Source organism: Meriones unguiculatus, chromosome 3, assembly GCF_030254825.1.
Source record: "Meriones unguiculatus strain TT.TT164.6M chromosome 3, Bangor_MerUng_6.1, whole genome shotgun sequence".
NCBI lineage: Eukaryota > Metazoa > Chordata > Mammalia > Rodentia > Muridae > Meriones > Meriones unguiculatus.
Window position 1 is genome coordinate 163,175,282 of NC_083351.1, and position 256,494 is coordinate 163,431,775.

Below are 256,494 nucleotides of genomic sequence, written 5' to 3' on the forward strand. Positions count from 1 at the left end.
AACAAATTAAAACAAACATCCCAAACCATTTAAAACTTCATTTTTAGAAGATTTTGTGAAGTGAACTAGAAAATTATTATATTTAATGGTTTAATTCACCAAAATGAAAAATTGCCTTAAAAAAAGAAAACACACAAATTTGTAGGCAAATGGCGGGATCTAGTAAAGATCATTCTGAGTGAGGTATCCCAGAAGGAGAAAGATACACATGGTATATACTCACTCATATAGTCCTATAAGATATGATAAACATAATGAAATCTATACACCTAAAGAAGATAAAGAAGAAAGAGGACCCAGGGTAAGATGATCAATCGTCACTTAGAAAGACAAATGGGATGTGCTTTAGACATAGCAGAAAACAAGTAACAGGACAGGAACCTACAGCAGAGGGGCTCTGAAAGACTCTACCTAGCAGTGTATCAAAGCAGATAACTAAGACTCACAACCAAACCTTTGGCAGAGTGCAGGGAATCAATCATATGAAAGAAGGGGGAGTTAGTATGACGTGGAGAGGATAGGAGCTCCACAAGGACCAAATATATCTGGCCACAGGGGTCTTTTCTGAGGCTGATACTCCACCAAGGACCATGTATGGATATAACCTAGAACCTCTGCTCAGATGTAGCCTGTGGTAGCTCAGTAACCAATTGGTTTACCATAGTAAGGGGAACAGGGATTATTTCAATGGCAGGCTCTTTGACCTCCCCACCCCCTAAGGGAGGAGCAGTCCTACTAGGCCACAGAGGAGGACTTTACAGCCAGTCCTGAAGATACCTGATAAAACAGGATCAGATGAAAGGGGAGGAGATCCTTCCCAATCAGTAGACTTGGAAAGGGGCAGGGAGGAGATGAGAGAGGGAGGGTGGGAATGGGAGGGAATGAGGGAGCAGGATACAGCTAGGATACAGAGTTAATAAAATGTAACTAATAAAAAAATAAAAAATAATAATAAAAAAACACACGGGTACCCTAATAAGGGGAACAGGGACTGTTTCTGACATGAACTTGATGGTGGGCTCTTTGAACCCCGCCCTCCCTGGAGAAGCAGCCTTGTTAGGCCACAGAGGAGGACTTAGCAGCCAGTCCTGAAGACACCTGATAAACCAGCATCAGATGGAAGGGGAGGAGGTTCTCCCTTATCAGTGGACTTGGAAAGGAGCAGGGAGGAGATGAGGGTGGGAGGGTGGGATTGGGAGAGAAAGAGGGAGTGGGATACAGCAGGGATACAAAGTTAACAAACTGTAACTAATATTAAAAGATAAAAATTAAAAAAACACACATTAAATAAACTATATTTGAATTATTTAACTTTATTTAGTTTCTATTGCCTAATAATCAGCTTGTCAATACTTTAATTAGACAAACATTGAAAATACATATGCAAGAGACTGATTTTTTCCAATCAAGTAGTCAATAGTTTTACAATGTCATGACTCCAAGTAGATTCTTCTTGATTCCAAGCTTATCCAAATATTTAGACTATTATTAATGCCGGAAGTTAAAAAGCTTCAAACAAACTCAACTTAACACATTCAGTCACTATGTCCAAGTCTGTCTTTTCAAGCATGTATGACATATATGACTATATATTTCCTGATTACTTTGTCAACACAAAAAACACAGTACTCAACTTAAAGGGAGTAAAAGATACTTTATTTTGAAGCTAAATTGAGTGACCATGACTTGAGAACACAGATTTGGCTAATCCTAAATATCATGTTTCAAAGTGGTAACAATGTGGTGAAGCGTTTGTAGTATTTAACTTTGGTGGGGCCCTGAAATGGCTCAGGGGGGTAATGGCAACGGCCATCAGATCTGACTGTCTCAGTTTAAATCTGGAACCAATATAGTGGAAAGGGAGAAACCTACTCTCATAACTTGTCCTTTGACTTCCACAAAAGCCTTGTGCTACGCCCCTTATCTCCTACTAAAATGAGTATAAAAATTAATTGGTGAAAATTTTCAGTAGGCAGGTTACAGGAACATGGGAAAATCTATGCTCACAGGCCTGAAATGCTCTCTGGTGGTTTTCTTTGGGTGTGAGTTGGTAGAAGCCAGTGACCAACCAAGACATTCAAGAGTTTCACGTAAGAGGTCAGGCTCAGAAGTGAGCGATCACCTGTTTTTCTTTTCTTCTTTTTGGCTTAAATAGTTCCATGAAATATGGGTTACTGAATTTCACAGAAAAAAAAAAAAAAGATCCACAGCTCAGGTACATGAAGTAACTCATCCAAGTCACAGAATGCTGAGTGTGCAAAGAGGATGCTGGCCAGCAGTCTGACAAACCTCCTGTTGTGACCAAACACCACATTTTGAACAGGTAGAAGCGAAATATTGTCCTCTGTCCATGCTAGACAGTCTCATTCCTAGGGTTTCATAACACCGAGTCTGAGTAGGAGAGACAGTGGTCTTCAGGAGAAAAAAAGATATGGTGGGTAAGGCCGTTAAGGAAGAAGTAGGTGGATCTCATGAAATATACTCATCATTACTATCAGGATTTGATGGTATTTTCTTCTATGTATGACTGAAGACTTGCACATGACAAATAAACGTAGTAAGAGTAGAAGATCTAAAGTTAAAATAACCAAGAATGTCATATGACCTGAGAAAGGCAAGAAAAAAAGGAAAGAGGAATCTCAAAAACAAAAACAAAGAACCTTAATCAGATTTGAGTATACATGTCCTTTGTTCCTACAATTATTTGTTTTCTGAGAAATAATCTATTTGATGTTTGTCACATTTGAAACAATTTACATTTTAATGTAAATTGAGTTTTTCTTTAGGCTAGTTTGATTTCAGGGTTCCACGTCATGAGTAGTTAGTTTTAATTTTAGGGGAAGGCTGCACTTTAATATCTAAATTATTACCTTTTTCATGATATGATTTTAATATATTTAAGTATTCCATAAGATTGTATTTAAAATGTAAATAAAACATTACATCATAAATAGTTAAGATAACAATGTAGGTCCAACTTCTAGGAAATGAGGATTTATAGGTTCTATGGGCAGGAGCACATCTTATTTCTTATTGTATAATCAGAATGATAAATGAGATTCTAATTACAGTCACCGTGGTGACAAACTGTAGTGTCTATTTTTCTTTTTGTTGGCAAATATGACTATGACTTTCATATATGTATTTTATTTTATATATTTAACTGCTACTTATGTACTTATGTGCTGTTTAATATATACTTACATACATGAACATTGTAGGTGTATATTAATCTCAGATAACTGTATTATAGAATGTCTTAACTACTTAATCAACAAATAAGAGCTCCTAAGTTTGAACGCATAATGTATGTTTTGTTGTTGGAGGTTGATACTTTTGGTATATTTTGGGTAAGTAAAGTCAACTATGGTCTTTGTTTGTCCCTACTAACAGACAATGGTTCTTTTAAAAAAAATTGTGCCTCTATTCAAACACCTCACTCATCTGAATCTACCACCTTAATGAGTCAGCAGCATGAATGTCAAGGCTGGATTCACTGACATTCTGGATTATCTTTGATTTACTTACTTACTGATTGAAACAGGGTCTCATTACATAGCCTGGATTTCCTGGAACTTGTAATGTAACCAGATAGCCTCAAACTTAGAGAGATCTTCCCGCCTCTGCCTCCTGAGTACTGGGACTAAAACAGTGGGCTCTCAACCCATGGGTCACTTTCACAGGGGTTGCATATCAGATATCATGTATATCAGATATTCATGTTACGATTCATAAATCAGGAGCTGTAATATTGGAGTCAGGGTTTGTAATGTTGGTTGTTTACAAATTTTCAGGAGCATTAGATCACTTGATTCTATTCTAGAAGTGAGCTATATCCATGGTATAGATACGGGAAATGTTACAGTTTATGAATGGAGAGTTTCAAACTCAGATCGCCTGAGGTCAAACCCTAAGCTCATTCCTATAAAATGCTATGGAAAAACTTGGAAAAAAAAATCAAAGCCAAATCCCAACAATGACCCACAAGTCCCTTGTAACTTTTGACTGGCTCCCTTCCCCCATCAAACACTCTCACTCAGAGCTTCCTCTCTTTCAGCCCAATGCTCAAACTTGGCAGCTGTTCCTCCACCTTTCTTCTCTGTATTGGGTGCTTTTCCCCTCTTGAATCTGCCTTCCCAAAATTTGAAAATACAAGAACTGTCACTGGAGGAATCCAAGATGGCAGCGATCAGAGTGCACCATTTCTGAAAGGCGGAAGATTTGAAACTCTGAAATTGGTGAGTGGAGGGGCAACTGAAATTTGGAAAATCAACATTGTGGTTCCCTGAAGGAGGCGGGACACCACAGGAACAGAGAACTTTTTGATTCAGGTCAGGCACGGACTTCTCTGTGAACAGAGAGGGGCACTTTCCTTCTTCAGGCCTCCCTCCCCCTCAGAGGAGCCGAGCCACAGTGCCAGTGGCACAGATCTTGCTGCCTGAGAAGCAAGACAGCAGAGGTGAGAATACTAGCACTTCATCCTCAGCAGCCAGCATCACTGGCATCCTGAGCCCGGGATGCGTGGTATAATCCTACCTGGGTCCCATGCCTGTGAGCTGCCGGCCATATCGACTCCACAGAGTCTGACTGTACGAACAGCTCAATCCCTCAGTGGCAGACAGCACACCAAAGTCCGGCGGAACTGCAAAGCTGCCCGGGGGCACCACGCTCCAAGCCATGATAGTGGCTACAGAAGGCTTCCCAGCAGACACCTAGACACCCCAGTCCTGCAGCCACAACTGGATTCCTGGGTACAGCGGCTGCAACACTACTGAGCTGACTGACACACATTTGGCTCAGCAGGTCCAATCCTGCCAGTAGAGAACAGGAGGAACCCCTGTGCATTTCGGTTTGACCTGCTAGAGAGTGTGCCCCCAAGTTCCTGCAGAGCCCCAGATCCAGGGTGCTTCTAAGCTAGCAGCCAGATATCTGAAACCTCCCACCCACACATCCACTGTGGGAAACAGAGGGTTTCTTGGGACAAGTAAGCCCTGGCTCTGTGGAAAAACCAGCAGAGTTTCGGCAAATAACTCCTGGAGCTCAGTTAGAGATGATTACCAGTAGCCTGTAGGCCACAGATGTACTCAGAGAATTTGCACACACGATCATCATCAGCGCTTGCGATAACTTCAGCACCCCCAACCCCTTCGGTGACCGAAAGGTGCCCCTCGCTCACACTGAAGGCCTCTACATTTTCTAGCACCCTGTCCCTCAAGGCAAACTTCCATGAACACACACACTCTCATCCACATTTGTCCTTCTACGCCTGTGGACTTTCCACCCACAGGTACAGCTGAAGCACCAACGCAATCACTGAAACCAGTGGACCTCTCTTATCTCCCTGAAGAATTCTCCAGACACCAGAGAAAGATCTGAACTGCAGAACTCAAGAACAAACAATGAAGGATACAGTTAAGCAAATGGTCAGATGTGGGCGAAAGAACACACCCAACAAAAGTCAGGAAATCATGGCTTCACCAGCAACTCCCAAAATCAATGGATACTCAAATTCATTAGAAACATAGGAAAATGACCTTAAAGATATGCTTATCCAGTTATTAGAGTCACATAAAGAGGAAAAAAACAAGTCTATCAAAGAATTGACCTCCCAGGTGGAGGCTAAGAAGAGGAACTGAACAAAGTTCTCAAAGAAACACAGGCAAATATAGCCAAACAAATAGAGGGACAAGTAGAGGCAAAATTAGTGGCATAAAGAGAAGAAACAAACAAAAAAAATAAAGGCCATCATACAGAGACAGGAAGCCACTTTTAAACAGATGAAGGAAATGGTGCAAGACCTAAAAATAGAATTAGAATCAATAAAAAAAAAAAAACACAAACAGAGAAAACCCTGGAGCTGGAGAACTTAGAGAAAAGATCAGGAACCACAAAGGTAAGAATCACCAACAGAATACAAGAGATGGAAGAGAGAATCTCTGGTGTTGAAGATACCCTTGCAGAAATTGATATTTCTCTCAAAGAAAAAGTAAAATCAGAAAAGTCCCAAACACAAAACATCTAAGAAATCAAAGAAGCCATGAAAATGCGAAATCTAAGAATAATAGGAATTGATGAAAAAGAAGATTCCCGTCTCCAAGGTCCAGAAAATATCTTCAAGAAAATCATAGAAGAAAATTTTCCCAACTTTAAGAAAGAGATGTCCATAAACATACAAGAGGCCTACAGAATACCAAACAGACTAGACCAGAAAAGAAAATTGTCACATCATATAATTGTTGAAACACTTAATATACAGAACAAAGAAAAGATATTAAAAGCAGCAAGGGAAAAAGGCCAAGTAACACATAAAGGTAAACCTATCAGAATCACACCGGACTTCTCATCAGAAACTATGAAAGCCAGAAGGGTCTGGGCAGATAATATGCAGGTTTTAAGGGACCACAGATGCCAACCCAAACGACTATACCCAGCAAAGCTTTCAATCAAAATAGATGGAGAAAACAAAAAATTCCATGATAAAACTAAATTTAAGCAATTTCTACACAACAAACCAGCCCTACAGAAGATACTAGAAGAAAAACTCCAATCCAATGAAAACAACTGTACCCAAGAAAACATAGGATACAGATAATGTCCCTACAAAATTTAAAAGAAAACAAGCAATGAATCACAGTAAGACTAACAATTCTACAATAAAAAGAACTAATGTTCATTGGTCACTATTATCTATCAACATCAATGGACTCAACTCTCCAAAAAGACACAGACTAACAGAATGGGTTCGGAAACAGGATCCAACTTTCTGCTGCATCCAAGAAATGCACCTTTGCAACAAAGATAAACACTACCTCAGAGTAAAGGGCTGGAAAAATGTTTTTTTTTTTTTCAAGCAAATGGACCCAGAAAACAAGCTGGGGTAATTATCCTAATATCTAATAAAATAGACTTTCAATCAAAATTAACCATAAAGATGAGGAGGGGCGCTACATTCTCATCAAAGGAAAAATCAAAGAAGACATCACAATTCTGAACATCTATGCCCCAAATACATTTGTAAAGGAAACATTATTAAAATTTAAACCACCCATCAATCCCAACACCTTAATAGTAGGAGACTTTAACACCCCATTCTCACCAAAGTACAGACCATCTAGACAGAAACCAAATAGGGAAATAAAGGCATTTACAGAGGCCCTAATTCAAATGAACCTAATAGATGTCTGCAGAACTTTTCATCCAAACTCAAAAGGGTATACCTTCTTTTCAGCACCTCATGGAACCTTCTCCAAAATAGACCATATAGTTGGTCACAAAGCAAGACTCAACAGATACAAGAATATTGAAATAATCCCCTGTATTCTATCTGACCACCATAGACTAAAGCTGGACCTCAACAACAATAGAAATAACATAAAGCCTACACATACATGAAACTGAACAACTTGCTACTCAATGACAGCTGGGTTAAGGAAGAAATAAGAAAGAAAGACTTCCTAGAATTCAATGAAAATTAAGGTACAACATACCCTAATTTATGGGACACAATGAAAGCAGTGCTCAGAGGAAAATTCATAGCACTAAGTGCTTTCACGAAGAAATTTGTAACATCATACTAGCAACTTAATGGCCCAACTGAAACCCCTAGAAAAAAAGAAGCAGATACACCCAAGAGGAAGAGATGGCTGGAAATAACGGAAATTAGGGCTAAAATCAATCAATTAGAAGCAAATAAAACTATTCAAAGAATCAATGAAACCAAGAGCTTATTCTTTGAGAAAAATCAACAAGATAGACAAACCCTTAGCCAAACTAACTAAAAGTCAGAGAGAAACTATCCAAATCAGCAAAATCAGAAATGAAAAGGGGGACATAACTAGAGACACTGAGGAAATCCAAACAATCTTTAGGTCATACTACAAAAGCTTATATGCCACAAAATTTGAAAATCTAAAAGAAATGGACAATTTTCTTGATAGATTCCATCAACCAAAATTAAATCAAGATCAGGTAGAAAGATCGAATAGCCCTATATCCCCCAAGGAAATTGAAACAGTCATCAACAGTCTTCCTTCCAAAAAAAAGCCCTGGACCAGATGGTTTCAGCGCAGAATTTTACCAGACCTTCAAAGAAGTGCTAATTCCAATTCTCTTCAAAGTATTCCACAAAATAGAAACAGAAGGAACTGTACAAAACTCACTCTATGAAGCCACAGTCACCATGATACCTAAACCACCCAAAGACCCAACAAAAAAAAGAGAACTTCAGACCTACCTCTCTTATGAACATTGACACAAAAATACTCAATAAAATACTTGCAAACCGAATCCAAGAACACATAAAAGTTATCATCCAACATGACCAAGTAGGCTTCATCCCAGGCATGTAAGGATGATTCAATATATGGAATTCCATCAATGTAATCCACCATATAAACAAACTGAAGGAGAAAAACCATGATCATCTCCTTAGATGCTGAAAATTCATTTGACAAAGTCCAACATCCATTCATGTTTAAAGTCTTGGAGAGACCAGGAATACAAGGCACATACCTAAACATAGTAAAGGCAGTGTACAGCAAGCCTATAGCCAAAATCAATCTCAATGGGGAGAAACTTAAATCAGTCCCACTGAAATCAGGGACAAAGCAAGGCTGCCCACTCTCTCCATATCTCTTCAACATAGTACTTGAAGTCCTAGCTAAAGCAATAAGACAAGTAAAGGAGATCAAGGGGATATAAATCAGAAAGGAAGAGGTCAAAGTTAAAGAAAAGAAAAGAAAATAGATCCATATTTATCACCCTGCACAAAACTGAAGTCCAAGTGGATCAAAGACTCAAAGACCTTAACATAAAACCAGACACACTAAATCAGTTAGAAGAAAAAGTGGAGAAGAGCCTGGAACTCATTGGCACAGAAGACAACTTCCTGAACAGAACACCAACAGCACAGGCTCTAAGAGCAAGAATCAATAAATCGGACCTCATGAAACTGAAAACCTTCTGTAAAGCAAAAGATATAGTCATCAGAACAAAACGACAGCCTACAGACTGGGAAAGGATCTTCACTAACCCTATACTGAAAGAGGGCTGATATCCAGCATATACAAAGAACTAAAGAAATTAAAAAGCAATAAATCAAGCAATCCAATTAAAAAATGGGGAACAGAGCTAAACAGAGAATTCTCTGTAGAGGAATACAGAATGGCAGAAAAACACCTAAAGACATGCTCAATGTCCTTAGCCATCAGAGAGATGCAAACCAAAACAATCCTGAAATTTCATCTGACACCCATCAGAATGGCTAAGGTTAAAAATTCAAGTGACAACACATGCTGGAGAGGTTGTGGAGAACTGGGAACCCTCCTCCATTGCTAGTGGGAATGTAAACTTGTACAACCACTTTGGAAATCAATCTGGTACTTTCTCAGACAATTAAGAATAGTGCTTCCTCAAGATCCAGCTATACCAATCCTAGGCATATATCCAAAAGTAGCTCAAGTACACAACCAAGACATTGTAGCAGCTTTATTCATAATAGCCAGAACCTGGAAACAGCCCAGATGCCCCTCAGTGGAGGAATGGATACAGAAATTTTGGTACTTTTACACAATGGAATACTACTCAGCAATTAAAAACAAGGAAATTATGAAATTTGCAGGCAAATGCTGTGATCTAGAAAAGATCATCCTGTGTGAGGTATCCAAGAAGCAGAAAGACACACATGGTATATATTCATTTATATAGACCTATAAGATAGGATAAACATACTAAAATATGTGCACCTAAAGAAGATAAACAAGAAAGAAGATCCGGAGTAAGATGATCAATCCTCACTTAGAAAGACAAATGAGATGGACAGGGGAAGTAGGTGAAAACAAGTAACAGGACAGAAGCCTACTGCAGAGGGCCTCTGAAAGACTCTTCCTAGCAGTGTATCAAAGCAAATGCAGAGACCCATAACCAAACCTTCTGCAGAGTGCAGAGAACCATATGAAAGAAGGGGGAGTTATTATGACTTAGAGAAGACAGGAGTTCCACAAGGACAAAATATATCAAGGCACGAGGGCCCTCTATGAGACAGTTTCTCCAACCAAGAACCATATAAGGATATAACCTAGAACCCTGCTTGGATGTAGCACATGGTAGCTCAGTAACCAAGTGGGTTTCCCTAGTAAGGGGAACAGGAGCTATTTCTGACATGAACTCAATGACTGGCTCCTTTAACCCCCTGCCCCACCCCTGAGGGAGGAGCAGCCTTGCTAGGCCACAAAAGAGGACAATACAGCCAGTCCTGAAGATACCTGATAAGCTAGGGTCAGATGGAAGGGGAGGAGAACCTCCCCTAGCAGTGGACTTGGAAAGGGGCAGGGAGGAGATGAGAGAGGGAGGGTAGGATTGGGAGGGAATGAAGGAGGTGGCTACAGCTGGGATACAAAGAAAATAACCTATGATTAATATAAGAAATAAAAATTAATAAAAAAAGAACTGTCACTGGCTAACATTGTTAACCCTAAAATCACACCACGTTCTTCTCTGTCTCCTTTTCATCCTGCTGTGTAGTCAACCCATGTATGGTGGTTTCTGCTTCCTCCCCAGTAAGCTCCCTATTATGGCCGGGGTTGGGAATTTCCATTGTTTTTTCCCTATGTGCTTAGGCATATTTATGAATGCCCAGCATAGGATCAGGGCCTGGTAAACTCCCTCAACTCTAAGATGGATTTGTTCTAAGAAGCAGCTGCTTGTAATGGCCTCTTGGGGCTCCATCTGCATGGGTTTGGGCCAGAAGACAGGCAGAGGGCAAGAGAATGATTACTGGTGAGTGGTGGGAGCAGAGGGGTTGGGAGGAGCTGTGGGAAGAGAGCAGAGAACTGGGAGAGACATGAAGCAAAGGCAAGGGGAAGCTTTACCTCTCCCATTAACAGGGCACACTTGACCTTGTCTCTTAGTTCCTCCATCTAAAACATGACATGAAAGTCTAGCTCAGAGACTCACAAATGTCCTGAATGTGGCAGAAAAAAAGACTAAAAACTCAGGAAGACAAATATGGAAGGGAGAAAACAAACATATATAGAACTGGCTTCTTATTAAAGAAGCCCTTTATGGAGACAGTTTACCCGATCTAAGAACATTTATATCACCGGACCCCAGAGCAAAGGCCAGCAGATTCAAAGAGCCTGCCTCTCCTGAAACTGTGCTGAAGATGTTGAAGCATCCTTCCAGAGTTTGTGCTCCTATTTATACCACCATGTGGCCCCCAAGACATCAAAACAACAAACTTGACTCAAGTCCCACAGCTTTTGTTTAGACAGGTCAGCAAAGGCAAGAGGAAAATGCCACATCTGAGTTTTCTTCTCAGATCCTGTCCAGTAAAGTGACATAGAGAGAGGATGGCTGAAAATATAAGTGATCCAGTCACAACTCTGGGGCAAGCGTGTTCCACAGCAGCCCTTAAGGAACTCATGAGGTAGGCAGATGGTATGTGATAGACAAACTTGAGTGCTAGGGACCAGTGAGAAGCACAGATATTTGTCTAAAGACAAAACATTAAGTTATGTAAACTGTTCTTCTCAGGCATTTAAATACCCAGGTCTCCATTTCTTTGTGTCAAGGAAAGTATGTCACTCCTAAAAAAGGATTTGGTGACATTAAATTTGGGTACAATGTTTTGATGCATGATGCATCATGGGCAAGGTAAGATACCTTGATGCTTTTAGTGATAGACCAGGTTATATGTAAAGAAAATTGAAACCCACACAGTCTATTATTTCTATGCATACACATACTTCTCTTCCACCTGCTTTGGGGCATAAAAGATACTTGGAGTCATAACTTTGGTTTTAAAATAATCAAACTACAGCATCGGGGGTCTTGATTATCACAAAGACTTTTTGTGGAGAAAATTATAGTTGCAAATCTATAAAACATCTAAATGCCCACCAGATAGTGTTCATTTGTTTTTTCCTGCCTAAATGGTTCCTTAAAGAATGGGCTGTTGAATTTCACATTTGAAAGAACTGAGGCTCAGGTTCATGAAGTAACTCATCCAAGTGACAGAGAGCTGACTGTAAATAAGATGCAAGCTAGCAGCGTGGCTTAATCACTGATGCTCTTAACCAGGGCACCATCCACTCAGTCATAGGTCAGAACTCTTATCTCTGTCAAAGAAATGGAAAGCAGATGTAGCCATGCGTTTATCTTAGCGATAACTGAAAAATGTTTTGTTTTTTTCCACCTTGAACTACTATGAGCCTCTTTCTATATGGTCTCCACGCAGGACAGCTGAGAACTGTTCTCTGTGTGAATGCCTGTGTTAGATTAGCACATTCGATACTTAGTGTCTGTAGAATTGGCTTCTTTAAGCTTACTGTGAAATGACTGGAAAATACTAATGTTTCAAAGCAACAGTTTTAATACAATGTTAGTAGTGCTGTCTGGAGCAAAGTTTTGCTTACTTAAGACTTATCAGGAAGGAGCTAAGTTATGAGGTAATTCCTAGGTAAAGTCCCTGATAAGATTACAGAGATGTGTAGCATTATTGTTCTGGGAATCTAGGGATCTCAAGTTCATTTTCATGAATTATGTTTTCTTTGCATCACAGACATTAGTATAATGGGTTGTTAAAAGTTCGCTTTCAGCTCTGGCTGAAATATTTCAAAGCATCTGGGACCAAAGAGAAATGCTTTAGTTACTAATGTCTGTGTACACTGAATGGCTTTTCTATTTATTTGGTTGTGAGTGGTTTCAATAGTCCCTTTGACTTCAACATTTCTTTAGCACATAATATTCTCTGGCTTATCACATTTTTATCACACTTCTATTGATTTTTTTCCTACATAGCTGAAATTTTAAAGGCTTCTTCATAGGAAAAATGCAAAACGTGTCTAGAAGACTATTTTTCTGCTGCTGTCTGCAAAGTTTTTGAATGAAACAAATGCATGAGCAATATATGCTGCTGATAGTGTGAAGGCTCCGTCAGCCTCACAGGAATAATGCTAGCTGACCACTTGGTTTGACCGTGGTTTGGAAAAGGCAGATAGATAGAAAGAGCAAAAAAACCAAAAATCTCCAATGACTGGAGGACATTTATAACTTGATAGAATAAACTCAATATAAAGGTTTTTTGTCTTGAGACTTTTCAACCCTTCTTGTTTACCCAGCAATGAGACCAGGCAGTCCTGATTCCATAGTAGCCAGACACCAGAGGACGGCTGTGGTTCAGCCCTATAGTGACATCGTCTTTGGGAGGATTATATGGACTCTGGCTCAGTGTCCCCTGGGAGATACCGTGTGTTGTGTCATTTACATTGTAATACCAGCGTTCTGCTGACCAGTTATGGACGGAGAAACTGGAAATCAGAGGTCACCTGAGTCCCCTTGGGAATAAGGTGACAGGGGGACATCAAACCTGAATCTGCCTGCTTTGCACTCCAAACTGCCATCTGCACTCCACGGTGTCCTCTTTACACCACGAAAGGTTATTCACGCACTGTAGGCTTCTGCTCCTCCTCGCTTTCCTGACTCCAATGGGAAATCCTCTTCAACCCTCAGCTAATCACGGTCCAAAGATGCTGGGCATCTCAGCTACTCTGAGATTTCGCATGAAAGAAAAAAAGGGAGACTCTCTTTTCTTCACTATGATCATCAGCCTTACTGTCCTTCTCTTACATAGTTCTTTGGGACAGGCTTCGGCAAAATCAATCTCCCACGGCTACTTACCAACTTTAAAACTGTGGTTTATTTTGAGGTAGAAACAAGAGACCCTCTCCAGTATCTTCAGTGAAAGGTTATTGTTTCACTTGTTTGGAGGAAAAAAAAAATGCATTCCCAGAAGCACCAGGGAAAGTAGCAAGAAAATCAAGGTCAGACCATGCCTCCTCTTTCACGCTTTTTATTGCTATGTGTTCCCAATACAACAAACAGTATCAGTAGTGTACACCTTGATAAAAAGGAACTTCCAGCTTAGTAGAAAAGAAAGCGCATAGGTAGAAAGTGGAAGGATATGTACATCTTGTGGGGGTGTACGTGTGTGACCATCCTCAGGCTCCTCTGGACTAGATGTGTGTGCACCCGAGTAAACTAGAGAGAGTTTCGTCCTGGTGAAGTTTTCAAGAGAAAGAAAGAGAAAGAGAGAAGGAAAGAGAGAGAGAGAGAGAGAGAGAGAGAGAGAGAGATCCTTTAAGGCTCAGGGATTGTTAACTATCAGGAAGTCACCTAACTCGACATTTAAAATTCTTGCATGAAGTAGCAGCAATTGTTTCGAGGTATTGAGTCATAGCTTAGGCTGTTGATTTATGACGGTTGCAATGCAAAAGGCCTTCTCAGTCTGTGCTTTGAGAGGATTACACATCTCTACTCTAATCTGCGGAATGGATTTCTAGACATGTTTAGAAAATGATTTCAAAAGCAAGCTAACAATGATCTTTGTCTTTAAGTGCAATTCAGGGAGTACTCATTATATACTTAAAATATGTTTTGTTTGAGACAGGGTATTGCTACATAGACCTGGATGGCTGCACACTCACAGTAATCTTCCTGCCTTGGATTCTGAATGCTGGGATGACAGGTGTGTACCACCTCATCCAGCTTTAGAAATATTTCTAACTCACTATTTCATTCAATAGGTAGCTGAATTTCCTCACTATTTTATGTATCCTTGAAGGGGAACAAGTCATCAACTCTGTCTCAAATACTTAAAAAGATGTAGATATTTAACACAAGCTTTGCCTATAATCCCAGCTTCTTGGGAGGCTGTGGCAGGTGGATCCACAAGTTCAAGGCCTGCCCCGACAGCTTAGAGAGACCCTGTACTGGAAACACAAAAGGAGCTGGGAATACAGCTCGGTGAAGGAGGGCTTGCTTAGCATGGGAGAGGCCCTGGATTCAACCAAGTGCTGCCAATGGTGTCTTTTAAATTAAGAATCTGTCCAGTTTTAGTTCTTTGAGTCGGCTGTGTGCTTGTGCTCACTTTAAATTGTGTTCTTTCTGTACAGAACATGGCACACACTAATCGTGTCTCTCTAGTTTACTAAAATGTCATTGATATTAGTGTAAATATTAAAGACATAAAAAGACTATCGAGAAAAAAAATCAACTCTTAAAATAAATATCTTCAGATCTTTATCCTATATACAAGTACTGTACATCCGCTCCCTGGGAGAGAGCGCTTCTGGCCTTAGCGTGAGCATGTTTGTCCCTGGCAGAGCTGCCAGCATGGCACTGCAGTCAGGTGCACTGCGGCTGTGAACAATTAGATAGGAACCATGCAGAAAATAAATATCTCAACCACGACAGAGACGCTTCCTTGAACCTGCTTGCAAAGCACGAACGGACCCAAGTGTCAGCTCTCGCCTGATGACACTTTTCTCAGCTATGGGCAAGCGCACACAGCACACCCGTGAGTGTCACAGTACATTGAGCACAACTGTTAGCACAAGGACAGGCCATCGTGGAGACAATGTGCATCTTCATGACGCCCTCTGACAGGATGATGGCAAGGAGGCTGGGATTTGCCGTGTCCAAGTTTATCCGCTGCACCCAGTGTGCACAAATACATGAAGACACCAGTCCTGTTCCTTCTGTTGTTAGAATAGAAGGCAGGTCACCTGTGTACCTGCAGTGCCAACAGATAAACCAATGGCAAACCTTCTTTAGGATGTCAGTAGCTGCAATCCCAACTTCCTCAGAACATTCTGCTTTGAAATCAACTCATGGAATGTCACATAAGGCAATACTCAATGACAGGCACCCTAGAACATCCAGAAATGTAAGATAGTAAACAATCATCTGAGACATCTTTTAAAATAATACTGATTTCTGCAATGTACAGTATTTACACAACAGTTGCAAATTTGCTCATACAGTATTTCTAATATAGATAAATAGGAATACAAGTCTAAGAATTATTTTCCAAAATTTCTTGAAGCGTAAACCACTGGCATTTGTTTCGGTAATTTCAACTGTAACTTTTTAAAAACAAACAAACAAACAAACAAATCAGCTGATATGCACAAAATTGGCTCCAGTCTCTTTTCTTCTTTAGAGAGCACCTAACACATTGAACCACTTTGCATTGCTTTTCTGTTTTTGAGAGGGGTGTTCCAGGCTGGCCCAGAACCAGCAGCTATCCTCTTGCCTTAGTTTCCCAAATGCTGGGACTCTAGGCAGGGGCCACTGCAGCTGGGCTCTTTCCTTCGGAAAACAGTCTTTGGCGCTTTCTTCCAATGGATTCGGTCAAACAAGTCAACACAGAACAGGAGGAGGATGGAAGCAACTGAAAAGTGAACCGGCACTTCCTGTCCTTCCATTTACAGAGCACGTGAGTAAACCTTGTGTGGAGAGTACTGCTTTTTTAACAAGCTGTATGCACCATGCAGGGAGGGAGGCTGTCCGGGTTTCCCTTTCATTTCTAGCTCCATTGGTCCGCTTTCTCATCTCTCTGAGGCGGTTGACCTGATAGGATGTCTCCTGCTAATACTCTTTCCATCTTTCTTTGGGGTTCTTGTCTGGGGAGAAGCACCTATTGAATCGCTGAGAGCAGGGGCGGGGACAGCAGCCACAGGTGAGGCAGAATGGAGGTGATCAGTCTTTAGGGCTGAGGAGGGTGGTATTGGTCCCGGCGTTTTTCTCCCAGACTGTTGAGCTTTCTTCTGGTAGAAGTTAGCACTAGGTCTGCTGCTGGCTTGGAAAGCAGCATATGCGTTTGCATTTGCTGTGGAAGAGATGTTACGCGAGGATTTCTTCTCAGCACGGGTCCCTGAGTAGTAAGGGAGAAAGGGCGTAGGCATCACTAGCGACCTAGGGAGGTCACTAGGGCCAAAGATAGCATCAGTATGGATTTCAGCAGCTTCTTGAAGGTATGGTGGTGGCAGGGTGCCACTGCGTTTGCTACATGACTCACAACATAACTTGTTATACCCTGGGATGGAGCAGTATCGTGCCAGCACCTCCATTTGACAGAATATGGACTTGTCGCCCAAACATGGCTCATCTGCAAAAACATAAGCGGAAAAGAACAGACATGCATAAACACAAAAGCATCAAAGAAACGGAAATTATTGGCAGCTTCAAAAATATATCATGATATCGGAAATCAATACACGAGCCCTTGACTTAAAAATATAAACACTAGGATGGATACACTGCAATACATAGGATTTGTTTGGATCTTTAATTTTTTTTTAAGGCAGGACCTCTCTGTGTTGCCCAGGCTAGCCTCTGCAGGGCTAAGGTTATCAGCATGTTCTACCACACCTGCTGGACAAAGCAGCTCCGTGTCTACAAAGCACTTGGCACACTCATCATTTTACTGTCGTCAGCAGAAGGTGTCAGATGACTGAGGGGAATTTTGTCTTTGAGAGAAAACTGAGATATGTATCTGATTGTAGAAGGGGAAAGGGGAGTTCGTTCTCAAGATAAAGGGGAACATCATTTTTAGTTGTGTAATACTGAAGGGTGCCTTTCTAGTAAGTTGCCTCTACAGTAGTTTTAAATTCACAATTAAAATGAATATTAAACACCCCTACTAAAACTAACTTTTAAGAGTTTTTTTTGAAACTAAATCTTTAAAAAGTTTAAAGGAAACAATGATCACTTTGAGTAAAATAGAATTTTCTGCCTTGAAAGCAAGTTTTGTGTCTATTACTGGACATTCTTAGGCTCTTATCTGAAAGCAAAACTTTCCTATAAGAGATGTCAACTTTGTTCAAAGTAAGACACATGTTTCGCATTTAATATTTTGGAACTGACAGCACTTTATATTTCTATGTAAGAACCAGGATATTTGTAGAGACAAATGGCTCCTGTACCAATTTAAAAAGCAAAGCATTATGGTGCTATGGGTCATCATCAACACGTTCTACTCTGTGTATTATGTAAGAACATACTTCAAGGTAACAGATCTGTCCAAGAACACCAAAGAAACTGAGACAGTCCCTTTCGACAGGTCTTTTTAAGCAGGTCAGTTGTTATGTCCACAGCAGGCTAAGTTTTCCTTGTCTCCCTTGTCATTCCATGTCTATATCCCAAGTTGTAGAAGGAATCACACTGCCGTGACATTGACAGGCCTACTGTGCTACGTAGAGTTTGAATACTTTCTATTCAAACCTACTCAGGTCAGAAACTGAGTAGGGCTCTTAGTGACTGAGGATTTGTGGGATTTTTAACCTTGAAATGCCACTTCTTCACTTGCGAATTGTATTTCCTATCTACCTAAAAATAGACAAACTCCTCTGACAATGTGACCAAGGCTGTAGACTCCTCTTCTCCATTATGTCAATCCCATTAGCCAGCTACTGACAGGGACGGGGCTCAGACACATTCTCAGTGCATCTGAGAAGGCCTCAGATGAAACTCTTGTCTAAATGGGAGCGCTTTGCCATGGCAGAGGCTAACTGACAGCCCACATCTCATTAGGGCCAGAGTATGCTTCTATAAGGCATAGCTTAGAAGGCCTTAAAGGCAAATGAGTATTGTAACAAAACATAATCATAAAAATCAATCACTAAATTAAAGGAACTTTTCAGCCTTCTCACATCACCCCCAGGTCATCAGACCTATGAGAAGGGAGCCTGCTATCAGGCCTCAAAATGTCCTCGGATGGGAAAAAACAGTAGTTTGAGACTAAGGATTCCCCTATCTGTTCGACTGAAGTAGCAGAGAAACTTGTGACTTCAGAACTCTCAACGTTGGCTTTAGACCTAGGACTCAGACCAGTAAAGCTCCTGAAAGGAACGTGGGCACACTAACACACTTATGCTGTCTCCTCGGCACAAGCACTACCCCCAAAACCAAGCAAGTAAGTCTCTGCTGACAGGTAGCAAAACACACACATTCCCGGCAGTAAAAGCAATACACTTTACTGGGAAAGCATGCGGCCCCAACAGCAGTAACAATATATGGGCAAATTATTACAGAAACAGTTAGTTTTAAAGCTTCGAAATGGGAATGGTTTGCTTTTTCACCCCCCTTTGAGTTTCTATACTGAAAACACTTTCCAAAGGAAACGGCTAAATGAATAAGTCCTATGTCTCCCCCTCATGGCCAGGTTGGTTCTTGCCATTGCTTTTTCTTTTTCTCTTCCTTTCCTTTCTTTAATTTAAAAGGTTGGTTTTATTTTAAAATTACTATAATTCATATGTAAGAAAAATAATGTAATCTTATTAATAGTTATTGAAACTATTTGAAAATATTTAACAGTTATTTGTGAAAAATATTCTCCAGCAAATTAAGGAATACAAGTGACCCAATGTAGTAATTAATATCCATTAAAAAACTATGGCAAATATGGCAAATAAAAACTAATGGTGAAACTTTTAGAAACATTTCATTTTTATTTTTTTTCATTTTATTCTCTTTCCCTTTTTAGTTTTTATTATTTGAAACAATTTTAAAATTTGCATATATTTTGATCATGATCTTCCCTTCTCCCAAGTTCTTCCAGATTTTCATCCCTCCCTACCCGCCCAACTTTAAGCTCTTGCTCGAAAAAAAAGCAAAACTCAATACAACAAAGCTCCCAAAACCGAGAAATAAAGTAACTCCCCTCAAAACAAACAAACAACCAAACCAAACCAAACCAAAACAACAACAAAACTACAAAACCTAAAAACCCACCAAGTGTAAACAAATAAAAGCACACACACACAAAACAAACAAACAAACAAATAACTGTGGAGTCCATTGTATTTTGGTCAACTGCTCCTGAGCGTGAGGCCGCTCCTGGAGTGGTTGATTGATTTTCTCTCTTTCAGCAGGTATAAGTGACAATTCAATTGTTAACCTTTACCCTAGTGGCTAGGTTTTCATTCATTCACTCACTCTTTCATTTTTTTTACATAAAGTATAATAAGAGAAAACAAAAACTGTCACAGCAAAGCTGGATGCTAGGCAGGTGTCCCCCTTCCTCCCTCACCACTGCATGTGTGTCCCTCCCAGAGCTGGTCTGAAAACTGAAGAAGTTACCAATTTTCTTTACAAGAAAAAAGAAGATTATCAGATTTTAATGTTACTTATGGGTTTGGATGCAGAGAAAATATCTTTTCAGTCTTGTGTTTCACCAGCATGTATGCTCATGGGGGTAAGAAGAAAGAGAAGATATATATAGAGATAGAAGAGACGTTAGGTGTTTTTCTTAATTGCTATCTGCCTTATTTTCTGGAACCGGGTCTCTGCCTCCCCAGCTGTGATTACAGGTGTGTGCTGCCATTCAGGAGTGCCAAAAGCCTGAACTTAGTCATCACTCTCCTACAGTGAGGCCCTTACCCACCAACCAACCCCCTCCACGTTCATATTTTAAATATAATGTATTCTACTTCCAAAATACAGCTATTTGGTCACTCAGGCACCTGCTTCATTTTAGCATATGTGCACAGTGTCTATTTTGAAGTCACACTATATAAAAGGTGTCTAGTTTGGAATCACCCTTTCTATGCACAGGCAGTTATTAGAAAGGACTGTAAGGTCGAATCACATTTAATTTTTATATGTCTAAATAATTTTAGTTTAAGATCTCAAAGCCTGCTGTAATAATTCTAACTGTAGTCCCCATCAGCATAAAGGTAAAGAAAAAAGTAGCCCTCAACAGAAACTCACATTGAAAGAAGCTAAATATGTCTGGCACAGCCCCGCCCAACATCACCAATGTACCGTGATGCCGGTGCTGTTTCAAACAGCATTCCCAGACTGTTATCTCCAAAGGTGTTTTCATTACTACTCCTCAGAGCAAACGCATACACCAGACCTCACGCTGAAGGGAAATTCTGCTTTCTGAGGTTCAGCAGCATCACAATGCGAAGACCGGTTAGTGATGCACTTACCGTTACAGGGAGGCAGCTGGCAGACCCTGACAGACTCCGGCTTTTCACCATCACAGTGGTCCCCAGTCCTGCAGAGAACCTGTCTCACCTCTGTCCCTTCACCGCAGGTCACTGAACACTACAGAGACAAAGGCTGCAGTTACAGATGTTGATTCTGCGGAGACCAGGCACAGGTGTGCTCACAGGATCTCCACTCCCATCACACACACACACACACACACACACACACACACACACACACGCACGCACACGCACACACAACTCTGGAGTTCTCTCTCTGTGGAGGAGGTGCTGCAGAAAGGTTCTGAGGCTAAATAACCCTGGGTTCATACATTGGCTCTTTTGCTGGGTCCCGGCATGCATTCCCCAACTCCTTTATTTTTCTTACAGAGAGCAAAATTTACTGACAAGTACTTCCAAGCTAAGCTGAGAAACTTCCGTACTGCTGAGGTAGGCAGGGCCAGGTAAAAGCTTAGTTCCAGGTCTCTAAGGGGAATGGGTAGTAGGTCTCCATATCATGCCCTGTGGATGACTGGTCCTTGTCTGTTCCTCATTTATTGGGCATGGTTTCCACTTTCTCCTGTACCTGCCTTTTGATGCTCCATCTTCCTATAAGCCCTTTTATTTTGAGTCCTCAGAAATATCAAGAACAGGGCATAATATAGACAATAAAGCAAAACCAGCCAGTCACCAAACCCCATTTGACCCCATGTAACGGCTATGTGCTGGGCAAACAAGGCATACTGTCACTGGACTAAGACAAGAACAGACCAAGACAGTGACTGAGGAGTCACAGTTCTCAGTCCTGAGCAACTCTAGAGTTAACTGGACCTTTAGAGGCAGAAAAGGGCTTGCTAAGAGGGACCACGAGATAGTGGGGAGTTGAGACTACGGTGGTAAGCCTTGGGGAAAGATATTATTAAATCAGAGACAGGGAAGAAAGAACAAGTCACATGAAGGAGGAGGCTTGAAGAAGCATATTTTGAAACACAGAAAATGTACTTTACCAGCTAGAATGAGAATAGAATAAAAGGAGTGTGTGTGTGTGTGTGTGTGTGTGTGTGTGTGTGTGTGTGTGTCTGGGGAGGGTGGTTACTGATGTAGCAGGGCCTTGCACACTGTGAAGGATTACTCATATAAGAAGATGTCAGTTATGATCTCAGAAGAATCTGGGGCCTTTCAGATGTCTCCCGTGTCACAGAACACCTGATCATGGCTTGTCCCTACCACCCATATCCTCAACCCCAAATGCTGTTTTAAAGTCTAAACTTTCCCTAACCCCTTCACACACCACATTCTGACAAACACCTCACCTCATTCCAGGGCCCTGTCTTCCACTGGGCGGGGCAGGGCATTCTGTTGCAGGGCCTGCGGCTCTCAGGACGGTCCCCCATGCAGTACTTGCTGTGCACGGAGCGGTTGGTTCCGTCATGGAGTGGCTGGAGGCAGCGCACGGTGCGGAGCTGGTACCCAGAGCTGCCGCAGCTTTTGCTGCAGTGCTCCCATTCTTCTGCTGCCCAGCTGTGGGAGCAAGAGGAGGCAGTGAGGGAGAACGCAGGCATCCCCCTAGTGCAATGCCCAGGCACTCCCCATCTTCTGTACTTATGAGGGTGCAACTCTCCGACAAGGTGCCCAGTGCTTTGCTTTGGAAAAACAAAAGGACTCAGCTACTCATGAGATGTCGGGCTTGCTCGCTGTTTTAATATTCTAGATTTCACTATTATTAGACCTTAGTGGGCCTGAGAGAAAGGTCATGCGTGCAGGCCTCGAGAGAAGGTACCTCTTTGAATGTGCCTAATAAAACTGTTTCCTGGGTGTCATTTTCAAAACTATGTATCACGGAGCATTCCAAAATTCTAATGTCACTGGCAGAGCCTTAATGCTGAAAGCCAGCTGTGATTACAATTCTCCCATGAGACACATCTCTTTAATTAGAGTCACAATTGAGGCCTTCAAAGATGAGCACCGCTCCTATTCCCAACACTGTTTTAGAAAAATTCTAAACACCATATTTCATTTTGACAGGCTAGGTTAGTCTTACACTACAAATAGCAAAGAGTACTAAGGTATTGATAAGGTTATGTGTCAGGACTTCCTCGTTATAGAAGGGACAATAAACTGTATTGTATGCCTCAAATATATATATATACTGACCAACCAGACGGAAGAGGGAAAAGACTGAAAAAAATTCAAATAGATGGCATATCAATGGCATCTAAGAAAGTGGAACTCATTGGGTAGTGAGCAAGGTGGTTGTGGAGACGGAAGAAATCTGGAGATAACAAAGGGCTCAGCCGTCTTCAGAGAGGCTGGTTTGCTAACCTACCAGGAAGCATAGTTTGTATAGCTAATAGCAGTGTGGAATGCATTTCAACACTGGGAAGCCTTGAACAGATGCACACCACATAGAAAAGGCAAGGGCTTGAGTGAAAGTATATACTAGTTACCTTAATTTTAACACTATCAAAATAGACTCGTGCACCATAAACGTGGTTCCTTGAGAGGAAATGAAGCCTACAGGTACACACTACACTAGTAAAGATGATCATGCTGGCCCCTCTCATTACTGAGAAATTGCCTTCTGCTCACAACATCTAAGAACTTAGAAGGATGAGAAAAGTATGTCCTATAGAGCTGAGAATCAAAATGACCACTAATTTTCAACAGCAACTCTAGAGTCTAGCCAACAAAAGGACAAAGATTTTGAGATTCTTGGAGAAAACTTAGCACTATTTGCCTACGTGCATGTCTCTAAGAGCTCAAAGGTGAGAGCAGAAGCGAGACATTTCTCACAGCTGTACTTTGACCTCTTCACATGCTTTTCCTAAGTGTCTACATTTAAATCCTCTATATAAAATGTTTTCTTTGTTATACATTTGTTTCTGAGTTTCTGAGGAAAACAAGCACCTCTTGAAAGAGATGAATGAACTGAGTGATAAGACATAATTGATTGAGGACACCCAGAGAGCAAGGCTGAGGCAGAACTCTGCACCTAAGAGGACACCTGAGTGTTTACTACTTAGATGTGCTTGGTCTTCGAGACCAAGCGAGAAAGGAAGCTATGTTCTGCTCTTACAATATCACTCACATGTTGAGACGCATGTGACAGTCATCCCCAGATACCACTGTCAGTAAAATAAGTCCAGATTGTTAGAACCAAGAAAGAAAAAAGCGAAGTGGGCTCTATAGAGGGTGTCAGAGAATGCTACATCTTTGAAAGAAACTCAATATCTTAATATATAACCTGTAACTTGTCCCCCCAAAAAACCAATGGGCAGAAGGCAACCCTTGGATGAAAGCAAGTGCTAATCAAATATTAAAAGAAACAAAATAGCTGAAAATATATTTGCAATGTAGGAGTAGGGATGCAGGGAAAGGCAGGGACCACAGCTTTGTACACTGTTTCTGGTAAGTCTGACTACTTAAAGAGGTCAGTGTAAAAGCTTTGGACTAAACCTTTAAAGACATTCCCGCTCCCACCACCACAGCAGGGTTGCACAATTAAGTGCTTACAGCGGGTGTGTGCATTCCTGAATGTTGCACATGCGTCTGATGGGTTTCGGCTTTTTATTGACCTCACAGAAGCTGCGATGAACCATTTTATTGTCACTTTTCCTTCGGCATCCATATTTGGTATACTGGAAACCTGGAACAGAAAATCAGTTCTGTTTAGCCACTTACTAATGGCATGCTTTTGAGCATTCACACACGCATTCCTTTAATAAACATCTGCGTGCACACGGTGCCAGGTATTACGGTAGGTGTTTACAATTTAAAAGCGAGTGGAAACGAATTCAAAATTAAATTGGCTTCTTTTCTCAGAACTTGCATTTTGTGGCTACTAAAACTTCTTAAGCAGTGCCTGCGTACTTGTGAGTGAACAAGAGGGAATGTTCACACCATAGTGCGAGGGAAGGGTAGGAGATCATGTGGGGATCAAAGCTGAGTAGCATGGGCTGTTTTCAGAGCTCAGTGATGAACTTTTTGCAGAGGCCACTAGCTTCGCAGATGGGAAGGGACAGGGAAGTCTTACAGGCCAACGCCCCCTTAAGCAGAACAGTGTTGCTCAAACGGTTGCATAAAGCAGAGGACATGCCATCAGTGCCACACACAGGAAGGAACGGGAAACAGGTTAGGTGCTTCCGGTGGGGAAAGAACACGTCATGTGTGAAGAGGAAGGAGGTAAGAAAGCATGAGATCTACAGTCATGAGCCCCAGAGAAACATTTAGATCTGAAGGTCATTATTTTGATAACTGTAAAACAAACAAATCCACAGACAACAAAACCCTCTACAAATTGAATACTTTATAACCTGTATAAAAAAGTGGTAAGGAAGCCAGTATCTATATGAATTTAGATTCATCATCACATTTACTGTCCAAATCATAGTTTGTCATACATGCATTTTTCTCCAAATTGCAGACCTCTGGATCCTTCACTCCTCAACATTTCCCATTCCTCCAAGATAATTCTTACAGTATAATATGCAGACAATATTCAAAACCTGCCATGGCCTTTGTCAAGTTCCTTGCTGCAGCAAGGCTTTTCCAGTCAGGGACCCTGTACTTCACCTAATGTCCAAATCTCCTCAGCTTCCTCCAACAAGAACAATTTCCCAAACTCCATCACTAAGGCGCTCTTCTTGAAACATATATGCCAGTTGTTTTGCACAAAGCCATTGCAATATGCTTTGTTTAATGATCCCTAATGATGAGACTCAGCTTATTAACTCTCTGCAAGAACACTACTTGAATGGCTTTGTGTCTTCAGGGCCACATGTCAGATGACTGAAGGATTTTAATTAGATTTCACATATTAGAACAATATAATTCAACTCATTGGTTAACTTAAAAACATTATCATGTAAATAGAGAAGAAAATCAAAGTCAGTACAGGAGGAATAATCTTCTCTTCCAGAACAGTGGAGGAAGCCTGGGGAGGCAGGCACAGATGCCATGCATATTAAAATCTTGTCACTGATAACCTTGAGGATCATGGAGATGTCAAGCACACATAAAAGGGAGGCTCTGAATTAAATCCGTATCTGTGTTGCATCAATGAACGAAGCATCATTCTCAAAAGCCCTAAACATTTTATGTCCCTTCCCAGAAACACTGTAGAAATATAGTCTGGAATATTAATTAAAAATTGGTTTACCCAGAATTCCTTACTGTGAATATTTTTTCTGTTAATTACTCAGATTTTAATTATATGTGAAATCTGTATCTATTCTGCTTATTGGGCCTTAATACTACAGTATTTGTTGTGCAGAACTAGACAAATAAATGATGGGGGGAACTGATGAAAACAGGATCTATCTCATGGATCTGGTCTGGGAAAATGAGGGAAGAAATTCAGTACAGCAAGGCAGAATGTTACTCAGGTAACGTGGTGTGAATCCTATGTTTTTGGAAAAACCACTTAATGTCCCTGAGTTTCAATTTCATCATCAGTATAACAGAGCTAAAACTAGTACTGCCAACACAGAGCCACTGTCACTACCAGCACATGGATATCTGAAGCATTCAGCATGGCAGCTAGTGTCTAAGACACAGAATAATTACATATATGATTAGACATAACTATTCTTACTAGCACAAATAGCAAAGAGGGGATGTACATATAAAGAACAAGATGAAGAGAGGCAGCAACCAGAGTAAACGGGACTGTGGGAAGTTTTAGATTTGGGGAAAAGTGATTAAGGTGCTACTGTGTTGAACATGAGACATAAAAAACAAAAACACCAACAAAACCAAAAACAACCTGCAGGAAAAGAGCATGGGGATATTAGGGGTTGCCTAAAACCACTGGAAAACACAGATGTTTACATTATGGTTCACAGCGGTAACAAAATTACCGTAGCAATGAAGATCATTTTATGGTTGGGGGTCACCACAACACAAGGAACTGTATTAAAGGGTCGCACCATCAGGAAGGTTGAGAACCACTGTTTTAAGTGGAATCGCCTCCTTTGCAAAGTCTGACAACTAACAAGGATTTCGGATTTAGAGTTTGGTTGTTGTGGTATGTTTCCAACTGCAGCTCCAAATTACAGACAGTTCTTAGAATAAAAGGTTGGCTTTCTGTAAGACTTACATGTTGACATAAAACCTACTGGTTAGACGAAGGAAAAAAAAAAGACATGAAAGTAGAACGACTCAATGGAGCGAGGAAAATGAGCAGCAGGAGTGGGCGCGGGAAAGGCGAAGGTGAGAAGTGTGTGTGTGAGTACGATCAAGATACACTCTGTAAGTGCGTATGAGACGCCGTAACTAAACACATTATCGTGTCCACCAACACACAGCGACGGCTTACAAACGGCTGCGTCATTACCTCCACCGCAGGGTTCGGAGCACTGGGACCAGCTCTTTAACGCCCACTCGAAGGTATCCAGCTCCTCCTGGATGACATTGTTACTGTTGATGGTTGGCACCGAGTCTTCGTGGATGATGTACTTATACGTCAGGCTGGAGCGGGTGTCATTCTCCTGGGGTATGATCTAATAGATGTGCGAGAGACGTAACCAACATATCAACAACCGGGACTTCACTGCAAACGTGGGCATTTCAGGATATCGATTACTTCGGAAGCTGGAAGATGTTTAAGGTAGTGTTTGTTCCCGTCAACTCAAAGTGGTAGTGCACAATAATAAGGAAAAATGTGAACACATGAAACTTGGAATATAATGATATAAAAACATGCTGAAGAGTAAAGCTTCATGTTACCAAGGTAACTCATTTTCTGTGGTTACCTTAAATCATACCATCTCTTCAGCGTATTTTAAAGTTATTTATAATACATTGCTTTGTTATAGTGACCATGTTCCTCCCAGAAAAGGGGGGGGGGACCAAAACACATTCTGGGAAAAGATACAGAAAACAAAAAACAGCCATAACTCTGTAGAACAAGAGAAACGCCAAAGTAAGTTTTATTATTTTGGGATATTCTCTCAAAACAATGGCATCATGTCTATCTGTGTGAACATAAACAGCATTAATCAATACTGCTTATTTGCTCCTTTATGGAGACTTCTCACTTTCCTGAGAACTGTAGAGGCTTCTGTGCCCTTTAACTTTTAAATACTCCATTTATCACTACATATAATTTCCTTCTATTGATTGGTTAAGAAATACACCATTTTAGGTAGTGTGTCTTTTCCTGACTTAGGATTTTCTTGTTCTTGATCCACTGTGCATTCATTGTATGCTTGCTGGCCATCCCGTACCCTCCTTATACCCCAGTACATTTTTTCCCCCTTTTGGTCACTGAGTTTTAAAAGCTTGTGACTTCTGACTTGCTTGCATTGGCTCTGGTTTCTCTGCTCATTCTAGGAGAATTCTCTGCCAGGTACTATGGTTGCTTAAATAGCTTCCAGAGAAGCTCAAGTGGCCAGGGAAGAAGGCCGTCAGCTGCTACATGGGAAAGGTTGGCATGCTTTGCTGAGTCCTTTCAGCAGCCATAGGTGCTGGCCCAGAAAGTATGAGCAGACATCCTAGACAAGCCACAAGGTGACGATGGCCCTGCGGCCAACTACTTCCCGAGAGTTTCTGTGTCACAAGTGGTCAGGTAACCTACTTTCAGATATAGCATCCACAGACACTATGGAATATGCCTTTGTTTAGCTACTGTGTTTGAGGGACCCTGCCACACAGTAACAGAGAACCAATTTTGATATATATGTGCAAAAATTAACTTAATTTATATAAAATGATCACAAATAATTAATAAATCTAAATGAAATGTAAAACATTTAGAAAATAAGAGAAATGGTTTGATGTAACACCTAGTTTTAAGCCATTAAAAAACTTTTATGAGTGAAACTTTAGTGAAGCTAAGAGAAGGAAAATACAAGCTGGGTACTGGAAAATATTTCCAACCATGTATATTTGACAAGTCCTGTGAGATACAAAATGAACTCTTAAAATTCAAAATTAACAATGGACAGCAGATTTAAAAGGCCATCTCAAAAGACAAATATATACAAAGTCGAAGTGGAGAAATTTGATTTAATTTAGTATAAATTTAGAAATTTGAGTAGTATAACTTTTTAACAACGCATCCAACATATTTCAAACCAAGTATATGCTTTCTGGATTCTTCCCTGAGAGCAATGGAGTTCCCTCCCAACACAGAACTGTAACCTGCACAAAACCTTCTTGGTAGGGGCGGTGGATATCATAGCAGATGACAATCTTCCCCCAAAGAAAAGGACATGCCCTGTTCTTATGTCCTCACAGTATCCAGAATCCAGACCTTTGTCCAGAGGTCAAGCATGAGCCAAGCCTTGCAGTACTGCTACACTGCCCATGTCAAGATCAGAGCTTGGAACCCGCGGGGCCTGAAGAGGAGAAGGCTGCTTGGAAGGGTGTCCAAGGAGCTTTCAGGTCCTGACCAGAGGCCTGGCCTCTGCATGGTCAGTTAGAGATGCTGTGTGCTCTCAAGAAGCTATTGCTAGATGATAATAAAAAAGAGACCAGAGGACAGCCAGGGCTGAGAGTCAGGGGGACTTTTCCCAGCAGAGTGAAGAGGGCTCAGTTAACATTTGAAAGATTCAGTTAGGTCCCGAAGGCCATGCTGTAAGCATAAGGTAGAGTAAAAACAGACCAGTCCTAATGAAGAGGAGGCTTCAAAAGGTCAAAGACTTAACAACCTCTGGACCAGAGCCAAGTAACTGCTCATGCATGAGTATAAAGTATAAACTCAGAAGCAGGGAATGGTGGGTCATCAGGGAGAAAACAGAAGCTTCCATAGAAGCAGGAAGCTTGGAGACCTGGAATGTAAAGGGAAAGCTGAATATAAGGAATAAACATATCAAGATAAAAAGGATTACAAAGACTGGCGAGGATATAGAAAAAAGAGGAGCTTTGTACACTACTGGTCACCATGCAAAGTGAGACAGCCACTATGGAGGCATCTCAGAAAACACTGAGCTGCCTTATGGCCCAGCTTTACCACGCTTGTGAATGTACTGGAGGAATATAAACACACCACGGAGGTACTTGCATATCCATGCTCATTGCAGCATAATTCCCAATATGAAACCAACCTAGATGTCCATCAGCAGATAAAGAAACAGGGGTATATATGAAATTGGGGTTTTAACCAGCTATAAAGAATGAACTTACAGCATTTGCAGCAAAATGCATAGAAGTGGGGAGCACACTAAGTGAAATAAGCCAGGCTCAGAAGAACAAACATTGCATGCATGTGTTTCATTTCTTACACACAGAAAAATTATTGTGTGTACAAATGATATGAAAGTAGAGGGGAAATATGATGGGACAAAGGTGTCCAGAGGGAAGGGAGAACAAGACAGTGAACTTGGCAGGAAGGAAAACGAAGTAAAATATTGCATGTTTAGTCCCAGAGAGATGTGTATCTGTAATGTGAAAGCAGAAGGAAGACCAGAGTAAAAAGGGACCAGCTGCAGGAAGAAGCAGGGAAGAACAATGGGGGTAAATATGAGCAAAGTACAATGACATGTAAAATCATAATGAAATCAATTCTCACACTAGTGAAAAAAGAGTAGTGCATAATCCTTACAAAAAGCAGCTATAGAAAATTGGCATACCACATTCAGATTTCTTATAGAAAGGAGATTCTCACAATAAATAATGGAGTCTAGGAGACACAGATTCTGCCAACCAGGAAAACACACCTCCTGTTTATTAGCCCCTGAGTAGAATACTACTTCAGACGAGGCTGCTACCTGAAACCACCAAAGCTTTCTGACACTTGGGACAGCTTTCACACTTCTAATGGTTTTAATTGTGGCTCAAACAAAACCTTCAGAAGTTCTGGAAGGCAACAATCTCATTACCAGTTTCAAACTTTGTCCCTCACTTTGTTTCCATCTTATCTCTGTAACTACGAGTACATTATCAGGCCTCCCCATTCAAGTCAGTCTCACCCAGAGGCTGCCTGCTTCACACACTTTATGAAACAGCATGCCTGGTTGGCTAGGCCTGCACATGACCCATGGCTATAAGGAACCCTCCAAGGCTTTCCACCAGGGAAGACTCCTGGAAGAAGGGGGAGGCGGGGGCTGCTGAGTGGGACTCCTCAACAGACAGACCCTTTCTGAGGGCTGTGACCTCACTTACAAATACCCGCCAAACAAGCTCATGTGTTCTTCTGCTGCAGGTGGCCAGATGGTTCTCATGGATAATCCCTCAACTCTTAACCGATACTTCTCCAACAATTAACATAATTTGCACATAACATAAAGAGTTCTTTACAGTCTACCTCTTCAATGTTGCCAAAACACTGATAGTCGTCTAAATAACAGATTTTCATACCAGGGGCTTTTCTGATAAAATTCTGTTTTTTCTGCTATGTTTCTCAGACCATATCACCTGCATTTATTAAGAAAAAAGCTTCCAGTATAGAATTCTTGATGTGTTGTGTTCATTGTATATTATAAATAGCATGCTTATTCAGCAAGTAAGTGTGAAGACATCTCTAAATCCAAACTACAAGACTGATAATAACCTAAATCTACATTTCTTGCAGATAACCTTCAAGAAATGAGGGCAAAATACTTGCATTTTCAATTAATTGAAAAGGGGCTGAGAGAATTCATTGAGATTTCAATACTCATATCACAGAAACCGCCAAAGGAAGTTCTCCATATAGAAGGTAAATAATAGTGAATCAAAAGAGACATAAAAAAATGTTAAGTTTGCGATTAAATATAAAAACCTACTTTTGTTTCTGTTGCCTTTAACTTGTCATTCAAGTAAAACATCATACGTATTAAACTATAGGAAAATGTTGCACACAGAACAGGGAGACATTGATAAAATTACAAAGAAAGAAACAAGAAAATATCCAGTCATGTAGGTTAGCTAAGCATGTTTCCATTTAACTTAGATTATAAACGAGGCCAAGAACATAGCATGCTGCATTGCACATACCAGCACAATGACGGGATCACGTAGGGGCCCATCCGTGTGGAGGGTTTCAATGTCATCTTCAATGTTGTAGTCCCACTCCACACCAAGATCTATGAAGGTCCGTGACTTGGCTTCCTCCCCTTTGCCGTTTAGAATGTAGTGACCTGTGGCTTGGTTCTTGATAGCTAAATGAAGGAAAATGAGTGATGGGCACACTTTTATCCTATGGTGTTGTTGATGACTCACAGCAAATCTCCCCAATGTTATTAAGAACAATGACTCCTCTTCCTTATTAGTATCAAGCAGTGAAAATGAATGTTAGCTTTAATGGTTTCCCCGCTCCCCTCATTCATCACTGAATGATGATAAACCGTTGAGAAGCATTCCTACTGACTTAAATAGATAAAAAGAGTGAAAAATAATGTTTGCAAATATTCCCATTTGGAAACATTGTCAAAGATATTAGCACATTCTAACTCACTCATCCTGTACATTTCCTTGGAAGGTGGGACCACTTTGGATATAATAAACACTTTGTTAATATAAACTATCTCTTTAAAGATTGGTAAGATATTGATTGTCACCCTAAAGAGTTAAACTGATTTTCAGGCCAATAGTTTTTCTGATGATGACCACTCAGGATGTTTATCATTGATACAGTTCTTAATGCATTACCAATCTGCTGTTAGGATATAAAACTTTTCTAGTGGGAAAATAACATTAAAATTTCAGTTTGGAGGTCTCCATCAGTAAGTGAGAAAACATTTCATAATTCTAACATCATTAAAAAACATATTTAGCTAAAACCACTTATTTTATATTTATTTCTCTTAAGCATTTAAAACAATTATTCCAAGAATAATTTGAATCCTAGGATGAACAATAAGGATTTCAGAAACTAGCAAACGAACTATGAGCAAAGGCTTATAGGTTAGGCCATCTTGATGGTAAATATAACTTAAATAGCTCTCGAAGCACCAAAACAAAGACTTTTAGGACATGACAAGTGAATGAAAACAAATTTGCTCCAAAATTTCACAGAGCTGAGAGCTAATCCCTAACTTTAAGACACCTCAGTGTGTGCACAGGCAGGGTGCTCCTGCCCTAGCAGGACAGCCTTGCTTATACTTTTGAATATATTTCAAATACAAACTGCTCTAGTATTGGGCATTCTATACTATTCTCCTGTAAAAGAGAAAAAGAATCTTTTTTGCATTTGTCTGTGCCAATCAAAAACTGAAAGCTCCCAGATATAAGGAAAAATTTACACTGGAACGGCAAAATTCTCCTGTGGTAGTTTTACAAACTCTCTGTTAGCCATTTTCAACATAAAAACTTTTTTTTTCCTATTTCCTCCCCTTAATGTAGTACATTGTATTTTTTATCATCTCCTAATTCAGAGCAAAATATGATTAATAAATAAAACTTGTAAAACTGTTTTCTCAGGAGTTATGAACCAATCCCTTTTCTATGAAAAATTGAAGTTTCAGTTTTAAATATTTGTTTAATGTAAGGATAGCTGGGAGAAATGATTAAACTTCACATAATATCCAACTAATGAATTTAGGTATAACCCTCATCCTTGCATGCATATGCATGTATACATACATGTAAATATATCATATACATACATGTATACTATATATACATACAAATGGCCCCTGTGTAATGTCTTTGACATTTCATGTCTAAGTGCACGGAGAAGCAGTGCCAGCAGACAGAAACACTTACCAAGAACATGAGGAGAAGCCTCGTCTTCTTGGATTAACACATGTCTGGCCCCAGGGGGCACATCAAACATCTTAAGGTACCCTTTGCATGTGTAGTGCATATTGGAGGAAGCAGAGAAAACAAAGGCAACACCGTGGTTAGTCCAGCACTGCGTCCTTACTGCTCCGGAGTGCAGAAGAGGGCATCCATAAACCAAAAGGTGCATCTCGGGCATTAACTCCACAGCTGTGAGACATCCCGCATGAGGAGAAAAGTTTCCACTGGGGAGGAAGATTCATAGGCTGTGTTGACCTATGAATTGCACCAGCTGCTCAGGCAAACGGCTATGCATCCCGAATCACCCTGCCTTATCCTGAATTTTGTAACTGCCTTTCCCAGTGGGGTCGAGTTTCAATAAAGGTTGTTAGGTGGTGAACTGGAGATATGCCTTCCATCTGCATGACACTGCAAATAGTTAAGTTTCTATATCTTGAAATGTTTTAATATTTAAGAAACCTGCTTGAAGGAAAACTGAATGCAATGTGTGTATTAGGTACTGTTTTTACCTTGTTCCAGGCTCAATCTTCTAAGCCAGGAATTGTAAATTAATAGCCATAAATTGACGACTGGAACTTTATATCCTCATAGGAAAAACTTGAACAATATCATAAGCCCTACAATTAAAGATCACTTACAATTATGTCCATGACTATAAATCCACAAATTGAGAGGCAGACATGTTATATCTCATGTCCAGTCAAAATGAGTTGGATCCTGGTGAGGAGATGCCTGCTTTATAATCCAGTATCTATGAAGCTGAGGCAGGGGGATCTTGAGTTTGAAATCAGCTGTTTAGGAAGGTGTTTCCTCAAATAAGAATAAATATAAGAAATTATCCAACCTAAACTTTTAGTAGATTGTGGAGTTTCTAGTTCATATAATCCAGGATGTATGCAAAAGGAAGTCCAGATACAAATGTATAATTACTGATAGGATCTGAAAAAAGTCTGTTGTTTGTATATGTATAATTAATTCTTATCTATAGGTAGACTTACCCAACTCTTACATAATATTTATTATGGTCCAAAGTAAATGTAGTGGTCATTTAGGATCAGGGTTTTCAGCACCTTAACCTAAGGAACAGCCCCAATCCAGGAGCTGCGCTGTTTGCCTGAGTAAGCAATGGTTAAAAGCAACATGCTTAAGATGCTAAGGAGCACCCATCAGCGTGAGGTCATTTATGGATGCCCATCTTTCTGCAGTGTGCTACAACTTACCCAGTACATTTTTAGTTTCTCTTGTCTCAGCAAGAGAAATATTACGAGCTCCTTTGGGCAAAACGAACGCGCCTCTCGTCTTCCCTTAAATAAAATGTCGTTAATTAGTGGAGTTTTCGTGTTTATCAAAGTCTTGCTGTTTCATTGACTACCCCCGTAAGCCAAATAGATTTTTATTGGGTAAGATATAAAACATATTCTGAAATTTTAAACGTTCAAATCAAAATGCGTTTACAGTAGTTAGCAAATGCTGGTAAACTGTTAATAGTCAATGAAAGTAAGACTGAGCATGGATGCAAAGTGATGGAGGTGATTTGAAGGTGAATACTTGCAGATTTCATTTTCCAGAAACTTGAGTTCCTTATGGCATCTCTTGCTTAAATGTTTGCCTGTTGGGAAAGGTTAATTAGTCTATTGCACATCTGTGACGACATTCATGAAAAGAAATGGAGGCTAGGTTATCTTTGACCGCTTTCAATCTGGGAGACTGAAGGGACATGTCACATGTTCTTTTGACCTTGACACTTGCTTAGCATAACTTTGAGGTGGTCTGAAAAACAGTATCATGTCCTTACATTACACAAAACCAAGGAAGAATTATTACAGTGAAAGAAGAGGTTTCCTTACATTAAGTTATCCTGAAAATAAAGCCAGTTATTCCACACCCCCACATAGAAAACTAAATATAACTTCAGGAAAACAAGCACATTTCATCCTCTCCTAGCAAGGCACAGAAAATTATATTTGGTTCTGACAGAAGGGTAATATTTAAACATCAGTTCTCTTTGCTTTGCTAAAAGTATGCAAACAGCCAGCCAGAAGTGGCATTATTTGCTTCCAAACTATTTTTCAAAGTATAAACCATGGTAATTCATCATGAAGGCACAGGCTTCAAGGATCAGGGGCCACATTTGAAAAACGGCCACCTACCTGTCATCCAAAATACATCACAGAGCAAATCTGAAATTAAAATCCTACAGAGTTAGGCGGCCTGGCTGTAATTTGTATAAAAATGGACAAAGAGATTGCTCCATTTGTATGATGATGAACACAGCATTTTTATGTGTTCTTCTATAAGTTATAATGACTTGAAGTAAAGCAAATGTCCTTTTAAAAGACATTGTTTATTTAATGTATATGAGTGCTTTGCCTCCGTGTATGACTGTGCACCACATGCATGTCCAGTACCTGCAGAGGTGAGAAGTGGCTATCGGATCCTTTGGGACTGGAATATAGCTGGTTGTGAGCCACCATGTGGGTGCTGGGACCAGAACCCAGGTCCTCCAGAAGAACAGTCAGTGCTATTAACCTGTGAGGCAACTCCCAGACCCAAACCAAGGTTCCCTGTGCTCTCTGTCATCCCATCAGACACTGATAATGCCACAGGAGATTTAAGAGAATCTTCATGACAGCGTCATGTCATATTTACCCTTAGCTGCTATTTTCCTGAATATTTTCCAAATAAATCCTCAAAAATATGTATTTGTATGCAAGTATTATTTTATAATTTATGCAACTACAAATATTTTAACAAATTATCTATTGCAGGGGGATAGCTTTTTATGTTATCTTTTGGACTTTTAATGTATATTTAACTTCAGGTAAAAGGGCTGTGATGAGCACAAAATGTCACATACATGTGGTATCATACCTCAGATTACTTTTTGGTTGTATTGCTATTTTTCCTTTCATTTTTCATACAAAACATCTGTTTGTTTAAAGTACACTGTTAAAGATTATGCTATCTATGAATGTTAGTTCCATAAATATAATAACAAGATAAAATTATTCACTTTTAAGATAAAAATAAGTGAAAAAGGTACAATATGTTAAAGTTATATTTAAAGTTTTGTAACACTACATTTCTAGACAATAAGTTATATGCCACATATATTCAAAATTAACCTTTAGTCCCATATCCATTTGATTAAATTCAAAATAGCATATAGCACATATTTCTCTAAGCACTAAAACTAATAGAGTATCCCTTAACTCAACTTAGTAGTCATTTTCCTATATTTACTAATTAGTAATTAATAAATATTTGAAATATTAATTTAAAGTCTTATTTTTAATAATTTATTTTTAAACTACTTAAAAAACTTATTTTCTGTGACACTCATTGAAAAACAATCTCAAAAATTTAAAAAGATGTTCAAAAATGGCCAATAGCAGGAAAGGGTCTTAATTCAGGAGAACACACATCTTACCAAGCTTCCTGGGTGTCCTGGTAAATGTGCCCTTCACAGTCCGACAGTGGGAATTGTCCCCGCCACAGACCCCACACTTATCCTCAACCTTGTTGGAACCAATTTCTTTGTCGCAGCCCACTTTCTGTGGAGAGAAGACGTTAAACTAACTGTGATGTGCCAGGCAGCAAACACCACCCCAGAGGATGGTGATGTCTTCACTGAGGGATGGCACACAGGCAGTGAGCTCAGGCCAGACACCGACTCTAGTGATGATTTCTCAGACCCCAGATTTTGAAGAACTAGTGTGAATTCAAATAAACAAAATGAAGCACGGGCTTTTTAAAATGGAGTCTTTGCTCCAATGAAGCATTTTCCTAGTATTGTTTTCCCAACACAATTGAACAAGATTCATAAGCAAAGAAGTAAGTTGATTCTGGGGAGAAAAAAATACCATATAGCAATGGCCTGGTGCTTTCTCCTTGTTGCTCTCATATTCATAAAGGTGTACAGTAATGTTGTGAGTTGTAAAATGGTGTTTTTTTTTTTAAAGTGGTTTGGGCTGTAAAACCAGAGAGTTTTACAAAACCCAGAAGAAACAAAGTAAGAAGACATTTAGAAGCAGAAAAGGTTCAAATAATTATGACTTTTTACATTCACGGAGAGTAGAGTTAGAGATCAATATTTGTACATAGGAAGAAGCAGGGAGAAGGCAGGTGTTGCACAGTGGGGAAGCTAGGCCTGGATCAGGTGAGTTTTCATTTTCACAGTCAACAGGCAACTACTGAAGGCTTCTGGACCAGGCAGAACCTTCAGGTAAATGGGAACATGATATACCATTGCTCTTACAGGTTTGAGATGATAATCAGGAGGGGAACTGACATATATTTGGTACTAAATACTGCAGAAGTTAAAAAAAAGTGATGACAATAATATTCCACTGTCATCATTTATATCAATCCTCAACACTCTGTGTTGTCAACCTAATCCTCAAGTCCAAAGTATGGAGAGGCAGGGCCTAATAAAATGTGGGAAATCCAGGTGTGGGCTTCCATCTGTCTAATCTCAGCACTGGGAAGGCTAAAGCAGGAGGATCACAGTAAGTGTCTAAGCAGCCTGGGAAATAGAGTGAGATGCTATCTCAAATCAACAAGATGAACTAAATGATAAGCTGCCACGATTAGATCGTGAGACTTCTGCTGAGTTTAAATACTCACAGAAATGGGATAGTTATCAAGAGAGAGAGGTGGTGTCATAAGAGTGACCGTCTCTTCCCTTTCTAACTTCTAGCATGGATGACTCAACAGGAAGATGCCATCACCACATCTTTGGTTTTTGCAGCTCCAGACCATAGGCCAAAACACCTAAACTCATTCAGCATGAGCTTTGCTTTCTTTTGGTTTTACAAATTACTCAGGCTATGGTATTCTGTTATAGCAACACAATGGCATGCTTCAGTGTTTTACAAGTTTTGGTTTATGATATATAAACATGTTTTTGTTTTAATCCCAGGTGTAGGATATGGGACTGGTCCAGATTGTCCTCAGCAGGAAACTATTTGCCTCTTATGATCTATGAGAGGGGCTCTTTGCCAGCTGCAGATAGTTTAATTCTGAGGACTCCGGGAGGGAATAAAGGCCATAACCCAGAGAGAGAAAGGGAGCACCAAGGAAGAGGAATGATGTTGGTGCTTCGCCCCTGCTGTTGCTGCAATTTGACAAGAAGTTGGAGATATCCTGAAATGAAGATTAGACTTGCTCCAAGGAACTACATCCCTAAACAACAGGAAGCAGCTAAGGAAAACTATGCCCCCTGCCCCTACTAACCTTCTTTCTCTCCTACATGGTGTTGAGGTGTTGGAAAGGATTGGGGTGGAGAAGAGAGAAAGAGATAAAAGAAACCCAAATAAAACGTCACTTCAGGTTTCGCCAAATGAAAAGAAAAAGGATGCTGGGAATACCATTCCAGTTAATGTGGACATTTACAGTAGCAGTTGATTATGACCAAGAAAATAAACTCCATTAGAGAAAAGACTAAATGAGACAAGAAACCTTTTTCATTGCCCACAATTTTGGGCCTGACATAGAATTCAGTATTAAAATTTAGAACCATTTGAAAGATAGGATAAGAGAACGGGATTTCTGTATTAATCTTTTGAACAAACTTAGAATTGGATTTTTATTAAAATGGTATTTAAACTAGAATGCAATACACATGCATACATCAAATATAGTTATTTTATAATGAGGGGATCAATGCCTCTCTCAGATAGCATAGCCCATCAAATAAAAAAGCCCAGTGTCAGGTATGGGTGACCTCTTTTTCAATTACTGGCCAGTGGAGTATCCAAGAGCTCTCCAAACATTGCAGGTTGTTGCCATTTCTCTTGGTTTCCCTTCAGAACTTGATGGTAGGACCCTATTGCTGACAACGCCACATACATGAATCACAGGACACTGAGAAATTAAACTGATGCTGACCTGGAAGATTCAGCACTGCAGGCCAACCTTCACAGTTCTACTTAAACTAATGGGCGAGGAAAGCAGTCAACCATCCTACCCTACTGTGAACTCTGTGTGCTACAGCAGTGAACTGCCTGGTAAGATATGCCCACTGGCGCAGCAGTGGCACAGATTCATGGGAGTAATCAATCCCTTTCTGATTGGATTTAAAGCCCACTCCAGGAGCTCATCGTCAGATAAGATTCCTTTTGCATTGCATGGTGTTCAAAAGAGAGACCTACAATTGTTCTCAACACACAGAGGTAAAGAAGCTATGCAATTCCCAGCTCAACACGGGACATTGACAACCCACCCTGACCTTAGGCTTCACTGTGGGAGATGGGTGGAGATATTCCGAGGGACATCTGCAGCAAAATATTACTTGGTTGACATGACAGTGCTGCCACAAGGATGAACTCAAAGAGGCAGTGAAAACATGTTCAAGACCTCCACAAGATGAAGCCAGCCAAAATCCCATATGGGTAATGGGGGGCTCCTGTAGTCCCACCCCTATCTCAGGAGCTACCAGCAATTTATAGCTACTTGGGGGAGGGAGGGTAATTTCTCCGCAGGGATGTGCCCCTGAAAGGCTACCCATGCTAGAGTGGAGGGCCTGTGCTCGTGTACACAGGCGGCACGAAGAGGACACAGTGAGTGTAAGAAGAAAAATAAAAAATAGAGGACATGAAGGGGGAGGAAGAGTGGTGGGGAGGATAGAGGAGGAACTGGAGGTAGGGAGTAAGGGGCGGGCCTGATCAGAACACATTGTGTGCAGAAAGGAAATGCTACAAAAACAAAAGATGTTTACAACAGTGGGTTACCACACCAGTGAAACACTAAAAGCAAATGCAGTTCCTCACTGGGTTCCCAATCTAGAGACATTAGCTACTTAGAAAAACTATCTGGCTGTGTCAAAAGTCCAATTAAAACTGTTCTTGAGCGTATCATTTTAGCTTTTTATGGTATCCAACCATGCTTGGGGAGAATGTCCTGCTTCAATGGCTGTAAAGGCCTGAATGATCATGGCTGCATCACACTGTTGTGAGACTCTAATCTTGCATATATACCACAGGCCAACCAAGGAGACCAACACCAGAAGGCCTGCTAACACTCCCATGCCCGCCCATTCCTTCAGATGATTCATGGCTGCAGCAATCCATGTTGATAATCCTGTGGCTAGTCCTGCGTCCACTCCAGTAGAATTTACTGTGACAATGGCCACTCGATTGGGAGGCTAAGCACTGCACTTAGGGTCAGCCGCTTTGGACCCAGAGAAGAGCATGTCTGATTGCATGCGGGTTGATGCCCCAGGTCCCGCCTCTGAGAAAAAGGTATCGGATGGGTCTGATGCTCTTTGGGTGGATGACACCTAAATGAACATCTGTACAAAGTCCCAATTTATTTCTAATATCAGAGATCAGACCTCTACTCTTGCCTGATGCGTCTAAAACAAAAAGGGGGAACTGTAGAGAGCTGCGGAATGCTATGCCTTAAAGATGGAGCTGGTTTCCGCCTTCCACCTTCCCGTTGGTGAGTGCTCTCTGTCACGAACAATTCCACATTTGGCTAAGGCCGAGGATCTGGCTTGCTTCCATGTATGTGAACCTATCTGCATTGCCCCCGTGGCACGCCTGGGTTGGCTACCCAGAGGCTATTTAAGCTGTGGGCTGGCTTTTCCCGGGGTCCGAGGATTGTTCAATGTTCCTGAATAAACTGCATTGAAAAAAAAAAAAAAAACTGTTCTTGAATCTTCATTTAGGCAGTCACCAGACTGATTTTAACTAAGCATGATTTCTCCAATTCATGCTATTCTTTCAGCTCTTCATAATGGCCACTGCAATGTTACCTCACAAATAGGAATGAGCTGAGATCTGGGTATGGTGCATGCCTTGAATTCCAAAACTCATGAGGTAGAGACAGGCAAATCAGATCATTGCAAGTTTGAAGCCAGCCTGTACCGTGACTTCCAGGCCATCTAGAGCTACACAGTGAGGCCCTTTCTCAAACAACCAAAACAAACAAATCAGTTGAAAATCATTTCAAACATGCCTATGGGTGACAGTAAACGTAGCATCTCACTGGATGCCTATGAGTGACAGGGAGACACTGTGAGGCGCTGTGGAGGCAGACATTTGAACTCACCACACACTCGCCTCGCACACATATGCTGTACGGGTCTTTGTAGGAACAGCGAGTCCCGTCGTGCACCAGCTGCTTCATGTAAGCAACGTCCCCTGTCTCCTTGGACTGACAGTAAAGGTGACATCTTTTCTTGGCTGCATAAGAGGCAGGCTTAAGTTAGTTATTTTCATAAAATAGGATGTCTGGCCAGCACAGTTTACTTTAAGATATAACATTTCAATATGGGTTCCTGAAAAGCAAATGAAAGAAATACTGGAAGAATAAAAAGGGCAGAAATGACACCATGCATGTTTGTTTTAATGTGAATGATTACTTATGTCATCTACACTGTGCCATTGTTGAGATAAGAAGGGGTTCTATTAGCTTAGTAGGGACATCAGTCAGAAGAGCCTAAGACTGCCGGTGGCAGGCTGTGTTGGTAAACCCTGATGTCACCTACATTAGCTTTTTAGTAAGCTTTGACTCAAAGCCACGTTCACTCTAGTAACATTCTGGACACTGACTGCATTCGTCTTTGGTCTCATTCTAACACTCAGCTGATATCTGTGCCCTTTGTGGAATCTATGCAATTGATAACCAGGTGATTCATTTCACTAAAATAAATTAGAAAAATAATTCATTTTGTAGAGAGCGTCCAACTTTGACCTACCCATGCTTACATTTCCCTTAAAAAACATTACTCAGTAGAATTCAGTGGTGTATACACATCGATCAGCAAATCAAAGAGAAATATGACAAGAGATTTCATTTTGAGCTTATCTAACCCAAAATTTAATGGGAAGAAGTCAAACATTAGAAGAAAGTTTCCAAGACTAGTTTAAGGCTATGAAGTCTTTGATTCAATAAATGGCCATCTTTTTTTTTTTTTTTTCTTTTTCTGCTTTTTGGTTTCCATCTTGACTTAGCTGTAAACGGACTATTTTCCCCTGCCGTGGTTATTTCTTAGTTGACGGTTTCAGTTGAAGCAGGTGATTCAGTGTCACTTCCCATAGGTCTGGTGATAGGGCTGTTTGCCAGATCACATGCCTGCCAAACAGCTACCTCTCAGGGAAAGGCATCCTTTAGCCTGATTCTTGGGAACCCGGAATGACTGGCCTTTGTACGTACCCTGCTTCCGATGTTACCACCCAGGGCTCAAGAGTGCACGGGCTCAGTGTCAGCAAAGCTTAAGTGCTAAGTGACCATCCACACAGCAGGACAAAGAATGCTATCCACTCACGGTCAGGATGTTCGTGCGGCAGCCAGTGGTGTTTGGTATTCTGGTACTCAAAGTGGGAGTTACGCTGTTGGCACTGCTGGGCCCTGAAGTCCTCAAAGTGCTTTTGGCATTCTTCTGTATTACAAAGCTGGTACTCGAAATTAACGCCAGGGCAGTCCTGACCACCATTGATGGGCCTAGAGAAAAGATGACATTTCAAAGGCGGCCTGGCATCAGCCCAGCAGCCCGGGCTCACAGATGCAGTGCTGCTGGGCAGAGAGCCAAGCGTCTGAGCTGCCAGCACAGGCTCAGTGATGCCGCACTCCCAATGCCCAATGTCTCTCGGAAAGTTCCCTCTCTCTGTGCTGAGGGGTGATGACTCCCAAGCACGACCTGACTCAGTTTTCAAATGGTCCATTTCATTCATTGCGGAAGTATACAAAGGTGGAATGCAGGCCAGCGAACTCAAGAAAATGATATTTCTACCATGTATAAAACATGCAGGTGCAACTCAAAGAAACATTGAGCATACAGTCCTGTGTCTCTGCTTTCTCCTATGTCAAATGCAAAATGGAATGATTTTTCCAAACAAGGAAGTGGTAAAATTCAATGGTGTGACAGATTTAAAGAACTTAGAATAGACCGCGGGTTGAGTTAGCCTTTGACTCTCACGGCTGTCCTTCTAAATGTCATTGTTAATTCTAGTACTGCCATCCTCCCCTCCTGTGGAGACAGTTCGCAGGCATGCTCAGAGCTACCCTTCTGCTAGAACAGAGAAGGGGCTGCTCACAGGGTCAGCCCCAGATGGAGAAGCCAGCATATCCAAGGTGAATAATTCCATTACTTTTCCTTGGCTCATATAATAAATCTTGTCAGGTTGAGCGGATGGCATTTTCTTCTCATAGGCCCTTCCGGTCTGCTACCATCTTTCTGTACTTCTACACTGAAGCAGCTGGACTTACCTTCTGGAACTTAGTTGAACTTGTTGGTACTTTATTCCCCCAATAACCCTTTTCTTCTTTATGGACAGGCCAAATATCTCACAGGGCACACGGTATCTATTCTCTCTGCTCTACTCCGTCATGGTCCCAAACATCTTCATAAAAGACTCTCTCCTCTTCATTTGAGTGTCTGTCTTCATGAGTGACCAGTCTCCAGCACATTGGTAACATTAACCCCAAAGATGCTGGCTTGTGAACCATGAACAATACTTTCCCATAGCCTCTATTCTGCAAGCAGGATGAACGAAGAAAAACCACTAGGAACAGAACATGAATCACTCTGTGCTCTACCAGGAAGCAACAGGAGTTCCAGGGCTATACTCACATGGGATTGTTGCATTGGCGTGTTCTAAAACGAACACCAGTTCCACACGTCCTGGAGCAGGAGCCAAATTTGGTCCATGACCCCCAGTTGCCATCTTGTTTTTGCTGGTTAGCGTTCTTCCACATACAGTGCCCTTTATAGCACCACTGAGGGAAATGAACAAAGATAATTGTGACGGTTGCTGAAGGCGCTATTCAAGAAATAGCCTGAAGACTTAGTAGAAGGTCTTCAACTCTTTATTCTCCCTCCAGTTAAATATTGAATTAAAATATCCCTAGGCATTTGCTTCACAAAGATAGCCTGTCAAAAGGATAACTTAGATTCATAAGTTTAAGAATAAAATTAAAGGGTTGCACTTGGGGCTGCCTAAGAGTGCTCACTGCTCTCTTGCCAAGGGTCTGAGTCCTGTTCCCAGCATCCACCCTGGGCAGCCCGTAACTACTGTAATTCCAAGTCTAGGGGATCAGATGCCCTCTTCTTGCCTCTGTTGGCACCGGACAGACATTGGGCATTCACTCACATATACATACATGTTATATACAGACACACATATACATATACACTAATGAAAATAAACCTTATTTTTAGAACAACATTTACTCAGATAAGCATTGAAATGTTACATCAGAAATGAGTGCTGAGCAGATACCATTCTCAGTTTCGCTGTTCACCGCTTCCATCACCCTAGAGTGTTAGATGCCAATGTACCCCCTTTTAAAACAATGGCATACGAATATGTCTCAACCTCAAAAGTAATTAACTGAAGTTAATTCAGCGTTCAAAGCACCTTTAACTTTATAGAATATTAATTTATCAATCTGAGATATAGGTGGGTTAGATAATGATTTTTTTTACCATTCAGATAAGTAAAATGAATGTACATAAAAATTCATGGTTTGTTTAGCGGCCACATGTGTGTGAGAACAAAGTGGGGTTAATACAGTTACAACATCACTTGTGAGATTCCTGGATAATACCACCCAGCATTTGGCAGGTATGTACTCAAAGGGAATTGCTTATTTTCTTTCCAAAAATTTCAATTGCCTTCTTGTATATTGCAGACAAAACAGTTTCTAAAACTTTATACATTTAAATGTAATATTATACAATTACATGTAGGGGAGTTGGATGCTAAAATTGATTATAACATAACTTTTCAATAAGCCAAAAGTGATTCTACTCATTATTGCTCTTATTTTTAGTTGAAAATTTATTTATTAACTCTTCTCAAGGGAAGACCCTATATATATTGTAGTTGGCATAGTGTCTGACAGAATGCAAGTGCTTGTAAGCAGGTTTTTATTAGTATGCATATTTCATATAAGAACAGTTCATGTATGTTTGAAATCAACCATTTAGAAAGGTAAAAGTTGTATTAATCTTTTCTGTCAGCATTTGGGCCTATCTACAATATATTATTTCTAGACTAGTCAAGGCTCTTCAACTTGCGTTTTTAGCATGCCTTTGTTTTGGGCTCTTTGCCCTTAAGAGAAGCACATCTTGGCATACAGCCAGTTTCCAGGCATTCAGTCTCAACTACACAATCTGAGATTTAAAACCTTTGGGCATCTTGCCCCCAGGAGTGAGGCCAAATCTTCTGTATAAATTCACATGCCTTTATTTCTGGGCAACTTCCACAAAGGACACTATGCCAGCAAGTAAATCAGTCCCAAGTAGCAGGGGCCGGAGATCAGTGTCCTTACTGCCCTTCCCCTTGGCCATGGCAAGCCAAATGATCTGGTCCTCCCAGTGTTAAAAACTTCAAATGCCTGGGCCTGTGAAGGTGACCTTATTTAGTAAAAGATTCTGCATAAACATGATTCATTTAAAGATTTCAAATTCAGGAGATGATCCTGAGGTATCTAGGTAAGCTCAAAACATTATGAAAAGACTCAGTCCTTGCAAGAAAGGGGCAGAGGAAAGAGACACCCAAGTGTCATAGGTCAGAGGAGTTTGGCCATTATATAGGAGGATGGTAGCCAGAGACTAGAAGGGATGGATCAATTGCTAGTACAGTCTCTGGAGGGAGTGTGGCCTTGTCTACATACAGACTCTACCTCAGCACAACTGGTTCTTGCCCTCAAGAGCCATTACAGAACAAACTTCTAGTGTTTTGAACCATCAGCTTTGTGACAATTTGTGATAAGCAGTCCCAGAAGCTAGTACACTATCTTAGCAGCTTGCCATAAGGAAACCACACGGGCACCTCACACTCTGTAAGAAAGACAGCCCAGCAGTGACTGCCATTTGCTAGATGTTGAAAAGTTCCCATGCAGCGCTCCACAAAGCTCAATGAGGAAGCACACTCACCTTCCCAGCAGCACATTCGGTTCCATCGAGTGGGGGCCCCTTCTTAGTCTTACAGAAGTACGGGTTATCAGGATGGCTACACCATAGCTGTTTACACGGGTCAAAGGTTCGGAACTGGAAGAGAAAGATGCAAACTATTAACTTTCAGAGAGTGGGACCTTTGCCCATCACATTTGATACACAACTTCTTCGTGTCATATTATTGGAATGGGTTATTTTTTTTAAATTCTTTATTAATTACACTTTATTCACTTTGCATCCCCTCTGTGGTTTCCTCCCTCCTCCCGTTCCAATCCCTCCCTTCCTCCACCCTCTGCATGCATGCTCCTCCCCAAGTCCACTGGTAGGGGAGGTCTTCTTTTCCTTCCTTCTGATCCTAGTCAATTAGGTCTCATCAGGAGTGGCTGCAGTGTCTTCTTCTGTGGCCTGGTAATGTTGCTTCCCCCTCAGGGGGAGGTAATTAAGGAGCAGGGCAATCAGTTCATGTCAGACAGTCCCTGTTCCTATTACAATGGAACCCACTTGGATACTGAACTGCCATGGGCTACATCTGTGCAGGGGTCTTAGGTTATCTCCATGCATAATCCTTGGTTGGAGTATCAGTCTCAGGAAAGACCCCTGTGCTCAGATTGTTGGTTCTGCTGCTCTCCTTGTGGAGTTCCTGTCCTCTCCAGATCTTACTGTTTTGAGTGGAGTTATTTTAATTTCAAGTTGATAGCCAAAGTGGTAACATGTTAAGAGATAAACACTTGCATTAGGGTTCCAAGTTAGAATACTCTGGAGTAGCAATGATAAGTGCAATATGCCTTCATTGTGCTAAGCACATTAATTACATCATCACATTTGGTCTTCACATAAATTATACTATCACTGTCCACACTTCAGATATAAGAAAACTACACCAGAGATGTCACATATGGTACTCATGCTCACGGATTTAGTGTCAGATCTGACCTACTTTGCCTGACATCCATATGCTAGTGTCTAACTGCTGGAAAGTAAAAACCAACTAAAACCACTAAAAGCAGAGCTTTATTTTATAGCCCAGGCTGGTCTCGAATACACTAAGTAGCTGAAAAAGCCTGGCTTCAAACTCATGATCCTCCTGCCTCATCCTCACAAGGACTGTGGGTATAGGCATCTACCATCATACACGTTTCACAAAATCCCATCGTATTGTAGAGAAGCTGAACATTATCTCTGAAGGTGAGAAAACCAGGGGAGGAATGGGACACAAAGCTCTGAATTGGAGAGCCTTGAACAAAGAGCAGCTAGCCCTCTGTTTTACCAGGTGAATAAGTGGTTCAAGAAGCTCTGTGATCTTGGCTTTTTCACCCTAAAGATAAAAGCCTTGCAATATCTCTGCCCCCAATTCTGCAATATGCATGTACACACACTAACACACTTACATACAAATATATATATATATATATATATATATATATATATACACAAAATACACACATGCACATACATATCTGTAACATCAGCTTATAATTTTAAAATATATGAATTTGAAAAAGAGCAAGGAGAGGTATTTGGAAGGCTTTGGAGGGAGGAAATGGGAGGAGGCAACAATGTAATTATATTGTAATCTTAAAATATAAAAAAATAATTAAAGAATAAAAGCCTGTGAGCTGTCAATCTCCCTTCTTATCTCTCATGAGGACCAATTCAGGCTATGTACCCAAAAGCATCTAGTTTAGCTCAATCAACACAGTAAATAAAAGATGGTTGTAGATCGTTTCACGCTTGTATCAGTGAGTTTGCAAAGTCCACCCACCAGGAATGACACAAACAGACCTCAGGACGAGACACCTAATTTGACAGTAGGTTACATACCGCTGTGCACATTTTGTAGCCCACACCAAAATCAAAACGGCATTGCTCATCCATGGAATAATTAATTCCCGGAAGTTCTGGGAGTTTGGGCCAATCATGTTCAAAGGGGTCATCAAGGAGACAGTCATAGGAGCTGCAGAAAGGAAAACATTAAGTGCATTTAAATTCTCCTTGTTGAAGTCAGGCCTTAAAGGGAAAGGCCACTTAGCTCAAACACTCTGAGGTTTTGTTAGCTCATAGGTGCATGTTCTCAGAAACATGGATGTTAATGGCTTTGGTTTTATTCCACTCATCTTTCATCTTTGCTAATTTGGAGAAAGTGAACCAAGCAGAGCTCTGGGAATACAGTTGTGCTGTGGCAGCCACATTCATGTCACTAAGTGAGCATATCCAAAGAGTGGCAGGACAGATCCAGCTCTACATAGTAGCAGAAACCATACAAACTCCCTGTCTCCATCCTTAGGTCAGGTCTGACCCTCAGTCGTAAGGAATCTACCCCAGGGAAACCCAGATAAAACTACACTCAAGTCCTAGGTTCACGGCTTAAACCACTGCGTGACATTACAGAATCCTTTGGGTCGACACCTCTGATGTCAGGTATGTAGCCTTATGCAGCAGGGCGTGACATGCAGCAGGGTGTGACATGCAGCGAGGCACATACTGGATGTATCTTTTCAATTCCTGACCACTGCATCTGGACCAGTGGTAGCGATGGAAGGCAGCTTGCACCAGGGGCGCCATGACGCTGCCCATGGCGGTCTCATCACCACACCTGTTGCCTTGTCCATCATGCTCCATTCCCAACCTAGAACAAAAGGAGACCTTGTTGGTAAGAACTGCAGGGCCATGGCTTGGACTTCACTTTTTTTTCTCACAGTACATGCTGGGAAAGACATTTTTTGAAAAGTCAACATAGCTTCCTTGGAGACACCATGGACACTGAAATTGAGAGCCGTCTAATGAAATTCTATAGCCATCAAAGGCACGGGCATGCCTGGCCAGACAGAGTGACTCATTGAGTTTCAGCACATGGACCCGTCACCGTTTTCAGCTCCTTACACTTGGCGAAGGATGAGATCTCACACTGGCATGCATTTTTACTCAGAGTGTGAACAACAATGGAGAAGTAAAGAAAAAGAACTTTCTTTTTCCTCTCTAGCTGTCAGCAGTAACTTACACATGGCCAGTTTCATGGGCTACTACAAAAGCAGATGAAAAGCCATCTTCATGATTCAGGGTGCAGCTTCTCACTGGGTGACACATGCCTGTGACAGGTGCATATCCTGCAGATAATAACAATCACTCATTTCATATATAAAAGATATAGGTAGATGGATAGATATAACTCATCATAATTAATAGTGTATAGAAAGAAGAAGAAGCATAAGAAGAAGCATAAGAAGCATAAGAAGAAGAAAAGAAAAAGAAGAAGAAGAAGAAGAAGAAGAAGAAGAAGAAGAAGAAGAAGAAGAAGAAGAAGAAGAAGAAGAAGAAGAAGAAGAAGCATTCCCGTAGATAGGGGCAACATTATTTCTCTGTTATCAGTAAGCTACATTCTCTTGGGAAAGCAGGCAGGGATGGCCTGGGGTTACCATTCTGTTCTGCCCACCATCTCGGCCTTGTCTTTCTGTTTTAGTAAAAGGCCCTTCATATCTTGGTTCTAATGGCGGGAGCCAGAAATCCCACCAATGCGGAAAAGAAAACCATCGGTCTTTCTCCACAGTCTACATCAGAGTTTATTAGAGAAATGCAAGCTGACTTTGGTAGACAGATTGTTGGCAGGAGCCATTCTCATTCTGAACAGTTAGTGGAAATCATACTGCGTGTTACAGCATCCCTTCCACATTCCAAATGTACAATCATTATCTTAAAGGCAAGGGTAATTTATTATGGTGTTTAAGTGGCATTTGACATTGCAGATTCTACAGAAAGTCACTGGAAGAAATAGAGGGAAAGTGTATGCTTGGCTAGTGGGTGGTGGAAATTGGTAGAGAAAATGGCACAACCTGCTTTCCTTGGAGTTCCTTTTGAAAATTTGACTTGATTTTACTTCTACATAGTTATAGTAATACCTTGCATTCCAGCAGGCCCGAAGTCTTGCCTGGTTAAGAAAATTGCATGATCATGGTGTTCAGCATGCTTGGGATCAGGTTTTTGTTGCTGGCAAGCCCAGCGACACACATTTTCCAGGCTCCTGGATGGGTTTCCCCTCTCTATGAGGCTGATGGACTGAAAGGACAGATTATGTTAAACACAGTTTTTGTGACTTGGATTCTGGGATGCTATTTCAACAATGACTCAGAAGTATGATTTGGGAGATCAACTTTGATTCAGGAGTTCTAAAAGCCCGTGAAGCCCCATGGCAGGGGTTCCATGCTGCCTGTGAGAAAGCCCACAGACATACACATTGCCTGTTTGATGTCAGGATTCACTACCATGGAGTGACTCAGTGTTAATCATTTTGAGGCAGATTTCTAGAAGTCTAAAATACTTCCCGATTCTATTCAAATTTTAGGTTTCACACATTAAAGACAAATATTGGGAAAGATTCTTGCATGAGACTTTTTTCCAGAGATAGGAAAGTCAAAGATCTAAGTTAAAATTTTCATGTATTCTTTTGGTCCAGAAATCATCTCTACATAGGAGGAAAACACAGTCTTTCATGATTTGGCAAGACTGGACAAACTTTAGTGTAGAGTGAAGAGTCAAAATAGCTTTTTACAGATTCTAAGACTCATAACCAAACCTTGGGCAGAGTGCAGGGAATCATATGAAAGAAGGGGAGTTAGTGTGACGTGGAAAGGATAGAAGATCCACGAGGACCAAATATATCTGGGCACAGGGGTCTTTTCTGAGACTGACACTCCACCAAGGACCATGTATGGATATAACCTAGAACCTTTGCTCGGACGAAGCTCGTGGTAGCTCAGTAACTAATTGGTTTCCCATAGTAAGGGGAACAGGGACTATTTCTGACAGGAACTCAATGGCAGGCTCTTTGATCTTCCCACCCCCAAGGGAGGAGCAGTCCTACTAGGCCACAGAGGAGGACTTTGCAGCCAGTCCTGAATATACCTGATAAAACAGGGCCAGACGAAAGGGGAGAAGGTCTTTCCCAATCAGTGGACTCGGTAAGGGACAGGGAGAAGATGAGGGAGGGAGGGTGGGATTGGGAAGGAATGAGGGAGCAGGGATACAGAGTTAATAAAATATAGCTAATAATAAAAAAATTAAATTAAATTAAAAAAACAAAAAATAGTTTTTTAACCTCATGATAATGACAGGGTTTTTGTCTCTTATCTGGTAACTTCAATGGATATATATATATATATATATATATATCCGGACCACAATGTGAAATATATATATATATTTCACATTGTGGTCCGGAGTTAGGTGTCTCCTTCCCAGAGTGTTTCTAACAGAAAAAGAAATTAACTTTGGAACCCTAAATGAGCTCCTAATTGGCTGGAGGAGCCAGAGTTTTGTTAAATTTCAGCAAATGCTATTATCAGTGTTTCCATTCTTAATAAACTTAGCTTGGTCTGTTGTATGCTAATCATATAGTTTGCCAAGTGAATGATTTAACAACCAACTAAAGGCTGTCAGATCTTCCAGCTGTGGTTAGCTGGTCTTTTGTAGCAATACAAAGTACCTCAGGCTTTTGAGAGAAGGTAAAGAGCAGGGATGAGGACAGATGTGTAAGAAACACACAGAGGCTTCCGGTCTCCCAAATGCTCAAGTTCACTAGCGTTTCCTATTCAGGAGGATTAGTGGTGGGAAACATTCATTGTTTCAAACATGAAATTACCAATTTAATCAGGCTTCTCAAAGGAATTTAATTCTTTCCAAGGACAGGAACACATCTAATATTGATATATACTGGTTTTCAATTATATGTCAAGAATGTCTACTGTCTACATTTGGGCCCAACTTTTTCTTTTCAAAAGGAGTAAAACTTCTTTAACTGAAAAAAAAAATAGTCAGGGTTGCTTTACTCTTAAATCTATACAGTTGAAATATCGTGTTAAATAAATTGAAAAGATATTTTTCTTTTCTTCATGGACGTATTCCGAGTGCTTTGAGAATAATGACCATATAAATGGTCACTTCACATAGAAACATTGAATGCATATACAGCTCACAAACCTGATGGGAATAGGCTAAGCACATTTTCTTTTCTTTCCTTCTTCTCTCTTTTCCTAATGGCTTCCGTTCTTGTTCACTTGCTTATTCAGTCACCTCTAAAGGCTTGGGCAGACTCAGTCCATAGAGTGCTTGTGTAGTGTGCAAGAGATTCTTGGTTAAATCTCCGGCAGACTATGCACTGGGCATGTTAGTGCATGCTTATAATCCCAAAATTTAGGAGGTAGAGTAAGAAGGAACAGGTGTTCAAGGTCATCCTTGACCTTGAGGATGACTCAAACTCCTTGGGGAGTTTGAGGCCAACCTGAGCTACATGAGACCTGCCTCTAGCAAAAAGTCGCTCTGATTGAGAAAGCTCTTCCCATTCTGGAAGACTCTCCTTCCCAGCATGGTACAACCATGAGTCTATACAGGACTGAAGGTAGTTCTGTCACCCAGGCTCCTACTGGCTAACCTGGTCTCTGGGGTTCACAGCCCACACGTTTCAAGGCAGCTCACCTTTGCGTAGCCGAGCATGATCATTCGCACCAGGGCCACATTTATGTGCACTCCGAGGGACTCATCGTGGTAGATTTCATTTACCTGGAGACAAAGGAGACAGTCGCTACAAGAAAGGCCAAAGATGTCAAGACACATGCAGCATTCTAGTCAGACTGGCCAATTTACACTGTTTTTTAATTCAGATTAAGCCCGTCTCCAAATGAAGTAATTTATCTTTTGTTTTGGAACATTTTTTGGATATGTGATTTACTGATTTTTGCAAACTACAGAGAAAAATGAATGTTTATTAAATGAACTGTTAAATGAATGTCTATTAAATGTGCACACATGCACATATATGCAGGCTTACATTCACGCATATGCTTAGATGTAACACAAGACTCACCTAAACCAAATACAAGAGTGTGACTCTGGTGATGTTCTGTCCTCCTGTGAGTGTCACCACAGAAAGAAGGCGGACAGGCAGGTGTGTATAGGTGGCTGGCGGGAGTGCTCCTTTGGTTGAAGGGTTTCTGTGTAGAAGCTTTGGTGCTCTGTGAGTTAGCAAGTAGGGGGCCTTCCCAGTGTCCCCCAGGATAGAGCAGCTGGGGCAATGCTTGTTTAGAACTACTGTGGTATAGAAATCCTTCAGAATGTGCATCATCAAGGTGACTGTATATGTGCATATCAGAGATGTCAGGGCTGGATTCAAGTCTGAAGACCTCACTTGGGTCTAATGTCATGATTTTCTTTTTTAACATTAGGCTAGAATTTCTCAAAAAGTGATTTTGTGTGCTTTAATAATATAGCTATTGGAATTAAAGCAATCTTAGGTCACGGTTCAACTCCATTTTATACAGAGGAGGAGGATGAAGCCTGTAGACTTTAGTCGACAAGCTAAACCACACAGTGAATTACTGGCAGACAGAAATCTAAAGCACACTGTAATTATATCTTCTGATTAAGCTACTGCAAAGTGAGTGCAAAGAAAATCTGTCCAACTTGGCGAATGCTAGCAGGAATGACAAAGGCAAAATTACCTGGCTAGATTCCAGGTACTAGTTATTCCCCAGAACAAGGGCTCAAACTTCTAACAGAAATAAGAGAGAGATGAAAACTAACCACAGTTTCACTTGAGGTCCAGGAGGTTTGGATGGCAGGCTTAGCAAATCTAAAAGCTGCAGAGAAAAGTAGAATGCCATGGAAGGAAGGCCAGAAAATACAGAAGATTCAGTCATCATAGAATGAAACTCATGCATCAGGAAACTCTGACTTACCACATTAGACTTGCCACACTCACCAAGAAACAAGACAAGAAATCTCTATTTAGATGTTTCGAGATTCCAGCATGACTGCATGGAACAGCTTTAACATCAGGGACCTTAAATGAAGACTGATGGATCACATACTATATACTCAAATTGTACCCAGCATTTACAGAGCTACCAAAGATGGATGTGAAAGGTCAGTCTGAGATGGAAAATACTAAATAAAGCCAAGTATAAGTTATTTATTTATAAACACATAGATGTACACACATGTATACATATTTGTAGATTAGATAGATCTAGTTTGAGCTGTAGAAGATAAGCTAAGATCAAAGAAAGAAAGAAAGAAAGAAAGAAAGAAAGAAAGAAAGAAAGAAAGAAAGAAAGAAAGAAAGATCAGTCTATGATGAGCCCTTGCACTGGATAGCTGTACAGGCAGATGACTCATGGCCAGGTAGGCTCACTCCAGGCTGAAGAGCACCCACAGTACTGAACTCCTTGTGTACTGATACACGAGAGAGGTGGTCAGCAAACACAGTGGTACTTAAGGAATAACAGAGAGCAAAGAGCCCTGAAAACGTGTCATATGCAGAATGACTGGGAGAGATGTCATGACTAAAGACACTGGATATTAACTGTCTCAGACCATCGTGGTTCAAAAATCCCTCAATGCCTAGCAACTCTACATTTCCATGAGCCTCTATCAAATGGGCAAGAGAAATAATACTATCTCATAGTCTTGTGGAAATAATTCAAAGACTTATTCCAGTAACTTGTTCAGCCTTGAGACCAAGAATGGAGGGAAGGGCCTTGAAAGGGCACCACATTAACAGAGGTGGGAAGAAAAATCTATAAAGGCTTTATTACTGGGATATGGAAGAAATAATATATTTGTGCCCCACATCTACAGAAAATAAAGCTAAAAACCACCCATTAAATTTTTATCAAAAGGGTAATTTCCAATCCAACATAAGACAATAGCACTTCTATCTGTGGCCTATTTTGCTACTAACTGATTCTCCTCTGTTACATCACACTGCCTACTGCCTAACTGGAGGCAGAGTCTCCACACCCTCCTCTTCTAGGTCAAACATCCAGTAAAAACACTCTTAATGTTACAGTTCCAATCAAATTATGGGTCTAAAGCCGGAGATGTCACTGACGCTCTCATTCAGAGGCCCATGAGCATTCCAGAAGCCTTGTTTGTACAGCAGCTGTTCCAAAAAGAAGCATGGCTTCACACACAAAAGTAGAGCATGTCTCGCTGAGTGGAGGCAAGGTTAAATGCCTCCGCCCTCTTTACAAAAGGTTGAAAGCAGCACTAACCATCAGGCAGAAATGACGAACCGCAAACCCTGAGGTGTAGAAGAAAAAGTGGGTTAATTTCTGGAAAAGAGGTGACGAGAGAGGGTAGAAGTCATGACTGCTACCAAAAGCAGACATGGTGGAAAACCCTAGAGTCACAAAGTGAAGAAAAGGTCATAACAATGGCATGTAGCTTTTGGCATGTGAGATAAAACATCAACAGTATATATGACCACTCTACCTTAATGAGTATGTAATCAATGAGTTTGTAATCAATGAGTTTGTAATCAATGAATTGAAAAATCAACTTCTTGCCAATAAAGTGTAACGGGAAAAATTCTTCATGTGAATAGCAACAGTATCAAGTTGAGTAAAAGAGTACTGTTTTTAAGAGCCAAATTAACATTCACAGAAGAAATGTATAACTTAACAAAAGCTACTATCATGACAGCTAATTGGACAGCAGTCTTCTTTAGTGAAAAATTTTCAGTTATGGGATAGGATCATTTAAACCTATATTATCATAGGTTAAAAATAATCAAAACATGAGCAATGATTTCACAACATCAGAAAGTAGGCTTTCAGTGAGAAAAACTAAGAGTAGCCATTATAACATGCAAAGCCCTGGCTCTTACCCAACATGCTTCCTAAGGATCAAGAAAGTTGACTCCTTTATATAATTCACTTTCATGATATGCTGGGTAATATAGCAGCTTTTCATCTCCCCGTGCTCATCAGTGCCACAGGTACAAGTGTTTTCACACTGAGACACACACAGGATGAGCACAACTGGAGGGAGAATGAGCACAGCTCTGTGGGGTCCCATGTTGAAAGTCCTGGATTCTGGTTCTAGCTTTCCCGCCATAAACGAAGGGGCTTTTGAATGGTTACCTAAACACTCTGTGCCTCGGATTTCTGCTGACACATGGCAATCATAGCTGTTCCACCTGCCTCGTAGACAGGTTGCTCAAATCAGGCAAGATGGCACATCCATCCTTGGCAAAATGCCAAATCCTTTTTACGCTCATCTGCCTGAATATTGTGAAGTTTTTTGAAAACATGTGGTCACGTTCCACCTTTTCTCGAGAAAAGCAAATGCCCCATAGTACTTCAAAGGGAATCTCAAGAATCTTCAACGTGAATTTGTTATATCTCAACCAAGTGAAAGATGCAATTTAAAATCAACAAAAGCACTGAAAAAAGAAAAAAAAAATCTTGACAGGGTAGTTTTTCTCAGAGGTGGCAGAGATCTTCCAGCAGGTGGCGCTGTGCATTCTTGGAATGGGAGGAGGACGAGGTAGCAGCGCCCTGGACCTCAGAACACCTACATCTCCAGTTGGCTTGTGGGCCTTCCCAGGTTTACCCACAAACAAAACAGCTCCCACTAAGTTAAACAGAAATTTCAAAATAGCACGAGGAAAATCCTGTTCTGAATGACTACTTATTTGACTCTTATTTGATTACTTATTTGACTCATACAAAAGCAAAGCACAATATTGGAAAACTCTTATTTTGAGTTTGCCTGTCATCTCATTATAGAATTTATAAGAGGCCTAAAGGCCCTCCCCCATGGGCTGCCTATTTTTACCATGCAAATAAAAGAAACGAAGAGTGTGCCCTAAAGAAAGAACTAAGAGTGTATCATACTGAATTCCCAATTTCAGTCTCTCAGAAGGGACTAAAATAACCTTTGTAAAGACGATAGTTTTTACAACATTTAGTAACAAAGAAAACATATTTCCCCAAGTGAAAGCAGCCGCATCAAACTCCACTCGTAATAATTAACAGCATGTGCATGCACCCTTCCAACCTCCAGGCATTTTCTGTATTTCAGCCTGTACTAATTCAAGTAATCCTTGAAATACTCTGAGATGCTACCTTCACTTTACAGCTAAGGAAATTGAGACCCAGGCTTGTTGGGTAAGTTACCCAATGTCAGAGTTACAGAGTAAGCCAAAGAGGCAAGTCTGGGCTGTTTGAGTCTACACTCAATAGATTTAAACATTTTGCCACACATCACAGCACTGCAGAACAGATTTCATTTTAGAATAACAGCACTTCAAATGGTAGAAGCATGCTCTACCATTGTGTGTTTACAAGTACCGCACAGAATTATATCAGGAGAGGTAACTCAATGTTCATTGGTTTTGGTTATCTTCTTTCACATGAATTCTTTTTTTTTTTAAATGAGAAACTGCATTCTAGATTTATTACAAACAATTTCTTTTTGATCAAAACAGCTGTGCACTGAAAGTACTGAGAAAAATAAAGAGCGGGAAGGTGAGTGAGGAGAGGGTTGGCTGTGTAGCCAGCGTGTTGGACATCGGGAAAGCACAAAGCATACACGTTGCTGTAAGTCACACATTTGACACACGTAATGTTGCTCAAAATGTCACCAGTAGTGCCAGCCTACTGGGCTCCGGACAGAGAGGTTCAATGAGGAGTTCAGGGTTGAGCCCAGAAGTCCTCATTAAGGACCTGAAAGAAGGGATAAACAGAATATGAATTCAATTTTCAGATGGCCTTGACTTTGATGATGTTGCCAATGACATAAAGACAGCAAAAAGGCAAAAATCCAATCAAGTATCTCTTTCCTTGAAAAAGAAAATTCCTTCCAGGTTTGTTCCCAGGCAGGGCAATTTCTCCAGGGCAATTGCCTGGCAGGACAGCCTGACCTTTGTCTGACTAGCTGATGAACAGCTTTGTCTGGCTTCAACCAAGCGACACTCATTTTTTTTTTCTTTGGGGTGAATCAGGTCTTCAGAAGTAGTGAGGTAGAATGGTTAGGAACATGGGCTCTGTCACCTACGTGTCTAGCTAGGGTTTTAGCTCTGTGACCCTGGGCATGTCATTTCACTATCTGTGCCTCAGTTTCCTCACTGGTAAAATAATTTGCCACATTATTTTGTTCATAGAGTTTTTGAAGGGAATACATGAGTCCATATGTGAACAGTGGTTAAAATGGTGATTGGCCTTCATAAATGTAAAAGAAAGAAAAAACACTATTAGGCATAATTATTGCCATTTGCTCAGGGAAGCAGATAAATAGTATAGATATGTGAATTTTTAAAGAGACCTTTAGATGTCAAGACAGCCAGGGTAATTCTGGCTAGACATAAAAGAATTCTGAACTGATCTATGCAAAAAATTATCACTCTCCACAATTGTGTCTCATACAGCTAAACATCCCAAACAATCCCATACGCACTTTTCTTCTGCATTCCAACTCTCGAGTAACCTGGTACTTAGACAGGTGTCCTTCAACCAAGTCCATCCTTCTCTCAACTCCTAGCCTAACAGTACTAGTAGCTGTAATGCTATGTAAGACTATAATTGTCTGTAATATTCTTCTCAAACTTTGACAAGTGCCCCGTGTCCGAGGAGGGGGAACTGGGTAGTAAATGAGCTTGAATCCACTCTGATCAGATATGTATTCTCATAGGAGGACCACGGGCTAAAAGCACGAAAAACCTAAATGTGAGAAGAAATGAACAGAGCTGAAGATGAACTGTGGATAGCTTGTGTAGAATGCATGAGTCTTTCGGTTTGAGTCCCAAGTATTGAAAAGGAAAAAGGAAGAGCAAGTTCCTGGGAGATGAAAACTGGTACTAAAATGGAAACAGTTTGAGTAAGGAGGTAAAGATGAGGAGGAAGAGCCTCTCAGTCATCCTACTGCAGACAACACTTGCTAATGCCACATGGAAGAAACCACTGCTCATCTTTAAAACCCATTACAGATCTTTGTTAGCAAGAATAGTCACAGGCCTTGGATGGTATGTCCATTTTTCTGAAGTTACCCTGGGCTTCTTACTCAGTTTCTCATACCCTGTCTCCTTGCAATACCCTTTAACTCAGCACACAGACAAACCTTCAGTGGTTGTGCTGGTTGGTTTTGCGTCAACTTGACACAAGCAAGAGCCATCACAGAGAAAGGAGCCTCCTTTGAGAAAATGCCTCCGTGAGATCCAGCTCTATGGCATTTTCTCAATTAGTGTTCAGGGCAGGTGGGCCCAGTCAATGGTGGGTGGTACATCCCTGGAATATCAGTCCTGGGTTCTAGAAGAAAGAAGGCTGAGCAAGCCATGGGAAGCAAGCCAGTAAGCAACGCTCCTCCAAGGCCTCTGACTTAGCTGCTGCCTCCAGGTTCCAGCTCTGCTTGAGTTTCTGTCCTGACTTTTTCAAATGATGGACTATGATCCGGAAGTGTAAGTGGATAAACTCCCTTTTCCCAACTTGCTTTTTGGTCATGGTGTTTTCATCAGAGCCATAGAAACCCTAACTAGACAGTGGTTCCCCAAACACTATGAGCTAGCATTTGCAGTACCTTATAACCAGGTGGTCCTCCATCTTTGATACCTAACTTACTCTTTAAATTTCAGCTCAAATAGTACATCCTTTCTGACCAGTGCTATTCCTGGTCAGGCCTCATCTTCCTCCTTTTCAGATAATATTTACATAACGTCTGTGGGTGGATCTTTCCAACATGAAAAACTATTTTCCAAAATGAAAAACTATTATTTTATTTCCATTTTGATTTTACCTGGTACAATTAGCAAGATACGAGAAGGGACTAAATTTTATTAGTTTATTTTATTCCATTTTTATTGTTGTTTCTCAGGGATTTAATATGATTGTAGTCTCAAGAGAGACTGCCAATGCCGGGTAAATAAATGCCTAGATCACTGTGGTTAATTTCAACAGAAGAAATGGCTTTTCGATACTGACTCAAAGTGAAAACTGCTGCATGACCCATGAAGGCTGCCTGAACACATATTCCCAGATAAATGTGCCTTGCATTGATCTTCAAGGCTTTCATAAACACATTAAGGAAGAGCCAGAAATTGCCATTAAGAATCCACCAATAACTTTCATGTGCTAACACTCAGTTATTACGCTTTGTAACAACTGGAGTATTGGGGAGTGTTTTTCAAAAATACGGTGAGCAGGGAAGCTTCTTCCACAATCTTCCAGCTGCTGTTCACTCATGAACCACCGGTTTCAACAGACAGAAGAATGAATATTCCCTTGGTGAAGATATCTTGAAAGTACAAGGATGTTGTAGGGGTGTTTTGTCTTTCATTTTTGTACTGGGTCATCCTGTGTGGGGGTGTGGAGGGGGGTATGGTGTGCATGTATGTGCATATAAAGATTAAAAGCTCGCATTTCTTCTTCTATGGCTCCCCACCTTAGATTTAAAGGTCCATCTCACTGTACCTGAAGCTTATCAATTAGCCAGACTGGGTAGTCAATGAGCTCCCAGGACACTTCTGTCTCTAGCCACACTGCTACCCTGGCTTCTTAAAGCAATGTTTTCTTATAAGATTTATTTTGTTTACATAGACATGGCAGGTAGTTTTCAACGCTCCACATATATAGCTTAAAAAACATACAGTTACTGTATTCAGGGAAGAAAGAGCCTAACAGAAAACTACTTTCAAAAAATTAAAGCATACTATACTAATGAGAAAATAATTTGTGAAAGACTCATAGGATCTCTAATGACCTTGCTCTTGATAAATGAAAGGTCCCTGGAAAAGACCAGGCTATAGACAAAAAAACAAAGACAGGGATGTTATTTCCTATGATAAAGCACAAAGGCTCAGGTATAAGAGATGGTAACCATTACCATCTCTATCAATGCACTGTGTCAGCAACAATAATGAAACCTTCTCAACTCTACAGCAAAGACGTTTCACTAGGAAGCCATACTCACTCCAAACCTAAAAGCCTAGGATTCTTAGTTTGTCTTTTGATTTATAAGCATCTTGAGGGCATGGTATAGTGTATCAATGTTTCAATAAATGCTGAAAGCTTACAATTACTTTTATAAAAGTAACATTAGCTTCATAGTCTGCATAGTAATTTCTATATATATGGTGTGGTGATTTGGATGAGAATATCCTGCTATAGGCCCAGGTATTTAAATTTTTGTTTCCCCTGTTGGTGGTGATGTTGGAGTTGCTAATGTAGACTTGGATGTGGCTTTGAGAACTTCTAGCCTTGGCCCACTTCTGGTCCACTCTCTGCTTTGTGTTTATTGTGAAGCTGTGCTCACTCAACTTCCTGTTCTACCTGCTTATTGGAATTTCTCCCTGCCATTATGGACTTTCCTCTACATCAGCAGAAATAAAATCTGGAAAAGTAACTCATATCTTCATACCAACTACTAATAATTATAAATATTACCTTTTTGTATTATTACACTATAAAGAAAGGTAGATAGGTTCCTTTACATCGGTCTTGGAATCTCATAGGGATTTTTATGGATTTTCTTATATTCTTTCATATGTGAATACTGAGCAGGAAGACACTGAAGAGGCAAAGAAGGTGGACCAGGAAAAAGTGATGTGCAAAAACACCATCACAAAACATTTAAGAATCAACACATAAAGAAGTATGCCAGTGACTCAGGTGTGAGGTAATTGATGGTCAACAGAGGTATAGAGGCCCATGAGAAATTCTATACTTTTTATATCCTTTTAATTAATTGCCCCTTGATAATTTAATAGGCTCTAATAGAGTAAAACGATGCGATTCTACAAGACCAGGTGGCACTCCCTGTAAACCCGGCTTTCACTCTTAAAGGAGTTCCTATTTCATCACCTTCCATGTTTCCTTTACTTTTTTTAAAAAAAATTATCTATCTATCTATCTATCTATCTATCTATCTATCTATCTATCTATCTATCTATCTATTATTACAATTTATTCACTCTGTATCCCAGCTATGGTACCCTCCCTCATCCCCTTCCAATCCCACCAATCCCTCTTTCTTTTCCTCCTATACCCTTCCCCTAGTCCACTGATAGGGGAAGTTCTCCTCCCCTTCTATCTGATCTTATACTAACAGGTCTCATCAGGAGACCTGCATTGTCTTCCTTTGTGGTCTGGCAAGGCTGCACCCCCCAAGCAGGAGGTGATCAGAAAGCCTGCCACTGAATTCATACCAGGACCCTGTTCCCCTTACTTGGGTACCCACTTAGAGACTGAGTCTAGGGACAACATCTGAGCCATGATTTTAGGTCCTCTCCATGCATGGTCCTTGGTTGGGATATCAGTCTCTGCAGGGCCCCAGGACCCAGGGTTTTTTGTTTTGTTTTGCTCTGTTGGTCTACTTTTGGAGTTCCTGTCTCCTCTAGGTCTTCTTATCCCCTGTTCTCTCATAAAATTCCATGCCCTCTGCCCAAAGTTTGGCTATGAGTCTCAGCATCTACTTTGACACATCAGTAGAGTCTTTCAGAGGCTGTAGGTGGTAGGCTCCTTTCCTGTTCCCTGCCTTCTGCTTCCGATGTCTATTGTGTTTGCCCTTCTGAATGAGAATTCAGCATCTTCACTAGCGTCCTCCTTCTTGTTTAGCTTCTTTAGGGTATAGATTTTAGTATGTTTATCCTATATTATATGACTAATATCCACTTATGAGTGAATATATACCATGTGTGTCTTTCTGTTTCTGGGTTACCTCACTCAAGATGGTCTTTTCTAGTTCTCACCATTGCCTGCAAATTTCATGATTTCCTTGTTTTTAATTCCATTGTGTAAATGTACCACAATTTCTTTATCCACTTCTCCATTAAGGAACATATAGGCTGTTTCCAGATTTTAGCTGTTATACCAACATGGTTGAGTAAATGTCCTTGTTGTATAGTTGAGCATATTTCTGATATATGCCTAGGAATGGTATAGCTGGAAATTTAGGTAGAACTATTTATTCCTAATTTTCTAAAAAAATGGCAGATTGATTTCCAAAGTGGTTGTAGAAGTTTATATTCCCACCCACAATGGAGGAGGTTTTCCCTTTCTCCACATCCTCTCCAGCATGTGTTGTCACTTGAGTTTTTGATCTTATCCATTCTGATGTGTGTAAGGTGAAATTTCAGGGTCATTTTGATTTGCATTTCCCTGATTACTAAGGATGTTGAGCATTTCTTTAAGTGTTTCCCTGCCATTCGATATTCCTCTATTGAGATTCTCTGTTTAGCTCTGTACACCATATTTTAATTGGATTACATGGTTGGTGTTTAACTTAAGTTTTTTATATAGTCTGGATGTTAGCCCTCTGTCAGATAAAGGGTTGGTGAAGATCCTTTCCCAGTCTGTAGGCTGTCGTTTTGTTCTGATGACAGTGTCCTTTGCTTTACAAAAGCTTTTCAGTTTCATGAGGTCCCATTTATTGATTGTTGATCTTAGAGCCTGTCTTGTTGGTGTTGTGTTCAGGAAGCTGTCTCCTGTGCCAATGATTTCCAGGATCTTCCCCACTTTTTCTTCTCTTAACATGCTATGAACATAAGTGCCAAGACCCTAGTAGACAAGACAGTGTGGAAGGCTACAGGCAACTGTATGGAGAACTAAAAACTTTGTAAACAAAGAACAAACTCTAGAGTGCTACTTTCTGGACCAAACTTTTAATTTAAAGACATCCAAATAAAAGTCATACCTTAGGATATTATTCTAAATTAAAATTCCCTTCGCACATTCATTTAGAATAATTGTTATTGGCCTATATAATCAATCTTCCTGTTTGAAGGTTTTGCTCTCTCCTTTCCTCCTTCCTGCATTTTTCCAGCCTTCGCTATGGTTATCAGAACACTGCAACTACTTTCTGTGTGGACAGTTTTCCCACACAGATCTTTCTGTGGGCGATATCTAACCATTTCTAAGTCTCCTCTCGATGTCAAATGACTGCTACAACAGGAAATACATCAGAAGACATGCATCTCTCGACTTTTTCAATCTATTTTAAAACAAGTCACAAATTTCCCTCAATTTGGAATATGGGACTCTACAGCAGCACTGTTAAGAGATTAATGAGCACTTCCACATTGTAACAATAGGCATATCTGTACTAAATGTCACACAAGCCCAGGCTAACTTTGGAATTCCTTTTAAAAACACTTTACTCGTTGTAGGTTATTTGTTTATGATTCCACATTTGAATACATTCACAAAATATTTCCAATGGAACTAATAATGACTGCTTATTTTTCTCTGTGAGTAGTTTACATAATAGAATTAGTTCACTTAGAATCACCAGATTTTTAAATCATAAGTTCTAACAATAAAGGAATAGGAAATACATTTGTTCCAAATTAAATTCCATTTTTTCCCAGTTTCTTCCCATTCTCATGTTTCCAATATCAGCACATCATGTACTATAGAATGGCATGGGGTAAAACACATAAAAGGGAATGGGTCATCACCTCAGTTATCTCTCAGAAGTAGGAGGCTTGGATATATTATCATTGGTTACTTCTGAGCAATGGACATCAATTAGAAACAATGCCAAAATTGCTCTGAATCTGAATAAGGCACATAAAAGAAAAATAAATTACACATTACTTAAAGGACCTATTAGCAATTGTTGATCCAGTAGCTTTGTGCTTTGTAAATATGTTACTTTCTATCTAGAATTTTGAAGAGAGTGCATTTGTTTGAAAATTTTTATACACCTTTAAAAATAATTTATCTTTTCGGGGGGCTACAGAGCAACACTGGGAAGCATTGTTCAACTATCCAGTCACACATGGAGGCAAGCTGACAGCCTTCAGAGTATTAATTATTCCCAAAACAAAATGAAAATCAAAACCATGATATAAAACCATCCAACACGGCTTCTAAAACATGGAGCCTTTACATGGTAACAAAGGACACTAGTAGACTGATCGAAAAAGAATTTTTACTTTGTTTCCTTTGACTGCGTTCTTATACTTTAGAGGTGTAAATCAGAATTTGAATTAAACTGTGCCATGTACAGGCTATGGGTGAGGTTCTTATATTGCTATCCAGAGGACGTTAACAAGACAAGAGATTTGATTGAAAGGACCAAAAGACTCAAAACGGAGTCACTACTCACGATGTTCATCAGGGTGAGGAGGTAGTTTTGGACATGCTCTTTGCCATGGAAACGGACCACGGAGTCATCCACGCCCAGAAGCACCTCGATGTTGTAATCGTCCTCCCCCGCGTGTCTACGGCGACGCAGTGTCTCGTTCAGCTGCTGGCCAATGTTGCTGTAAACGGTGCCGAGATCATCAAGGCCTTCCAGATCTGACTCTATTAAGAGACAAAGGGAACCCAGTCACCTCAGGCTCCCCAATGGGCCTTCCAATACTTCTAAAAATATGTACACTTTCAGGGGGAGATTATTATAATCCAAATCATTAACACATTGTTTTCAGTTTGTTTAGTAAATATATATGCTGTTTAGGCACATATATATACTGAGAATGACTCGCAATGTATTCAACACTCATAATAATATACAATAGTTTTATTATACTGTTTTCCAGGGAGATGTATCATACATACATATATATACATACCTATAAAATGTATGTATATAAATGCATATAATGTACATAAATGGATATCATACATATATATATATATATATATATATATATATACAAACACAGAGAGATGTAGGAAGGAATGAGGCAGACATTCTTTTGATTTAATAACCTAAATTCTCCATATTTAGTGAAGAAATGTTTTGGTGAATTAAAACATGAAATATAAGTCAAACACTAATATCATTCAGCTACTGGCCTGAAAAAAGAACCCTGAAGGTATGTTCATTTCCATTTCAAGCCCATAAAACCCAGAAAGGAATTTATTCTATAAAATGCCTTGATGTCTAAAACAAGCTTGACAGAAGCAAGTCTGACTCATGCCTTATATAGAGGGTTATTGAATGCTGTGTTGAGGCGTACGAGCCATCTGAATCAGAGTCTTGACATTAATGAATAGGCATTTTCCTCCTCACCTTTGTGGTTTTAGTGAAGTTGCAGGAAAAGATGTCTCTTGGCCAAGAAGGCTGATGACCAAGCTTTAACCACATGGGATTAGAGGAATGGAAGCACCTACCCTGCTCACACCTCTGCAACCTCTCACAAATACAGAGAAACACCCAGCCCTGCCCAACACGTACCAGCACAAGCTATGCTTATGACTACCAGATTTAAAAGTGATACTGTACTTCACTTTGACCCAAGCCCAGTTCCTAACTCATTAGCTGGGAATTTTCTCCTCAATGAGAACTCTCTGGCTCCACAGGATAAAAATAACTCTCGCCATCATCTGCATCAAACAGAAAGCTTCCCTCAAAAGTTGCTTTTCAAGAGCTGTGAGAACCTATGCTGAGGGCTGGAAACTACACCTGCACAGAGCTTTGGTATTCGACCGACCCCATGTTTCTCCACACACTTGAGAATGTGAGAGGTCCTGCTAGCGAGGACACTGAAGGACTAGCTCTCAGTTCTGAAAACGTCTTGTTTTGCAGAGTTGTCGGAGGCAATGTTCAAATATGCAGTATCTGCAGTACTGGCATATCATTAAGCCTGATGAATGAATGAAGAAAGATGAAAGTTTATTGCAGAGAGATAGTTTATTTTGGCCTGACAATTCCACTCTTGCTCTTGCATTTCTTCTTAAATAAATGGAGAGTAGAGATTTATGACATCAAAGGGAACATGAGAGAAAGGAAATGAACCCTTTAAAAACAAGGACACTTTTGTCCTGTCTTTCACTCTATTCTGTGCAATCTTATTCTCCATGATTCTGATTGTGGACAACGTCAAACATTAGGACAACTTCAGACAGTCTTTGCTGATGCACATCATAACTCTGGTCAACTCTGGGGCCATTCATAACTAATTTGCCTTAGCATGTTTCTTCTAAATGTAACATTGCACTGATTAGTATCATAGATTCTTTTTTTTTCCTTTTCTTTTTCTCCCCAAGACAGGGTTTCACTGTCTGACTGTGTTCTCCAGGCTGGACTAGAACTTGCAGTTCCCCTGATTCTGCCTTCTGGGACACTAAGAATAAGGTGTGTGCCACTGCAACCAACTAACACATCCCTTCCACTAGGACAAATTTATCCTCAGGACATAATAAAGACCTATTCAACTGTAGTTTTATGTAAGGTGACAAACCTCTTTGACCATCGGCCTCTCCGTTTATGAAATGGAATAATCCTTCTACTTTGGGCTGGGGAGATGGTTCAACTGCTAAAAATGATTGTTATGCAAGCCTGAAGACCTGGGTCAAATCTCAGCATCCATGTGTGAAAGCTGGGCATAGCTTCCTTTATTCCTGAGTAATCTGGCCGGGGATGCGGTGTGGGTGGAGGGGTAGGGCGGTGGTGGGAGGATAGAGGAGAACTCAAAAGTAGCTCCACGTTTAGAGAGACCCTGTTGAAGAGAATATGGCGAGTGATGCAGAGAAGGAAACCAGGCTTCCAACCTAGCTCTAGGTTCACTTAGAGGTTCTGCCTCAAGAAAGGAAGGTTAAGTGACATGATAGGACACTTGGTCTTCCTCTCTGGCCTCTGTGTGTATACAAAAGCACACCCCCCACACACATACACACACCATTCACATCTATCCCCTCACAGCTCCCCGCAAATATGTTCTTTCTCATAGGTGGCTCCTACATCATTTGACCTAGACCCCTTGTTCAAAGGAAGCTCAAAGTTTCCAAGTGGCCACCTCTCCCTGGTAGGGAGAGGGGGTGTAGCCTTGCTAGGCCACAGAGGAAGATGATGCAGCCAGTCCTGATGAGACCTCATAGGCTAGGGTCAGATAGAAGGGGAGGAGGTCCTCCCCTATCAGAGAACTAGGGAAGGGACATAGGGGAAGAAGAGAGAGGGTGGGTGGGACTGGGAGGAGGAGACGAGGGAGGGGGCTGCAGCAGGAATACAAAGTGAATGAATTGTAATAAATAAATATATAAATAAACTTTTAAAGAGGTCAGAAATCTAGAAAGAGGTTACTAGGAAGGAGATGCCCTAGCTGTGATGGTATAATAAAGCATAGGTAATATGAACACAGAGATAGTGGTAACTAAGGTGAAAAGGTGAAGGAAGGAAGGTGGACATATAAGGGAGATAAGGAGATGAGGAGAAAGGTTAACCAAACATAAGGGGTCACAGAAAACCCATATGGAAATATACTATCTTGTAAGTTATCTACAAAGTATGATTATGAAAAACAAAAAAATTAAAAAGAAGACCCCTTGTATGGCTGGAGTTCCCCCTAGAGACTATGGGGTATAAAACAAAAACCACAATGCCAACTGTGTAATAACTCCTTGTGAGCTATTAATCAGGAATACCCAAAATGATCCTCAAACACTACAGACTCTTGCCATTATTTTTAGTTGAACACTAGAACTGAAAGGGAAAATCCTATGTTACAGACAATACAAGTCTTGGTGTGCAAATTAAGTGGGTTTCAAAGAGGTCCCATTTATTAATTGTAGATCTTAGAGCCTGAGCTGTTGGTGTTCTATTCAGGAAGCTGTCTCCTTCCTGAATGCCAATGAGTTCAAGGCTCTTCTCCTCTTTCGCCTTTAGTAGATTTAGTGTATCTGGTTTTATGTTTTGATCTTTGATCTTTGGACTTGAGTTTTGTGCAGGGTGATAAATATGGATCTATTTGCATTTTTATACATGTAGACATCCAGTGATACCAGCACCATTGCTGAAGATGCTATATTTTTTTTCCTTTGTATGGTTTTGGCTCCTTTTTCAAAATCAGGTGTACAGAGGTGTGTGGGCTTATTTCTGGGTCTTCAATTCAATTCCATTGAACAACCAGCCTATTTCTATGGCAGTATCATGCAGTTTACATTACTATTCTCTGTAGCATAGCTTGAGGTCAGGTATGGAGATACTTCTGGAAGTTTTATAATTATATAGGATTGTTTTAGGTAGTCAGTGTATTTTGTCTCTCCATATGAGTGTGAGAATTGTTCTTTCAAAGTCGTAAAGAACTTCGTTGGTATTTATGGGGATTGTACTGAATCTGTACATTGTTTTTGGTAAGATAGCCATTCTTACTATGTTAATCCTACCAATCCATGAGCATTGGAGATCTTCCCATCTTCTGATATCTTCTTCAACTTCTTTCTTCAGAGACTTGAGTTCTTGTCATTCAGGTCTTTCACCTGCTTGGTAAGCATCTTTCACCAAGATATTTTATATTATTTGTGACTAATGTGAAGGGTGTAGTTTCTCTAATTTCTTTCTCAGCCCATTTTTCATTTGTGTACAGGAGGGCTGCTGATTTTTTTTGAAAGGAATTTAAATATTTTTTGTTTTTTCTTTATTAATTATACTTTATTCACTTTGTATCCCCCCTGTGGTTTCCTCCCTCCTCCCATCCCAATCCCTCCATTCTTCCACCCTCTGCATGCATGCCCCTCCCCAAGTCCACTGGTAGGGGAGGTTTTTTTTTCCTTCCTTCTGATCCTAGTCAATTAGGTCTCATCAGGAGTGGCTGCATTGTCTTCTTCTGTGGCCTGGTAATGCTGCTTCCCCCTCAGGGGGAGGTAATTAAAGAGCAGGCCAATCAGTTCATGTCAGAGGCAGTCCCTGTTCCTATTACAATGGAACCCACTTGGATACTGAACTGCCATGAGCTATATCTGTGCAGGGGTCTTAGGTTATCTCCATGCATAGTCCTTGGTTAGAGTATCAGTCTCAGGAAAGACCCCTGTGCTCAGATTTTTTTGGTTCTGTTGCTCTCCTTGTGGAGTTCCAGTCCTCTCCAGATCTTACTGTTTCCCACTTCTTTCTGGAGAGGTTGTGGAGAAAGGGGAACCCTCCACTGCTGGTGGGAATGTAAATTTGTACAACTACTCTGGAAAGCAATCTGGCGCTTCCTCAGACAACTAGGAATAGCGCTTCCTCAAGATCCATCTATACCACTCCTAGTCATATACCCAAAAGATTCTCAAGTACACAATAAAGACATTTGCTCAACCATATTTGTAGCAGCCTTATTTGTAATAGCCAGAAGCTGGAAACAGCCCAGATGCCCCTCAGTGGAGGAATGGATACAGAAATTGTGGTACATCTACACAATGAAATATTACTCAGCCATAAAAAAACAAGGAAATCATGAAATTTGCAGGTAAATGGTGGTATCTGGAAAAGATCATCCTGAGTAAGCTATCCCAGAAGCAGAAAGACACACATGGTATATACTCACTCATATAGACATATAATATAGGATAAACCTACTAAAATCTGTACACCTAAAGAAACTAATCAAGAGGGAGGACTCTGGCTAAAATGCTCAATCCCCATCCAGAAAGGCAAAGAGGATGGACATCAGAAGAAGGGGAAAAGAGGGAACAAGTCAGGAGCCTGACACAGAGGGTCTCTGAAAGACTCTGCCCTGCAGACTATCAATGTAGATGCTGAGACTTATGGGCAACCTTTGGGCAGAGTGCAGGGAATCTTAGGAAAGAAGTGGGAAACAGTACTGATTTTTTTTTTAAAATTAATCTTGTATCCAGCCACTTTGCTGAAGCTGTTTATGCTATGGGAGTTCTCTGGTGAAATTTTTTGTGTCACTTACGTATACTATCATGTAATCTAGAAGTAGCAATACTTTGACTTCTTCCTTCCCAATTTGTATCCCCTTGATCTCTTTTAGTTGTCTTTTTTTTTTTTTTTTTTTTGCTACAACTTCAAATGCCATATAGTAGAGATATGGTGAGAGTGAGCAATTGTCTTGGCCCTTACTGTAGAGGAATTTCTTTGAGTTCTCCCCATTTAATTTGATGTTGGCTATTGGCTTGCTGTATATCACTTTTATTGTGTCTAAGTATGTGCCCTGTATCCCTGATCATTCCACGACTTTTTATCATGAAGAGGTGTTGGATTTTGTCAAAGATTTCTTTATGCACCTAATGAGATGATCATGGATTTTCATATAGTGAACCATCTCTGCATCTCTGGTATAAAGCCTACTTGATCACGGCGGATGATGTATATTATGTGTTCTTGGATTCGGTTCACAAGTATTTTACCGAGTATTTTTGCATCAATGTTGATGAGAGAGACTGGTATGACATTTTCTTTCTTTGTTGAGTCTTTGCATGGTTTAGGTATCAGGGTGACTGTGACTACCTATCTAAGGGATAATATACAGTATTTTTAAGTAGATAATTTTATCTTCAAAGTAAAAAAAAAAGGTAATGCTTGCATGCTTTGGTTTTATAGTCATGTGGCGAACAAAACCTTAAAAGTTACTAAAATATCCATACCCAAACTGATTTTAATAAAAATCTTTGCATGTCAGAATGTTTTCAGTTATTGTTAATTTTAGAGACCCACTTTACTTGAAACACTGTAGCAGTAAGGAATTCTATCAGTTGCATAGTGAAGAGGTCCAGAAGAAGGGGGATTCCTGTGTAATTCCATCACTAGGTTATCAAGGACACAGCTCCTTCTGGCTTTGGACATCCTGCACTGTTGCTGTATAAACTTCCTCTTCCCTTTTAGAACAGCTTCCCCAATTCTAATGCCAGAGTCAGGGCCAACAGATTGCTCCCCTTTATATGTCTTAGGAGGAGGTCAGAATGCTGATCAGAAGTTGTTGGCATAGTTAACTGTTTCAGTGGCCAAGCTCTAACCACACACAGTTGAAACCATCTCTGCTTGATAAGAATAGATGCTTCAGTCTGTCTCCAGCAAAGGAAAAAGAATCCAGCCTTGTGCCTGGGGCCAGGCTACGCTGCAGCATATGGCAAGAGTAAACAGTTGTCTTGCCCCTTAATTTAGTAGAATTTCTTTGAGTTTCTCTTCATTTAATTTGATGTTGGCTATCGGCTTGTTGTATACTGCTTTTATTATGTTTAGTTATGTGCCCTGTATCCCTGATCTCTTGGATTTTGTCAGAGGATTTTTTTTTCTGCATCTAATGAGATGATAAGGGAAGTGCCATACACAAGAAAGAGGATGAATATTCAATTTTCACCTTATAAATTTATTATTTGTGCTGTATTTTAAAGACATCATAATAGGAAATAATTTCTTTTCTTAATTTATGCTATATATTAATAGGTAGTTACTCAAATCTTAAGGTTATTTTTAAAGGCAGCACAGTTTATAATCTTTGTATTTTACTGTTTTATATATTTTATATATTTCATAGCAGCCTAGCATTTTTCTTCCTCTTCACTGAATTCTATTTTTCCACAATTATGGCTCCTGTAGTTTAGTTCTACTAAATCCAGGTGGTAATGACAGATAGGAAGAAGTAATCACACCTAATTTACTTTTACACTCTGACCACCCTACACTGCTAGAAAGTTTTGAAAGAGCCCCACTGTATAGAGGAGAGATTAGATTGCACTTCATTTCAAAGCTAATGCCATTTCTACAAGCTACCTCTTCTGTGTTTTCTTATTTACAAACAAAAAGTCCCTTTATTTCAAATATCCCTAGATATTATGCAAAGAATCCAGGCACTTCTATGTGCCATTGTTCTAATCACCAATAATCTACCGGTAGATAGGTCAAAGTTCTTCCTTCCTATAACTGGCACTACAATGGAAAGATTAATGACATACAGTAAGATAAATAAAATTGTATGAAAAGAACAAGAGGGGAAAAGTAAAGAAGGTGCAGTTTTATATAAGGTTTTCAAAACAAGGGAAGAAATAGGCAGAGACCTCGCAAAGAGAAGGAATAGGCCATCTGAATATCTGTTATATTTGTATGAGATACATGCTAACTTTTTACATGTACTAAGTACTATGGTTGAATGTGGTCTGTTTTGAACAGGTTTGTGTGTAACTGTGGTATCAAAAAGAAGGTTTGGAATCTTTAAGAGGTGGGGACCAGTGGGAGTTTACTGGAACCATGTCCTGAGACAGGACTGTGAGAACCTAGCTGCTGTATGACTTCCTGCATCAAGATGTCATCTCTTGGCCCCATGACATGAAACACACAAAGAGCCCTTGCTGTGAAAGATGATGCACATGCCATACCTTTAAAACACCAAAACCGTGGGCTAAATAAACTTCATTTATGAGTAGCTTGCCTTGAGCATTTTATTGAAGTAACAAGATCTGAGTAATACAGTAAGTATGTTAATATCTATCTTATAGTCTTTTTCCAGAAAGCAGTTGCAAAATCTAAAGTAAATAAAATAAAAATAGACTCAAGCATGTGGTGAGTGACTTTCAAGAACTTCTTTTATAAAGACCTTAATGTGTAGGACACGAGAGTATGTTAAACTTCTGTTCTTGTGATCATGCTATAAAGATACCAATAACCAGAACACAGACACAAAATCCAGGGCCTGTGTTTCAATCTGAGCCACTGAGAGCAGAGAGCTTTCTCTGCCTTCTGACTAAAGAGGAGGCTAGAAATGCTAACTCTGAGAAGAATCTAGGCTGCTGCTGGTGGTTCTAAAGAGAAGCCCATCGCATCAGACAAAGGCCAGAAAGCAAACATGCCAGGCCTCTAAGAACAAGGACCAGAATACTGCCAATACCCCGAATGATCTTATAAGGGTGTCATTAACCAGTGCCTCCAGATCAGATATCAAATCAGCCTTATAATTCCAGCTACTCTACTATGAAGAGGCTTAGACAGAAAGGACACAAGAAAATCCAAAGCTTGGACAGGCTACAGGGTGAGTTCAAAGACAGCCTGAGTGATTTTATGAGAATTTGTCTCAAAATAAAAAGTGAGAAAGAAGGCTAGAGATACAGCTCACTGATAGAGGTCTGATTTTTAGTAACATACATACATCCACTAAGTCTACTTGGTGAAGTTTTGGTTTTGGTTTTGTGATCATAGAACTAATCTAGGATCTTGGACCAAAAAACAAAAACAAAAACAAAACAAACAAACAAACCCTGTAGTCTAGCATCTACAGAACCAAAAGAAACCTGGGCATTGCGGTAAGCCATTTAGGGTGAGACAAATTATTAGACAGCAACAGAATCATAAGAGAACTGAATGGACTATGAAATGAGCTCCCAGTTCGGTAGGGCTGCCATCTCACTTGTGATCTGGAGAAAGCTGAATAAGCTAAGAGCAATTTGGGAAAGGGATGAGAGAGTAAACTAAGAAAAAACTTACAAGTTTTGAAAAACTAAATGGAATTTAGCTTAATGGGTTTTTTTTTAATGTTTTTGTCTGCTAATTCTGACATTTCTGACAGTTCTGGGCTGGTTTCAAAAACTGATTTTTTTTCATCATTAGTGCTTGCATTTTTCTGCTTTCTTGCATACTTGGTAATTTTTGACTGAGAGAGCCAACATTGTAAATTTTATCTCTTGGGCCGTTGGATGCATTTGTCTCCCTAGAACTATTTTTGAGCTTCCCTCTGGATGTAGCTTAATCACATAAAAACTGTTTGTTCCTTTTGGTTCTTGTACATAAGATTTATTAGGCAGGGCCAAAGTAACATCTACCTGGAGATAATGACTGCTACTGAGGCATGCTCCTTCTGGATATCCTCCAGTGCTGTGCAAATCATGAGAAGATGCAGTCTGACCTGCAATGGCTCCATGTGTCAGCAGGTACCGTTACCAATAGACCATTCAGGTGGGGATTTTCTAGCTTTGCCTGTTTCCACAAATGCGTGCACCAATCAGGACTCAGCTACAGAAGACCAATGCCCGTACAGATCTGTAGAATTAGATCTTTTACATCCATCTTCACTCCTCAGTCATGTGACTTTTGGCTCTGACTTCTCAGTTCTGGAACTCTTTCAGCCTCTACCTTCATTCTCATTCCCTGAAACTGACTGGAAAACCCTCAGAGTAGTTAATCAGGGTATTAATGAAGCACCCCACCCTCACTTTTTTCAACCCTCTTCTCTTGGGGTCATTCTGATTCACTATTTGATATCCATAATCATTCAAATTGTTTCTTCATATATTTTGTTCATTTCATTTGTTGTTGCCAGCAGGAAAATCAGCTACCCTGTGTGGTTCCATCTTGGCTAGAACTAGAAGTTCATTTGGCTTTGCTACGAGTATACAGTGGCTTTGGGGTACTGGCCTTCTTTGCATCAGTAATATGACTTAGAGTTTATATCCAGCATTTCCCAATTGACAGCATACATGTATCTATTCTGATCTGTGGAATGTAGGTAACAATGGAATGCTGAGCATAAGCCCTGGCCATATTCTTATAGTAAAATACATGTTTTGCCAGACATAAAATACTCTTGAACATGTGGTCACACAGACAACATTGCTCAGAAAATAGGGAAGTTAAAGTTGAGTGGCATTTAGTGAAACTCAAAGATTTATATTCACCTTTCTAATAAATGAATGGGAATTTTGTGCTTGATTAAAGACTATCTGAGCCAAAAGATATTGTAAATGTGCTTTGAGAAAACTATATATGTTGGTATAATGTTCTTTTGAAATGCACACCTTACCCTTGTTCATTCAAATGCTGATTTCTCACCCCCACTCTCTGGTTTCAATCTGGATATTGCATTGTGATACTTACTCTAAGCATCCTGTCTCAACTTGTGTAAACAGGCGAAAATAAAGCAACTAGCCACAATGTTGAGCAAGGGGAGGAGACAGAGGACAGGAAAGAGGGGAGGAGCCAGAGAGCAGGAAATGAGTGGGAGGAGAAAGGGTGAGAGAGAGCTAGGAGAGCAGAGCTGGAGGAGAGATCTTGGAGGACATGGAGAATGAACCAGACCTAAGATTTCATAAAAAGCAAGTATAATAGGTAAAATCTAAAGGTTAGGAAACTATGAGTGCTTGGAGTTTTAAGAGGGAGTAACTATTGCCCAGCATTGTGTTCTAGGTTAACTAAATAAACCCAGTCTCTGTGTGGTGATTTGGTTATACAGCTGTTTAGGATTAACAGCAGCATTATCAGAAGATATATCAATAGTAATTATTAATCACTACCTACAACAAATGGCACCCAATGTGGGGCACGAACTCACGACCCTGAGATTTAAGAGTCTCATGCTCTATTGACTGAGTTGGGGGTGGGGCAACATGAATAGAGGGTGCACAGCACAAACATGGCAGCCATTCAGCAAATGTCAACTTTAACAAATACAGACATCACTCTAGTCCAAAGAATGTGATATTTGAAATATCTGTTGACTACGTTTGGCTCTGAGCCTGCAAAAATCATGTTTAGATGATAGAAAATTGAGGTGAACCTCTAAAGGTTGCTAGAGAGGTAAGAACAAGAATTTCATATATTAAGGTTCCTTGTGGGCCCTCTCTTAGAGTCAACAAGAAGGACAAGAAACTCAGAAGGAACTTTCTTGTAATAAGACAGGGAACAACAGTGATCCATGATACAAGTTGGTCCTCCATTTATAATTTAAAAATTTGTTACTATTTTTAATATCTTTATTTTAAAAATAATTTTTATATTTAACTACTATATTTACCAGTGCCACCCCTTATCTCCCTCTTCCAACTCCTTCAATATCCCCCAACTCACTCATATTCATGACTCCTTTTTCAATCAGTATTGCTAAACACACACACACACACACACACACACACCTTTCCTCCCTCCCTACTTGGACCAAGTACATGTGTTTAGAGCTGACTTCTTGGGACTGGATAACTCATCACCTGAAGAAAGCCTATTCTCTCAGGGTCCTTGTTTAGTTACCAGCTTAGTGGACCCTGAAAGTAAAGAGAGTACCAACAGCAGTGCTTTATTACCCTTGGGCCACATCTTGAGGGAAAGCTGTTGTTGGAGGCGTCATCTCTTTCTCCCGTTTTCTGACTTTTGCAGCAATAACAGCACATGGGTGGGCCAATCTGCTCTCCCCTTCTGGGCAGCAGTCCTAGATCCAAAGACTAGAAGCTACTCTTCCAATCCTTCCAAAAAGTTAATGTGCATTTAATTCTTTACATTAAATCCTTTCATGCTTAAAATAGCTAGTGTGGTTTGAATTTCCTGGAACAGAATCTTGACATATATATGGTAAGTTATTTAACAAAACTGGCTCTCAAATGCACATCCATGCAATAAGAGGTTTCGGTTACTCAGTAGCAAGATCCTCCCACCTTTGGAATTCAGTTTTTATAATTCTTCACTTTTACAGAGTTTCTGAGAACTTCTATTTTTCTATTCCTGAAACCTCCAGGGATATCTGCAGTTTGGCTAGCAGTTTTCTAGTCTCTCTATCTCTTTTATTAAGATTAACTATGACTATATATTAGTAAATACGCCAAAAGACATAGGATGTGTACAAGACAAAGGTAATAGTTCTCTCATCCTCTTAACATACACAGAATACCTACTATGTGATGATGCTGTCAAGTAACATTTTATAAACTCTGAACTATTTCAGTCACTTGTTTAGACCATCCTAGAAGTTCTAGAACATAGTTTATCTGGTCTACAGTTTAACAAATTCCTCTCCTTATCTGTGGAAATGCTACCCTGCCCCTCTCAACCTGGGGTCCACTCAGTGGAGCTCCTTCTGCACAGACCTGAGCCAAATCATGACTTCAGTTCCCTCATTTATAGAAAATCATCTGCCTTCTTGTTACATTTTGCTTTCTTCAGCAGAATGGATCTACACAAATAACTTTACTCATGTAACCATTCAACTGTACAGTTCATCCCTCTCTGCTTTCCAGGGTTGCTTTTAGATGGCCCTTCCTTGTGAGATCTTGTTCTCTTCACCCATTGGCTGAGGACCATTCAGGGCTCTTTGCATTTTAGAAAATCTCTTGTACAAGTCATTCAGTAGCAGAGTTAATGCCCTTTTTACCCTGAGTTAAGGGATGTTGACTTCTACCGTGGCCTTTAGTGGCTTCCCAAAGAGTCGCTTCACCTCAAAGTATAAATCCCTCAACAATCGTGTACATTTCCAAGTACTAAAAAGCCCTGAGGTCATTGTTACAATGTTTGACTTGTCATATCAATGCCAAATTCTGGTAATTATTATTTTTAGACTTGCTACCATACCAGCGTTTCTACATCTAGTATCATATCTTTTTAAATTTTTTTTTAATTTTATCAATTATACTTTATTCGCTTTGTATCCCCCCATAAGCCCCTCCCTCCTCCTGCCGATCCCACCCTCCAACCCCCTTCTTCACACATGCCCCTCCCCAAGTCCCACTCATCAGGAGTGGCTGCATTGTCATCTTCAAATTCCGTCTCTTCCTATTTTTTGCCCTCTATAATCATCCTAAATTTGTTATTTAAAATATCTTCTTTATGTGCTGGAGACCCAGCAAGGTATCAAAGCAGATGCTGAGACTCATAGCCAAACTTTGGGCAGAGTGCAGTGAGTCTTATGGAAGAAGAGGGAGACAGAAACACCTGGAGGGGACAGAAGCTCCATAAGGAGACCAACAGAGGTAAAAAATCTGGACTCAGGGGAGGGCTACAGAGACTGATGAATCAATCAAGAACCTGCATGGAGAGGACCTAGATTCCCTGCTCAGATGAAGACAATGGGCAGTTCAGTCTCAACGTATGTTACCTAGTAAGGGGAACAGGGCAGTCTCTGGCATGAACTCAGTTCCCTGCTCTTTGACCACCTCCCCCTGGCAAGGTGGCCTTACAAGGCCACAGAGAAAGAGGATCCATACAGTCCTGATGAGACCTGATAGGCCAGGGTCAGATAGTAGGGGAGGAGGACCTCCCCTATCAGTGGACTAGGAGAGGGACATAGGGATTGTATCTCTGTTAAAAGAATATGCCTTTGTATATCTCATCTTTTTTATTTTCTCTCCTCCTTAAAATTGAATTCATTTAAAAATTTCATGTATGCACTGTTTTTTTAAAAACATGCTATTCCAAAAAATGAGGGAAAAGAAAGATATGTAACTCTCCAAGAATAGCTATTGTTTAAAAAAAATATGCCATTTCTAAGAAGCTTTTTTAAAATAATAGCACCCACCAAGTATGGTGGTATATGCCTTTAACCCCAGAGCTATGGCCCTCTTATACTTTAGTCAATCCTGGTCTACCAAGTGAGTTTTAGGCCAGCAAGGGCTACCAAGCATTCCTGTCCTACACTCCTTATACTGTATTCTGAATTTGTTCTATTCCATATTTTAAAAAAAATAGTTGAGAAACTAAACTCTTTTTTATACTCATTTGCAGTGGACCCAGAGCTAAGGACTTGGTATGTGAGAGGTCTGTCTAATAAAGTGTACTTGAATAAAGTTATACTTACAGAGAGTGGTGGTTTGAACAGATTTAACCCCCATAGGCTCATGTGTCTAAATGTTTGGCCCACAGGGAGTGGCATTATTAGGACATGTGGCCTTGATGGAGGAAGTGTGTCACTGTGGGGGTGGGTTTCCTATGCTCATGATCTATCCAGTGTGGAATGAAAGCCTCCTCCTGGATGCCCACAGGAGCCAGGGTCTTCCTGAATCCCTTCAGAACAAGATGTAGAACTCTCATCTCTCCAGCACCATGTCAGGCTGTACACTGCCATGCTTCCCACTATGATGATAATGGATTAAACCTCTGGAACTGTAAGCCACCTCCAATTAACTGTTTTCCTTTATAAGAGTTGCCTTGTTTGTGGTGTCTTTTCATAGCAATAGAACACTAAGACACAAGTAAAGAAGCCAAGTGTAATATTTACTCTTAGCATACATGAGTAAACTGGTTTCAGTGACAGTTTCCCCAGATATGATCTGTAATAACAAGAAGATATGCACAGCTGTCTTGGTCAGCAAGGCAAGAGGATTATCTATTAGCCAGAGAGGTAGGCAGACATTTCCAGAACAGATGGGCAAACACATGTATTTAACCTGTGTTTTTAGCAAGCAGTTTACTTATATGTGATGACCTCTTGTGAGAAACCTTCCCTAAACCTTTACAGCAAAATATCTTTCATGTCTCCCATACTCTTTTGATTAATAATACATATAATATATAATACATTATATATTTAAAATAACATAGACTACAGATGAATTATAGTTTTGTTTGTTATCACTTTCTTTGGTTACACTGGGAGCTGCCTGAAGGAAAGGAGCATGTATTATACATGAGGATCGCTGAAAACATTCCTGGATGTTATACACTGCTGAAGAGAATCTTGCCAAAGCAGCTCCTATAGAGCCTGGAGTGGTAGATCAATGGGTGGAATGCTTGCCTTGGAAGTACAAATACTCAAGTCAAATGCATGTGTGTGTCCAGGTACAAGGAAGACTCCAAAGAGAGGTGAGAGGTCAACTTCAGGTGTCATTCCTCATTTACCTCCCCTCTGTATTTTGACACAGGGTCTCCCATTGGCCTGGAGGTCATCAAGTAGTCTAGACTGGTTAAACTGAAAGCCACAGGAGTCTATTCTGGCCATATTAGTACAGGACTTATGAGTGGTTTTTACATGCTTCTGTGGATTTGCACACAGGTACACACACACACACACACATATACATGAGCAAGCTATTTCACCACCACAAATATGTGTGTATATATATATATATATATATATATATATCGATGTATATCTACACATATACATATGTTTATGTCATATCAGTTTTTTGATGTATAACACTAAATATACGGAAAATAAATTTTCATTCTCTGATATTCAAAGATTTTGAAACATTGAGGGTATTAAAATACTTATACCTCCCCATTCCGTGGACTTGGAAAGGGGCAGGGAGAAGCTGAGGGAGGGAGGGTGGGATTGGGAGGGAATAAGGGAGCAGGATACAGCTGGGATACAGAGTTAATAAAATGTAACTAATAATAACAAACAATAAAAGAAAAAATACTTATATGAATAAACATACCAATAATTGAACTAATGTCTGATGTGAGAAAAATAAGTGGAGTTCTAAGTGTAGGCTTTATCTCTCATATGATTATGAAGGAGAATATGAATTCAACATGCAAATAATATGGATTGAGCATCATAGCATTGAAGGTTGTCTGACAACAAATATTGGTGGATTTTATGATTTGAGGACACACAAAGAAGATTATTTGCAAAAAGAAATTGTTAGTTCTACAGTTATATGCCAATGCCCATTAAAACTACCATGGTGGTTGGGGCACTAGTCTCTGCAGGGCCCCAGGGCTCAGTTTTTATGGCTCTGTTAGTCTCCTTTTGGAGCTCCTGTCCCCTCCAGGTCTTTCTATCTCCCCCTTCTCTCATGAGATTCCCTGCACTCTGCCCAAAGCTTGGCTGTGAGTCTCAGCCTCTGCTTCAATACTGCGATCAGCAGACTCTTTCAGGGGCCTTCTGTGGTAGGCTCCTGTCCTGTTCTCTGTCTTCTCCTGCTTCTGATGTCAATCCCATTTGTCCTTCTGAATGAGGATTGAGCATCTTCCCTAGGGTCTTCCTTGTTGCTTAGCTTCTTTAGAAATATAAATTTTAAAATGTGTATCCTATATTATATGGCTAATATCCATTTATGAGTGAGTATATGCCTAAATCCCTGGCTCAGATATAGCCCATAGACTCAGTCTCCAAGTGGGTTTCCTAGTAAGGGGAACAGGGCTGTCTCTGACATGAACTCAGTGGCTGGCTCTTTGTTCACCTCCCCCTGAGGGGGGTGCAGTCTTGCCAGGCCAATGCCATCTGATAAGACCTGATAGGTTAGGGTCAGGGTCAGATAGAAGAGGAGGAGGACCTCCCCTATCAGTGGAATGGGGGGGGGATATATAGGGACAGTAGGATTGGGAGGAGGGAGGGGGTCACAGCCATGATACAAATTGAATAAATTGTAATAAATAATAATAAAAGCTTCATTAAAAAAAAAAAAAACTACTGTGGGAGAAGAACAGGTCCAGAAACTAGTGAAGCTCAGAATGCTCATAATTGTTCATGTCATTGAATATGATAAACATTCCTATCTGAACAAATAAAAATGTTTACTTTCATCTGAAAGTATTTAAGTGTTTCAATGTATTTAAGACTGTAAGACAGGGAAATTGTGAGTATTTGCCTTGGTATAAAATATCATGCTAAATAGCAGCATTTTCAGGGACAATTCAAACTCCATGTTGCCAGGAGCACAAGATAACTCAATCTGGAGGTCAGTTGTACTGTGCTTTGAATAAAAAGGAAAATGCGGGATTTACAAATGTGATGCGTACAGATGTGATTGTGCTTACAAGCTGTGATTTTTAAGATTTATCTTAGTAAATTTAGTTTTCATCTAACATATGCCATAATTTATAATTTATTATCATTGTTACATATATGTGTATATATACATGTATGAGTATATACATATTATAAATATATGAGAGACATCTATAGAGTTTACTTAGTGTTATTTACCTGTAGATATGTTAAGGGCTGACCACTTGGCAGTAGGTAAGTAATCAGGGCGTTCATCTCTAAAGAAAACTGATTCTTTCCCTCACAGCATCCATGGATTATTTGTAACTCCTTATCAAGGGTTGGGGCCCTGTGAAATATCTCCCATTTATATTGGCATGCCAACTGGTATTGTCACTACGATGTCCTGTTTAGGCAACCATAGTATTGTGATTTCACATGTGAAACTTCTCTATAGTGCCTTCCTGGAAGACACTATCAAATAACAGGGGTCCTGGTCTTTAGACTCTTACAATCTTCCTATACCCTCAGTTGCAATTTTTCCTCAACTGTAAATTATATATATATGTATATATATATATATATATATATACATATATATATATGGCTGAACACAGTACTGTTACTTATTTTCTATATTTGACTAGTAAGATATTTTTAATAGCCTCTGTCTTCTGCAAGAAGAAGCTTTGTTGATGAGGGTTGAAAGTTACAATCAATTGTGGGTATAAGAGTAAGAATTTATAATAGTTAAAACTCACATTGGTTTAGGAAACTATCAGTAGTAAGTTCTCCTCTTGGGGTTGTGACTTCTTTAGCTACATGTATTCATTTAGGTTTGCAGCACCAGGTATGAAGCACATTCTATTGAGCAAGCATTGGACAGGTCATAGATACAGTCATAGGCTTCGCAGCAGGGTGTAACTATTGACTGCTTTTCTCCCTTGGCAGCTGGCATGGTAACTTCAGATACTAAGAGGGTTAGTGAAATGTATGAAACCACAGCCTTTTCTCTTTTAAATATTTCTCTCAGGCATTTGTGCTTGTCTCAGAAATCTAACATACCACCGGAAAAACTGTATGATTAGACAAAGTTTTAAATATATACAGTTCAAAATATAAAGCTAAAACATGTCACAATAATGATGCAAATGTTGGAAAGAAATAGTACATGGAATTAGAGTTATCTGAGGTTCAGACAGTGTGTGCTCACCAGGTTTCTATCAATATAGCAAACACCCATGATGTTTTAAAGGGAGAGAAAGTTTATTTTGTCTTATAACTTCAGAATCGGCTAGCTGTGCTGTTTTGGACCTAGAATGGTACAGTGTGCAACCATGCTATGTGCAGTATATAATGCCATGTGGTGGACGATGCTTGCTACCTCAAGGTAGCTGGCCAGCAAGGAGGGGGAGGAAAACACTAACGTTCCCATATCCCCTTGAAGAGCATGCCCCCAGTCACCTAACTTGCTTTTCTTAGGTTGCCAACTTAACAGTACATGATCTTCCAATTGTGTCACAGACTAGAGAATAAGCCCTCGACATACAGACAGGGACTTGTAAGACACTTAATATGTAAACCACAGGGACCATATAAAAATTTAAACTCTATTAGACTGAGCACACTGTAAACGTAGTAATATTTGAATAAACACTAAGTAAGTATTCAATAAAGAAGTATTTCTGTGTGCAACTAATTGAAGACAGACAGAATCAAATGAAAACCTCAGAACAACTCAAAAGAATGTAAGACGACTGAAAGTTAAGAATATAAAACAATAGAAGCAGGAAGACAGTAAGAGGGTAAATACAGTACTAACCATGTCACGATTATACATGCTGAAGTGCCTTATTAAAAGATATGTTTAAGCCCTAGGCCCCGGTACCTCATTTGGACATAGTAGTGTCGTATACATCACCACATAGGCCATCTTATGAAAGCATGGCAAAAAGTAAGTGCCTTAAAGAGCGGAAATATGGAACAGACGCATGGAGAATAGCATGGGAAGACAAAACAGACTGCAGCGAGGCATCTGCCATGCAAGGAAAGAGGATTGCTGGCAAGCCCTCTCCACAACCCTTCAGAAGCAAGGAGTGGACTAGTCTCCTCTGTAGCCCTTCTGCCACCTAGGCTCACAGTGAGCTCACATGACAGAGGGCACTTTTCTGGTGTTCTCTGACACATGAGTCCTAGAAACTAATAGGATTGCACTACATAAAAACTGATTATGTATCTGAATTACAAAACAGGGATTGTCTGCTTATGAAAAATAAAGTATATCAATATATAGCTTGTAAGAGACACATCTTAAATATCAAAATACAAAAAAATGAAAAGGAGAGCCTTGGAAAAAGATGCACCAATCAAACATTAAATAAAGCAGATGTGGCTACAGAAATGTGAGATCATAGTTGGGAGTACAGGCACACACCTTTAATCCTAGCACTTGGGAGACAGAGGTGGGCAGATCTCTGTGAGTTTGAGGCCAACTTGGTCTACAGAGTGAGTTTCAGGAAAAAAATAAAAAAGAAAGAAAAAGAAAAGAAAGAAATATCAGATCTGCTGTACATTAAGTGATGAAACATTATTTTTTTAAATATGAAAATACTAACATTCAATATGCTAGGAAAATATAGAAATCTTAAAATCTTGTGCAACTAATTATATAACTTTATAATATATAAAACAAAAACTGATATAATTAAAATGAGCAAATGAACTCTGTAAGTGCATTGGGAAATTTTAAGAAATACCAAAGAACAAAAAGTCTTTAAAATTCGATGCATGTGAAGATAACACAAACAATACAATTAAAAAGTTCCTTGGTAACAAACACTCTGAAGTGAGGACAAAAACTCACATTCTTTTCAAGTGATCATGAAATATTTGCCTGTTATTAGATCATAATATTTTTATGGTAGGCCATGATATAAGTCTGAACAAATTTCATAGGTCATTCCATGTTCTCCTACCACAGTGGGATGATGGAAAACAATCAAATGCAAAAGGACAATTAGAAAATCTTCATGTGAGGAAATTAAGCAACACAGACATAATACAACATGTAAAAATGACAGTGATGGGATGACTAAAAACTTTAAAATGTTTTGGAATGAATGACAACATATTAACACACAGACAGATGAAGTATTTAAAGAGAAAATTTATAGGTTTGAATGTCTGAGTTGAGAAACAAGGAAGTGGTGACCACCAATTTCTATTCATCTCAAGAAGAAAGACAAGGGCTGGGGAAAGCCATTAGCTAGAGAAATAAAGATCTGTGGGAAAACTGGAATGATATTGACAACATTCAGAGTATCTAATTAGAACCATTAAAATATGGAAGAGGCTTATCCAATATCATATGTCTACATGAGTAAGTATATACCATGTGCGTCTTTCTGCTTCTGGGATAGCTCACTCAGGATGATCTTTTCCAGATCCTACCATTTACCTGCAAATTTCACTAATCAAGAGGCAGGACTCTTGTTAAAATACTCAATCCCTATTCAGAAAGGCAAAGAGGATGGACATCAGAAGAGGGAACAAGTCAGGAGCCTGACACAGAGGACCTCTGAAAGGCTCTGCCCTGCAGACTATCAATGCAGATGTTAAGACTTATGGGGAACCTTTGGGCAGAGTGCAGGAAATCTCATGAAAGAAGTGGGAAACAGTAAGATCTGGAGAGGACAGGAACTCCACAAGGAGAGCAACAGAGCCAAAAAATCTGAGCACAGGGGTCTTTCCTGAGACTAATACTCCAACTAAGGACCATCCATGGAGATAACCTAAGACCCCTGCACAGATGTAGTCCATGGCAGTTCCAAGTGGGTTCCAATGTAAGAGGAACAGGGACTGTCTCTGACATGAACTGATTGGCCTGCTCTTTAATTACCTCCCCCTGAGGGGGAAGCAGCATTACCAGGCCACAGAAGAAGACAATGCAGCCACTCCTGATGAGACCTAATTGACTAGGATCAGAAGGAAGGAAAAGAAGATCTCCCTTAACAGTGGACTTGGGGAGGGGCATGCATGCAGAGGGTGGAGAAAGGGAGGGATTGGGGTGGGAGGATGGAGGGAACCACAGGGGGGATACAAAGTGAATAAAGGGTAATTAATAAAGAAAAAAATAATGGAAGAGGCAGTGTTGTTACACATAAGGGTTGAAAGCAAGTTTCTTGTTTGTTTGGTTTTGGTTTTGGTTTTGGTTTTTAGAGACAGAGTTTGTCTACATAGCCCTGACTGTTCTGAAACTTGCTTTGTAAACCAGGCTGGCCTTGAACTCAGTAATAAGCCTGCCTCTGCCTCCCAAGTGCTGGGATTACAGGCATGTGCCGCTGCCTGGCAAGTTTCTTAATTCAGAAGCTAATGTGAAAACATTTGTCAAAGTTTTAAAATTTACAACAAATGAAAAAACTAGTTTGTGAAAGGCTGCTCTTTGAACACTTGCCTTTGGCAGTGCAGCCTTGCCAGGCCACAGAGGAAGAGGATACAGGCAGTCCTGATGAGACTTGATAATCTAGGAGCAGATGGCAGGGGAAGGAAACTCCCCCTTTCAGTGGACAAGGGGAAGGAGATGGGGGAAAGAGGAAGAGAAGGAGGGATGGGGATGAGTTGAGAGAGGGGGGTTCAATCAGAATATAAAGTGAAAAAATTGTAACAAAAGAAATAACGTAAATATTAAAAAATAAAATAAAAGGCTGCTCACTGGAATACACTTACATAAAAAACACAAGCAGGAGGTATTTGGAATTTCAATTAAAAATCTCTCCAGAAGTGCAATATTTGGGCAACCATGAGAATTAATAAATAAATTTAGTGTAGAAAATGGATAGGAAGTCTATACAAGTATTCCTGTACACTACAAACATTTTAAAGACAGAATTTATAATAACATAAAAACCAGATAGCCAACAGCAGACCTAACAGAAGTTATACAATAGTTATATAATAAAATTTATAAACTACACTGAGATAAAATAAGAAAGGCTTAAACAAAGAAAAATGAACAATGTCATAGTTTTGAAGTATCATTATTATCAAGGTAAGAATTCTCCTTAGTTTGATTTACAAGTTTGATCAGATCCTATCAAAATTCTAGTGTTTTGCCATTTTTTTAATTTGTAGAGCTAGAATGCCAATTTAAAAATGAACAAAAATCATTACACAAAAAATAAAGATCCATAGCAATTACCAAAGTACCATATATTTAGACAGTTTACACCCACATATATCAAAATCTATCACAAAAGTCAAAAGGCTAAAACAGTGCCACACTGATAAAAAAAAATTGGTAGAGAGGCCTGAAGAGAGACTCATACAGATGACACCATCACAGGCAAGGTGACAAAAGAACGAGATTTCAGTCAAAGGTCCTGGTTCAATTGGATATCCCCCACCAAACACAAAAATTAATAGAAGATCATTTATAACTCTAAACATGGAAGAAACACAGACACATTTAATTGGAAACATTAGGTGTTTCATGGAAACACCCAGCCTTTGACAATAAAGTAGATAAGGAAATGTGGCTCTCCGTGCACTGGCTGGCTGGTTGGAAACACGATAAATGAACCCTGTACAAGTATGAATTTCATCAAGATAACTTCAAGCGAACAAAGCTAGACAAGGTCTGTGTTATACACGATTCCACTTATTTAACACTCAAAAGCACCCCCGATCGTCTTACTGTGTTTAAGATTAAAACATTGGTGAAGGAAATATGAAGGCCATTAATGATGCTCTAATTCTTGACTAGGAAGGAGGCACTCTGGAAAGACCTGAAGCCATGTGAGGAATGCATGCAGGCTGCTGACTATCTGCCCAGTAAAATGAGCAGTGTACTAGGATAAAGATACGGCCAATTTCTTTATTTTCCAGATAATGTGTGGAATAAAGAATCTAAAAACAAAGTTGTCAAAGCATAGTCAGGCATGCACCTAAACACAGGTCCTCCCAGCGCTTGGGAGGCAGAGGCAGGAGAATAACTAAAAACTGAAGCCAACTGGACCTATAGTGCAAATTCCAGGCCAGACAGGATCACATTCAAGACCTTTCCTCAAAAAGCCAAAAACAGGTTTGTTTGTTTTTTCCAAAGCTTGTGGCTACCTCAGCAGTATAAAAACAAAAACACACAGTAAGTTGATCTCTAATGTTTCATTTTATAACATTAGAAACATGTTTTTATTTAATTAAAAATCCAAAGGCCAATTTACGTGCTGTACAGTGTGTTTGGAAATTGATCCCCATTTCTGCTGGTACAGGATCTCTTATTATTATCTTCTTGCTATGTTTGGAATCATGGAAGCCAAGAGTCATTTTTAGAATTAAGTGGCTAACTCAGAAGCAAAGAAAACCAGTCACAAGGAATTATCTCATTCAGGACTGCAGCAGAATTATTACACATGTGAATTATTTAAAAAATGAACAGTTTTATATGGCAAAAGGAAGAAGAGAGTTATAAATAGAAGAAACTAAAAGATGTCACTAATTATTAACTAGGCAATATGAAAATAAACCCTTCCATAAATAGATTTTTATATTTTTTCCTTACACTGCATTTTCTTCCACTTCTGTTTCTTCCATCCTGTCCACACTGGTGGATTATTTATTGCTATTTCAGTTATATATTTCAGGAGAATGAGGTGACTGATTATATTTTTGCATAGTTCCTTGGTTCAAAATGCTGTGAAAGGAATTTATTTTTAACTGTGGAACTTGTTACTATGACATCGAAAAAAAATGACAACAGAAATGGGCAGTGAAGGAAGAAGCCCTCCCAAAACCTGGTACCTGGGGGATAAAGGAAAAACACACAATTTATACAGGGGAACAAGGGGACGAGACATAACACCATAGAGATACGACACAGAAAAGAATGAGAGAACACTGGAGACCACCTGGCAACCTCAGTTTGAGTTTCTAGTCTCCAGGTACCAGTGTATGATGGGTGTCAGCATATGTGTGTGTAATCAGCCTGGACTGTTCGGGCTGTTACATGAAATGCCATGTGCTGAATAACTAATGCAAAATATAAAAATGCCCTGTTCATATTATTGACAGCCACACAGTGTAAGATCCAGGTCCTGGCAGATGGTGACTACTGAAGGCTCATTCCTCACGAATGGCATCTCTGTGACTTCACGTGGAGGGTGCATGTGTGCTTTGGCCCTTGGTTATAAGGGCACTGCTCCCACACATGAAGGTTGGTGATCTAATCTTCATCCAAAGACCATAACCTCAAATACCATCTCATTCATAAAAGCCCCTATGAAAAGTCCATATGAAACTCATATAAGCCCACATGAAATCTTCATGAACAAATGTTGTACTTAATAAAGTGCCCCATCATTTTCATAGGGAAGGTGATGCTCTCCGACAGTCAGTACAAAACACTGAACACAGTGAATGAGGCATTTAGCAAGGTCAGCACCTTTAAATAGTATAGTTTCAATTTATTGTGAAGTCAAGTGGCGAGCCCTCCCACACCAAATTCCTTATAAAATGTGCTAGGGAGACCTGTAGGTTCTCTGTTTGAAGTCCAATTATACATAAAGGTCAACTAATTAGGTCAGAACAAAAAGCCACAGAGTTTGAGCAAATACTCCTCCTTAAATGTGGAAACAGACTGAAAAAAAAAAAAAAAGCACAAACTAACCACCCTTTATTATACCATAACGTATAATAAAAAGCCACCTATGGTAAAAAGCAACGAACAAAGCCCTGCCAACTTCAACTGCATGGAAGGCTTGCTTACCACTCCACAGGCTTTTGATGACAACCAAAAACAAAGAAATACACCAATGATGCCGAAATCGGTGCAGAATATTAAAAAGTAAAATAAGAAACGGAAGAAAGAATGTAGAGCTACAACATATCCTGTGCGGAACAGACTAAGCAGGAAAAGTGGGGCTATCCAAAACAAGGTGTACGCTGAAATTCTGCTCAAATAGACTTCCACCAGTTTGTAGGGGGTAGAAGACTAGATTGCTAATGACATCAGTAAACTCTTCAACCAGTTAAGTGATGGAAGTTCTTTTGGAAAAGGAGCCAGTCCAACAAACAGGTGCTAAACAGGCGAGGGGGGAAGCACTAGAGTGGCCATATGGCTACTCTTTCGCTTTTATCTGGAAAGAAGTCTGTATTTCCACAAGAGGATCCATGGGAATGGAACTGAGCCACGGCCAGCCTTCTTCATCGCAATTTCAAAATGTCTTGTGTAGCAAGTATTTAAAGTTTGTTCTTTACATAAAATTCTGCTGCTTCTTTAATAAAAGATGTTGTGGTAGTTTGAATAAGAATAGTACCCAAAGGCTCATATAGGTGAATGGTTAGTCACCATGGAATGGTAGCTTTGCATGGAACAGAAGGATTAAGAATTGTGTGTCCAGAGAAGAGCATGTCTGATTGCATGCGGGTTGATGCCCCAGGTCCCGCCTCTGAGAAAAAGGTATCGGACGGGTCTGATGCTCTTTGGGTGGATGACACCTAAATGAACATCAGTACAAAGTCCCAATTTATTTCTAATATCAGAGATCAGACCTCTACTCTTGCCTGATGCGTCTAAAACAAAAAGGGGGAACTGTAGAGAGCTGCGGAATGCTATGCCTTAAAGATGGAGCTGGTTTCCGCCTTCCACCTTCCCGATGGTGAGTGCTCTCTGTCATAAACAATTCCACATTTGGCTAAGGCTGAGGATCTGGCTTGCTTCCATGTATGTGGACCTATCTGCATTGCCCACGTGGCACGCTGGGGTTGGCTACCCAGAGGCTATTTAAGCTGTGGGCTGGCTTTCCCCAGGGTCAGATGATTGTTCAAGGTTCCTGAATAAACTGCATTGAAAAAAAAAAAAAGAATTGTGTGTCACTGGGGGTGGGCTTTGAGTTTTCAAAAGCCTGTGCCAATCCAGAGCCAGTCAGCCTGCACCCTTTCTCTTTGCCTGTGGATCAGGAAATAGATCTCAATTATTTCTCCAGTACCATGCCTGCTGCCATGCTTCCTGCCATGACGAAAACAGAATCAACCTCGAAACTGTAAGCAAGCCCCAATTAAATGATTTAAGAGTTGTGTTGGTTATGGTGTCTCCTCACAGCAATAGAACAGTGACTAAGACAGACATGTATTTGTAATTATAGATGTTTATGACTATAATTTCTCATTAAAGTTCTTCAGTTAAAAAGAAAAAAATAGTAATAAAGGCAGGAAATTATGATTCAATGTTTGTGCTTGATTTGTATGCACAAGTTCCTGAGTTCAATTTTAAACACACACACACACACAAACACAAACACACACACTTCATTTAAGCTGATGGAAGGAAGAGGGAAACACTGAGTAAGTGCAATGTAATGAAATTTAGACAAAAAAAAAAGTAGCAAACCTGGCTCTCCTGTTGTTCTAGCTTGGTTTTCTCTGGCTGTGAGAAACCACTGACCGAAATAAACTTGTAGGAGGAAAGAGTTTAATTCAACTCACAAGCCGAGGATCATCCTCCAGAGGGGTCGGGATGGACACCCAAGGTGGGAACTGAAGCAAACCCCAGGAGGAAGGCTGCTTACTGGCTTGCTCTCCATCACTTGCTCAGCCTGCAAGCCAGGATCACCTACCTATGGGTGGGACCCCTCCCAGCCCATCATTAATCAAGAAAATGCCTCAATGACATGCCTCAGGCCAGTCCGGTAGAGGCAATTCCTCAGCTGAGGTCCCCTCTCAGGTGATGCTAGTCTGTGTTAAGCTGACAAAAACTAACTCCAGCCCACCTATTTTCTAAATAATTTGATTTGGCTGAAATTGTATTAGTAAAACAAGCATATTATCACAGTCTACTTTATATCCATCACTCCTTTATTCGGTTATTAGTCCATAGGCTGTAAGTAAAAATCTATACAGGCTGAAACCAAGTTCTTTTGAACCAGCATATAGAATTTGTTCTGAATACATAATAGATACCAGGTATTGTTTTATTCGATAATCAACTTAAGAAACGATCTAATATGCTAGGTGCTACCGCACATGTCTGGGGATCACAGGAAATGAACAGGCTCTATTCTCAGGAGAAAACAAAGTGACATAACAAAGGTGCTTACCGTTGTGCCTAGTACATAGCAAACATAATTGTTTCATTTAAGCGCTACCTCTCCAATCTAAGAAAATTGTGGCACCCGAGCCTGCTCCACGATTTCAGCCAACTCCCAAAAGCCAGGACTCCTTCCTAGCTCCCTCACTCACTACAGAATGTTTCCATTACATCTCTGCTGGCTGGGACATAGAGTTCACTACTTTCCTTGGCATCCAAGGAAGACTCTTGCAGCAAAAGTCTGATGAGTTCAGTTACTTACTTGAAGTCTTGTAGGGTAAGAAAACCTGCCCTCTGTATTTTGTATATTTTAATGCACCCAGTCCTCTTCTCCTCTCATCCTTGTTTGGTTCTTCAAGCAAATCCATCCTCTTTTCTTAAGTAAGATGAGAATGCTCCAATCATATTTTTACTCAAAGTCCAGTAATGGCCATATCTTTTGACCCAAACAGGCTCAAGGTGGCTGTATTCTCTTGATTTCCCTACTACAGGCTGGTCCTTTCTTAAGGGGCTTTTTAAAAAATAATTTTTAAATTAATTTATCCTTTTTACATTCCAATCATATCCCCTTCCCTAGTCTCCTCCCTGTCCCACCCTCCCTCCCTCTTCCATCCTATCCCTGTCCTCAGAAAAGGGGAGCCCTCCTCTCTTACCAACTGACCCCAGACTATCAGGTCCCTCTAGGACTGCCTGGATCCTCTTCCTCTGTGGCCTGGCAAGACTGCCTCACCAGGGGTAGTGATTGAAGAGCAAGCTGCAAAGTTCATGTCAGAGACAGCCCCTGTTCCCCTTACTACCCAAATGGAGACTGAGCTGCCAGTCAGCTACATCTGAGCAGGGGGTATAGGTCCTCTCCATGCATGGCCCTTGGTTGGTGAATCAGCCTCTGCAGGACCCCCTAAGAGCATTTTTTCAATCATATAATAAACAAAAAATAGTACTCTCTCTACCTACCATCCTACTATTTTCAGGCTATTATTAATTCTTATTAGTAGAAACTTCCATTTCTATTTCTTGGTGGTACCAAGCAGTAAAACCACAATCCCACACAAGAGGTGGCTTTCACTATACACAGAGAACATAAAGGTGTAATTGCTTCCATCCACACAACTGAGAACGATGCTTCCAATCTATCATTTGGATTAGAAATTCTATTTGTACTCAAAAGAATTATAAGAAATGGCATTAAGGTACCTGTCTTAGTCTTCTGTAGAAAATCGCTAAAAGTTTGGGGCTTTATTTTAGAAACTTATTTGCCCATTCATGGTAGAGGTCAACTATTTGCTCTCCTTGTTTTCCCAAGTTTTCAGAGTTGAAGTTCTCAACTGAACTTGGAGGTCCTCTTCTAAATTTGCAGTTGCTGACAGGATTCGTCCCCTACAGCTGGATATGACTCGGGCCTCAGTTTCCTTGACATCTGTTAGACAAGGACTCTCGACTACTGCATCATCCTAATGGTTCCTTGTCATGCGGTCCCCACAAGCAGTTCACAGCATGGCTGCTTGCTTTCTTCCACTCTAACAGAGCACATGTCTTCAATCGCTTCCTTTTCAGTGATGCCCCTAATTAGGTCAAACCCACCTAAGAGAATCTCTTCTATATCTGCTCATATTTACTGGTTAGACAGGGCATGTAAACCAAGGATGGCAAATTTGGTGCCACCTTAGACTCCTAAGGTTCCGGCTTTCATGAAACTGTGCTTCGTGATTACGCGGCGGTTTTGAATAGAACTCTTCCCCGGAGGCCTTATGAGCAAAGTGTAGCCAGTAGCTGAGCCTGTCAGATGACATGCCCTAGTTCTGTTCACTCTATATTGTAGACTTCCAGGCACAGAAATGCTCTTCAACAAGTAAATAGGTAAATTAAAAAGGTCCTTAACTGTTACAGACCAGATCTGTCACTGAGAAGCCAGTCATCAAAGTCACTATTCACCAGTTTAGAAAAAATGAGGTCAAGTCTATCACAGAGCTCAAGGGTAATAATTTCTGGTAGTGAAAACAACAATTAATTTCTAAATGTAAGTATTGCAGGTAAGTTCTGCTTAGGCTAATAATTACTTCTTCTAGAATCTATTATATATCCAGCTCAATTTCCACATATAAAATAATGATAATTGTAGTAATAATAAAAAATTATTGAAATTTTCAAAAAAAGATTTAGTGGACATAGCAAAACAGTTATAAAGACAATTAATGTTATGTTATTAGTAGTACATAAGCACCACTGTCACCTGCTTGGGTCATGTGCTAGATGGCCATTATTTTCCCCTGCCTGATAACAACTCCTCTGCTAATGTCCCATCTCAGGGTTTTATGTATATTCTGTACCAAGGAGGATGAAAATAAAAAACAAAGAAACAGTAATAATTCACGAGGGCCTCTAGTCTTTCTATTAGTCAAGGGGCATGAATATAATTCTAACCATAAAGTATTTGTTTAGACCTAGGGCACACTCAAAAACATTCTGTAGATATTTACGGAAGGCTTAAAGATAGTCTAAAATGAATATTGTATGTAAGAAGTTATCTGGATTGTCAAAGTTCCGATCTTTTCCTGACTGTGGCATAAGACAGTCAGGAAAAAACTGGAAGCTCCTGGAACATCCCCTCCCCCAGCACTGAACACCAAACTTTATAAGTGCCTGCACTCTGTTGTAGCACACAGAGAAAGGACAGATTTGAGACACCTCAAGGTGTCCTGATTCCCCTTTTGCACTCTCCACCTTGGGCTGGTACAGGAGGTAGACGAGCTTTTCAGGAGGTTTTATAACAGTACAAAGCCTTTCCCTTCCAGTTTGTTTACTAAACCAATCCGTGTAGCTGGTTTCACCTCAGACATAGATTTCCTTTTAAAATGTGTTCTTTTTCTTTATTCTTTTCCTTTCTTAAAACTAAATTGAGTGTGTATGTGTGTAAGAGAGAGAAAAGCAGAGAGAGAGAGAGAGAGAGAGAGAGAGAGAGGAAGCCAGAAGGGAGGGAGAGGAACAGGAGGGGAGGGGGAAGGGAGGGGAAGCAGGCAGAGGTGTGCCATAGCACACTTGGGAAGGTCACAACACTTGTAGAATTAGTTCTCTTCTCCTGCCATATGGGTCCCAGGAAACTGCCTCTTCCCTTTGAGCTGTTTCGTGTTTCTAGAAGGGTGTTTTTATATAATACACATGATTTCTTACACCAACTCTTTAAATTCATTAGAAATAATTTTATAGAGCTAGTATAAGCAGAAGACGAAGGCAAGAGATCTCTTGAGGGTTCCAACTTAAATGTTCTCTCACCAGTAAAGAGAGTAACAGTAAAGAAAAATAAGTGCCAACTAACAGTATTTTAATATGGCTATTATTCACTAATAGTGTCACTGATTTAATTTATGCTCTATCTCTGATACTATTGTTTCTCTCCCCCATCTCCCTCTGTCATACATACCCATCGTTCAAGCATAAAGACTCCAATTTCATAATTTGTTTCTATCACATTTCTGTCTCCCCTCTCACTTCTATTAACCCCAGTACTAAATGCATGAGAACAAGAACTGTAACGTCTGCTCTGCCAAGTGCCAAAAATAGAAATGCTGTGTAATTTATAGGTTTGAATATAAAGAAACATCCAAAGGGAATGACAACCAAATAATATATGTCTTTCCAAACAGACACTTTACTGTACTCCTGAGGTTCACGGTAGAATTTAGTGTAGTTTTACTTTCAATGGTCTCCTGCTGCAAAGTTTCTCCCCGAAATGAAATTTCATAGCTTTATGAAGCATTTTGAGACCAACACCCATACTGATGTTTCAAGAAGCAAGGTTTGCCCCACTCTTTTTAGATAATGCAGGTTTCACCTTCCAAATTCCAAAAAACAACTGTCCACTTCTGGCATACCTGGGCAGTTTCTACCCAACCAATACTGTTATAGAGAACAACTAAATATGAATATAAACATGGAATAAGACAGTCAAAACAATCCCCGTCGGGAGCCCCCGGAGGATCTAACACTCAGAAGGCAGGAGCAGCACACTCCGTGGTTTTCTGCTTGCATGCTTTCCTTCCTGAGGTCAGTCTACAGGAGCGGTGAGAGTCAAATAGGAACCTTTTCTTGTACTGCCAGAAGAACCAAATGACTGAGTTTGGGGATGATAGGACTTACAGACCAGGTGGGCGCGTGTATGTTATGTATGGAGGATGCGGGGATTAGAGCACGCATGCACCAGGAGATGCAGGGATTCCCATGAACAAAGTCATGGAAGGTCAGCCAAATTCCACAGGTGGACTCTGCTCAAATCTCTATCTGTGTGTCTTTGGGGCTGTTATAAGCAGGCTAGGTAGAGCTTAGAGAAGAGAAGGTTACAATTTAAAATTTGACTCCATTCTTTCTCAGCCTGAAACAAACAAGCAAAATGGTAAAGAATTAACACCATCCAAGACTTCCCCCAAATTGAAAGTCTCTTGAAGGTTTCATTCAGAATACCAAAGATGTAATCCATAACTGTTGGAGATAAATGAAAATAGTAAGATGTAAGCCACTATCGAGAGAAAAAGACAGTAATTAAAACTGAATTTGAGATGATCCAGATATCAGACATAAAATCCTACGGTTATATAATTGCTCAGTAACGTGAATAAACGAGGAAGAATCTCAACTGGGAATGACAGAAAAACAAAAAACAAAAATAACAAAAACAAAAACCCGCTTAATCCCAAAAGCATTTACAAAAAACTTGTGAACAGATTGGGCATAGACTAGAAACGACATTTAGAAGAATCAGGGATGTTGAAGGTGAATGAAGCAAAATAAACAAACGAACAAACAAACAAATAAATAAATTAATAAATGGGCTTCCAATGGTCTATGGAATGATACCACAGAACATCAGAGTCCATATATCTGGACTCTGATAAAGAATATAAAGCAAGACCTCAACTCTACACAAAGAACCTTAGGCAACTGTGAATGCAAAGAGTGGGGAAAATATTCTTCGCAGGCAGGAGCACAGCAGTTGGCTATTGACTACCAATTACACTTAAGCCTCAATTAGGAAAGCAATTTTCATGTGGTTTAAAAAAATCTTGTTAAGAATTCTAGTACCAAACATACAATAACCATACCCTTGTACTCACTGCCTGCTTCCATGAAACTCATGTTTTTGATGTATCATTTCTGATTTCTAGCCAGCATCAAAATGGCTACACACTGGCTTGGAAGGTATACCACCAAGCCAATAAATTCCCATGTTGTTATCCCCCGACCCCAAAACATCTGCAATCTCAGAATATATCATGCCTAGTAATATCCGTAAGATGCAACATTTAACAATTAAATTATTTCCTAAAGTCAGTAATCAAAGTAATGTTTGATTTTTGTTTCTAAATTATTTTTCCACCTAAACTTATTTTTTTTGTGTGTATGTGTATGGATTACATCTGTGAGGACATGTGTTTATATATTTACATTCTGATTTCTTTAAAGCACATTCCAGCCATCTGTGCTACTCTAACAATGCTAGAGTTAAAGTGCCAATTATAAAGTATTAGCATTTTGCAAAGACAAAGCAAGCAACAGAAACTTACAAGGATTTTGAGCTTCTTTGATGCTTGTAAAATTATTAATTACATGATTAATGCAATGTGAGACAAGGCAGCATCTGATTTCCTCTGAATGCCTTCAGTTTGGAAGTGTTGCAACTAAAATATGACTTAGTAGAGAGAGGAAGAAGGCAAGGAGGAAGGGCTCAAAGAGGAGGGAGGGAGGAAGGGAGGAAGAGAGAAAGGGAGGGGAAGAGGGAGAGAGAGAAAGAGGGAGAGGGAAAGGGGAAAAGAGAGAGGGAGAGAGAGGTAAAGAGAGAGAGAGAGATGTAGAAGGGAGCAATGGAAAAACACCCAGGGCACCCTGGCAACATTCTCATGAAGCAGCCATGTGCAAGTGTAGATAACATCAGTGCTGGAGGAGTCACATTCAGGCAGTTTGGCCTGCCCTGCAAATGCACTGAACCACTGCATCCAAAACAAGGCCTTTGCAAGCCTGACTTGAAAGTGCAGCAGGAAGTAGCTGCTCACCATGGTGGAGTACTGTGTCCTTCTGGAGACCCTCCCTGCTGAGCCTCCAATTTAAAGCCAAGTGTAGCCTAAAACTTCAGCCTGGAGTTAACTACCAAAAATAAAGGTGATCTAAAGATCAGCTCCTTACTTTAGAAAGGTTTTTAGTGGTATTTGTACTTTTTTTTTTTTTATGAGAGACTGAAGAGAGCTGCTCAGTTGCCTGCAGCCCAGGCTCAGGTCACAGTGGTCTCTAATTCCAGTTCTAGGACATCCAATACCCTCTCTGGCCTCCAAGGGGCCTGTGTATACCAGGCATACACACGGTGCGCAAAGATACATGGTGGGGAAAAGCACCCATACACAGACATAAACAAATAAATCTTACCAAATTATGCATTTTAATGATGAAATTTCCAATTGAACTGGCTTCTTCGGGTTCTACCTGTTCTTATATTTATATAGGTAATAGCCTATGCTTACCTTAAACATGCTAAACTTTTTTCACATTCTTACTTCTAACCTATCATCAGTGTATAATTGCATTGTGCTTTTTTTTAAACACTTAAACAAATCTGTCTTCCAATCTTTATACAAAAATTTATATCCCAAATCCCCCAAAGCTACTGATCTTTAACTGTTGAAGCATTTGGAAAAGGAAAAAAAAAAAAAAAAACTAATGTCCCCAGGCACTTGACACTACTAATTAATAGTTAGATCTCTGCTTTGCATCCTAACGGTACTTCCTTCACGAGGTGTCACACCATCTTCAGGCTCCGGCTTTCGAGCACACCTGGTGGGGGGCATACACTGGGCTTACCACGAAGAAGTCCCCTGTCACTCTGGTTATCCAAACGCAAGGCCAGTTAGCAAGAAACACATGTATAATTTGGGCAAGCTTGCTGTATCAAATACTGTACCATCAGAATTTCCCGGCAGCATCAATGTGAACCTGTGCCTCGGGGAACATAAATGGTGTCAGTCAAAACACAAAAGGGTCAGCCACTTCCTACCTGATTAAAAGGCATGGGCTTTAAAAAGGCTACCTGTTTGTGTCTTGCAGTATATAATTAACAAAAGATGAAAAGGAGGGCTTTTTGCAAGTTTCTAAGGAATGTTATTTGGCAGCATCAGACACTAACGGAATAATTTTCTAACATCAAAGGACAAAAAACATAAATCTGGGTAGTTACCACGTGATTAGTAGCGCCCAATCCCTGCCTTACCTGTTGGTGAGATAGAAAATAACTGGAAACATAGTTTACTATTGAATAAGCACTGCCTTACCTGTCCGTGAGATAGAAAATAACTGGAAACAGTTTACTATTGAATAAGCAAGCAGTCCAACCAAGAAAAAAAAAATATTGTCACCCACTCTCTGGGAGGTATTTGGGATTTCACACTAAAAGATAGAGTTTGAATCCATCTGAACACTTTCATTGTGCTCCTACCTCTGAAATAAACAGAGATAATATACAAGCTGCCCAAGCCGCTGCTCAAGTGCCACTTTCGGGCAAGGCTCTAAGCAACTTGTTCCTCCTGGAAGAGAAGCTCACGTGAAGCTGGCATTAAGTAGCTCTAAATTGTGTCTGAAGTAAAAGGAATACAGGAAAAGCAGGAGCAGGAAAGGGCGGGTGGCCCAAGTGAGAGAGGGGAGAGAGAATGAGTGTCCATTCTCAAACGAAAGCAGCTAGAAAATGTTGACCCATCATATGTGCGAGACCACATAAGATGGATTTTTTCCTAAAAGCAATATATGTGATGGGGAATAACAACATCCTTCCCTATGTGGTCCTCTTCCATGTGACTTTATAATGTTTCTGGAAAGAAATGTCTTATCAAAAGGAAAGAATTGCATTGTTTATGCCATTTTGTCTTGTGCTTTATAGGTCTCCTACATCTATTCCATGTCTCATCAATGACCAATTCAGTTTTGGTCTCTTGAACAACAAAACCAGAGAGAGTTCTGGTTCAGTAAACATTAGCAAAAGAAGAGAGGGAGGAAGAGAGACAAATGGAGGAAGGGAAAGGGCTGGAGCAATCACAAAGATTTTCTTCCCTAAGGTTACAATGAAGGAGAAGCAATAAGCGCCAGAAATAAAGAAGGGCCTGGAAATGGGGCTTGGATTTTGAGCTGCATTACATGGGGGGGGTGGGGGGAGGAAACAACAGGGGGAGGGGCTGCGGAGCTGTGGTCTGGAAGAAGCTTTCTCTGCTACCCTGGCTCCTGATAAGATCCGGCCACAGAAACTATCTTTAGATCAGTGGTTCTCAACCTTCCTAATACTGTGACCCTTCAAAATAGTTCTTCATGTTGTGGTGACTCCCAAACATCAAATTATTGATTATTGTCATTGCTACTTCATATCTGTAATTTTGCTACTGTTATGAATCATAATGCAAATATCTGATATGCAGAATACCTGATATGGGACTCCTGTGAAAGGGTCATTTGACAACCACCAAAGGGGTCACTAACCACAGGTAGAGAACCACTGCTTTAAATGAAACAAACAAACAAACAACAATCAGGATTATTGGAGTTGGGTGTGGTGCCACAAGTTTATAACACTTATAAGGTGGAAGCAGGAAGATCAGGAATTCAAGGGAAGCTCATGCTACATAGCCAAGTTTGAAGCTAGCCTCTGTCAGAGTTCCTGAAAGCTTGACCTCTGTAATGAGAATAAAAAAACCCGTTCCTTAGCATACAGATGAAAACTGAAATTATTTTTTTCTGCCAAATGCTGAAGTGACAAACACCAAAGCTTGTTTGCCATGTCAAAAGTACCCACATGGACCAGGGCCCTCAGGTTACTGAGCATGACGGGCGATAGCTGGTACCCCCAACTTCAAGCCTTCCTCTGGCATACAGCTCAATACGGTTTTAGGTCTATGATCATGCCAGGTAAGCTAGAAGGACTTCCCTAATCATGAAGCTTATAGGTACCATAGCCCTGATCCTGAGGTTCCCCTCTCCCAAAATCTGTCATCCAATGCTGTCAGAGGGACTGAAAAGATGGCTCTGTAGTTAGAATCCCATGCTCCACAGTCACGATGACTGGAGTTCAGATCCCAGCACCCACATAGCAACCAGCATTTCCCCACAACCACTCAATCCCAGCTCAAGGGGTAGTGACAGGATGCTCCCTGAGGTTCGCTGGACTCCAGTGTGGCCACGACATGACCCCACTCCCCATGCTCAAGCAGAGAGTCTGTCTTAGAGTAACCAGTAGAGGAGAATGAGGAGGGAATGGCTGTGGAATTGCACCAGTGAATTAATGTATGCCTCGGAAAATGAGATGCAGAAAGGATGGAAAGGGAGGGGAGAGGGGCATGAATGAAGATGAACAAGACAGAGTACTTTCTGGTCCACCAAATGCATGTAAATATCTTTAATGTTCATACTTTTGGGGGTGTTTCATCCCAAATTCTATGTTCCAATATTACTGCGGTTTCTCAACATGTTGACATATATCTTTAATTTGAATTTTATTATTTATTTATTTATTTATTTTGGTGTGTGTATCTGCATGTGCATAAATGTCATGGTATATATGTGGAGATCAGAGGGCATCTCTTGACTACTGCTTCTCTCCCACCACCTTCTGGGATCTGGGAATTGAACTCAGGTTGTTAGGCCTGTGCACAGCACATCACCCCACTTGGCCATCTGATAGCCCATTAAGTCTTCATGGGAACAGGAAAAAGAGAGTTATAATCAACATGCTTTCCAAATGCATCAGTGCCTGCATCTCTAAGTGTGGAAATCTCTGCTATAGCCTCAGATGGTAGCCAACAACATTCTTCTTTCTGTGATGATAGAAGGGAGGGGTCTGCTTATACATTCCAGAGAGACTCACCTAATAGCTCCAAAGAGCTTAGGTCAAACTTGGAGGTGAGCAGTATGTGGCTGCTGAATGGGGATGGAAGAAAGATGGCCCAAGAGACCTTGTAATTAGGCCTTAGACATGCAATGTTTCAACCTTTCCACAATCACTGAAACTGTAACTGGCTACTCGACTTTTGAAGAAAGTTCAATGCACCATGTGCCTTTTTCCCAGAACTTTCATTCACAGTTAATAAAAAAAGTTTCAGTGCATGTGTGAAGAACCTGAGTTCAAATCCTCAGAACTATGTAAAGATCGATACAATACTGCACACCTTTAATCCCAGTATATCCACGATGAGATGGAAGGCAGAGATGAGACAATTCCCAGTGGCTCACAGTCCAGCTAGCTTGGCATATGAGCAAGAGATCCTGTCTCAAACAAGATGGATCATAAGGACCAATATCCAAGGTTGGCCTCTGATTTTTATATAAAGAGTATAACACATACTCTTACAATAGGCACACATGCAAACATAACATGTGTCACAGTCATAGTCATGGTCAGAATCATGCTTTCTCTTGCTCCCCCCCCACACACACACATACACACTGGGGGTTAGAGTGGTAAAGAAATTCTGACTAAATGTTTAAAGCTCCCCTTATGTCCTGGGCAGGTATGAGTTCCCCAGGGGCTGACTGACTTTAAAAAAAAATGTGGTACTAGAATGATACAGCCTAAGCAAAGAGACTGTTCTCATGGTGACCTCTGTTCATCAGACATCTACTGTTTTCAGTCCTGGTACTGTCACTGAATAAAAATCTTCCCCACGCCACCATTCTCTCTAAGAGGCTAAGCAGGTTACTCTCAAGGCTTTGCACTGACTCTCCCCTGCAGGGTAGTCAGGGTAAAGTCCAGTACCAGGGATGGGAAGGCTGCAAGGAGGAAAAAAACATTTCATTTGGCAAAGCAAGCATGCACTAAGAGGAAAGCTTAACTTCCAGAGACCAAAATGTCTGTGTAGATCATGAAGGAGATGGGAGACTGTCAGCAGGGAAGGCTCCAGATCACACCTGGAACCAGGATAAGAGGAGGCCGGGCAGGGAGACAAGAGGGTGATGAATGTTTAAAGCTGGGACCAGTGCTCTGAGGATGCAGTTGGGGGTGGGGAGGGGCATGCAAGCTGCACCATTGGAAATATTGTTGAGACCTACAAAGAAGTTAAGGCCACCAAAGCAACAACCTGTGTGCACAGCTGAGGCAAAAAGCAAAGCTGAAGATGCCCTTGCTACAGCAGAGAAACAGCATAAGAGTTTAAGATAACATGCATGATCATGGGGAAAAAAATAGGAAGATAGTTTCTAGTTTTCATGGATTGAAGAAACCTCTTGAAACATGATAGGTGAGTCTGGCCACTTGTCACACCTTAGTTCTACAGATAAAAATGTATTTTCTGCTTTTGCTTAGAAAATACTCTATCTAAAATGTCATAGGTGTAAAGACGCTTCAAATAGCTGGAATGCTGGGCAGGGGGTGTGGCTTAGCTGATAGAGTGGGTAAATCCCTGGGTTAGCATCCCAGCATAGCGTTAACCAGCCACAGTTCTGCATGCCTGTGATCCCAGCACCTGGAACCTAGAATCTGGAAGATCAGAAGTTCAAGGTTATCCTCAGCTATATAGGGAGGCTGAGGGCAGCCTGGGTCCCATGAAGCCACATCTCTAAAAGAAAATAAAAATTTCCAGACCTACCATGTCCATCTTGTGTAGTGGCTACAAACACAGAAGAAAAGTGGCTTTGGGTTCTCACAGCTATTGGCTGAGTACAAATGAACACGAACTTTTATTCATTAACTCCTAGGGACTAGCACCAGCCCTCTGTACTGCCATGTTCATATTTCCTAAGTCAAAAGAGAGATAAGCAGCTTCAACGGAGTCTCCAGGCTTCTACACCGAATGCTGCATTTGCTAGCATACTGACAGGTATGCAAGCACCCTTACATCTTTCTCACTGTGACAGTGCAGGCAGTCCAGGTAGGGAGCCTCACGTGTCTACTTCCACTTTCTCCAAGTAGGGCCTCATTTTATACCACTCTAGCCAACCACAAACTGTTTCTTATGACTTACACGTTAAAAACAACAACAACAACAACAAAATGCAGCCTTAATCCAAAGTAGAGGGGGGTGCACTCCATCATATGTGGAATTGTTTTACTCTAAAAACATCACATTTCCACAGATGTTGATAGTTTTCTTTGTCTACCTTCCCCTACATCAGGTTCTGTGGTAAAATTTGGGGGAGGCTCCAAGTCTCATTCAATTCTAAATGATGAAGAAAAATAGCGAAGAGGTCACAGTGATAAAGGAATCTGATTTTTTCATTGGCTTTGTCTCCTAAGACTATTATATTTCTTCATCCAGTTCTGTCTGCTGTCTTTCTACCTTATATCGTATACTTTCAGAGACAGCCAGGGGCAGCTAGCTTCTGTGGATTCTAATACCTATGATGTATAAAAGAAATCTACACTCCACACCTTTAGAAGATTATGTGTAAAATATACTTTTTTGTCATTCATCTGTTTTCCAGTAAAATGTTAGTTGCTCTTTCCCCCCTTTGTGAACTTAGGTTTTTAAACTATGCCTGCCATCTGCTATGAGGGTATCTTTCCAGACGCTAGGCCAAAATAGACAACCCATAGGAACCTGAACTGAAATGTCCACTACTTTTCTCAGAACAACACATTTTAAAGGCTTTTAGATAAATGTGAGATGTGAATACGGGTGTAGAATTTGAAAAACCACACAATAAAAACTAAACAGTAGCCTTGTCTCAGGAGGTGTGGTGGCGCACACTTTAATATGGCATTCAGGAAGCAGAGGCGAGAGGATGGAAGGGAGTTCAAGGCCAGCTTCAGCTGCAATGAGAGGCTAATACACAATAAACAAATACACTTTCCCTCACCATTCCATCTCCCAGTTACCACAGAATCCTCAAGGTAAGATGTCATCTGTCTTCTCAAGTGTTAGTTTGTCAATAAGTAAATACTGTTGTCCTCCAACACTGTATCTTGATCTATATGTAAAAGGGACACAATCGTTGCACATACAGAGTATTTAAATAAAGTCAGGATGAAGGGAATGCAAATGGATATAGGAGATGCTACACTGCAATAATGAACTGATATATGCTATTTTCTTCACTATGTAATATTTGCTAGATTGATGAAACACAAGTCCAGGGAGCGGAGAAAGTATTGATAACCTCGGCAAAATTATCAGCACCAAATTTGAAGTTTTTCAGAGTTTTTTTCTTTATAAAGAAACCGAATTTGAAAATACACGACAATCATGTAGAGGACAAGTGAAAATGAAAAATAAACAGTTTAACAGACTGCATAGGGGTGTTCCTATGAGCCCACCCCCCTTTTTCTGTGCTGATTTTCCCACAGGAAGGAAGAGATTAAAGGATGGATTACTTCATGCACTATAAAGGTCTCTACGCTGACCCCACTCTTAGAGGGGACTCTTTCAGAGGAATAATGCTATAAAGAACGGTGAAAACCCACAACTGAGCCCTTCAGAGGGCCCTCATTCACAGCCCCCATTGACTGCCATGGCCTTCTCCTATGGAATTCAAAATAATTCACTGCCCACCAGAATACTGAGTTCACAGAGAGGAAGAAAGTGGCAGAGCTGCTTTGCATCTATTTAATTTTTTTTTTCCAGAAACTTGAAGGGGGTTAATCTTCTACAAGTCCAGTCATGTGCTTTCACAAAGGACCAAGAAGGAGTCGCAAAGCCTCCCCGGACTCCGCAGGAAGCTCTTTCTTTGTGCCTTCTTTTCTACACATGTCTGACAAAGAAGCTAAGTGTCTCCTGCCTGGATTCTGAGGTGAGGGAAGCCGCAATGATGTCATCGCTGCTGAAGAGCGCTGTGAGCTGAGATAATGAAGACCTCTTCGCCCAAGGCATTACCATTGCCTCAGCGCAGACTTCCTAAACTTCCAAACACCTCAGGCTCCTATTCATCGGGAGGGGTGGTGTGTTGTTCTTTATCGTCAGAATCATTAGAAAGAAATCCCAGGAGACCATGTCTCCCTCTCACTGAAACATAGCCTCTTGAGTTTAGTGAGTCTGTAACATTGCGCCAGAATGGTATGGTTTATTCATGCACTTAAAGTGGAAAAAAAATAGTGCCTTTATTATTTTTTATGAGGAACAGGTATGTTATTCAATTAATTGTTTTCTAAATTGTATTCAAATTCCTGGAATTTGGTAGGAAATATGCCATTACATGAACAGCAGCAACTCTCTACTTGGTTAATCCCGAATATAAGTATACACGTAGATTTTAAGAAAAAAATTGTATTATTCAAGAACATTTAGGACAGTTAGTCTCTAACAGTTTTTATGCTGGAGACCATTCTGAAAATACTTTAGAAGCTGTGGAAGCTTGCCCAGAGAGTAGAGTTGATGAGCTCCATTATGCACACACTCAGAAAACTACACACGTAGGCTTGAGGCCTCCTGACAGGAGCAAAGCCTGCATCACACAGCACAACTGCAGTAGAAAAGCAAACTTGTGTCCAAGCCCTCTTGGAAAATATTTTTGTAGAGCTGTGATTTTCCTTTAGAGATTTGACTTTCTCAAAACACTTTAGTTTCTCCCATAATGTGACTTATAGTATATTCTGTTTAAAGTATATATAATGTTGCACATAGAGGAGTGACCTCCCTTAAACTAGTATAAATAAGCAAGTTGAAGGAAATATTTTGTTTTCAAACAATATTACACAGTTAGATAAAATAAAAGGTGAGGGCCTCGAGATATAGTTCAGTATTTAACGGCCTTTGCTATTCTTGCAGAGGACTCAGGTTCAGTTCCCAGCACCGACAATGCAGCTATAAATCGTCTAAAACTCTAGTCTCAGAATTTCTGATGCCTTCTTCTGGCCTCTTCAGGCACTGCACAAACATGATGCACAGACATACATATAGGCAAAACCACCCACACACATAAAGTAAAAGTAAGTAAACCTTAAAAGAAAAAGGTGGTCACAAACTAAAACAGACAAACAGTATGCACTGAGGATGTAGGTGTCATTTCTCAGTCCTCATCTGGAAGACACTGTCTTCATCTTTCAGCTGCCTCGCCATCTAAGGCAGAGAGTTAACTCCTTTCTCATGGAGAGTCCAGTGTTTTCCCAGAAAAGTAAGATACAAGGGTATGTTCCATTGTTTCAAAAGGAAAAGATACACAGTCTAGTGGATACAATTAGAAAATATAAATCTGAGTAAAAAAAAAAAAAGTTTAGGAGACAGTTTAGCAAACCCCAAATGAAGACTATCAGTAGGAAATGAGAGTCACTAAAGAATACTAAGGTCAGAAACACTAGGAGGATTCAGGACATGAAGTTCAAAAAAAAAAAAAAAAAACTATGATATTTTATCCAACAGGCAATTCTAGTCCAGAGGACCAGACGACAGGATACAATATTACAGTTCACGATGGTCACTATATCTACAATAAATCTCCCAAGCACACACCAAGCAGATTACTTATATTATACTATCAGCATGCATAAAGATATTCACCAGGATACAGAGAAATCGTGCGACTTTACATAATTTCCTTTATTGTATTCTTTGTCATTCCTGAACTTGGAATGTTCAGGAATGTTCTGTGATATGTAATGTTCATGTTCTGTGATGTAGAAATGACAGCAATTCATTGGTGTGTGCTCAACATACACGTGCTATGAGTACACATCCCAACTCTTCATATTACCAGGATATAGAAACCCCCACCTCAAATAAGGCCAAGACCAACAGGCTCAGGGACAGAATAGCTAGGGGTCCACTACAGTGTAAGAAAGACACAGTGAAATGTCCCACAGGTTTGTACGCTTGAACAGTTGCTCCCAAGATGGCTACACTGTTTTGTTAGGCTGTGGAATCTTTGGAGGTAGCACTTGAGAAGGTGGGTGCTTGCGAGATTGGCTTTGAGATCTATACAGCCCAATCTCTTTTCTTAGCTTGTCTCTGCATCCTGGTCTGTTGAGATAGGACGGAGGAGTTGCCACATGATGCTTCTGGCACAGTCTCCTGCCATGGTAGACAGTGTCCTCTTAAACTACAAACCAAAGTGTTCCTCCTCCAAGTGGCTTCTCGTTGGGCATTCAGTGGTAGCAATGACAAAAGTGACTAATACAGATGTTTGGCAATTCTTTTCAAGGGCCCTGGGCCACCACCAGGGGAAGATACAGTCATAATAAAAAAAAAAAAGTAAGAATTAACTTATAACTAAGCACTTAGCAATTCAATGAACTGAAGTGAGGTTTCTTTATTTCAGTGTTTTTTTTTTAAGGCAGTATTATTTTCGCACCTAATAAATGAGAAAACTGAGACTTTGTAGGTTAAATAACTTTACCAAGCATGTCATAAAGCTACTTTGGGATAAAATACAGTACAACCAAAATATATTTACCCATCATTGACAGCTTAGACCTTAGATCTAGCTAGTTGAATTGAGTTATGAGTATTTCCAGATACTTCTTAATGTTTGGTTAAAAAATAGTTAAGAGCTATATTTTAAAACCGTATTATCCCCAGAGCTGCCTACACTTCAGTCTTCTTATCTCCCCAATGTTGCATTTTAATCCAAAATCAGGCACCCTTCAAGATCCATGTATAGGCCTGCAAACACTGTAGGTTTCACTGGTACCTTGAAAGTTGCATGAAATCTATTTTCTAGATTGCTCACTGGAGTGTGAATTGAACAATGGCTTAGTTTTTTTTTTAAGAAGTTATTTTTATTTTAAAATATATTTTTTAATTTTATTCATTTATAGAGATGAGTATAATATTAACTCAACCCAAAATAAATACCATAACACTTTAACCTTCAGCTTTTTTTAAAAATTTTTTTATTTACTTTGTATCCCAGCTGTAGCCCCCTCCCTCATTCCCTCCCAATCCCACCCAATAATGGCTGAGTTTTAATTGATTATGTTTTAAGCAGTTTTTACTGCAGTATACTGTTGGATGATAGATCACATGGTAAGTATCCGGTAAACAAATAATAATTATTTTGCATTATATCCTAGAAGTTTGTTCAAAATTTCTCAGTATTTTATCTTCATGTATTTTGAAGATGCAAACCATGGCTTCTAAACCTATCTCAAAAATGGTCCAAGATTAGCTAATGAAATCTCTTTTATTTTTTATTGAGGTAGAAAATAATAAAATTCATGAGAAGGTTGCACGCTAGACAGTCCGGTATCAAAATAAATAAATTAATTTATTAAATTAATTAATTAATTAAATTAATCCAAAGTTTAAAACTACCTCAAGACAAGATTGAAATGTTGGAGTCTGTTTTGAAAAACTATCCCCAGGTAAATATATTCCAAGACATCTGACACAATCGAAGTAACTCTATGAAACAACCTTCATAAAAATGTCTAGTAATGTCCAGAGGGTGGTATGAAAGGGGACTGATCAGAAAATGTGTGTGATCATGTTTTCATGCAACATGGTCTTAAATTAAGCAAGTTTCTTAAATAACTCTATATCTAGGTCATATGAGAGACTTATGACTACATACAGGAGGTTGGTCCCAGGGACTAAACACTGGGCACTGTGGCAACTAGCTCCAATTAGTGCATTAGCTTTTTCAGCTGTATCTAACATTCCAAACTCCCTGTGAGCTTTAGTCACTAGACCTGGGTACCTACAGGCAGAAATGCCATCATGAGTCTTTTGCAAACAAGCAAAGAGTACTAAATTAGCTGACCTTCCTTTGTACTAAAGGGAATCAGGAGATAGCTCTTCCATCACTTTTAGCACTTGTTACTATACCTCTGGACAAAAAGAATAAATATCTTCAGAAGTGTATGATCCCATAGTGACAATAGTACTATATACTCTGTGATTTGCATAAAAATCACTCAGTCACTTCTCTGTCAATGATTTAAAAGTATTGTGCTCTCTGTCGATGATTTAAAAAGCATCGTGCTTCTATAATCACAAAAAATAAATTTAATAACTTTTATTCACTTGTAAAATTCTATGCTTTATTCTGTTAAATTGACCCAGCATCAAACACCCTTCTAAATTTGTATCTGTCTTCTAATCTTCTAATAGATTAGTGCAGCTCTCTGACCTTGTCGGGGAACTTTGTTTGCTGTACAGTGAATGCTTGTGAAGGTAGAAACTCACAACTGATCAAACTATGGAAAACTGTCAGTGGAGGGCTTAGCCACAGTGAGGAGCCCCATGGGTCTTGGGAAAGCTGGCAGAGGGTAAATATGATCAAATCACACTGTATGTAATTCTCAAATAAAAAAAGTTCTGTGGAAATTGGAATAAAACTGTGTTTTCATATGTTAATTAGAAAAAATAGTTATTTGGGATTAAACTATGAATGTCCAGATAGAGACTTTGGAAAACAGAGGTCTTCTTAGTGACTGAAGACATTCAATATAATCTATGATCCCTTTTAAGCAACAAAGCATAGGATAAAAGGCCCAATTGCTTTGGAAGTAAATTAATACATCAGTCCTCTTCCCAAATTGCCCTCTCAAGAGAGCTTTTATGTATATATGTGTTTTCTACAGCTCCTGAAACATGGAGCTACTGGACTGAACAGAGAAGTCCATTGCTTGTGCAATGAGAATAGCTTGGAAAAATACAATAATTCTCCTCTCTGTTTTTGTAAAAAGGTGACCTGCTTATATTAGTCTTCCCACAGTGCTGGCTGAGAAGCCTAGAGTGAAAATAGAAAAGCAGAAAAGAAAGGAAACCATTACAGATAAGATTGCTGCATCAAAGAGAACAGAAACAAACAGAAAGCCATCTGTGTTCACTCAGAGAGTAAATATTGTGAAAATATCCACACTCAGAAAACAATCAACCAATTCCATACAATCCCTATCAAAGTCTGACGGGTGTTCTTTTTTAATGGAAACAATAAAAGCAATCCTAAAATTTCTATAAACCACAGAGGACCTAAATGGCTGATAGAAAGTGCCAAAGACTTTGACATCAGAAATGAGAGTGTAACCTGATAGAAGAAGATGTCGAGTAAATCCTTTATTGCCCTGCAATAAGACCCAAGAAAGACAGACAACAAAAGCAAATATAGGGATGTGGGACAGTCTTAGTTTTGTTTTGTTTTTTTTTTTTTTTCCTGAAGGGGTGATAAAAATATTCTGACAAAAGCAACTGAGGGGAGAAAAGTTTTATTTCAGCTCACAGTTTAGAGGCATCAAGGCAGGGAAGTCAAAGCAGGAAGCATCGGAAGCACATGGTTATCTTAACTCACATTTAAATTGCTACTACTTAACCTCTTTGCTTCTCATTTACTTAATTCCCAAGATTCAAAACATGAAGTTAATTTTAGTTACCCTAGATGTTGAATCATAACCGTAATAAAGATTGTAACAGGAAGAAATGGAGTTGGGTGCCACTCCTAGGCATACTGGAGTGAGCTGAATAATGACTAAGAAAGATTTTTAAAACTCATTAAAGATGGGAGTTTTGGCAGAGAGCCTGTGTGGGGCTGACTTAGGCCCTCTGCATATATGATTCAGGTATGTACCTTGGTCCTCTTGTGGAACTCCTAACAGTGGAAGCAGGAGCAGCCTCCGACTCTTTTTATGGCTTTTGGTACCCTTTCTTCATACTGAGTTGCCGCACCCATCCTTAAAATGAGATGATGCACCTAATCTTACTGCAACTTGATATGCCATGTTTGATTGATATCCACGGGAGGCCTGTCCTTTTCTGAAGCGAACCAGAGGAGAAGCTAATGGAGGTGGGCAAAGAGGAGATGGAGGGGCACTGGGAGAAGAGGAGGGAGGGGAAACTGTGGTCAGGATGTAAAATAATAATAATAATAATAATAATAATAATAATAATAATAATAATAGATTGGAGTTTTAATAGAAATAAGGATCTAAATTGTTACCATTATAATTATTTTGTGCAATATTCATGATTAAAATTGCAAATATAGAAAAATCAGATATGCCCATTGGGCTAAATCTGAACTGACAGCCTTTTAGAATATTTCTTCTTGATTTTAAGGAGAGACTCTAACAAGGGATGAAAAGTGGTCCAGGGAACACAGACCATGGTGACCCTACCTGAACCACACTCATGCTTTTTCAAATGCTGGGTAGTTCTAAAAGAGAATGGGGATTTTAACAAGCGTCCATAGCAATGTGTTTTTTTTCAGCCTGCTAAACTGAATTCTTCCTCTTAAACAATAATAGAAAACTGAATCTTTAACAGTGACAATGACTTTTCTGACATGAGATGAGAAGCTGCAGGCAAATCCATTCAGCGAGGGAAGACAATGGACAGCGCCATCAAAACCCCATCCTTGCCTTGCTGACATGTCACCCAAAATTGGAAATGAAGAGCTTAAGTGTTTAAGAGATTATTGTTAGGTCTAAAATCCCAATTTCTTATTACTCATAAATTTGTTTGATGGCATTATATCAGTACAGATATCAAATAGTACAAGACACTAAAAACATCATTTTCAAAAGCAAATAAAGAAATGTTTTTAACAGCCACTTATCTCATAAGTAGATTAGATAGTACAAAGACATAAAATTAGACAGCACATGACATATGGAGGAGGAAAAAAAAAAAAACACGGGAGTTCTGAAACTGAGGACCAAACTTGGAAAACATTTCAAGGATTCATAGATTTAGTGCTTGAACAGGAACATCGGAGTAAGTTCCTTAGCAAGTTTGTAGGTGCTTTATATTGTTAATATGTGAAAATTCTTTAACTATTATTGGCTCTGTTTTCTGATTACTTCATGAAATAATACTGAATTCATTTTCTCTATAATTATCGTAAACAGGCAGACTGAAATACTTAAAAACTCATACATATATGATTAGTATTTCTATATGCATTCAATGGAAGCATGTCAACAAATGACCTTCAGATTAGCATACAAACCACTAGCTGGGAAAATTTATAATCTAACACTACTTAAAGGAACATTTGTTCAATGGCATACCTTCATCATAGTAATATCTTTTATGCATCATTTACTAATAAAAATATCTGCCAAAATTAATTGATATCATTTTATATTTTCCTTTTACAAAGCCTCTCAAGGATTCTCTTTGATCCATGTGCACACAGGTCATGAGAATCTACCAAAGCAAAGGGTTGGGGCACCTATTCATATGTCTAAATCCAAGGAAGACTGCATCTACCCAGTTCCTAGCATCTTCCCATTGCTCCTGCTTGCTGTATAGCTTCACTCCCCAGTAACCAGGAGCAACTCCTAAATCATTTCTGACTACTCCATGTTTCCCACCTGCGACAAAGACACTCCTTCAGGGCACCATGACAACCACATCGGCGAACCAAGCACTTGGGTTCCTGTAGGAAAATGAAAAACTCTGAAAAGCAGCTAGGAGATAAAGGCTTACGAGTCCTTGTTTCCCACTGGTAGGAAGTAATTACAAAAATTACTTTGACACAGAGCCACTGCTGAATGAATAGCTTGTAATGTGAGAAGAGAAGCCTAAGGGCCTATGGACTCAATACAAAATATGGAAAGCTGAATGATGCCATGTAAGCATCCTCCTCCCCCATAACTGCCTGTAGCAAACCTCTAAGCAGGACAGTGTGCACAGTCTTAAGGGTTGGTCAGGGTATGTTTCTGCTGTTGTTGTTGTCTGCTTTTTGTTTTTCTTTAGATCTGAGTTTGGGCAAATGATTGAATAGTGGAGGTTAATTTTGAATTCATATCATTATCAATTGCAATTTTATAAACAGAGTCACACAGAAAACTGGTTTGGATGGACTACATATGCAAAAGAAAAAAAAAGAAAAGAAAGATTCTCCAACTAGAGAGAAGCAAATAAAAGGCTCCCATCATGATGAAGTAGAGATTGTGATGATGTAGAGATTGTGATGACACAGAGATTGTGATGACATAGAGACAGTGATTACATAGACACCATAGTGACATAGAGACCATGATGACACAGAGGATCTTCTCTATCACAAGCACACAAGCTTCTGTTCATTTCTAACTAGAAGGATACCCAACCCCCTTCCCCACGCCTTTGACAGGGACAGGAAGAGCTGTATTTTACCCAAAGGACCAAGTCTGGACTGATCAGAACTAACAGTGACAATGTTAAAGTCCTGGAAGGCTCAAACTGTCTGTGTCTGGCAGATAGTACATGCTTGTGTGTGTGTGGTCACAGACCAAATTTGCCTGTCTTCCTCTACTGCTCTCCACATTAATTTTTGTCATAGGGTTTCTCACCAAATCTGGAACTGACCATTTTGGCTAGGCAGACTGGTCATTGAGTCCCCAAAACCCACCTGTCTCTATTTCACCAGTGAAAAGTTATCTATACATACCACCATGCCTGGGTTTTACTTTTTGGCTGGTAGAAATTTTTTTTTAATTTTTCATCAATTACACTTTATTCATTCTGCATCCCCCCATAAGCCCCTCCCTCCTCCCCTCTCAATCCCACCCTCCCTCCTCCCTCTGCTTGCATGCCACTCCCCAAGTCCACTGATAGGGGAGGTTCTCCTCTCCTTTCTGATCTTAGTCTGTCAGTTCACATCAAAAGACGCTGCATTGTCCTTTACTATGGCCTGGTAAGGCTGTTCCCCCCCAGAGGGAGGTGATCAAAGAGCAGGCCAATCAGATTATGTCAGAGGCAGTCCCTCTTCACATTACTATGTAACCCAATTGGACTCTGAACTGCCCTGGGCTACATCTGTGCAGGGGTTCTGGGTTATCTCCATGAATAGTCCTTGGTTGGAGTATGAGTCTCTGGGAAGTTCCCTGTGTTCAAATTTTCTTGTTCTGTTAATCTCCTTGTGGAGACCCTGTCCTCTCCAGCTCTTACTATTTCCCAGTTCTTACCTAAAATTCCATTCACTCTGCCCAACAGTTGCCCATCAGGCTCAGCATCTGCTTTGATAGTCTGAAGGGCAGAGGCTTTCAAAGGCCCTCTGTGCTAGGTTCCTAGTTTGTTTCCTGTTTTCTTCTTCTGATGTCCATCCTCTTTGCCTTTCCGGATGGGGATTGGACATTTTTGTTAGGGTCCTCTCTCTTGCTTAGTTTCTTTAGATGCACAGGTTTTAGTGGGTTTGTCCTATGTTGTATGTCTATATGAGTGAGTATATACCATGTGTGTCTTTTTGCTTCTGGGACAACTCACTCAGGATGATCCTTTCCAGATCCCACCATTTACCTGCAAATTTCATGATTTCCTTATTTTTCATTGCTGAGTAATATTCCATTGTGTAGATGTACCACAATTTCTGCATCCATTCTTCAGTTGAGGGGCATCTGGGTTGTTTCCAGCTTCTGGCTATTACAAATAAAGCTGCTACAAACATGGTTGAGCAAATGTCCTTTTTGTGTACTTGAGCCTCTTTTGGATATATGCCCAGTAGTGGTATGGCTGGATCTTGAGGAAGCGCTATTCCTAGTTGTCTGAGAAAGCGCCAGATTGATTTCCAGAGTGGTTTAGGCCTCCAAGAGGCAGCACCACAGTCATGGAGGTCTTGTCTATGAAGTAGTAATTACAAAGGCAAGCTACATGACTATGATTTGGGTACCAAGTTCAACATTTTTCTAAATAAGTCTTCAAGATTTTCCACATTTCAAAAGCAATACAACTTCTCCATTTAGACTGAAGATGAAGGGAATGTGTGGTATCACTGAGTTGACCGAAGGTCTATGGTTGAGTTATACCATATACAAGCGGGTTCAGAGCTCTAACTCAGACACGTTATTGGAAACAGGAAATGGAAATACATGTTTGCATCTTGCCAACATGGTTCCTTGAGAGAAATAGGAACATATTTTTATTTCATTTCTAGTTTTAGTTTTGTTTTTGTTTTGATGATATAATGGTCCTCCTCACCTAAAACTACAGATAGGCAATATCTTTTAAGGGTGCCTAATTTTGAACAATGCTTTCCTTCAGATGCTCAGTGATCTACCTAGGAGTGAGAGGAGAGTCAGTCCAAGCATTATAAGCCAACCTATACCCTTGGTCATCTCTGTTCATTCTTCCGACATTGCCCCATCAATACTTATGAGAATATGTATTGCATATTTGGAGTAAAGTTGGAGTTTAATAGAAGCTGTTTTCATACAGGTTTAAGCCTGGGCAATGAAGGGGTGACAGCAGGGTGCTTAGCAAAGGGCAGTGCACATGAAGACACTGGCCCTGCCTTCTCCAGTGAGTTACCCACAAAGGCAGTTTTTAAATATCCTCACTGTTTCCAGCGGATCTTCAAAGCCAAATTCAAATCATTCTCACATATCATCTTCACCAAGCCTCATTCTGTTCACATTTTATATACTCTAATTTGGGAAAAGGATTTCTCTGGTCTCAAATTAGTATTCTGAGATACATTAGATTCTTGACTCTCTTCCCTTTCCCAACCCACAAGATCCGCTATTAATTTTATTTCAATCTCCATTCACATTTGGCACCAGGGGTTCCATCTTTTACGTGTTCTCTTGTTACCCATTGTTGGTTAGAACCCCTGCTTGTTCCTGCACACGCTGGGAAACCCTGTCTAATCTCTTTTCCCCCACTCGAGCATCGGGAGGCCTTGGAAAGAGATCAAGAGACCAAGCCCAGTTCCACATTCCTGGCAGCGGTCACACCTTCTCCCCTAATGCCTCCAGCCACCCAAATCGCCACCTAAGTGCTCAGCTCTTGACCATACTTGGGCAAAAACTCAGCTCCTGGCTGACAAGTCATCACCCTTCACCTACTGCCCGAGGCCAGTTCTCCAACTTCCTCAGCCATCGTTCTTTGGATCTAATGAACCTGCCCGAGAGTTGTCCCCAATAACCTGTTTCAATACTTTTAATTTTGTTCAATTTGACTTACTGTGTTGGTGGAAAAGCCATTCACCCATCACTTTTGTTCAGGCCCTAATATGTTTCAGTTTAGATAATTACAACAAACTGTCACTCAGACATATGGCACTTGAGAGTACAAAGTGAATAAATTGTAATAAATAATAAGTAATAATAAAGAAAAAATTTAAAAAGAAAAAAAAAAGAACTACAAAAGACTTCAAAAAAAAAAAAAAGCCAGGCAATTACCAGGATAAGTAGAAAATAGGACAAACTGTTTTTCAGGCTCTACTAATAAGCTCTGCGGGGTCACAGGTAACCACCTGTGAATCAATACCCAATACCAACACCCTGATATCGTGTCAGAAAAATGATGAAGACACAGTCCTCAAATCTGTTTCATCCTATCGACAGCTTAGCTTCTGCATTTTACTTCTCTTATTGTAACCTGTTGAATAATGATGAATCTCCTAAGATGGAATCTTAACTTGATCCAGAAAAGCACAAATTTATATGGCACTTTAGTGCTCATTTACAAATCAATATGCCTTGTTCACTCACTACATTTTTAAATGATAAAATATATTATAAAAGATAGTAATAATTTATACTTAGACTATATTTAATCTATAAAAATACTGACTTCCTGGTCTTTGGCACAACAAGAGAACTGGAAGGCCATATTCTGGTGTTTCAATTTTTGAATATGAACTCTTCTTAAACTAAGGAAGAAAGTTAAATTTTGATACAGTTAAATATTCTTTTTTAATTTTAGTTATTATTATTTTTATATTAACTATGGTTTATTCACTTTGTATCCCAGCTGTAGCTCCCTCCATCATTTCTTCCCAATCCCATACTCCCTCCCTCCCTCCCTCATCTCCTCCCATGCCCCTCTCTAAGTCCACTGATAGGGGAGGTCCTCCTCCCCTTCCATTTGACTCTAGCCTATCAGATCTCATCAGGACGGGTTGCATTGTCTTCCTCTGTGGCCTGGTAAGGCTTATCCCCCCTCAGGGGGAGGTGTTCAAAGAGCCAGCTACTGAGTTCATGTCAGAGACAGTCCCTGTTCCCCTTACTAGGCAACCCACTTGGATACTGAGCTGCCATGGGCAGATGGACATTGCAAGAGGGAGAAAACAGGAAACAGGACAGGAGCCTATCACAGAGGGCCTCTGAAAGACTCTATCCAGCAGTGTATCAAAGCATATGCTGTGAATCATAACCAAACTCTGAGCAGAGTGCAGGGAATCTTATGAAAGAAGGTGGAGATAGAAAGACCTCTAAGGGACAGGAGCTCTACAAGGAGAGCAACAGTTAAATATTCTTAAGAAGAGGTCTAAAAAAGAAGAGGTCTGCTGTTATCCCCAGTACTAAATCAGAACACCATAACTATGGAAATAAAAGCTATTCATTTCATGTTAAGGTTTATCTTGGGACATCCCAGTACAAGAATTGAGTTAACTTAGAGTGAAGAAGCAAACTGTTTGACCTCCACACATGGCCACTGCAAACTCCTCCCAAGTGGGTCACTTTAGCCCACGGTCTACTTTCACTATAAGGCAACCTTCTCGTCATGACTAGAATCAGTCTCCAATATGTGGATCATTATAAACCAGTTTTATTGTAAATTGATATGCTAGTGCTGACAGAACAAATACTTTAAAAAACTGCCCCAAATAGTCTATCAATTTCCATTAATAGACTGGTTTTCTGAGTGTATGTGTCTGTGTTTGTGTGTGATCTATCTATCTATCTATCTATCTATCTATCTATCTATCTATCTATCATCTATCTATCTATCTCTATTTATCTATCTTGAACCAAATAGACTTTAAAGTCAAGCAGGTACCAGTTTGGCCTTAAAACATAACTTGTTTTGTTAATATATCTCACTTATGAAGTTTTACAATGATAAAACAAGTAGTGCATAATTTAAATATTCTTGAAAAAATAAGATTTTCAAACTTTGAGACAGGCTGAAAGACTACAGGCTTAGAGTACCACTTTTAAAGTAAATCACAAAAAGCACACTGACTAACATGTGGTAACTCTCTGGTATAAAATACCTCCAACATATAAAAAGACAAGACACACTCAGTGACTGTAACAGAAACTTCCACACCTCCTAAGACCGAGTGCCAGTCAAGGTCTTTTGACTGATGTAAGGGTTGTTTTCATCATTCCTTAAATCTGTAGTTATTAAGACTTGTCAAAATGCCTACCCCTGTGGTAGAAGTCTTCAGACACACCTCTGGGAGCCTTCTCCATGGCTGATCTCTTGTAGACAACGTGAATCCTTCCTTTTTCTTCATCCATCTGCTTACCTCTCTCCAAGGGTTCAATAAAATACTCTTCATTATCACTTTTTATCATTCCAGCCTAAAGAAAGCATAAAATGTGTTCATTTAAAAAATATATCATTTTCAATTCACGAGTACATCCTTTTAAATGGTAAGAACGTAAATGATGAAAATGATCTTTTTCCTCTGATTATAGATGTAAAACAATTAAATCATACTAGTCATTGTTATATGTCTGTAATCCACATATAACATAAAACAAATTCATATGGGGGCTGGAGAGATGGCTCAGCAGTTAAGGGCATTTGCTGATCTTCTGTAGAGTGCCCAGGCTTGTTCTCAGCCCCTACATGGTGGTGCACAAGCCCTTGTAACTCCAGTTCCAGGGCGTCGAATACCTTCTTCTGGTCTTCAAGAGCATGTGTGCACATACATTCTACACATGTATTCGCGTAAGCACACACACGTACACACACCAAAACTTTTTTAAAAACATCATATGGCACGAATGAAAAATGCATATTGGGTAGAAAACATGAAGTTTAAGCAGCATAAAAATAAAATTATGTGACACTCGCCCCTTCGCCAGAGTACACAAAGGGTATATTCTACTTGATGTTTTCTCAGCAAGAAAATCTAATATGACACAGGAACTAAAAAACAAAACAAAAAAATCCCCTGATTTCCCATAACAACGATTGTGGATCTGTTATGAGATATGCTATATTACTTGGGCAACTCATTTCAATCTCTCACGCAGTCATTACTGTATGTCAGATGTGGGTTCTATCCCATCCCATCTTTATCCTTAACTAGCTTTGGTGGGAATTCCGTACTTCTAATATTTGTTAGCCTGGAGAACCAACATATGTCTGTGTCTAAATGCCCAGCTTGTCATTAACTGCATTTACAGGTAGCAGAAAGTTGCTAACTAACTTAATATTACACAATGTTAATTGATTTCACTGATACATGTATATGCACATGTGTATATATACACAAACACACATATATACACACAAGTATGTTTATGACTTGAAGTTCCATTGATCGTCTTAGTCTTTGATTTGCCTCGAATCCATTAAGCCACCAAGTTTTGTAGATTTTTATAACTTTTTTATTTACATTTTTGACAATTTCAGACATGTACAAAGTACATTCTGATTATGAAACTCCTCACCTAGCTGGGCATGGTAGGAGATGGCTTTAGTCCAGCACTGGGGATACAGAGGCAGATGGACTTTTGTGAGTTTGACACCAGACTGGTCTACATAGTAAGTTCTAGAACAGTCAGAGCTACATACAAAGACCTTGTGTCAAAATAATAAGCAACAAAAATCTTCCCTTCTCTAGTCTTCCTCCTACATATACTGCCCCCAACTAAAAGTCCCACATTATTGTGTCTCTTTTCCTTTTTCTTTTTCTTTTCTTTCTTTTGAGGCCCACTGAGTGTAACCAGGAGCATTTGTGTCTCCACAGAAGACTATTGGGCTCCTCAGTGGGTACATAATAGAAAAAAAAAAAAAAAGACTGTAATGCTCCAAGGACCCACCAGTAACCAATACTTGACAAGGGAAGGGTAGGGATGATGGAGGCCCTCACAGTCACAGGCCCTCACAGGTTCAAAGTCAACAGGATCAAGTCTTGTACAGGGCCACTGCAAGTAGCCATAGCTGCTACGATTTGGCTGCATATGCCTCCCAGATAGCATTCTACAGCCCTTCTCTCTGTTTTCTCCCATGATGACTCCTGGGTCTGAGAAGGGGGAGTGCAAATGTCCTACTTAGCACTGAGCACTCAAGTCATTTACTTTTAGCACCATCAGCATTCTACCTTCACTGTCAATTCTGTAGTTTGTTTAAATTACAAGAATTATCTCGCTTGAGACTCTTCACAGATCCTAATGATTCATCCGGATGACTCTGGCTGAAGGAAGCAGGTCAGGATTCTGAGAGCTGGCTACTTAAAAGGAAGAAGGCAGGCAATGGTGAGAATTAGCCCGTGTGCTTTCTGAAAACATTTCTCTCTGTATTGTAAGCAAACATTTGAATGTCAGGTGCCACGATACTACCTTCCCCAGTAGAGCGCAGGAAACACGAACCTCAAACTGAGCATCTCCCTTAGAACACAACGTGTGTTTGAGTGAGGTTGGGACAGTATCAGTGACAAGGATCTGAGGCTTAGCTATGGTCTGAATGTGTTCTCTTAGACCCTTGTGCCAGGGTCTATATTGACAATACTGACAGCTGCTGGATTTAGTAGGTAATGCCCATCAGAAGCCAGCTTGGCTGACTACAGCACCATCAGTAGAGATCAGTGCAGTCCTCAAAGAACCAGGTTAGTTCTGAAGAGAGCAGTGTATTACCAAGTGAGGCACCACATGCTTGGTGCCTTCTGCCTTTAGCTGGTCCCCCTCCTGCTTCTCCGCACTGAGGTGACATACAGGGGGCCTTGCTAACATACAAGGATCCTGCTGTTTGGACTGGACTCTAGCCCCCAGAACCATGAGCTAAATAAACCCCTCCCCTTTATAAAGACTGGGGCCTCAGGGATTTGCTATAGCAGCGCAATAGAGAGCAAATGCTAGAAATGGCAAGTCTGAACTTCCGTTAATTTAAATAAAATTTAACAGAAACATTATTCTAAAAACTGTAAAAAAAAAAAAAAAAAAAAAAAAACACAGAAAATAAATTGCCAAAGACACGGCTCATCTACCTACTAGTTGATTCGATCTAGGAAAACAAAACATACAGGCCTAAAGGGATTCAATGAAGCTTGTCACAGACAGTCCAGCGACATGGTCGATGAACATAAAACCAAATTAGCACACCGCCCCTTTCACAATCTCACTGTACACAAAAAAATAACATTGAGGGCTAACTTTTTTAAGTTTCTTTGATTTTTGAGATCATGATATAATTTCATCATTTCCCCTTCCCTTTCCCTCCCTACAAACCCACTCACATAATATGCCCCCTTTTTTTTTCATTTCTTGTTGTTACATGCATGTATCTATATGTATTTACACATATGGTCCTCATCTCTCATCAAGAAAACCTCTCTTGAAATAGACTGAAACAATTACACACAGCCACAACCAATCAAAATGCATAGTGGTGGAGCCCAGTCTCAATGGACACATCCTCAAAATATACCTGCACCTAAGGGTCCATGGAAGAAGAGGCTGAAAGATGCAAAGAGCCAGAAGATCGTGGAGCTTGCCTTGAGATTGTTTCTCCAGGTAACATCAGAGACTAATAACTTTTTCATCTAAATTAACTAATATCTACTTGTGTGGAGATCATCTTGGCACACATCACAATAAACCTTCAATTTGGCCACTGTTATTTATAGCATCTCAATTTCACATATCATAGTAGGAAAAAAAATCTACTTTCTGAAATAATTATGCTCTTGTGGATAAATGGTGATGTACTAACAAATAGTCCAACCATAAAAAATGCCCAAAAAGGGGGACCAGGTCTTCCTTGCAGTGGTTCATGCCTTTCAGAAGAGCTGTGTGCCCCACAAAGTGACACTAGGCTCTGGATTGGCAGTGACTCTGACACTCCATAAGTCTGCTCAAAGAGCATGGGAAAACCCTGAGGCATCCCACATGGGAGGCTGTGAGGAGCCTGCCCTAGTCACAGGATTCACCGTTTCCCTACTTCCATGGGCAGGAGAGAGTTATATAAATCACAGCCAAGAAGAAAACGTAACCTAGCTCTGTGCTGGGGGAGCAGGGACAGAATTTGATGAGCAGCTGAAAGTGGCTACCTCAAATGGATTAATGTCACACCTTTACTTACATTTCCATTGCTTCCCCTTGAACTTCATGTTAACTCCACAGCCCCAGGGTCATGTTTCACATAGCTCGGTCTACTCCGTTCAAGGGATCACTCTTAGCACACCCCCGCAGCTTCAGCCACAGGGGAAATGCTGTTACTGTTATACTTAGAAAGCCCACTTGACACACGCTCATTGCCATTTTATTTTCTCTATGTTTCATAAAAAAAAAGTTTCCTCATTCAAAGTGATTTTCTCATAGCTTCACTCCACAGAAAATGATGCTCCATTTAAGCCAACCATTCTGACTCGTAGCAATATGTTGCTTCTACTGTTTTTCTCTCTTATGGCTCATATTACAAGTTATCAGGGTTGTACTTACATGTGTGTGACTATTTATTATTCTTTCTCCTCTGCAACTTCTTCAGCTCCCAAGGCAGACATCTTAATTAGCCTTTTAAGCCTTAAGCCCTGGCACAACTGGCACAAGCTTTGTGTTCAATTTTTGTAATGAACTATTCTATGAATGAACTCTAGAAATGAAGGAGTAGGTTAGAGTTACAACTGTGTGCTGTAACCAAAATGCCCTAAGGAAAACTTCAGGGGAGAAATATTTTTCCTGACTGATAGTTTTAGAGGTATCAGCCCATAACTGCTATCCTTGTGTGCTTAGATAGAACGTAGCGGTGGTGGGAGTGTATGGTGAAGGAGACTCTTTGCCTCATGGGAGAGAAGGAGGGCACTGCAAGATGGGTAGGACACAGTACAGCCTCCAAGGACAGGCACTGCTACCTTCTTTCTCCCAGGAGACTCCACCTTCCAAAGTTCTGCCACCTGCCAGTGTTCTATCCAGACTTTAAAAATCACCGATGGGTTAAGACCTTCCCCACATTAAAGCCCACATGATCCGACTTGCCTCTGAAAATGCCCTCACTGGCACCCAGAGGCATTTGTTCTTCATCACCAATCTGCTGGACATCTGTCAATCCAATCAAGTTGGCAAGCAAAATTAACCATTTCAGGGGATGCAGAATTTAGAGGTTTATGGCAATCTTCAAAAGATGGGAGAAGCGGCATGCTAGAGGCACAGGAAACAGTGGAGCGGACACATCTGTTCTCCTCACTCAGACTGATACCCATGGCTCCTTCAGATCCTTCTTTGATCTTGGCCCTTCCACCTTCAGAACTGTTTCTTGTAACAGGCCCTACCTTCTTACTCTTCCCTAAGCCCCCCCGCCCCCGCCTCAAAGACTCCCTGCCAATCCTTGAACACCACCGGTGGGCACCATCTCTCACTAAGGCCCTGCTATGAGCTCTGTACTGGGACTCTTCCCCATGGAGAACTCTATTCCTTTTAAGTGCTGGCCTGTGACCTCTCAAGGCAGCATGATCTAGCTACAGACCTGCTCTCCCACTCGGCAGCCAGTGTCTCTTTCCCCATTCCCCTGTTTGCTTTCATTATTCCATATCATCATGTTCATTGCTTATTGATAATCTTGGCCCTACTTCTTGCCTCTGACCTTTCCTATCTCTCATTAGCCAGGAGTTCCTTTCATTCTGCTTTGGTCACTATATAGCCCACATGCCCCACAAAGAGGTTGGCTCAAACTGTATCATCCACATATATTTTTTTAATGAACAAAAAAAATTGAGAAGAAACAAAAATACGAATAAGTTATAGCCTAAGGTTATTCATAAATCTTGAAGTTGAGTAACTACGCAATTAATGCTTATATTCACAGAAACAGAAAAGCAAACTGGGGACAGTCATGCAGACCTGAAATCCCAGCATGTAGATGGTAGAGGCAGAAGGATTTGGAAGGGGTAACAGTAGGGAAAGCTGTTTTAACTGTGTTCCCCTGAGTTACTGGTGGTACTTGCTAACATTTAATGGAGGAATTCATGAATGCATTTCTGAAATGTAACTGTAGCCACACTGGATTCTAGATACACCTTGTCACCCATAGTAATTAAATCTGATGGAAAAATAAACAGGAAAAAAAAAACACCTAGGAAATTCTCCAAGGATTTTAAATTGGGATGTAGAAAAATCCCTACAGCCTAAGCTCAGGACAATGGTTCATAGTCCCTGCATGGCCTGGCTTTCTGGATTCCCCTTCCCACTGCTGTACCTGGTCCAGGTGACAAGCCTCTAGACTGACTGGCAATACCTCCAGCCCCCATCGGCTCTCTGCTCCTTTTCCCCACCAGACAATTTCTAGGTGACTCTCTGCCAGCCTGTGGAATGGCAAGTTCCAAGTCTACACAAGCTGTGCTACATTTACTATTCGTCACAACCCAGGGTAACAGGACAAAGCCTGGCTTAAAGCAGATGCCTTCTATTAGGGATGGAGGGAGAAAATATTAACACAAATAGAGCCAGACATCTTGGAAGAAAGATAAAAGGGACTGGCAAGAAAGAGAGGAGAAAAGACATGAGCGTGGAGTCCCCGTCTGTAAGAAAGTAGCTGCAGTATGCAAAGACTGAAGCCTGTGAGAAGCAAACTAGACAAACTGCTGTGTTTGACTAGAGCGGGAGCAGCTGGAAAGACATCATGAAGAGCTACAGAGGCCACAGTCATAAAGGGCGTGTATTTTAAGATGTAGAATATTCTTAGCTATTGTAGGTGGGTTCTAATGCACAGCTCCCCACCATGCTCTGTTGATTTTTCTCCTTTGCTGGTGACCCAAATTGGATGGACTATTTAAAAAGTGCAGGTATTTTCAGGAAGAAGAAGAAGAAGAAGAAAAAAAAAAACTTCCCCATGCATAGTTACCAGTGGAAAGATCTTCAGTGCTGATCATTAGGCACTGAAGGCCTTTTATGAACTAACATATTTATTTATGTAGTGTTGCACTCAAAAACATTTTTGGAAGCTCAAAGGCCATATGTTGTCAAACCTCATCATTAATTAGTGCACACTCCTGTCCTCAGCTCCCTGGTTCCATCTGTATAGGACATTCCTATGACATCCAAGAGTAAAACCCAATGTGTATAACATTTTAAATTCTAGGCCACTAAGAATACTATTTCTAAGCACCAATAGCACTCATAATCCTGCCAGAGATGAACAACTTGAAGTTATAAACCTAGATGTTTTTGAAATGCCACACATAAGATTACATATGCTGCTGAGGGATTCTACTCAAACAATCATTTAAATTTACCATTAATGTTACTCCTATAATAAAATATTTTGAGAAATTGCTCTTCTGTCCCCCCCAAAACAAAACAAAACAAAAAAAGCAACAACACCGTGTTTACCACCTCAAGCCCATTCAACAAAACATTTGGCACATTTCTCAAGCTGGTTTTATAAATCAAACACATTTTAAAAAAAAAAATTAATACAATCTAGTATTAAACAATTGATGATTTCACTTTGCTTTAAGCCTAATGTAGGCTCCTTGGCAGCTCTTCCGAGGGAATACTTATGATTTTTATAAGAGGCCCGCTATCCCCTCATGTGTGTCAACTCTTCCAGCCCTACTGCTGATTACACATGGTGCCAAAGGTCCAGCACTGAGTCAGAGAGCCTCCTAGGATAGAAACAGCCTTCACCAGAGCCACGTGACTTCCTCACAAGGTGGAGTTCTCACAGCCATACCTGACACCCAGCTCCAAGACACTAGATTAAACAGTGTCCTCATCTGATCAGAATGTGAATGGAGGGTGTGGACGACAGGGTGTTTCAGATGAGATAATGTCTATGAATGTATTTCATAAACTATAAAGTTATACAAGAAATGTAAAACATCATTCTTTATAGGTCACAGTAGTCAGTCACCAAGGAAAGATTAATTTGTACTTAGCTCGATTTCTGATGAAAATCAGTTTTAAACACAGTTTTTAAAGTTCTATCAAAAATTACCAATCTCTCCTCAGAAATTCTGTGAGATATTCTAAAAACCTCATGTCACGGGGAAAATCCTGTTTTAATTGCAACACATGAATGCTGTTCTCTTGTCCTGCTGAAGTAGTAGTGTAGAGCTATGAAGGTTATCCAGGAAGTTCATGGAAGTATGTTCCAAGTACAGAGTCACTGCAATTGAAACTAAATACCATTTCTCCCAAACTGGGCACAACAGTAAACCGCAAGGGTACAGTAGTGACATAGTGATAGGATCTGAATGCCTGGAATAGATCATGGGAATGTATGCTAATGATATATGCAGGTTGGGGTAAGGCAAATGCAATGTGCTGTCTTCAGAACTAGAGCACAACAGCAGAATTTTAGCTCCCCAAAGCTATATGAAGATACACCATGGGGTTAACTATTTCCTGTGTTCCTTCTTCAGTTATTGCAGTATACAAGCAAAGACCTTATCTGGTCCCGATTTTATCAGTATAATGGACAGTACTTAGTTGATGAAGATAACTTCTAAAGGCTTCCTGAATTTCAAGAGGTATTTCAATGACATCACCAAATCCCTATAGAAGATGTAATGAAAATGGCAATGTGGCTGGAAAGATAGAAAGTATAAAGTAGCACTGCTTAGAAGGCTGCTTGTAAACCCAAAGCAGGATCCCCACTTAAATTTCACACTCTCACACACATCTATACACACACACACACACACACACACACACACACACAGAAAGAGTGAGACACAGAGAGAGAGAGAGAGCATCTTAGGAGGCTCTCCTAATATGAACAGCATCTAAAAATCTTGAAAATCTCTTTTAAGTTTATAAGACTAAAGACTATTTTACAAAATCTTTTCCTTTTTCTTTAATTGCTAATTTATATATATTTAAATTTTATTTTATTTTTATTAATTACAGTTTATTCCCTTTGTATCCCAGCTGTAGCCCCCTCTCCCCTCCCCTTTCTATCGCACCCTCCCTGCCTCTTCTCCTATGCCCCTCCCCCAGTCCAATGATAGAGGAGGTCCTCCTCCCCTTCCATCTGATTCTATTCTATCAGGTCTCATCAGAACTGGCTTCATTGTCTTCCTATGTGGAATGGGAAGGCTGCCCCCCCTCCTCAGGTGGAGGTGATCAAAGAGCCAGCCCCTGAGTTCATGTCAGAGACAGTCCCTGTCCCCATTACTAGGGAATCCTCTTCGACACTGAGCTGCCATGGGCTATATCTGTACAGGGATTCTAGGTTATCTCCATGAATGGTCCCTGTTTGGGGTATCAGTCTCACAAAAGACTCCTATGCCCAAATTTTTTGGTTCTGTTCTTCTCCTTGTAGAGCTCCTGTCCCCTCCAGGCCTTTCTATCTTCCACTTCTTTCATAAAATTCCCTGCACTCTGCCCAAAGTTTGGCTATGAGTCTTAGCATATGTTTTGATACCCTGCTTAGTAGAGTCTTTCAGAGGCCCTCTGTGGAAGGCTCTTGTCCTGTTCCATTTTTTCTCCCTCTTCTGATGTATATCCCATTTGCCTTTCTGAATGACGATTGAGCATCTTTGGAAATTAATCTGGCTCTTAGACAATTAGGAATAGTACTACCTCAAGATCCAGCTATACCACTCCTAGGCATATATCCAAAAGATGCTCAAGTATACAACAAGGACATTTGCTCAACCATATTTGTAGCAGCCTTATTTGTAATAGCTAGAACATGGAAACAACCCAGATGTCTCTCAGTTGAGGAAAGGATACAGAAATTGTGGTACATTTACACAATGGAATACTACTCAGCAATTAAAAACAAGGAAATCATGAAATTTGCAGGCAAATGTTGGGATCTAGAAAAGATCATCCTGAGTGAGGTATCCCAGAAGCAGAAAGAAGCACCAGGTAAATACTCACTTATAAGTGGATATTAGACATATAAGATAGGATAAGCATACTAAAATCTGTACATCTAAGGAAGCTAATCATGAAGGAGGACACTGGATAAGATGCAAAATCCTTTCTATGAAAGGAGTAAACAGGACTTAAAAAAATAAAAAAGATACCATCTCAACCCACAATTCAATTAATTGCTAAAATGAAAGAGTGTAATAATCAGTGACCTGAGAGATCACCATTTCAGTTTCTTAATTAGAGAGCACAACCTCCAACTGATTCTTGTCAGAATCTATGTCACAAGAAAGGAAAGTCTAGGGAGAGTGTTTGAAAGCTGACAATGGGCTTTCCGTACATCCAGTTAAACTGCTCAGTTTCCTTCATCTCCACTGCCAGCCTGTACCCACCATGGTTACACTGAGCCCGGCCTGGCCTGTTTCCACTCAAGCACATTATTCACGCTATGAGAAAGGATATTATATTTTAAACATCCCAGGGAGCCAGTCACTGTGCTAACTGTGCTGGGGACTAAGACATCCCCCATGTCACACTGTTTGCTGTGTGAGAAGAGGAAGGAAAGGGTCTTCCAGGTTAGAAATAAAACTTTTTCTTCTCTTCACAAACTGACTGGCCTCTCCCTTAGAAACATTGTGTTTTTTGTAAGGAACCTCATAGAAAACTCAGAGGCAAATCCCTTGTTGTATGCCCATACACACCCTCATTGTATGCCCAGCTTGTACCATGAATCCCATGGGCCTAACTTGTTCTTAGACATAATTTCCCTTCTCTTTCTTTCTCTTCTTGACTTTTCTCTTTTCTAAATTATTTAAATTAGCATGGATTTCATTGTGGCATTTTGTACACACGTGTCATTCTCCTTTGTCCTAATTCATCCCATCTTCTGCACCCCTCTTCTGTGGTCCCTGAGATGGGATACTCCCTTACTGTGTTTTCATTGTCTTTTTATATGTCTGTATATAAATTGTTTTCTTTTACTAGATAGAATGGTGACATACTAAACAAAATACATAGCTGGTATTTCAAGTTGTTAACTCACATCGCTACTTTACCTGAAAGGAGAAACTAATTGTCTAAAAATATATATATGTGTGTGTGTGTGTATGTGTGTGTGTGTGTGTGTAGGATTAAATATCTTAACAACATTGAGCATTATCTGATATTTCAAAGAGGTATAAGTATTCCTGAAAAGTTGATGATACAAATTATCATGTTTATAATTGTTAGTAAAATATGAATCTGTAACCACAAATGCCGGCTTGTTTTTTACTTCTTAAAAATTCACACTCTATGTTGGCCAATAATTGTAAATACAGAAGATGGTACTGAGTGCTTGATTCTACGACAAAGGATCCTTCATCTATGTTAATAAAAGCATACGCCCAAGTACAATCTCAGCAGTCATGGGAAAAGGCCAGTGTTAATCAAGCAGGCCTCTTCCCTCTTTGTAAAGCACAAAGAGAGGCGTATAAACCACAGCACCAAATCAGTCGTCCACCCTACTTCCTTGCCATTTGATTCTTCCTACCCATTAATTTAGGTGGCTGAGAACAGACTGGGCCTTGTGCTGTTTTCTATTGCTGCTGTAACAAATCGTCACAAATGGAAAGGTTGAAAAGAGTACAACTGTGTTCTGTGTGAGTTCTGTGGATCTGAATTCTGACTGGCAGCAGGGTGTTAGCAGAGGCAAACCCGAGGGCTCTGGATGGGTTGGTTGTATTTTCCTACTCTGCTCTCACACCCACCACTCCCTATTTCTTACCACCACCTCCCATTCTAATAGAACTGAAAACAGAATTTACTTGATGAGAGCAGAGAGTGAGAAGTACTGCCATCAGCCCTGCCTTCTTTGTCAAATGCTCTTGCCAAGCCTCTGCTGCTGGCAAACACAGACCGCTGTGACAGTGCCTCATGGCAATGCAACAAGAGGCCTTTTTCCACGCCATGTCAAATGAAATCCTAAGGAACATTAGCCAGGACTCTACCATAGTGTCTTCTACACACTGAGATGTGTCAAGGAAACCAACCTGAAGTTTAAAGCTATAAGATACAGTAAGAAAAGGAGGAGGGGAGGGATGGGGGAGGTGGCAGCTGAGAAGGTAGAGGGGTGGTTGTGGTGGTGGCAAACCCAACCAAATGCTATGCCCAGGATTCAGATCAGGAAAATGAGGCATCAACACAGGAGGCAGAGCCGTAACCTACTAAAGAGAGCGTGCTGCCTCTGTTGTATCAGCCCTCATCCAAGTTCATTTGAGAAATAACTGTATATAACAACATAAAACGTCAGAAATGTTAAAGCTCAGAAAATCACTTTTAATTTTGGTGGAAGGACACAGAACGTTAGAAAGCAAGTCACACAGTATCTTTCAGTACGTTTTAACATTTAAAGGTCAGTCTCATAACTAAATGTTCAAACAAATTATGCTCACCAGGGCCTGCTAGCGCCTCTAATGACTGTACCATTGTTTCAAAGGAACAACAGAAGTGGAGACAAAGAAGGGTGTGAAGGGAACGGAATTAAGAGAAAGGCACTATAGCAATTTGCTTATAAGTCATTTCAGAAAGTACTAAAACTTTTTAGTGAAATGGTTTTCATAAGTCTTTAAATGTTACAAAATTTTGCATATAAGATACCCTAAGAAAAGTATTACCTCTCACATATGGAGAAGGTATGTGTATTCATTAAAAGCCATTTTCCTCAACTCTCATTTTGTAAGGACATATGCATTAATTTAGATTAGTAAAGTCTTAAATACATTAATTTTATTAATATAGCCAATTCAACAAACCATCAAGGTTAACCATGATTGACTGCTCAATATTTTCTAGTACCTTGCAATTAACATACCTACTTGCCAGGATTTAGAAACAGAGGGGAAGTCAGGTGTGGTTGCATGCAAGTAAATGCTAGCACTGAGGCTGCAGAGGCAGGTGGATCTCTATGGGTTTGAGGCCATCCTGGTCTACATAGCAGATTCCAGACAAGACAGGGCATGCTTATAGGAGACAGGAGCCTTAGATTCGTTGACCAAGGAATTAGGTTCTGGTCACTGCTTTCCTAAAAAAAAGAAAAGGTATAGACTTCCAAAGTCATTTAAATCCGTTTTAGCTGCTTCAAAAATCTGAGAAAAATCATGAGGATTTGACAGGGTAATCTCTAAAATAGCTTCCAATTCAATTACTCTGTTATTCAAATTATATTCAGTATTAAACTCCTAGGAAAGACATGAATTTGAAAAACTGCCCCCTGCCAATATCCCAAGATCCACTTATTCCCATAATAAATAACTGAAATATGACTATAAGACTAACATAATTAACTCCTAAAGTAGGTCACAAATGTTAGCATGCCAAAGAATTTAGGTCCCAACCTCAGAGACATTTCCATGTTCCACACTCCAGAGTCTGATTCAGAAGGGCTGAGCTGGGCATCAGACATCTGCAATTTTAACCAGCACTTCACATCTTGCAAACAGTAGTGGTCTGAAAATTACAGCTTGAGAAAAACTGCTTAAAAATCATATGCCAATCAAAATGAATTTTAGATGTATTCTCTTCTAAATTTGGGGCACACACACACAGAAGCCCATTCGTGGCACTCCAAAAGATATTTAAAAAATTGAAGATGACTACTTAAAGGAAATATGAATAAATGGAATCTGTGAATTAAAGTCAAGGTAGTAATTAAATTGGTTATCTACTAAATACAGAATGCATACTACGTGTATTTCTGAGGGGCTCAAGTCTGTAGAGTGACTCAAAGTGTCTTAAATTAATAGTTACAAGCAAAAAATTAATAATCATATTTTTACATAATGGGGAAATGTCTATCAACCACTGCCATAGGAAACACAAAGCTTTACACATTCCAACAGCAGCAATAACATAAGGCTAGCTTAAGGTCCAAAATATCCTAGAATTTCACTTTAGAAACCATTTAAGGAAACATCAATGTGCATACCAAAGCACATGGCTCTCGTAAAGCTTTATTAGCATATGTTAAACATATCAAGTAAGCTTCCTTACCACACTTTCAGCCGGGCAGATACTGGCTATGTTCATGTTCACTCTTGCTACCCATCCCAAACCTTCTTGAATATTAGTGATGAGTAACTGTTAAGCCTAGGGTTGAACTCTATCATCCCCGTGAAAATATACTGGGACCATAGTCTCTTCTTAGAAAGACAAGCTAGAAGTAACGTAGTGGTGGGGTAGATTTGACAGTATGGAAGTTCTGTTTGCAAACAAGAAATCGTTCTAGATCAGATGAACTCCTCAGGCAGCTTGCTATTTTCCTTCTGGGAAATCCTGCTCAATGGGACCAAGATCATCTCAGTGGGTGTTTTGTTTGTTTGTTTGTTTGTTTTAAAATTTTTAATGTTTTTTTTTTTTTTTTACAATTTATTCACTTTGTTTCCCAGCTGTAGTCTTCTCTCTCATCCCCTCCCAATCCTGCCCTCACTCCCTCTTCTCCTCTCATGCCCCATCCCAGTCTACTGATAGGAGAGGTCCTCCTCCTTTCCATCTGACTCTAGCCTATCAGGTCTCATCAGGACTGTCTACATTGTCTTCCTCTGTGGGCTGGTAAGGCTGCCTTCTCCCCTCAGGGGGAGGTGATCAAAGAGCCAGCCATTGAGTTCATGTCAGAGACAGTCTCTGTTCCCCTTACTAGGGAACCCACTTGGACACTGAGCTGCCATGGGCTACATCTGTGCAGGGGGTATAGGTTATATCCATAGATGGTCCTTGGTTGGAGTATTTTCAGGATATTTATCAAATGTGTTCAAATGTAAATTACTTAGAGCCCTTGTCTGACTACAGACCCTGATTCATGGCCTCAGTTTACATATTTATTCTTAATTAAGAAATTGGGTGTGTGCTATATGTACTGGGCACACACACAGAACATCTGTATCTCTTTCCATCATGCTCCATCATATTTTTTAGGACAGGCTCTCTCACTAAATAGTAAACTCTTTGTTTCAGCCGCTCTGACTAGCCAATGAGCTCCTAGGATCCATTTGGCTCTACTTCCCAACCTAAGCTAGAAGGTTCTTGGTTCTTGTTCTTTCAATGAAACAAGCCCATATCTGTTTCTAAGACTACCTAATGGCTAACCTAGGCTGAGTTTACAGTACTCAAAGATGCTGCCTCTGATTCCTGAAGATCTTCATATGAAAGAAACATACAAGCTTTTACCAAAGCTGACCCTGATCGTTACTGTCAGTTCTTAAGAGCCAGACCCTGCATGTAAGTCCCAGGATTTAGCAGCAGAGGCAATTTCCCATTATCAAACACTAAATGCTTAAAAAAAAATTAAATAATCTTCCTTTTGTTCCTTAATTCAGCCCTTGCTCTGTCCTACCTGTCTCACATACCAAGTTTCTACTAATATTCTTGTTTTGTGATACAACTTCATACCTACTGTGATAATAAATCCTGATAGTTAACTTGTTTGGGTCTGAAAATTAACAAAGAACTAGGCTCAATGGAAAATCAGTACTGTTTGCTTGCCCACCTTTGTTTCTTGCTGGTTGAGTACATCTATATGATCACTCTTACAGTATCTCCTGCTACCATCAGAACCCAGCTTCGTTGGTCTTCCAGTAATGGCTTCTTCAAGAAACATCAAAGCTTTCCCTACTCAGCTAGGACTACTGAATTATCCAGCCTCACAGAGAAGAGATCAGACTCTCAGTCAGGTGTGTTAGAGAGTCACCGTTAGACTGCCCAGCCCATATCCTGTAGACCAACATAATACATCTCCTGTTTTAATATATTTATTAACATTGGTTCCATTCCTTTGACTAGTATTCTAAGAAAAGGACGGTTCTCAATTAACAACTATACCTTCTTACAAAGCAAGCCTTGGCCCTCGCACATCATGTGGGAGACTAGAGAACCTGCTATTTGGAGTAGCTCCATCTGTTTATTACTGCGCGTGACTGCAATGTGTTCCACACTCTTTATCCTTCTCAGATCATCCTTCCTGTGCCCTTGTTGTATGAAGATGAAGTATTACACAGATGTGGTACTGTTCCATAACAAAAACAAAATGTTACTATTGCACACGTGTATCAAAATATGCCTCTTGGTATCAAGATGTGGGTCAAATGGCACATTTCTCCTAGGAATTTAAATTGATTTATCTTAAAGATGACCATTTACTACAGGATTTCCCCTGTATTATATCCAACTATTATATTGTATTATATCAGGCAAGTAGGGTTATATTAAGTAGGGATAAAATAAATCAGTCATGCACAACCTCACTAAATATGGTCCTTGATATTCACTTAGAGCCATACAAAGATGCCAATCTCTCATGTATAACAAAGAGCAAAACATTTTGGATTCTATTTTATTTTAGTTTGAAAACTCCTGTGAATACAGTTAAGCAAAACTGCGTAGAAGGCATGCATTGCTAACATTTATGATATGTAGTAATTTTGTTCTATAAGTGGCTGTGTTCTCAAAACTCAGATCACAAACAACTTTGGTTTCTCAAAATTCAGATCAACACAACTTCAGTGCATCAATATCTGACCATGGTTTAAGTTTGCCAAATTAGGGACTGCTTATTTTAAAGGCCATGCCTAAATCTGTAAGTCAAGCCTGGGTGAAGCTTCTAGAATGTATCTATTCATTTAAGAACATGAAAACATTTCAGTACCATACCCAGGGGCCTTTTAAACAAACAAATAACCACCAACAACCTTAAAAAAAAGTGTGTCTTTCATTAAATATTTGTTACCAATAGGAGAGAGCAAAAAGAAAAACAGGTCACTACTTGGTTTGACTTCAGATATGAATATATGGAGCTAAGTGACTTAAAGTTTTTGTTACTCCATGTAACCATAAAAGATCCATGAGCATTCATTCATCATGGAGGTTACATGAAAAGCTTCTCAAGCAAATACATTTAAAATGTGGAAACCACAAATAATGAGGATGACTGTTATATTTATTGTATTTGTTGATTTTTTTTACACCTAACATGTACTTACAAAACAATTGCATTTTAAACAATAACAGCACAGTTGACAATTAAGGCATAATAGTATAAGTTACATGAACGCTATAATAAGTTTTTATAGTTTCTCAGAAAAAAAGTAGCTCCTATTTGGCAGTTCTTCAAGACAGTACATGATAATTAGAAGAAGAAAAATAATGTAGACTATATGGATGATTTTCCTCCAATATTGAGTTTCCCTAGACTATCCACATTATGAAATGTCATTCAATACAGGCATAAAGTAGATCTGAAACTCTGACATGAGTGTTCTGAAAAACTTCATGAAGCAATTATTTATCAATAACCTCATCAGGAAAGGCAAGTCTTCACAAAAGAAAACTAGTCTCTTAGATAAAAATCAGCATGAATAATCTATGCCATCAAGTCTACCATTACATCAAAGGTTTGCTAACCAACTTCCTAAAATATCCTCAAAGAAACTCTGCATCAATTTAATGAAACATAAAAATGATCAAAAAGCAAGTTTCTATCCATTAACTTTATCATACAGGGGCATCCAGGCTTTAGACATTATGACATGGATATGTTGTGATCCACAAATGTGTTGGGCTTCAATTCCTATGTACCCTAGGATGCATGCTACCCATATGCTGCTATCGGTTGAAAACATTCGACTTTTTTCACCTTTAATTGAAAATGACTTTGTAATTTCCATCACATGATCAAGACATCAGCTGATTAAAAGCCCAGGGTCTGTAACAACTACTATGCCTTCAGAAATCACAAGTAGCCCTAACTCCTGCCTGTGCCCCATTCACAGAATATTCAATAGCAGCAGACTGGTTTGAAATCAACAGGACATCAGCAGTATACACCTAAGCACCCAAAGTAAAGGCTTGATGTCATATTGAGTAAAGTCAAAATTAAGCTATATTTAATGTTTTGTGGTTTGAGACATTGGGGTTCAGCCAATGTAACTTAATAAGGAGCTGTTGAAGCATATTATTTTTTAAAAGAAGAATAATACATTTCATTAAGCATTTCTCATAAAGTACAATCAAAGCTTACTCTTATAGTAATTCATTGTTTTGAGCAACAACTAATAGTATTTAATTTCCTGCAAAAAAAAAAAATGTTATTCAAAAACTTTACTGAGAAGTGTATTAACTCTGCTTTCTGATACTCAAGTGCCAAACCACACATTTCCCCATCGCTTTAGTTCCTTTCAAATGAAACTAGGTATGACTAAGTCATTAGTCAAGAAACGTTGTCATCTGTTTCCACAATTTTCCCCTTCTTTGAGATGAATTATTTCTTAAAAGTTACGTGTGTGTGTGTGTGTGTGTGTAGCAACAATGTCTTGTCTGATCTCTTAATTCCTAGAATTAAAAATATATTACCTAGGTAAAAGTGTATTAAGAAATTTCCATTGTAACCAATGGTTTTTTCTTTGTGTAACACACTCAACATTATTGAGTTGGCAACAAACATACATTTCAAGTTCAAAACATTTTTCTTACCATCTTTCTCACAAAATTAAATGTGTGCCTACAGTTGCTATGTTACCGGCATGATCTTTACCTTGGCATAGCAATGTTGTTTAAATAAATTACTTTCTGCAAAAATGTTTGCCGAAACCTTAAAATATATTTCCAAAAGCAATAATCCCTACAAGAAAAAAAAAGTGGCTTTCATGTGGAGTTTTTTGTTTGTTTGTTTTGGTTATAATATTATGCGTGTGTATGTGTGTGTGTGTGTGTGTGTGTGTACATTGTTGTGTGTATGTGTGCTTGTGTGTGTTGAGTGTGTATGCATATGTGTATATTGTGTGGGTTGTGTGTGTGTGTGTGTGTGTATAGTGTGTGTGGTGTAGACCAGAGGTAATGTCAGGTGTCTTCCTCAACTGTTCTCCAATTTACTACCTAGACGGGGTCTCTCACTATGCCTGGACCTGACCAATTCAATTATACTGGCTGGCTGACAAGCCCTATGGGTCCTCCTGTCTGCATTAGAAGGCATGTGATACACTATGTAGGTCTTTCTGTGAGTGCTAGGATCAAACTCAGATAATACTTGCACAGTAGAGGGGATTTACCCACTGAGCCATCTCTCCCATTTATTTTTACTCTTTGATTATCTACAAGTTCACTAAAAGTGGCATTTGTGAATTAAAAAAAAAAATGTCCAGTAGCATCAATGCAGCTTCAGAACACAGAATGATACCAGAAAGTTTCTCTACTTCATACAAACAATACAAAATGTACAATGAAACACATAGCAGTGGGAGACATGGAGACTGAAGTGGCTACCTTCTAGCCAGGCAGGACTTCTAGTGGAGGGGGAGGAACACCAACCCACCCACAAAACCTTGATCCAAAATTTACCCTGCCTACAAGAAGTGTACAGATAATGAGGAAGCAGAGACTGAAGGAATGTTCAACCTACCACTGTCCCAACCTGAGACCTAGCCCATGGAAGAAAGCCAGCCACTGACATTATTAATGATACTCTGCTGTGCTGGCAAATAGGAGCCTAGCATAACTGTCCTCTGCAAGGCTCTACCTATCAGCAGATAAAAAGGATGCTGAGACTTTCAGCCAAACATGGGGCAGAACTCAGGGGGCCTTGTGGAAGTGTGTGTGTGTGTGTGTGTGTGTGTGTGTACACGCATGTGCATGTGAATGCATGCATGCAGGGTTAGGAATAGAAGGAGCCCTAGAAGGACATAGAGTGGACAAGGACTCCACAAGAAAACTAACAGAGCCAACTATTCTAGACCCATGGGGGCTTACAAAGACTGAAGCACAAACCAAAAAACATGCACAATCTGGACCTAGGCTCCCTACACATATGTAATGATGGGAAGCTTGGCCTTCATGGGGGTTCCCTAGCAAGTGGAGCAGGGGTTGTTTCTAACATGGACTCTGTTGCCTGTTACTGAATCACTTCCCCCTCATGGGGTTCCCTTGCCTGGCCTCAGAAGAAGTCTCCTGTTGAGATTGATGTGCTGGGGCGGGTTGATATGGGAGTTGGGGGGAGGCTCCTCTTTTCTGAAAAGAAAGGTAGGGGGGAAAAGGAAGAGGGACCAGGAGGAGAGGAGGAAGGGGACTGTGGTCAGGATGTAAAGTGAATAAATATATAAACATAACAAAAAAGAAATACTTTTATGGACATTACAAGCTTCTCACTTTGATAAAGTTCACTTATCATTGTACAGATGAGTAATTATGGGACAGTGGTGCAAAAGGAACAAAAACAAGCCAATGAAGGCTGAGTTTCATGGTATTTTTCAAACATATTGCAAACGAGAAAAAAGATCTGCATCATACCATCATGCACCAAAGTCTGATAAAGTCTTAGTCCCTAAATGGTATTTTGGGTTAGCTGATTTAAAGCAGAGACGTCACACCTACACACCACAAGCTTCTTAAAATTTTAGTCTACTCTTCACGAAGGCAGTCAAAATTCTCAAAGGAAGTCACTTCACTCTTGGAAAATGCCGTAGATTCGTTTCTTGAAAGATGCAATCTGACCATTTTAGCTCTGCAGATGATGTTCCCCGAGTCCCAAACCACCGAGTTCCTGCCAACTCACTCTTCCAACAAGGTGGTTTGGCACGCCTACCTGCACCTGCACGCAGCAGATGCCCAGTCCCACCTTCTGCATCAGCCCGAGCAACCTTCTCAGGAGAGCATGCTAAACATGTTCCTTCTGGACATGGGTCTGCTTCTTGCGGTGCAGACCAGATACAGCACACCACAGCCAAAAAGTCACACAAGGTGAACAGATGCAAACAAGGGCCATATGTGCACAGTCTCCACTGACAACCAAAAACAAGATAATTTCGTGAAGTCTCAAAGAGAAGAAAAGTTTTCCAACTTAGATGTCAACCTTGCCTAGAATCCTAGGAAAAATGACATTTGTGTCTTTTTAAAAACTGAAATAAAATTAGCGTTCGATAAAATGACGCGTAGTTCTTCAGTGTTCAGAAAAGAGAATTTTCACAATTGTAAATATTTGGATGGCCAGTACAAAAGACAGTGTGAGAACACACAAGGATCTTTTGCATCTCTGCGTCTGTTTCTTTCTCCCTTGAGCAGGCAACTATTTTATTTTCTGAGTTTCTAAGTCCATGGAGTATTTTGTCTGCCTTTAGACGTCACGGTGATCAAATTGTCGCATATGCAGACTTGAAACCTGGCCTTGGTGACAGTCTCCCACATCAGTGGTCTCCGCTCGCTGCAGCGTGGCAATGTCATTGTATAAACAGAAGACGATTCACAATTTTCTCTATCTTCCGTATGAAATATCAGCTTCAATCTTCTCCCCATGTATAAAATTAGACCCTTCATGTTTTTAATTATTATCTATAGGATTTCTTTAAATAGTTGTCACAAAATTCATTTTCTTAGAGAAAGGAAAAGAAAGGGAGAGAGGGGGAAGGGCAGGAGGGGGGAGGGAGGGACGCACCAGCACACATCTGCACCCCTCCCTATAATTACACCATGGAGTGACAACATAGCTTGTTCAGTTAATACCAACTTACTCATCCTGATAGCTGGAGCATGGACAGTCATTTCCAACATTTACTTCCCCACAGATCCTGGCCTACTGATTGACCTCAGTCACCACAACCCGGTCACACAATGTTAACACACAAAGACCGGTGTTCTTTCTACCGGTCAGTTCCTCTGTATCCCTCTCAGCCTTTCAATACCATCGTATTATTGTGTCTTCACTCACTCAAAAGCAAAATTAAAAAAAAAAACCTTGTTGCACTGCTATCATGTGTCAACTGCTCTGCTAGAGGGCAGGTTCCTCACATCATGACACTTCCTTTCTAGAGATAAAAATATCTATCTGTAGCTAGACAATGATCTGATTGACAGTAATTTCTGCCTTATTTAGCACCACTGTAAATGATTTTTTCAGAATTTCCTAAGTATTTTTAATCAATATTTCAAAAAATATATAGTAAAGCCTTGTTCTATAAGCCTTGTTCACTATTAGACACTCATGAAAAAATGTTTTAAATAAATTAATATAACTTTCACAGATACCATTTCCATTTGTTGGAATGTGAAATCCCAAAGACACTAAAGTAAGAGGAAAGGTAAGGAAAATGGGGAGAAAGGGATAATAAGAAAGAGGAGGGATAGAGAGAAGGGGAGAAATAGAAAAAAAAGGGAAAAGAATATATACATATATCTCATTATATATATATATATATATATAAATACATACATACATAGCACACATATACACCCATAGAGAAAGAACATAAAATATGGATAAGAATGAGAATCCAGGAACCTCATTCATCCATATTCCATATTAAACAAGTACGGTTTATTCCATCAGCAATTCCTTGATGTCCTGACAACACAGAACAATGGTACCAGTCATGTGTGGTCATACAAAAATGACCTGTGAATCACCAGTTGATATCAATGCTGGCCTAGTGGGCTGCAGAAGGGGGAGTTAGGACACTCACCGCCTTTAGGACAAAGGCAGCTATCTATGGAATCAGAACAAACCTCAGCTCAGTACTGAAGACAATGGAAGTCAGTGAGAAAAAGGACTCCTTATGTAAAACTCTAGTCTCAATGGTGAACTAGGGAGGAACAAAGGTGACAGTGTATGACATATTATAAAAATGGATGCTTCTCCTGAGTTCCAAAATCATAAACAGCAAGCTGGTAGCTGTCACAGTGGTCTTCAGAACGTTTAAAGATAATCATCAAACACCTCAAGGCCCTTTCTAATTTAAATCTGAAACTGGATTTATAATTACCATCTGTTTAAAAGGCAATGTATTCACATGTAGAGTTCTCAAACCTTTCAAGTCTAAAGATTTCTGTGCACTGGCATATGTGCTGGTTTCTTTCTTCCATTCTTGTCTACGCGTGTATGTGCATGTGTGTGTTTGTTGCATAAATACATTTTAAAAAACAAAGGAGTCAGCAAACAGTCTTGCATTCCTGAATGTTACATCCAATAAGAAGAGAACAGCCTAGTTTATTTAACCCCACAAGTCACAGAACACTGAGGGGAGCTCAGGGACACAACTCTGAAATACTGAGCAAGAAACAGGGGAAACAATCTAAATCCCCCTCCAGTGAAAAATAGACAGGTACAAAAAAAAAAAAAAAAAAAAGACTTGGTACGGCCACACCCTGGAATAAAAGGAAATGAAGACCTAATGCATATGCAACACAGAGCCACCCTGAAAACACACTAAGTGAAAGCAGCCTGGTGAGAATGGCCACACATTGTGTGATTCTATTTCTACAGAATGTCTAGACTCAAATCCAGAGAACAACAACAGATGGGTAGTTTCTTACAACAGAAGAAAGAGGACGGGGTGGAGGAAATGGAAAGGGCTGTTGCTGGGCACAGAGTTTCTGAGTTGATGAAACTGCTCCAAAGTTGGGTAGTGGCTGGATACTTAGGAAAGATACTAGAAGCTACTAGATTTTAAGATGAATTGGAAAGTATCTGCATGACATCTGTACAAAGCACTATAGTGCTGGATAGTTTTATGTTAACTTGACGCAGGCCAGAGTCATCTGAGACAAGGGAGCCTCAACTGAGAAAATGCCTCCCTAAGATTTAGTCTGTATGCAAGCCTGTAGAACATTTTCTGGATGTGGAAGAGCCTAGCCCACTGTGGTTGGGTCGGTTCCTGCATTCTATAAGAAAGCAGCTGAGCAAGCCATGAGAAGCAAGGCAATGAGCAGAACACCTCTGTGTCCTCTGCATCAGCTCCTGCCTCCATGTTCTGCCCTGCTTCAGTTCCTGCCCTCACTGCTTCTGATGTTGACCTTTTACATGGAACCGTGAGTGAAACAAATATTTTCCTCCCCAAGTTGTTTTTGATCTCAGCCTTTCATCAGAGCAGAAGTTAAGCCTAACTAGGAGCCTGCTTTACAGCAACAAATGACTCCCCATTTGGGTAGAGATGGAGAGTGTGGTATGAGTATTTCCCACATTTGTAAAGTGTACATCTGTGAGGGTGAAAAGGGCAGTGATCCAGGAGAAAGAACTCTCGCTCTGAGTTCAGACTGGGTGCAGTGTACCTCAGCCAACCAGTACAGCCAACAAAATGTGACAATGTGTGGCAGTTGCTCAAATGCTTCATACCTGCAGCTTAGTACAATATCCTTGGTAATGAACATACAGGCAGTGCAGTTTTTAACACATTTATCTCCAAAGATTGAAAAGAAAAAATAATGAAATGTTACTTTTATCAGCAAGACATCAGAGGCAATGCTTTGGGTGTCATATCACTGATTGACAGAGATCCAGTGAACTATAACATATAAAACCATGTGCCAGAGCATTTTTGAGCTTCACGCAATAGAAGAGAGAGAGAAAAAAAAAGGAAATGAAATGTGAAGGATTTGTCATGTCAAATCAGGAAGTTATGTGGTGGAAGCTACCTGGTTGATTCAGCAGTTCACATTGACCTCAGGGACCCCAAGGTTTTCATCCATCTTACCTTGCATCTGTGTGTCTCCTAGTACATCTAAGCTAGCAACAGCCTATCTAGAAGCCAGTGACTAGCAGAATGGCCCCCTGCTGGGAGGGGACAAAACAAAGAAAGGGAAGGGGTAAATGGGATGTTTCCCTAGTTTATCCTTGTAACAATAATAATAGCCTTTGAAAATGTCCTCTACCCAGCTTCACTGTAGACCTTGCTGTCAGTATTCCATCACAAGTCCATACTTAAAACAATACCCAGTAAAGGGCATGAGACCTTCATGAACAGCGCATGCTGCTCCTGATTTGCCTATAGAGCTGGACAAGACAGTCTCCTTAGGTTAACTGGAGAGTAAAACACTGAACAAAGCCAGAAAGGAAAGACAGGAGGGGTTCTAAGCCTCGCTTAAACTGGGGTGATCACACTGACAGAGTTAGAAGCACTAAACCCAACACAGGAAAACAATAAAGGTGTGAGTAGCTTACGTTAGAGGAGGCTCCACTAAGACATTTCTGTTCAATGACTGACGGCAGAACCAGGGAAACTACAGCTCTCAAAGAAGCATGTTTCACCAACTCACAATACTACTCAGTAAATCACTACACTTGTCAGGAAAGGCTGAAACATCTATGGCTCAGACTCCGCTCTCCAGTTAGAAGACTGAGCTAGCTAATCTAAAATTCCATATATGCCTTCTCAGGTTTGGCTGAGTCACACATGTCGAAAACTTGCCCATGACCTCCTCCCTTCTCTTTAGCATATCTGCCAAGTCAAATTTAAAGTCTATAATTAATACTTGTAAATACCGAGCAAAGAAACAAACAATAATTATCATACGTGAAAGAGCCTTTTCATGACTGACACAATATAGCGAAGAAAGTAAATTCAGTCTAGAGTCAATTCTAAACACAACCGCTAGCTTCTGTTTCTCTCATATTCTGCACTCCCAGGTCTGCTCTGATCAACACATGCAAATGTTCCCAGGTCTAAGTACAAGAACAGACTCCGGCTCTAGACCCAGCCAGACTTTACCAAATGAATACCAGTACCTAAGCATTCCTACTGCTTCTCTTTGCTGCTGTTCACAGGGCAACATGAACAAGCAGAAGGAGCAGTCTGACGAAGGCGACACAGGAAAGTGAGAAGTTACGTTCAATCACAGGCAACTTCTTCCTCTCACTTCCCTTCTGACCTGTTTTTAGGCAGTTACTAGTATCAATGATTATGCAAATGAATATAATCTAAAGCTAAATTTACCTGACTCTCTGAATGGAACTTTCGTCAGCTCCAAGTGTGGTTATAAGGCTTCTATACAAGGACAGCAATGTGCCAGTTGGGTGTGCTCTCAATAGCACATTAGAAAATCTCTTTAATGACTGAGGCTTTAAAAGGTGAGAATAAAGGGACCTAGATTTAAAGAGTCCATGATGGCTCTACTTCACCTTAACCATCTCTGTCTTTTCCAACTACAAGTTTTGCAGCAAACTGTTACACACAATGAAGCACAGTTGGATTGAAAGGCAAAATTGGTGACCCAAAGCAGCGGTATCAAATACTGTAATTACTTTTGCTTCCAGATGGAAGGTAGAGATACACTTCATGTAGATCATGCCTAGAAAATGTACCTAGGTCCCAGGAGATCCTACCTTAGTGTCTACCAAACACATTATATTGCAACTTACACACAACTTTTCACCAACGAGCCTGTACCTATTTTTATACTAAATAATGTTATGAAAACTTCAATGGGACCTCTCTGTTTCCACCTCTCTTCCTATTTCACCTACCCTGGATCCACTTTACTGTAGCCCTCACTTTCCCAGAATCCAGTGAATGTTTGAAGCCACAGAAAGTATTTAACTATATATGCATGTGTCGTTTTGTCCTAAAACACACACACTCAAAATAAACTTTAATGTATAAACTAGCTACAGTAATACAATAATAAAACAGAACAGCTTTAATAGTATACTGTAATAAATAGTATTAGCACTTATTAATTATATCTGGAACTTTTCATTTAATATTTTCACCACATTTTATCAATAACAAAGAGTAGGAGTCATGAAGGAAAAGGCGAGATTGCGCTCTTCTCCCAGAGGTAGCAAGGCAATATGAGGTCATTCAAGGCCCAGTATGTGTAAAATCTCCTTCTAAGCTCCAGGGAGGGACTGTCAATATTCCCATGCCACAATGTCCGTTTTATGCTTAAGCTTGCAAAGGGAAGATATTTTCATGTTATTTGTTTAAGGTGGCTATAGTTTTAACTCTTGTTTTTCCTTGATCCCATTTGCCCTGGTTTGGAGAAGCACTGGGAAGCCTCTTTTGAGATTTTTGCATGTAGGAGCTAACTTTGGACTGCACTCAGCTTAAGGTTGATGTTAGCTCTGCTTCTTTGCCTTCGGTCACTCCATGGAGTGTTGAGCTCATCAGTAAGTCCTGACAATATACTCAAGAACATTCTAGACATACTGTTTCTATCTCCTCAGCCCTAGTACAGGTCCAGCTCTATCGCATCACACCTGTGAACCCAGGACTTCCTTGGAGAGCCCTCCCTCTTCCTTTCTCTATGAGCAAGATAGCCTTTCCTTACAAAGCAGGTCTTACCACCTCATATATCTGCAGGAAATCCTCCAGGGCCCCACTATGCAACAGATAAAGATTCTGCCCCACCTTTCAATCTCTCTCTCTCTCTGTGTATTTAACTTTGTAATTTAACACCTTCCTCAATGCTCACTGGTCATCTTAATGGTTTCCTCTAGCTGAATTGCTTTGCTTACTAATTCTCCTGATTTTCCACACATCTGCCACTTTACCTTCTGCCCCCAACTTCTGTGTATCTCTTCCTTGCAAGGCATCCAAAATATGACATGGTCATTTAGTATCATATCAGCTTACTTTATGGACATTCCTTAGTCCTCTGACAATGCTATGGTATTCTTGGCTGTTTATTGGTTTATTATCTGTCTCTGCCTGAAAACCTCATCTGTCATCTTTACTGTGGGAATCTGTCCACCCAGAAAAGTAGCCTAGAATACTTTCCCTGATCCTCAACATCCTTTTTTTCCAAGAAAATTAAAGCAATAATCTTGGTGAATATGATTCCAAGCCTGTCTGGAAGGTTATGGTAAAGCATTTGGTTTGAAATGGTAAACAAAGCTTATACCGTATCTTTCTTTATGGGACCTTGCTTAGAATTGCACATTTGAACTTCATAGAGGTAGTGATCAAAATAACAGTGGTTAAGTACCACAAAGCCACTCCAGGAACCCAGACAGCAGAGGAACATAATAGGCAGACTTATGCTCTAAACAGAAGTCCCATTTTGTGTTTCAGGTCATCCTGGCTAACTGTGGTTGTAAAAAGGGCAAAGAATGATAAAGCCAATGTTTAAGTCACCACATGATTCTTCCCAAATCACCAATCCTTGCTCCAGCACAATCGAGTATTTTACAATGCCCACGCAAAGGCAGCAATCACTGGTCCCAGAGGATGATCCCCAGGTTTTCACTAGTACCATTACTGTAAATATTCATGAGACTTGCTGTAATTATACCACTTCAGAGTGCCTGTGGTAAACTACAGTCCATGGGCAGTGCTTGATTGTTGCAAGGACATAGTTTCTATGAGGCTTGAAATAGCCTCAGCCGGTATCACAGATCCAATCCAGCTGGGCAGGCTCTGCCATCCAACACTCCCTCTCATTTACCTAGCTGGAAGAAACTTAGTGATGGGTGCAGCAGAGAAAGCAGGTAGATAAAAACCAGCATGTAAATTGTCCTATCCATTGTTACCCCAGAGGAAAAAAGGAGAGGAGGAGGTGAGGGGGATGAGAGGGAACAACGGAAAGGAATGGTATGAAGGAAAGAAAGGAAGGAAAGGAACGATGTGAATGGGAAGGTGAAAGGAGAAAGGATAGCATAAAGGGGAAAGAGAGAATAAATTAGACAAGATGCTCAAGAAAATCCTCAGGCTCACACAGACTGCCCTCATTTGCCTGTAGAGGTGGATCATAGGCAAGAGAAAGGATAGCACACTCTTCTTTAGAGTCATCTACAGCCCTTTAGAATGGTCAAAGCCTCTTGCTAGCCAGAGAAGTTGGCTAGGTCTCTAGAATTGGAGAGGATCAAGTCTGACCCAATCCTGGCTGGAATTACAGACTCTTGAAGGCAAGAACCTAGTGCAAAGTGAATGCCTGGCCAGAGCAAGTCTGAGCTACTCAGAGCAGATGGGGTGGGGGTGGGGAGAAGGAGCAATGAAAAAAGTGACAGGTTTCTCAATAACATCTGAGGCCATTTATTACTAGCAGATTCCAAAATGGTAGCAAACCATGAGTGTAATAGATTAGCAATCAAAGCAAGTATGTGAAAGCTGAATTTCAAAAGATAGGCGTGGAAGCAGAATGGAAAAGCTAGCCCTGGTCTAAAGCCAGTACACTTAGAAATAGGGCCAGCTCTACTTCATGACGTCAATAGAACATTTTCAGACCCAGAACTTTGTAACTACAGACACAGAAGTAGAATGACACTAGAAGGGGAAAAGAGTTTGTTATAGTAAGTGTTCCAAAAGTTTTTTTCTAAAATTTGGAGGAAAAAAAAAACAGAGCCAAATCCCAGTTATGGTTTGAATAAGACTTTTCATAAGTCAATTATAGACTATGCAGATGAAGGAAATATAATTTACCCATTGTGCTCATATGGAAAAGAGGCATGGTGGGAAATTCTAGACAACTAGTCAGCATCTTTAAAGTATTAAGGCAGTTCTTTTATTCACAGTGTTACAATTATAATTATGGAAACTGATAACAAAAACAAGAATTGTATTTCACTGAAATCTTAAAAGGCATAGTCAGATGTAAGTTTTACAATCTGTCCTCTACATCACATCAGAACTGTGCTATATAATATGTATGTTTATAGTTTTTTAGGTTTTTTTTATTCCTTTTTTTAAAATTCACTTTACATCCCAATGGTATCCCCCTCTCTTGTCTCCTCCCAGTCCCACCATTCCTGGAGACAGAGACAGGAGGATCACAAGTGTTGATACTTTATTAATGCAATAAATGCAGCAGTGAATTCTAAAAGCCACCACAACGAGGCATAGGGTGGTATTTCATAGAACTATTTCCAACTATCTCAGGAAAATGAAAACTAGATAGTTGAGTGATATACACAGTCTGTGTTGCTTCTTTTTTTAATTAAATTTTTTATATTAGTTATAGTTTATTTACTTTGTATCCAAGTTGTAGCCCTCTCTCTCATTCCCTCTCAATCCCACCCTCCCTTCTTCATCTTCTCCCTGCCCCTCTCTAAGTCCACTGATAGGGGAGGTCCTCCTCCCCTTCCATCTGACCCTAGCTAATCAGGTATCTTCTCAATATCCTCCTCTGTGGCTTAGCAAGGCTGCTCCTCCCTCGGGGGGAGGGGGTGTCAAAGAGCCACCATTGAGTTCATGTCAGAAACAGTCCCTGTTCCTCTTACTAAGGAACCCACTTGGATACTGAGCTGTCATGGGCTATATCCGAGCAGAGGTTCTAGGTTATATCTATGAATGGTCCTTGGTTGGAGAAACAGTCTCAGAAAAGACCCCTATGCCCAGATATATTTGGCCCTTGTGGAGCTCCTGTCCTCTCCGGGTCTTACTAACTTTCCCTTCTTTCATATGATTCCCTCTACTATGCCCAAAGTTTGGTTATGAGTCTCAGCATCTCTTTGATACACTGCTAGGTGGAGTCTTTCAGATGCCCTCTGTGGTAGCCTCCTGTCCTGTTACTTGTTTTCACCTACTTCCAATGTCCATCCCATTTGTCTTTCTAAGTGAAGATTGATCATCTTATCCCAGGTCTTCTTTCTTGTTTATCTTCTTCCGTGTTGCTTCTTGATCTATCCATCTGCCTCAGCCACCACTGCCTGGCCAGGTGACTTGATTGGACTGGTGACTTGATTGGCTAGGTGGACTAGCCTATGGAAATGCCTCAGCAACTAGCCCCATCTCACAGTTAGGTTTCTGGATGAATAGCACTCAGTACTTAGGGTTCAATATTAAGATTTGAGCCTGGCATTGTTTGGATTCAGAGATATGAATCCCTGTAGCCCAGCCATCCCCACTGTGGTGATTTCCACTTATCTAATAGAACTTAACCATTTTTTTCATAGGTGTTTCCTCCTTTGGGCTTTTCACTTGCTCTTGCTGCAAGGCAGCTTTATCACAGTAAGAGGGAAAGACAGTCAACAGTTGCCAATCCTGGGGCTCATCTGGGACCATGATACTTGGTATTTTGGCTAGTCCCTGAAGGATAACTACCCAATCAAATAAATTTATTCTAAATATCTTTTGTTAGAGACAGTAATAAATAGGGATTCTGGCACCAGGTTCCCTCGATTCAAGTTTCACACTCCACTTCACGCCACCTTTGCAATACAGAATAAGTTGCTTTAAGTGTTTTGTACATCAATTTCTTCATCTACTGAGCAGGGAGAATGAATAAGGCACACTGAATGGGTTGCTGGGTACCTTATTAGTGTTGATAGCTTAAAAATGTTTAAAAAGTGAGCATTATTCAGTAAATTTCCTATAAATACTAGGTGGTTTGTTTTTTTTTTTGTTTGTTTGTTTTGGGGGGAGGCTGGGTTTTTTTTTCAGCATGTAAATTGTGTCACCACTAGAAATTGGGAGGTGTCTGGATTATTTCTTTGACTATAACTATTTCTGCTACTTCCAGGCCAAGAACCTGAGATGACACTTTTGTATCAAATCAGGAGCAACTTCTCAGCCTTGCCCCTAAACAGACAACTCTAGATTTAACATGGAAAGAAGGGAAATATCAGATGAGATAGAGTCTGGCCTTGTGATTGTATTAACTCCATCAGTTTACTCAAAGGAGGGCATGAACTTACACACACACACATGTCCATACACGTGCAGACATGAATAGACACTATTCAGAGTATGTCTGATTGTGATGACAAAAACAGTATTTCGTGAAACACTTACAAGAATGAGAAACCAATCTGAGAAGAGCAGTTGAGGAAGAAGTGTGATGTGAACCTCTAGGCACAAAGCAGTGCACCCACATACGCACATCACGAACTCAAGACAAAAAAAAAAGAAAAAAAAGATGACTATAAATGCTGGTTAACTTGTATATCTCTAACTGGCAGGACTGTACATTTTAATCTGTTGATGTTAAATGAAGTATTAACTTAGTTATTATAAAATACATCACTTCAAATTAATACTTCAAAATATCATCTTGTAACAGTCAGAATGGCCAACATCAATAAAGCAAATGACAGCTCATGCTGGAAGTGAGGAAAGAATACTTATCTTGTTCTTGGGGAGTGAAAATTTGTATAGACACTTTGGAAATCAGTGTGGCGGTTCCTCAAAGATGGGCATCAATCTACGTCAAGATGCAGCTGCATGACGCTTGGGTACATACTCAAAGAACTCTATATCCTGTTACAGAGGTGCTTGCTCATCCATGTTCTTCGTTGCTCTATTCATAATATGCAGAAACCAGAAACAGCCTCGATGTCACTCAACAGATGAGTGGATAATAAAAATAGAGCACATTAACACAATGGACTATCTTGCAGCTGTTAAGAAAAACAGGGAGAGATAATCATCTTGTAAGAGAGGAACGTTTGCTTTTGGCTCATGACTTTGGAGGGTTTAGTCCATGGATAGTAAGTTATACTGCTTTGGACACCATATATGAAACAGTGTATTATGAAAAAGAGCATACCCCAAAACAAAATCTTTCACTTATAACAGTAAAGCAAGAAAGAGAACAAAGACAACCTGGGGTCCCAACAGCCCATCTGAGGGCTGTTCTCAAGGACTGAACAATCTCCAACCAGATCTACCTCCCAGAAGCACTTTGAACTAGGAACAAAGCCTTTAAATTACCAGCCCATGGGGATACTCATCCAAATCACAACAATAAACACAAACCAATAAATGGCAGTACTACAAATAAACAAACAAACAAAAAACGATGGCTGCCAAAACGATGGCCATATGTTTCTCAGATTCTAGCAAAATAAAATTTAATCAACTATGCTGAAAGAAAAAAAAACTGCCAATTTTCTGTTCTCTATATAAAATTATATTGTAAAATCATTTATAATCAAAGAGGCATTTAAAGAATCAGAACCAAAACAGAGAGGAAAACATGTTGAACAATGCCTATAAAACTTTCCTTTTGATAAAATGAGTATATCTCCAGACTCTGTACTGTCAGTGAAATACTCTTGCTTAATGCTCACTATTGTATTCACTATCATACCCATTTTTTATTAACTTATTTTTTATTAATTAAATTTTTTTTACTTTCTTTCCCAGCTGAAACCCCCTCTCTCATCCCCTCCCAATTCCACTCGCTGTTCCTCTTCTTCTCCTTTGCCCCTCCCTCAGTCCACTGATAGAGGAGATCCTCTTCCCCTTCCATCTGATCCTAGCCTATCAGGTCTCATCAGGACTGGCTGCATTGTCTTCCTCTGCAGCCTGCTAAGGCTGCTCCCCCCTCAGAAGGAGGTGATCAAAGACCCAGCCATTAAGTTCAGGTCAGAGACAGCCCCTATTCCTATTACTAGGGAACCCACTTGGACAAAGAGCTGCCATGAGCTACATCTGTGCAGGGGTTCTAGGTTATCTCCATGCATGGTCCTTGGTTGCAGTGTCAGTCTCAGAAAACACACCTGGGTCCAGAATTTTGGTTCCATTGCTCTCTTTGTGGAGCTCCTGTCCCCTGCAAGTCTTTCATCTCTGCCTTCTTTCATAAGATTCTCTGCACTCTGTCCAAAGTTTGGCTATGAGTCTGAGCATCTGCTTTGATACCCTGCTGGGTAGAGTCTTTCAGAGGCACTCTGTGGTAGGCTCCTTCCTGTTCCCTGTTTTCCCCCTCTTCTGATGCCTATCCCGTTTGTCTTTCTGAATGAGGATTAATCATCTTTCCCAGGGTCCTGCTTCATGCTTAGCTTCTTTAGGTGTAGAGATTTTAGTATGTTTATCCTATATTGTATGTCTAATATCCACTTACAAGTGAGTATATACCATGTGTGTCTTTCTGCTTCTGGGACACATCACTGAGGATAATCTTTTCTTGTTCACACAATTTGCCTACAGATTTCATGGTTTCCTTATTTAATTGCTGAGTAGTATTCCATTGTGTAAAAGTACCACAGTTTCTGTATCCATTCCTCAGTTGAGGGACATCTGGGTTGTTTCCAGATTCTGGCTGTTAGGAATAAAGCTGTTAAAAACATGGTTGAGCAAATGTCTTTGTTGTATACCTGAACATATTTTGGATATATGACTAGGAGAGGTATAGCTGGATCTTGAGGTAGCACTATTCCTAATTGTCTGAGAAAGCACCAGATTGATTTCCAAAATGGTTGTACAAGTTTACATTCCCACCAGCAGTGGAGGAGGGTTCCCCTTTCTCCACATCCTCTCCAGCATGTGTTGTTACTTGAGTTTTTTATCTTTGCCATTCTGATAGGTGTAAGGTGAAATCCCAGGGTCATTCCCCTGATGATTAAGGACTTTGAGCATTTTTTTAAGTGTTTCTCTGCCATTTGCTATTCCTCTATTGAGAATTCTCTGTTTAGCTATGTACCCCATTTTTAATTGGATTACTTGATTTGTTGCTTTTTAACTCCTTGAGTTCTTTATATATTCTGGATAATAGCCCTGTCAGATATAGGGTTGGTGAAGATCCTTTCCCAGTCTGTAGGCTGTCGTTTCCTTTGCTTTACTGAAGCTTTTCAGTTTCATGAGGTTCCATTTGTTGATTGTTGCTCTTAGAGTCTATGCTGTTGGTGTTCTGTTCAGGAAGTTGTTTTCCTGTGCCAATGAGTTCAAGGTTCTTCTCCACTTTTTTTTTAAATAGATTTAATGTTTTATGTTAAGGTCTTTGATTCACTTGGACTTTAGTTTTGTGCAGGGTGATAAGTCTGGATCTATATGCCTTTTTCTACATGTACATATCCAATTAGAACAGCACCATATGTTGAAGATGCTGTCTTTTTTTCCATTGTATGGTTTTGGCATCTTTGTCAAAAATCAGGTAGCTGTAGGTGTGCTGGTATATTTCTGGGTCTTCTATTTGATTCTACTTATCCACCATTCTGTTTCTATGCTAGTACCATGCAGTTTTTATTACTATTGCTCTGAAGTACAGCTTGAAATCAAGGTTAGAAATGCCTCCAAACAATCTGTTGTTGTACAGGATTGTTTTAGCAATTCTGTTTTTTTTTTTTATTTTTCCATATAAAACTGAGAATTGTTCTTTCAAGGTCTGTAAAGAATTCAATGCAAATTGATGGGAATTTCCATTGAATCTGTAGATTGCTTTTGGCAGGATGGTCATTTTCACTATGTTAATCCTACCAATCCATGAGCATGGAACATCTTTCCATCTTTGATATCTTCTTCAGTTTCTTTCTTCAGAGACTTGAAGGTTCTTTCATAAAGGTATTTCACATGCAAACTTTAAGAGACCACAGATGCCAACCTAGACTACTATACCCAGGAAAGCTTCCAATCAACATAGATGGATTAAACAAACTATTATATGACAAAATTAAACTTAAACAATTTCTACACAGCAAGCCAGCCCTACAAAAGATACTAGGAGGAAAACTCCAATCTAATGAAATCTACTACACCCAAGAAAACACAGGATATAGATAATTTCACAACAAAAAATTAAAAGAAAACAATCATAGAAACATAGTAACATCACCAACTCCACAATAAAAGGAACTAACATTCATCGGTTATTATTATCTATCAATAGGAATGTATTTAACTCTCCAATAAAAAGACACAATCTAACAGAATGGTTGTGAAAACAGAATCCAACATTCTGCTGTATCCAAGAAACACACCTCTACAACAAAGATAAACACTACCTCAGAGTAAAGGTTTGGAAAAATGTTTTTCAAGCAAACAGACCCAGAAAATAAGCCAGAGTAGCTATCCTATTCTAATAAAATAGACTTTCAACCAAAATTAACCAAAAAAGGATGAGGAAGGGCGCTTCATTTTCTTTTTCTTTTTTTTTTTTTAGTTTTTTTTTTTTCAATGCAATTTATTCAGGAACCTTGAACAATCATCTGACCCTGGGGAAAGCCAGCCCACAGCTTAAATAGCCTCTGGGTAGCCAACCCACCATGAGGACATCACAATCCTGAACACCATTGCCAAAAATGCGAGAGTACTTGCATTTGCAAATGAAACATTATTAAAGTTTAAATCACACATTGATCCAACACCCTAATAGTGGGAGACTTCAACACTCCACTCTCACCAAGGAACAGATAGATCATCTAGAAAGAAGCTTAATAGGGAAATAATGGCACTTACAGAGGTCCTAAATCAAACATACCTAATAGATGTCTATAGAACTTTTCACCCAAACTTAGGAGTGTACCTTCGCTTCAGCACCTCACGGAACCTTCTCAAAAACTGACCATATAGTCAGGCACAAAACAAGTCTCAACAGATACAAGAAAATCAAAATAATCCCTTGTATCCTAGAAGACCACCAACAGAAATAAGAAAAAGACCTCAACAACAGAAATAACAAAAAACCTACACACACATGGAAACTAAACAGCTCTCTACTCAATGACAGCTCAGGGAAGAAATAAAAAAAAGAAATTAGAGACTTCCTGAAATTCAATGAAAATGAGGGCACTACTTACCCTAACTATGGGATACAATGAAAGCAGTGCTAAGAGCAAAGTTCATAGCACTAAGTGCCTCCAGAAAGTAGTTGGAGACATCTCATACAAGCAACTTAATGGCACACCTAAAAGCCCTAGGGAAAAAAAAAGAAGCAGACATACCCAAGAAAAGTAGATAATCAGAAATAATAAAACTCAGAGATGAAATCAATGAATTAGAAACAAAGAAAACAATTCAAATAATCAATGAGACCAAGTACTGGTTCTTTGAGAAAATCAACAAGATAGACAACCCCTTAGCCAATCTAAGTAAAAGGCAGAGAGAAACTATCCAAATTAGCAAAATCAGAAACAATAAGAGGACATAATGACAGATACTGAGGAAATCCAAAAAATCATTAGGTCCTACTACAAAAATCTATATGCCACAAAATTTGAAAATCTAAATGAAATGGACAATTTTTGTCATAGATTCCATTTCCCAAACTTAAATCAAGATCAGGTAAATAGATTAAACAGCCTGATATCCCCCAAGGAAATAGAAGCAGTCATCAAAAGTCTCCCTTCCAAAAAAAGCCCAGGGCCAGATGGTTTTGGCACAGAATTCTACCAAACCTTCAAAGAAGAGATAACTCCAATTCTTTCCAAACTATTCCACAAAATAGAAAGAGAAGGGACATTACCAAATTCATTTTATGATGCCACACTTACCGTTATAACTAAACCACACAAAGACCCAACCAAAAGAGAACTCAGACCTATATTACTTATGAACATTGATCAAAAATACTCAATAAAATACTCGCAAGCTGAGTCCAAGAACACAGAAAAGATATCATCCACTATGACCAAGTAGGCTTCATCCCAGGCATGCAGGGGTGGTTCAATATATGGAAATCTATCAATGTAATCCATCATATAAACAAACTGAGGGAGAAAAACCACATAATCATCTGCTTAGATGCCGAAAAAGCATTTGACAAAATCCAACACCCATTCATGTTTAAAGTCTTGGAGAGATCAGATATACAAGACACATACCTTAACATTGTAAAGACAATATACAGGAAGCCTATAGCCAACATCAAACTACATAGAGAGAAACTTATATGAATCCCATTGAAATTAAGGACAAGGCAAAGCTGCCCACTCTCTCCGTACCTCTTCACCATAGTACTTGAAGTCCTAGCTAGAGCAATAAGACAACTATAGGAGATCAAGGGGATACAGATCAGAAAAGAAGAAGTGGAAGTATCACTATTTGCAGATGATATGATAGTCTACATGAGCAACCTCAAAAATTCAACCAGAGAACTCTTTCAGCTGATAAACACCTTTAGCAAAGCAGCTGAATACAAAATTAACTCAAAACAAAATCAGAAGCCCCCCTGTATATGAAAGAAAAAAAGGGCTGAGAAAGAAATTAGGGAAACTATACCCTTCACAGTAGCCACTAATAAAATAAAGTACCTTGACTCTAACCAAGCAAGTGAAAGAGCTTTATGAATAAAACTTAAAGTCTCTGAAGAAAGAAATTGAAGAAGATAGCAGAAGATGGAAAGATCACTCATGCTCATGGATCGGTAAGATTAACATATTGTATGCAATTTTTTATTCATAAACTTATATTCATTCTTCTAGAACATAATCTGAAAATTTTCTACATTTCTAGCTCCACAACTCCTCCCTCCTCTACTCCTAAATAAAAAAGAGTAATTAGCACGAGTCACAACTGCGAATGGGCTGCTTTAACTGGGTGCATAAATCCTATAGTCTAATGAGAAATTTATTACGAATGATTTCCAGTTATTTCTACAAATCTTTTCACCCCTGAAAGGGCTGTAGGTACCTATACAAACTACTACTTTCTTTAGTGCTCATATCTTGTAGCCATTAGGACAGGGAGCTCAGTCTCCAAGTGGGTTCCCTAGTAAGGGGAGCAGAAGCTGTTTCTGATATGGACTCTGTTGCCTGCTACTGGATCACTTCTCCCTGGTGGAGTGGCTTTGTCAGGCCACAGAGGAAGAGGCTGCCAACAGTCCTGATGAGACTGGATAGGCTGGGATAGTTGGTAGGGGAGGAGCGCTCCCCCTTTCTGAGTACTAGGGGAAGGGGATAGGGAGAATTGGGAGGTAGGGTAGTACCAGGAGGAGAGAAGGAAGGGAGCTACAATTGGGATGTAAAGTGAATAAATTAAAAAAAAAAACAATAGTTTACATAAAAATTTAAAAAAAGACTATCTTCTCCTGAAGCCAGTATCTAAAGAACAGTGGTAAAACCTTTCCCAGTTCCTCTTGTGCGGATGCATTACTGATATTTGTGTTTGTATCTTTATTCTTGCTGTTTTTAAATGGAACTCATTGTATTTTGTGCTTCAAGACAACATATGAGGAGTGATACAAGGTTCAGAAGTCAAAAGGAAGTCACTGAAAAACTCCCTGAACATTAAATATTTTTATAAAAAGGATATGAAATGCCCGTGAGAAATCAGTGTTGAAGGTCTGGCCCCAGTTCACAAGCTGGCTTTGGGGAAGCAAGCAGATCGCAAGTGATTGGATCTATGAAGTAGACTAATCCACTGATGGATTCATAGTTGAATGAACTATTGGTAGGTAGGAAAGTGGAGATGGCGGGGAATAATTAGAAAAAACAGGTAGCCAGGGACGTGCCTTGAACTCTGTGTGTTGCCCTATCTTTTCCTAAGCCATCCTCTGCTTCCTGGCTCCCGTAAGGTGAACATGCCCCTCCATCACACCACAATGAAATTTAACCGTGGGCCCAAAGCAATGGACCCAGAAAACCTGGAGGAGAAACTATAGAACTCTGACTCCAAACAAAACTTTCGTCCTCTACCTTGCTTCTCGCAAGTAGTTTGTCACAGGTGGTAAACACAAAGATGATGAAGTTCATTAAAACAAAACTGTACTGTTCGTGGTCTATTTGCTTAAAAACAAGGAAAATGGCAAATACACAAAGCTCAGATCCAAACACCTGACACTGGCAAAGGGGTGAAAGGTGAAACAGACGTCATTGCTGAGGTACCTAAATGTCTGTATATTTAAGTGTAAGTGGCTACATAAATGTAGATGATCTAGTTTTGAGAATGGAAATATTCTAACATTCTTTGAGATCAGTTTTTTTTTTGGGGGGGGAGGGAGAAGGTCAGAAACAATGGTGATATGAGGACTGCTATGGCTTGGCTAAGGAGTAAGTACCTCCCAAGGCTTCCTATATTAAAATGTAACCACCACTGTGATTCATTAAGAGGACAGAATAAAATTCAAGTAGAGTTTTAAGAAGTGGGCATAAGTTTACATAGTTTAGAAAGTGGGATCTCTCGTGGCTGAAACTCGGTTGCTTTGTTAGAAAAAAAATACAAATAAGACTCATAAAAATACATACAAACACGAACATCTCTCTGCTATCTTATCTTCCGTGCTGTTTGGGCTATTGAGAAAGCTGTCACTATGAAGGAGATCAAGGGAATATGATAGGAAGGAAAAAGGCCAAAGTATCTTTATTTGAAGATGGTATGATTGTATATATAAGTGACCCTAAAAGTTCTACCAGGAGACTTCTACAGCTGGAAAACACAGCAAAGCATCAGGATACAAAATTAGCACACAAAAGTCAGTAGCCCACCTATATACAAATTACAAACAAACTAAAAACGAAATCAGGGAAACAACACCTTGCACGATAGTTTCAAAAATTAAAAAAGCCACAGGATAACTCTAACCAAGAAAGTGAAAGACTTGTATAATAAAAGCTTTAAGATATTGGAAAAAGAAATTAAAGAAGATATCAGAAAATGGAAAGATTCCATATTCACAAGTCAGTAAGGATAAAACAGTAAGAATGACTATTCTACCAAAAGCAATACATAGATTGAATGCAATTCCCATCAAAATTTCAACACAGTTCTTCAAAGATTTTGATAGGATAATTTTCAGCATTATACTGAAACATAAAAAACCCAGTATAGCTACCACAATCCTGAAAAATAAAAGAACTGCTGGAAGTAGCACCATCCCTGATCTCAATTTACACTACAGAGCTATAGTAATAAGAAAAAAAAAAACAAACAAACATGGTAATGTAATAAAAACAGATATGTTGATTAAGGGAATCAAAATGAAGATACAGAAATAAGTCTACAGACATATGGAAACCTGACTTTTGATAAAGAAGCCAGAAATATACACTGGAAAGAAGACAGCATCTTCAACAAATGGTGCTGGTCACACTGGATGTCTGAATGTAGGGAAATGCAAATAGATACGCATATATCACTATGCACATAACTCAGCTCCAGATGGATCAAAGACATCAACATAAAACCAGACACACTGAAACTGATAGAAGAGAAAGTGAGGAATAGCTTGAACACATTGGCAAAGGAGATGACTTTCTAAACAGAACACTGATAGTATGAAGAACAATTATTAAATGGGAACTCATGAAACTTAGAAGTTTCCATATATAAAGGACACCAGGACACCATTACTTGGAGAAAGTGGCAGCCTACAGGATGAGAAGAATTTTTACCCATTACACACCCAATAGAAGAGCAGTATCTAAACTATACAAAGAACTAAAATTAAAAAATCTGGACATCAAAAACATAAATAACCCAATTTAAAAACAGGGTACAGATCACAACAGAGAATTCTCAAAAGAGGGAACACTAAGAGCAGAGAAGCAGTTAAAAAAAAATGTTCACCAACCGTAGCCACCAGGGAACTTCAAATCAAAACTACTTTGAGATTTCATCTTACACCAGTAAGAATGGCCAAGATCAGTAATGACAAGTGACGGCTCATGTTGGTAAGGATGTGGGACAAGGGGAACACTCGGCCATTGCTGATGGGAGTGCCAACATGTACCCCAATAAGAAAAATTAGTGTGGGGGTTCCTCGGGAAGCAGGGACTCGAGCCACTCAAGATCCAGCTGTGCTACTTGTCTTAGTGTTTCTGTTGCTGCAACAAAACACCATGACCAGAAAGCAAGTCAGGGAGGAAAGAGTTTATTGTTCTCACATGTCCACATTGTAAGCCATCACTAAAGGAAACCAGGACAGGAACGCAAACAGGGCAGGAACCTGGAGGCACGAGGTGATGCAGAGGCTGTGTAAAGATGCTGCTTACTGGCTTGCTCCACCTGATGTCTTATAGAACCCAGGACCACCAACCCAGGGATGACCCATTCACAATGGACTAGACTCTCCTCCATTGGTCACTAATTAAGAAAATGTCTTACAACTAGTACTAGAGCCTTCACCCCTACAGACCAGTGTTCTAAGTACTGGAAGTTACTCTGCGTGGTACCGGAAGAGAAAGATAAGCACCAACTGAACTACCAATCCTTTGTCTACTGAGATGACCTGCTTTCAAAATGTGCTAGTGCAATAGTGGCACAAAGCTTGTGGGGACAGCAACCAATACCAACCAATAGCTGATTAGATTTAAGGCCCATTCCATGAGACAGAACCCTCACCCAATACTGCTCAAGGGGCCAAGAACCTGAGACTAGATAGTCAAGAATCCAAGAGGAAAATATAATACTGTTCTGCTAATGGAACGTAGCAATAAAATGACGCTTAACGACATTCTGCTGAACCCAAAGGTCAGTGTCTTGCTCACCCATCATTCGTCCTGCAGTTGTACATGTGAACCAATTCAGCGACCTGCAACTGAACAAAGGGCAAAGACTGAGTGAGCTTGGAGCATGCCATCCTAAGTGGGATGTCTCCATCAAATCCTTCTCCTCAGGATCAGGGAACACTGCCTAAAAGAAGGTAAAAGGATTGTAAGAGCCTGAGGGGATTGAGGACACCAAGGAAACAAGGCCTTCTAAACACAGCTGGACTGATGCACAGATGAACTCATGGAGACCGTGGTGGTATGCACAGGGCCTGCACAGGTGCAAGCCAGATGGAGTCCCAGCACTGATAGCAGAAGTGGAGGCATGCCCCATCCCTGACCCAGAGGTTATCTCTGATTGATAATTCCTCACTAAAGTCTCACTGGTTTTACAAACCACACTTGTATCCAGCAGTAGACGTCAACACAAAACAAACTCAATGGCATTTTTGGAGGTGCTTTGTCTCATAATGCTTTGTCAGTCCATTTTCCCCCACAATCTTTTGTGTATATATTATAATTTCTGGCTTTGTGTTTTCATGGTTTTTTTGTCTGTTTGTTTTGTTTGGGGTTTTTTATTGTGCAAATGTGTGTGTATCTATTTGTGCTTCTTCTGCTTTTTCTTTGTTTTGTCCTACTCTAGTTTGGTTTTCAAATTTTAGCTTATTTTATTATTTTCTGATGCCTGTTTAATATTGTAATGAAGAGAGAAACAATTGGGTTGGTGGGGAAGTGAGGAGGATTTGGAAGGAGTTAGGTGGAGGGGAAACTGAAATAAAATATCTTGTATGATCATGGTTATTTATAGCCATTCCCTGGACACCTCCACATATTTGTGGGGTGGGAGTGTCCTCTGTTGGTAAATAGTGGACCATTTCAGTAAGACCAGTGCTGGTGTTAAAGGGTTAAACAGCATTTAGATGTTCTATTACCATCTTGTGGCCACGAAAATAACCCAACCTTTTCAGGTTCCATTTGTTTATTATCTATGGGTCACCAATTGCCAGAAACTAGAAAAACATGGGAAGTGTTAATTAAAACTGCTAATAAAAAAATTAATTCTGTGGACAGAACATCCTTTTGCTTCTTAAAAATATTCCCCATTCCATAACAAACTAAATATACTGACTATTATCAGCTAGTGCACCCCTCAGGGATGTCTCGGGGAAGGATGAGCATTATTTTAGTTACCTGAGGTGTTAAGTAGAGGATGAGGACTCTCCTTAGAAAAGTGAGCCTGTTCGGGGGAAACACATTGAAATTGGGGCGTGAAGGAGCTAAACAACTCGGGCTGCGTCACCCAAACAAACGGTTCAGAACAGTGTGGAGCCAGGGTCTGGCTCAGTGGGCAAATTCTCTCACTGTACAAGCCTGCCGTAAGGCCTGCATTTGATCCCTGGAACCGGATAGAACCCAGATGCAGTGGAACACATGCTGGCCCTACAATCCCCGCACCCCTAAGGTAAGACAGCAGACAGATCAGCCAGACTGGATCAGCCAGAGGCCTGGAGGCCAGCTAGCATGGAGTACGCTAGGCAGCAGAAACAGTAAGAGAGAGCTTGCCTCGGCAAGATGAAAGACGATGACTGACTCCCCAAAATAATGACCTTCACTATTTTTTCAAGGAGTACTTTTGGTTAAAAATTAAAAACTAACAGCATTTTGATGATCAGATACATCTATACAAGCAAAAATAAAGAGTTTTCTTAGAAGATACTTGGAAATAAGCAAATTATTTTCAAAAATGCACTGGCACAAATTTGCTAGAACACAGTGTTTTACAGCTAAAGACACCGGTCCGAATGCTGTGTAGACCTCTAGAGCCAGAGGCTTCTGAGGGCTTCAACCCTCCCACCCTATGAAAAGGGGAGAATGGATTTCACTGAGAAGATGCATAGGGATTCTAGAACCTTCCATCTACAGTCATTCTAGTTTCCATGACTCCTAGCCATCATGCTCCTACTGTCAACAAAAGCACCACCCATCCTCTTGGAGTTAACTGATTAGGGAGGCTGTAGGACTTGAGAAAAATCCCCTTGTTTTGTATGATTTGGCACCTCGTTTTGGCCTTGAATGTGGCTGTGTTGAACAATCCAGGTTTCCAGCTGTGGTTGCTGGAGCTGCGCTACCTAGCTTCCCTGCGCTTCTACAGCACTGCGGAGTCAACGGGGAATGACTGTGCGCCTCGTGGTATAGGAGAGCGAGTGCTTTAACAACTCCAGAACAATGTCAAGCGCCACAGTCACTTCAAGGCAGAGGGAAGGACATAAAAGGCCGCAGGGATGACAAATCACAGAACCCTCACACGAAACGAGGACACAGAGGTTCAGCAACGTAGCTTTAAGTAGTATCCAAGCCCGACGATTTCTATAGTTGCTGAAAAAAAAAATGAGACGTACAATTTATGAAAATTAATTGATCACTAAAAGCCATAAGAGCGCTAGTAATAACTACATAAAAAACAGGCACTGAAGTGAAAACCATAACTGGTTGTCACTTACTTTAAATTTAGAGAATTCTTTTTCAATAACGTATGAGAGAGAAGGTTCATCACAACAAATGTCCAATAAACTAAAAACTAAAGCCTTTGCTTATTTTAGAAGAAAAAAAACATTTTGGGGCACTGAAGCTGTCATCATAAAATGTTATCATGTTCGTCTCATTTTTGTCTCCTGGTGGGAATTCATCCTGAGACTACTAGTCACAAGAACCAACAAACCACAGGTGCTCCGACAGCCCCCATCTCACCCATAAGTAAAGTACACAGAAGGCAAGTGCCTACACATAAGGTAAGGGTTCAGCAGAAGACCTGATGATCACATGCAACAGCTATGAACTGGTTACGCTCCATCCATCAAGGTGCAACTTCTGAAGCATGAACAACCTGGTTCAGAGCTATCTCATTCTCAGAACGACCGTTAGCAAAGCTGCAGACACATACGTCTGAGCTCTCAAAGTTAACTCATAAAAATGTGAAATAGAAAAATTTGAGGCTTACAAAAAGTCAGCGCCACATAGAAAGAGATATATAATCATGGAAAGAATCGGCATAGTCCGTCACAGGCTGCTCACTGGTCCATTACCACCCTTCTTAAATTGACAGGCTATTTCTCAGTCCATCTGTCATGTATCAAACACACTCGTTCAAGATTTGCTCTCTTCAGGGACATGAGGTATTTTCTTCCGTGACTACCATCTGTTTGTGGTAGCGTGTGCTACCACCCCAGGAATCGCTAATGTACTCTGAGAACACCGGAAACAATTCATGGCAATTATAAAGTTGACTGGTCCTATGCCTTGGATAAGAAAAGGTGTGGGTGGGCAGAAGAATAATTTCTGTATAGTTTTAGGAGCCATGGTAAAATTGTCAAGGTGATGCTCTATATATGAAAACAAATCTGATTTCTTTTGCTCAATTCTTGTCCAACCTGCAGTGGAATCTTTCTGTGTTTTGTGAGTAATTTTACGGTTCCATGTACTTGGTATCAGTAACTAGCTTGCTTTAGGAAACAAAGCTTTTATAATTATAATAATAATAATTATTATTGTTATTATTGAAACCACCAATAAATATTCCACATATACAAAGTTGGGAGGATGTTCTTACCTTCCCAACATGCACAGTGAATACTACTACCTTGGAAGCAGTAAGTCCTCCACTCCTTTCATCTTTTATTGTCCCTTTCGTTATTTATAAAAGTCATTCAATTCATTTGGGTAAGCATCTATTATATCCTAGATACTTTTTGTGGCACAGAATATTAAACAACGGGCAAGGGAAAAAGAAATCCCTGCCTTTGAGGAATTCACACTGCCATTGAGAAAGCATAAAATATAATTCAGCCCATAGTAACTGTTGAATGAAAAAAAAGAAAAGAAAGCAGATGAGCCATTGAGAGAGTGAGAGGGGAAAGGGCAGGCTGGTTGGCATCATCGATCAGATGGCTGAGGGGTGATTTCATAAGGCCATGGCCTATCAACACCTGCAAGAACCTAAGCGATACTACAAATCTCTTCTGAAAAGTCAGACTGGAAACTACTCTTTGCATTGCCTTCCCTTCTGTGCTGATGGCTCCGAAAGGTCCAAGGAGAACTCATGGCTGCTGAAGCCATGTGGAGTCCTGCAGATTGACTGAGAGCTTCCTGGAGTGTGACCCCATGCCACCAAACACAAGTTCCTTTCACAGGGATGAAGCTGTGTGAAGCTTTTAGAGGCACAAACTTGCAAAAAAGCCAAACCCTGACATCTTTATCAGTTTATCTATAGTTTGGTATTTATGCTAAGCAGAAATATTCATTATCACCTGGAAAAAAATTCTTCCTCTAGAACCTTTCCAAGGCTCATTGTTCTAATGAATTTTCCCACAGCTCCTCAAATCTCTAACCATATTAAAAGGGTGTCAGTCTTTCTCCCCTCAACATTATGCTGCTCAACTACTGTTTAGGCAGGACTAAGGTGATTATATTTACCATCTTCTTCAGTATTTTTAAACCTATTTTGAATATTAAAACAGACAAATATAAATGATACATTTGTAAGGGGGTTTCGTTGTTGTTTTGAAGAAAAATTTCCTCTTCCACATCTCTGCATTTAGGTTTCTCTGCTTGACCACTTACAGGTGGCTAGCAGCAAAGAGAGCTACCCTGCCATTAACCAAATAGAAGGCTCACTGAGAAGTATCAACGGCCCTGTGTTTCATCAATTTAACATCCAGGCTTTTGCCCTGGCCAAGCAGACACAGCCAGCCAGCCAAGACAAACACACGGGTCTTGGCGCAAAGAGGGACCAGTTTCTGGACAGCCCTCCAGTCTAAACTTCTTAAGGACTTGGTATAAACGTGCTTTCATTGCTGAGGTGCAGTTCCATCTAAACAGCACAGATTCAAGTCACACACAGCAGCCTTTCACTGGTTCTGTTGGCTTAAGGTGTGTGCAGCTCAGTGACTGTGCAAACCTGCGTCACAGCTACCTGCAGCTCACTCCCTGGATCCCCAAACCAAAACGTTGGAAGCCGCACCGAACACTGACTGCTTTTATTGGATAAAAGCGAGAGTAAAGGGAGATGCTGGGGCCCAGAGCCTGTCCCCGCTTCTGCCCCACTCCCATCCCCACCCAAATCCAGGAGTCTAGGGGTCAACATGCTTACAGGTCCTGCTCTGTTTCACCAACCTGGAGTTTAGATTTTTTATACTCAGTATGGGGATGTCACTCTCTCATTTCCCTCCTAGAGACTGTCAGTAAGCAAACATTTCTTAAAGGTTGAAATTTGCGGGCATATGGGTGGGAGAGACAGGGTCAGATTTGAGACCAATAAAAACTAAAAATATTTTATAAAATGCCCACATTTTAACTTCAAATTTTGAATCACTGTTAACAGTATCAGACATTTACATTGTACTGGACTCTGGGCAAAGTGCTAGGAATATGAGAGAAAAGAAGACACTTGGCATCAGTGAGGATCCACCAACCAATTCAACCTAAGTTGCTGGCAGTGAGAGAGAGTGAAAATTCTATCAACCTGACAGTTCCCGAGATGTGGATTCCCACAACCACACAGAAACAAAAGGAGGCTCTGTGAAGTGACAAACCGGGATCTCACGAGCCAGCTAAGAGAGGAAGTCTTACCACTTACTAGAGCTTGCACTGGTTGACCTTTACCCTTGGAATTTGAGGCGTCTCTTCAAATGGTGCGTGACCAAGAGTCATCAAGGAGCCATGCTTTCCGGAAGTCCTACCAGTGTCATCGAAGCATTCAGCTTTCAAGGCATGCCAAGCACTCCACAGGGGTGCCAGGAAGTGAGGGCCTGTGGCTCAGACAGAAAAGCACTGACCCTCAAGAGGTCTACAATCTCACTTAGAGGGAAAAGAGTAGGCAAACAAACAGATGTTTATGTTAGTGACAGTAATGGTACCAAAGTGAACCTGAACTCAGAAGATGTTAAGAGCAGTCTCCAGAGGATTTTCAACTTGTGCAAGAATTGCAGAAAAGGTCTGAAGGCTGAAAAGGAGCCAACCTCGTAGGAGAAAAGGGTAGTAGCAATGGGAACAGCCAAAAGAAGAAACAAATTAGCTGATTCCAAAGAGAGCAAGAAGGCCAGTGTGGCTAACCAGGTCAATCAGGTCAGGTACAAGGCATAGCTAACCAGGTCAGGGAAGAAAGAATAGTCAACCAGGCTGGGGGAAAAAAGACAGCCAACCAGGTCAGGAAGGCACACCAGAGACTACTCTTGGCCAATGCTTTGCAAATACCGTGAGGAGTCAGATTTTATTCTGACAGTGAGGAGAGCAGGGGTGGAGAGAGAGGGGACAAGAAAAGATTGATCGCTGGCTACTAAGTAGGAAACATGACAAAGAAATGCTATGTGTTACTGCAAATCAAGGTGGTTCTAGGTAATGATATCCCATGCACTTCAAAAGGCTAGAAAGGCTTTGAAAGGTCTTAGTATAAAAAATAATGAGTACTGGAGGACACAGACATGCTTACACTGACTTGAGCATAACACTATACAAACACAGCTGGGTCCTCACGTTCAGCTTTTTGTGCGCCAGTTAAATAATTTCTAGAAAGAATAAGATCCTAAGGGGACAAATTTTCCATTCAATTTATGGAATTTAGGGAAGTATTTTATTCCTCCCATCTCTCTAATGGTATCTCCTACCTCTCTCTGAAGAATTCAACTTATGTAATTTAATGTATTGCCCAAGTTCTACAACAGCCGTCTTCCATTCTGTGCATATCCTCTTGAGAATTTTCATCTGTTGTGGTGTGCCTTTAGCACGGAAACACAAAGTTTCAATTCTAATCCCAACAAGCTCCAAGTTTCTGGTCACAGGTAGGACACATGGCCTCTCCAAAGCTACTTCCTTGTTTGTTAACAAAAGATGGTAGTATTTCAGTGTCCCTGGCACACTGAAGGTTCTCCAATGCTGTTTCAAGGTTGTATTTTATTTTGTTTCCATCGCTCCCTCCAGAAAAAAAATTCAATAAATTTTGCTTCTCTCTTCTATTTTCCATAATCACCTAAACCAGAAGAGTCAGCCTGAGCCACTCTGTCCCCTTCAGAATGAGTGACTAGCTGCTCACTATGCATCTGTGGTTTCATATGCACCTCCTGATTTGTGCCTCCCCATTAACATTGCACTCAGGAGCCTCCAGATTACATTTTTAAAGTCCAAAGTTGCAGGGCTCTAAAGAATGATAAATCATACTGCCCCCAAAACTCTGCTCAAATACAAATATTTTAAAGGTATAAGAATGCAACCATTTTAGAGCTCCCAGTCCCTGCTTTTTTAAGGTACTCCACAACTTCGCCAAAAAATTATCCCCATGGAACTCATCTGTACCTATGAGGATCTGAGTGAATAAATTATATGAAGGGGTTCCCCTCGTGTTGAAATAATAGATATGGAATAAGTAATAATTTATAAAGTCGTTCCTCCCACCTAGGTTTTAGGGAAAAGATTGCATAGCGTCTTTACAGGAGTAATAACTGATGAGGTGTTCAGAATGTTTGATATGCAATTTGCGTATGTATAATTATAAATCGATCTAAGATCATAATCAATTATAGGTCATTATGTACTTAACAAGTTAGCACTCTTGTGCCCCCTAGTGGAAGAATGAATGAATATTGTGTCTTTTTTCTCACTAAAGGTAAAACTAGATATTCAGACATATATTTAAAAGACAAAGTAACACGGACCTAAGAGAAAACCAAATACTACTGTTCTGCTTATCGAATATAGCAATAAAATGACTCCTCACAACATTATGCTATACTCATAGATCAGTGCCTTGCTCAGACATCATCAGAGAAGCTTCCTCCTGCAGCAGATTGGAACAAATACAAAGACCCTCAAATGGACAATGTCCAGAGAGTGAGAGACCTTGAAATGCCCAGTTCTCAATAGGATGTCTCCATCAAAGCCCTCCCCTTGTAGCTCAGTGAACTTTGTGGAAGAGGAGGCAGAAAGATTCTAAGAACCAGTGGGGACGGAAGACATCAAGAATACAAGGCCTTCTAGATGCAACAGGACCCATGCACATATGAACTTGCAGAGACTATGGCAGCATGTGCAGGGCCTGCATGGGTCTAAGCCAGATGGGGCCCCAGCACTGGGAGGGGGAGTAGACACAAGCACCCATTCCTAACCCAGGAGCTGCCTCCAGTTGATAACTGCTTGCTAATGGGAGATTTGTTTTCTTCAGTTCAGTCTCACCAGGGATACAAGCCGCACTCAAGGACAGGCCTCATGCAGTGGTAGATGGCTAACACAAAAGGAACCCAGTGTTGGAGGTCTGTTTTGTTGGTGGTGGTGGTGGCAGTGGTTTTTGTTTTTGTTTAGTTTTGGACTTATGATGCTTCATCTTGACCTTTTTTTTTTTTTTAAACATATAAGTCTTTTGCTGGTAGAGTACAGTTTCTGATTTCATTTTTATGGGTTTCCTCTGTGTGTAAATGTGTCTCTCTGCATCTATTTGTGCTTTTTTTGCCTCTTTTTTTTCTCTCCAAGTGTATGCTTATTTTGTCCTATTCTGGTTTGTTTGTTTTTGTTTTTTAACCTAATTTTATTTTTATTATTATTTTGTAGATGTCTGTTCATTTTCTAATGAGAAAAAGAGAAAGGATGTGGATTTGGGTAGGTGGAGAAATGGGGAGGATCTGGGAAGAGTCAGGAGAGGAGAAACCATAATCAGAATATATTGTATGAAAGACATCTGTTTTTTTATTTTAAAAAAGACAAGGCAACAGCTAATCAATGATGTAGCCAAAGAAGCTTATGAAAGCGAACATAAAAGACACTCTATTACCATGAAAAGAGATGTTTTGAGTCACATCCTCAACCCAAAGACATAATGTGGTAAGGCTAGTTCCCAACAGCTGACAGCAGTGACTTATGGGCCTTAAGGAGATAATATACAGTAAGAGCCTTGTTCATTACCTGGTACTTATCTGACCATTAATAAAACCATCTTCTCTCCTGTATCCCTGCTACCTGGCTCTTAGTCCCATAGGAACCACCTGCACAGGTCTCAAAATTTATTTACGTGTATGTGTGTGCTTATGTGAATTTATGTGTACCACATACATGCCTACCAAGGCAAGAGGGGGGAGTCAGATCCACTGGAACTAGGATACAACTGCCCGCCATGGGTCCTGAGAACTCTGGTCTCTGCAAGAGGAGAAGGTGCTCTTAACCACGCAGCTACCACCCCAGCCCTAGCACCAAAGACTCCCACCACCCCCGCGTTCTGTACTTTAAATTACATTTCAAAGCAAAAATAAAAACCAAAAACTTTTTTGTTTTGCTTTTGTTTTTTTTTTTTTTTTTTTTTTTTTTTTTTTTTTTTTTTTTTAAGATTACATCCCACTGTATAGCAAAATGACATTGCAGTTTGGGATTGGTGAACTCATAGGGACACCTGAGACTCATTCTTTTAAAGATATTGAGACTAAAACTCTGTTTCCCTTATATGAAAAGGGCATGTTATATAAAAAGTTATTAAAATATTCCATTCTCCTTCAATTGTAACATATTTGGAAGAAGTCCTGGTTAGTTTTTTTGTTTTTGATGTTGTTGTTTGACTTGAGAAAAAAAATAGAGTTATCTAGGAAGAGGAACCTCAGTTGAGAATGGCCACCATCAGATTGGCCTTGATTAGTGATTGATGTAGAAGAGCCCAGCCCACTAGGGGAGAGAAGGTACCTCCCCTAGGCTGGTTGATTCTTGGCTGTAAAAGAGTGTGAGCTAAGGAAGCCATGGAAAGAGACACTCATAGCTGATCTCTACTTCAGTTCCTACCTCCAGATTTTGCTTGGTGTGAATTCCTGCCTCAACTTCCCTCAACGATGAACTGAGATAGAGATGTTACCCAAATAAACCCTTTCCTCCCCAAGGTGCTTTTGGCCGTGTGCTGTTTTATCACATCTTAATAGAAACTTATCTAGGAGAAAGGACAAGATTTTCTTTGTCAATTTTAACTAAAAGATAGGAAAACCTGTGTTCCATTAAGCTTGATATTAAGAGGTCGGTGGGAGAAAACCTTACTGATGGACGTTTGTGAAAATACGAACACTGTTAATAAAAAGTTATTCACGTTCATGAATACCAGGTTTAGTATTTTTGAAGTTCATTTACAGTTACTATTTTAAAATAAATTTAAGAATCGATGTGATAAAATGTTATCAGCTTTGGGTTTTAACATAAGGACAGATAGAGACAACCCATACAAACAAAAACCCTCCTACTCAACAAACTTGTAGAGTACAAGGGTCTTCAAACAGATCTCTTTCAGAGAAGAACATAGAACAAAGGACATCACATCTCCCTAGTCTTAAGCCAAGGTATGGAGAGCCGCATAACTGAAGCAGATACTTGGGATTCCTGAGATAAGTACAAGGAAAGCCTAGAAACAAGAATGAACTTTCACATCTAGAAATCTTGGTCTGGGAAAAGAAGAGTGCCATAGTATAAATGGCAGATATAAGGAGCAATAATGTTTTTATAAATATCCTGATATTTATACATTCTCAGTTCCACAGCATCTGAGTTTTGCTAAAGCCAAGATTCCACACTCCATAGAAGAAGAGGAACCCATAAAGAGAAAAAAGAAAAAAAAAACCCTACATACTTACCATTTTTCTTTGAAAATAAAATTCAACCTTTGTTACCGTAGAATATATGCCAAGTACAGAAAGATTCATGGCAAATATATTTTAATAACATACACTGTAGGTTTATAAAACACATTAAGGTACCTTACACAGTGTTTCTGAATATAACTCATTCCTGCTTCCAAAAAAAGAAGGGTGAGGTCTTACTTTCATCACTAAGTAGGTTAATTAATCTACCAGTGCATGTCATAAATTGCCTTAAAGTTGGTTATCTGACAATGCTATCTTGTCTCAACTTCAATTTACGCTTAGAGGAAAAGGAAAATCAATTCCGTTTGAGATAATCACTGTTTTTTGTTTTTCCTTTTTCACTGTGAAGTTTGGATGAATTGCAACATATAACAGAAAAATCAGGGTTGTGCCAAAAAGTGATCAAACAGGAATAAATATTGGATATGCCACACATAAAAGAGTGAAGTTGAAGGGTGAAATTTAATTCTTTATCCACAGATAAATCACTCTACAACAGTTATGATAAGCTCAATATCTCATGAGGGCCCATTAATAATTTGTTTCATGTTAAGAAATGGGTCATTATTGCTGAAGACATCATACATTTTGGTTGCAGGATATGGAAAAATTAAGCTGGAACTGAGTTGGAAGCTTCCTCCCTGCTGGCTGGCTTTCACAGTACCAAAAAGGTGTTACACAGACTGCTGGGAAAGACAAGTCATCAACCTTCTTCCCCAGATGTGCACCCTCTGAAATACAATGATGACTTGTCAGGCAAGATGCGCTCACTGGAACAACAGTGACATGAATGTTATGGGGGAACCAATGGCTTTTTGCTTGGACTTGAGGCCAGCTCCACAGGCGGGACCTCATGCCTTCTACTGTAAACCTGGTCAAGAGCTCATTTTGCTAAATGGGTATGTAGTCAAACTTCCTTCTACATGCCTTTGTATATTTACAGTCATAGATCACTGCTGCTCTCAACGTTCATCAGAGAAATTCCTTATTGCAGTAGACAGCAGCTAATGCAAGAATGGACAAAAATACTGATGAACTACTGATTAGGAAGGTGGGCCATAAAAAGACATCTGGATACGGTATGGTCATTGTGCTAATGAACTCAGTGCAGCTGCCCAAGACTTGCACAGCACTGGGTGCTGTCCTGTAAGGGGGAGGGCCTTATAAGGTTCGGCCCCTCCCCAAGGGACTACTGATAGTTAATGGTGACTGAGAAATAGGATGTCCCTTTCTTTAGAGATGGAGCCACTGACATATGTTCCATGCACCCATGCTCACTCAAGCCACCCTAACTAACTTCTTTAAGTCACACACATGCAGGCCTACACACTTCATGAGGGTAGAGGATCACCTTGCTGAGAAGAAGAACGGTGTCGGTGGGAAAGGGAAAGGTGATAAGAGAAGGCAATGGTTGTGAAAACAATTAAAGTTTATCATACACATGTATGAAACATCAAAGAATAAAAAGAAATTATGGTTCAGAAGGTACATTCAGTGACAGCAACACTCAGCTGCAATCCTAGGACTCAGGAAGCTTCAACAAGGACCTGAGTGCAAAGCCTGCATTACAGGGTAAAACGTTGTCTCAGAGGAGTGAAAGAGAGGAAACAGGATAGAAGCCTACTGTAGAGGATCCTCAGAAAGGCTCCACCCAATAGAGCATCGAAGCAGATGTTGAGACTCACAGCCAAACTTTGGGCAGAAAGTTTGGAGTCTTATGGAAGAAGGGGAGATAGAAGGGCATGAATGATGGTCTCCTTCTGCCCCATAAGGAGACCAACAAAGCTAAAAACCTGAGCTCATGGTGTTCTGCAGAGACTGATGCACCAACCAAGGACTATGCATGGAGAAGACTTAGAACCCCCTGCTCAGGTGTAGCCTACTGGCAGCTCAGCCTTCATGTGGGTCCCTGAGTAAGGGGAGCAGAGGCTGCCTCTGTCTTGAACTCGGTTGCCTGCTCTTTGATCACTTGCCCCTGGTGATGTGGTCTTGCCAGGCCACAGAGGAAGAGGATCCAGGCAGTCCTGATGATGATTGATAAGCTATGGGTAGAAGGCTGAGGAGGAGAACTTTCCCTTTCAGTAGACCAGGAGAAAGGGGGTGGGGGAAAGAGGGAGGGAGAGTGGGACTGGGAGCAGTTGAGGGAGGGGGCTTCAATTGGGATATATAATGAATAAATTGTAAAAAAAAATCAATTAATTAAATGAAAAAGAAAAAAACCACACAGAAACTAAAAGACAGAAGTCAGTGTGATATAAATCAAACTCACCCATCATCTTTGATAATAATGTGTATTAGTGAGGGAGAAATTCTCATACAGTTATCATAAGACACATATAACAGAAAAATCAGACCCATGCCAAGAAGTGCTCAGATAGGAATAAATATTATATATGCCACATATACAACAGGGAAATGAAGGATAAAAGACTAAAGGTAGTGAGAGGAGGACTTAAGGACATACAGTAAGTTCCAGTTTTTTGTGTCTTTATGTGTCACTGGTGTGGTGTAGGAAAATCTAGCATCTCTAGAATCTGAAATGTCAATAGGTACATTTTTAAACAAAAATAAAAAAACAGCAAGCATGGGTTCTTTTTAGTCAAAGTACCAAGGAAGAAAAAAAAAAAAAAAACCTTTAGACAGTAACAGTTATGATGCAGCCAAAGACGAAAGGGGAATATTCAAGACCAACACAGCCATGTTCACCCCAGATTAAGTGGAGAGCATAGACTGCCATTTTTAGAGTGTCTCTCAACATTTCCGTTTGAGTTAAAAAAAAAAAAATCAGCAGAGAGAGTTTCATACCAGTCAGTAACCAGCCCTTCCTGGCCTTACTGTGTTGCCAGTAGGATCACACAGAAAATGAACAGGCTCACACGTACTCATGATAATGAGGCTTCCCCTCCCCACTGGGGTGGCGTAATGGTACATGAGTTACTAGGACTCTCACCATTGTACAATGAGGTCAGCTCTCAGTGGACGTCAAACTCAACCTGATCATAGTGAAGGTATGGAGGGCCAGCTGACAGCCGCAATGAGGAGTCCCTGTCCTTGGGTATGAGTCACAGCCAAATGATTCATCTGGCTGCAACAAGGTAGTCCTTTCTCTCCTTCCATCTGTCACAGCAGTGTCAGAGGGTGGGGGGAAAGCCAGTTAAAACGGATTTTGGAACGATCCAAACTATCATAACACGTGAAAAAATTCCAAATTTCAATTTAAAAAAAAAATCACACATCATTGCAAAAGCCTGGAAAATATCAAACTAAACTGAAAAAGAAAACGGATACTGAAACCGAGATGGATAGAGTTATCTGATAAAGGTTTGAAAATAAATGTGAAAAAGGTGTTCCAAACATTTACAACCTTTTTTTAAAAAAGGAGAGGAGAGAAAGAGAGAATTCAGTCAGAAAATGGAAAAAGTCACGAGCACAATTTTACACATTTAGAGGAGCTGTGGCTGTGCAATATGCATGGGCAAAGGCCACTTGTCACCAGCGAAATGCAAAAGAAGGGAGGACAATCTTCCTCCTCTCAGAAGGGCTGTGCAGACACAGGAACACTGAACATGGGGGAAAACGCTCACACATATGCCAAAGGAGGTGTAAAGTGTAACACTCCTCTTGAAAAAGAGTGAGCTAACTTCTTAAGCTGAAAAGACAAGACACATAAAACCAGTAATCTCACTCTTTACTTTGTAGTATTTACCCAAAGAATTGAAAGAATTACATTCAGAAGAACAACAAGAATAATGAGAACAAGAACAAGAACAAGAAGAACAACTGGAAAACATAGGAAGATGGATGGATGGATGGATGGATGGATGGATGGATGGATGGATGGATGGATGGATGGATCAGGTAAGTGGTTAAATGTGGCCGGTTACATCTCTTTTTAGGAGACTATTTGGCAAGAGAGTTGACAAACTACTGATAGACCCACCCATTCGATGAGTATGATTTCATGTATTTAACTTTCTGGGGCAGCGGTTGCTTTAAAAAAACTTTTATAAAATTTTACTTCCATTTATTTCTTCATCAGTGTGCTAAATTTCTTAACATAGACTTGAAGGTTTTTTATATATCATTCATCCCTTTCTGCCCTTCAAAGTCTCTCATATATATCTCTTTGCTCTCTTTAAAACTCACAGTCCCCCTTTCCATTATTGTTACATACATATATGTACATATACATATATAATATGCATATGTATTTCTAAATACAGATACACAGCTTTCTCTCATATACATGTATATTTTTAGGGCTGGCCATTTTGCATTGGATAAACAATTGGTGTGGTCTTCCTTTGGCTCTCAGCATTCCTTATAGGGTTGAGTTCTCATGAACTTTCTACATTTACTTTAGTATGTCTATTGTTCTGTCTTTGTTCAGGTCATATTTGGGTAGCCATGGTGTTCAGGTCTTATGGATGCAGGCTCTGACATTTCTGGGTGACGAACTCCAACTCTCACAGCAAACTCCCTTATCCTCTGGCTCTTACAATCTTTGTATCCCCTCTTCTAGTGATCCCTTACCCTTAGGTGTAGGAGTTCCTTTATAGATGGGTCCAGTGATACTGGGATCTACAACTCTGTGTTTTGATTGGTTATGGTTTCCTGCAATGGTCTTCATCTGTTGCAAAGAGAAGCTTCTTAAATGAAGCTGATAAAGACTACACTTATCTTTGTGTATAAAAACTAAAAAAACAAAAACAAAAAAAATAGTTTACCTTTTATTTTCTCTTTCCAATTATGTCCAGGTGTGTGTACTTTTGTATGGATAGCCACATGTGAGTACAGGTACCTGCAGATGCCAGCAGAGAGCATTAGATTTCCTGGAACTGGAGTTAAAGGTACAGGCAGTTGACAGCCATATAACATGAGTGCTAAAAACTGAATATGAGTCCTCTAACAATGGGCCATTTCTCCAGCTGCTCCATAATGTTCTCCAAATGGCAAAATTATACAAATAAAGGATGTATTAAGAGTTTCCAGAGCTTATGAAAGGGACAGGGTAGGAAGAAGGTAAGCATGACTATAAAAATGTGGCATGAACAATGTAATGGCCCTGAATCTTAAGTATGTCAACATCTGTATCATGGTTGTTAACACTTTGCTACAGCAGGATAGATCTGGCCCTAGTTTCAGGGGTTGCTGGTGAGCTGACCCTGAGGGCATGAGAGCTGGAGAGCTGGTGGGCTGACCAGCTCAGATACCTCTCAGGCTCAGATCCAGGACTTTGAATTATCCCATCCCAACACCTACCCCACTGATGAATTGCTGGAGTGCATGAAGGGGCCAGCTCTGCAGATCCAAAACTACAGTATCTCCTTGCCACAAGGCAAGATTATCTGATTATCTGAAAGGAGTTCCAGTGAGGTTCCAGTATTGATAGCACAGCAGAAGCCAGAAGCCTCATACCAGACCAATGAGTCATTGCAATGAATATTTGTAAACAAAGAATTGTAGATAAAGGGGTATACTGTGGTACACACTGTGACACACACAGCTTCCACAGTAAGATTTTTTGGTCCCAGGAAGTTGAAAGGATAGAAAGCAGGAACAAGGAGAGAGGAAGATGAATGGGGTTGGGTTCATGATGTGAAATTCACAAAGAACCAATAAAAGTTTGTGTTTTGTTAAGATTTAGAGCTAATATCACACTGATGGCAAATGGCTACATGCATTTCCCTATTATTAGAAACACATTTGGAGGAATCCTCACTCTCACAATGTTTTCATAATTATTAGGGATCCTAACCAAAGTAATAAGGTAAGAAAAAAAATGGTGTCTGTATCTGCCTTTACTCCCAGACAATCTAGGAGTCTACATCTAGAAGCCAGATACCAAAAGCAAAGAAATAGATGAAATTTACATTTCAAATTGGTGAATTTAACTAGGTAAGTTACAGCTCAACATATTTAGTCCTTACAATTCTATACTAGATTACATATCTCAGTAAAGCAGCATCACAATGGTTCTAATAATAAATGGCTTAACTGCACTTGTGTTCATGGCAAGCCTGTCCATCCTTTTCCTTCTCTTTTTCCCAAAGAATGACAACCCCTCAGCAATACATTTCTGGAGGAGCACCCATCATCAGTACCCAGGCAAGTCAAGTTTGCTTGCTCATGTCTGGTGTCCAGTAGACAAGTGTGTACACAATACTGCTTCTCAGGCCCCTCCATGCAGGAAATATAACCTTTTGGATAAGAGTAGAGGTGGGAGCCAGACATGGTAGTGCAGGCCTTTAGTCCCAGCACTTTGGAGGCAGAGGCAGGTGGATCTTCAAGTTCAAGGCCAGTCTGGTCTACAGAGTGAGTTCCAGGACAGCCAGGGCTATATAGAGAAACACTGTCTCAAAATAAATAAATAAATAAATAAAATTTAAAAAAAGCAGAGATAAGGAGAAAACCTTACCACAATTTTTACTACCATAGTATTTCTTTACTTCAGTTATTCTAAACTCAAGTTATTTTGACCCTATACCCACATAATTGACCACAGTAACTGTCTTTTTAAACCACATTAATGTATAGATGAGGAATAAGACCTGCTATCACAGACCCATAATCCCAGCTACTCATGAGATGGAAACCTGATCCCTGAGACCAGGCTAAGTTACATAGATTGGCTGGCCAATAAGATCCAGGGATCTACCTGCCTTCCCCTCCTCTGGGGTTGAGCTACTGATTCCTGCTCCCAAAGTGGCTCTAAGTAGATAACTAAGCTATCTCTCTGGCCCTTACTCTTCTTAAAAACTGAAAAGTTTAACTTTTGACCAATATTTACCTATCTTCCCCACATGTCTCCTTGTCGCCTCCCTTTATTCTATTTGTATGAGATTGATGGTTTTAGATTCTACTTATACATGACACGGTAACATTCATATTTCTGTGTCTGATCTATTTCACTGAATGATCATCTAGGTTCACTCACATTTTCATGTTTCCAGGATTTCCTTCTTTTTAAGTTGAAGAAATTCCATTGTATATCTTCATCCTCCCTTTCTCTTCATTCCCTATGTTAATATATTGGTTCTATAAGCTTGTTCATTAAGTGCTGCAATAACAAATATGAAATGAACACCTCTCTCTCTCTCTTTCTCTCTCTCTCTCTCTCTCTGACAACTCAGAAACTCCCTCTATTTGTACCCAAAACTGTGAGTACTAGGTCATGTAATAGTCCTACTATTTATCTTTAAGAACTGTATAGTATTTTCCAGTGTCTGTCCCAACTTACTCTCCTACAATCAGTTTGCAAGTGTTCATCTCACATCCAACACTTGCCTTCCTGCTAATAGCTGTTTCAACAACTGTGAGGTGGAGTTTGCTGGAGGCTGGGGCTTGTGTTCTTGTGATGAGTGTGGTAGACCACCTTCCCATTTACCTACTGTCCATCTGTCATCCTCTTTGGAGAAGGGTCTGTTCAAGCCTTCCATGTGTTTTCCTCTAGTATTTACATGGTTAGGTTCAAATGTTAGAAGATTTTAAATAACTCATTTTGTATACAGTGTGAGATAAAGAACATGGATTGCTATTCTGCTTATGGACATTCAATCCTTTCAACATGAGCTGTGAAACAGACTCTTATTTCCCTGGAGTATGTTTCAGGCATCCTTGTAAGAAATCAGTTAACTACATACTCATGGTTTTATTTGGGGACTCCTCCCCTTTTCATGTACTAGTATCTCTGATCTGGGGAGAGGTATGGCTTAATTAATTATTACACAAATTGAAATTGGGGGTTTACATTTAAGTTACATTTTAGATATTTCCCATTCAGTTAGGAAAAAAATGTAGGTGACATTCACTGCCTCTTTTGCAAAAGAAACAACAACAAAAACAGGAAGCTACTGTTTTTTTGAGTCCAGTTTTACAGAGCTCTACAGCAAGCACTACAGACCCAAAGCAATAGTGGAAAAACAATTGCACTGGGGTGAGCTTTGAGGTTTCAAATGTTTCAAATGTTCAACCCAGGCCCAGTCTCTCTCTCTCTCTCTCTCTCTCTCTCTCTCTCTCTCTCTCTCTCTCTCTCTGTCTTCCTACTGCCTACAAGACCCAGATGTAGAATACTCAGCTCCTTCTCCAATATCATGTCTGCCTGCAAACCTTCATCTCTCCCACCATGATGGTAATGGAGTAATCCTCTGAACCTGAACTCCAGCCCCAATTAAATGTTTTAATATATATATATATATATATCAATTGCAAAGCAAATACCCAGACAAGCATCTAATTTCCACCTAATTGTATCAATCCAACCATTTCTTAATCATTCAGAGAAAGATAAAGAGAGGGAGTGGGAGGTATCTTTCTTACACTAACATATAATAAGTATGAAATGATAACCAGATTGCTAAAACATTGCATACATTTTTGGATAAGCCCTTGCTGTGAACATATATATTTAAGAATAGCAAAAACAAACAAACAAAAAAAACACAATGCAAACCTCTCCATCAATAGGCAGCCTAAGAAAGGAGCATCTGCAATCATATAGCAGAAGTTTTGAACCTTGTGTGGTTCTTTTTCATGTTTGGCATAATTAACTGAGTGCTCATGCCTTGGACTTCAGTTGGCAAAAGCAACGTTGTTCAATAAAAGTGTTTGCTTTGGAAATGTTCTGCCATGCAAAATGACTCTGTGGTGGACTGTGACAACGCAGGCATCCAGAGCTGTGACAACCCAGGCATCCAGAACCATTCACTGTTTGCTGAAGGATGGTTCCCTGATGGATACTAATCCTCACAAGCACTGCTGTGTCAGGCACTGGCATAGGAAAGTGCTTGTCACCTCCAGAGTCCACACACCACCACCTCTGGAGGACCTGCTTGTTCCACCTCCAGGACCCCAAGTCCTAGATATCATGGATTACACTAGGCCGAGTGCTTTTAATTGCACTAAAATTTATGTGAGCAAAAAATCATAAACAGTAAGGTACATGTTACAGTCCAGTATATGAGAAAACAGTGACCCAGTGGCCACCTAACTTCACGTGGACTGGTGTCCGTTCTTAACCCTTCCCATCAGTTTCTAAAGATTATGGTGAGAGTTCCATATAGTTTAGCTTAAAATACCTCAAAAAAAATCTCTATCAGCAGGCATTCTAACTCACATCAGCAAACTTTCCTAGGTTGATAGCATATCTTGACAATGCAAAGCCTACAGGGATTTTTTTTCCTCCCCTCCATATTTCACGAAGATAAATTCCAGCACCCAGTATGTCTCCCAGGTATAAATTCAGTCCCCATCTTTGTCAGCTTTCCAAATCTGTAAGCCAGTATCACACCAGGCCTGCATAAAGGGATGTCATCAGGTGGTAAATCTGGGCCCCAACTGAGAAAAGATGTCCTTCCAATGGCATCCACAAATTCTAAATGGAAGCAGGGTAAAGCTGTTGGAATTGCTCTATTTTAGAGGTAACTGTGAAAACAGAAAGAGGCCTGTGCTGTGGAAGAGGACACAGACAGTTCCATAAAACCCTTAGTATTATATTTTTATCATGGTTATAAAAATAGAAAATGTGAAGTCTGAGCACCCACATCCCTAGTCCATTAGTTCCTAACTTAATTGTAATTTATGTCATATGTCAGAGATCTACAGAAGACACTTCTGGAGAAGTTGGAGAACCCTCTCCTTCTCCTCTTGTTTTCACAGAAAGGCTGCAGTTGAAGAGGCATCCCAAACTTTTAATATAACACTGTGGAAAATATTAGAAATAATTAAGCAGAAGCAGCCTTCTAGCACAGGGAATGTCAGGATTACTCATGGTTCAGTAAGAGAAAAGACTCTAGAATCCAACTGTCTGATGAATGAAATGAAGATGAAGAGAAATGAAGTATGGAGTGGATTTCCCTAGCAAGCTCAGCACTGGGAGACAAAGGCAGGAAGGTAACTAAACTCGGGAGATTCAGACCACTCTGGGCAATTCTAGCAAAAGCTACCATCAGACAGAGAGGCAGAAAGGGAGTTGAGGCTTCTACTAAAACAGCCAGGAGGGAGGGAAAAAACAAAAACAACAACAGCAAAACAAAAACAAAAACTCAACAACAACAACAAAAACCAAAATTCTTGTTTTCAGGGGGGAAACTATATGCATGAGAGTATGTTTTGATAGGAATAAATGATGAACAACACTCTTACTGCTGCTACTATCTGTTCATCTGTGGGAGAAGACCAGCACATTTCCAATAAATGCAAGGGAAACAGACAAAACATTCATGTCTCTCTGGAATTCTGTTGCATGCACACACACACACACACACACACACACACACACACACACAGCACCATCACCACATCAGTTCATGCTTGAGAGATGCAACTCACACTGAATATGATTTGCTCCTTTTAGAGGAATGGATACAGAAATTGTGGTACATTTACACAACAGAATACTACTCAGCAATTAAAAACAAGAAAATCATGAAATTTACAGGCAAATGATGGGTACTAGAAAAGATCATCTTGAGTGAAGTAGCCCCAAAACAGAAAGACACACATGGTATACACTCACTTGTAAGTGGTTATTAGACATATAATATAGGATAAACATAGTAAAATTTATACTCCTAAAGAAGCTCAACAATGAGGAAGACCCTAGGAAAGATGGTCAATTCTCATTCAGAAGAGCAAATGCAACATCAGAAGCAGGAGAAGACAGGGAACAGGAGAGGAGCCTACCACAGACGCAGATGGCCTCTGAAAGACTCTACTGCTTGAAGTATGGAAGCAGATGCTCAGACCCATAGCCAAACTTTGGGCAGAATGCATGGAATTTTATGAAAGAAGGGGGAGATAGAAAGACCTAGAGGGGACAGGAACTCCAAAAGAAGACAAACACAGAGAGAAAAAAAAACTGAGCACTGGGGGCCCTGCAGAGACTGATACCCCAACAAAGGACCATGCATGGAGAGGAACTGAAGTCCTGGCTCAGATGTAGCCATAGATTCAGTCTCCAAGTGATAAGGGAAGCAGGGGCTGTCTCTGGCATGATCCCAGAGGCTCTCTGATCACCTCCTCCTAGGGGATGCAGCCTTGCCAATCCACGGAGGAAGACAATGTAACCAGTCCTGATGAGACCTGATAGACTAGGGTCAGAGGGAAGGGGAGGAGAATCACCCCTATCAGTGAACTAGAGGAGGGGTATAGGGGGAGAAGAAGGAGGGGGGAGGGGTTGGGAGGATATAAGGGAGGGGGCCACAGCCAGGACACAAACTGAATAAATTGTAAATAATAATAAAAGAAAAAGAAATGAACAAGTGAATAAACTTGTAAAACTCTTTTTAAAAAAAAAAGATTTCCTCCTTTTTTAAACACAATAGAATTTTTGGTTCCTTGGCCAAAAGATGGTTCCACAGTAAATGATCTCAGTGTTCACTAGCTGACCTCACAGAATTCTACTCTCTGACATTACTCACAGTTTGACACCAGATCACCTGCAGTACAGGGTTTCCCAGAGTATGGTCACAGGAGACCTCCATCTACTCAGATGAAGTATTTCAGTTGAACTAAGCTTTCAGCGTTCATGAAGTTCATGATGGACATCCTAGCTGCTTGTGCTCATAGGTGTGGTGTATCTCAGGTGATTGTTGGGACACTGTGCTGAAGGCTGGGTTCTTACCAGTGGCCTTACTCCATGGTCCTCGGGCCATTAGCATTATCATGAAAATGACATGGAATCATAGCCTATCCCCTTTCCCCCTTTCTTTTCACCTCCCTCCCTTCCTCCATCTCCCTTCCCCTCCTAACCCACAAGGTGTTTGCTCCTATAATCTGCACTCCTGCTATGATAGTCCAAGCTTACCAGAGGCACAAAATAATACCTGATTTTAAACTACAGGCTCCTGGACCATAAGCTAAATAAACCTTTTTACCTTTGCAAGTTAACTGTTACAGTTATTTCGTTGTAACAATGTAGTGCTGACTGACAGACATATCAAATAAAAGGTAAGAAGCAACAAAGTGGAAACAGTCTGTCAACCACTTTAGAATATATTTCCTATTTTTTTTTCTTAACTGCAATGAGAAATTTCTTATGGCTAAACTTTGGGCAGAATGCAGGGAATCTTATGAAAGAAGTGGGAAATAATAGTTAGATCTGGAGAGGACAGGAGGTCCACAAGGAGAGCAACAGAACCAAAAAATTTGAGCACAGTAGTCTTTCCTGAGACTCACACCCCAACCAAGTACCATGCATGGAGATAACCTAGAACCCCTGCACAGATGTAGCCCATGGCAGTTCAGTGTTCAAGTGGGTTCCATAGTAATGGGAACAAGGACTGTCTCTGACATGAACTGATTGGCCTGCTCTTTGATCACCTCCCCCTGAGGGGGAAGCAGCCTTACCAGGCCACAGAAGATGACAATGCAGCCACTCCTGATGACACCTAACAGATTATTCAGAAGGAAGAAAAAGAAACCCTCCCCCACCAGTGGACTTGGGGAGGGGAGTGTGTGGAGAAGGGGGAGGAAGGGAAGGATTGGGAGGGGAGGAGGGAGGGAACTAGAGGAAGGATACAAAGTAAATAAAGTATAATTAAAAAAGAAATTTCTTACCATTATTAAAATACAAAACTATATCTAAAAAAACAGATTGATAAATTAAGTGTGAATATGGAATTTTAAAAGCTTTGTAGATATCTTTATAGTAAGTTAAACTGTGGAGCAGAAACTAAATAGTATCCCAGCAGGAGAATCTTATTTCAGTGGGTCACTCCCCTGCTAGTAGATAAAAATAGTCATTCAAGTCAATACAAATTCCACTCAGACAAAATGTGAGAATGTATTTTTTAACATGAAACACACACACACACATACACACACGCAAGCTGTCTTATCACCATCCCAAAAGTAATTTTCAATATCAAGCTGACCTTGGCATCTGTCATGCATTATACTCTATAATAATGTATTTCTGAGAGCCTCTCAAACTGCTTTATCCTATTTTTTTCTTTGATGGAAAAAGAAGCAATTCCATAATGCAATACTAGTTATGCCAACTGTACAGTAGTGAACGAATGGACGGGGGAACACGGCAGAAACTTATCCAAAACCAGTGCGTAAAATAAGCATGTGTGGGCGTGTCCATCCACCTATGAGAATGTATGTACAGAGAGACTCGGTTTCAGAGCACTCAAGCTCTCACTTTCTAAGGAGCTGAAAAGCACCATAGAAGACCTCTTGTGCTAACCAACCTATTATCCTTTGCTCTTGTTGTGGTAGCCATTGATCACATCTCTGTCTCAAAGAAAACCCTCCTCGCAGTTGCTGTGGCTCCTGTGGACTGCTGCAGAGCTAACTTCTGGAAGGTGACTCAACCCAGGAATGATCCAAAACTCTTGTTCTCACAAAGGACGACACGTACTGGCTGGAACCAAACATCTCAATTTTCCAGAAATTGGGTTTTGATTAACAGTCCTCTAGCTCTCCTAGACTCCACTCTCTTGAAGTTTGAGTGTTTCGCTTCTCCTTCCATTTCTGTGAATTACTGATATGACTATACTCCCTCCTTTGGAATCTTAGCCAGATACTACTTGTTGCCAACAGTCAAAAATCACCAAAAGTAATACTAAGAGTGAGACATCCTATAAACCTATCTTATTTGGGTCAGCTACTTATGGATTTGAAGCAATACAGAAGTATCACCTTTCTTCTGTGAAGGCCTTTCAGACAGATGGACACTCAAGAGCCATTACTGCAATAACTTGATCTACCATGAAACTCTCCATAGAATTCTCTGTGTTCTTCCTAGAGGCTTGATACCTCTTGCTACTAATGTCCATCAAAATTAAATGTCTGTACATGTTAAATACTTTTTCCCATATACATACTGCCTTGATGCATTATGCTGCCTTAAATCATATATCCTCCCCATTGCATATCAAACATGCTTAGCACATACACACATAATAACATGGACTGTACTGAGCATTACTTGTCATGCATTATAATAGATGTCATTAATCAGAATTAGGAGAGCACTTCTTTAAAGGACAATAAACAAGCCATGTATCTTATAATAAAGCACCTATTGTAAATCCCACTACAGAGACACACATACTCTCACCTTCACCCTCCACGAGTCTCCTCCAAAAGTAACTATTGCCAAGAGCTTAGGGTTTCCAGTTCTATTCTGTGTTCTGCAATGACTCATTGAAAGTAACAATTCTGAATAGATGGATTGAAAGATTAAAATGGGTTATTGATGGAAATCTTGGGTAGACGTGATGGCATAGCAGGTGAGGGCACATTCTGCCAAGTTTGATGACCTGAGCTCAATTCCTCCCAGAACCCACGTGGTATAAAGAGATGCCCAATGTTGGTCCTAATGTTGTTCTCTGACCTTCACATAAGCTCCATGATACATACACCCATACACATGTGTACATATATACACACAAAATATAAAATAAAATAAATGTAAAACCTGAATCAGTTATTCTTGGATTAAAACCTGGATTTTTTTTTTTTACTTCTTTTCCTAAGACATTTTTCACAGCAGCTGTAGAAAATGGGAAATATATCCTATTTCATCTTTGAAGATCGGTCTAAAGGTGTTTCTGATAGCAGGAAAAAAACAAGAACTGGAAAGAAAGTACTTTGCATTCATTCAGAGTAACTGAAAAAACCAAGGTGATTCAGCAGTGAACAAGCACTACTTGGGGACAGCCACACTTTGGTCACATTGCTTTTAACTAGTCATTAGTAGATTCTGTAAGTTTTTTATTAGGAATGATATTTTGCATTAATCTGAGTTAATAAAATATTTCAAACAAAAGTAATTTTTAAATTAATTTTAACTTCACCATAAATTCTAAATCTTTGGTTTCTATGAACAGTCTATCCATAGAGTTCTCCTTTGGTTAACCAGACAGATCTGAGTCTTTTTTTTCTTCTAAATCCTCTAAAAATAGGGACTGTCTACACATACATGGGCAAAGGGCCATGGGAAATCCCAGTGCAAAACCACCCTAAAATTTATCTACCAAGAGAAACAGAATCTTTCAGGACTGTGCATACTTCCCAGTTTCAGTTGCTGCCATAATCACCCTGTCTTCAAGCACATGTCACTCACTACCCATGTAATCTCTCCAGAGAGCCCCAATCCCAACCGTCTACCAAAGTGTCCATTTTCAAGTCCTGTCCTGAGTGCTATTCATATGCAGTGTGCCAGAGAGAGAGGTATCAAATGTGGGGGTTTTTTTTATTCTGTTTTCTATATTTCCTAATCAGGTGAGCTCAAAACTTCCAGCTTACCTTTGATTCCCCTGTGCAAAGTCATGTTTTCCTCTGCAACTACATCACTTGCCCAACAATAATGTCAATAACATCAGAGAACCTTTCTCTTCTCTCCATGCCCACAAGCGCTCCTCCAGTTATTGCATGGTGACTGCATGGCTACTCGTCTAGTTTCCAAACACTCCTCTAGTGTGACCTCTCTATCCCTTTCTCTTCCTCTAACTTCATAACATTCTAGGGTGCAGAAATGGCCAGCACTCTGCTGTTTATTGCCACAGGCAGTTGTCTCTATGCTCTATTATGAAGCTACGTTGAAGTTTTTGACACCCCATTCTTCCCCGGTATTTGTCAGGGTTATGTTCATACAACTATAGTTTCTTCCATAAAGTCTGTCATTCCTTCTTCCATCCATGGATGCTTAAACAGTCTTTAAGGCTTTCTCTTCAGCATCTTCCTTTGATCTACAATGGGAACAATCACTTGTGTTCTGTTCTCTATAGGTCTATCTCTTGTCCTTCTCTTCCTACTCCTTTCTCCTGTCTATCTCTACCTTTCAACGCATCACCCCCTCTACCTCAACACCATTTTCATGCTATAACAGTTGTTTCTGTAGTTCTGCAGAGCTAGGCCTTTCCCATCTGCGATCAACAGTGACACACATCAGCCATAAAATATCGTGATGAAACAGGACCCCTAATCCCATATAAGTCACCAAAGTTCTGGGAGACACCACATCATGTTTCTCCCACATTAAAGTCTCCTCTCAGTTTTTTTATGCATACCCTCTCTTTTTCTGTGGGACACAGACATAATCTTTTGTGATTTGGAATAGCATAAATCCATGAAGAAAGATATTTTCTTATGCTCAGAATTGCTCTGACTATCGATGTTCAAAAGCAAATCACGATCACAGCATTTAGTCATGCTCTACAAGGTCATTTCTCCCTCAAGATATGCATCAGATTTGTGTCCAGCTAGCTAGGACTCCGCCAGCAATTCTATCACCTATACCCCACGTATATCTACACTTCTGTCAAGATTCAAGCTTTCAAAGACTGTGAGGTTTCTGAGAAAGCAGTTTATACATCAGAATATACATCTTCACTAAAATATTTTACATAGTTTCTTTCATACTGGAAGTCCTTCATTCAAATATGGATCTATGACAAGAAATCTGGGCTCTCTCTACGGAAAACCAGTTCCTCACAGTGACCTCTGCTTTCTCTTCTTCTCCAACAATCACACTCTCTTGCAAAAAAGCAACTAACCTCTGAAGTCAGTTTCAAGATGATATTAAAAGCATTGAAAAATGCTGACTTTTGCTTAGGAGGCTGTCTTCAAGATTAACACAACACACATAAAGTCCTTGATGTCCTTCCTGGGATGTAATCTACTAGATAAGCAGTAGTCTTCTGTGGAAACCAGACTTACCTTGTACTTATCCCCAACTTCTACAAAGCTTCACCTTCAAAAATAAAATTTTAAGTCAAACATGTACGTCTCTCCCAAATACTTCCTATAACTTCTGCTATATTCTGCCTGCCAGTCTTTCTATAATCAAGATAGGAAGGGGCCGGGTGGACGACTGGCACCCATGGCTGCCTAGCCAGAGCCTCATGAGCCGGAGAAAAAGGTAATGCTCGCAGTGGAGCACGCGGGGGAGGGCGTGCAGGAGGGCGACCCAGCTTCCTAGCTCTATCCCCACAGCCACGAGGTATCCCAGCGGTCTCGTCCACATATCCCAGATGTGTCCAAATTGCCATTGACTGAAACTGGCAAAGGACAGACGCAGGATCAGAAAGAAAAGGGCGACAGCATTGCGCTTGGGTAGACCGGCTAAAAGGAGTCAGGAGAAATCTCTCGTGGTGGCATATGCCAGTAACCTCAGCATTTTTAAGGCCGAGGCGGGGGCAGCATGAGTTCTGAGCCAGCTGTTGTCAGTCTCCATTCCAGACACACGGGTGCACACTCATGGGGTAAGGTAGATCCGCTAATCCATTGAATTCTGCACATTTTGGGTTCTATTATCAGAAAGGACAAAGTCCTTGCTCTTCATGAAGCCGACATAGTGGGGTAATTGAAAACTCGAGTTTTATTCATTAAGCAGCCGGGAGAAAACTGCCGTGTTACTTTGATAAAATGACTCTACTAGTAGGTGTACCTAGAGTCCATGGCAGAGAATATGGGGCCTTTGTAGCAAGCATTAGTTCGGAGCACATATTATTCTAAGTAAAATTTAAAAAACCAAAAAAAAAAAAAAAAAGATAGGAAGCCCCTCAGCTTCCTATACAAGAAAAACCATGGTAACCACACACGGACAAAACTCTTTGAGTAAGTGAACAAGATGATCTCAACAAGTTCCTAATATGCTCTACCCAGATCTCATTTGATTTCTATTTGTGATGGCTTCCACACTTGCCACCGGAAACCTAATGGTAAGCTTCCTCTGAAATCAAACAAGGAGACCCCGTGGGTTTCAAGTAAAGGCATGGCTGCCTCTCGACAGATGGAGCCTGAGTGGGATGAGAAGCTGAATTACTGAAACTGGTGAGAGAGGGGGGCACATTTCATGGTGCAGTCGGAAACGGCACACCCTTTCCCCTGCACACAAATTCAGAGTCAGAGAACAACACTGCAAATGTTTCCACCCACCAGTGGCCCTCTGGGTGGGTGTAGTGGGACAAGCCTCATCCAGGACACTCGCAGCGAACCTTGATCTCTTCAACACCTGTCGGGATTTTTCACACTCATTAAACAAGCCTTAACCCAATTAGTTTCTCTTCCGCCAAGTAACTTTTCAGTTCCACGAGATGTCCTCTTCCTGCAAGATGAATTAAGCAGCACCTCCTACACTGTCCTCATGATACCCGAGGGATGATAGCACTTTGGAGTCCTTCGGGGGACAGTTGAGAAGACTGCAGACTCAAAGGCCAGAAACTGAGGGGAGCCTGAGAGGTCACCCCCAAGGGCCTAAGTTTACATTTCACCTCAGGTACCACGAAGAGGGATTTTTAAAAAGAAATTGGGCCCCTGCCATTACTGATTTTATTCTAAACGAAGGCTGATTATACTTATCAAATGGAATTTTTCATGTCTCCCACGCAGGCTCTGTTCTATTCAATCGCCTCACTTATGTAACTCTTGGGAACTAACACAGAAGTGAATCATAACCAAAAAAGAACAATCTTCATTTCTGACAACATGAACAATGCTTAAGACACTTATAAAAGGTTACAACAATTATAAAAGTTAAGATGTGAACTTCAAGCAGTGCTCGGATGGGTTGGGGGAGTATCTAAAACTGAATCAACATTAAAATGAACTGTTTTCTAATGATACTGACAGCTGCCACAAATTCAGCCTTCACACCTCAAACTGAAAACATACTCATATTTTCAGACTGTTTTGCCTATCCAAATGGATGAGAAGGGAAAATAATATCTTTCCTGAATGAGTAGCTGTTAGTCTCATAAACTTTGACATTGCCCAATAATACCTTTTATAGCAAAGAGATGGCAAATCTCTATTCCAAAACTTTAATAAAAATGAAAGCACATATATTCAACCTGCATTTGAGGATCCATAGGCTCTAGTGTTGAAGGCCTTGTACCAAGCTGTCAGCGCTGATGAAGTGACTGGAGCATGTGGGTGTGAACTTTACCATGAGATTAATTCATTGGTAAGTACAGCTTTTTGAGAATATGCTTTGCCATCCAGTCCGGGCTGACCCTGAACTTGCAATGGAGACCATAGACTAGATCCCTAGCACCACAAAGAATAAATAGACAAGTGTAGTTAGATATGAATTAACTAGAAGTGTAGTATTTGATTACATACTGTGGTAACTAGAGTCAATAATAATGCTTCGCCTATTTCAAAAGTTAAAGGGGAGAGTTTGAAATGTTCCTATCACAAGCCAATGACAAGTGCTAGAAATAATGAGTATACTCAAATTGACCATTCTAATGTGTGTGTGGTGTGTGTGTGTGTGTGTGTGTGTGTGTGTGTACATAGAAACCGCTTTTGTTACAAAGCAGTAACTCCCCACTTGGGTACACACAATAACAGATGGCCTGGCATTTTGCATGTCTCCTTTTGCTTGGGTCAAGAATATGCTTGACTCGGCATGCAGGCATATTAGTCACTCAAGGGAAATCCACGTGAAAATCTAACGCAGCACTTCTAGGTTGAAGGCACATAGACAAGAGAAACCACAGCTTCTTATTATCCACATTTACATCACATTCCAGACCTCAAAGATGACCAAAGGTCTCCATTCCTCATTAATAAACCTTTAGTCATTCAGGATTTTGTTCCAGGAAGACTGAAGCCTTCCCGACAGATCAGCCCATAATGAGACCAGCCTTAGGCTGAGGCAGTCATCTCATAGGAACTGGACTGTCACCCCAAGCAACAGGGATATCTGCACAGTGACCTTGCAAATAGGACCTAAGGTAATGACCACAAGCCACGGTCTCAGATTCTCTGTACATACCTCTACTTCTTGCCCTCGTCCTTCCTCTATTCAACCCAAAGCTTATGCCTCATCTCTGAAGACAGGTGGAAACACTTTCTAAAATGTCCATTTGATGGAAACCCTCTTCTGCGTTTTCACCATTACTTTTGTTTGTTGTCTTTGTGACAGGTGGCCAGACCTGACATTCTGGACCCAGCCACCTCAGGCCCAGGACTCCTTTTACCTACACATGAATCAAAGCATCACCTTTCACCCACAGAGATACATAATGATGTCAATTAAAAACAAATGAGACAAAAAAATCAAAGTCTTGTGGTATAATACTACAGCCATGTATTTTTATAGTAGTTTTATATTTTAGTATAATGAAAATAAAGCCAAACAGTAAAACTGTATTCAAATACCAGTAATATTAAAATCAAATACGTAAGAAAATGTACGGCTTGTCCTATGCAGCATGTCAAACAATTCTACATATTTTCTTACATTTAAACCAAGGATTAGATATAAAAATTCACATTGAAAACTTCTTAAAGGCTTTTAAAGATAATTTTATGATACATCTGTTGCTCCTGTGAGTTCACAGGATCAGTGAGCCTACCAACATGCAGCCCACTCAAAAATGACTCATCATAACATTATTCCCAGGCATAACCTGGACGATATCTTTAACATATGACCCAACATAACGAGACCATTTCAAATGACGGAAAGAGTAAGAAGGAAGAACTTGTTCGGTGCAAGGGTTGAGGTGTCACCTTCTCGGACAGTGTTGTGTGTGTGTGTGTGTGTGTGTGTGTGTGTGTGTGAATCAAGATTCAGTGTGTGCACAATGATCTACAACACTTCTGTTTGACTTTATTGGGGGAAAAATGCTTTGGAACAGCAATGTGCCTTGTTCTCTATTGCCAAAAGTTAAATGTACTTAGTGCATCTGCCTTTTGAAGCTTAACAGCCACAAACCTTGGGGGCAATTTTTATCTCCCATGTTCTCTCTCTCTCTCTCTCTCTTTCTTCCCTTTCTCTCTTTCCCCTCTTTCCTTCCCTCCCTCTTTCCCCCTGCCCATCACCCTTCTTACTTTTTAGTTCATACACTGGAAAGTATTCTCTTGGCTCCCTTCACTTGGTCTTATTGTGAGCTCTCCTGAAAGGATCTGGCCCTCTCCTGACATATTGTCACCCCAAATCTTTTCAGAAAAAAAGAAGTGGGGGAAAGAAGAAATGGAAGGATGAGGAGGAGAGGAGGGGACAGGCAGGAAGTAGGGAGCTACACACAGCTGTCCCCCAGAAGTGCCACAGATCTACAGTTCTCCCAGGAAACAACACTGTGCCTTTTCAATTCACATGGGCAACGTTCTCTGGCAGTGGCAAGACTATGTAAGTAACACACTGAGCAAACCTAAAGAGAACAGGAGGGTGAGCTATGTGAACTGTGGGCTTGCATGAATTCACTTATTGCTCAGAATAACCTGTGAGGTGGTGAGGAAGTCATGCTTATCATCGCTATTGTACCAGCGAGGAAACTGAGGTTTATGTCCAGTACGGGGAAGCTGGGGATCATACAGTACTTCCCGCGTGGGTCCGTACCCTCTATGCTCTCGCCGTGGGTACTGAATAAAATGTGCCTTGTGCTTTCCTGAGTTGGCTTTTCTCAAGTATGAAGCTGCACTACATGAAAACTAGGTACAGGGCAGTCAACAGAAAGGAATGCAGAAATGGATAATAACTCCATTACTACCTGAAGCGTCTTAGTCAGCTGCGAGGACGCAATACACAGAACCAGACAGAACAGGAAGCTGCGCCACGGCCTCCTTGAAGCGCTCTGCTCTCATAACCTGGTAGGAGGCGCTGGAGGAAGAAGCTACAATGGTATCTGGGTTCCAAGTTTTTGCTTGCCACTGAGAAATACACACACACACGCCCATCACCGAGTCCCTCTGAGATTCAGCTTCCTCGTGTATAAAACCAGAAAGTTGTTTTAACAGCCAGGAACCCTGTGGCCCCAGAGCTGAAATCCAGGCCTTCCGCTCTCCTGCCAGGCGCTCTCGGCACATGTGCTCCTAGTATCGCACCGGGAGAGGCATGCGCAGGCAGACGTCCTCACTCCTGTCCGTTACAGCAGACAAATTTCCTTTCTCGTGATTCCTTTTCAGTGACAAAATACCTACTGCAAGACAAACTAGTTGGAGCCACCGGGACGAAAGGTGCAAAGGCTGACGCTTCTCCCACACGGAAGTGTTCGGGCATACCGGAAGAACCTGGGGGTGGAGGGCGGGGGGTACCCATCCTCCAACTTCCCCCTTGAACTCCACCAAACCGCTACCATAACACAACCAACTTATCTCAGACAGGAAGCCAGTTGTGGCCATATGGCAGTTGGGAAACAGCTCAGTCACCAACACGGCGAGGCCCCTGAAGGAACTCCAAGAAACGCATCTGTTCATCTTCTTTTGACCTCAACCTCCAAAGCAGAGAAACAGGCAACACCAATGTTAGACTGAATAAACCCACGAGAAACAGAATGCCTCTTGGGTCTCCATCTGTTGGTCTGTTTTCCTGAGAACTTCCCAGTTACTCACCCTTTTCCTGATCTGTGCTCAAGCCCCAGCCCCAGGGGCCTTCCTGTTCCCTCAGCACATTGTGTGTTCAAGGAACAGGCTGACTCAATTGCGTGTGTAACCTTATCAAAGCTAGAGATCTGTAACGCGGGGTGAGCGAGATGGTCAGCTGGTGAAGGCAGCTGCTGCCAAGCCTGAGGATCTAACCTGGACTCCGGGGACTCACATGGTATATAAGGTGAGAACCGATTCCCAGGAGTTGTCCTCTGCTGTCAACATGTATGCCTGGCATGCATGACCACACGTACTAATGAACAAATCTAATAAAAGGTGTTTAAAAGGAATCCATGATGACAGAGTGTGACATAAGTATTTTCTAACAGTGGAAATCCTAGGCAAATGAAGAGGAACTGGAGAGGGGAGAAGCCTTTCTCATCTCCTTAAGCCATCCCTATGAACCTGGGAACGGCACAAATCAAAAATCTCCTTTGCAAGAAACATTGGGTGGGAGGGGAGTGGGCAGTGAAGTACCACAAAAGAATGTGAAAGCCCAGGCTTAGCCAGCACTAGCCTTTCTGTGGCTTCACCCAAAGCAGGAAATTACTGTGCTGCTCCATGACTCCCCTGCACCGGTGCCCAGGCAGCTGGCCAACTCACTAACCCCTTCCCTGGCCTCGCACAGACCGCATAGTCAGTGCTACCCTGGCCCCACCGTAACCCTAGCTGGCTCGGGAAGCTGGCAGAGGCCACGTCTGTGCTATTTAAAGCTATAAGCAGCTACTGTGGCTGGAGATGAGCTGCTTTCAGAGGAGAGGATAAGGCCTGAGGCATGGATTTTTCACAGGCGCTAATGAAGTCACTCACCTGATGAAACCGAATTGGAGAGACAACAACTCAGCTCCGTTTCCTAATTCCCAGCACTCTTCTATATGCCCTGCTACTAATCCCATTAACAGTCAAACTGCCTGATTACAGACCTTCTCCGTACTGAGTTTAAAATGAGAGTGGAGACCTACAAGCTCACCCAGCGTGTCATGCAGCCAGTTGGTGCACAGCAAACATCTGAATTACCAACTATAGGAAAAGAAAGAATGCCTGGCACTGTTATCTGCCCCCTCGTCCCCCAAATCCAATCTTTAGACTAAAAAATACAGTAAAATAATATGTAATATATAATTACATAGATCATAGTATATATCCTAACATATCATAACACCTATATGGGTTAAGTTATGTAAGATCTACACAGCTTTGTATGAATTATATATATATGTATAAACAAGGAATATAAACATGCATAGGGTTATGCATAGGTGTATCTATGTTTAATTCAAGTTGTGCAAGTGGAATATTAAGAAACCTCACCAGGCATCAGAACGACCAAAACTGCAAGCTCGGATGGCAGGCAGGTGGCTGAGAGTTTTGTGAAGCCTGATAAGATTCTCACTTCCCTGGATTCCTCTTTGTGTTTGAATAGGAAAGGCCCCTATATCTCCTGTTTTTTTAATGCTTGGCCCATAGGTAGAGGAACTATGAGGAGGTGTGACCTTGTTGGAGAAAGTGTGTCACTGTAGGGCAGGCTTTGAGGTCTCCTATGCTCAAGCTACACCCAGTGTGGCACACAGTCTCTTTCTGCTGCCTTCGGATCAGGATGCAGGACTCTCCGCCCCTTCTCCAGCACCATGTCTGCCTGGACACTGCCATGTTTCCCACAATAATGATAAATGGACTAAACCTCTGAAACCATATACCAGCCCCAATTAAATGTTTTCCTTTGTAAGAGTTGCCATGGTCATGATATCCCTTCACAGCAATAGAATCCTAACTAAGACACTCATCTACAAGTCAGAATTTTTGACAAGATTAAGATCATTTCGTCAAGGGTGCTTGGCATGGTGGTACTCATACATTTTGGCTAGAATAAATGTTAAAATGTTTACCATAGCTGTAACAAATGAGTTCACTCCTAAAGCTCCTGTTGCCTCAGCCATCCCTGATAATCTGACTCTATAATCTCACAGTGCTCTTCCTTCACAAAAAAAACACTTCTAAAAAAACACCTCTGACTCTTAAGACAGCTCACCTGGCTCTTCTCCAAATAATCTCTGCCTAGACCCCTAGCCCAGGTCACTTAACCTTATACTTATTTTCTAAAGTACTGTCCCTTTCTTTATAGCACTATGACACCTTTTCATTATTCACTCTGCTGAGAGACTAAAATAGTATGGCAATGTATTCCATGCTCTGAATTCCATGGCAATAAATTCTACACCTAGTTTTGTTCTCTGGTGCATTCACAGCATTCAGGATTCTAGACACATATTAGATACTCCATCAAAAGTGACTGAATGGACGATTCAGTCTAGCTTGATCCAGGTATCAATCAGTCTCCTCACACTCTCTCAAGAAGCAGAGAAGGCAAAACTTCCTTCACAAGAACATAAAGAACCATGGGAGTTACACCAAGTGATAAAAGTTAAGGAATAAACATGGCTGCTTAAACAAGACCTGAACAAAGACAACACCAACAGACATGCAAAAGTGGATGCCTAGAAGGAGGAAAGTTTACAAAGAACCCTAGACAAAGGACTATGGGTATTTCTGTTCTTCATTGAGAGGTTCTGCTATGGTCTCTCGAGGAGAAATAGTCAAGAAACCAAGAGTTACAGTTGCACAGTTTTATGTACCAAAGGGGAAGAAGGAAGAGAGACTGTTTGCTCAGAAGTTTTATTCAGTTAAGGCTCCCGAAGCCTGGGGATGCTGGGGACAGGTTACAGGGTCAGAGATTGCCATCCTGTATCTTCATATAGTTCTGATATTTCCTGTAGTTCCATGTGGGTTCCAACTACATAAGACATTGGCTTTAAACAAGGAGATATTCATGCTCAGGACTCAGAAGGAAGTGTCAGTTTGTTCTACTGACCTTAACTAAGTTAGTATTTCAGAGTAGTGCATTATCTCCAAAGAATGAGTCCAAAGTGTGTTTTTATTAAATTTACTAGGAGAGATGATCTTAGAAAGAATAATCTAGAATAAGCTTCAATTGTGGACCTGAGTAAAAAGTGCCTCCATTTCTTTTCAAAGTAAGGCACACCAGAGTAGCAATCAAGCACCAATCTTTGGCCTTATTCAATTTGTAGTTTGGCTCCATTCCATTAGATGTGTCAGTGGAGATGGAGAGGCAGCAACATGAACACAGAAGTTTACAGTTGAGAAGAGCGGTCACGGCCAATGACATCCAAGAGCTGTGTAGACAGGACTCAAAGCCTCCAAGTCAGAGGGAATGGAATAGGTTGAAAGTACAGACGTAGATGAAGCCGAGTAAAGCACACAGCAGGTGTGTCAGCAGCCTGTACAGTTGATACACAGGGATCTGAGAGAACAGATAGTCCTAGCCTGCAAAAGCATGGGATGACTGACAGTCTCAAGAATCGTGATGCTCAAGGCACAACCCACCTCCATTCAGTAGGAGAAAAACATCTTTGGAAACTCACAAGCACTGAAACAACACCAATAACCACCTTATAGCTGGATCAGGAAATACTGGCCCCAGTCAGAGGAGGAAATCAAGGCTCGATGCCTGTTAAAAGACTTGTTCAAATTTACTGAGTTTCTACCAGAACCTGACCGGCCACACACCAGGAAGATGGCACTCATGTGTGTGATTCCAAAGAATGTGTAGCTTCCAGCCAAGGGGCCTGAGAGGAAGTTATAGTTCTACATACTGAATTCAGTCTGAGGCTGACATGTGCTGAGTCTAGCTGACTGGAATTATGACAGAGCAGTGGGCAAGGGCCAAGACAGCATTACAAACAAACAAACAAACAAAGAAGTTAAAATTTCTACCAGAGAAAGCAGCCCAGCTGGTGTAAGGAGTTGTCAGCCTAACTACATCTGGAATCAACTACAACCCAAACAGCTGGGTACAACTGTGAGGATTTTTTTTTCTTAATTAAACCATTTGAGGTGGGAAGAATCACTTTTAATCTGGTTCTTTTGAGGTGAGAAGATCCACCTTTCCCCTTGGCTCTACCTTCTGCTGGCTGCATATATAGTACGCTGAAGATGGAAGCTTGCTCTCTTTGCCTGTCCTTGTTTTCACTGGAAATCCTATTCCATCATTGACATTTGAGCCTATTTTTTTTTTTGGGGGGGGGTTCCAGTGTATACTGATGACCAGCTGAGACATCCAATCTCAGAGACTGAACAGCTACTGGATTCTTGGCTCTTCCATTGGTAGTCAGCCATTGTTGCCCTAGCTGGACCACAGCCTGTACGTCATTCTGATAAAATCAATACACTCATATATGTTCCTCTAGAGAACCCTGACAAATACACCCAAGGAAAACTAGCATGTAGCATTCTGGCTTATAAACAAATCAAGAATTGGAGTCTGGTACTCCCTGAGAAAGGATTAGAGACAAGAAAGATGTTTTGGAACCCCCTGAAGACTTAGTAGGTCTGACAGTCTAGGGTTATGCCCATAAACCTATGTTTTCATAGGTTTATGAAGATACCCAGATACCTGCAAAAACAAGGACTATCCTTGGCTGGCTGAACACTCATCAAATCACCTCATGAGAAGCTCTCCTTGCGAGAAGGAAGTCTCCATACAGCAGCATGATATCCCTATCCTTAAATGACTGGCCTGTCCCATGTAAGCGATACCTCCTTCTACGTAACTTCATAATAATATCTTTTTTTACATTATAATAGTTACACGTCCTCATCTCATTTGGAGCCAAGCTACAACACATTCCAGAACTGTAAGAGTAGTCAGGGTCCTTGGAGCCTTTAAGAACACAAAACTCACTATCAAAACAACGAATAACGCATTGTTAGAAAGTAAGTGTATCCCAGAGTCTGGAAATACGAACATTCATTCATACAATTTCCACTCCAGACCATGAGTAAACAGCTAACGCTTGTCATTATTCATTAGCAAGGGTCAGTGTGACACTAGCAGCTCTCTCTCTCTCTCCCTTGGCCAGGAATGCGCTGTCCGTTAAAGACAAAGAACACAAACCCTAACTACAGAATCATAGAACACTGCCCTAGAAGGAACCTCGGGAAGCTAATAGTTACTACGCTTCCAAAGTTTAGTTTCCTGAAGCCACAGAGATCTGTCCATACTAAAAACTGAGAATGTTTGTGACTGTGCCATGAGACCCAATACAGTTAAGGAGGTCCATGAATGCCTTAACTGCTTCACAAGAAGGGTAGGCAGGGAGTAGACAGTGTTATCTGAACCCATCAGGATTCTGACCAGTAATTTTATATTTCTAATGATTAAAAGGTAGGACAAATTGGGGCCAATGAGATGGCTCAGCAGGTAAACCGCCTGCCCTGTAATCTTGAGTTTGATCCCTGAAACTCATATAAAGGTGGAAGAAGAATGTAGATTCTACCAAGTTCTCTATACACACACCATTGCGATGCATACTCACACCATACTAATAGCAATAATAGTGATGACGATGATGTAGAATAGAACAATTCACCACATAATTTGTCAGGTTTACAAAATGTTTCAAAACAGAGTATTAAGCAAGTGAACAAAGAACACAATGATCTAACTGACACTTTAGTTTTAAGTATTTAAAAGAATAACTGTATGGTAGGATGAAAACTATACCAAATTCAGAGGATTCCCCTAGATTCACATCTGTCTATTTTCTTCTAAACATGGATTATAAAATGAGATCCTTTTCTGACAACTTTATATCAGTAGTTAGGGGATAGGAGCAATTAAATTCTCTGCCCATCCTTATAGAGTAAGTCTAGATGTGGTCCCACAATTGAAGCCAATCTTAGCTGTGAGGTGCAGCTGACCAAACAGAGGTCTCATGGTGACTTAACTTTATTTGGATGCACATCGCTACATTTGGCAGCCAGTAAATACCCTCCTCAGAACCAGGTATGCAACTTGAAGGCCTATACAAAGCCAGTCAGAAAAGCTTGAAATACTGGCCCATTCTAAGCAAGATCAAATATCCTGATTTTCCAAAGGAGGTATTACCCTAAAAGTCTAATCGCCATCCTGAGAGCACGGTATTTCATGGGCAGTGCTATATACAATGTTTCCCACTGTACTTGCATTGCTAATGTTTGCAAATTCCCTCATTCAGTACTTCTCATATTCTCTCAGGAGTCACATGCTCCAGAGACAACCTTAAAGACCTGCTATGGTCAAATGACACCTGAGAAAGAGGCAACACAATCCTTTCTTCCCATACACATCTTCTACCTTTAAATCAATTGTCAGATGGAAAAGTAGGCTTTCTAGAAATTGCCCGCATTTTAAATTGGCATTAGAAAATCCTGTCGGGTCAACAAGAGCATACTAAATCCCCCTCAAGCCCACTTTGATAATGTCATTCAAGTTCAAAATTGAATTCCTCAATAGTTAGAGCTACATAGCCCCTTTCCTCATGCTCTTAAACTGCATCCAGAGGGGTAAAATAATTCAAATTCTTTGATCTTCCCTAGGGAAGAGCACACCAGTTGGTTATACAGAGCCAAATGGTCAGCCCTAAAAGCATACATACAAGTAACATTATACAGACTGAACAAGTTATTATTAGGAAACTATATGTAGATACATTTATATATATGCATGAAATAATAGTGCAAAAAAGGTCATGAATGTGTAGGAGAGCAGGGATGGTCTACAGGAGGGTTTGGAGGGATGAAAGGGAAGGGAAAATGTTGTAGTTAAACTACAATCTCAAAATAACAAAAATATAAACAAAACCAACAGATACTATATCCAAAAGCACCAACTACAAATCTAGTAGACGAAGGCAAAGGGAGGAAGCGGGAAGCAGCTAGGCAGAGGAGATGGCAGACATAGTACAGCCTTAGTATGGTTCTCAGCAGCATTTCTCATAAGTAGTTTTAGAGATCAAAGGGCAGTTGTCAGATACAGTCAAAATGTTACAAGATAAATAATGTCTGAATAATTGACTGGGGGGGGCCAGCATGTTTTTTCAATGGTGTAATTGATGGTAACATGTTCATACTTCCCTGAACAAATGCTTATTCATGCTCAGTCATTGGGTCACATTAAAAAAAAAAAGATATGAAAGTGCAAGAGAAGGAGCTACTTGGAAAGAGAAGGGAAGTTAGGAAGAGTCAAGGGTGCACGAGAGAATAATGAGGGAGATGAGGAGTACTGAATATTATAAATAACATAGATTATGTACATGTATAAAAATGTCAAAATAAAACCTATTATTGTGTATAATTATATGCTGATAAAAATTCAAAACAAAAATATCAATAAAGAATTCTATGTCCAGAAAAACTTTTTCTCAAAATTGAGGAAGAAGTTTAGATGTTCTGAAACAAAAGCCAAAATAATGTGTTACTATTAGGTTCCATTTGTAAAAGATATCAACAGTCATACAGGCAGAAATAAAGGAATAAAATGCATCCTGCTGAAACCATATGAAAAAAATACTATCTCAATAAAGGTAGATTCAATAGAGGAACATTATAAAAGCTGCTATTATTTTTGATAATGGTTTACAACATGATTTAAGAAGCACACTACACAAAAGTGTATATGTATCCACATCAGATGATAGATAGAGTATATATATATATATTTGTCATATGTATCTATCGATCAATAGATATAGATGACAGCGGCTGACAATGCTCTGTATAAGAGCTGCATACTGTCTAATAAAGCCCCAGTTACAGGCGTGAGAAACCTCTGTTTGAGATGTTAGTCAGGGTAGTCCAAGTGACTCTCAATACAATGTAGGCTATTGCTGTTGCCCTTGGCTGCCTCTTGGAAGTTGAAGGGAAGATGCTTTGATGAAGACACCATACACTTCAAACACAAGACTCAGAATATTTAAGGGGGATCTAGCCTGAAAGCCTTTCTACACTCTGTTTTTTTCATAGTACCAGAAAGTCCAATGTCAGCTGTCAAGAGCGAGAAGCAATAAACAGTCCTATCTAACAGTGGTACCAATGAACTGTAACAATTACCAGCACAGCCTGATATTTCTACAGGTGCAATATTGTCACTCACATGTTGGCAGTAGCCAACAGTTGTCTAGTTGGAGTTAAGGCCCAATCAATAAGAGCAAAATCATGCCTGGCACTGAAACCTAAGCAGCTAACCAGAGCTAGTGAGGTCATGGAAATTAGCAAGGAAGCTACTGCTGTCACTTCACTCCCCAGTGTGATCCCTCACTGAGCCTGAGTAAGACACCAAGGAGGAATCAAGACCATGAACCCTCAGGCCTGTGATCCGGAACTGAATATGTATGGGCACAGTGCATGCAGGTACTGTACAATCAGAGGCAGATGCTATGAACCGACAGTTAAATTCAGCTGGTCAAAAGACAAAAAGACAGGATGACGGGAGAGGTGATGAAGATGAGAGTAGGTTAACAGAGGGAGGGGCAGTGAATGTGAGCAGAACACATTAGAAACAGGATATGAAATTGTCAAGTTATAGTAACTAAAAAAAAAAAAAAAAAAAAAGAATCATGTCCGTGGTACACTGCTTTTTTTGCAGCATGAACTAAGGGTGTCTGGAATTACTATACCAGAACACCACAGGTGAGGCTGTTTAGGCAACAGAAGTATGTGGTCTCAGCTCTGGAGGCTGGAAGATCCCCCTCATGAACCTGGTAGTACTGGATCTCCTGGGGCCTTTCCCCTTGGCGTGCAGATACCTTCTCATCCTCATATTCTTCCATGGTCTTCCTTCTTTGCCTGTCTTTGTTCTAATCACTTCTTTTCAGAACAGTGGATCAAGGCCCACTCTAATGGCCACATTTTTTTCTTAATCACCTAAAATGTCTTTTCTCCAAATACAGTCACAGTCTGTGGTATTATTGGGAGTGAAGATTTCAGGATAAGAAATTGGGATGGCTAATATCCACTTATGACTGAGTATATATCATGTATGTCTTTCTGTGGATATTAGCCATATAATATAAGATAAACATACTAAAATCTATACTCCTGAAGAAGCTAAACAACAAGTAAGACCCTAGGGAAGAATGCTCAATCCCTCATTCAGAAGGACAAATGCAATAGATGTCGGAAGCAGGAAAAGATGGGGAACAGGATAGGAGCCTACCACACAGACACCATAAGTACTGTCTTTCAGCACACAATAAGTACTGAAAGACAGTACTTATTGCAGTATCAAAGCAGAGCCTAAGACTCGTAGCAAAACTTTGGGCAGAGGACGTGGAATTTTATTAAAGAAGCAGGAGATAGAAAAACCTGGAGCTCCAAGTGGAGACCAATAGAGCCAAAAACCTGAACCCTGGGAGTCCTGCAAAGACTGATACCCAACCAAGGACTATGCATGGAGAGGACCTAAAACCCAGGCTCAAATGTAGCCTATAAACTCAGGATCCAAGTGGGTATCCTAGTAAGGGGAGCAGGGGCTTTCTCTGGCATGAACTCAGTGACAGGCTCTCTGATCACCTCCCCCTGGGGAGGTGCAGCCTTGCCAGGCCACAGAGGAATACAATGCAACCTGTCCTGATAGGCTAGGGTCAGATAGAAGGGGAGGAGGACCTCCCCTATCAGTAGACTAGGAGAGGGGCCTAGGTGGAGAAGAGGGAGGAAGGGTGGGATTGGAAGGAGACAAGGGAAGGGGCCACAGCCAGGATACAAATTAAATAAATTGTAATAAATAATAATAATAATAAATGTTAAAAAAAAAAAGAAATTTGGATGGGTATAGAGTTCACCAGATAACAATGTGTGTGGCGGCGGGAGGGGGCCAGGCCTGTGTCCTTACTACATCATAGGGAATTCCTGTACAATTTAAGAGTTTAGGAAATATCCTTCTAAGCCCTGTACAGCCTATTATTACTCAAAGGAACACCACACACAGAGTTCTTTGTTTCTCAGAGGTACCACAAAGGATTCCTTACCCAAGGCAAGTTCTTTCCTGCTAAAGAATAGACATTCAGACTGCCCTCCTAGCTTAACCCAAACCTCAGACTCTGGGTCTCACCTGCAAATTCCAATATTCCGCAGGTAAGACCTAGTAAAAGAACCCATTGGTCCCTTTAGAGAAGGATAGAAAACAAGCAGGAAGAGAGCCTTGGCTAGAACATTCAACTTCATCACCGAACCTTTTTTAAAACTTTGTGTGTGCTGACATTTGTTGCAAAAATCAATGGCCATTTGAAAAATCTTGGACAAGACAGAATGAAGGAAAACACATATAATAAAATAAAGAAAAATCATGATCCAACTAAACCGTGTTTATAAGAAAATCACTTTAGATCCAAAGACAAATTAATTTTTAAAGTATCAGCCTATATATTAATAATAATGGGCAAAATGGACTTTACAAAGCAAGTTACAAGAGACAAACGAAGATGTATACTAATAAAACATCTAATAATCATAGATACTTACATACAGAATAACAGGTCATAAAATATATGAAAATGAAGCACTGAAGAAAAGCAAACATAGTTCTACAAACATAGCTGAAAACATCAATAATGCATATAATAGCCAGCCCCAGAATGAGTGTGAAAATCAAACAACACATAGCTATAGGTGACCCTTGAACACAGGGATGAGGGATGTTAGCCCCTAAACAACTGGCAAGTCTCATTGGGAGGGGAGATGTAGCTCAGTGGAAAAAGTACCTTCCTAGAATGAGGAGGCACTGGGTTCAATGACCTGACAGACAAGAAAAGGAGGGGAGCTAAGGAGGACAGACAAGAAAAGGAGAAAGAGGGCAGGGGAGAATTCTCATATAACATCAACTCCATAAAAATTTAATTATTGGCAGCTTTCAAATGACTGGAAATCTTACCAACAACATTCAGTTACCACATATTTTACTGAAATATATTCAATATGATAAAAAACTACACAAGCTGGAGGGCTGATTTTCCTTTTCTGAATTACTGTAATTGAACCAGGGCTACAATTGCAATAGGCAAGCACTTATCATCAAATTAAATCCCCGTTTAAATTTTTTTGAAAGATTTATTTATTTAATGTATGAGTGCTCTATCTGTATGTGCACCTGCATGCCAGAAGAGGGCACCAGATCACATTATAGATGGTTACCAGCCACCTTTTGGTTGCCGGGAATTGAACTCAGGACCTCTGGAAGAGCAGTGTTCTTAACCACTGAGCCATCTCTCCAGCCCCGCCTTAAATTTTTATGTTGAGACAGAGATATACGTTTTTCTGTTATTTGCAAGTTACGAAGAACACAGACTGCTTAAAGGGAAATAATTAGCATCCCATCAACTCTCAGGAATTTTACTGCTAACTTTCTAGCTCATTGCAAGGCCAATAGGGAGCAGCTGCAAAATTCTTCAGGAAGTGTATAATATGCTCTACAGTTAATTTTACACAATTATAATTTAATAATGCATCTTTATATTTGGTTGTGTTTCTCTTGACTGATGTGTAGAGCTGATTGTCCCCAGTATGTAATATGCGTTTATTTATATTTATAATTCATATCTGTGTAGACATATATATTCTAGATGTGAGCATATATACACATACCTATATAGAACAATACAACATAAAGTATGAATAAATATCAGCTCCCTTATTGATAGAAGTATTGTATTAATGGTTTGTCCTCAAGAGTTACACCACATTGATTAGATAAAATTATATTATCTTCATCTACATTTTACTTTAACTTCTGTGTAAAAGTGTGTTACAAGCAGACATCTCTTAAAAACTTTAGAAGCACTCCTTAGAGATAGAATGAAAAAATGTGATCAGAGCTTAAATATGTGAGAAGGTGCAGGAAACACACCAGATCGAAAAATACACACACACACACACACACACACACACACACACATCTTCCTAGAGAGTGGAATTAAACTCAAATTTAAAGGTCAGAGATACTGGCTTTTGCCTCATGACTTGCTCTGCCTGCTTTCCTATAGAACCCAGACACAGGGATGGCCCACCTGCAATGGGCTGGACCCTTTCATATGAAAAAGTAATTATAAAGATGCCCTAAAGGCTAGTCTGCGCCCCAGCCTTCTGGAGGCAGTTTCTCAATTTTGGTTCCCTCCTCTCAGATGACTATAAACTTGTGTCAAGTTGATATAAAATTAGACAGCTCACCAGTCTGTTTAGTAAATGAATGATTCTGCCATTTACTAATCAAGTACTTCAATATAAATATGAAACTGTAATGTGATTACCTTCTCAGAATGTGAAATTAGCACGGAGTTTGCTTTATTAACTGATATTAGTAATGGGCTTTTACATTCTAATAAAAAGTAATCTTGGAAGTTTAAAAAAAAAAACATAATAAAGACCGTGGAGCCTGAGATTATGGGAACCAACCAAAATCCAAATCCATACTTCTCCCATAAAATTCCAGGAAGTCTAGAAGAAGAACTGCTATTTGTACAAACCTGTCTAGACACCCACAGCAAAAAGCACACACCATTAGAGGACATTTCTATGAAGAGCACTGAGGTCCCTCAATCATTGCCCTGTCGTCTCCCTGAACATCCAGGTGTCAATGACAGCATTAGCCATGCATTTGAACGCTGTAAGACATCCGTCTTTTCCTTTCTTCCCTTCATAGTCTATCTTCCTTATCCAACATTCTAGTAACTGTGAGCCTACTCTACATTGACCCTCCTAGATCTTTGCTTTGTGGGCCACCACCTTCATGGAATCAATGTTCTCAAGCTCTCACCAGTCACATGGCCACACAACTCTCCTTCAATTTTTTCCTCCCCTTCCTTCCCTCCATCCTTTGACTACGGTGACATACACGCTCACCTTCCTAACTCTCCTGCACTGCAAGTATAGCTTTTTCCATCAAATCTACTATCATCCAAGGCAGACATCATCTTTCCATCATCTAAAGTTCCCGACTCTAACCTAGACATCACACTTATTCTCTGATGATGTCTTTGCATATATTATTTCTAGTCCTCAGTGAAGACAAAGACAAGGCTGACCGACTTCATTGTCGACCTCCTCCATCAAGTGATATATAAGTGTACCAGTACTGTCCTAACTGTATCGGTGTTTCTACAGTCAGATTTTGTGAAGAACAAACACCAAGTCTGAGGGACTCTTGGCTAGACTTAGCTTAAGGAACTCTGTGATCTCCAAGTACCATCACCCCAAGGTATCATGTCATGTCCATGATGCTTTTTTCTTTGTATTTCAAGTATAATTTGCCCAGAAGGAATGTAAGTTTCACAGTCATTTATATGTTTCTTCAGTACCTTCCAGAATCTACATCTCTTATGAACTGACTTGAAATATAATTATGATTAAAGACTGGGCTAACCCATCACTCTTTATTCTAAGTAAGTACAGACTGGCTTCCTAGCTGCATGAAAATGCTGTAAGCAAAAGCTCATATGGGTCACATAAAACTTGAGAATGTCAGCTGCTGTATGGCCTGGAGGGACAAAGCACAGTATAGGTTAAGAAGCAAGCAAGCAAGCGTCATGGTGTCATAGACTAAGTAAGCGGGAAACCCTTAGCATGCCCACACCACGTTGTATGGAGTCTATCACCTTAAAAGAGCCTCACGTCGACCTCGAAACACAGTTTCAATCCTCTTCCTCAGAGTCTCTTAAATTAGCATGTAAACCAGAAAGGCTTTGTCCTCCCCTCCATCCCATAGCCAAGTGGTACACAGCCACATCCATGGGCATCTATCTCTGTGAACAAAAAAGGAAGAGGCCACTGGCCCGTAGAAAGTAGCTTCAGCTCCCAGAAGCAGATGTCTACCATTGGCATTTTAAAGGTCAGTTCCCTACACCTGGCTTCTCTAAAGTACCCACCAAGTGCCTATGTGATTGTGCCTATTTTTAGTGGCAAACATTTCACTTACCAGATTGAGCTGAATCTACAATTACCAAATGTTCTCAATCACATGCACACTGTCTGATTCTTTCAAAACAGACTTGGTTAAAAAAGGGCCTCTGGAGCCAGACTCACTGAAGCAAGCACAGCAATAAGCATGTTTTTGAAGGGACCAGATCCCAAAGCAGGAGTCCTGGGGATGTTTTTGCTAGCAGTTGGCAACTGCCCACAGGGTTCATTTGGTCTTGCCCAAAGATCCAACAAGGATAAAATGTCTCTGATATTCACCAGATGTGGCTACCTAATGATTTAGAAAAAAGACATTCATCTATCATTATTAAATGGTTAATGTTAACTTTAAAGAGTCCCTGATAGACTATCAAGGCTCTCCTCTGGCCCTCGGGGAACCAAAGATATGAAGATAAGAAGGAAAGGGGGGAAAAAGAACACATCCCATCTTTTTCAACCGGACCTTTCCTGAGTTTGTCCTTTTACATACTATTTTTACTAGATAAACCCTAGTCCTTTCATGAAACATTAGAAGTAAATTTTTTCTTAATGTGGAAAACCTTAGCACTTGATAATCTCCCTGGATCTTAAAAGCAGCCCAGAAGGAAATCACTGAACTCCAGTAACCCAGAAAAGCAATTAACTTCTCTGTTCCACCACTCCCAACCAGTTCCCTCTGATGACAAACTAGAAGAATTAACAAGGCAACTGTGTATTAGTGAGTCTAGAAAAATTTAATGTCTTTCTATGGTTCAACTCGTGACATAAAGATTCTATCAAATGTCCCTGTGTTGTGGTAAACTTAGACTTATGAGATGCTGCTACTCAAATAAGAGATTTGATGGTGAGATAGGGCACACGGCGGAACTCTGTGGAGAAAGTAAATGTTCATCTATGGTCTCCAGCAACAGTGTCTTCCTACCTCAGTGTAAAACACCCGCCATCATCATAACTTCTCCCTCTGAACTCACTCCAGAGAAGAAAGCAAGAAGGTGAAGCAGGCCAACACCCTCTGCCAAAGGGCATCAAAGGCTGGGTGTATTATAGGCATGGCAGGCTTGGGGACCATGGCCATCTTAGGGATAGCAGGAAAAAACCTATTAACAGAATTGTGGCCAGAGTTGGTTGGGTAATGTGGGGATAGACTTATATAGAAGTCTATAGAAGCAGAAGTTTCCTGCAATGCTACAGAAGAGTGGGGACAATTCCAGGGCTGGATATCTCAGTGCTTCTAAACTAGAAATGGACTGGCATAGCAAGAACAACACTGTAATTTGTCAAGACTTATTAGTTATCTTTTTCTAGTCCTCCAAATGGGACAAAGCTCCTGAAGTCAAATGGCTCAGGAAATCCAGGAGGTTGTAATATTCACAAGACCATATACGTAACTATAACAGTTGCAGGGCAGAGGGAGCCTGCCAGATCCACCAAGCTGCCCATGAGTTTAGGTTTCTTTCCATCTCTACCTTGCAATGTTGAAGACACATCAAATGCCAAGACCTTCACACTCCCATGTTCACACAGGAAAGGAAATGAGTCTTACCAGACCATCACAGTTGCTAATGGCAACAGAGGTTCCGGGAATGTCCATGATGTCACCGACATAAGCACAGCTAGTCTGCAAGGGCTCTGATCTCCTGATTGCTTCTGAAGCACTTCCGTGTGGATTGGCATTTCCAGGGTCAGTCGTATTCCCAGGCATTGGAGAGGTCTCATGCCATTCTACAACAGCTCCAGGGGCGATGAAGCGCGTGTTCGGCTCTAGTCGAAGATGAAATTTTCTTCCAAATGCTGTGACATTGAAGAACACTTGTTCTGAGTTGGACGACAAGTCCCTCGGTGACCTCTTTTTGTGATTGGCAGAAAGAATATGGGAAAGATAGTGTCCTTTTAGATTCGTGCTGACTGGTGTCACCAGCTCATACTCTCCATATCTCTCTATTGGTAAATCTGTGGGGCGAGAAAGAGAGTTGTAAGACGTCAGACAGCAGGATAACACAGCATACAATCCCACCTCACAGAGCTAAGCCAGACTTTGCAATGAAAGCTATAGCTGAGCCCAATCACATATAATACATTTTGGTAACGAAAATCATTCATCAAGTGCGCTTAGATAATTTATTAATTATTGTTGTTTTAAAAAGCATATTAAATCATGAAAATCTATACTTTGTTGCTATATTTAATATGTTTCTATAAACTATATCTGGTTTATTTAAAATTAGGGCATACTCCCTAAATAACTCAGGATTGCCATGAGAAATTTTAACAAAGTTACTATTATATAAAATTTCTTGATTTTTTTCCCCCTGTAGAATCCTAGAATTTATACCAAACTCAGTATTTTCCCTATACTGCTTCTACCACAAACTTAGGGCTTATACTTTAATTTAATACACTATAGTTTATTTTTCAGCCTAACATCCCTGACCATCACACACCACTGATAAAGAAACTGAAATTCGAGAAGGGCCTGATTCCAAACTCAGCCAATTATGAATCTTGAATATAAATCCAAAGTATACTGCAAACCCATACACTTTTTTTCTCTCTCTTGTACTATGGCACCATGCCACAATAGTTAATTTTGAAGAAGAAGAAGAAAAAAAAAAAAAAACTAAGAGTATGACCAAAGAAGAAACCACAATCTATAAATTGATAAATTGACATTCAGATACATGAGAGCATAGTATTCTCATTTTATACTGTATTCTTTCCAAGGAATGGGAGTATATTTGCATATGTATTTAGAACCGAACCTTACAACATAGGTAGCCATTTACATACTAAAGTATATCTGCCAGTCAAGACTATTTCCCCTAGGTTATCTGAATGTATGGCCTTGGAAAAGATAAAAGGACAGTAGATACTGGAAAAAAGAAATGCCGGGGAAACGAGCATTTAAAAATAAAAATAAAAATAAAAGCACACATGAGAAAGAGAACCTGTGAGCATGAATTTCAGGATGCCCCAATTTTAGAATCCTTACCCAAAACTAGTCCTGTAAGGTGTTCATGTTGTCTGACACAATCAACTGACTCACAAGTGATGATTGGCTACAGAAATTGAATCCTTGTCATCCGTTAAAGCATTTAGAAAATAAGATCCACAATGAATCGTTGCATCCTCAAGTATAAGGTCCCAGAAGACAGATGAGGCCTGTTGCAACTTGGGAATTTTTGACGTGTATGTCAGTGTTCTGCCACCTACACTGACCAATGCACTTCACCAAAACACCACTCTTGGCTATGTATATAAATCAAGTAACAGATCTGCGAGCATCATTAGGCAGAGGAACAGTGAAAACTCTGCATAGCAGAGTGGAGCTTGTCTCCAACCCTAAGCCCTCAGCTACCCATCCCTAAAGCACCTCGGTGAGTGAGCAAGGGCATGGTGGTCGCCCTTAGGAGCAAACCCATCATGAACATTTCCATGAATTCTGGCTTGGAATGGGGCTGGCAAATTATATAATGAACACAAGAGTTACAGGGGCAGCAGAGTGATGGAGGAAAATCGTTTGGAGGCAGGTATGGATCAAGCCCTTGAATGTGGCCTGAGAAGGCCAAATAAGTTTCATAAGGACAATGGACCAGCCTTCCTTCACTTGAAGCTCTCAACACTAATATATAATAGCCCAATATAAGAATTTCTATGCATCAGAGTCTACAGCCAGGTGGATATGTCCAATGTGTGTTAGTTTTTGGTAACCACACCACCACTTTTTTCCTTTTTCTTTTTTTATGCTGCTTCATACTGACTTCTAGTTCTACTCATCTGCATCTCCCTACACCAATACTCTGTTATAACTCTTTCTCCAACCATGAGTTTACTGCTTCAAGGGAAGGGGAGAACAATGCTTAAATTTAATGCATGGATTTCCCATCTCCTCTGAATGGAATTCACACAAGGAAGTCTAGACAACATACTGATACCTGGATTAAGAGACTTGAGAATATGAAGGCAGGGAGGCCCCTCCACACCCAGGAGGAAAATGAGAGCATCGCATAGCCAGCAAGCCATGCATCCTAGACCCCTGAGACAGTTCCAGTTCAGACAATGTGTTCTGAATTTTTATTTAAAAGAAAGACGCTACCTAAAACCTCTTTCCTGGATGCTAACTAATAAATCATTTTTAAGCGTCTACATAAGAATCATTTCTGAAATGGAACCCTAAATCAGTCATTGTCCTGTAGGGAGTGAAGGGAACTAGGAAAAAGATGAACTCAATGACCCCTAACACTCTGGAGCTAACTAAGGAACTCCCCAGCTGTCTGCTTTTTATTGGCAAAATACTTTGCTCTGTGAATTGTGCTTGGGAATGCATCTCAAACACAGCAAACATAGTAGGTCAGCATTGTTACCCCTATCCTCTAAAAAAGGAAGCAGAGCTAAGCCTAACACAGCAAGTGAGATACCTACCTGAGGGAAAGCTCAGTTCTGACCACTTGGGCTATGAAAGCACACTCCACATTCTCATCCCCTTCAGTGCAGATGGAACAACTTGCTATCAATTTATTTTTTATTAATATTATTATCATTTGTTACAATTTATTCAATTTGTATCCCTGCTGTGGCCCCCTCCCTAGTCTCCTCCCAATCTCTCCCTCTTCTCCCCCTATGCTCCTCCCTTAGTTCACCAATAGGGGGGTCCTCCTTCCCTTCCATCCCACCCTAGCCTATGAGGTCTCATCAGGACTGGCTGCATTGTCTTCCTCTGTGGCCTGTCAAAGCTGCACCCCCCAGAGGGAGGTGATCAAAAAGCCAGCCACTGACTTCATACCAGAGACAGTCCCTGTTCCCCTTACTAGGGACCACACTTGGAGACTGAGTCTATGGGGCTACATCTGAGCCTGGGATTTAGGTCTTCTCCATACATGGTCCTTGGTTGGGGTATCAGTCTCTGCAGGGACCCCAGGGCCCAGTTGTTTTGGCTCTGTTGGTCTCCTTTTGGAGCTCCTGTCCCCTCCAGTTCTATCCCCCCACTTCTTTCATTAAATTCATGCATTCTGCCCAAAGTTTAGCTATGAGTCTCAGCTTCTGCTTCGATACCTCGATCAGTAGAGTCTTTCAGAGGCCCTCTATGGTAGGCTTCTGTCCTGTTCCCTGCCTCCTCCTACTTCTGATGTCTATCGCATTTGTTCTTCTGAATGAGGATTGAACCTCTTCCCTAGGGCCTTCCTTGTTGTTTAGCTTCTTTAGGAGTATAGATTTTAGTATGTTTATCCTATATTTACATGTCTAATAACCACTTATGAGTGAGTATATACCATGTGTGTCTTTCTGCTTCTGGGTTACCTCACTCAGGATGATCTTTTCTAGTTCCCACCATCTGCCTGCAAATTTCATGTCAAATTCTCAAGATCTGTCCTATGAAGGAAAACTAATACATAGTACAGCTTCAGTAATTTCTGTAAAGGGCTATAGATTCTAGTTTGGGCAGAAGAGATGGGGAAAGTGGGTAGAAACCCAAAACCACCAAAAGCATTTAAATCGCATATTCCATTTACATAAGAAAACCAAGTTATATCTAATAATCACTTATCGAATTAAAAAGTATGTACTCGACAGACCCAACTTCTCTAGAACAGCACCAGGCATGGTTAGGAGTGAAGAGAAATAAGTAAGACACCAACAAGCTGAATCAACTATCATCTTGATCAAGGTCTTTCTTTTCCATGAGTTGTTCCTTGGTTATCAACTAGACATTAGAAGTAGTTATAACATCATGTATTTGTTCACCTGATGGTACCCAGAGACTCAGTGAACACTAGCCACTAACAATGTAAACATACTAATTAAGAAGATGTTGTGTTCAATTTTAAAAGATAAAAATTATATAACATTCTGATCAACGGAATAGAAAAGATCCAGAAATCAGTCCAAAGGCACATGAAGACTTCATTTTTAATAAAGAAGCCAAAAATACACACTGGAAAATAGCACCTTCGACAAATGGTACTGCTTAAACTGGATGGTTTCATGTAGAAGAATGTAAATGGATCCATATTTATCACCCTGCACAAAACTCAACTCCAAGTGAATCAAAGACTTCAAATAAGGTTTGGTACACTAAATATGATAGAACAGAAAGTGGAGAATAGCCTTGAACTCACTGGCACAGGAAAATACTTTCTGAGCAAAATACCAAGGTCATGGGCACTTAAAACAATAATTGATAAACAAAATCTTATGCTGCTGAAAAGCTTCCCTATGGCAAAGTATATCATCGTTGAGATAAAATGGCACGCTACAGAATGGAAAAAGATTTTTACAAACTACACATCCAATAAATGGCTAAAAGGGACTGAAAAAAAAATAAAAACTACTTTGAGATTTCTTTTTCCACCATTCAGAATGACCAAGATCAATAAGCAAATGACAGCTCATACTCAGCAATTAAAAAAAAACATGAAATTCATAGGTAAATTAATAGAACTAGAAAGAAATCATCCCAAATGAGGTAACTCAGACCCAGTAAAAGAAATAAGGTATGTATTTGTTTATACCAGGTTAGCTATTAAGTCACTGACAAGCAAGCTATAATCCATTAAAAACACAGAGGTTAGGTTCAGGGTAAAAGATTAGGGATGCAGGATGGACCTCCATAGGAAGGAGAAAAAGCACAGATAGTTATGGATGGATGAGGAAGATGGACTGGAATAGGAGGATAAAACAAGGAGGGGGAGGGGAAAAAGGGCAAGGAAGGGAATACCAGGAGAGATGCTAAAAGTAAGGGCCATTTGAGGCACCATTTGGAAACCTAGTACCTTAGAAGCTGCCTATAATATGTACATATATGAAGGTGGTCTAAATGAAATTGCCAAATAACCAGGGAGATGAGACAGAACCCCAACTGGGTATCTCTTGTCATCAAATTGAGTCATTGGCCAAAGTGACCTCAACGGAACCTCCAAATAATCAAGACCTTTAGCGGCTCTTCATAAACTGATGGGAAGTCCCTATTGCTGAAGACAGCACCTGCAGAACTCACTGAGCATGGAGCAGCACAGATGGTTCCTACACAGTACCTTACGAGACGGTACTCTACAGGCTACCAAGGAAGAAAGGTAAAAGCCAACCTAGCTATAAATCTCTTCATGTGTAAGTGTCATCTTCCTTCAGGAAATACTGGTTCAACAGAGTAGCCAGCCAATATCTGGTTTCACTTAAGGCCCACTCCATAAGATGCAACCCATTCCCAACACTGCTCGCGTGGCCAAGAACCTGAGAGTTAGAGAGCCCAGGGACCTAGGAGAAAACCAAATACCACTGATAGGCTAAAGGGACAAAGCAATAAAATTACTCCTAACAATATTCAGCTATCCTCACACATCAGTGCCTTGCTCAGCCCACATCAAAGAAGCTGCTGTCCCTGCAGATGGCAACATGCAAGGGACCCACGGTCGGATTATAGGCACAGAGTGACAGTCCTCAGAACACTAAGCTCGAAAAGGAATGTCTCCATCAAATCGCTCCCTTCAGGGCTCAGAGAATTCTGCTGAAAGGAGATGGAAAGAATGTAAGAGCCAAAGGGAATGGAGGACACCAAGAAAACAAGGCCTTCCTGACACAGCAGGCCTGACCCACATATGAACTCACAGCGGCTGCCCCAGCATACATAGGGTCTGCATGAGTCTAAGAGCTGAGAGAAGTGGACAAACACCCCATCTATAACCCAAAAGCTATCTCCAATGTAGAGCCACTTGCAAATGAAAACGATTTTGTTTGTTTGTTTGTTTGTTTCTGAAGGAGTCGAGCTGGGAAATAAACTTCTTTTAAGAGTAGGCCACACCTTCCCCTTTTCTGAGGAGAAAGGGAGTAGGGATGGATGGGGGCAGGGAGTAAGAACTGGAAAGAGAGGGACTGAGGTCAGTTAAAATTGATTAATTAACTATAAAAAAGGGTAGGCCCCATGTCCAACAGCAGATGGTCAACACAAAATGGACTCAACAGTACCTTTGGAGATTCTGTGTCTCACAATGTTAAGTCAGGGCATCTTTTTTTAACCATACTCGTCCTTTGCATTTATAAAATGTCACCCAGTTTTGTTTCTATGGTGCTCCTATGTGTGCAAGGGTGTGTAACCCTACATCTATATGTGTTTCTTGTGCTTTTTCTTTAGCTCTTTTTCTTATCTGGTTGTTTCGTCATATTTGGGGTATTTTTGTTATTGATATGTTTGTTTTTTGCTTATCTTATTGGATTCTATTATTATTATTGGGGTGCTTGATTTCTAACAGGAGAAAGAATGGGTGTGGATTGCGATAGGAGGAGAAGTGGGGGGGGGCACTGGGGAGGAGTAGGGGGAGGGTAATGTATAAAAGAATAAGTGGAAAAAAATTATACAACTGTCAAAGGTGATAGTTGAGAGGCCAAAGCATTAACTATGAGGTTTCTGTGGGCCTTAAGTTTAACAGGAATGGAGGGCTTGAACCACTGCAAAGCCTCACCATTGGAAAACCCTACTGGTACTCACTCCTGACCCCAGCATCATACAGGAGCAGAGATTTCCCCAAAGCACGTGGGCAGGTGTGCACATATGCTCCATCTCTCTCAGTCCTACAGACGAACTGTTTGTCACCATTCCTGACAATAACCATCTCAGCAAGTTTCCCATCTCTTCTTCAGTTTCCTGTCTGACACTTTTCCTTTCCCTACTAATTATATAACCTTTGGCCTCTTAGAATCTTAGTTAAATGTTTATTTTATGATATGTTTCCCTCCACTTACACAAAAGCTTCATGGGAGCAGGAAGCGTATCTGTTCTCTATACTACAGAATCCAAAGTGGGTCAATAGTTTTTGTGACTAAGGAAATGAATGAGAGCATTTTGAGCCTAAGGAGTATCTAAATTTAGCAGACATTCTTCTCCTAAATGGTAATGTTAGCACGAAGCCACCGACGAGGACCAACTGCAAAGGCTGACACAGACCTAGAGCCAGAATTCTGTCTGCAAAACATGTGTCTAGTTCTCCAAGATCCTACTGACCTATAAATCAAATGTTTCACGGCATTCACGCCTTACAACTTAAGCCACCAAGAATAAGTAATGGGCACAATTATTAAAACAGACCTCCAGGAAGGCAGACATGGAACTTTTCATTCTCAGCAGCAGGAAATTAGTTCCCACATTATACCAGTCAAAAAAAAAAAAAATTAAGTTAAAAATCCATTAGGTCCTTGTCCCTTTCTACACAATGAGCATCTTGGGTAGATTTCGTTATTTTTTTTTCCTAAAGTTACAGGTAGAGTGCCATTAGCTTGAGACTACTTCCTTAGAGAGGGCGTTTCTCAGAGGACCCCAGGCCTCCCTCCACCCCTAACCTTGCCCTTCACAATGTATGCAGCTATGAAACTGCAATTTGTAAGAGGTTTGCAAAGTGCAGCATCTCTCTCATCAGTCCTTCTCAGGGTAAACCTTACAAAGATAACACATGCTCTTCTGCTCTACCAGGGGCAGTCCCAGCTTAACCTGACACCCCCACACCGGGGTGGAAATCCCTGGCATGACTTGTCCGTCACAGTGAGGCTGGGCTCCATCACAGCCTCTTTTGTAAAGAACACCTTGATGTCTCTATTCCTCAAGCATACTCAGAAGCTAGGCAGGCTAGAGGGAGACATTCTTTCTCAGAACTCAAACCACCCCTAACAGAGTCCTTCTACGCCATTTCTGGAAGCCTAATTATAACGCAAGTTTTTAGGGGGAGAGGACGTTCTCTCGTATCTAGTTCCTCTTTCTTAGTTCCTTATTAGATTATATTAGTTATACAAAATAATGAGTTTGTAACTTTCTCACATGTACTCTGATCATACTAACCCCCATTATTCTCTTCCTCCTTCCTCCATTCGTCTCCATTTTGCTTTCTTATTAATTACTCTTGTTTCCATTTGTACTATATTAAGTAACTACTTTTGCATGTTCATGTTTGGTAGATATATGTAAATCTGTAGTCAGATATAAGCTATAAGATATAACTACGTCAAAAAAAAATTCTGTTTCCACATGGAGGCTGAGTACTCCAATGTTGAAGCCCATGGAAAATGAACAGAAATATTCTGAAATCTGAAACTTTGAGGATTGATGAGATGTCAACTTTACCTCACGTGACAAGCCTGGGAAATGTGAGGTATAGATGAAGCATAAGTGAATTTTATCTATTATGTTGGTCTCATCTATACGATATCTCATGATGCAGATGCAAATACTCCAAAATCTGAAACATAAAACATTTACAGTCCTGGTGTTTCAAGTAGGAGCCCTCAGCCTCTGTTGAGAATTGTTTGACTTTCTGTTTGAGTGTCAACAATGGAAGATTTTTCTACAAGTTTCAAAACTTGAATTATTCCTGAGGCTTTAGACCCTTTTACACCCACCTGTGTTTTAGTGCGATCTGTACACAAATAAACAATCAAGACAAAATATTTTCAAAGAAAATAACCAGTACATTCACACTGAAGTGGGTCAGTTTTCCACTGAGAATCTTCGACTGCTCTAAATAAAGCTAAACATTCAGCTTGCCCCTTTGACTTCACCATTTCTGTTCTCTGTGCTGCTGGCCATAAATCAAAGTCAGGAAGTTCTCTCATATCAACTTTTTCCCATTATGGTCTTGTTCCAGCCCTACTGATTTTCCCTACAAACTTCTCTTTTTCTTAGTCACATCTAAGTTCTCGTTACCTCACAAAGCAAGTGCCATGTCCAAATTCCCCACATGTAATTTTCCTCACTAAATATTACACAAATTATACCAAAATACTAAGTCACCATCAAGAGAACTATTGGAAAGCCCCAAGTGGGAAAGGCTTCGACTATATCACTCTATTGGTGATGTCAGTAACCTAAGACTTTCTATGCGCACTCGTCCATAAAACTGAGCATAACAGTATTTACTTGACAGGGTTATGATAAAATGAAATAACCCAGTCAATTCAAAGTGCTTATAACAGTGTCTGCTACTGAGGATGTACAGGTACACACATCTTAGCAGAAGTTACCACCCTGAGTTCCACCCCCAGCACCACACCAACAACACAGAGACAGTAATTAATTTTACCATGCTGTTGCCTCTGAATAGCTTGCCATTATCTCCTAATGAAAACCTTAATATTGACACCTTTACTCACACCAGACTCCCAAACTGCTAGCCAAATTTTCTCATAAATGAAACAGGAGATAGAGTAACTTCATCTAAATCATAACTTAAGTTGGGCACTTGAGGGCCTCAGTGGTATGTTCTCAGCATCCTCCCCACTGGCCTCTGAGAAGCACATTTGTGCTCAGTAGGCCCCGCTTACTCACTCTACCTTTACAGTCCAGTCTACTGGGCTTCCAGAGAAAAGGACTGACTAGGTGAATGCATCTGGGCCCCCAAGACTGGACTCAAGCCCCATTCTTTCCAGAAGACCAGTGCATGAGGGATGGACTTCCTGGTCTAAGCTTCCACAGTTCTCACTGCCAAGTCGTGTGACACAAATCATAGCCACTCTTATAAGAGGTTTCTAGCTACATGCCCATGCCTTAGGATTTTCCAAACCTTAAGGGGCAAAGGTGTATTAATGTCCCTTCTCAGAGAATAGGGAGGAAGAGAAAACTTGTCCTTCGAGTGACTGTGGTTTCTTGGGAGTGAAAGTTCCAGGTAGGGCTAAGATACCCAGTGACACAGCGACTATGGCCTGGGGTCATGTTGTTTTCTTTACACATTTAGCCACAGGTGTTAAAATAGGGGGAAATGTGACAGTTACCTTTTGAAGTATGTTATAGAGCCTTGTACAAATATCTCATAAAGGATACCAAACGTCCCCGGTACATGGTAAAGCTTGCATGTCGGTGATTCAGCGTAAATTCTCCACACCCCAGACTTGCTTAGGTGTTCTAATCAATGTCATGCTTTCCCAGGCACAGGGAGTACAGAGACAATTGAGACCAATGTTTGTGTCCTTCCTTCCCCAGGCAAGGAAGTGACATGAGGTGCTGGAGCATTAAAGGTCTGGAGTCAGGCGAGCCTGCACTGGGGTTTGGGCTCCAGCCTGATAAATGCTTTAGCATCTTGCAAGCCAACTGTAAAAATTAAGGCTCACCTAGGGAAATCTGTACAGTAGAGACTACAATGCTTGAACACATGAAAAATGACTTATTATCATTGTCATCAGGAGACTGAAATTCCCTCCATTAACCAGCATCTCTTCCCTCCACTCCTCCTCCATCCTGGAATGTCTGGTGTGGCTAGACCTCGGATGACAGAGGACCTAAAATCCTGACGAGCTGTGGCAATTCTTGCTCCACGACCCTACCTAGGGACCTGGGATTCTCTCCCAAGAACTGCTGATCACTGCACTACAGAGAAGCAGCTCACATGAGCAATTTCCTCTATCAGGTACAGAAACATGGCAAGCTGGCCTCAAGAGTAATATCAAACTAGCATTTCTGAGGCCAGCTGAAGGAACAGCTCAAGCAACAACACCCCCAAATTCTGAGCACAGGGTAAGAGAATAACTTTCATCATCAAAGCCGACAGCGGCCAGCTGTTCTAGCAACGAGGCAAGCAGGGCAAAGAGTGGACATTAAAGAGGACACCAAATGCCGAAGGGCTTAGCAAGGCTGTAAACACTTACAGAGACGGAAACACGTCTTCTCTCCAAAGCAATTATGAACACGCTGAAATTCTGAACACAGCCAAATCCCCCACCCCTCTCTGGCTCTCAATTCATCCCCCTAGGCTCTTATCACCACTAGACAGATTATTCTCAGTGAATCTTTTCTTTTAGCTACACATCTATTTTTCATAGTTCAAGATATTTCACAAAGATATCTGAAAAATGAAAAGGCAGTGGGTTGGGGACTCATGAAGACTGAATAAAGAACTGTGAACTTGGAGATCCTTCTCCAGGTTTTTTTTTTTTTTAATCTGTCATTTAGTAAATATTTGTTGCAACTGCACAATGTTTATGCTTTATAAAGTCACTTAGGAGAGAATGGCACAAGGTTCAGTATTAAACCTTAAATCGGGTAAGAGAAGGAAGTTAAATCGGGTCAGAGAAGGAAATACGTGCTTTGAGGGGAAGTAGCCAAGTATTTTCTGGACCACATCTTCAGCTAGCCAAATAATAACAGGCTAATGAGATTTGGTTTTTGTTTTTGTTTTAGTGAGAATCAAATGCTGAGATGTAAACATTCTAGCTTAGATTTCTAAGAAACCCTCAACTGGCTGGCCGGTACCATTAGAAACTGTGAACCTGAGAGCAACAACAGACATTGTACAAATCAAGTATTCCCCACATTTCTCACTACCTGGGACAGGGCAGGGTTGCAGGATGATTACTGCCGGTCTAGAGTCAAAATCTGTTAACATTACAGTTTGTCTTAGAAGTTGTTCCCAAGGGTTAAAGACAGAAAATAATGCTAAAAAGTACAGTGAGGATTTTGAAAGGTCTTCATTGAAACTTTCTTTACGACAAATTTTCAAAATCCATAGCAGTTTGGCTGATGAGTGGTAAAAAGCTATGAGTTTTCTGTTTCGGATGTCACAAATTGGTGTAAATTTAATGATAAGTGGTAAGAGAGGCCAAACGACTGGGCTAAAAGCAAGGTGCCAGTAGGGTCACATTGCTTCTGGAAGCTCTAGGAGGAAGCCTGTCCCTTGCCTTTCTCAGCCTTGAGAGGGCATCTGGCTTATGATGTCATCTCCATCCTGCAAAGCCACCTGGTTTGTGATCCTGTCTCCATCTGCAAGGCCACATCAGGCAGAGCCCTTCTTATGCTGTCATTTCATCAGCACTCTTGCCTCCCTTCCTTACAAACACTGCCACCCAGATAATCCTGGATAATCTATTTTAAGGTCACTTGATTAGCAACCTACTTTTACCTACCAACTCTATCCTCCTTTGCCAGAGGCACAGGCTCCAAGGGTTCAGATGCAGGTAACTGGGGGAGAGGGCATTAATCCACCTACCGCAGACACCATTTCAAGGATGAGCTTACGTCTCAGTAAGTCACTATCAGCAAATGCACTGAAGCTATCCAGACAGAGATACATCTGTAGTGAAATAAAACATGAACTGGTCGTGTAGGGGTGCTGATGACAAATTTCACCATGACTTGGGAACAACAAGCTAATCCTGATAGGGGGGAAAAACCCAACACAGAAGGGAACAGGAAAAAGAAACAGGAAAACAGGAAAGGGGGAACGAAGAGAGGGCCAGGGCTGGGGAGGAGGCTGTTAGAGGTGGGGCTGAGGGAGAGGTTATGGGCATAATTTGAACTCAATCTTCAGCTATGCCTGACTTTGATTATCTTATCGATCTGGGGTTTACAATTTCATTGTTTTTTTTTAGCCAATGGGAACTGGATTCCTATTACGTATATCTAAAAAGGCTAAGACTGCTATATGACTTTTCAATGAAACAAATTTTCCATGAAATTTTAAAGAAGTTCAATAAATAAAGGGGAAAATTAAAAAATTGAATAAGATAAGTTAAAATTAAAAAAAAAACCAACCTGAAATTAAAATCTGATATGCTCAGAACCCCCAAATTTGCTGAGAACTAACATGACACTCAAAAGTTTCACAATCTTGTACCCTTTCAGATTTGAGGTATTTGGGTTAGTGGTATGCGGGTGAGTCTATACAAACAGCCTAGAACCCCAAAACTCAAGCCTGAGCAGGTGTAGTCGCCAGCATTTTAGATAACCACAAATATGGCTAGTGAGTAATCCAGCCGGAAGAATTTTTTGTCTTGGTCCTTACTCAACTTCCTTTCCTGCTGTACTTCAATGACTTAAGCAACCCTCTGTTGAGAGATCAGCATGAAGACAGTATGCGAGATTAAAACACTCAAAGAGCCATCACATAGGATGCTAAGTGATTGGATGGTTTATATGGCTCCTGAAAGTTCTTGTTGGGCAGCAGAACTGCATGTAGAAAATAGAATGAAATAACCTCTCTTTAAATAAATGTGTGGGGTTTTATTAGCACATGGAGTCATATTTTTACTAATAATATCTTCACTGATAACATACTAATAACATTTGAAAAATGCTTCTAGCATTTTTACCAATGATATACTAATAACATTTTTAAAATGCTTCTCTAAGCCTGGCTCAGTGACACACGACTTTAATCCCAGCACTCAGGGAGGCAGAAATAGGAAGGTTGCTGTGGGTTTGGGGCCAGCCTGGTCTACAAAGTGAGTTCAGGACAGCCCAGACTATGGGACAGCTATTTTAGGAATCTTCATTAAAAAAATAAAATAAAATCACATTTTAGGATTAGTCCGGCCAAGTTGTTCACAGGAAGGTGAGACTTCGGAAGGGGTGATACCATCACAGTTTAAACCACAGATCTTACAGCCCATCCCCTGACCACTTGATAATGTGAAGATATAGGATACCAGTAAGTCCTCAGAGTAGACTTTACATGTAAAAGAGAGGACCCATTTTTTTTTAATTCTATTTGATCTTCTACAAGTTTCCCCAAAGACAATTTTTTATAGTCAATTCAAAAGCAGGATATATTGTTTCAAGCTGCTGGCAATCTGTCTAAAGTCCACACGGATTTATTATGCTGAATTTGTGGCAGTCATTTTTATAAACAAGAAAATGACATTTTACCACAGAATCTCTCTTAGGGATGGCAGTTAGTCAGCAAGCTCATGCATAGTTACTTGGGAAATTAAGATGGATCAATTACACTTGGGATCGGAGATTCCTCACACTAGGAAACTCCCCATGCTTTGCTATCTCCGTCTTAAGGATACAAGTCTTGAAGTTTATTTTGTCTCTTCTCTCCATCTAGCCTGTAGATCTTCCCAAAGTACTAATAAAATTACAAAAACAATTCTACATAATTTTTCATATTTATTGGACACTTAGAACAACCATGGTGAATGCCTTGCATCTTTCAGAGACCCTATGTTTCAAATGAAGCCTACTATCCAAACAAAGCCAAAATTAACTATTAAGTAAGTTTTTGAAAAGCTTTTAAATTCACTCCTTAGTTGCAAGGGGTTTATTTCATACTTTTTTTTTTCAAAAGCCATTTGTCAAAATATATAATGCATGCCTTCTTAGTAACTAACCTCTAGGGCTTTCTCTTTAAGGAGTTATTTGACATATATATATGTTATATATATATATATATATATATATATATATATATATATATATATGACACCATGCAGCAACATTCAATGCTACAGGAAAACAGACACCATAAGAAAAATAATTATCTAGGTATGAGCAATTAACATGATGGAATTCAGTGACTTCTGCAAGAAGTTTGTAATGATACGGAAAACAACAACAAGCACGCCAAACCAGTTTTTCTCCATAGAAGAACATAGCACCACACTAGTTATCCCAACTAGACTGGACACCAACTATGCTTTGTGTATACAGGTTACTCATTCCTTACCCAAAATGCTTAGGACTGCAGTATTTATGCTCCTCATAAAGTTAAAATCTGTTAAGCATCCCAATACAAAAACAAAACGAACAAACAAACAAACAACTGCAATTAGAAGAGCAGTGAGCAAAAATCTCTGACCCGTCAGCCGCTCAGGCTTTGAGTGGGTATCAGAGAACACAGGAACAGTAAAGAAGATAAGCACATGTGACATCTGTAACTGGAATCGTAGAATGATAGCTTGCAGGGAGAGGCACCAGTGCAGTTTAGGAATAAAAGTCTATCTGTATTCCATTACAGGATTCCTAAGGAGAGGCTTTACTGCTAACAGCAATCCTCTCTCAGAAAGAATGAGTTCTGTGGAAGTCATCCCTGTAGACAGTCCAAGTGATAGAACCAAATTCTTCATCTCTAAACCACTCATAATTTTACCAGGCCATTTGGAATCATCCCTAATGGATTTCCAAGGCAGGCTGAGCTGGCCTCTCACAGGCAAAGAATGTTTAAAACTCGTCATCCTGAGGCAGGGGTGACCTTGAGGGTTTTCTTAACATTTCTGAGCACCACTGGATGATTTGAGAAAGTAACAAGAGAACGGCGAAAGCATGGGCAACAAAGTTTTCAGCTCAACAGCAACAACAATATTCAGTTACAAGGGAGGGCAGGCAAACAATCCCAAGCGGACTGTAGGCATACCTAAGTAGACCTTCCAAAACTGCACATAGAATTCAACCAGCCACATAAAACAGGCAGAGAAGCACACAAAATGAACAGGCCAACGTCCCTGTACTTTGTGGTCTGAAAGTAGTCACAGGATGCCTTGATACCATTGAATAACAAATTGACAGGCATTGTCATAGTCATCCTTTTCTTGGAGACTCACTAAACCTGAAGAGAGGCACAGAACAAAAGCATTTATTTAAGGAAATCCAGAACACAGAGTTCAATGTAATAATGCCCTGCCTGCTATATCTAGTCACTGAGTAAGAAGTCTCTGAGGACCACCAGGTACCAAGCATGGCTTTACGCTCCAAGACACAGCCATATGCAAGAGAGACTCTTTGCATAATCAGTGACAGTGCCTGCTTACTCTATGTCAACCATTAGGTAAAGGACTCCCACTAAACTCAGAAAACTATGCATCCCAATGATGCATGAGTAACAAGAAACTATGCACAAATTTATGTATGTAGATACACCCCAATGATGAGAAAATATTTCTTAGTAAACTAAATGCTTGAGTAGACAGAGATAAGTGATTTTCTAAAGAATGAAATGCAATGGATTTTGTGACTGAAGACTAGAAATAGAGCAGAGAAAAATAAACATGGCTCGGTTCCAACAAGGGTAGCTGAAGAAAGACAGCTTAATCCAATAGCATAAACGTTCCTCAAATGATCCTCAAGAGAATCGCAAAGTGATGGTTTCAAAACAAAGAGACTGGGGAGTCTTTTCCAGATTTTCCAATTTCTCCAGGACTATAATTGTTTCCTAACCTTCATGTGTCACGGAGCAAGCCTCCTAACCCAATTAAGCCAGCCAGCCAGATGCCCACAATTACTCCCTTACATCCCACTCAGACCATGTGCTGAGTCAGACAAGAAAGAGTTCCATAACAGACAACAGAAACATGCCAACGCGCTCATGAAACACCCATGACCATACATACACAAATACACTTCCACCTGCACAGATTGGATGAAGGACTAGGGGCTTTCTCCTCATCTGTCAAAAGAGACCAAAGGTCAAAATCCACTTCCCCATTTTTCCCTAGGATGAGTCATACTTCCTTACATACCACGAATGCATTTATCCCACTGGCTAAGAGAGAAGTCATAGCCCCTGTGAGAAGCTATACAGCTCAGAAACCTAATATATCCTAAGCTGCCATTGCCTCCACTATAAACTGCCTTCTCTCTCCCGAAATAAAACCCTTCTCCTACGACATGGGCTAAGACATGTCATATAGATTGTTTTAACGGGCACCCTGGGCCATAGTCTATAGAATAATATGGTATTGTTTCATTTATAAAAAGAAGAAAATCCAGGCAAAATTAATCTAACCCTGTTAGAAAACCAGGAGTGGGTTACCTTTAATGAGGGAATGGTGTCAGGAAGGTGGAAAGAGAGAGGCATAGGGATGCTAGGAAGCTATCAACATTCTGCTTATTAGCCCATGTACATTAGCACAGACCATATGAGACACAGCAAGCTGTACACACATTCACTGAACACACATTCTTCTTCAAGCATATGAGACCTTACTTCCTTTCAAGTTTAGCTTCTCCACAGTTTGTGGTTTATTGCTAAATCATGTTTATCTCTTCCTGAAACATGGTCAGAGACCATTCAGAGCTATGGCATTTCTCTAAGCCAATTTGTAATGCAACCGATATAAATAACAAATACAAAAATAAATTTTACAGACTGGATTAATCGTTCCTAATACGTCAAACAGCACCTCCAGGCTGTTGCATACAGCCACCTTTCAAATGAATGGCTACTGCAAGAAACAGACATATGCACAGAAGTGTATTTTACCAAATCTATAAGTCCCTTTTCAAATGGTGACAGCAAGGACTTCGTTACTATGGGTAAGATTTTCTGAAATACAGCATTTTTAAAATGCCACAAAGACAGGTAATTGACTATAAATGATGGTTATACTTCGTTGGCACAAGACTCAGGGGTCAAAATCTTTCAGGGTGTTGCTGCTGCTACTGCTGCAGTTTCTGTCATTAAACTGGAGTATGGTAAATAAAATGACAAAAGCAAAGAGAAATCCCATAGAGTAGCAGTAGGGAGACACGTACTTATTGTCCCCAGAAATACAGCCTAAGAACAACAAAGCACCCCCCAATCTCCCACCTTCCACCCCCCCACACACACCAGGCTGCTGATTCATCACCTCCCAACTAAAATCTAAGCACACCTGCACTAATTTCTTCTCTGCAGAAAATACTACTCACTTAATTGATACCAACAAAAATTCTGGACCAAAGTCAATCCCGGGCCTCTTACACAAGAGCATCCTGATTCCATCTGACAAACTTCATCAGAGCAACATTTTATTATGTGAATTAAATGTGTCGGGAGCATGGGCCATGTGAAGACACCTTTTAAATTACATATTGAAATGCTGGAGTGTCTGATGAGATGAGTAATTAAAACTAAGGCTGTTCTTTTTCATATATGTTTGGGGATTCGATATATATCCCTTGATATATATATATATATATATATATATATATATATATATATATATATCCTTTAAAAAGATGACAGATGGCTGAGAGCAATCAATCACCACAAATCTAAAGTCTCTTCTTAGGCAGTTTGCAGTGCATTCTCAGCCACTATTCTCCCTTCTGTTCTGCTCTTGCCATTTAAAAGTGTGAGGAAGAGCCTCCACTGCGCTGAGCTGGGGAGATTTCCACACATAGACATTGCACACTGCGTGAATAAATGACTAACATCTCCACACTATTACAAAAGTGAACTGGATTCAGGAGAAACTACACAATTTTGAATTTTGAACCTAAGAATAGCACTGACAGAACCAACTAGAACTAATACTCTCACACACTGGGCAGCGGGATGGAGATACAGTAGCTGTCTCCACCACCACCAATCGACACCGATGGCTCAGCAGCTGCCCTTCTGGCTAGGCTACTCAATCTCCTAGCTGTGTGCATTAAACGCATTTTTGACTTATAATATTTCCAGTTCATAGTGAGTCTATGGAACCTAATCTCATCCCAAGTAGAGGGCATTTGGACACTGCTCTGGGCCTGGATATTGGCTTCACTTACTAGTTTAACAAGTGTGGCCCTCATTTGGCACTGCAGCAGGCAGCTAGAGCTACAGCAGAGGTTTCTCAAGCTTCATAGCCCTCATTTCCGTAGGAGACACGCTTATCCCATCCTGAGACCGTGAGAATCAGATGAGATGGTGCACACCAAACAACTGACACTCGGGAAGCGGTGAGTCAGTGACTTGTAACCAAGTTTGCAGCAGTAAGGATAACTTTTCTCTTTAAAGAAATGTCTTTACAGCCCAGAATGATAGCACATACCTCTAATCCAGTCCTTGGTTTCAGAAGTCCAAGGACATCCTTGCCTACATAATGAGTTCCAAGCCAGCCTAAGCTATGTGAAACCCTGTCTCAACAAACAGATTTTACACGATCACTTCAAAAATACAAAATTTACAGCGAGGAATGCTCTGCCAAAACAAAGATTATCCTTTAAAGCAATTTAAATAAAATGTATGTGTTGTAGATGGCGTGGTGGTTTGATTATGTCCCCCACGGGCTCATACACCTAAACATTCTCGGTCCCTGGTTGACGGAACTGTTTGGGAAGGAGGAGGTGTGTCACTGGGGTGGGCTTCGGTTTGGAAAGACTCATGCCGTTTCCAGTTAGCCTCTCTCTCCCTCCCTCCCGGTTGTGTCTCGGGATGTGGGCTCCAGCTCCAGCTCCAGCATCACGCCTGCCTACCTGCTACCATGCTTCGGCCTTGGTGATATTGGTCTCTAACCCTCTGAAACTGTACGCCCCAAATAAAACTCTTTCTTCTATGAGTTTCCTTGATCACGGTGTCTCTTTGCAGCAATAGAGAAGTCAATAGAACAGTGGCTAAGAGCACGAGGTGCTCTGTCAGAGTACCCCAGCTCAATTCACAGAAACCCAGGAGGTGGCCAACAGCCATCTGCAGCTCCGGTTCCAGAGGATATGATGCCCTCTTCTGGCCTCCTTGGGTACTGCACATACACGAACAGACATACAGGCAGGCAAAACACCCAATTCACATAAAATAATTTTTAGTGTGTGTATTTAGTGTGTGTCTCCTCACTTGTAAAATGGGGCAATTAATAGCCCCCGCAGTGCAAGGTATTATCCAAGCATTATCTAATGTTATTTGCTAAAGGCCTTAATAGTATTGTTCATATTTGAAGATAATTGTGTTCAAGCACATGGAATAAAAGAAGTCCCCAAGAATGTAGATAAGGCAAAATTAAGGGGGAAAAACAACAACAACAACAACAAATATGAAATCTCTCTTCAGGCGACAACTGCCTTCAGTTATAAGCAAATGTGTTTCTTCTTCGGTTACACACGTTGACGGTATGACTTTACACATCTCTTGTGTTCCAACTCCACCATAGCCCTCCCGGGGCATACCAGTGGCTTGCACCGAATCAGTAACAAATTCATTCCTGAGGCATCGAAGTTCTAGGGAGCTTATTGACACCACTCTAATTTGGCCTGAGGCACGTAGGACCCTTCCGCAAAAAGCAGAGCAGTAGAAATGATTCCTGACTAAGGATTATTTAGAGCACTAATTAGAAAACCTTCAGAAACACTTGTTTTGCTTGGCTTACTTTGTTCCCTGCTCTCGGCTATGATAAGAGCGACATTTGAGAAGGAGGCTTACCTATTCGCACCATTTCTTCAGTACCAGCCTGGAAAGGAGGGGTGGGGAGTAAGAAAAAGAAACGGTTACTAAGTTTCCTCTTATCACCCGGTGCATTTCTTTCCACCATCAGCGCTTTTTGGGAGCTGGCTAATCAGGAGACCCAGAGACTGGAATTGCTCCCTGAAGGCTGACTTAGTTCCTAGAAGGCTCCTGTGACAGGGGCATGAGCCAGTTCGACGACTCTTTGAGAAAGGGACTTGCTGGCCAGCTTTAATTTTAGTATTTGCGACCCTCAGTGGCCTCTTTGGGGAAACTCCAATACTAGGTCACAATGGGGTGGGAGCGGGCCGGGGGCGGGGGGGACCAGATTTCACCAGGTGAGAAGCAGCGGGGATCCTAAGAATCGACGGGAGAATGCCCACTCTTAAAGCCCAGTGGTCGGACCAGACAGACCAGAGAAGATACAGAAACTCCCAGAGACCGGCACTCAGAGTACCACCGCTCCAGCGCGGACGTCATTTACTACAAAAGGCCCCGCCTGCCTGAGCCTCCTTCAAGGACCTTTCCGGGAGCATCAGCTTCACCTTGAGTCTCCACAGGGTGGGGGCAGGGCCGAAAGGCACCAAAGCTGCACTCAATTTAGCTTTTAAAAAAGAGGAGGAGTTGTGCAGAGGGGGAAGGGAAGAGGCGGCAGACGCCTCCAGCCTCCGGCTGCCCCGCGGAAAAGGCAGGGGCAGGAAACGTCCCAGGCCCTCCCCAGCTGTCAAACTGCAGCCCGGCCGCGGTCTTCCCAGGACACGTGTCTGCTGGGTAGCTCCGGGTCCTGGCTTGGGGACTTCTTGAAAGCCCCTGTCCCTGGCTGTCCGCAGGAGCAGGGAATCAGGAGGAAGGAGGGCATCTGGGCTCCAGGATCCCCGATCCCTGACCCGAACTTCTCCAGAGCGCCCCAGAGCGCCTTCGCGAAAGGGGGAGGGGGGCAGCCTGGTGACCCCGCTAGGATGCGATCTGGCTGCCCTCTCACACCTGGACTGCTCCTGGTCGCCGCGGGCTAGGGGATCCCCAGGCGCGATGAGCCTGGGCTCCCAGAGGACAGTCCAACCTCCCCTGCAATCAGCCCCCAGCCCCCAGCCCCCCAGCCCCACGCAGCGCCCGGCCCTCCACTCGCCACCTGGGAACGTAGAAGATGCCCCAGAAGGGTGGCAGGGGGAGGAAGAAAGAGTGAAGGGGGGGTGGGGGTGGAGGGGAGGAACTCTGTCGGGAAAAGGTTGGGTCTGAGTATTTTATTATCATTATTTTTCCACTTACTTGTCCATCAGCTGATGTCCTAACCTCTACCAGAGAGGCTGCTATCAACCAAAGTGACAGGAACACCATCACGAGGCGAGTGCACTTCGCAACTGCTGGGCAAAGCAGCTATCCCAGCGCAAACCACTCCAAAATAAGTTTCCTTTAAAAAAGCGCAAAGAAGATGGAAAAGGGGAGCGCGCGGAGGGGGGGGGGGGGGCAGGGGGCGGCGTGCAGAGCTTTAAAAAAAAAATCTTGGGCTTTGCTCAATGAAAAGGCAACGTGAGCCGTGCGCCTGGCCCCGTGCCCTGTCGGTCCTTTCCACTTCACCTTCTCACCCTGTGCTCCCGAGCCGACTGTGAGGGAGCCAGGGGTGCCGCGAGCCGGGGAAAGAGAGGCTGACCGAGCGGGGGAAGGGACCGAGGCGTCCCACTCTCTGTCCCGGGGCTGCTTTTGCAGGGCTCTCGGGAGCACCGTGGGCCGCCGAGGCTGAGCACGGAGACGGCTCGGGGTCCCCGGGAGCGCGGCGGGCAGGGGAGGAGTGGGAGCCGGAGCCCAGCGAGCGGGAGAAAAGAGGCAGAGCGAGCCCTGGAGCCTCCGCTGCACACGCAGTGGGGGCGGGAGGACGAGGGGAGGAGGAGGCGGCCGCCTGGGAGGAGGGAGGAGTGGGCCGCTCGCCCGCTCCGGTTGCTCGCGGCCCGGGCCGTCTGCTCTCTCTCTGCCGGCGACTCGCCGGGCGCTAATAAGGCGGCCCGAGTCACACGCTCACACACACACACACACACACGCACTCACTCACACACTCACACGCGCACACACACACTCACTCACACACACCCCTCCCCCGGGCGGCCCCTCCCGCCCCGGGCCCACGTCATGCGGGGCCCGCGCCGCCCCCCCAACCCCACCCCCGGCGCAGGGTCAGGACTCGCACTGTCCCGGGGGCTGCGAAAGCACCGCCCGGACCCCGAGTGCTCCAGGTCTCCGTGATGGGACGAGGGGTGGGGAGGGTCCGGGCGCGCCTCCCATCCCAGCCTGGCGAAGGGAGGGGGAGGGTCCGCTGAGCAGACCTGTGCTGGAGGAAATCACCTCCTCCAGCCTCCCTTAGCCTCCCCCTCTCCAAACCCCCCCAGGCAGGGGAAAGTCTCCAGAGAGAAGCCAAGGACGTGGTGGTGGTGTGTGTGTGGGGGGGGGGGGGGTTCTTCCCCTCCAAGCACTCGCCCCTCCCGCGCTTGGATGGGCGCGGGACGGGGTGGGGGGAGGCGGGGGCCCTTTCTCCGCAAAGCTCTTGTTTATGCTTTATTCGTTTATGTGAGTTTTCAAAGATACCGCGTTCCCTTTCTTGACTCAACCGGATGTTTCCGTTTATCTCTAGAGTACACAGGCCTCGGGATCTCCTGCTTAGACCCAGATTAAGTTGTCTAGTGGCTTCTGCGGTTTGCAGCTCTCTGGGAGGAAAGGTCAGCGACCTGATGGTTGCTGGACTTCCCAGACCGACCCACCTCGCTGGGGTAGTCCAGGGTGGCCATGGCGGGCTGAGAAGAAGGAGGCTCCCCTGTCCTGGAAGGCCACCCTCACCCAGGATCAGAGCAGAGAGTTCATGAGGCTCCAGCCGAGGTGAAGCGTTCAAGACTTCACCTGCAGATAGGGAAGTGGCAGTCAGGTCCTGCCAGGCAGTCCTGCCAAGGTGTGGCTGGCTTTGCTGTATACCTTCCTAAGTTGTTAATTCCTAGAGAGCTAAGAGAAAGGCCGCACTCTCTGGTATACACATCACACCGCGCTCATCACTGCCCTGGCTCTTTCTCCTCAAAATCATAGATGGAGGACATTCACAGGAACGTATGAGAAGTGGCCTCATCTAGTAACGCAGCGTGTTGGGTTAATTAGTTAATTATTGCTTAGAAATAGGATTAGACCCTCAGGACTGAAGAACCTCTAAATTGACTTTCCCCTCTCAGCTCCAGCCTGCAGCATTGTGGGCTGTCCTTGACTTGAGGTCTAGAGATGAAAGCCTGAACTTCGTATCCAGGCTTTTCTATCCATTGAAGACAAATAAGCCCTCAACGTTGCTTGAATTAAGAATGTGGTCATTGTGTACAGGAAATTAGAAGGATAACAGCGCATAAACAGACCTGGGTTCTAGACCCTTCCAGGTCCCAACAGATATCCAACTCTGGCAGGTCCTAGGGCTCCATTTTGGTTTCTCTCCTTTGAGGTATTTCTACTCTAAAACTCTCTGATCTTATGTGGTGATATCGATCACCCATTACCCATGCTGCCCCCGTGGTGTTCTGTGTCAGTTCACAACACTAAGACATTTGTTGTCACTGAACCCCTTTCTCGCACAAGCAGTTCAAGGAAATGTGCTTCAGAAAGTTTGGCCGTGTATGTGTGTGTGTGTGTGTGTGTGTGTGTGTGTGTTTTACAAGTGTCACTCATTTAAAATTCCATTATTTGGGTTTTGCCTGTTCTGCCTAAAACAACTCTGGTGTTTTCTTTCTGTTCGTTTTTCTTTTCTCTAAGTTCTGTTTGGGATTCCCTTGATTTCACAACCTACTGAGTCATGTGTGACCCTCACTCTGACAAACAATGATTCAAGGGCGTGCTATAAGGTCCTTATTTATCTGATTCTAAGGTGAGCTCTCATTTAACAAAGTTCTCCCAAAGAAATCCAACGCAGAGCTTCACAAACTCTTCCCTGCTTTGTTTTTATTTTGGTGTGTGTGTGTGGGGGGGGAACCATCCATTGACCAAAGTTTGTGAACTAAGGATATAAAGAAAATAAAATTAATTTTTTTAAATTTCCCACTCCCTAAGGACATCATGAAAACCACGTGGTTTTACTATAAACTGTCTAGCATGTTATTTAGAATATGGTAAAGGCTTACATTTAAATTTCTGTGGCATGAGGGCTTATGTACAGATAGTTTATTGGGGTTAGTGAATTCCTGTGGCAAACTGACCCTTCCAGGCTGCCTAGACTTAACCTCCTTCCCTTCCAATGCCTCAGCTGTAGCTTTAACATTGATTCACACACATTTTCTTGTGTGGCCAAGAGCATTGTGCATAGGAGACCATATCTTTCTGCCACAAAATTGCTAAGCACTTTGAGGTATGTCTTCTTTCACAACATGTTTCTCATTTGTAAATAATTCCAACAGTAATCCTATGTCTCAACAATATCTAGAACAACTTCCGTCCCACGGGAGATGCAGAGTACTTCACTATACATTGAACGTGTCCAAGCAGAAGAGTAGCTTATTTACCCTGACTTATGTGGAGCTGTGTTTTGGGTCTTGAGATTCTTGACACCTGGTCTTAATTACCATCCCCTGTGACGGTTAGTTTTAATGACCAACTTGACACAATATAAAGTCACCAGGGAAGAGGGATTATGTCAAGAAGGTTGGCCCACGGGCTTGTCTGTTTGGGGTTTCTCTTCATTGTGTTAACTGATATGGCAAAACACAGCCCACCGTGGGTGGCACCATTCCCTGGGGTTGGGTCCTGGACTGTGTAAGAGTGGGGAAGGTTAAGCTGAGTAGCAAGCATGCATGGAAGCATTTCTCTCTGTTCTTAACCATGGTGGTAATATGACTAGTTTTTTTAAGTGCCTGCTGCATTTACTTTTCTGCTAGGATGGACTGTAAACCTTTCTCTTCTCGGTCGCTTCTTGTCGGGGTACTTTGCCATAGCAACAGAAATAAAACTAAATATCCCTTTAAATTAAAAGTTGCAGGATGAACAGATGTACCACGTTCTCCTTTATCTCAGGTTTTGATTTTCAAGATTTTAGTCACCCATAGTCAACCCCAGCTTGAATTAAACAGAAATTCCAATGAACAGTTCATAAGTTTTAGACAATTTTCAATGCAGTATGTTGCTCTAATTGCTCTGTTACTGGTTATTATTAGTTTCCCACTATGCCTCGTTTGTATTTCCCACAACACTTTTTTTTTTTTTTTTTTTTACTTCTGGCTACGTACTTTTCTCACACTTTTACTATATCTAACTATTGCCAATCTATAATCATAGACGTCTCCTATTTTTGGCCAAAGAAGTTTGTGAAGCTTACTGCTCACCTTTATTCGAAGGGTAGACTGGAAGGTTCCTACAGAATTGGTTCCTGGCTAGATTTGTGTCTGTCTCCTCTAAATTCCATGTTCCACTGGGCACTGATGTCTGCCTTATTCACTTTCCATCACCAGCTCCCGACAATTTCTATCATGAGGCATTCCCCTCCATCCTGAAGAGCTCTCAATTCCAGGACTCCAGCACAAAAGGGTATTAGAGTAGGTACTTGGGGCTTGCCACCGTGGAACAATGAAATCTGGGTTTACCTGCTTTTTCTTTACCACGAGGCTCCTGGAACCTCATAGAACATAGGGATTGCAGCATGAGCACACAGATATGACAGCAATCCCCACCCCACACACACACAGCATCAATCTTCAGACCCTTTTCTAATATAGTATTTTTTCACTCAAAGATCAGTGCATGGTGTGTGTAACATTATTTGTAATAAATATGTATTTTGATCAAGGCGTTACTTTGTATTGGTTAGCAGTTAGGATGTTGAACTGTCCTACTTAGAGGCAAACTCCCAGTATGTAACATACGTTGATGGAATCAGTGGCTACCAACTGTTTCTACTAAAGAGAGTAAAATGTATGTTTTCTCTAGTACAAATGATTAAGCTATTTGCAGTTTGCTTCTCTTTTCATACACATTTTCAGAAGTTGAAAACTACAGAAACCAAAACTCAGGAAAATTTATGAACAGGATGATCAAGAAACTTCCAATGGAAAGTGCTGTGATGTCATCCAGATCATGGTCTGGCTGGCAGCTGATACTGCCCTCAAGTCTTTTCCTTAGAGGAAAACCATATCTTCCAAGGATAAATTTGGGTGTCTGAGATTTCTTAATCATTTGCCTTTAGAAAAACAATTCCAGGATGGAAGGAGTCTAGAAGGAAGTCCATTCCTCATGCCCCTTGACTTTCCTTCAGTTTTTCAGCTGGAATTATTTCTTGCACCCAGATCTATGACGAGAGCTACATGATTTCATCCTCTTTTTATAGAGTCTCCTATGACAGTTAACATCGCTGGCTGCTCATATCCATGTATCCATTATGGCAATAGGTGTCACTATTTACGCTACTTTGTTTTTACACTCTTCCTCTGTTTCTTTAAGCCTTCTAAATGACTTTTTTTTTCTTGGAAATTCTAAGTGGTAATGGAAGATTGTTGTTTTCCTACAGCCCCAGTTTAAAAAGAAGCAAGGAGGCAATTAAAATACAAAAATCCTTCAAATGTAAAGGTTACAACCCAATTGCAATAAACTACGTTAATGGAAAGGCATTTAAAATTATTGTCAGATTACTTGTGCTGATGTCCTTGTTTTCTTGATGGTTCAAGGAATTCTAATAGAGCAGAATGCTAGAGAATACAGATGTGTATTTAGAACTCTTATTCCCCTAGAGAGGCAGGGATTCAAAGTCAGAGACACGACACAGTACTTCCTATATAGTAGATCATTCCACAAATACATAATTAATAATCATGTCAGTCACAAGCTCCAAATAACTGACTATATACAAACCTGGATTTTTTTTCTCCCCCACCCATGTAACTCTCAAATCAATATTGCAAAGGATTTGGGAGGTGTCTCAAAAGCCCCAAACCTTTAAAGTATCTGTCACAGGAACTACAGTAAAAATCACATTTTCAGTTGGATTCAAGGAACTTAATTAAAACCGAGAAAAAAAATTTTAAACCTGAGAAAAATTTCTTAGTAGTTATTGCTCATGAATATTTCCTCATAGGTGAGAGTGGGTAAGTACAAGTTAGAAAATGTGATCAAGTGTTCTAAACATATAACTAGAGTCAAAACAAGATGACATGGTTTGGGAGGGCTTGTTAAAATTACAGTTGAGACAGTCCTTTCACGTAAGGGCTGTTTCTAGTTAACAATGCCAGTTGTGTAATGAAAATTCCTGTGGGTTTCTGAGACTAGAATAAAGACAACTCTTCAGGCTGTCAGAAGGCAGACAAGGAGTTTTATGGTGTTAGCCCAACAACTGCAGGCACTCAGTAAAGCCCAGTTCTGCATGAGGCACACAACATTCACTGCAATCACACTAAAGAGTTTATACTTTATCACCTTCCCAAAGCCTCATTTACCCACTATCTTGAAACGGTTTCCTAAATCTCCAAAGAGTTTTATTGTTGTTGTTGTTAGTTTAGCCTACTTGTTGAGAGAAACAATAAATGTCTCGCTGAGTTATTGAAAGTCATCCCCAAATTTATTTCATAAAACAAACTTTCATATAAGAGCAGTCCTTCAGCTCTCAAGATATTATAAGCATTCATTAAGACAGCAACTAACTTTTCTCGGACTAGTACTAGGACTAGTACCATAGAAGAGATGGGTAGTGTGCGCACGCGCACACGCACACACACACACACACACACAAATAAATAAACCCACTGAAGAAAAACAAAACCAATTATGAAATCAACAATCACTCCTCGACTGTCTCTTCTGAGGAAAACATGACCCACAGTTTAGTCTTAACATCTAGCATTTTAGAAAGAAAGAACAAACCAAAATTCAAAACCAGCACCCAGGAGGCAGAGGCAGGTGGATCTCTGAGTTCGAGGCCAGCCTGGGCTATAGAATGAGCTCCAGGTAAGCCTGGAGAATGTCTAGGTTGTTTCTGGTTTTTAATCTCTGCCAGATGACAACAAATATAAGTAAGGTAGCCATCATCGCTTGTCTTCAGTTGCTTAATGGCAAAGGGTCACTTAAAATGAAGTGGAAAATAGGATTTATGTTTGGTGTTTGACATGTGAGTTCTGTTATCTATCATTACACTAAACAAAGAATACAAGAGCTACCACTGTTCTGGAAGACTGCACAGTTAGTGCTTTGTAGAAAAGGTTCAAATGGGGGAAGTATAGAGCTCTTCAGTTTCCCTCTGCTTTGCAGACAGTTCAGAAAGAACTTCTGTCATCTGTGTAACTTCACAGATCCAAATGCTCAAGCAACAAGATGGTTCTTCTAACACACTTGGGAAAATGCATAGCAGATAACTTATCCTCGTTTTTATCAAGAACTCCCATTATTTACAGCATAAGGAAGTAATACGGGCCTTAAATGTCAGTTAATCCTCAAATTGTTACCTTGGTCACCCAAAAGGCATTCCAACGTTTGAACTGCTTTGTGACACTCCTCCTGAAAATATATGTCACCATTTACTGTGTGGTTTTCTTCCTACCATCAGAAGGAATGCTAGGTGCACATAAACAATTGACCTTGTTGGGGGGCAGCAGGTAAAAGCATCCATGGAGCCACCAGCCATTCAAAGCCCACTGATCTACTGCGGAAGGAAGCTTAGCATCTCTTTCTGAAGAGCTTCAAGGACAAGTCAGTCTAAGAGGGCCCTATGCAATGGCCAAATCTGTGGGCTTCTGTATCCTAATACATGCAGATTTGGGTTCGGTGAGCTTAAGGGGTTAATCCCAGCAAGTTCACAAGCAGAACTGATGTCTTTGGTCTTCAGAAAACAGAGGAGCAAGAGCAGAGGATGTACTATCCACAGATAATTGTGGAAAATAGGAACCACCTGACATTTTTTAAGAGTCAAGCATGAACTACTTAGAATAACAGCTAATGTTTTTCCTGATTTCTTACTAAATACCCTCGATATATGATCAGCATAAAAATTCAGGACTGTGAAGAAACGAGTCTGGAAAAGTGGCTCTGACATTATTTAGGAAACCATACTTTTTTTTTTTTGAGTCAGTGAACTTTCTATTTTTTTCTTTTACACAATGAGCACTAATAAAACCAGTTTATAAATTGTTAATTGTTCATTTTTAAAAACACGCCACAGTCTGCAATCTAGAATCCCTTCAAGAGTGTTTGTTGCTCACAACAAAATGGCAGGCTCTGGCAGGTGCTGCCTTTGTGAACCACTTATGGGGGGTGAGTGGTACTGAATCCAGACGCTGCCCTACGATCTGCGGTCCAGTCCGTTAACAGCAGTTCACCCAAACTGAGTTAGAGTTCAAGTTTATTTTTATAAACTAAGGTTTATTTTTTTTTAAAAGGGGAAACCAAAAGGACCTTTCATTGGTGTTTTTATTTAAAAAAAAAATAATAAGAACCGTAAGAATCACTGTGTGTTCCATGTTGTGAGGGGCTTAGATTCATTACAAAAGCATTCGGTTGATACTGGAAGAGAAAGTTTTAAGGAATTATACAAATCTATCCTATGTTTTCAGGTCACATAGACTGAGCATATGTTCCAGTTGGCTTTCCTTGGATAATCATTGCAATAGGACCTCTTCAAGTCTTAGGTTTTATATATAAAAATGTACCAAAAATCTCTTTGCTCACCCTAAAATCATGTGTTTCTTTCATCCTCTCAGAGAACAGAGATGTTATTAAAATTCAGATAGGTGTAACCATTACCAATACCTAGTTCTATAAGAAGGCCCATCTCCCTTTGATGCAGAAGTTATTACCCGTAAGATTATTCCTCTCCACAGCTGATCCAAGTTGCTTCAGGTGGCCAGAGAAAGAAATTCCCATGTCCTTATTCCTCTGTATCCCAGGAACGGAAACGTAAGGAAGCCTGTGACTCTGAAAGAAGAGATAGATACTGTTGTCAAGGTTCTCTGAAGGCTTGGGAAGAGGGTGTCCTTTGGGATAGTCAGGCACTGGAGAGAGATGGCTTCTGAGATGCCTGAGCAGCCACAGCCCAGGTACCATGCTTCACAACAATCCAGAAAAGTTTAGCTGAAAGAATCTCCATGGTGACCTGCACTGTCCAAGCCTAAAAAGTCTGCCCTCAGGCTTTTTTTTTTTTTTTTTTTTTTTTTGTAAGTAGATGATTCTAGAGAGACAGAACAAGTAACTGAGATGAATATCTGGTAGCCTCTGATCTGGGTATTAAAGATGCTTTATAATTAAATAAAGCAAAGAAAAGATAAACTTGCATGTGTTTAATTGAAACATAAAATTGGTCCAGGCCCATAGTGCCCATCACTATTTACTAAGACAATGGAAGAGCTAAGATGAGACTTACAGCTTTTAAACATTATTTGTTGAGAAAAAGCAAAACTCTATCATGGATGGAAAATCCAGATGTATTTTGTCTCGTGGTGAGTGTAATCACAAACTGCCACTTGCTTGGCACTAGTTGACTGTAAGACTCTTCAGACTGGCTAAGAGAATGGTGCCTTCTGCTTTGGGATTGGATTTACTTCCAATTCTTCAGGCTTGGCTGATGACTTATGTGAGTCGCAGAATTTGTTTCTTGTCTTGTCTATCTAATACCACTTTATTGACAGATTTTTATCATTTGCAACTGTAAATGTTCACAGCTACCTCTAAGAAACTACAATAAATGCCATTAACATACGCAATTAATATGCACGGATAGGGGAAGGAGGAAAAGGAGAAAAAAATAACCAATGATGAATTTTCTTGAATTCTAGAAGCAGTTTTTCTGATGTTTTCCTTCCTCTTTCTCTCATTCCTCCCCTTTTTTGTTCTCCTCTTCCTTTTTTTCCTCCTACTCTCCTCTTTCTCCTCTTCTTTTCCCTCCTCCTGCCACTTCTCCTTTTTCTCCTCCTCCTCCTTTTCTCCCTCCTCATTCTTCCCGGTTTTCTAAGGAAGAAGTCTAATTACTTAGCTGTGCCACACACTCACCTGAATCCACTCTGTCCTGGGTTGTGGCTCAGACACACTAAATTCCACTTGGTGGCAAGCATCGATTAATGTCAAATGCAGGTGAGAAACAAATCTATCTGTGGGGTGAAGCAGAACCTTCATCACCGGTGATGTTCATAAGGAATAATATTCACTAAGATACAACTGGTAAGGCATATCTTACTTTCTGTTTGTTTCCTTCACATGTGTTCCATGTGTTGATAATGTCCACCAAGTACATAAACTAACGCTCACTACTCCTAAGGAAAAAGAAGCTCAAAATACCAATGGCATATTAATCAATATGAAATTAATCAAACAGAAATATTCAGAAATCTAGGCACAACTCAGTAATGTGAACTGTGTATCCAAACTGTACTCAGATGCTACAGTTTGTTCTTAAGAATACTCATATACATACACACACACACACACACACACACACACACACACACACACACATATATATATATATATATATATATTGCTATTTTCTCCTTATTGATTGTGATGTTAAAATGAGATCCTGGATGGAAGATACATGAAAGGATCAAGTGCTGGCTACACAAGCATGAGCCTGGAGTTTGGATGCCAGACTCAAGGTTAAACAGAGTACAGAGCTGTAAATCCCAGTGCTCCTAGGGCAAGATGGGAGGCAGATATAGGAGAATTCCCGGAAGTTCACGGGTCAGCTAGCCTGGCCTTCTGAAGCAGCAACCAAGGAAAGAATGTCTTGAACAAGAAGGAAGGTGAGAACTACAGCCAAGGTCCTCTGGCCTGTACACTCATGCACCTGTACTCACACATATGAACATGCTGTGTGTGCTCTTACACGTGTGTGTGTGCACACACACGCGCGCACACATACACACACACACACAATTTAAAAATCTCATTTTAATCAGAGAAAATCCAGAATAACCAAAACATCCATGTGCATGAGAGTGAACCATCTTAGGACATTTTCTGAAACAACCAATGGATTAATGTCCGTCAAACATTCTGAATTACCACAGTGCTACGAGAATACAGCTCCCTTCTAGTCAGGGGACCTGGGAAAACAAAACAATGACCTTATACATCATGCAAAGCACGGCTGCTCAACTGGCTAAGTAATAAAAATATCTGGGTATGCAGCATCAATTTATCTCAATGAATAGAGCTTTCAGAAAAGCCGTGAGAACTGTGGAGATAGCATCTAATCCAAACTGACTTTCTGCTAGTCCCGCTCCAAGGACATGTGTTTCCCAGTCCTACCAGTTACCTCCAAGCAGGAAAGAGGGTGATATGAAGTCTTATCGTTGTTAGCTAACTGTGTGTAAGATACTCTTATTTTTTAAACTTCTATGGATATTATATACACATATATGTAGCAACATAGTATCAGGCTAATATAATTATATATTACATATATAATATATTTACATATTACACAATATATTTATATATTGTCTTAGTTGGGGTTAATATTGCTGTGATAAACCATCATGACCAAAAGCAACTTGGGAATGACAGGAGGATTTATTTGGCTTAGTGTCCTGATCATAGTCCATTGAGGGAAGCCGAGGCGGGAATTCAAACCCAGCCAAGAGCTGATGCACAAGTCATGGGGAAATGCTGCTTACTGGCTTGCTCTTCATGGCCTGCTCAGCCTGCTTTCTTAGAGCACCCAGGACCACCAGCTGGGAGTATAACCACTCAAAATAGGTAGAGCCAGCCCTATCTATTGCTAATTAAGAAAATGCCCTCCTGGCATGTCTACACCCCAATCTTATAAAGGCACTTTTTCAATTGAAGTTGCCTCCTCTAAGGTAACTCTAACTTGCATTAAATTGCTATAAAAACCTGTTGTTGAATATTTATTAAACTCTAGAGGGCTAGTCTATGACCCAGCTAGCTCCCACTCCAATAATTGAAACAAAGACCTATCAGCTTATTTAAACAGCTTTAGTACAATAACCGGGGGCGGGGGCAGGTATGGTTTAGTCTAATCTTCTAAAGTAGACTGGCTACTTCCCAGCTGTATTCCCCCAAGTTACCTATTCAGTCGACCTGCCTGAGCCGGATCTGCTCCATCAGGCCACGTCTGCTTTCTCCATCTTCTTCCTTCTCTCTGTGTATCTCTCTTTCACTTCCCCAGGGCTCATGGTCCTCACCTGAGACCCTCAGCTCAGGAACCAAAGTTCTACCTACATCTATTCTTCCAAGCTACATGCTCCAGCCTTTCTTTATTAGCTAATGAGCGATGAAAGAGGAGCAAAGCTTACACATCAGTGTTTAGTATATGTGAGACTGTATTCATCTGGACTGCAACCAGATCTTGGAGCCCAGAATTTACACGGAGCACCAGACCAACATCCAACAAAAACCAGCGAAGACAATGTACAGGTCCCCACACCACAATGCTATAAGTACAATTAAATAGCCAGTTGTGTGCATTGCTATCTCCTAGCAGTAAAGCAACACACATATAAGAACACAGCAACACACATAATGTGTGTATACATACACACAAAAGAGAGAAGGGAGGAGAGACGCAAGCATTTGCATTTTAAACACAGTTACATTAAAATATATTTGAGATACCTTCCAGATTTCCTTCCTTCCTTCCTTCCTTCCTTCCTTCCTTCCTTCCTTCCTTCTTTCTTTCTTTCTTTCTTTCTTTCTTTCTTTCTTTCTTTCTTTCTTTCTTTGTCTTGGTTTTTCAAGACAGGGTTTCTCTGTTTAGCCTTGGCTATCCTGGACTCGCTTTGTAGACCAGGCTGGCCTTGAATTCACAGAGATCTGCCTGCCTCTGCCTCCCGAGTGCTGGGATCAAAGGTGCGTGCCACCATGCCCAGCCCCAAGGTTCATTTTTTGAGGGGAGCTCAAACTATGTTAGTTATACATACTTCAAAAGAGGAAACAAACAATCCAAAAGAATAAGAGTGACGGAGGCAAGAAAAGACAAGAGGAAGACTTAGGGACTCAAGCTCACAATGCATTGGGACAAGAAAATTAGCACTGATTTGTAGAGAACGTTATCATCACACATTTCAAGGCCACACCTTACTTCCTATCATGGAATTTTTGTTTTCTCCATTTAATGTTTTGGGAAATGTTAGTAAATTTCTGCCCTATTTTTTAGAGTATTCTTATTGGGGGTCCAGAGCTAGCTGTGGAATTTAAAGAACAGCTGTGTGAAATCTAAATGGGTTCTGCTCTCAAAGCTGGGTCTCCAGGCTGACACATCAGTTGCTTAACCCACTATACCTTCTCACCAGCCCAGCTTTTAAAGCCTTTATTTGCACTTTTGTTGCAATTATGAACTATGCCTTATTGATAATGTTATCACTGTGAATTCACTGTTTTCATTCTATTTTTTTAAGCTGGTGACAACCCTGAGCAGTCTGCAGCGCCATCTGACTCCCCGGTTGCTCCACTCATTTGCTTACAACTCACTTGGTCCAGGAGGAGGAGTTAAAATGGCCACAGGGTCGTCCCCCACAGCCTGTTCTCAGAGACATACAAATATTTAGATCAGTCTTCTTCTGCTGGCAGGCTTGAGAAGTGCTTCTTCAGAAGATTCCCAGAACTAAGTCATTCTTACTTTCTGGTAGGCTTCCTTCCCAGTCCTGGGGCATATTCTTGTATCACAATTCTGTTGGATTCAATTTGCCAGTCTCTGATTTAGAATGTTCATATTATCGAAGGTGAGAGGGAAGGGTGATGTTTTCGCCTTTTTCTCAAGTGTGTATATTTATATTTTGTTAGCTGAACTAGAAGGTTCCCATTACCTCTTCACTTTCTTTCTTCCATTGAAGCTTTAAAAAACTCACCTGCAAAACTATTTGGACAGAAGGCTTAAGAACAACATAAAATTTTAATTATTTCTTTGATCATTGATGGGTCTTTTCAATTATTTTATATGCCTTACTAATTCATATTTTCACTAAGATGGTTCATCATTGACATTTTTACTGCTGCTAATGTAGTGCTTTGTAATAATTCCTTATGGTTTAAAATGATAGCCATGTCATTACACTTGTCTACTAATTCCTTTTTGTTGCTTTCAGGTTTCTAGCATTTTATATTTCTTTTATACTTTTTAAAAGTCAAGTTTTTTTTGTTTTGTTTTACTTTTGATGATAGTACATAGATCTTTAAGTCTCAGTTTATGTGTTCATGTGGTTATGGTTTGTCCTCTCCACAACTCATGATATCTGGTCCCAGAGTAGCAGCAGTGAGAGACAACTGTAAGACAGGATTAGGTCAAGAGTTACCAATGGCTTCCTATAAGGAGTTGACCAAGTCTCCTTGAGTGTAGTATACATATATAAATACATTGGTGTGATAAGAGTGTGCAAGGCAGGGACACACCTCATTTTTTCCCCTTCTATACATGCCAGCTCTGCAGTAAACATTTTATGAGATTTTCACCAGATGCAGTGGCTAGATCTGGGGCTTCCGTTCTTCAGCTAGAACTGAACAAAGTAATCTCTTTTCCATTATAAATTACTCAGGGTGGGGAACTGAGTTATAGTAAAAGATAAAAAAAAAAAAAGCCCACGTTATTTATCTTTCATATAAATTACTGTCTCTCTCTTTTCCTCAAATTTGACTACTAACTTCTGAGTGTTTAGGGGGCTAGTTTTTAACATTTATTTTCATCTATTCATTTTTAGTGATAGAAACTTATGGTCATTATTTTTTTTAAATAACTTGTTATTTACTGTAAACTTAGAATGAATCATGTTCTCGGTAGTCTCTAAGCTATGTTCTGCAAATGTTCTCTTCCCTTTATGAGTTGCTTACATGTAACTTCATTTATTTCCTTTAAACACACACTGTTAATTTCCCCTTTTATTTATTTTGTCTTGTGCTCAGTCCCAGACTTTCTTCAACTCATTGAGATCTGACATGTCAATCACTTCACTGGCTGTCGGGTATCCATCTTGTGTGTGTTTAACCTCTTGCTTCTGCTGCCTGTTATATTTGCTTTCATTGTCTTTGTCTTGGTTTCTCATTAGTTGTAATCTTGGGGGCTTGCTGAGCATGTGAAACTGAAAACTCAATCCTGCTGTAAGAGACAAGCAGTCCTCCCTGAGCTGTCTCTTCTGCTGCTTTCATTTTTGCCATTCTTAATTCTTTTCAACTTGCTTTCAAGTTTCTCTTAGACAACAGCCAACTATTGTAGTGTAGGCTGTTATAGAAGCCACCAATGGCTGTGTAGATCCCAGTTCAAGTCTTTGTAGCCTAAAACCATGTAAATATGAAAGTTTGAGATTTACTGTAATCAGACTTTGCTGGTTCAGACATACAGTGGCCTAGGGAGGAACGGAAGCATCTGTAGCCAAAAACAGCACGTAGCAGCCAGGAGCGAGCTGGCAGTGGGCCACGTTCTCTGGCTGGCACAGTCAAATTTGTTAGGAACCACAAAGAAGAGCCCCACACCATGCCTACTGAGCCAACGAGACATGAAATAAATGCCACCTTGGGCATCTCCATTTGCCATGGCTTCCTGGAACTAATGGTTTTTCCCAGAAGCAGATAATAGGATCCACATTCCCCCTACCCCCCGACTTTGGATGAAAGAGAAGTGGAAAAGGCTGGTGGCTTAAAAAGATACAGCCAGACTCTTTGCACAAACTCGCTGCACTTCACATACAGGAGATGGCCCAGTCAAACATTTGTTCATAAAGATCTTGTTCGTCTAAGAAAACAGAAGACCTGTCAAGTTCCTTTTGTGGGAAGGCGGCTGTTCCTGGTTTATCAGAACAGATACAAGTTACTCCCTATCTTATATTTCACTGTTCCTCTCACCCGTAAGTATATCATCTCTAGTCATACTTGCTTAATAGGGAGTGACTTTATAACCCTTTGCTATAAAAGGTTTTTATAACTCTTCTTTAGTGCCAACATGCCTTCTTGTGGCAACACAGGACATAAACTTAAGCTTTCTGTTTTGTGTGTATCTCTACCCGTAATGTTTCCACAAACAATGCTTAACAACCCCATCAGTTTGTCCACTGACATCTGGGAAAATTCTAGAGTAATTTTGGTCCATGAGTGGAAGAAAAGTCACATCGAAGTGTACGCTGTCTTCACATTTTCCCAGCTTCAAACACCTTCCAAAACAGCTGCAAAAAATTTTTTTCCAGTGCTTCTGAGGCCCCTTTAGTCCTTTGGATCAGGGAGGACATTTCCCTTTGTATGGATTCACAATAATCCATTCTTTCCACCATGTACACAGAAAAAAAAAATGCATTTTTACATATAAACTGCAGATCATTCTAGAGAATCATCTTTTTTACAAAGGGTACAATCGTATTTGTAAGTTGGCACTATTAGATAACATTACTGTAAAGAATAGGGACTTTATAGTAAGACCAATGTAAACAGGAAAGAAAACGTCGAATATTCTCATCGAAGGGTATAAGGACATTTTGAGAAAATAAATGATACAGGGTCTCTCCATAGAAACCACTAGAATGTCTCTTTCTGTTACCTTTTATATTTTCTACTGACTTTCTCCTAAAAGATCATACTATCCAACCCCTTCCAAAATATCTCAAATACTTTTGTGCAAAGGAAACAGTCATGTGAATGTGATGTATAATAAAAGCGCTCCTCAATTAGCTTAAGATATTGGTGGTGTGTAGACAGTGACACACTCATATAAAATTTGGAAATTCATCACTTCAGAAGCTGTGACACTTCTGAAGACAAAGGGGTTGGAGCAGGGGCACAACTGTGCCCAGATGATCGTGATTTTGTTTGGCTTTGTTTCGTTTATCTGTTTTATGTTATAGCATCTCTTTGACAAGGGACCAAGTATAAGAAATGTCTCTCACTTATATATTATAGAATATATTATCTTAAATTAGTATGTAATACTTCGTGTTCTAATAAAATGAACTTGTCATGAATCTCTTTTGACAAGTATTGTCAAAAACAAAAACAGCCTTGATGGTGAACAGGAAACCAGGGCATTTGATGCAATCTGGTACTCTCTTACATCAACCAAGAGTGGAAGTTGCCTACATTAAAAGCTCATTTACCAGGATCTTGGAGTCATGTGACTATGTTAATTATTCTGGTGATCGAGTATGAACTGACCTGGTCAAGAAAGCAATAATCTCCTCTCCATTCACTTCCTGAGACATTTTCCCTGAAGTTTCACAATAGGCTTTGGGCACTTCTCAGTAAGGGGTGCTTTCGATGGATGAAACAGTCCAGAGACTGCAACACGGATTGCTCTGGAGAAGGAATTGTTGACTTTCTACAGCAGGGCAACAGACCAAAGCTACTCTCAAAATAGGACTGGAGAGTTAACTCAGGGGTCAAGAGCACTCTCTGCTTTTGCTAGGAGCTGACTTCAGTTTCCAGCACTCACTTGGGTTAGACAGCTCACAGCCATCTGTACCTCCAGCTCTGGGGCATCCAACACCTTCTTCTAGCCTCTACAGGCCAGGAACCTGGCTTTCCATCTACTGTCCTTAGTATGTGGGACTCATCTCCAGATTAGACCCATGGTCAGGAGCCTCAAGGATGTGATAGTAAATTATCTCAAATAGGTTGCCTTGTACCAAACTAGAAATCCTCTAAAGAGGAATCTAAAGATGCTAAGTAGACAAAGGGCCTTATCTGTTAAACAGCATACCTTGGGAGGTGCCTCCTCTTTTATCTAGGAAGCATACCATTAGAGGCTGAATCTATTACATCCTGTCAGTATTGATGAGTGAAGTGAGTTCCAGTATGAGGGCTATGCTTACCTCAAGCCATCGATCTTGTTTCGTGTATATGCATTCAGTTTCATCCTTCCTGTTGACGATTTAAGCAATTTTGTACAATATACTCACTAAGATTACTGTAGACTTTGTATTGAATTTACCATATTGACTGCTTTATAAAGGCTTCAAGGACACAGTGTTCCTCAGCTCTCCAATATGTCAGATTAGCCCACATGATTGACATATTCCTTATTCAGCATATTGGAGCAATCCCTCCCCTCTAACTCCATCCTCTGTCTAAAGCCCTACTTAACTTATTTCTGTCTATAGCGTCTAAAACAAAAAGGGGGAACTGTAGAGAGCTGCGGAATGCTATGCCTTAAAGATGGAGCTGGTTTCCGCCTTCCACCTTCCCGATGGTGAGTGCTCTCTGTCACGAACAACTCCACATTTGGCTAAGGCCGAGGATCTGGCTTGCTTCCATGTATGTGGACCTATCTGCATTGCCCCCGTGGCACGCCTGGGTTGGCTACCCAGAGGCTATTTAAGCTGTGGGCTGGCTTTCCCCGGGGTCCGAGGATTGTTCAATGTTCCTGAATAAACTGCATTGAAAAAAAAAAAAAAAGAAGGGGAAAAAAATCCACTCTCCATTTCAAAGATGGTTATTAAAATGTACTGTTTTAAAGATTATCTTAGAATACAGACACTGTTTCACTCAGGGCCTTTTGTCTTCAGAATGGTGTGAAAGTGCTCTCCATGCTTGAGAAACTACTTCAGATTTCAGCTTTCCTGGGGTAAGACTAAGGAATGGAGGAGTGTTTCCTGGTGCTGGGAAGCCTTGGAGCTTACATAACATCATCAGCCTCATGATGATCGATACTCCAGTGCCCTGTGCTCCTGAGTAATAGAATTCAGTAAGTTTAGTTTATAAACTCATTTCCTATTCAGGGTACACCTAGGCTGCAACCCTATGAGAGGTTAAACTTGAGGTTATTTTTATTGCTCCTTTTCTATTTCTGCTGGACACTGCTGGCCTAGACATTCCTCAGTTTACCATGCAAACTCTTAATGTTAAGTTCTTTTCCATTACTCCCTTGTCTGTTGTGTGCACACATTCTGTTTCTACAACTGTTCTTCCTGACCACTGTCAGGCGACTCTTACTGCTCAGTTCTGGTAGAGTACCTGTTGCTCATTCTTGTGGGTCACTCACGCCTCTCCAGGTTCCCAATAACCCATATCTAACTTGGAAAAGCTTGAACAGGAAGATCTTTGCTGGCTTAGGTAGCTGAAAAGATCCAGTTATATACTTGAAAACCAACCAGAAGGATGAAATAATGTTACAAATGAGCCCCGCTCCTCATTTTGCTCTCCTTACCCTCTTCCTGTCTTCACTACTCCTCTAAACCCCTCCTACCTACCTGCTAGCTTCACTTACATCTCTTGCTCTTCAACTCTACTTTCCTCTGTGTGAGTTTTATTTAACTTCAAGACTTTTCCATGTATTCAATTTCCACAATTTCAAATTTAGCAGAAAAGGAAAGTTTCTTTCCAGTCCCTGGGCCATATATTCTTCAAGGGAATAGTTGCTGCTAGCCTGTCCAGGCTTGAGCCTTGTGCAAATGCTGGGAGCAGGGGCGGGACAACCCCATGTACAGCACACAGCATGAAGGAGGGTGGGAGGAAGGGGGGGTGGAGAGAGGTTGCCACTAGAGGAAAATCAGACTAATCCTACCTGGAGACAAGGGAATAGACACGACTTAGACACAACTAAGACACTTGGTACTAGCAAAGCTACTGTTCTCCAAACTGCCCTCACAAGTTCTCATGGAAGCCTTTCGTGTTGCAAACTGAGTTTGGTTTTGCACACGTTTCAGTCTCTAATTCATATAGTCGCTGTCTCACTTACAGCAAAACTGCAACAGTTTATGTTGTGTGATCTCTGTGATGGTATTCGCTCCCTTTCCTATTAATCTCTTATTTTATTACAGGTTCTTAATAAGGCCCTCATGGTCTGTTGAGTAAGTAATAAAAGCTTTGCATTTATTAAACTAAATAAAATTGTATTTAATATTAAATCCCAAAATTAATCCAAGGCCATAAGTAAAAATAGTAATGTTGTATTTTAGTAAACTAAAAAGTAATAATTTCTAGAGTTAGGGCATGTATGTAGAAATTTGTAACTTATAATAAAGTCTTTTAAAATAACTTTGATTTTATATATGACCATTTATAGATTATAGGAGATAAACATTGGGGGGCCAAAAGGAGTGACAAAAAGGACAAAGTCAGAGAGGGAAAAGGATGAACAAATTAGGCAAAGTTCTGACAAGTGACTAAAAATAGAATGTTAAAAAGAATAGAGCTGTGCAAGAAACAGAAGGAGATTAAAGACCCACCATCTCTATGCTTTAAAAATAAATTGAAGGCTCAGAACTCTATGCACAAGAGAAGGCAGAAAGAGTGTGAGAGCCTGGGATGAGGGATGACTCAAAGGAAGCAGAGTCTTCCAGATATAACAAAACGGATGTTCGTATGAAGTCAGAGACTGTGGCAGCATGCATGAGACTTCCACGGGCCCCAGTCATACAGAATCCCAGCACTGAGAAAGGGAAGTGCCCAGGGGCCCCACCCCTAGCCAAGAACTGATATCTGGTGCAAAGGAGAATCAGATATCTCTAATGAATCAACACGGGGTGCATCAGCCACATCCCAGAGAGGCCTATGCCTAAACATAAAATGAACTCCATGATTTTGTGGGGGGGGGGACTTTTGTTCAGTTTTTAATTGTGTGTGTATGTGTGCAGTGTTTTCTTGACCTTTTGCCTATTTGTTTTGATTCTTGGTGGGTTTTGGGGGGGAGGTGTGTATAGTGGAAGTTTTGGTTTCTTAAAAAAAAAAAACAAAACTTTTTATGGTATCCAACCATGCTTGGGGCAAATGTCCTGCTTCAATGGCTGTAAAGGCCTGAATGATCATGGCTGCATCACACTGTTGTGAGACTCTAATCTTGCATATATACCACAGGCAAACCAAGGAGACCAACACCAGAAGGCCTGCTAACGCTCCCATGCCCGCCCATTCCTTCAGATGATTCATGGCTGCAGCAATCCATGATGATAATCCTGTGGCTAGTCCTGAGTCCACTCTGGTAGAATTTACTGTGACAATGGCCACTCTCAGCTGCTCCATCGTAGTATCGAATTCTCCAGTCCATTTACCTAAAATATAGCTCAACAATTGTTTAGACAGATTTGCAGCACAGGAAAAATTCTCATGTTATATGCTAGTGACTCAAAGTCCAGCATATTTTCCTTGACAGCCAAGTTGAGCGATTTGCCATAGGGTATCAATTTGCTCCTGCACGAGGTCAATCCTCTGATTGAATACCATCAAGCTTCCTTTTAGTTGAGCATTAATTCCTTTATGTACAACTAAGGCATGAGCTACATTGGCTAAATGATTATTCAGGGTCTGAGCAGTCTGCCCAGTATGACTCATGGCTAATGCCCCGGTGGTAGCTTCAACAGCCGCCAATGAGATGGTAGTAACAATGGTGGCTGTAGTTCCAAGATCCCTTTTCTGTCTGAGGAGAGTCATAGCGTGAGGGGCATCAACGGGCACAGACACCCAGTGAGGCATGCGAGTAACCAGGGCATACCAAAAATGTTACGCTCAGGATGCGAGGCTAAGCACTGCACTCAGGGTCAGCCGCTTTGGACCCTGAGAAGAGCATGTCTGATTGCATACGGGTTGATACCCCAGGTCCCGCCTCTGAGAAAAAGGTATCGGACGGGTCTGATGCTCTTTGGGTGGATGACACCTAAATGAACATCGGTACAAAGTCCCAATTTATTTCTAATATCAGAGATCAGACCTCTACTCTTGCCTGATGCGTCTAAAACAAAAAGGGGGAACTGTAGAGAGCTGCGGAATGCTGTGCCTTAAAGATGGAGCTGGTTTCCACCTTCTACCTTCCCGATGGTGAGTGCTCTCTGTCACGAACAATTCCACATTTGGCTAAGGCTGAGGATCTAGCTTGCTTCCATGTATGTGGACCTATCTGCATTGCCCACGTGGCATGCCTGGGTTGGCTACCCAGAAGCTATTTAAGCTGTGGGCTGGCTTTCCCCAGGGTCAGATGATTGTTCAAGGTTCCTGAATAAACTGCATTGAAAAAATAAATAAATAAATAAATCTAAAAATAAAAAATAAATAAATAAATAGATAAATAAATAAATAAATAAAGGCAAAAAAACAAAAGCAAAAACAAAAACAAAAAAACTCCTCCATTATGTTACGTAAATGTATTTTTTTGTTTGAATCCCAAGTGTGGGATTTTAGTTTGCCCTTTAGTTTGTTCACAGCTGATAATTGCCTCATGCAGGGGTGTGGTCTTTGCCAACTGCAGTTAGTTTTGTTTTGAGGACACTTGAGAGGGAATAAATACAAGAGCCCAGAGAAAGAAGGCATGGATGGCTGCGTGGAGGAAGGAGATGGACAGAGACAAGGCTTTGACAACACTTCCAAGAAAGAAGAAGACTGCTTGCTGGGTTTGCAGGTTTGTGGGTTATCTGGACTGCTGGATCTCCTGACGACTGAGATTGGTATTGCCTCTAAAAGAACCTGATGACCCTACCCAGCCAGAAGAAGTAAAGAGGCCTGAATCCCCTTTCCCTTCTAACCTTCTTTCTCTCCTACCTAGAGTTAGGAGGGGAGGGGGAATTGGAAGGGAGGTAGAGGTTTTAGGAACCCTGAATAAACTAGAATTTAAAAATAGCTCCTAATTGAGGAATGTGGTACATTTACACAATGGAATACTACTCAGCTATTAAAAACAAGGAAATCATGAAATTTGCAGGCAAAGGGTGGGAACTAGAAATGATCATCCTGAGTGAGGTATCCCAGAAGCAGAAAGACACACATGGTATATACTCACTTATAAGTGGAGATTAGACATATAATATAGGATAAACATACTAAAATCTATAGTCCTAAAGAAGTTACTGAAGAAGAAAGACCCTAGGGAGGATGCTCAATCATCATTCAGAAGGGCAAACAGGACAGACATTGGAAGAGGGAGAAAACAGGGAACAGGACAGGAGCCTACCACAGAGGGCCTCTAAAAGAGTCTATCCAGCAGGGTATCAAAGTAGGTGCTGAGACTTATAGCCAAACTTTGGGCAGAGTGCAGGGAAAGAAGAAGGAGATAGAAAGACCTAGAGTGGAGAGGAGCTCCACAAGGAGAGCAACAGAACCCAAAAAAAAATAATCTGGACCCAGGGATCTTTGCTGAGACTGATACTCCAACCAAAGACCATTCATGGAGATAACCTAGAACCCCTGCAAAGTAGACAACGGCAGCTCAGTCTTCAAGTGGGTTCCCTAGTAAGTGGAACAGAGTCAATCTCTGACCTGAACTCAGTGGCTGGCTCTTTTCAATTTTTTAATTTTCCTTGGTTTAGTCTGTATAGTGAATACTATTCTTGTAATTAGGGAAGTAATTATAAACAAAATTATCACCTCCAAGTCTGCATAGAACATTTAAACACTAACCATGCTACTGCGGCTTAAAAGTAACCACATGTGTACCATCCCATTCAGTTTGCAAAGCTGGATAGAGTGGCTCCATGTTTAGGTAACAGTCTGTCGTCACTCCTGACTCTGGGTAGTATATTCCTTCATTCGTTCTTTGGTGTTTCCACCCATGAACAAATCAGACACAACTTTGAGAGAGGAGATGCCCAAATCACACTCCTCACATCTCAACAAATACAGTTTCTTATCCATCAAAACACCAATGCTGTACAAACATGAATTCATCTAATCTTCCCCAATCTTACAGGTTTTATAATGGTTTTCTCACATGGTCCTCATATCATCCAAGAAAACAAAAATTTGAAATTATTATCCACAGAATAAGTAGCAAGGCTAGAATTTCAACCCAGGCACTTTGGTTCCAGAGTCTATATTGAATGGAAAAAAAAAATTCTCAAAGTTTTTGGTCTGTGTCTATCAAATTCACCCTGTCACCCTTCTTCCTTCATCTAAACAGCAGTTCTCAACCCATGGGTCATGCCTCTTTGGGGATCAAATTACCCTTTCACTGGAGTCACCTAAGACCATTGGGAAACAAGATATTTACATTATGATTCATAACAGCAGCAAAATTACAGTTTTGAAGTAGCAACGAAATAATCTTATGGTTGGGGGTCACCACAACATGAGGAACTGTATTAAAGGGCCCGACATTAGGAAGGTTGAGAACTACTGCTCTACATGCTAAGGGGCCCGATTCCCACATTTCAGGTTCTGTTGTCTGCAGGTTCCATTAGCTTGGCCAGCAGGAAGCACTACCAGAATATTAGAGGCCCAAGGAACAGGAAAAAGTGCATTGACTGTTTCTCTCTTGCCCTTGAATTCCTCCACCCAAGTCTCCAGCTTCAAAACACTAGCTTGCCGTGGTTCCTGCTCTGGCTTCTAAACCATCTCCTGCCCCCCACCGCCGGTTCTCACAAAGTGTTAGTAACCTCTGCCCCCTGATCTCCGTGGTCCTTACCCCCGCCACCACCATCCCACACACTATGTAAATCCATGGATTAAGTTTCCTCTTACAAATATTGTCATCTCCCCACAGAGCGCCTCCTCAGTTAAAGTTTTTCCCAGAAGAACACCTGCTGGCTTTTGTGTCTAAATGGTATTAGAGTCTACGAATGTCTCAGTACATTGTCTTTTCAAATGACGCTTGTGAAGGAAAGATTTCTCTTTACATTTCAAAATACTAGAAATCATTTTAAAGAAAGCCAAGTTTCCTGATTTCAGGTGATGGCTCCATGTCATATTTCAAACATGAGTAGTAGGACATGAAAATCACCATGGACACTGTTTGGAGCCATGACGGCAGGCACTGCATTCCCTGTTTTAGTTTCAGCTGCAGAAGCAATGTCCCATATGTAATTCAGACTACGTTTAAGTTGCTATTGAGTGCTTTCTTTATTACATCTGTTATTTCCAAAGGATGTTTGCCTCAGTATCGCTGACTGCTTTGCACAGTAATCAATGAACTGTTAGTACAATAAATAATTAAAATGTCATAGGATGTACATAGCATACGCTACTTTAGAGACATCTAGACCTCCAGTAGATGCGCAGAAGGGCAGTGAAGGAGCAAGGGAGCCATTCTTAAACCACTTCTGGAAGAAAAAGGAAGGAAAGTGCAAAACTGAGCCCCAAAGGGCTGGAAACACTCTCACCACCACCACAACAGCAGAGGATCAGGAGGCTTCTAGATGGAAAAGGCTGCTTGCAGCAGAGATCATACATAACTATGCATACCCTTTTTTTTCAATTGTGGACTGTGGCTAACAGTTCCTACCCAAGATCTACAATCTCAGAAATTAGAGAAACTACAATATTATAAAAATAACCTGTGTGAAAGATAGCATGCTGTCAGCAAGGAAGAAACTGTAAGATTGAAATACTTACAAACGAAAGAAATGCCACAGGCAGAGCGGAGCTTTTATCTAAATACCTCCATGACTGTAAGTCATAACGTGACCTAATCATGACCAAACCAAATGCTCTCCCTAAATCCCTGTTGAAACATATGGGTGAGGAGCTGAAAACCCCTGGCCAGTGCGTGTTCTTTCAAGTGAGGAAACAAGGATTTCAAACGTTCCTTGATAATTGGCGGTACCTCGGGAACCAGCAAATGAGGAAACCCCGTGTTGCAAAGCAAGCTGCATGATATTAAACAACAGAAGGGTAAAGACTATCTAATATCAAACAAACCAACAAACAGCGAGCAAAACCAAACTGTACCAAAAGCAAAACAACAACATCACCAAATATAACCCTGAAAGTCAGAAGTGTTCAGATATTCCAACCGTAGAGTACAAGTGATCTACCACACTCCACAATGTAGATAGGCTACAAAAACTGTATTCTTCCCTCCCACCAACAAAGCATCTTCCTGTTCCTGTGTGGAGGACCCCAGCAGAATAGCAAACATTAATTGGTTTCATCTGTACTTATAATGAGTGATTTTTTTTTATGTTGTCCCATGTGACCTTTTCTTCTCCGTCTCACTGTTTTTGATATGGTTTATTCTTCCGATAATCTCCATGGGCTTACGTCAGGCTTGACTGCAGCTTCCTGGATACTGCTGTGGACTCCAGGTAGTGACACTCAAGTTCTAGCTGTGAGGTCTCCGGGAGGTACTTTTGTACTGTGAGCAAGGATAGACCTCGGATATCCCAGGAAAAGATCTGCATTGTCACTTCGGAGTTCCCTTTTCTCACCGTAGCCTAGCAACCACACCGCATCTCTTTGATGGAGGGCGTTCCTACCAGAAAACAGCTTTATGAAAAGCGTCAGGGTCATCTTTAGAAACCCAAAGAAAACAAAACAAAACCCCCCAAAAGCCTACCACCAAGAAGGCAAAGAGGGGGGAAAAAACTGTGCACAACTTAATTATTCAGCTGAGCACAACTGGGCCTGTCAGGTCTTGGTAACAACACTCACTTGAATTTAATTAAGTTTGTCCCCGTGGCCTATGAGCTTTTGGGCG

At 40.7% G+C, this 256,494-nt stretch overlaps 1 protein-coding gene across 4 annotated transcripts; it reads right to left on the reverse strand.

Moving 5' to 3' along the window:
* Positions 1–13,813: 13,813 nt before the first annotated feature.
* On the reverse strand, positions 13,814–231,244 carry Adamts3 (ADAM metallopeptidase with thrombospondin type 1 motif 3). Of its 4 annotated transcripts, none has more exons than XM_060381244.1 (23): positions 230,517–231,244; positions 229,230–229,257; positions 208,937–209,343; positions 119,241–119,370; positions 65,215–65,414; positions 52,810–52,893; positions 50,238–50,394; positions 49,343–49,448; positions 48,827–48,970; positions 48,166–48,298; positions 46,324–46,437; positions 44,014–44,159; positions 42,709–42,884; positions 41,490–41,623; positions 36,868–36,991; positions 34,990–35,046; positions 33,402–33,482; positions 31,692–31,855; positions 27,109–27,274; positions 24,288–24,420; positions 22,088–22,295; positions 20,775–20,892; positions 13,814–16,948 (listed from the first exon to the last, which is right to left on the reverse strand). In XM_060381244.1, the coding sequence occupies exons 1-23, from the start codon at positions 230,583–230,585 to the stop codon at positions 16,389–16,391; spliced, it is 3,639 nt and encodes a 1,212-aa protein (XP_060237227.1). In that variant the 5' UTR covers positions 230,586–231,244; the 3' UTR covers positions 13,814–16,388. The 4 variants fall into 4 exon arrangements, with proteins under 4 accessions (XP_060237227.1, XP_060237226.1, XP_060237229.1 ...); XM_060381243.1 differs by having other exon boundaries at positions 119,214–119,370; positions 230,517–231,243; XM_060381246.1 differs by lacking the exons at positions 33,402–33,482; positions 34,990–35,046 and adding an exon at positions 34,658–34,741 and having other exon boundaries at positions 119,214–119,370.
* Positions 231,245–256,494: the final 25,250 nt, after the last annotated feature.

What these genes read in the sequence shown, in the direction of transcription:
- Adamts3 (XM_060381243.1), bottom strand. Translation starts at nt 230,585, where the DNA reads ATGGTGTTCCTGTCACTTTGGTTGATAGCAGCCTCTCTGGTAGAGGTT. An exon ending in GCTACAAAATGTGCACAGCG is followed by an intron (nt 46,438 to 48,165) that starts GTATGTAACCTA and finishes TTTCTCTTCCAG; the next exon opens with TTCCGAACCTTTGACCCGTG. An exon ending in GCCGCACGAACATCCTGACC is followed by an intron (nt 41,624 to 42,708) that starts GTGAGTGGATAG and finishes CCTCTTATGCAG; the next exon opens with CCAAGAAAAGATGTCACCTT.